The sequence below is a fragment of the Colias eurytheme genome, chromosome 24 (genome assembly GCF_061535395.1).
Source record: "Colias eurytheme isolate Ceu_HAF_F1 chromosome 24, ilColEury1 Martin Lab GWU primary, whole genome shotgun sequence".
Taxonomy (NCBI): domain Eukaryota; kingdom Metazoa; phylum Arthropoda; class Insecta; order Lepidoptera; family Pieridae; genus Colias; species Colias eurytheme.
In genome coordinates, this window is record NC_143003.1 from 4,610,860 (window position 1) to 4,854,170 (window position 243,311).

General features: G+C 33.0%; 3 protein-coding genes and 1 long non-coding RNA gene across 6 annotated transcripts; 1 reads left to right on the forward strand and 3 right to left on the reverse strand.

Moving 5' to 3' along the window:
• Window positions 1–3,837: 3,837 nt before the first annotated feature.
• On the reverse strand, window positions 3,838–5,381 carry LOC149897952 (uncharacterized). Its single transcript, XR_016458130.1, has 2 exons — window positions 4,773–5,381; window positions 3,838–3,992 (listed from the first exon to the last, which is right to left on the reverse strand). It is a non-coding gene; the product is annotated as an uncharacterized LOC149897952 (long non-coding RNA).
• A 3,524-nt stretch (window positions 5,382–8,905) lies between these two features.
• Window positions 8,906–10,483, forward strand: LOC149897953 (uncharacterized). The gene has a single exon (XM_090115862.1). It carries the CDS (start codon window positions 9,291–9,293, stop codon window positions 10,029–10,031), a length of 741 nt encoding a protein of 246 aa, XP_089971988.1. The 5' UTR covers window positions 8,906–9,290; the 3' UTR covers window positions 10,032–10,483.
• A 20,463-nt stretch (window positions 10,484–30,946) lies between these two features.
• Window positions 30,947–34,868, reverse strand: LOC149897954 (uncharacterized). 2 transcript variants are annotated; one of them, XM_090115941.1, is made up of 6 exons: window positions 34,741–34,868; window positions 34,181–34,308; window positions 33,845–33,890; window positions 32,674–32,797; window positions 32,176–32,317; window positions 30,947–31,623 (listed from the first exon to the last, which is right to left on the reverse strand). In XM_090115941.1, the coding sequence occupies exons 1-6, from the start codon at window positions 34,866–34,868 to the stop codon at window positions 30,947–30,949; spliced, it is 1,245 nt and encodes a 414-aa protein (XP_089972067.1). The 2 variants fall into 2 exon arrangements, with proteins under 2 accessions (XP_089972067.1, XP_089972068.1); XM_090115942.1 differs by having other exon boundaries at window positions 33,845–33,880; window positions 34,177–34,308.
• A 9,723-nt stretch (window positions 34,869–44,591) lies between these two features.
• On the reverse strand, window positions 44,592–227,458 carry siz (Brefeldin-resistant Arf-GEF family protein schizo). Of its 2 annotated transcripts, XM_090115939.1 has the most exons (23): window positions 227,229–227,458; window positions 192,947–192,971; window positions 141,520–141,862; window positions 74,792–74,970; window positions 73,552–73,696; window positions 72,972–73,061; window positions 71,216–71,430; window positions 70,474–70,594; window positions 69,198–69,306; window positions 66,275–66,371; window positions 65,564–65,714; window positions 63,777–63,921; window positions 63,289–63,459; window positions 62,261–62,478; window positions 61,784–61,964; window positions 61,122–61,331; window positions 59,850–59,987; window positions 59,153–59,279; window positions 58,591–58,794; window positions 58,208–58,286; window positions 46,901–47,022; window positions 45,854–45,994; window positions 44,592–45,082 (listed from the first exon to the last, which is right to left on the reverse strand). In XM_090115939.1, the coding sequence occupies exons 3-23, from the start codon at window positions 141,666–141,668 to the stop codon at window positions 44,982–44,984; spliced, it is 3,093 nt and encodes a 1,030-aa protein (XP_089972065.1). In that variant the 5' UTR covers window positions 141,669–141,862; window positions 192,947–192,971; window positions 227,229–227,458; the 3' UTR covers window positions 44,592–44,981. The 2 variants fall into 2 exon arrangements, with proteins under 2 accessions (XP_089972065.1, XP_089972066.1); XM_090115940.1 differs by lacking the exons at window positions 72,972–73,061; window positions 141,520–141,862; window positions 192,947–192,971; window positions 227,229–227,458 and adding an exon at window positions 82,677–82,848.
• Between the last annotated feature and the right edge of the window lie 15,853 nt (window positions 227,459–243,311).

Sequence of the window (243,311 nt, forward strand, 5' to 3'; positions counted from 1 at the left end):
ATTAGCCCGTTCAAGTAAACAAACTCTTCAACTTAATAATGTTAGTATAGATTTGAAGGTTACTTTAAGTAAATTGATAGGACGTCTTATAGAAATATGCGTCACGTTTGGTAATAAATCATTATGAGTTATGGTTCCTTTTCAATTCAATATTTAATGTGTAAATGCATCGGCGTATTCCATCTATGTATTTTAATCAATTATTTAGTTTCAAATCGATTTGACGATAAATGTGGAATAGAGAATGAAAAACCGATTATGATTCTTATAAAATACATTCGTACTTTTGTATTTGAGACACAATAAAATACTCAGGGGATAGGAATAAAATCACGATTAACAGGAATAATTTTCTACCTTCATTATTATGAAAAATTTGGCGCTTACGTCGCATAATTGATCAGTCTCTCTAAAACCCTCGAGCTGCACATACGCGTCCTATTCGTGCGAGTATATAAAACCGTATTTATTATTATTTTGTATATTATACCAATGCCGCATACTACTAATATAATTTAAACAGCTAAAGAGTTTAGAAACACATTCACGTAACTCATAATTATAAAATATATTTACAATCACTTTACAATAGTATTAGGCACAAAGTTTAATTACTTTTATATTATATTTAAATCGATGTATCTCATTATTACTTTTCGTTCCATAGAGATAATTTAGTTCATCTCTCAATTGCTTTAAAACCAACCTTGACCTAGTATTTCAAGGTAGTAATTAAAATTAACTTTTGATTCATAAATTAGTACAGTCTAGTTCTATACACTTTAATTCCAAATTAATAATTAGTGTACGGTAATTCAACGGTTTTATATTAAACTAGCATTCCGCCCGGCTTCGCCCGTAGTACATGTATACATTTTCTCTCCATAAGAACCATCCTCATACTTCAAGGAATATTATAAAAAAGTTTTCGATTTTTGCGCTAAGCAACACATTTGGCTATTCATTTTTATTATGGACTAGCGGTCCGCCCCGGCTTCGCCCGTGGTACATATTTACGTTTTCTCTACATAAGAACCATCCTCGTACTTCAAGGAATATAATAAAAAAAGAATTATCGAAATCGGTTCAGCCGTTCTCGAGTTATGCGCTTACCAACACATTTTGCGATTCGTTTTTATATATAAGATAGAAGATTTACTCTTATATGGGAATTTAATTATTCACAACGTCTAATTGATTTTTCCATAATATATGAGATACACGGAATATCAACTTTAGTTTACCAGCCTTTTCTGAGAATCCTTTCTCGGTTTATTCCGTTGCCAACGAATTTTATTAACAAGAATATATTAATATTTGGCACGAAGCCTGTATAAGAATATTATCGTCGCTTCGGTTTCTAGAATGATAATTTATTATAATAATATATATTATTCCATCAGTCCTCGGAATCACAGACACAATAGAAAATCTATTGTGTCGCGCCCCGATCGGGCCTTACGGTGGTCAATGGGTTATGATAATAAATATAATATTTTCAAGTCACAAAAACGTTTTATTTAAAGGCAAAGTTCAGCGTTGCTTTTGTTAAATGCAAGCAGGTGACTAAAAAGAATTTAACGGCTAATAATTGTCCGCTTAGCTAAAACACTATTGAGAATATTAATTAGTCTTTGTTTGAAGCACAAACTCAGTTTAGTTTCTTAATAAACGACTACTTACTCGATAATATATAACGTTTGTATTATGTCACGCTTATATACTTATATGTAACCTAAGCCTCACCTATAATATGTAAGCGATTTCTTTAGATTCGATATTGACCCATTTTAAACGGACAGATTTAATTCAAACTTTGTACACTTATCAAGCAATCGTGACAATACAATAATTTAAACTAATTGAAGTGTTTTTTAAGTTTTTCAAGCTATATTTTTAATAGCATTCGAAGTACAGCGAGCACTCATTGATGTGTAAACTATGCGGTAAGCAAGGTATACCGTGGCTCGTTTATTGATGGGTGACCGCGTGGATATATCAGTTGAGCGCCTCCGTACTATGGAGTATGGAGGGCACGTAAAAAGTCAAGTCCGATCGTTTAATATTACTCACGGTTAAAATAAGCATGTTTAAATAGAACTGGTACGTTTGTTAAAAAAGAAAAAAACAATCAAACAATATTCATCATCGCCAGCTTAAATCTGGTGCTACTGCAGAGACACAAGCTACTTGGGCACATATTTTTTAAGATGGCAAAGTGCAGGTTAGCAGATGTTGAGATGTCACAATATATTGTTAACATTTGGATCTCGGACTATTCACTGGTTACAACAGTATTGGCTTAGTAAACCGTATTAAAATTAAATAAAAACATTTTTTTATTTAATCCAACAAAATTCAAATATATTTGTCGTAGTTTATCGTAGGCAAGCAAAACTTAAATAGCACTACGAAGTATCTCCCGCATCACATTAAATTCCAAACTTATACATATAAAGACATAATATTTACCAGACGCCTTTTGTTACTTAACATCTCCGATATTACGAACCTCCTTCACAAAAAATAGCAATTACAATTTACTCTCCTAACCAAAGACCATCCGTATAAGTCTGTATACACAGCCCAGTTGGCTAACAGCCAGGCGAAGCCACTAAAATTAATTTAGTGTAACACACCCTTACGGTAAGTGTCCGTCATGAAACCATTCCACCTTTTTCATTTAATATTCAACTTTTATGAAAATTTATAATCGGGTAAAGTTTGATATGTATCAATGCCCTTTGAATTTTTTGTGATGTCTGCTTAATGTCTGGGTACATTATATTTCTTACTAGCTTTCCACCCGCAGCTTCACCCGCGCAGGCAAAGAAAAACCCGCACAGTTCCCGTTCCCGTGGGATTTCCGGGATAAAACCTATCCTATTTCCCGGGATAAAAAGTAGCCTATGTCCTTTCTCGGGTATCAAAATATCTCTATACCAAATTTCATGCAAATTGGTTCAGTAGTTAAGGCGTGATTGAGTAACAGACAGACAGACAGAGTTACTTTCGCATTTATAATATTAGTATGGATTATGTAGTTTTGTGTGTCATAAGTTATTAACATTATTTAATTATTTATGTTGATGAAGTTATTTAATTTGTACGATAGTGTTTCTAAAGTGTGACAATATATGTGCATTTACATCAAACGAACGTAGAGCTAAAGCAAGAGCATTATTTCGTGATCTTTTAGTGTAAACGAAAACTCGTATTCAGTGTTGTTCAGTATAAGAACATTGCATAGAATCTTTTCGAACGCACTAAGAACAACGAAAGATGCTCTACGCCTGTTTACACTAGAAGAATTTGACATAGAGCGGTAAGAAAGAGCATTCGCTCGTTTGATGCAAATGCACCGTAAGAAAAGAACTCTGAATAAATAATTTACGTGTAGCCATCAGTTAATAATATTTTACAACAACACAATAGAAAAATACAATTAGTGTAATAATTACTTACCACATGCTTAAAAAACCTATATTACCTATTAACACAAATGAAACGAGATGTTGCCTACAATTACAATTTTAATTGAAGATTTTTATAATAAAAATTGTATGTATTAAAAATTATAAAAAATATACGTAAATGGGTAAAACCGCGAAAAATTGTACCGTTACATTCATGACATCATAACAAACGTTACATACATGACTGAATGTTACTTACATGACCATTATAAAGCTTAGTACATATAACAGTTATCTTATCTTCCTAGCATTAAAAAATTAACGTCGACACGGTGTCTTACACTCACACGACAGGAAAAAATGGAGATATAGGTAGGTAAAAGCAATTCATATCATAAAATAATGAATTAAAACAAAAAGATGCATAAATCAAAATTGTATTGAAAAAAATTGATATTTTTTCCGCTTTTTATTCCTTTCTGCATTTTTCGTTTGTAGTTCTTTATATTTCTCGGGATTTTGAACTTGTAACTTCTCTCGATATTTTTTTTTCCTTTCGGCATTCGTCAACGCCATCTGTAATTTGATTTTCTCATTTGAAAAAATAATTAATAAAAAAAATTTAAAAAAACCCGACTGACACTGCAAATTCATAACACGCATTCGGAGGCTACACAGCTACAAAATATTACTGGCCTCTACCCATTCTATACATCTTATATAATATAGCCTCCGACTGCGTGTTATGAATTTGCAGTGTCAGTTTTTTATATTTTTGAAGTGAAACTTATTTATCGGGGTTGGACAAAAATTTAGTGTAACATTTTTGCGTTACGCCGTACGCGTGACATTTTTGCGTTACGCCGTACGCCGCGTGTCATTTTTGCGTTACGCCATACTCGTGACATTTTTAAGGTCATAAAGAAGTTTCACTTCTTACGTGTGTACTCTAGTACACGCATACATTTTTTATTAATTATTTTATTTTATTATTTTTTTGTACAATCAGGTAAAACATATTAAGCTAATGGAAAACTATAGATAAAGACCAATCCAATGATATCTTGCACATCAAAATCCGTTCAGCCGTTTAGATTTGAAAATATTATCGTCCTTTTTTCGCGCAATTTTTTAATAGACCTATGTGTTCTAAGCCTAACAATATGTCACGACTGTAACGTAACACATTTCGTTACACATCGTTACAATCATGACAAAAAATGCGGGCGACATAACCTTAAATTAAAATTACTACTCGATTGTGAATGCTAAGAACCACGAAGTAGTCTGATTCTTTAGTTTTATAGTAAACCTACGTAAAGATTTATAATAATAAGACAGAATATATATACTTACCTCGCAATCGAACACTTTAAATACCCTTTTTTCGAGCGACAAATCTCACATCAACACAAAACACCATTTCTCTCAAAGAAAAAATGGCTGCATTTGTTTTTTAAATGTTGCCAGCATGCCAAATAGTGTTGCCACTCAAGAAAATAAGAGAAGGATTCTGATAATTTTTATAGTATGGCAGTTAGAGACGTTACATACGTGACGTTACACACGTATAAAAAAAGTGGACAGTTTTTAAAATAATAATAAAAAATCGATTAAGGCCTTGTGCATTAAAAGATTTTTATGTACATGTTGAATAAGAACCGAATAACTTAATTTTTTCATAAAAATGCGAGTCAGTCATACCATTTCGTAGGGGTTATCAGTTTTTGTCACAAGGGTGTTAGGTGGACAAATATTTTTTATATGGACATAAAAGTGGAGCCAGTAAAAAAAATATAAAATAAAATATTTCTGCAAGAGATAGATTGAGTTTTATGAAATAATCTAAAAGAACACAAGCATACCTTTTATTACATATCTAACAAAACACTTATTGTCAAAAAACGTTGATACCATATGAGAAATAAAATGGGAACATTGAAAAAATAATTCATGTACAATTTTTCGCGGTTATACCCAAATATACATCCAAAAAAATTGGTTTTGCTGTGTTTAATTGCGATATTTATAGAGGCAGGAAAATACAACTGTGCCACAGCTTTCTTAACCTTTTAAAGGGGTCAAGTTGAATTACGTTATTCCGTACCATTTATGATTTAGAAAAATTAAAAGTTTGTATATATACTTTCTTACTTTAAAATATTTTGCAAAAATTTTAATAAAAGGTTTTTATGAAACCCAGTAAATAAACGAATGAAGTAAATCTATACTAATATTATAAAGCTGAAGAGTCTGTTTGTTTATTTGAACGCGCTAATCTCAGGAACTACTGTACCGATTTGAAAAATTATTTAGGGGTTAAGATAGCCCATTCATCGAGGAAGGCTATAAGGTATATAGGTATATAAGGTTATAGATATATTTAATATCATTACGCTAAGACCAACATGAGCGGAGCCACGCGGGTGAAACTGCGGAGCGCAGCTAGTATGCACATAAACGTTATTTGAAAAAGAAATATTTGAAAATATATTGTCAGTTTCTACCCTATTAACTGCTGATAAATTTAAAGTAGCTCTGCAGGTTTATTTTCAAAAGAAAACTCGTCTCTATTTTAATATGATTAATGAGACTGGCCTATATTTTTATCGCATGCTCAAACCTAATAAGTTCTTCTACTTTTGCATAGCTAAAGTCGTCTACTACATAAATAACTCCCCTTTTCAATATGTCACAAGTTAAAAAAATGCACCCTGTAACATTATTTTATTTTTAAAATCCACCCTTTGCCTCTTTTGTGAAAATGTAGGTCATTTTTTATTCAGCCTTTGCGCCTAGAAATAACCTCGTCAAAGAATTCTATTTTACTACAAAATATAATTTGTTGTTACAATATTGTTATGAGTCGCTACTACAGCTACGCTGTCATTATTTCGCTAAGCTGTTATTATCAGGGTCCTCAAAAATACATGAGTACTAGTTACTCGTCCGGGCTTTACTCGGTTGGACTTGAATTAAAACAAATATAACATAGCTTATAGTAATGAAGCGTTATAATAATGTAAGAATTTTAATTTTTAATTGGTAAAAACACACAAAAAGTATTTCATCTTTGTAATAATGTAGTATACGTATAGGTGAAAAAATAAACAATAAATTTAATAATAATTAGATTAATGGTAATAATGTTCTAATGTATATGTAATATCTTAGATGACTTTGTGTGCTAAAAAAGAAAATTATAATGAAAAAATAGTTATTTACTTTCAATTTTCATATATTTTACCTACAATCATCATCTACCAAAAACAAATCAGAGGCATCCATACTTATTGCGGCCAAGAGGCAATTCATTACGAGAAACTGTTCCAAATTCAGCCAGAATTTACCAATATATGAGTAAAATGGAAATGTTTGTGAATTCCAAATGAAATTAGATTGCTCTCGTTTGCAATAACATTAGTTTGAATTTCAATTCAATTCAAATTTAACTATGTGAATTAAGTGTGGAATAAATATAGCTAGGACGTAGTCATAGATTTTTAATAGTTTACATAGTGAGTCTTCTTTCATCATTGAAATATCCAAACAATTCACTGCCTACCACCATTTTTCCCAAGCAATACAATCTGGGGCCGTATTATGACCCCTTATTTCCAGACAGTTCACGCTGTGAATTGAACTGACTGGCAAATTCATACTATACCAAATTAACCATTGCTGGTTATTGCGATCATAATTCGGTCGGACCCTGGACCTCTTCAAAGCTAGGGTGAATACTGAATAGGCTCCCCCTAAGCAGACATGTGTGGATTTCCATCAGGTAGGGTTGTGATCAAACGTCTGCCTATCGATTATATTTAAAAAAAAGTTAAATATCACAAATCAGAATAAAACTTAGGTCAATCATCATTCACTTAGAAAATATTTTATGATTCGATTTAAGTACCTATCTAATATAATAAAATATTTAAAGTGTTTTTGATGTTGTTTAAATTCTTGCACCTTATATAAATTTAACCCATATTTAAACTAACATTTGACATGCATTAATAAACTTATGAAAATATACAAATACATGCAAAACTAGGGTGGGTTACAATTTAAACATTTTATAAATAAAACAAGATCGTCTAGACTCAGTAAGTCATGCAAATATTGCTGAAAGCTCATGAAACCCGTATAAATAATATGCTTAGTAGTTACATACCTTCATATTTTATTTGTATTGTACAGCGCAATCTATACATATAAAACTCAAAGGTGACTGATATAGTGATCTATCAACGCACAGCCCAAACCACTGGACGTATCGGGCTGAAATTTGGCATGCAGGTAGATGTTAGGACGTAGGCATCCGCTAAGAAAGGATTTCCCGAAATTCTTGTGGGAACGGGGAAAAACGGGGATGCACGTACAAAGTCGTGGGCGGAAGCTAGTGATATAATAAGTTAAAAGTGTAGATAGGTTACCAACATTCGATCTCCAAAAACGGCAAACATAGCACACGTTAAAACGTGGCTTCTTCGTGGAACTTCCGTAGCGCTTATAACCAATCTATTTATTATCATTGATACAGCGTATGAAAAACTATAAAGTCCATTTAGCATATAATGAAGCAGTGGTAGCTCAGTGGTGAGACCTCGGACTTTGAATCGATAATTCTGGGGTTCGAGACCAGGCGGGTTCGCAGGAAATAAATTTATTTTTCATGTTGTAACATCACCACTGCTCGACCGGTGAAGGCAAACATCGTGAGGAAACCGACATGTCGAAGAACCAAAAGTTCGTGTTGGCCCACTGTTGGCCCGTGTCCCAGCAGTGGGAACACGTATATGGGCTGATGATTATGATGATGATGAAGATTTAGGGTATATGAGATGATAATAATATTTTTATTGCTAATAATTATTTTATTAATCTATAGAGAAATTAAATTGAGAGTGTACATTTTTTTGCGTGCTAGTATTTTTTTTCTACCGCACAGTTTGCTATTTCCATGGAAGAATAAATAAGTAAAAAAAAACTATAGTATCATATAAATAAGGGCCACTGTTATAACCCTATTTTACTTATACAAGGCTTTAAAATCCATGTCAAGCGTACGACGTTCATTTACTGAGAAACAAGAGTTTATAACATGGCTGCTGGTTCTCACTTGCCTTGTGACAAACTTGTACTCAAATTGGCTAAACAATGTAACTGGAAGATGCCGAAACGCCTGTGGTTATTCATGTAACATTTTACAGAATTTGCATATATATTATGGTTATATATAGCTTGTACCCGTGGCATTACTTGCTTTGTACCCACTCAGGTAAAAAGTATCCATGTGCTAATTCAGACAATAGTCTGCCTCTCCACCAAATTTCCTACAGATCTGATGAGCTGTTTTATGTGAAAGAATAAGAAACATCCATAAATTCTTAACTAAAAACATTTGCTTTTATTATATAAGTAGTATGGGAAAAATGTACTTCACAATTATTAATTTCAGTCTTTGTAACTGAACACATTTTTTTTTCGGTTCCGGTACTTCGTATTGTAAACATCAAAGTGTCAGTGCTCCGTATAAAATATTCCACATAATAGTTTAAAGTCACAGTCTCAACTTTATTACTATATTCAAAGAAAATTCTTAGTGTGATTGAGAGATCCTAATAATATTCAACGCGCTATTTACTGGATTTACAAGGAAGATTGATCAACAAATATTGGCAAAACATTGAGGTTAGAACAGCATTTGGTATCAATCTTGCAATTAACTCATAAGTCATAACTGTCATAATAAAAGACAGCTGACACATAGATGTCAAAATTACATTCTTTACCTGATTGCAGTGTTGCCACTGACAAAAAATAAAACAAAAAAAGGGAGAATATTTTATATTATTATACAATTACACATAAATTATGGACGAACAATTTCAACTATTATTCGACAAGATGAAGATTGAAATGCAAAATCAAACGTCAGAACTTACCAACACATTGCTCGTAAAAATGGAAGAAAAATTAAAACCCGTTGTAGAAGAAAATCATATACTTAAACTTAAAGTAGAAAAGCTGGAAAAGAAGGTGGAGTCTCTAGAGCGAGAAAAGAAGAGTAATAATATAATTATTCATGGTTTAGCGGAAAAGGAGCAGTCGACACTGGATGCAATGAAATACATTAAAAAGTGTTTCATAGAGGAATTAGGCATAACGATAGAAAATTATGAAATAAATAAAATTTTTCGGATCGGATCAAAAAATAAAAATGGTAAACCAAGGCCTATGCTTCTCTCATTGACAAGTGGATGGAAAAAAAACGAAATTATGAGAAATAAAAAGAAATTAAAAGAATTATATATAACAGAAGACTACTCTAAAGAAACATTAGAAATTAGGAAGTCACTGCAACCCCAACTAATGCAAGAAAGACAAAAAGGAAACTTGGCGTACATAAAGTACGATAAACTCATAGTAAAAGAAAATTCAAAAGTCATAGATAAAAGGAAGAGAGAAAAATCAACATCACCACAAGTCGAAGCACAGCCAAAGAAGCAACAAATACCAAGCACGTCAAAAAATAGTAGAATAAACGCTTTTGATATGATGAGAGGCCGATCAAACTCACTTTCAACACTCTCAACAATAACACCAAAACAATAGCAATCAGTTACCGGCGATCGAAAACAAAAACAATATAAAATGGATAAAGAAATTAGAATAAAAAATCAACCTCCCCCAAGCCGGCTGGTCCCCGTGGGGGAAAAAGACCACAACCCTCCAACTAATACCAAAGTAATACCTAGAAAGGAAAAATTGCCACAAACGACTCTAAGGATTGGAACGTTCAACGTAAGATCACTATCAACTTACCAAAAATTTATAGAACTAACATACATGCTACAAAAAATAAAAATTGACATACTTGGACTGGCGGAAGTGAGAAGAATGGGTTATGTAATCGAAGAACATGATAATTATATTTTCTGTTACAAAGGCGAAACACTTGGCCTATATGGAGTCGGCTTTTTAATTAAAAAAGAATATAAAGACAACATTGTAAGCTTCACAGCGCTCTCAGACCGTGTTGCACTATTAAATATTAAATACAACAATCAAATGGTTACAATAATACAAGTATACGCACCTACTGAAAAGGCCACAGATGAAGAAATCAACTTATTCTATGAAACTTTGCAAGTAGCCCAAAGCCAGGCAGCTGACCAAGTACTCGTTATCGGTGATTTTAATGCCAAAATCGGCAAACCCACCACGGAAGACAGCGATAACATTGTTCTTGGTAAATTCGGATATGGAATCAGAAATGAAAGAGGAGAGAAACTGATACAATACGCACTTGAGCATAAACTTACAATTATGAACTCCTTCTTTAAAAGTCGAAATAACCGCAAATGGACTTGGCTATCACCATGTGGTAACATTAAAAATGAAATTGATTTTATATTGTCGAATCAACCCACAAAGATTAGGAACGTAGAAGTTTTACATGGCCTTGGATTCCGGTCTGATCATCGCTTAGTTAGAGCTACGTATATTCTAGACCTAAGAAAAAAAAGCAGAACAGATTTCAAAGCGCAACCTAAGCCACTCAAAACTAATGAAGACATATCATTATACTTGGAAAACTTAGAGACTAACATACTTAAAATAGAAACACAAAAAGAAGAACATATTCCAACCTTTTACGATAAATTAGTTGACGCCATCACTGCCAGCCTTGCATGCAGATCTGAAAATAAAAAATTAAAAACTACCAACGAAATACTTAGCGAATCTACAAAAGCGCTTCTTACAAGACGAACCGAACTTTTAAAAATAAAGCATAAGTCTAAAGAAATGAAGAAAGAACTAAGCACATTATTTAAAACTACAAGTAAAGCGATTAACAAAGATTACAAAGACCATAGGTACCGAATAATTGAGAATAACCTAAACACACACAGAAGCACAAAAAAAGCCTACAAGAAACTAACAACCCACAAAACCTGGATCCCAAACATAAAATCGACATCTGAAGTAACTAAAACTAGAAAAGACATCTTGAGCTGTGCTACAGATTTTTACAAAAAATTATATACAAAATCCAACCCTACTACCAATACAATTGATGTAGCAACAGCGACTTCCCAAAGTATCAACGACGTGCCATTAGTGAATGAAGAGGAAGTCATCAAGCACATTAAAAAACTCAAACCAGACAAAAGTCCAGGTCCAGACGGTTTACAAAATGAGGCACTTAAAGCTGGCGCTATCCTACTAGCTCGCCCACTTACCTACTTGTTTAACATGGTTCTGAAAACTGGTCAGGTGCCAGTGCAGTGGAAAAGATCTGATATAATACTTCTATATAAGAAAGGTGACCCTCAAGATATTTCTAACTATCGTCCGATTAGTCTGCTCTCAAGTATATACAAATTGTTCGCGTCAATTCTGCAAAGCCGTCTAGCTCCGAAAATCGATATCTACCAGCCTGTAGAACAAGCAGGTTTTCGTTCAGGTTTTTCTACTACAGACCATATGCACGTATTACAACAAGTGATGGAGAAATATCAGGAGTTCAACCGCCCACTATACATTGCATTCATCGATTATGCCAAAGCGTTTGACACGATCTCACATGATTCTATTTGGGAATCACTAAGCAAGTGCAACATAAGCGAAAACTACGTAAAGGTCCTGAAAAATATTTATCAGGGTTGTGTGAGTCAGGTGAAACTAGAGTCTCGAGGTCCGGATATATCGATTTGCAGAGGAGTAAGGCAAGGCGACCCGCTCTCACCGAAGTTATTCATAATGGTACTACAACACATTTTTAACAATCTTAACTGGCAGTTCGATGGCATAAGAGTAAACAGAGCTCAACTTACACACCTCAGATTCGCAGACGATATTGTTCTTTTCGCTGAAACAAGTAAAGGACTAGATAAAATGATAAACAACCTTAATGAAGAAAGTGAAAGAGTAGGTCTTAAAATGAACGAGGACAAAACAAAAATACTGACGAACAGCCACAGACATGCTATATTCCTAAATGGAAAGCCACTTGAATATGTCAGCAATTACATCTACCTAGGCAAACAACTATCCTTCGAAGACAAAAGCGAAGAACTAGAGGTAGTGCGGCGAGCTAATATAAGTTGGAAAAAGTTCTGGTCCTTAAAGGAAATTTTAAAAGGCGAATTCCCCCTTCATCTAAAAAAAATTGTATTGGACACATGTGTCTTACCTACCCTTACATATGGTTGCCAAACGTGGACATACAGCTCCAAAATAAAAAGTAAAATAGTAGCATGCCAGAAAGCAATGGAAAGAAGTATACTTAAAATAAGAAAAATACAAAAAGTAAAAAGTGAAAAAATAAGACGAAAGACAAAAATCATCGACGCTTTACAATTTGCACTAAAACAGAAATGGCAATGGGCGGGACATATAGCAAGATGTACGGACAAAAGATGGACACTGGAGACAACTATATGGAAAGGGCCGAAGGGAAAAAGAAATGTAGGACGCCCTAAAAAAAGGTGGATAGAAGATATACAAAATATAGCAGGAAACGAATGGAGAAAAAAGGCAAAGGACAGAGATACCTGGAAAAAGTTGGAGGAGGCCTATACCCGAGAAGGGGTTCCAATCAATGGTACTGATACTGGATAACGTCAAAAATAAAAAATAAATAAAAAAAAATTAAATTAGTATTAGTGATTAAAATTTAAGTTAAAAAAAAATTGTATGATTTTTAATATGTAAAATAGCTTTTAGTATGTAAACTACCTGTAACAAAATTTCTTGTGGATTGGAAATAAACGGGCTTTTTATTATTTATTATTTATTATTATTAACTGAACACATGACCACTCTACAACTGCTCTAAATGGTCAAAAATGCTCAAAAATACGATTTTCAAACTTAAAACATAATAAATTCAGACTTTAACATCTAACAACCTGAATGTACGCGAAGTCAAAGCTTCATGTACACTGTAAACGAACAGACAACTTTACAAACCATCGATCTACATTCCGCCTGAAGCATACATGTTTAAATACCCTCCTTTATACATATTATGTAGATATGCATCAACAAACAAATTTCGGAATCCATTTATATTCATATTCGAGTATACGCTGATAGTTTGTGGGGCGTGGTTTAAGTGATGGCGATATTATGCTGTAAGAATATATTTTTCTTTTTGCTAATACCCTGATACTAACAACCTACCCTTTTGTGACTGAAGTTCTAAAGAGGATTACAAGAGATCGGTCTACGATATGCCCAATTTAATTTATATAAGGTATCTAATAATTTTATTATTACACGTTATATCATCGCGATTATAAATTTATGTATTTATGGTTGGTAATTGTATAACTCGAATCGCTATAATATCATCCACTAATTATGTTTCGTCACTACATAACAAATGAAAAACAAGCAACTTTACCACTACGCGATCCTAGTCTAAAGTCTCTCTACTCTAAAGTCTTTCTACTCTACAGTCTTTCTACTCTAATACCCTAGTTCTAATTTAAATGATATCGAAATTCCCAGAATTTTAACCGCGAAGTTGCAAGGTTATAAAGTCCACAATAATGAATGTACGCTTTTAATACTTCTAGCAATTGAGCCAAACGTAATTCATAAAGTGATTTGTTCGCGGAATAGCCATTCGATGGAGTATTTCCTATATATAGTGACCAAATTGCATTTTGCATAGCAATCGTCTGACCGATTCAACGATAAGCGAAGTTCATTAAAAACAGATTAATTTCCCGCGCAAATAATCCATTTCGAATTATACTTATTGTTATTGTTTTATGATTTAATGGCCGTTTGTAGTGTGGGGGCTTTTTTATTTGTACGCTCACGTTTTTAGTTTAAATTAATATACTTGGTATTACGGATTTAAAGTTAATTAACAAGGGCTTTAACACAATTACAGATTTTTTTTAATCTATATAATGTTATAAAGCTGAAGAATTTGTTTGTTTGTTATTTCGAACACGCTTTGAATCTCAGGAACTACTGGTCCGATTTGGCATATTATTTCGGTGTTAGACAGCCCATTTATCAAGGAAAGCTAATCTTTATATAATCATGCTAAAACCAACTGGAGTGGAGCCACGCGGATGAAACCGCGAGGTTCAGCTACTATCTGTATCATAATATCTACACAAAATAGTACCTATATAACAATAACTACACACAATATGTTAATGTCTAATTTAATTTCTAGGTTGTTGAAAATTTGCGGTGGAGATGAACAACTAGGAATACACAAGTTACCTTTTCCCTTAATTCAAGAAATACAAAGTGATGTTATTATTATGAACCTGGTCCGCTCGTAAGAACACTTCCGATTTTTTCATGGAAAAAGTAGGTAAGTACCTACTTCAATGACAAAGAAAAAGGACGGCAAAGTTGCAAGGATGTCTTATATCATATTTAATAAATACGAATATAACCTATTATAATATTATAATAAGGAAGGATTTTATTTATGTATGTGTCGATATCGATATCGATTCTAACGAACAACAAATTTTTGCCGAGTACCTACTTCTATTTACATTTATTTTGAGTTTAGAAGATCAAAAATCGTACATTTAACACAAACTTGAACTTTTTCGAATATATTTTGAGGAAAAAAAAACATGAACGTCGAAAATCGCAAAGCAAATTTGTTATCATTTAACGAATTTGTTTCAAATTAAAATCCTCAGTTTTCAGTCGTCAAGGCTATACTTAAATGAGACCTTAATAGAATCCTATTATCCTTATTGATTTCATATTGAACCTCACGCTAATAGGCAATAAATATATTTCCAAGTACATTATTATCACTTTCAAACATCGTGAAGCACCGCTTTGACATCGTTATGAATATAAAACAACGTAAACAACCTTGTTTGTATTACCGTTAACGTTCTGTAATATCGGTTTTATAACGTTTTAAACGTTATTATTATTAAATTAAAAGATTGAACAGTAACATTCTTAGACTTTAAAATTAAATTTTTAATCGTTAAAGGACATTATTTGTTATATTACCAGGACCTCTGAAACATATGTCTGGAAAGCTACATTATCTAATTATTATAATTATTATAGGTGAGGTACGTAGGTATATGCGGAATTTAGATTAAAACTGCGAAGCCGCGCGCTGCTGTTGGTAGAGTCCAGTTTATTCTATAAAATTGTCTGTAAAATTAAATTAAACATATAAAAATTCCCCATCTACAGTTGTTTTCAAACATGTATGTAATGGTGATAATGTTCTCATGTAAAGAATGATAGAGGAAGGTTTATGAAAAAAATATTTGCTCGTTTATTGCTCTATTAGTTTCTATTATCAAAAACCTAAATCCTCTAACTTTTCGTTTCTTTACCACCAGTAACAATCAAATCGATTCATAAGGCATTCAATAAAAACACAAGAAACGGAACGTGCCTGAGTGTCATTTACCAGAGAAAAATAAAACAATATCTAAAGTCTATTTGAAAAGTATTTTAAAAGGTCATCATTATTCTAAATATAGTATAGTAATACTACCTATGTTCCTTCATATTAAATAGTATATTAAATTTAAAAAGATGTATTTCACGATACAGTGCAAAATGCAATATCTAAAGGATAAAGAATATTTTTAAGCCTTCCTACTGCTTTATTTTTGGCTTCCGCCCACGGTTCCTCTTATTTCACGATGTAGCGCGGAAGACGGGTTTTCTACCAAATTTTCATCATAAATTCAAGTTGCTATATTCATACAAATGTCTTGCTAAATAACTATTTAAACAAAGAAAAACTGCCGCTAAGTGTTAAAGATTGAGGTCAAAAAATAATAAAGTTGTATAAATGGACATATTATACGTTTAAATACTCGTATTTTCTTATATACATATTTGTTTAATATGAATGTGATTGTTTTGTAAACTTACAATAAAATCAAGAATTTTCCGAGTCCCCAAATAAATTATAAAAAGATACAAACAGTCTAAAAATCTGTCTCTAACATAATTAGAAAAACACGAAATAAATAAATAAATAAATAAATAAAATATCTCTAGTTTATGTATCTAGGTGACTAATTGGAGATTGGTAAGGTCAAGATTTTATCCGCATAATGAGTGTTTTAACAAAGAGAAATATATTTTGGCGAGTGGATTCTGTTGGAAGATAAATTAATAAAATCACACTGCGATCTGCAAGTGAAACATTTTTTGATATGACTTAAACTTTTCAACGAGATTCAATTAAAATTTTTGCTTGATTCGCGATGTTAAAATTTTGTTAGAATTGCATAATTATGTTCTATAGTATAAAGTTTGTCGTGTGCAGTTTTATGATTTAAAAAATAATTTGCCTTATGAAATTAAAACCATGATTTCATCTGTATAATATTCTATATTTATAAAGTGCTAAATATTACAAAATCGAATTTATCTGATCATACATAAACCATGATGATATCCATAAACCATGAATCGTATTTCAGAATGATTCTTAAATTCTAAAAAGTTACAATCAATTACTCAAAAGTTGTTCACATTTTTCTTTTCCAATATCGTTTAAATAAAATTATAAAGCATTTGAATGCTATAAAAGCTTAATACTAAATCTTTTAACTTTTAACACAATCTATAAGATATTTTAATAATACACTTTAACACTCTGCATGTAGTGGAAAAGGTCCATTACGTAATAAGCCAGGTCTACATTAACTAATGTATCCAGGTGTTAGGTCCTAAAATAGCTCTAACCCGATGTAAGGAGTTAATGAAAATCCTATCTAGACTTCTTATTGAGAAAATTCTAGATCTATTCAATTTTGGCTTTAAAATGGATTGAAAATGTTATTTTACATAATAAAATGTGATGCGATGGATGTTTTGGAGATTGAACGATGAAAATGTTTTGTAGATTTTAGTGTAATATTTTAACTATAAAATTTATCTTTAAAATCCTGTATTATTCATCAAACTCATGACTTAGAGACAGCGTTTTACAGAACAAGTATAAGTAATTTGGTTAAAAACAACCTTCCGGTTTGGAATAAACCAGTTTCAACATTTGTATAGGTAATCAATTATTATAAATTTCTCTTTATCTCTATTCTCTTTAAATATATATATATATATATATATATATATATATATATATATATATATATATATATATATTACCCCTCCTTCCTCTCACGATTCGCATATAAAAATCTATACAAAAACAACCAGCTTGCAATATTTCCCGCAAATGTTAATTAGTTATAGCACTGAAAGCGAAACAATACTGTCTCAGAATAATGGTTCTGACTTGACCCGCTTTTTCACAATAAACCCTTCGCGATTCATCATTGCTGCCGCCATTACGTGACGGTATTAATTACGCCATGACAGTTTTGTTAGTCGTGTTGACAATACTGATGTGTTAGGTTTAAAAAATAAGCAACAAGTTGCAATGGAAGTTAGTATTGATTGTTATTTAGTTATTTAGGTTTCCACGCAGTATGTGGTAATGTCAAAAACATTATGGCATTTATTCAATAGGTACTATAAATAGGAAAGCAAGTCACCGTTTTCCTTGGCAAAGCCACGTACACACTGACCGAGCTGCTTCACGCAGCAATTGCTTAGCAAGGCAGCTCGCTCTGTGTGGACCGGCCTTTTATAGACTGTTTGAAATCGTAGGTTTTTAAGATGTCGTATTCAATTCGAAAAAAAAATTACATATTTCTTTTAACTTGCTTGTACAACTCGGTTACAATATCTGTGGACCTCGCTGGAATGCGGAGCCCCTTCCCGTTCCCCTTTACCTCCCCGCGCTCGCCCGCGGCGCGTCATTACGGTTAGCAATTTCGTTGCGTTCGCGACGTGACGTCATCGAAGCCAGGTCCACAGATATTTTAACCGGGTTGTAAATCAGTCTAATGTTATTGTTTTAAAAGGAAAATTTGTTGATTTGACAATAAACTCTTTATTAATATTTATTTAATAATAACAAAACCAAAATGAATAAATTTAATTTCGTTTTAACTACAATAATCAGTAGAATGGCATATCAATTAAATATTCAAACTAGATAAAGTTTGAGATAGATCTACGGTACTTTTCTTAAAGATCCATCGTCTTGAATAACCTAATGGCAAAGTATATATTTATTCTTTGAGGAAAGTTTCTATCAAGAATAATTTGTTAATTATAATATTATAATAAATTTTCAAGTATTTGAAAAGACGATAAAATCTTATAAGCGCGCGCTAGAGCGGTTTTCTTTCAATATGGGTTCAATATTTCATTTTTTGACCCAAAAGCAGGTTAATATCCTATCCTATCCAGTGAGTCATTAAAGTTGTCATATTGTTATTTATCGTTCGTACGATGTTCAGAGCCGCCATTAAGTTTGAATCGTACTGTACCTTATTTTATCTAATTATAATCTTACCTGCAATCTTCCCAACAGGATGAGTAACCGGCGGCGCTGCAGTCGTCGCCGTGGCCGGCGGGTACACGGGGTCGCAGCATTCTCTCTCGGGGAACTCGCTCGCACCAACACTACTAACCCCCAGCACGAGCACGCACAACCACACACACATCGTCACCCCTAACCCCCCATTATCCTCTTTAACCCCAACAGTTGCAAGGCCATAGCGCTCGCTCGTCATCTGTTATTACATCACAACGCAACCGCTGTATATTTATCTTAATTACATTATATATTTGCCGAAAAGATGTGTAAATACTCTCTGTTTAATTTGTGTATGAATCTGAAAATAACTGTGAGATAATTAATTGCACGCCACTTTATATTTGCTCATTGTATTAATAAAGTTCACACGCATCATAGATTATTTTATGCAATTGGAAGATAGTGCTCTTTTGTGACTTGGACGATTATTTAGTAGTAGAATCTAAGTTAACATTATGGCCTCATACATCTTATTAATTACTAATAGGTACTACGTAGATTTTGAATAATAATCAACAGTGTAGATTTTGTAGAGCTAATTTTAAATGTTTAGGATGGTAATGGTTATGTTTATATATTTAAATCGAGTTTAAATAAGGGTATGTACTTCCTCTGGTAAACTCATGAAACTTAGACGTGGTCATATATCTGTATAATATTAATATTTTAAACTACGTATCTTGTATCATTTTACGAAAATAGTGCTTACGGAGGATTTTAATATTTGCATTCTGCACTCTTTATGTTCCTTTATTACATAACTATACATTTGAAATTATATTGTTTCTATTTTAGTCGAATTTCAACCACTTTGCGACCAATAATATATACATATTTAAAAAGATTTCATTATACACCTCAAAAACGTAATAAAAGAGACAAAACAATCAGACTAGTTGTATTAGAGCTAGTAAACGATCCGTGGGTTAAGCTACATTAGGCGCGGTCGGTTATTGGATGACCACTTTATGATGTTTCTGACCGCCATCAACTGAGGGCAAGGTAAGGTCAATAACAGCTACTTTAAAAATATGTTTACCCGCAAAGGTTAAATAAAATAATCACTACATAGTATAAAAAAGTTGCTTTCTCCGTCCTTATGTCCCTATGTATATGCTTAAGTCTTTAAAACTACGCAACGGATTTTGATGCGGTTTATTTAATAGATAGAGTGATTGAAGAGGAAGAAATATGTGTATAATTAATTAGATTTTAAGTCTCCTTTGTAAAATACTATAATATAATTATAATAATATGTATACTATGGGTCCCTGCGCCACTCTAGTAAGTAAGTGTTATAATAGTTTTGTGGTACTTGGTATTTGGAAAAAACAACCATAAAGAGTCAAGTTTCCTTCGCATTATAAGAACAGCCCCCCTAGTCAAGTGGCTTTCTGTTAGCGTAGCGTTCAATAGAATAGACTACGAATGTATGAGATTGACGTATCCTGTAGATACGTTTATCTACAGCCTACGTCAATCTCATACATTCGTAGTCTATTCTATTGAACGCTACGCTAACAGAAAGCCACTTGACTAGGGGGGCTGGTACTTTATCGAAAATCCTCGGAATTGTCGAATCGTTTGTATGTTTTAATCTTAACTCCGGAGGCATTATGAATTCTTAATACGATATTAAACTTTTCGAGAAATCTCAGCGCATATTACTTTTCTTTTCAACTTTTATTGAGAAATTTGATTAAGAGGCACACAATTATGGAGTTTTCTCATCAATTTTGGAATATGTTACCTTTTAAATACCTTTTCAATGATTTTGACCTTTTGTACATTAATTTTTTAACAACTAAATCACTAATGAGTTTCAATGTTGGTTAAGTACCTCTACGGTTTTACTTGAATAGTTATATTTATTAAACTAGTTAGTAATTAGTAGCTTAGTTATTTTTACACCATTATTTTAGACATATTTTAAAATTATGTTTTTACATGAATAATATCACAATAATATTGAGAATTTACTGACAATATCTTACATGAGCGTTTTGAAAATGATTTTGTTTAACCATAACTACTAGTATATATAATAGAATTATTTAATCACATCTTTAGTCAAATTTTAACCGATATTTAAACGATAATAATAAAATCTTATTTAAATCTACCTAATTCTTATTAAAGAAAGCAAAGATTTTTATTCGAAACACGAGACAAGATTACTCTCTGTATGAAGTAAAAGAGTCGATCGATTATCGAAATGACTTCCACGGCCGAACTGCCAAGGGCAAAGGTTCTATATTATACATGTACAACGTACAGACAAAACTGTATATAATGTATGTGATTCGAATTGTACTTTATTGCTAAGCAGGGGCTCGGTAATCTACGAGACATCATATATAAGGTGTACCTATTTACTATCAATATACTTATATTAATTTAAATTTATGTATTGTATTCAGTTATTCATAATTTAATACAATCTTAATTGCGATATTATTTTTCGAAAAATGATTAATATTTATAAGTAAAATTGTAGTGGTTTTTGCCTTTTTCATAAGTCGATTTTTTATCTTTAATATTACAAGAAATATAAAGCGTAGAAACAGAAACAAATAACAATATTGGCTGAATAAAAATACAGAATATTTTTAGCTTTATGTACGACAGCGATGTGAATAAATAAACATTCATAGAAGAGAATGTCAGTGCATAGAACCAGTTGGAAGACACGATCATTCGCAATGTTTTACTTTTTGTGTAAAGTAGAAAATCGTACATAAATTATATTATTATTTTAATATACATATTTATAAAGCAACATATGATATGTAATCGTTTGAATAAGAAAATATATTAAATAATATTTACGTTTAGAAATAATTTAACTTACTTAATAATTGCGATTGCATTTTCCATTGTTATATTAATTATATCAACTATGTACTTATTTATTTAAGAAAATTATCAAATAATACTCGTGCAAGTAAAGTAAACACCGTTAATAAAATAATTACTCATAAAAACAGTAGTTAAAACCTATCGGAATTAGTTACGAAATACTTCACAGCCTCGAGTTCTACGCTGTAGTACTACAACGTAGCACACGCGCTACGCCGTAGGCGTATCTACGTAACATCGTAACGCTAAACTTTGTAGTCTTATAACATTTATTAATTCTATAGATTACTAGTTTTCCGCCCGCGGCTTCGCCCGCTTTGTCTAAAACCTAATAAATTATCTACCTTCCTCGAGAACCCTTCTATCTATTAAAAAAATCATCAACTTCCGTTGCGTAGTTTTAAAGATTTAAGCATACAAAGGGACATAGCGACAGACAAAGCGATTTTGTTTTATACTATGTAGTGATAAGTTCTTTTCGCCTCTAATTAAATATGAAAATAAAACCGTGTCAGAAAGCCGAAACAGTATCAGCAAAAGCCAAGGTATTTGTTTTTTCGTTCAACACTGTTCTGAAGTGTGTTCTTTGACCGATCGAGGAGTAGTTGTGGAGGACAGGGCATGAAAAGTTCAGCCTAGGTTGTCTTATTAAGGGCAAGTCAAGCTATTGATTATTTACGTAAAGAATTTCGTATATGCTTGATGCAAGGATATTTCCTTGAAATATACAAAATATGTTACTTTTGTTAAAGATGGCCAAATGGTTTGAGTATTTATTTGAAAATGCTTTGGTATAAAGTCAATTACTTTTTTACTATTCCTTTTTTTAATTAACCAATAACACATAAGTTACGAATTTAAAATACTTAAACAAATCCAATGTCAATGGAATTTTAAATATTAACATTAAAAAATCAATTTTCATACATTTCACACGCGACAAAATAAATTAGAATGCAATACAAACATACATACATACACTACATATTGTTACGTATGAAACCTATAAAAAAGATGAAAAACGCGCTTCCCGCCATTTGCAAATTGTATGATTCGCGCGCTTTTCACACTAAAACTAGACGGACTCTACTTTTAAATACAAGTATTCTCATCTCAATTTAATGCGAATTTATACCTTACTATATTTTATATTATATTATGAAATAATCTCTACTTTATTAATATAAATACAAAAGAAATAATTAATTAACGACGTAGTATGTGCTAAATTGCTAGCATACACGTTATGAACAACTACACATAATTATCATGACACATTCAATATTCAATAATGATACTGTATTAACTAATCCAATTGGATTTAAATGCCAACAAAATTTTAATTTAGAACCTTCTAAAGCAGTGTTAGCTTCGTCATGTTACATAATATTGAGCCAGCGCTTATCGACAAGCACACGTCGCAATTTATTATCTAACATTTTTTGTGTTATTTAACTCAATTTACGTGAATCAGAAGTTTTAAATTAAACGTGTTCAATCTTTGTAACTAGGTCATACGTATACTCCAGATGAATCTTGCGTTCAATGAAACCAAGACGTCCAAGTCACAACGTTACGAGCACAGCACAATCCAACCACTAAGTAAGCATTATTTGCAAAGAAATTACGTTTTAAAAAAAATCGAAAAGGTATGCGTGTTCCATAACGCGCTGTGCGTGCTCACACCACGACAGCCGCGATTCTACTAACGTAGTAGACCTGAAAAAGCTATCTGCTCACGCCACCCCTCACCCCCGCCAACCCCTTTAAGCCCTCAACCGTGGCTACTATACGACCTCTAGAAAGCAGCAAGTCCAAACACTCTACGATAGAATTGCGAACTCTATCTCTGTTACTGTTGAGTTCAAATTTACCTGTTAATCAGACTGATTTTCTAACACTAATGTGTGCCGGAAAAGCGAATGCACCCCACAGTCTCACAAGTCACAGCTACGTGAGAGCTATCGTACATTTTTCAACTCTATTGCTTCAATTTAAAGTTTTAATTAAATCAAGCTCATCTGGATAGGTGAGTAAAAATTGTGAATGTGAGCGTAGGACACGAATGTCCGAATTCGATTTAGTAATAATTGTAACAATGGGCTTTATCCCGACATTTATAAAGTTTATATTCGTGTAGCAAGGAGAACTTTTTAGAATATACTGTTTGCTTTCCACAGTTCATATTAGCTTGTCCAAAACTTTAAATTAGGGGACGATGTTTTGAACTGTATTGTCATGGTGATAGAGTTTATTTTAAGAATTAAATTTTAAATAAGAAAAATCGAAATTTAACACCGAAGGACATTTATGAATGCGAGCGTAGATTTTGTCAAATGAGTACAATAAGATGTGCATTTCTTTGACAAAGTGGATGCATTTTGTCTCAGTAACTTAAAGAAAAATGACTTTATAATTTATAAGCTTTTGCCTCATTTGTGGTCGCTGTTAGAAGTTTTACAACTGTAAAGGAGTGCTTAAATTCCAGTTCTACTACGATAAGTTTTAAAAATAAACTTTCGGGAATGAATTTCGAATAACCTTTATTTAATGTACTTTAAAATACATTTTATATTTGAAATATTGTGGTATTTTGTTGAAAGTATTAAATATTAAATATTGACACAGGGCACGTAAGATTAATATAATAATCATAAATAGCTAAGCTTAGTAATTGTTTTCCGATATAAGTAATATGTTTTAACTTTTGAGTATATTTATATATTTCACATAATATTATAACAAAACGATTTTATTATATGTCTAGATAATATGTTTTTATTGAAGTAAAACTTCTTTAGGCGCGACTAGGGAGTAACTCAGATTTTTTTTCTGACGGAAGTAACGCTGTGTAGTTTCCGCCATTTAAAAATAATAATTCTGATTGGTTGTAAGTATATGTCATATACTACACGCTTCTTGACAGCCAGCTAGTGGCAAATATCATAATCAATTAGGATTATTTATTTTCAAATTTTCAAACGGATCAATTGTGAATAGCAAAGTGAATGAAAAATTCAACAGTTTTAAAAACATTAAGTATTTTAAATTGCAAAATTTTTTGAAAATCTCTAAATATACGGTACTTGTTTATTTATTACTTTTAAAATAAGTAAATTAAAAATAAAAATAAACATGTTGCGGATTATAATCAATCTATTTTAAATATTGCTGAAGACAAAGTAGTATCCATAGCAACAGATATGTATATAGGTTGTCATTCAGTTGAACAAGAAGCATATGTACGCCAACAATTTCATAAAATGTCAGTTATTGATACAGGAGGATCGCCTTATGAAATCATATTAGTTCTTAACAAATTTTACATTATTACAACCAATATTGATGTATCTGATGGCTTAGCCAACGGTTGTGTTGGAAAGTTAGTGTATATTGAACGTGATGACAGTGATAACATCATACGCTTATGGCTTGAGTTTCCTGGTAAGATAGGAGAGAAAATTAGGAAAAAAGCTGCCCATCATATTCAAACTCTAAACATTAGTAGAACAGCAGTCCCAATTTTACGAAGATCGTCATCTGTACCAATGAATAGAAATAAGACAATATTTGCAAAGAGAAATCACTTTCCATTAGTATCTGCTTGTGCGCTTACGTCAAATCGTTTATGAATACAATAAAAGTCACAGTCAGCAGCTGTTATATGTAGCATTATCACGAGTAACTGATATAAATGGATTGTTCATTGTCTCAAACACCGATGACAACAAATTTTATCATGGAAGAAAGCGTCCAGGGGGAATAGTTGATTTACAGTGTGAATTTGAAAGACTTTCGAATTCTCGCCTAATAACACAACAGGAAGAATTATATAACCTTGTAAATGAGAGTAACATTACACTATTTTCCTTCAACTACCAAAGTTTACGTGCTCATGTTTCTGATCTGAATGATAAAGTATTAAAAAGGTCCACATTGCTGTTATTTTCCGAAACTTGGATGAAAAATGACGAACAAATTCTTATTGAAAATTTTTATTGCGTTATCCAATACAAACGACCCAACTCAACTGCTGGTGGAGTAGCTGTATATCATTCATCTACAGATACACTGAACAATGTAACACCAATTAAAAATATTTCACCAACTATATTATTATCACAAATTTCCGATGAGGTTTCACAAATTGGTGACATCGCCTTGGTTCGATGTGTTAATACGAATGACCAACCTGTGATTATCGTTGTTATTTATATTTCTACAAATACTAGCCTGACAAATATCATAAAATTTATTCATCAGCAATTACTTCACTTCACAATTGAAGGTTCTCGACTTTTAAATAGTAATTATCATGAATTACCGATGATTCTAACTGGAGATTTTAATGTTAATTTTCGCTCTCAGGAATCTCAGCCGTTAATTGATTTTTTAGAAGAAAAATTTGATTTATCTATGAATACTTCTCGACTTCATTCAACAACGCGTTTCGGTACAACGATAGATGCTGTATTTTCAAGAAAAGTAGCAAATTTAGAGAGTAAAATTTATGTTTCACATTATAGTTACCACAAACCTATAATTTCGTACGTAAGAAGTTATGATGACATTCAATTACCTGTTTCGAATGAATAATATTAATATAACATTTAAATAATCTTTGTAAAGCACATGAATAATAAATATAATTAAATTATAATATAATATTTATTTATTTAAGTTAATATTTAATCATTTCAGTGATATATGTCGTCAACGCCAAAGAAGTTTTACTTCAATCGCGCGTAAAGGTTACACGCACACACTTTTTTCAACCATTATCATTTCCCGTACCTTATTGTCCCTACCCATGAATTGAATCTAATAATTTCTATTGCTCTGATACAAATTGTCAAAAAGCTAAGGTGTTTTATGAAATTTCATATTCACCCCTACAAATAGAAGCTTATATTATTTCAAACAATAACCGGGTCACGTTATCAAATCCGTTAAAGACCAATTGAACGGTGGTTTGCGTGCGTTACTTTTACGAATAGGGTAGCTGTATACTACAAGGGATACATTTTATTTTAGAGGCCATAATATAAAGAATTTGAATGTAATTTTTTACTTAATATGATACATTTTTTTACTCTAAGTCTTAGACTTAATAACTCAAAGTAAAAATTGATTTCATTTTCATTTTCGACAGGTTCGATATCCGTATCCATAAAGAATATAGTAGCCCGAATTGAACAGTCTCTCTTGAAATATAAAGATTTTTTTTAATTGTACTCAATTTAATCCACCGTTTAAAACTAAATCGGGATTTGACTCACAGTCAAATTATTTTTGTATCAATTCTGTTTATTTTATTTAATAAATTTCGTATTTTGAAGAAATAATTGTTTTAAAAGTTAAAAAGTATGATATCTAAATTTTTTTTACGATCTGAGTTGAGAAATGTCGTAACATGGTGAGATACAGCCATAAATCATGTCAAACATCTTGGTATATATTATTTAGAATGTGTATTTTCCATGGATGCTAAGTAGTGTTTAATATTGTATTATATGTACAATTTTAATATTTATATTTATACTACAAATAATATACTACCTTAAAGTTCATAATTTATTATAATAAAAATTGACATCAAAAATAATCATCTACGCCTATTAAAAATAATAGTAAAGTGTAACATATATTTTGCTAAATCTAAATATACCTCATTCATTCGTAATAACCACAAAAGTTCTAGAGTCCATAAATTCACAAATATTAAATAAATGAATTGTCCCAAAACATTCAAATTTATGGCCATCTTATTCGACCCAGACGGCTAGCTGACCTGTTTTATTAGCACCGAGTCTGAGAGCGATATATTGAGCCAGGTAGGAACTATGACAAAATAGTAACAATAGTTATCTTGGCCAACAATTGGCCATGATAGCCAATGTTGGTGGAAACTAGGAAAATGTAGAATTTGTGCAATGCTGAACCATTCTAATACTCTCCAAATAATAACCTATGGCAATATATTTGAAAGTTAAGCTACGAAGTAATTTTCTAGTAATTATTGAACACACCTATTTTGCTCTCAAAAATATAACGTACGATCCAAGGAAATTATAAAGTAGGTATCATGAAAATTATTAACGTAGTATTTGAAGAAACTTTTAAAATTCTTAGAATGTCATTTTATTCACTAATGGGTGTTAGAGTATCTTAACAGTATTTCGATTACTAAGTGTTTGCTTCAAGATAGCAAAATTCCAGTTTAAACAATTCTTAATACTTCTTCTAAATATAACGCCGAGAAAGAACGACCGAAGATCTACTTAATTTTATAATTTTCTCTTCTAAATGTTTTAATATTTTTCTAAACATTTTAACCCGGAATCTTAACCCCTTCTTAAGTTACTTGTCAAAATACTACCCATTTCTTACGTCCTTGATATTTTACTAATTTTAATAAACACACAACTCAAAGAAAGCATTTTCCATTTACATTAAACCTAGTTAAGCATAGTTGTTATCAAAACAGCTTCTTTCCGACAAAACGACCCTTGACTTCGGAGCAATGAAATTGCGATATTTCCTTTGAAACTTACATAACTATAATTAAAGCAAGAATTTAAACTGAGCTATGAAAACAGCGGAGTAATCATGCTGTATGGATTTCTGCACACTCGTGAATTCGAATGCAATTTGTGAATACGCAATGAAGCGTGTTAACATTGTGTTTTATATTTTAAAAGGACAAACTTATAATCCCTGTAGACTTATATCTTGAACTATAAAACTTATCTATACTAATATTATAAAGCTGAAGAGTTTGTTTGTTTGAACGCGCTAATCTCAAGAACTACTGGTACGATTGGAAAAATTCTTTCGGTGTTGGATAGCCTATTTATCGAGGAGGCTATATATACGCTAAGACCAACAGAAGCGGAATCACGCGGGGAAACCGTGGAGCGCAGCTAGTAGATTAATAAAATAAAATTGAAAGAAGCAGAAAAGTCGAACACGTAAAGTGTAATATGGTTTCCTTTGCTAATTTTATTTTCTCAAATGTTAAATGTAGGTACTAATGGTAACTTAGTAGTAAAGACGTATACTTCGACTTATCAATGTGTCTTGTCCTTATCAACGTGTCAGCAATACCTAGACTGCCTATCTAATACATAATTTAGGTAAAACATTAATTTTGCAACATAAATTGTATATACCTAATTAAAAAATAAGCCCATCTTAACATTTCATCATGCTCCATACAATAAAAAATGATTCCATAATGTCCCTGAAACGTTTCAAAGTATTTCCCGGGTGACAAAAGAAGTACAATGTGTCAGAATGTTTATATATTATCCACTTCGCTTCGCTAGCGAACTGTCGCAGTTTACAAATCGTTAGTATATACCATTGATATATAGAACTGGAAGGAGCAAATCACTATATGGTACATAAAATCTAAACTATATAATATTATAAAGTTGAAGAGTTTTGGTTGTTTGTTTGAACGCGCTAAAATCAGGAACTGGTTTGAAAAAATCTTTCGGTGTTAGATAGCCCATTCAAACTCAAACTCAAACATTTATTTATTCAATTAGACTTCTTCTAGAAGCACTTTTGAAACGTCATTACATATTTTTTACATTAACCACCGAGAGAGAGATTTACATTCATCGAGAAAGACTATAGAAGACACGCCAACAGGAGCAGAGCAATGCGGGTAAAACCGCGGGGCACAGCTAGTCTCGTGCAAAACAAAATCGCTTTCGACCATCTGTGCGTCTGTATGCTTAGATCTTTAAAATTACGCAACACATTTTGATAGTTTTTTTAGATAGAGTTATTCCAGAGTAAGATTCTATCAGTTATTAGGTTTAAGACAAAGCGGGCAAAGCCACGGGCGGGAAGCTACTTAATAATAGATTGTTTAAATTTGCATAATGATTTTAATGTTAATTTTGTTCGTTAATGTAGCTGAAATAATAGGCGGAAAAAATTTGAACATTAATTATTATGCGTTAAGTAAATTATCTACTGTTTAAAAATGTGAAGATTTATTTTGAAAAAGAATGAAAAGAAAAGTGATTAATATGTTGGACTGGTGGTTAAATGTCTGTTATTGTTATGTTTAATGTTTTTACTGCATTAGGAGATAAAGATGAATATAATTAAATTTTTTATTTTGAATTTTAAACTTCATGGCATTATTATCTTCAGTCAGGTTGTCAGAATGTCGTTTTTTGCTTTTTTTAAACAAGTTTAAGTCAAACATGAATGACATTAAAACATATTACAGGAAGGGTAAGCGTGTTTAAATTATTTTATAATAGGTAAATAATATTATCCAAATTAATCTATTCTCCCACATGTTGTTAATGTCTCAATGGATGATACATACATAAAATCTCTCAAAAATAGAACATTCTCTAAAATAGACCAAAAATAAATTTTACAATTTCAATTTCAGGTTTGAAGAATAAATCACAAACTAATCAAGATCTATACATCTATGTTATAAAAATATAAAAATAAAGCAAGTTTACGTCAACCGTAATGAACGGTGACCTCTGAGATTTATGATAAGCCTTAAAATACATAGTTACGTTTTCAATTGCGGAAATAATTTCAATGGCGTGTTTGAACCGAGGTCAAGATTAACGAAATTTCTAGAAGGAAACTACATGAACTTTGTGTGATGGAAAATATTAAAAACGAAAAGCTTAAGTTTATAATTGAGCTATTGAAAAAAAAATAAGGATCTTTTTAATCAGACCGCAGACGCTAATTTAAAATTTTACTCAATGCTATAAAAAGTAAAAATAATATCTTAATTTAAATCATATTTAAGATATTCTACCTTAACTATCATATTGTATGTGTAATAATCCCTACTAATATTATAAATGCGAAAGTAACTCTGTCTGTCTGTCTATCTGTTACGCTTTCCCGCTTAAACCTCTCAACCGATTTTGATGAAATTTGGCACAGACAATCTTTAGACCCTGAGAAAGAACATAGGCTACCTTTTATTGCGAAATATGTAACACGGGCGAAGCCGGGGCGGACTGCTAGTAGGTTATAAATTTCTTTGTTTGTTCTTCATGGTGTAAGAATATGAATATACCTTCACCATGAAGACCAACCAAAGAAATATATTGTGATTTTATAATAAGGTTTCATATAAAATAAAACAATATAACAATGACTAGAATTATTTATTGCACGTGGGATATGTAACAGATAAAATTATACAATATAATATATATAACTGCAACGTTACTTATAAATTATTTTCAAAATTACTCATACCACTACTCTCACCGTCCAATAAATGACAATCTTCAAATTCGTTTCTTTTGCCATCGATTTTTTCATAATTGTTCTTACATAGAAAGTCGTTTTCACATACAAAATCATTTCTACCGTCTTCCATGATACCTTCATCGAATGGTTCCCTAAACCTTTTTTCGTTTTCGTATTGGTATCGTTCTATTTCAAAATCCGGTGAAATAGTTTGTCCTTCGTTTACTGTTTCTTTTCCTAATATATCTTCAGATTCTATAGAGCCTCTATTAATATTAGGTAATTCATTATAATTCGATCTACTAACAGTTTCATTTTTGACTTCGTACTTGACTTCGGCTATGTCGTTATTGTCACGGTTTTCTAGCAACGGTTTTATATGCATTAAATTAAAGTTTGGCATCATTCTCGCATCCCAGTGGTTCTGTGATGCGTTTTCGGATGTTTCTAAATCTAGATTTACATCTTCGTCTACTTTTTTGAAGCCTCCGAGGTTATATTGGAGAGGAATGGAAAATGTAGGCAGGTCGATCTGAGGATTCTGCCGCGTTGGTAAAGCAGAAATATGTATGGCGGGTGCAGGCTGCTTATTCTTCGTTACATAGTTATTTTGGTGTGATGTCTCAGCCATGTTTATTATTTGGGGTGACGACACTGCAAATAATTGTATTTATTAATATATTGCATTTTTTTATAAAAAAATCGGGTATTTACACAATTATATTACATTAATTTAACACTGATAAATTTTAAGACGGCTTCGCTTTTGTTTAAAACATAATATCAGATAATAATTAAGCAATAATAGGAGCTGATAGGCATAGCCAAAACTCTCGATTGATAGTTAACATATTTTAGGATAATGTCTCACATTGAATTCATCATTCTCTGATAATGATAAATGTAAGATAATGTTATCTTTAGCCTCAAATATGTATTTATTTATATATATTTATTATTTACGTAATAATTATTTATGGATTGGACAATTTTAAAGCAAAATGTACCCAAATGTAATGCACCATCACCATAAAATATATGTAATCCTTATGGTTTTGCGGGTTGTCTGGCAGAAATCGCTTACAGCGATAAGACCGCCCTCTGTACATATTTTAACTTGTATCGCTCTTCTTTTGTAATCCTGTATGTGTGTGCAATAAAAAATTTTTCATTCATTCATTCAAATATATTAGACTTTTATAATACCTGGTATAGTAATAAAATCTCTCATCTCCAGAGCCAGTGAGGACGGTGACCGTTGCTCCGGGGAGCGAGTTGCGCGTGGGTACGGCTCGCAGCCAGCTTTCTGCTGCTTGCGCCATTTCGCTCGACGGTTTTGGAACCAGACCTGCAATATAACAAAATAATATATATAATAATAATGCACCAGTGCATTATTAGTGTTATCTACTCATCTAAACCTATGAATAGTACGGTAACATTTGATCATTTGGTCATCACGACCGTTTTAAAAGTTATAAATTTTGAATTACAATGATATTATTAAATATCATTGTAATTCAAAATATATCAGATGTACAAAGTAGGTACGTATAGTAATTTAAAACGCGTAGGAGTAGTTGAGACGTGGTTTTATAACAGCGTAAATTTGATTACAATTAAAACTATTAGGTAGCAATAATAATTATTACAATTTTTTATATTAGTATTTACGTTCGAATAACAAAGAAAAATTAATCTCACCTGAACTCTAGCCTCTGTTAGGTCTATCCTCATTGCTAATTCTTCTCTAAAAAACACATCTGGATAATGGGTCTTGTGGAATGCCGCCTCTAACTGCTCTAATTGGATATTTGAGAATGTTGTTCTGAAAATTTTAGAGATATATTTAAAATGAGTAAATAAACATTTATAAATGAATACGCTATTTGTAATTTTTCGTGTTGGTTTTGTATGGAATGTAACGGTGAATTTACATCAAACGAGCGAATGCTCATTCTAACCTCACTATGTCAAATTCTTTTGTAGAGCATTTTATCGTTGTTCTTAGTGCGTTTGAAAATGTAATGTTCTAATGGTTAGGGAGCCAGGTGCAAATTTGGTTAACTATTTCCTCTCAAGAGATAATTCGTCAGACGCATGAGAGTATAGTATTATAAAGCCTCGTGAACGTCAGCTGGCGCTCGGTTGGGGGGGTGAGCGGTTGTAGCCTCCCACGCACATAGGAAATAAAATACATTCATTCATTCATTTCCTCCCAGCTAAAAATTTGTCAAATTGTAGCTAACCCAATATCTCAACGAAAAAAAATAGTCAGCTGGTTACAACATGGTGTATTATACGTCAGCTGGTGTCTCGAACATGAAAGTTAAATTTAAAGAAAAATTTATTTTCCGTTATTTCCTCTCAAACAAAAATTTACCTGATGATAGCTTATATGTAACTATGGATAAATATATATGTCAGCTGGCTGTATCTTGGTGGAAAAACCGTCAGCTGATACGGGAGGCTACAACCGCTCTTCCCCCCAACCGAGCTCCAGCTGACGTTCACGAGGCTTCATAATACTATACTTTGATGCATTTTACTAATTACCGCTTGAGAGGAACTTGGTCATAAAATCTGCTGCTGGCTCCCGGACCATAATACTGTACACACTGAATACGAGTTATCATTTACACTTAAACATTACGACATAATGCTCTTGCTCCATGTTCGTTTGATTTAAATGCAATTCACCTTTTAATTTTCAATATAATAATTATAAAAAAGACGCGCTAAATAGGTAACTAGAAAGCGATCTCCTCAATAATTTCAATCAATAAAAAAACATTGGTTGGACTGAAATAGTCGAGCAATTTATGAAATCATAGTCTTTTTTGAAAAACAGACTTGTTCGGATTTATATAATTACCTGTATCTTCGTTGTTTACGTTTAGGAATATCACCGCTTTTGGCACCTAAAACAAAACACAATGATTTTGAAATGAAAACACATAAGTATATTGAAGTGAATAGAATAATTCAGTTAAACGTGAGAATTATTGAGAATAGAATTATTATACCCTTTTTTATGAACTTTTAGTTACAATAATCATTATTCATAATTTCAAAAAATTAAAAAATACTGTTGATAAACTGTGCTTTTACAGAGTTGAACTAATAAATAGTTGTTAAACTTTACCTACTCTAGTAAAAAGGAGAGTTGTTTTTAAACTCTACTTCTTATCAAATTAAACACCAAACTTACTAGAATTAGGGGAGTATTCTTCGTCATCCTCAAACTGGTGGTTTTCCACCTCGTCCGTGGGTTCCTGGCTCGGATAGTTTTCAGGTACGTCAGTTTCAGACCTCTCACATAGGGACGCAGGACCTAGACTGGAATGAAATATGTAATTCATTTTATTTAAGTTGGTAATATAGGTATAATATACCTCGTAGAAGTGGATTGTTAAGTAATAATGTTGCAACAATGAGGAAAAACGTAAAATAATTTCTTTCAGAGCAGACGAAGTTTCGTGGGTCAGATGGTAGACATAAAAAATAGGTTCCAATTATAGAATATAATTGTTATAGCCTACCACTTTCTTTAATATAGGAGCTTCTATAATCTATAGGTATTGACCTAAATAACATTTTGTTTTTGTTTTGAGGTACACTTTCAAAGCGAGAGCGTTTATCGGTTGGAATTTAACGCGGTTCTGAAACCCAACTCAACAATCGATTTTATTCTTTATTTATTTACTATGAGCAACTTTGATGACTTTTTTTTAAATATAAGTATGAAGATAAACATGTGTTTTCTTTTACCTGTTAAATAAATTCGGTATGTTATAACAGAAGCTGGTAGTGGGTGATACGTCATCATTCAAAATGGCCGCCGAGTCGAAGCCGGCCGCGCTGTGGCCGCTCTCACGGCCATCTAATGATTCCTCCATCTATTTATAAAATAAAATATATTAACCTAGGTATTAAATAACTAAACGTATCATTGGTATGATAGATAAAAAAAACAACTCTTATCTACCTCTAGCGAATCCCGACAAATTTTTATTTTATAAAAATATTTACGATATCAAAAGCCCTCATGATCCAAAAAGTTACATGCTTAATAGTTTTAAGTTTCTAATATCCTATCTTCTTTTAAGAAATTTCATATATTCTCATAGACTCATTATGGTTGAAACGAATATCAAACTAATATTAGTTATAAGCGCTATCATCGCTAGTGTGTGATCACACGATTTATTAAAATTGGGAGTAGAGGAAATAATGTTTGTTAATATAGTTAAAAAAGCAAAACTAAAAGTAAAAAATGGTAACTAAAAAAATTAAAGAGTCAATCGATTTTATAAGGTTGAGTAGAATGTCAATATAGAGTGAATGAATGTCCAACAAAATGAAGAACACAGGTACAAAATTCATGGCATCATCAGCCAGCAATTCTTACAATAAGTACATAGAGTTTAGTTTATAATCCAGTAAAGATTGAAGAAATGTTAAATGACCTTGTTACCCTTAAACATGAAATAGAGCATAACATAATATCTGTTACATGACCCATATTTTTAATCTCTTTAAACTTTATAATGATGCACTAATATTAAATCTCGTTTTGAACAGTCGAATCGATAGAATCTTATAATAAATTTCAGTACATGTGGTGATATTCTAAAGTATAAATGATATCTTTTTTGTGAACATATAGTTAGGTAGTTAGTTAGAATCTAATACAAACGGCTTTGTAAAATATTTTTGGTTTTTAGTATACACCGCGATAGCTCTTTGAGTAAGTACCTAAAATTAAAGAAATTCTCTCATAAAGACTCTCCTTTCATTGAAAACTAATAAAAAGAACTACACTATTCAAAACTCATTTATATCATAAATAGATAAGAAAACTGTTAAGAAATTTAAGTTCCCAATCGAGTTATTAAAGTTCACTAATATAAGTTTTACAAAAATATCATTTCAGCGAAAATCATTACGAAACGTCTTAGCAAATCTTCAAGAAATCAACGAATCTATTTTTATGATTATGATTAAATTAGCACCTTAATTAATTTAATAGGTATTCCCAAATTTTAACAATTTTATTTATTTATCATGACAAAGGTATTTTGTTTTGTAACACAATGCTATAGGAGGGTGATTGACCGCCCACAAGTAACAACAGGCGGCAACGCATGAACTTAAATTGAATTAAATGCCTATAATTTAGTTAAGTTTATTAAATTATCACTAAATGAGTATAATTTGTTTCGCATTTACGATACAGTTTTGTTGGCGCGCCCGGTTGAACGTCATGTTTTCGCGCGAAAAATTTTTGACAGATGTCATTTTCGTTCGTAAAAATAAAAGTCGCGGTTGGTGCTTTTATAAAAGATACAGCAGATATTGAAAATATGTTTGTTTACTGTTTGTCGATGGAATGTGGATTTTTTTTTTGTTATTCTGAAGTGAAATATTTTTTTAGTTAGTTTTTAATTAGTTTATAATCAATATAAAAATATGTATTGTAGATAAAAGTTAACGTAAAGATATTAGTACAAACACTGTGTTCCATTATTAATATATTAAATGATATATTATTGATATTTTAGTGATAGATCCTTACGTTTAATTATTTTAAAAACTTACACATGCATTAGAAAATTATGTATTAAATTATAAAATCCTAATTAAAATAATCTATAAAAATGTAAATATGTGTTTGTAGGCAATAACATTTAATAATTAATTTGTTGTGTTAATTAAATATTACTTTTGGTTTGCACAAAATTTTAATATTACAAACAAATTACAAGGAAAATATTACTCACTTGCTTTAAAACATACCCAATTTATGTATTGTTAAATAAATTAATATTTATTTCCTTACCTTTAGCTGAAACTGGCCATGTCACTATAATTTCTTTTTTTATTTGTAAAATTGTGGTAAAAAATCGTGTTGTATCTATTGTCACGTGGTCACCTCTACTGAAGTGAGCGCCGATAGCCCTCTAGCGATCAACGGACAGAGAAAGCTGTGGAGTAGTCAGTGGAGCAAAAATTTTACAAATGATTGACTTTCTTTGTATCTGTAATGCAGTGCAGTTTCGATTTAAGAATGACTCAGAAATATAATAAATAAAAAATAAAATAAAATAGAGTCTATTTAAGAAATTTAGAAGTAACTAAATAGACTTAGTATTGAATGTGATATTTAATTTTTTATATTTGAATCGTTGCCCCGGAATGACGAAAGACGCGGGTTCAAATCCCGCCTCGTGATCCAAGCTTTTCTATTCTTTAAAAATATACGAGATTAATTTCGCTATAAATATGATCAATAAATAGTTTTTTAACTCAACAAGGTATATTTAAAATAAAAATATGTAAAATGTAAATAAAGTTTTATATTTTTTTATAAAACACAACACAAGAACAATATTGTTATACCTATTCAAACATAGATAGCAAAACCATCACAAATTACCTATACTTTCAGAAATAAACAAACTGAATCTCGATCCACTCCACAGTTTTCCTGTCCACCGTGGCTAGAAAACCAATGACGTTTGCTATTGCGCTACACATATAAACAAATTGTTATATAGACGTCCACGTGTGTCTGTCCGTTTCGTGCTAAGCCTGGATCAAGGGGGAGGCGGGTGGCGAAGACTTCTAACTGCCGATGTATCGTTGTCAGCCGCAATGCTGGAGTTTTTAAGTATTTTTTCAATGAAATCTGTGATTTTTTGTATGTATTTTTGTAACATTGTATTACAGAGTGTGTAAACTGCAGACTTGGGAATTGGGATAATTTACGAAAAAAATCGTCTTGATAATACGTCATGGTCTTGGGCATACGTAACAGAGATGTTAAGCGATGTTAGGATTCGTTTCATAAATAAATTAATATTATGTAGTAGTACTCTATATATGAATAACTTTATCTTATAAGAATTGTCCCTAAGTAATATAACATGAATTTTGTTACTCATTTTTTGAAATCTCAAACCCAAAGTTTACCTATTTGGCTGTTATTGGTATCGGTACAAGGAAATATGAACACAATAATATATCAGTTTGTTCAGACAAACAGACATAGAATGCAGATGCATTCTATGTCTGTTTCACTAATAGGTTTATTTACTGTAGACAAATATCAGCTTCGCTTAGAATATCTGGACAGACTTTTTTGTTAATCCTTATGGCAATCGAACCCGGTCGGCTCTACACTCACTAACCGCTGTACCAAGGAGATGGTAATAATATTGTATAATATTTAAAAATATCGACACTAATAGATATTATAAAGCGTAAACGCGCTAATCTCAAGAACTAATTAATGGTCCGATTTGAAAAATTATTTCGCCCATTTATCGAGGAAGGCTTACAGGCTATAATATATTATCATCACGCTAAGAGAAACAGAAGAGGAGCCACGCGTGTGAAACCACGGAGCGCAGCTAGTGAAATATAACAACAGGTTAAGGTTAAACAGCAATCTCTACCAAGCAACATTTTATATTAAAAGTAGGTTAAGCAAATAAGAAATCTTACATGATTCAGGACTAATTAGGTCGAGAAAGGCGTATGGAAATTATAAGAGAAATATACTCTAAAAAAACACGGGAGCTACGGCTTAAATTGGGTCACGCTCATACTGGGATAGCCCAGTTTTAGCCCTGCAAGGTTTCTTATTGGTAGCGATAATTTCATAGCTACTGTTACCTACCATTCTTATTCCACGAATTAGGTATTCCTTGCTGTATTTTATATGGTTGATTAATTAATTATTAACTTGATCAGCTGTAGAAAAGGGAGGTCAATTTTACTGAGGATATTAATTCCTGTTTGTCCAAGGATCCGTCCAAGTTTGGGACGAATACGGTTGTGAACCGTGACAAATTGATTAAAGAGAGCCCTTTAGTAAATTCGTTGTCTGCTGTTATTTAGGCACTATAATGAGAAAGTATTTTTTACGTGATCAGTGTACGCAAAACTACAAGTCCCTTCGCGCTTAGTATACCGATAGAGGGACACTTTGTATATACCTAGGTAGGTAATTAATAAAACATAAACACTTGTTATTACGTTATGTTGTCGTTTATAAGAACTAAAGCCAGTGGCATAATCTGCTACAGTACCTACCTATAGCGTGAGCCTTCTAATACTACAGTATAAATGATATAAAATAGCATAAAAGTACGAACAACCTTATTTTTTTGGAAATGATATTAAAAATAAAGGTGCGTATTTATTTTCTGCTAACCTGTTACAACGTACCTATCATCCGGTTGGAACGATCATTTATTCGGAAAAGAACCCTTTGTGTTGACGAGGTAACAGTGGCCTATGTATAAATTACTTAGATAGCATCTACGCAAACCACAAAATTAGGGGTTAAACAATATTTTCTTGTCATCAATTTACAGTTGACCGCAACAGAAAAACGACATCGAATCATGAGAAATAAAATAAAAAATACAGTACGTATAAAATTTTCGGCATATGCGTCCGATCTTAGGCGACCCAACCTTAGATAGCATCTACGCAAACCACAAAATTAGGGGTTAAACAATATTTTCTTGTCATCAATTTACAGTTGACCGCAACAGAAAAACGACATCGAATCATGAGAAATAAAATAAAAAATACAGTACGTATAAAATTTTCGACATATGCGTCCGATCTTAGGCGACCCAACCTTAACAGAGTACTCAATACAGAATATAGTTGTGAATTGTAGGTCAATAAGGATTCAATAGTGTACTGATTAGGGATTTCGTTTATAAAAAATACCTACGTGATAATTTTTCTATAATTTTAAATGTGTTAATCTTCTTTTGATAAACATAGACCGTAGAATATTATATTGTGAGGAATTATACACTCTTTTTAACTTTTTAATACAATAAAGCCTATTTTAATACGAAATTGAACTAGGTGGTGAGTTAAAAAACATCTAGATATTGAATTTATTTGAATCGTTTGCATTCATTCTAATTTCTAGGGTTAATTTAGCTACTTAATACTAGCATTCAAAAATAATTTTAAAAGCAATGAATACCTAACTTAGTTCGTATTATAGAAAAGCCCAAATAAAAACATATTTACTGTCCATACAGTTATTTTATATTTGGACAGAACGAAGAGGAGTGTTGTGTTATTTTTCTCTAACCTGTGTGTGCTCTGTATTCATCAGTGACATTCATATTTTCATCAAGCTATGCCCACGAATTAATTACTTGGGTTTGCAACTAGATGGCGCTGTTTTAAATAGCATTGAATAGATCCAGTTTCATAACAATATTTTTGTATTGTTCATGATGGGCAATTATTTAATTAATACTTTTGTATGCCATCTTTGTAATCAAAAAGAGATTATCGTACGCCCTCGATTACGACTTATTTACATTATATAATAAATGAGTAAGGTGAATAAATAAAACAACAAAATTCTTCATGAATGTTAATTCATATTTAATAAATAAATACACTTTTGCTTTTTTAAATAAAACTAATGTAAGTGACTTAGTTGTAGCAACTCTCAACAACATTATATTATACAATACATAGGGATACGCACGCGCGTTTATTGCTTAGTTCTAATTTTACATAACAATAACTAAAAGATATATATTAGATGTCCTCTTCAATATACATACAAGTAAATAAGTTAGTAAGATTTATTTTACAGAAAAACTTAAATGTCAAATGAACTTACAAAATATAAACAGATAAAATATAGTTGGTATAATCTGTTTTATCTATGGTACGTATAAATTATCTATGAATGAAGCTGTCTCGTTTTAACTCTGTTTGTTAAGTCGGTAAGAAAGAGATAGCGCTATTTTGACACTACAGCCTCATTCATAAAAAATGCACACATTTTAGAAGACAGTTTGAATAATGTGAACACAAAACACATCTTTGGCTTCAAGCGAAATTTACAAAAGCATTTCAAACAACTTCACACGTGATACGTTTCAAATATGGACTCGGAAGATATTATTTACGTTAAAATTATTAAAAATATGTAAGAAGAAACTAAATCCATATTTGTAACGTATCAAAAAAAACTATTCCGAGACAAAATTACAAATACGTCGCTTGAAATACGTGATTCAACAACCCTCCTTATATTAAAGATCAATATTAAAAGTTACGTTTAAGTATATAAGGTTCAAAATTCAACGACGAAACGCTTAATCAATTCCTTTTATCGTAATGCATTACATTTTAAAAGTTAGAATTTTAACAATAGCATCGACCATGTTGTGAATTTATTCATTGGAAGCATTATATTGTGCTTAATTTTCACATTACATGAATAAAACCATAAAATATATTGAAATAATTATTTTGACATGACATATTTAAAAAAAAATGTTATACAGTTTCTAACAAAATAAGGTACTTGAAGTTGTCTGATCATTATGGTTGGGACTAAAAATCTGCTTTTTCGTTAATGAATACTTTTCTTTATTAAATAACATTAAAATATGTAAAAATATACTTAAAAGTGTTTAGTAAACAATTGTGACATTATGGTCGACACTTCAAGTGTGTATGACAACGCACGGCGCGAACGCATTTAAGAACGAACGTCATTTTGACGCCAAATTCAACTTTCTTTTAGAGCGCTAAATTACGTAATATGTGAAAAAAATGAATCAAATGAATTATTTTTAAGTGATTGCGCAGTACGCTGTTACTATGCGTTTCAACTAGCTTTGACAACCGACATTACTCGTTTTTTAATTTGATAGAAGTCATGCCATACTGTTACTTTTATATGTGTTATATTTTATTCTATTTGAAACACATAGTTATACACAATTATAATAAAAAAAAAGCTTCTTAGCCTACTTGGAGATTCGTGGAAAATGGACAGCATACAGAGACGTATACGTAAGTTGTACATTGGTAAAGTCAATCAGGTAGAAGGAACAAAACGTTCTTCGATATATTAAGTAGGAAATACGTTATTGTGTGATACTAATTATAAATTAAGTACGTTTTAGTCTTTTTAGGAGAGAAAATTTAAGATAATTCTCAATCAAAATTTCATAAAAAATTAAATAGAGATAACAAAACACGTTTACCATTAATTATGGCCAGCATATTTATCCAGGTTTAAATTTACAAATCATATAAATAATTAGTATCACCCAATAACAAGTTTTAAGTCACAAGCAATAAGGACGCAAATCCTCTGAACATTTTTCAACAATTGGTTTTCTATCTACTCACGTATCAAATAGTAGAAACAACAAGCCTAAATAACTGGTACAAAGTCAACAGTGGCTACTTTAACGCTATTTATAGTAAGGTTTTTAGTATTTAGAAATTTAAGGACTATATTAGAAGGACTAGTGAATCTAGATTTTTCTATGAAATGGCTACAACTATTGATTTGTGCATGTAAAATTTCCAGTGTCTATTTTTAATTATCGAATGACTTACATTTTATAGTATTTTTCGCTAGTTCTTCTAATATACTCCAAGGAAATATTTAAGTTTCCTGACCATTTGAAGAGACACTGGAGTTAAAAAATATATCTCTCAAGGATAGCCAATAACAACTCTATTTAATTTTACCTCCGAGAAAATTCGTCGAAACATTTTTATCTACCTAATTTTTTATTTAATGAAATAACTAGGATGTAACCAGAAATATAAATACCTAAACTCTAATATTTTAGGTGAAATGGTAATGTTGGGTAATTGTAGGTAACATTAGGGTTTTAGGGTGATATATGAATAATCGCTTTTCCATTTAGAGCGGGACGAAGTAAATATCTATAATAATAAATATCTGTATTTTTAAGTACTAATTTGGACTGAAATGAATGGTATTTGGACGCCTATTATACTTTAGAATGAACAACACTATTCCACGATAAGAATTTTAATGAATTTCAAAAATTTGTCTAATTCTAACAATAACTTTCAACAATGTTATAAATTCGTTATAAACGTGATGTATCTATTTTGAATTAGTTGTGCAAAGTAATATAAACATCTATTGTATATGTCACGGCTAAAGGTAGGTGAGAACATAAACTTAAGATTAGCCGGCTAAACTTAGGTTTATTTTCGACGAGGTGTTAATGTTAGTTTGTTCTATCTTTAGCCGGCTAAACTTAAGTGTAACCGCAGGCCCGTGGCTAAAAATGTCGGGGTGGGTAGATTTGGTTAGCGCCGGGCCGGTGGAGGGCTTGAGGGGCCCGCACAGTGCCAGAAAACACTCGCCCTGTTCCTTACATGTATTATAGTAACCAAATCTACCCACCCCGACATTTTTAGCCACGGGCCTGCGGTTACACTTAAGTTTAGCCGGCTAAAGATAGAACAAACTAACATTAACACCTCGTCGAAAATAAACCTAAGTTTAGCCGGCTAATCTTAAGTTTATGTTCTCACCTACCTTTAGCCGTAACATATATATTTTGAACGTATGTACAAATTATTCTAAATAAGGAAATTATTTAATGACGTCATATTATAATTATTATTATGTATTGTAATACTCCGTTGATGGTAACATTTGTATGTCGAGTAGCTATCCAAAAACCCTCAGTTCTTCAGATGTTGTCCAGCTTTCTTGAGTTAAATATCAAATTTTTTGGTTGGATAACCCTGTAACTACTATTCCTTATTTTAAAAGTTCCTGACAAAATTCATCTCTCTGGTCAAATTCGAATTGTTTTTAATTTTATACAACGCAATTTCTTATGTGATTATAATATTTATTTTGTATTAAGAAAAGGTAATTTTAATGTAGGATTTTATATTGATTTTTATATTATACTCGTATACTGATTCAAAGGCGATAAAATTTCGAAGTTAGATTAGTTTTATATGATTAGAATTTTATTTATTTATTACTCTTTGTGTTTTCATATACATTAAGAAATTGCGTTGTTTTCGTATGCGTTGTATTAGCCGATGTTTATTTTTTGAATATTATATCCAAATTCTATATTGTCCCTTAAATCTGTTTTTATCAAACAGGAGATAATAATTAATATACATACTTAAGTGATTATGTATAGTTTTTGAAGTGAAACTTCTTTATCGGGGTTGGAAAAAAATTTACTGTAACATTTTTTCGTTACGCGTGACATTTTTCCGTTACGCGCCATCTTTTTCTTATCCCTACCACGCGTGATTCGACGTATTTCTGTAAAGTTGCTTATAGTAAATTATTTTTTGAAAAATAAGGTCATAAAGAAGTTTCACTTCTTACACGTGTACACGTACACATTTTTTTAGTGTTGTTTGTCCTACGAAGTTTTAATTAAGTAATTTTTAGACCTTACGTTTTATTATTACACCATGCCTGTGTATAAGTTAACCATAATCCTACCAAGAAAACGGTCATCAAAATCAAACGTTTCAACATATTTTGTTATTTATTTACCGTTAATTTCCTACACAAAACGTGGACCCGATCTCGATTCATTCACTTTCTATTCAGTCAATATGTTCCTCAACTTCTATCAAATAAATATATGCAAAAAGTTAGTTCATGGAATCAACATTTTTTCTACTCCCTACACTTTAAAAAACGCGAAAAATGCTTTAAACGATCTGTTACTTGGCACATTTTAAAGTGTCAAAATCGGAAAAATCATATCCATCAATAGTATATTAAGTAATATTAAGTATAACCCAAACCTAACCATAAGACCAATGGCTTCCCAATGCCTTATAATACGCCCAGAAAAAGTAATGCACCATTACTACAGTCAAATACCCTGAAACTTCAACCAATCACATCGTTAGTGGAAGTCAAATATCATGCCATCTTACTCTATCACTCTCAATCCCACATATGTTAGACAGAGAACGCATGAACTGTATTTCACTTAAGTGAACTGTCCCTAAACCTAAAATGGAATTCAAGATGGCACAAAAGAAATCGGAATGATAATCGATTTAAGAAAAAATCAACGCATTCGAAACGCTTCACAACCTCGAACGGGAGACAATCGAGATTTCTGGAATCGATTAAATAATCGATATTTTAAAACCGAGTAGATAATGCGAATCGATTAAACTTCGGTGCTTTTTCCAACTTGGCTCTTGGTGTCCGGTATGCCCGATGCGCTCAGCTTGCGTTGACGCCCCGGGAATATGCCTCCGAACAGACGACCTGTAATAGAAAATAAGTAATTATAAAACAGACTTGTTCAAAGTAAATTGATCCTTCTGGTCTGAGAAATAAAACGCTTTTAATACTTGGTGGAGTAGTAACGTAGTAATAAGTATCTTCTTTTTACAACACCTGATTACATGTTTTAAGTGAATAAAATTACTTATAACGACATAGCGATGTACATTGCTTATAATATTTTATTTATCCGTGTGTTCGAAAGTATTCCGTAACGCTTCGATGAATTTTGGAACTAAAATACTTTAAGTAACAAAGTCACATCCAATGAATTCACTAAATGCCTTTCAAAGACAGAAAATAAAATAAAAATGAGCTAAGCAGATTCAGAAGTTGTTAAACTGGATTTACTTATTATCTGTATTTATTATAAGTATTTGTGACTGAGACTGAATAAGATCGAGTTCAAGTAAGAGTTTAAGCTTGAGTTTAAGTTTGAGCCTATTACAGTATTAAGGAATATATGGACGATAAAAACCCATGGAGGGTTGTCGCGTAAAATCCACAGGACAGTTCTTTGGCATATTAATATAATATAATATGATGTTATACTATAATATAGATGTTACATATGTAATTTGTAAAATTAAATTGTAAAATTGATATGATTTCTTCTCCGTAGATACTGCTTTCCGAATCGGTGGGAAATGTTAAAAATATGTACCTAATGACGTTTCAAAAGTGCTTCTAGAAGTCTAATTTAATAAATAAATGTTTGAGTTTGAGTTTGAGTATAACTTTGAGTTCACTCACCAGGCGAGCGCTGCTCAGGCGGGTGTCGCGGTGAAGTAGCGTGCAGTGCGTTGCGGCTGCCGTGCTGGAACGACACCGACATGCCGCTGTCCAGCGAGCCCACTGACCCGCGACGTTGGAGCCGTTCCGCGGCTAGGGCCACTGGAAATTAGGTTTATGGCTTAGTTAATTATATCATTTACCGCCTCCATGGTACAATGGCTGACGCGTGAGCGTAACACCGAGGGGTCCTGGGTTCGATTCCCGGTGGAGACAAAGAAAAAATATTTCTCGGTCTGGTAGGACACAGAAGGCTGATCACCTACTTGTCCCTAAAGAAAATCGATCAGTGAAACGGATGTATAATGCATCTGCCCCTTACCCCACTAGGGGACATGGGACTTCACAAAATATATTATGACTTCATTTTCTATAAGCTATAAGTTGTGGGCCTTAAGGGTGGGTATAAAGCAACCAATCTTCTATTAGATGATACGTGTAAACTAGATGATAACCCCCTCTTAAGTAGCCAGAAAAATGCTGATACTAAAAATATAAATAGAAACTAATACAACTATTCTTTTAGGGACACACAATTCAATGCGATGCGATACGACGCCGCATCGCAGGGACTTGTTATGCGAATTGATGCATGCAATACAATGCTGTGTAGTAAAGCATTGGGTCAGATGATCATAGCATAAAGGATAACCAGATATGCGAATTAGATGCGAATTTTTTTCAGTACATTACTGCGTGTGCATATATTTGAGATGCAATGCAAATTTACAGTTTTGTGTGAGATCCAATTAACTAATATTACAGAAAACAAAACTACCCCTCTTTATATAATACTAGCAGCACTTCGCGGTTTCATCCGCTTAGCTCCGCTCCTGTTGATCTTACCGTAATGATAATATATAGCCTATAGCCTTCCTCGATAAATGGGCTATCTAACACCGAAAGATTTTTCAAATCAGACCAGTAGTTCCTGAGATTAGCGCGTTCAAACAAACAAACTCTTCAGCCTTATAATATTAGTATAGATTATAATTGCTTATCACTCACCAGGATCATTAATATCAACCAACGAGTTGCTAAGCACGTTCCTCTTGATAACTGTAGTGGGTGGTGGATGCGGTGCTCTTGGTGCGGCTGGCGCGGGACAACTGGGTGGGGGTGGTACCGCGCTAGAACAGAACGTTCGAAATTTGAATGGTGTTCGAATTAGTGACGTTCGAAATTTGAATAACGTTCGAATTAGTGACGTTCTTAATTTAAATGTCGTTTGAAGTTTGGAAAAAGGAACGTTGAATGTTTGATTTTGGAATTGAAATATTCCATTTTTACTTTGATAGCAAGGCTCATAATGAGTATACAGTAAAGTGTTTTAGTTGTTTTTATAAGGGTAATAGTTTAATAAAAGAATTAAAAGTAACGCCTTGTTTCATTTATTACCTATTCTTGTTCTTCCAAAATTTATAATACGATTTGCTTGTCTTGGTCATTAATCATTATATTTATACTTAATAATAATAATAATAAAGGCGTAGGGATGTGACGACCCCATCGCCCCCGGTTGGCATATCTACAAGGCGTAGGGATGTGACGACCCCATCGCCCCCGGTTGGCATATCTACAATAGATATCCCAACCGTGCAGTCAGTCACCCCGCAGGGCACCTTGTGGCGAGGTGTCGGGGAGTAGCGACCCCGCGGGAACCGAGCGCTCCCGGGGGAGGCCCCTGTCCTCACCTCTGGACTGTCCCAGTGGCAGTTCGGAGTGAACAATGACGAGGTTCAGGATCCCCCACCTCTGGCTTGCCTTTGTTGGCCGTCCAGAGTGGAGCCGCCAGAGCTATATGCTCGGGGGTGGAAGTGTCTAATGGCGTAATAGCGGGGAAACCCGCTCCGGGCCCTAAGGCCCGTGATGGTGAAACCGGTGCCGCACCTCTCTACACCCCTAGCCGTTCAGCTGATGTTGCCCCCTTGTTGCCATTCTCGGTAACCTTTTTGGGAGCCCATCGACCGAACTGGCGAGTCACCGTCTGCCATTATTTTCAATTTTTAATATTGAAAAGGCAGACGTCCATAGTCCCCATAGAACCAATATACCAGTCCATCTAACACCCCCTTCCATAACCCAGTTTTGTTCATTTCCATTTTTCTGCAATAGTCCTACATCGGCCGCGGACTGCCCAGGGCTGTGTCTCTATAGTGCAGTCATGGGCAGGCTGCGGCTGGTGTCCCACAACACATTAAATTCTCTAAAGGGCCTCTGCGTGTTGGACCTGTGTCCCCACGTAAGCCTTCCAAAGGACCGGGTATCTTCCTTCTGGTGGTACCCGTGTATTATGGAGAGAGACATAATAATAATAATAATAAGGGCGTAGGGATGTGACGACCCCATCGCCCACGGTTGGAATATCTATTGTCTACGTGACAACAGATATTCCACCCGTGCAGTCAGTCAACCCGCAGGACACCTTGTGGCGGGGTGTCGGGGAGTAGCGACCCCGCGGGAACCGAGCGCTCCCGGGGGAGGCCCCTGTCTTCATCTCCGGCTTGCCTTCACCGGCCGGTCGGAGTGAAGCCTGACGAGGACAGGACCCCCACCTCTGGCTTGCCTTAACCGGCCGGCCAGAGTGGAGTCGCGAGAGCTTTTAGCTCGAAGGGTGGATGCGAAGCGTAAGTGGCGAGTGGGCACGTGATGCTGGACCCTCAGGGAGCGCGTGATCGTAGTTTAAAGTCCAGGGACGCCTCTCCACCCTTAGCTGCTCACAATATGTTGCCCCCTTGTCGCACTATTGCAGCGACTTATTTCGGGGGCCCATACAGTGAGAGGGCGAGTCACCACCTGCCAACATATTTTTACTTTCTTTTAGTAGAAAGGCAGGTGCCATAGTTTCCAATAGTCCCCAAATACCGGCCCATTTAACATCCCACTCCATAGCCCAGTTTATTTTGTTTTCCATATCTCGAAATAGTCCTACATCGGCCGCGGACTGCCTAGGACTGTATCTCTATAGTGCAGTCATGGGCAGGCTGCGGCTGGTGTCCCACAACACAGTAAAGTTCTCTAAAGGGCCTCTGCGTGTTGGATCCGTGTCCCCAAGTAAGCCTTCCAAAGGACCGGGTACCTTCCTTATGATGGTACCCGAGTATTATGGATGAGATACACATAATAATAATAATAAGGGCGTAGGGATGTGACGACCCCATCGCCCACGGTTGGAATATCTATTGTCTACGTGACAATAGATATTCCACCCGTGCAATCAGTCAACCCGCAGGACACCTTGTGGCGGGGTGTCGGGGAGTAGCGACCCCGCGGGAACCGAGTGCTCCCGGGGGAGGCCCCTGTCTTCATCTCCGGCTCGCCTTCACCGGCCGGTCGGAGTGAAGCCTGACGAGGACAGGACCCCCACCTCTGGCTTGCCTTAACCGGCCGGCCAGAGTGGAGTCGCGAGAGCTTTTAGCTCGAAGGGTGGATGCGAAGCGTAAGTGGCGAGTGGGCACGTGATGCTGGACCCTCAGGGAGCGCGTGATCGTAGTTTAAAGTCCAGGGACGCCTCTCCACCCTTAGCTGCTCACAATATGTTGCCCCCTTGTCGCACTATTGCAGCGACTTATTTCGGGGGCCCATACAGTGAGAGGGCGAGTCACCACCTGCCAACATATTTTTACTTTCTTTTAGTAGAAAGGCAGGTGCCATAGTTTCCCATAGTCCTCAGTACCAGTCCATTTAGCATCCCAATCCATAGCCCAATCATTAAATTTCCATACCCTGCAATAGTTCTACATCGGCCGCGGACTGCCCAGGGCTGTATCTCTATAGTGCAGTCATGGGCAGGCTGCGGCTGGTGTCCCACAACACATTAAAATTCTCGAAAGGGCCTCTGCATGTTGGATCCGTGTCCCCACGTAAGCCTTCCAAAGATCCGGGTACTGTCCTTCTGGTGGTACCCGAGTATTATGGAAATGAGAAACATAATAATAAATTCTTTATTGCACACCAAATAAAATTACAGAGAAGAAAACAGCGCATAGGAACAATGTACAAAAGGCGGTCTTATCACTTACAAGTGATTTCTACCAGACAACCTGTGATATTGGAAAATGCTGGAAGAATACATTTATGGAGGTGTGAGCAAAAGAGCACTTAAGGTGATTGCAACGATCTGTTCCCAGCCAATATCCCGCTAGATGGCGCTGAATTCTACATTTCTAGTTTATTTGAGTTTTTGCGTAATTGGAATAGTCATCAAACCTAGGAATAGTCATGGCGGTTACTGAATATTATATTTTATTGAAATATGTTATATCATTGCCTTAAAATCCACCCAATTCGGTAAAATTATGCGTTTTAACATCTGTCATTGCATACAGGGTCGTTTACACACACAGACGTATACAAAAATGATAAAGATTTAACTCTAGATGGCGTGAATGTAAAGCGCGTCACACACGGTGAAGATACTACCTATAATATTTTATCTAATCTAGTAATATTTTATATTACAGTATCTTAAGGTATCCGGTATCAGCGTTCTGACCATCATTTTTCTTTTTTCGCTGTAGAACCGCCATCCTGTTACAAATGACCCACAAAGGAGAATGACCACGGGTGGTATCGGTAAAATTTTAGTTGTGTCACGTATTCGTTATATTGTTAATTCCTATTTGTATTTATAATGATCATATGTATCAATATTAAGTCTTAATTAAACCGGATAAATTGAAATAATAGTAAAAGTAAAAGTTTTTCTTTTGAAACATGTATGAACTTTCGCATTAGTAGGAAGTAGGATTGTTATAAAAATAAAAGTTATATTTGTTGGCGTAAACTATTTTATTGTAATTTTGGGAAATAAATAATGTCAAAATTGATTACCTACAATAAAACGCAGTTTTATTTTATTACCTACATTACACTATTGTTTTTTTTTAATCAAAACATGTATTTGAAGTAGCAAATATGATATTATGCTGATCCAAGCATTTTCACTCAAAACTAATATCAGTAATGATTTGTAAAAGTAAATTATTTCAAAATACATTTCATAACCAACAAGTAAGAATAATTATTCATACAACAACAAATCAAAAACACTATTTACTATGGAAAAAAAACCAGGAAGGTGAAAAACATATTTACGATTTCGATGCACTCGACTTTTAGTAAAATAATAGGTAAAAATATTATTATGGTTTTGATCACAGACATATCTGTGGTTTTGATTTTAGCTACTAGTATCAGAAAGCTGCGTGTTCAATGCACGTCGGGGTCCCACAACTGTGGAGGAAGGAAGGTAGAATACCTCCATCGAATAAGTGAAGTTTCTCGACATACTCGATTTGCCGGCCGGCCTCAATGAAGATTGTCCGAAAGTTGTATATGTGCTCTGTAACGAAAAAATTTCGCTAGCGCGATTCAGAGTGAGGTGTCGTACAATATACCTAATGAAGTTTTTCATCTTTTTATTTTACTGCAAATACAAAATAAAAATTAAACAATGGTAATGTAAATTCTAAACAAACTACTACCAAAATACAATTAGAACAAAAATCATTTGACTTGTTTATTTCACCCAGAGGCCAGAGGCGGCTCGTGACAAAATTGTATACCTAGGTGTTCACTTGAAATAAAACAACGAAAATACAATAGCGTTCGGGATGATTTATTACAAAAAAATGAGCACCACATTTTATAAATGTCTATAACACTAAAAATTACAAAGTACAGGCTATTTCAAAACGAATTCAATGACTAGGTATCAATAATTAGTAAATCACCGAATTTGCATTCGCGAGCGTAGGTATCCATAGTGTTTGTCACTGACGGTCACTGACCTCTATAACTTATAGTTATAGAGGTCAGTGGTGTTTGTTGTGTAAACATGTATGTATTTGAGTAGTTAGTAGCATATTATATTCTGAATTTCTGATCCATGCCTATTCACTCAAAACTAATAACACTAATGATTTGTAACAGTAAATTATTTCAATAGGTAGGTATTTGAACATTTCCCAACAAGACGTAAGAATAATTATTCGTAGGTATACAAGATACAATAACAAATCTAATACACTATTTATTATTTTATTATTTACTAGCGGTCCGCCCCGGCTTCGCCCGTGGTACATGTTTACGTTTTCTCTCCATAAGAAGTAATAGCTAGAGAGCTAGCGCAAAGCTACCTGTATGTATTTGACCAGACCTGGATTTTTGTGTGTTGATTCCCCTATACCTACTATACATGAGATGAGGAGTCACTAAGCCCAGAGTGGTGGACGGGGCGCGCGCTTAGGTAAGACAGGTGGAAATTTTTGGCGAACTTTGAAACCATTTGACCACGTCTGCCATTTTGATATTTGAAAATAGATTATTATTACTATCGGAAAATAACAATGGCAGACCATTATCACGCGGATAACATTCTGGCAGACACTTATGAAAGTGCTGAAAAAAATACAATTTTGAAAGTATTTGACCAGATCTGCCATTATATATACATATATTTTATTTATTAGGGTCTTAAAAACTTATTTTCGAAACGGCAGACATTTTCATTGCGTACAGACTTCAGCAGACAACAAAACTTTACAGACTTCAGCAGTCAACAAGACTTAGCTTCTACATGGTCAGATGTATATATGTATTACGTTCCCTGACCTTACATCAATGATTTACTTTATTAATGTTTTTATGGTCATTTACATTTAATTTTGAAAACTATGGAATAAAATTTATAAATTTGATGATACAAAACTAAATATACATTTGTAAAGAATCTCAAATATAAAGTTGTGTTGCAAATAACAAATCATCATTTAAATATTTAGTTTATTTCTTTATTTAAGAAACAATTAACAATTACAAAACAACATAAAAAAACACGCATGCATTTATTGAAATGTTCATTCATCATCACTATCGTATGGCGTTGTGTGACTCGTCTTCATAATCCATTGAATCGGATTCTGTAAAAGTAAAACGTAAATTATATAATAAAAGAAATGAGTCATTATAAACTTACCTAGTAAGGCAATGCCTTTGATGTCGCACGATGCCGCCGCGCCGCCAGTGTAGGTACTTCTGCTGCTACATGAAGATATGCTAGGGTTGCAACAAATGGGAAATAAAACAATTGTAATTATTACTATTATGATGTAATCATTTATTCATATTATGTACATTCAAAACAATTGCTATTATTAAATCTGATGTAATTATTTTTTCATAAATATATAATTATTATTAATTATATAATATATTGCACTGTGAAATATTTACGTATCACTTATTTTTGATGTTCTTAATTGTCTTTTATAAAATTTAAGTGACGCATTCGCATTGGGATCAACAATCCGATAAGAAAAGAATGGAGACAACATATACATAGCTTTGATTTCAATTCTACAGATACAAAATATACAATCTATCTAAAATGATACAACGGATGTTTCCTGCGTTTTCTCGTCAAAATACCGAAACAACGTAATTATTGTATAGTAGTTGGGCGTGAAAGTAAAAAAACAAATGAAAAGTGTTTTCCATATGATTATTTATTAAATTTACGCGATTAAGAATAATTTCAACGATACAATTTAGTAACCGAGAATTCAGAGGATTAAAGAAAATACCTGCCTGATCATTTTATCAAACTCTAAAAGAATTATGGTTATTTCGCATCACTCGGTTTATTAGTTTGGTAATAATTATTAAAGGTAGTTACAACCCTAGCCATTGAGTCGAACGGTAGGCAACACAATATCGACTTTGTGCGGGTACATATGGTACATTTCTTCTTGCTGTGAAGCGTAATTATTATTATTAAGATTTTTTAGGCTATTTTGAATCAGCTGTTCTAATTTAATTCTAGAAATTTATTAAAACGTGATTTTTTTAAAAGTATATTATGAGTTTATAAATACCTCAACCAATAGTTATTGTGTCCTATCCTCATTTCTTTATATCTTGGTAGTTAACTAAAGTGTTAAATTTACATAACCTCAACAACAACATTTACACTGCCACTGCACTAAAACTAAACTAACTAGCTCTCTAGCTATAAGAACCATCCTCGTACTTCAAGGGATATAATAAAAAAAGAATTATCGAAATCGGTTCAGCCGTTCTCGAGTTATGCGCTTACCAACACATTTTGCGATTCATTTTTATATATAAGAAGACTAGCGGTCCGCCCCGGCTTCGCCCGTGGTACATGTTTACGTTTTCTCTACATAAGAACCATCCTCGTACTTCAAGGAATATAATAAAAAAAGAATTATCGAAATCGGTTCAGCCGTTCTCGAGTTATGCGCTTACCAACACATTTTGCGATTCATTTATATATATATATACTAGCGGTCCGCCCCGGCTTCGCCCGTGGTACATAATATTTACGTTTTCTCTACATAAAAACCATCCTCGTACTTCAAGGAATATAATAAAAAAAGAATGATCGAAATCGGTTCAGCCGTTCTCGAGTTATGCGCTTACCAACACATTTTGCGATTCATTTTTATATATAAGAAGACTAGCGGTCCGCCCCGGCTTCGCCCGTGGTACATAATATTTACGTTTTCTCTACATAAAAACCATCCTCGTACTTCAAGGAATATAATAAAAAAAGAATGATCGAAATCGGTTCAGCCGTTCTCGAGTTATGCGCTTACCAACACATTTTGCGATTCATTTTTATATATAAGATAAAAACCATCCTCGTACTTCAAGGAATATAATAAAAAAAGAATGATCGAAATCGGTTCAGCCGTTCTCGAGTTATGCGCTTACCAACACATTTTGCGATTCATTTTTATATATAAGAAGATAAGATTATGTGAAAATAACCAGGAAGGTGAAAAACATATTTACGAAAACATAGTAACATAATATGGCTGTCGCTACAATAATTATATTTCAATTTTATCTTTTTATACCTAGTAGAACTGGCCGACGAATAAAAAAAATCGTATTAGAATAAATACAATAAATTACGGAACAAAAAAAGGATTGTAACTGAATTAGGTATGTTTGTTTCTGGGCGCACCGTTTTCGACGACGCGACGCGCGACGTAAGCGTATAGGTATAGGTACCTACTTTGCTAAAACAAACTAATAAAATTGTGTGTCTGTCTGAAAATTCGGAAAAGCATATTTTGCAAGTTTGTAATTACTTTGATAGTTTACCGATTTATAATAATTGTAATTGTAATTGTATAATATATAATTTGCAATGTGGTGAAATTTCATAAAAATCACGGGCCAATTTTTTGTTTTGAATCCCACCGAAAATATAATTGCGTTATTAGAATAATTAATTACTATACCTACCCACGATCAATTATTACAATATAGTCTCAAATGCATACTAGAGAAATATTGCAATTTGATTCAATTAAAATGCATAGCATACAAAAATAAATTCACAACACAAGAAATTCCGCGCGCAAATCATAGCGCGTGTCAATGAAATCAAGAATGTTTTATATCAAGCCGACGCGGACGACGACGCGACGCCGAACAAAAGTACCTACGACGGACGACCACGCTTCGAGTTGCCAAACAACATGAGTAATAAATTGTTTACAAAAAAAACAAGTTTTCCATTTTTCTGTATGAGTAGACAGAACTTCAAAACGCCACCTGCTACGGTTTATATTATGAACGATTGTTATAAAAATAAAAGTTATATTTGTTGGTGTAAACTATTTTATTGATCAATAATTTTGGAATTTAAAATTGTCAACATTGATTACAATAAAACGCAGTTTTATTTTATTACACTATTGTTTTTTTTATCAAAACATGTATTTGAAGTACCATATAATATTATGCTGATCCAAGCATTTTCACTCAAAACTTATATCACTAATGATTTGTAAAAGTAAATTATTTCAATATACATTTCATAACCAACATGTAAGAATAATTATTATTATTCCTACCTACAACAACAAACCTAAAACACTATTTACTATGGGAAAATAACCAGGAAGGTGAAAAACATATTATTATTTACGATTTCGACGCACTCGACTTTTAGTAAAATATAGTAGGGAAACATAATATTATGGTTTTGATTTTTGCTACTAGTATAAGAAAACTGCGTGTTCAAACTACTTGTTTGTCTGTCTGAAAATTCGGAAGTACTTTGGTAGTTTACCGATTTATAATAATATTGTATACCTATATCGTTGTTTAAAAAATATTCAAACACAATAAAATATGATATATGTACTGATTTATCACTGGTTTCAGTGATGAACTGATGAGTCAATTATAGCCACTATACTTTCGTCATACGTGTGTATGATTGATGTGATTTGCAACGTGGTGATATTTCAGAAAAATCACGGGTCAAATTGTCCCACCGAAAATATAACTGCGTTATAAGAATAACTATACCTACGATAAATTATACATAATACAATATAGTCTCAAATGCATACTAGTGAAATATTTTATTTGAATCAATAAAATAAAAAAATAAATAAAAAATAATAATAATACAAAAATAAATTCACAACACAAGAAAATCCGCGCGCAAATCATAGCGCGTGACAATGAAATCAAGAACTTTCGAGCCGACGCGACGCGGACGACGAAGGAGCCTAACAAAAGTACCTACAATCATAGGCGGCTCGTGACAAAATTGTATGGCCGTGTTCACTTGAAATAAAACAACGAAAATAGGTACCTACAATAGCGTTAGCAGTACAAAAAAAATGAGCACCACATTATAAATGTCTATTTATACACTAAAAATTATAGAGTATTTCAAAACGAATTCAATTATTATTTAGCAATAATTAGAAAATCCCCGAATTTGCATTAGTGATCGTATTCATAGTGTTTGTCTACACTAATATTATAAAGAGGAAAACTTTGTTTGTTTGTTTGATTGTAAATTGTAATGAATAGGCTCATAAACTACTGGACATTTTACCAATGTTTGCAAGTTTGTGATTACTTTGATAGTTTACCGATTTATAATAATTGTATACTTATATCATTGTTTAAAAATATTCAAACACAATATGATATAGGTACTGATTTATCACTGGTTTCAGTGATGAACTGATGAGTCAATGTTAGCCACAATACTAATCACTTTCGTCATACATGTGTATGAACTATGATTGATGTGATTTGCAATGTGGTGAAATTTCATAAAAATCACGGGCCAATTTTTTGTTTTGAATCCCACCGAAAATACATATATTACTAATTGCGTTATTAGAATAATTAATTACTATACCCACGATCAATTATTACAATTTACAATATAGTCTCAAATGCATACTAGAGAAACATTGCAATTTGAATCAATTAAAATGCATAGCATACAAAAATAAATTCACAACACAAGAAATTCCGCGCGCAAATCATAGCGCGTGTCAATGAAATCAAGAATGTAATTTTATATCAAGCCGACGAGCGACGACGCCGAACTAAAGTACCTACAGTACCATTTACCTTCAGTGTACAATACAGTTTACAGACCTACGACGGACGAACAATAATGAGTAATAAATAAAAAAAAACATAGTTTCTAAGGTCATTAGTTTTATTTTATTTTATTGTTATTTTCTTTGAACGATTGGAAATGAAATTACTCAATTTTTACACAGAACTTTGATTTATTAGAATTATGCTCATTATGCATAAGATAACGAACGCGAATGCACGACATCTAGCGCGTCAATGTCTAAACATCGCCTTTCGTTTAGACATTGACGCGCTAGATCTGTAATAAGTATATAGTCTATGCGCTAGATGTCGTGCTTTATGTCGTGTTTCGCTTGGCAAAAGTCACGCACACTACTGTAGAAGTGTCAAATTTTTCCGGTATTTTACTGTTGTTTTTCTAAGTAAATATTGTAAATTATTGATTAAAAAGGTCGAACGCGCACACATTTCATTATAGAGAAGTGATAAAATGATTAGTTTTAAAGAAATAGTGTCTGTGTTAAGTGTTTAGAGGTAATCAAAAATGTATGGAGGGACGGTCGGAACATCAACCTTAATATTTAAAAATAAATAAATAAAATAAAATACATGTATATATAAATATATGTATATATATATATATATATATATATATATATATATATATAGTACACCAATATATATACCTACATATTATGTAATAATAATACATACAATGTTTAATAGTATACATAAATTTAAAATATTAAAAATTACTAATAAATATATGTATAAACTATAAATTTATAACGAAAGATAATATTTTTTTACCAAACTATCGAACGTAGATATGGTTTGCGCATGTTTGATTGAATTTGGTAATACAGTTAATACAGTTTATGCATACAAAAATACAATACATTTTATTTATCTACTAACCCATGAACATGTATATGATCCATGCACTGTTGGTGGTCAATTTCCACGTCAGCGACGCCGCTGTCTCGATTCTCCATTACTGTAAATAAAATCATAAAGTTAATACAGACAGATATTTGTATGCTTTCTTAAGATAACTCTCACACAAGAATTATTAGCTTGAAAATTTCGAAGAAACTCGATCGCTGGCCAACATCTGTTTCCTTCAGCAGGAAATAATCTTATGATATGTCACTTTTGGCAATTGACACATTGCACTAAATGTCGCTACTTGTTTTATCCACTTAACTCGCTAAATCCGCTAAATCCACAAAACCCACAAATCCACTAAACCCACAAATCCACTAAACCCACAAATCCATTAAACCCACAAATCCACTAACCATTTCGCCCAGTGTTGCCAGTATTCCGTCCCTTGCCCCTATTGAGCTCAGCCTCGATCCTCATGGCCTCCATCTCGTCCATCTCCGCGATGCTCTCCCGCAGATCCTCCGCGAACTTGCAGCGGTCGTGCTCGTTGCGCGCGTTGAACGTGGCCAGTCGCCGCCCGTCCACACGACGGGATAGACGTATTCCAAATGGATAGTCTGTAAGGTCAATAAGTTGTGAATAATGTATATTTTTGAACAGTGATATAACAATAAATATATTGACAATAAGGTACAGTTTTGCAGGTGTCTATTTCATACCGAAAGAATAACGATTAGGATAATCTAAACATTGAATTGATGAACATTGAATTCATAATTTCATTAAACATTTGTCATTGATAAACTAAAATAAATAATATTGAATCATCAAAATATTTTGGATTGATCGTTTAAAGGCAAGGCAGAACAGAATAAAATAGAATATTAATTTAATCGTAGTAAAAAAAATATACATATTTCAATCCACCAATAAAATAACATGATTCATTAATAAATTAATGTAGTATAAACTCACGTGGCACAGAGAACAGATTAACCAGCATCCCGCACAACGGGAACGACTGTCGGAACGTGTATGTCACTGAGGATTTCTTCTTGCTGAATATCTTAGTTATCACCAGCAGATCGTTGAATAGGAACACCTGGAAATGATCAAAGATTCATTAAACTGCTATAGTTTTTACTGTGTCTCAATTGTTTTATATTAGAACTTTATCTAGTTAAGGTAAGATTGTACTTTAGAGTAGACTACCCATAACTTTAACACACGCTTTAGAAGTTATCAGAAAAAATTTAAACTTTTATGGCGCTCCTGTATCTAGATGTTAGGTACCTAGGTACAGGTACAGATAATGTAAAATTATTCTCAAATCGAATTTAATATTATATTGTAAAGGAATATACTAGCTTTTGGAGTCAAAAATGATACATAATTTTGTAGTACACGCAACAAGATGTAGCAAAAATAAAAAAAAATGTGTGCGTGTACTAGTGTACACACGTAAGAAGTGAAACTTCTTTATGACTTTATTTTTCAATAAATAATTTACTATATGCAACTTTACAGAAATACGTCGAATCACGCGTGGTAGGGATAAGAAAAAGATGGCACGTAATGCAAAAATGTCACGCGTAACGAAAAAAATGTTACACTAAATTTTTTTTCCAACCCCGATAAAGAAGTTTCACTTCAATAAAATCAAACTACCCACCTCTCTCTGATGAACTCCCGGTCGTTCCTTCTTATGTATGTCTGGTATTTCATACAGCCGGCAGTAGCACACCAGCCGCCGGTGAGGCAAGGCCAGGTGCGGCTTCTTGCCAACTATAGTCGCTTGTACTTTCATCACCTGGTGATAAATGGTTTAATTTGGATGTTTAATGGTGTTGGATTTTTAAGTAAAACTATTTGTAATATAACTTATTATTTCAAAAATAAAAAAATAAAAATATTATTTATTATTTCACTGTTCAGTAGTTATTAATTGTTTGAATAAGCTAAAACGTGTGAATATGATACTGTAGTATGGACTGGACTAACATATTATGATATGTCAGTAGTTTATAATTAAAAGTGACTCATGTCCACACGTATAACACAAAGGAAAATAATCCTTATTACCTACGTAACAAGGTCGTTTCTGGGTCTAAGTTCTCTTGCATTTATTACTATTCATGCTATACTCGGATTTTTAATTAGATAAAGTAAACTGACGTTTACTGTGTTGTCAGTTTTTGATGAAATAAAAATAGCGTTGTCACAAAGTGAATGATTGAAAATCGGGAATGAATGAAATTGAATCGATCGTCTAGTGAATATTTAGTGTGTAACAATATAACATCAAATAAACACAACAATGACAACAAACACAACGTAATTAGTTACAATTAACGGAAAAATTACAAAAACAATAACGTAAACAGCGTAACAATAAAAATAAAAAAATGATTATAATTACATTCTACTAGTAACTTATATCTTATATAGCTTTATATATTATAATTAGAAATAATGTTATTTTATAGTTTCAAATGATGAACTATTCACACTCATTGTTCATTCATCTGATTGAATGTGAACTGAATTCCTCACTATTACTTTAAATGTGGCAACATTATTTTACAAATTGACATAAGCTGCTGTCAGTTTACTTTATCTAATTAAAAATCCGAGTATAACATATCATAGTTTATTTCACAGTAGATTAGCAATATATTAGCCAGGATTTATACAAAGCAAAATAGTCCCTATTACCTGTGTAACATGGTCGCTTCCCGGTCGGAACTCGCTGGCCTTCACCCAACCGTTTATTCCTGTCTATATGCGGCTGTGAAGTCGACTTATACAAAGCAAATTAGTCCCTATTACCTGTGTAACATGGTCGCTTTTCCGATCTAAGCTCGCTCGCCTTCACCCAACCGTTTATTCCTGTCCTGTATATGCGACTGTGAAGACTTATACAAAGTAAAATAGGCTCTATTACCTGTGTCACATGGTCGCTTCCCGGTCGGAACTCGCTGGCCTTCACTCTATCGTATATCCCGGCTAACATATCCCGGTCAATGTCCCCACAATCGTCAATACCGCGCAGATTTCGCACGAAGTCGTCCAGCGACATACGTGCTTCGGGTTTTAAATTTGGTGTGTGTAGATCAGTGTTCAGCATTATTATTGCGAACGCTAGGACGAATATCTGTAATAAGAATGAAGTTTGTTATAAATGGTAGCTTTTCTAAAGAAAGTACGTGGAATACTGTTATCATTCTGGTCAGAATATACTAAATATTTATACGACTACTTTTGTTACGTGCTCGTGGTAAATATATTTAATTTGTAATATATAATGTTCAAGGTCATGACATATCTTTACCTATTTATTATTTAACAAGTTTAAAATCAATGTTTTCAGGCTCCTATATTTGTTTTCTTAAACGAATATTTCGAACTTAAATCTATTAACTAGTTATTCTAGAAACAATAACGCAATATAACTCAAAAATAAGAAACATCAAATACTTCCAATGCGATTTTCAACCTTAACACAAACTCCCTAAGGTCCAAATTACAATAACAAGTCCGAACATTATTGAACTTTAACACACACACCATAAGGTCCAAATTGCAATAACAAGTCATTTAATTTACCGTATCCTGCGTCCTCAGCCGTTGCACAAAGTCGGTATTGCACACGCAGTACCGCCTCGCGAAGGCCTCGACCAGACGTTCGATCTTCTGCGCTTCTCCTGGAAGTCGGAAGTGTGCTTGGTACCGCCGTAGAGCGACATCTACCGCCATACCGGACAGGTCTAGCTCGTTCACGAAGCATCTAGAAGAAAAATCAATGCAACCTTTGAAGAAATGTCATACATCACTACATAGTATAAAACAAAGTCGCTTTCTCTGTCCCTATGTCCCTTTGTACGCTTAAATCTTTGAAACTACGCAACGGATTTTGAAGCGGTTTTTTAGGATTCGTCAAAAAAATGTCTTAAAATTTAGTTTTTATTTGAGTTTAGTTAAATTTTAATACTTTTGAAGATTTTATTTCAAATGTAACGGAGAGTGTCACTACAAAAAGTGCAAAAAAATTCAGATCAAAGACAAATCACAAACATCACTTACTCTAGTACCGCCATATTGAAGGGACTCTGCAGATTGCCCAAGTACTCGCCGATCATCTGTTTACTCAAGCCCTTCCTCGTGATGAGGAACCGAGCGACGCCTCGCGGCGAATTCTCCAGAAAGCCTCGCGATATCAGGTACGCAATGCCTCGCTCCGGTTTCTTGTTGAAAAGGTTCAAGCCCACGCGGTATTGCCGTTTGCGGACCGTTTCTGACACCTGGAATTTGATACAAAAATTGTATTGTGGTGGGGTTTTTTTTTATTTATATAACTTACACAACAATATTTTCCTGCATAAAATAGGTGTTGGATATTTTATAGCTTTGGCAGGCATAATGAGCACTTAGTGCGCGCCAGAGCTCTGCGACGCTGTTCTATTTTCCAAAATTAATTTGTTCAAAGCTATTATAGTTAGAGACTTGAGCTCTGATCATACCATTGAACTTGTGACGAGATGTGTGCGTTGTGGAGTTGACACCACGTGCGTTAATCGACTTGAGCAGTTTTTTTTATAGTTGAGCGAGCAAGCTAGCAGACAGGCAGGCAGGTGACCCACCTGATGGAAAGTAGTGCCCGTCGCCCTTTAGCATTCGCGTTGTCAGGGGCACCGCGAATGTGTTTCCGGCCTTTAAGATAAAATTAAGTTTTGTCCTTTTTTTGAAGATTTCCTTGTCGAAGAGACGCTTGGAAACACCTCAGATGGTAATTATTCATTCCACAACGATGTTGTTCTTGGCAAAAAATGCCGGGAGAATCGACCGGATCGGGAGTTGTATATCGTTTTTTGTTGTTTTCTACACGAGGACACGTTTATTTATTAATGTTTTGCTGCACTGCTGCCCCCAGCTACACACACACGCACCTTGAGCGGCGGCTGGTCGTGCGCGGGGCGGCAGCAGGCGGCGGGCGGCGCGTCGCAGTACGGCGGCGCGTCCTGCCGCTTCCACACCGCGTAGCGCTCGCCCTCGTACAGCGAGCCGGACGCGGTGCGTGCTGGCACTGCTCCCCCAGCTACACACACACGCACCTTGAGCGGCGGCTGGTCGTGCGCGGGGCGGCAGCAGGCGGCGGGCGGCGCGTCGCAGTACGGCGGCGCGTCCTGCCGCTTCCACACCGCGTAGCGCTCGCCCTCGTACAGCGAGCCGGACGCCGTGCGCGCGTGCTGGAACTGCTGCTCCGCCAGGTGTATGTGCGGCTCCTGCAAGTGACGTATACGTAATATATAGTTTTTTTTGTTATTGATTGTGGAAAATTTCGACCAATGACCGACCACTAGTCTGTATTTCTAGATATTTAAAACGTAATCTGTGAAAAAAAATCTAAAGTAGCAAAAGTTTAAAAATGATTCGTCAAAGCGTGACCTTTTTCTTGAAAATGAACATTTATTTAACAACACTACAAATTTCAATTTATCATGTCTTAAATAAAATCTAAACTGTAACATCTATACCAACTTCTGATCATAATAACAATTTTTTTTTCAATAAAAATTCTTTAAATTCCATAATATATTACCTGATGCCGTGGCTGATACGGCTGATGATAGTGGTGTCTGTGCTCCTGCGACGAACTCGACGAAGAGGACTGCACGGAGGACATCGACCCACCGCGCACCACCGCGCCGCACTCCGCCCGCCGGAGCGATACTGGACTCTCCGCACTGGAGATAGAGTTGACTTTTGTATACAATTATAAACATGCATGTATGAGATATGGATGTGGCAACTGGGCATGTTCACAATCGTGTTTTTTTTTTTCAAATATATGATTAACAGCACATTGTATTCATTTAAATAAATATGCCAGTTGAAGTGATGTATGACGTGACACTGAAGTTTCAATTTTACACACACCATTTTCGGTCGTGTGTTGCTCGAAGTTAGCTGAATAAATCCATCAAACATTCCTGTTATTAATTTATGTTGATTTTTTCTCTGTTTCGAATTAATAACCCAAATTCCTTAAAAACCTAATATATATTCAATTATACTAATTAATTATTCAGCTTTAAATTATGTCCAATAGGGTGTCCATCACAGACATGTATCAAGATAGACAAAGCGAGTGTATGTACTTCCCGTGTCCAAACTAAGTTTATGAAACTTACTTGACGCTGGCCTACACTCAGTCCGCGCTTGCAGTTCGCCAAGGAAAGACGTGAAGCTGAATAAAGTAAAATGCCGAATTGCGCCGTTATAAACTGTAGAAACTCCACAGCTGTGAGTGGCCGAGTTAGCAGAGATGTTTCCTTCCACCGGTAAGTAATTTTCTAATCAGAATATGCACTATTTATTTTAAAATCAAATAAAGAATATCTGTGGAAAACGATCGTGACAAACACGGATACCAAATCATACGAAATGATTCGGAATACATTGCGGCTTTTACTTGGCACGGTAAAGATCGCGTCGTATGATAACAAGCAATGAATAGCGTCTTCTCATTTTTCTGTTCTCATTTTTCTGTCCAATTTTGTGGTTAGTGATGTTCATTTGACGCAACAGTTCTCGATTCTAATCGATTTTATAATCGAACAGAAAAATGATAATTTGAAGGAGCAATTTTTCAGAAAAAAAGGCATAGATTTTTTTTGTCATTTAATACGACTTGACCTAGAACTTTAGGTATTTTAATACAAAGGTACTAAAAATAAATATTATGACATGGACGCCATTAGTTATAGTGTCATCTTGGGAGTTTTTTAAGAAAACTCCTTATTGCTTAGACTATGTTTGTTTTTTCAGTTTTCCAAGTAACCCGAACATAAAAGGAAAATGGATCGATGCAACGGGACATAAATATTGATTGATTGACAGTTTCATTACTTTCTTTCGATGGCCTCTCTAGTACGTAGTACATGGTAAATCAATGGGCATATGTAAGAAAAAGCTAAAACACATTAGTTTACTTGTTAGAATATTAAAAGGTTTATAACTTTATTTTATCATCCCTCTGTCTATGGTATTATCATTTTTCTGTCTTGAATCGATTTAGTAATCGATTACGATTCATTTATTTGACTACCTCTTAGACATAGATCTAGTTTGATTGATTTCTTTCGATTTACTTCGATGGGATAGGACGATACTAGAATCGCCGCGCGAGTGGCGGCCTAATCGATTTAGCGTAAAATGAAATTAACATCACTAAAAAGCGCTCGTGACGTCATAACGCTTCAAGGTCAGTACAAAAAATATGACACGCTTGGTTTTCATACAGATCGCGGTACTTGCGTTGTCTACTTAAATATACATGTCTGTGGTGTCCATTCATTCATAACTCCTAGGACTACTAATACTCACTTGAGGGTAATACTGCTGGTCCGTTTGGGCACTTCTGGGGGAAACCGCCTCGCGTTGGCCGCCTGTATCGCCGCCAGCTGCTGCTGCTGTCGGGCTGTAGGTGAGGATAGAGGCTTGCCCCCTGATGATAGGAGGTTCCCATATATTGGACCTGGGAAAGATTAAATTAAAAAAAATGTTAGGTGAAGTAGCTTATACTAATGTTTCATTTCTGGATCGAAGACATTTATGTTAATTTTGAACATTTATGTTACGATTTGTTGAAAGAATATTTAAGTATTTATTAAAATGACTAGGTTTCCACCCGCGGCTTCGCTTTAGTCAAAGAAAAACCCGCATAGTTCCCGTTCCCATAGGATTTCCGGGATTGCGTCATTTTCCCGGGATAAAAAGTAGCCTATGTCCTTTCTCGGGTATCAAAATATCTCCATACCAAATTTCATGAAAATTGGTTCAGTAGTTTAGGCGTGATTGAGTAACAGACAAACAGACAGAGTTACTTTCGCATTTATAATATTAGTATGGATGAGTTATTTTTTGGGTAGTTTAAAATTATGGATTTCTTGATCGAAGTCAAAAATATGTTTTTTGTTTGGCTCTACTTAACTTTAACTTACCTAAATACGATGAGTAAAATATTTTTTTTCTTTTTACAGATGATCATTCCATTTTCATACACAAGTTCCCTGTAAGTTTTTCGTTAATAATTACCTGAATTATTTAATAATTGGTTGTTATGTAGAGATTCATTATGTGATGATGACGTCGATATATTAGTCACCGAGCCGCTCACAGAGCAACTGCACACCTGAAACGAACAAATATCATTACAATCTTATCTTGTATTGTTGACTATATTATGAGGTTAGTGCGAGTAAATAAGTAGCGGTATGATTTTAGAAGTATCCCTGTAAGTGATTATTTTATATTTTTGGTGTTTAATTATTATTTTTTGAAGTGAAACTTCTTTAGGCGATACCGTTACGTCATCGAGTAAGGAAACGATTTTTGTAATTTTGAATATTTCCAAAGAAATTTCACTTCTGACACGTGTGCTCTGAACACACACTTTTTTATTACCAATCAAATGAAGATCAGAATAAAGTTTGTAGTTATGATCAATGATTATAAATTCAAACTTAATTCTCTTCTAAATAATTAATAACAAACGAATCAAAATTTAAAGACAACACGATTTTTTGTTTCAACATTGGAATGTTAAACATGTTAATTGCTTAAAACCTGAATGATTATCATTAGTAAAAAATGCAATACATTGCAATCTAAAATATTAAATTAATGAGTAATTAGTCTAAATTGATTATAATATAGAAATATTGTATAATGTCTCGTTTGTTTACTTATATTTCCCACGGTACGAGCAAAATCTCAAAATTATATACATTATTAACTTTATAAAATATGTATATAATATTGTAATTGAAGCAGGATGAATAACTGTTCTTTTTTAACTTATTATTTCATTTATTACAACGTTAATTCAGTGTGTCTAAAGCTTTTTGCTTGTTATTTTGTTTTATCACATTATTGTTCAAGTAACCTAATTTTAATTAAATAAGGGGAGAGGGGAGATGCCTCTCATATCTTTAAATAATGTTTCTTATCTATATAACATGTACATAAAAAATTCTCGTGTCATTGGGTTTTTAAGTAAATTCCTCCAAAACGGTAATATTAATTTTTTAATAAAAATATATATAAATGAAAAGTAAAGAAGTAACATGCATTAGGAATAGACATTTTTGTACTATTTAATGGTGTCTCTGATACCCATTATACACACGTACACCAGCAAGTGCAGCACGAGTGTTTGTTTACTTAAGAAGGTAGATAATTTTAATACTTGTTTTACATTGTTTATTGCATTTATTGAAATAAACCTTATAACTAAACTTTAGTGCCCTATGAGATTAATGATATCAGATATCCCATAATTAATTTTCTTGTTATTAAAACCCCAAAATAATTTATATAAAATTCTCATAGACTAACATTATCAACTAGGTACATAATAAAACTCAAATCACTGCTATAAATAACAAAGTAAATATGTATTGCTATTTTTACTTATTATTCAAAAAACTAAAATAATTTACATACATCATAATTACACTTATTATCACAACACCGTATTCTTATCACACGATTCATAAACCAAAAGTGCCTTTTCTTCACAAATCTCTTCACCAACATTTTACTTTTATACCGTTCCATTATTTAGCTTAAATACTGGACGTTAGAACTGTTTCGCATTAGAAGAATCACTGATAATTTTTAACATTGTATGCAGTATCATGATAGTCATTTTAATGAAACAAACACTTCATACAATTTTAATCCTTATTTGAATACTTTAAGAGCTAATTTAGTGTGCAACATTTCTGCAATGTAAAGATTAGGTTTTTGTACGATATGATAATTACGTGTACAAATATTTGAAATTTTCGTAGATAACATCCGCGTAGCTTAACGTGAGAGAGCCATTGTGTATTTTATTGTAGATAATGAGAACTCTAAATAATTATAATTGAATTTAATGTTTTATACAAAACTGTTGCTATTGCCGGTTTCTACCATTAATTTTAAACTCAGTGACTGTTAATCTTTTACTTTTTAATATAACATTATAACTGTGTAGAACATGAGATTATACGTGGAATTAAAGAAGACATTTAATTATTAAACAAACAACAGAGTAATAAATTGCAAATCAACACACATACGTCAAGAACCGTAATTATGAAAAAAACGTTATGACAAGTATGGATCGTTTTTCCCACGCAAAAATATACACTATCAAAACTAGCTAGCTATTGGCCAAATAGATAGGAACGCGGGAACGTCATTTATTGGCTAGCTTGAGACGTCACGTGTTCGAATTGGTCAATGCACGACGCTTGCTAGATTCATAGAATAAACTATGCGAGATGTGACATTTTGCAATTAGATAAAAAAAAACAATCACATAAAATTGAGTAAATTGCAATACTTAATTTTAACAGACTCGTTACTTATTAAATACATATTGGTTGACCTAAATTACAACACTTAGGTATCTGTGTTCGCGATAACCTATTTATTACTGCGCCGATTTCTACTCTGTTTTTACAATGGATAGCGTGGATCTCGAGGCAGGAATCAGGATTAGTTAAATTAATTGCCTTTTTAAATTAATTGTTTGCTTTTATGTTTATATTTCTGATGCAATAAATACATTTCGTTTCATTTTCAGGTTTCAGTATATACTTTGTTGAGTGTTGACGTTGAAAGCTAGTTACAGTTAGATTCAAACTTAATGGCGGTTCGGAAGTTAGCTGTTTTATAACCTTAAAATGATTAACATATTATGTGTTTAACTGAAATTGTTTTCTGCGCATCGGAACGTACGATGTTCTACCGCTATTTAATTTGAAAGCTAATAATGTTGAAATAATTGTATATTGAAACAACTTGTGGATGCTGATACATTGTGCGCACACGACATTACACCACGAACCACAGAGACAGGAGGAGGGCAAAGACAATTGCAGTTTACAGTGATACTATACAGACTATAACCAAAATACAGATTATAATATTTGCCTATTACAACAAGTATAATAAAGTAACTTACCCCACTATCAGCGTCCCCCCTGTGGTGGGGTATCTCACTCGCGATCATGTGTATTTGGTGCGCGGACTGTTGAACACGAGCCACCATCGCGTCTACGTCGTTTTGGTTTCTGGAATTATGTATAATTGTTATTAACTACAGTACTAAATGTTTATTAATTGACGACGCGGTTGGCGCAGTGGTAAAAGTAACTGCCTACTGAGCCGACGGTCCCGGTTTCGATCCCCGGTCAGGGCAAATATTTGTGTGATGAACTCAATTATTTGTTCTTGGGTCTGGGTGTTATCTATATATTATGTATTTATTAAATATTATATTTATCGTCGCCTAGTACCCACAATACAAGCCTTAATTGAGCTTACTGTGGGACTAGGTCGATTTGTGTAATAATGTCCTATAATATTTATTTATTTATTTATTTATTAATATTGATTGCATGAATTGAGGTTTTGGGTTATTCATCACTGACCAAATGTTTTTGGTTTTGAATAGTCTGTTTTTGCATGATGCTTTCTTTTGCATTTTTTAATGAAAATGTGGTCAAATGCTTCCCTATTATACACAATAAAAGAAAATTTATTAAATGAAAAGCTAGACAATTAAAAAAAGCCAATATTTTCAAAAATAAACTCCCAAACTGCTAAAATAAGCGATGAAATTTCCTGTGGTTTTGTCCACGTATGTATCTGAGGGGCACAAATAACAATTACTGCTGTAACGTCAGTAAGATTTAACTAGGTCATAAAGCTTCAGTTCTAATGAATTTAGTCTAACTACATTATGCACTAGATCTTAACTGTATTGTTAACTAGATCTTAACTTTATAATGCATTACCCTCCGCTTCATAATGCATTAGACTTTGTATGGAGCTGCATTTTGCTTTTGTGTGTAGTAAATTACATTTTTCGTTGATAGAAAAAGATTTTGTAAATTGGAGGAATGAACGAATGAAAATTTCATTTTGTGTACAAAAATGAATATTTTTTTTTAATACTACATCAATTCTACACAAATATTATGGCACTATTTTGAATTCTTCTTACTTAAAGAAATTTTGGCGAGCGATTTATATGATTAGAATTGTAAACATCATCTTATAAATTAATTAAAGTTTTTAATGACTCATATTATTAAATTACTATATTAATGAAAGGTTTGTTAAGTCTTCAGACAACAAAAATTGTTAGTTTGATATCTACCCTCTTTTCCCTCCCTCTTTTAAATTTTATTATCTATCATGTTATTGATAAAAATGTTAAATAATATATAGCTCACCCCATATCAACATCATGCCGCTCTCTAAGCGACATGGACCGCATCGGTCTGGTGAGAGCGAGCATCTTTTCCGATCCAGCTGGGCTCTTTTGCATCATCGTGTTGGCGTAGATGTCGTTACCTGTTTATGGATACAATTTTTATAAATAGTTTAGCGGTATATTTTATATGTCATTAAGATAATATCGTTCTAATCTATACTAATATTATAAATGCGAAAGTAACTCTGTCTGTCTGTCTGTTACTCAATCACGCCTAAACTACTGAACCAATTTGCATGAAATTTGGTATGGAGATATTTTGATACCCGAGAAAGGACATAGGCTACCTTTTATTGCGAAATATGTACCACGGGCGAAGCCGGGGCGGACCTCTAGTAAACTATAAAAGGATAGAAGTTGTTCATGTGTAGTGAAACAAGATTGCAAAGTTTGTTGTTCTATATTGGACATTTCATAATAAAAGTTTTCTCAGTTATTTTACCTTTAATTAAATGAAGCAGAATCTAATCGTATACAATGCACGTATTCTTTAATCATACACATCTTGTAATTGTGAAAATAACATTAAATTTATCTTCACTATAATTGTCCATCATAAAACAACTTATGAGCCACCGTTACATTTTCGCCACAAAAGACTAAGGTTTGTGTGGATGGATAGAATGATATTGCTGTTACATTTTGATACATGAAATAGTTCGGATGGCTTTACCACACCTCCAACTTCTATAGTAACTTACCATTAACCATCAAATGCTCGCCATCCTGCATCCGTCTTGCATTCGAATCAGCCGCCTTGGCCATAGCAGTGATGGCGCTAAACTTCTTCAACAATTGCCGACGTCGGAACGCCCTTTGTATGGTGACGGCCGCACGACGAGCACGCAAACCTCCGTACCGTCTCTCTAGGATTTCAACTTGCTTGTCCAGTAGATCTTGCGACATTTCATAACGGCTGCAATGGTTGGTATGATTTAGGAAAGAGATTTTTTGGATGTGTGATATGTAGGGGAATATTTGTTTATATGTATGAGGTAGGATCATGAGATATCAGGTAGTTGTTTTACTTAGTTTAGTAGCGGCTTTGATATATTGAATTGTGTATTATAGTATTCATAGCATTGGGTTTCTAGCTTTTCTTTTTAATTTTTATAGCGACTTTAATTTATATTATAGCAGTAAACATAATAAAAATCTTTATCTTTTAATTGGCAAAGAGATTATATAATTCTTCGTATATATAATTTTCCTTTTATGGTTATTATAATGATCAAATGTTTTTTAGCTTGTTTTTTGCAATATAGTGATGTAATTCTTTGATAGCAATCAGTAGAAACTTATTTACTCCAAGTGCCTATTTTATTGTACAATTTATGCAAGATTGTTGCATTTTATAGCCATAGTATTTTTCATAGTATGAATTTTACGTAGCCAAACTACAATACGAAAGAAGAGTTTTCATAGATAACTGTGAATTTTAATCAGATTATAATAATCGATGAATTACTGAATTAAGCCGATGTGTCTATCAGTTGTTAAGTAATGTTAGAAGTCATGCCATGGTTATAGTTTATTGTAAGTGAATGAGGAAGGATCCTATTAATTTGCACAGATTCTAATGGATATGTGACAGATTCTATTACAAACCATGCGTATAGTCCGGGATACATCGCCCATTTTTGCAAGTGATTACTATCAAGCTAATTTTTCGTAAGTAGCTTTATTTTGATGAGATGCCCAATAATTTCATGTACGAAACTCTCGATTGTGGTAGCTACCAGAGGAAACAAGGATAAAATATTTTGATTTGATGGTTCTCAAATATTAATTACTAACTGAATGTTTTTTTTTGTTCAATCTCAAGATAATTATCTAAATTATTCGAAAAAATATTTGTCCTACAAAATCTATGGTTTGATCAAAGAGTCCCCCTTTCCAATGTGTATCGATAACGAAGTCATCATAAATGATTACTAACCAGCTGATTTTTTTATTTTCACTTATTTAATACTTATTTAATTCAACAGACGTATTGTCCTACAAATTGCGTAATAAATATTTGAGAACCGTCAAATCAAAAATTTTTATCCTTGTTACCTCTGTAAGCTACCACAATCGAGAGTTTCGTACATGAAATTATTGGGCATCTCATCAAAATAAAGCTACTCACGAAAAATTAGCTTGATAGTAATCACTTGCAAAAATGGGCGATGTATCCCGGACTAGTAGGTTAAAGACACGAACACAAGAAGGAGTTAATTGATACCGTTTCTATACTTTCAACGAATCGTTTTCCTCATGTTCAGATTTTGACACAACTTAATTAAAGTAATATCAAAATCGAATACGTAAGTAAAACGAATTGTTTGTCAGTATGGTAACGGGTCATTAGGTAATGAATTTGCTGATTTATAATTGCGTATAAGATCTACGATCGGAATTATGTCTAGGATAGTTAAGGCCACAAGGCTAGGCATTCCTGAGGTGTGGACATACCCTCGTGTCAGTTTTCCCCTTTTTTGGGGTAAACTTGTATCTTTTTGCGTTATTCCCGTACTGCCAATGATCCCAACGTCTGTGCCTCGCCTATGGAAGGAATTCATTTGTAAACTTTTATCTCGACTCAAATATGTGTGTATTTCTGTAGCTTTTTCACTTCTGCATTATATTGTTCCCATTGTTTACACGTGTTTTTATCCATAATTGGATTCCGCATGGCTTAAATAATGTAAATAAACACTCGGCAAACCACTCATATTTTATAAATAATAAAAATGTACTCCTATATCCTAATGTGTGATTGTCTCTATAAAAAATGTACTTCTATTAACATTAAAACATTCAGTACTATTTGTATACTACATTCTCTAACATTCTCTAGTAAATTCTAGACCGTACCTTTCCCGATAGCCTGTTAAATAATATGCTACAAACTTAAAACATCATAATCTTTCACTATCCTTTCAACTACATCCATACATAACTACATCTCTATCTCCAACTATAACTCTTCACACAGAACCTTCTAGAACATTCTAGAACGTTCCAGAAGCTTCTAGAACGTTCTCGAACGTACCTGTTCGTGTGCACAGCGAGGCCGAACCCCTCTGGCGGTGCTGCGATGTACAGCGGCGGCGCCGGCTCCGCTGCGCCCGCGCAGAGCCCCGCACCGGTGGACGCGTTGGACGCGGAGGAGCATGACGAGTTGGAGTGGTTTAATGCTGAAATTGTAACAGAGATTATTATTATATTAGACGTAACTTTTGATTTAATATTTTTATGGATGAATAGTTGTCACTGTTTCCTGTCCGAATATGCTTAGCTGTCGAATACTATAAAGTATAAATTGCCGCTTTCCATTGACTCTTGGCGCATTCGTACGAATCGTGCCTAGGGGCTCGGACGTTGTTTATACGACGTTCAACCCAACTACCCTCACTTTGCTAATAGTCGTTGACTTGCTGCGATTTGTTATCAACTACCTACATCAATTAGGTAGCTGTGTGGAATCGCAGTACATTCTTATTACATTCAAACTAATATTTAACCCGGCCTCGCGTGTTATTTCTAATAATTATTAATCATCATTTAACATCACAGCTGGTTTTTTTTATTGAAAATTAAAACGCTTTTCATCCATATGTGGAAAGGTAAAAATTAAACTGTTTTCTTAACTTAATGAATTACTATTTTTGTATTAGTCGTGTCACGTGTGCAAATATTGGCACCGAAACAATTTACCCTTTATTAGGAATAAATTGTTTCCTGTCGCTTCACACGTTCACAAGGCCACCAGCGGCTTTTCAATTTTCTTCATACACCGACATAATTACAGTACATCATTAATTACTCTTAACTTGCCAGTCACGTGATACGTGTACGTGACATAAAATTGTGAGCAACATTATAATGTGCTTAACCAGACGCTTTATCTTGTGTGGTTAAAGTTTTTATTCAAACTCATTTAAAGTAAATATTTAGTTGCAAACAACTTCTGTTCATTTAGTAAACATAAAAATGCTCACTTATTTTTATTGTTAATTTTATAATTTTTTTATTTCATTGTGTCAAGTGTAAAAGTTCAAAGTTCTTAGTTTAACTTGTGTATGAGGTATATAAATTTGACTTAAACTAATGACACCTAATACGTTATAATAGTGAGAAAATCAAATAATATTCTATTTGAGTGTGTCGTTTATTCTGCGCCAGAAGAACAGCTGTGTTTACTGAAAAAGGTGGTCGAAATATTATAACTCTGGTGTGTGCAGCGTCTGCACATCGCGCGCCACAAGCGATGTGACCACAAACCAACTCACCGGGCATGGGGCGATGCACCGCCGTGACGTACCGGTTGCCGTCCATGTACCCGCGGTCCGGCTCCGCGTGGTGGCCATGGTGGCCGCTGTGTATGCTGTGCTGGTGCGAGTAGAACCCGTCTGGTGGGTGCAGCGTCACGCCGCTGCTGTTCTCCTCCTCATCGACTTTTTGAGAGAAGCTGCAACAATAGAAGATTACGGTTAATGATCGTACTCAGAATACGAAATCATGTAATTAAAATCTTAAAGAGAAGAATAAGTTTGAGACCAAAATCATGTTGTAATAAATACTTTTTATCGGTTAATTATGAGTATTAAGAATTGTATTTTTTTAGTACATAATAAATTATGTATGACCATTTTAGGTAATGTCTTCTGAGAAACAAATAACAATCACATCTAGTTCAAGAGACGGCAACGTAGTAAAAACATGAAAAGAGGATAATAAACGTTCTTTTCATAATCACAGAGTTCGTTCCACCCCATCTAAACATGACCGTTCTAGTGTCATTTAAAACAAAGAAATGTTCATAGTATTAAAAATTACAAGATGTGCTTTTAGAAGACTCTTAAACTTACAGAACAAGAGATTTCTATAGCTCTATGGACTATGAAGACACTACAACACTAGAAATCTTTTGTTTCCTACATAGGTACTTTTATACCGTGTTAGCTATAACCAATCGTCTGATAAACTAATCATTTGATTTAATACAAAACTAGTATACATTAGAAATCTTTCTAGGCATCTTCTTGGTTGATCGCGTTTCGGGTCTATTGCACATTGAATAAAATATCGTCTAAAAGGATCAAATTGATGGAACCTTGGTCCATTGGACCATAAATAAGAACAATTTAAATACGTCCAAAAGTTACATGATAAATGACAGACAATATAATGTCACGGCGTAATAACTTTGAAATGTCAAATGATCGGGAGGTCAAAGACAAGGATATAAAATTAAACTTAAGTTCATATTATTATTTTGAAGAAATTATATTTCATAAAAAATTGGCAAAATAATTCGTGTTCGTACATCCTATTTTAGACGGTTTAAAACTAAAGGTGACAAATGACAATGAAGGTTATATTTTTAACTTAACGCAATGAAACACATTACACGTTACATTCTTTGAATATTATTGAAGACAATAATGTTTGTAATCATAATTAAAAAAAATTATCGCAAAACTAATCCTCTAATTCAATTTCTAGTGCCGATAACCGATAAAAATTAATTGAAAAACATGAATTAAAATAACATTCCACGATTGCGTAAATTATTATCGATAAAATTATATAATAAACAGAATAATCTATATCAAAATCTTAATGCAGTAGAAAGATATACAATAGAAATAATAGAAATAACCTTGAATGGAGCCTAATATTAAAGATGTAAAATTCAACGTAATTATTTAATCCTTATAAACAATAAATATAATTAACATTACAATAATTTTGTTTGTTTTATCGTCAAAGGTCGTCGAATTAATTCAGACGGCGACGCTTCTAATTCTTAAGCTAATTTCTTAATGCTCTATTAAATAAGGCTTATTTGCTAAGTCGAAAACAAGCAAAACGTTGTTGGGAATTTTAAAACGATTAAGGGTATTTTAATAAATTATAGCCTGTGATTTACATTCCAATATATATAAAGTTTAATTAATATTGGGTTGGCATAAAGGCAAAAATATTATCTATAGTTAAGTTATAAGTAAATATATTACTATAGACACAGTCAAGACGCTCTCATTACTAGATATTTACGTAGTTTAGAAACTATACTGCGTATTAAGAAAAAACTTTCATTAATTTAAAATTATTTATTAAAAAAACACAACTCACTTAACAGCGGTGGAACAACCTACAATTTTCGAATAAAGTGCCCTGTATTTCTAATTTCTATTAAACCCTTGGTAAAAAATAACTGGCTTAAACTAACTTCATAGTTTAACCATTTTATTTCCTCAACTAAATACAGCGCTAGCTTTTGAAAAATAGCCCAATAAAATTCGGATTTATTAAACGTCGCATGAAAGCTGGAAAAATTTATTATTTTCATTTCATTTGAAATATTCACTTTAGTTATATTTGATAGTCCAAAATAAATGGCGTATAAATTCAACAATTTTATTTCATTCCTTTTGTGCGAAAGTATAAAAATAATAAAATAAATTTCCTATCGAATTGTATTCTTATTAAATCTAATCTAATCTAACATTATTTATAACTAGCGGTCCGCCCCGGCTTCGCCCGTGGTACATATTTACGTTTTCTCTACATAAAAACCATCCTCGTACTTCAAGGAATATAATAAAAAAAGAATTATCGAAATCGGTTCAGCCGTTCTCGAGTTATGCGCTTACCAACATATTTTGCGATTCATTTTTATATATAAAAGAATATTATGTCCTACCATTCTTCTTCTAAAATTCCAAATTTAATGCCACACAAAATTCCTACAACGAACATAATTAAACTCAAACTCAAACATTCATTTATTCAATTAGACTTGTTCTAGAATCTAGAAGCACTTTTGAATCGAAATAACATAGTTTTACCATTAGCCACCTGTAAGAAATTCCTACACTTGACAAAGTTAACAAATCTATTAAATATTAAATATTATAGGACATTATTATTATAGGTGTCTATAGTGTCAATAATTTCATTGCACCATATTCAAAACAACCCAGTGTCACTATCAGGAAGCCCTCGAGATATCTCATCAAATCTTATCAACATTTCGAGATATTTCCAAACGTACGTATCTACTAGGTAGGTACTATCAGAGTCAATATTTGCAGAAGGCATCTGGGACGCTCTCACGGACCCTCGGATAAGGAGGGAAAAATACACAGTATTAAAGTATTCAGTTCAATGCAATGCTGAAATCTATGCGATTTGAAAATTTAATTCTGTTTATACGTGAATTCTGAGTAAGATATATTTATGTTGAAGAGACTAGGAAGTGTATATTGAGGAATTATTTCATAATGCTCAATTATTAAAGTCCAATATGTCTTTGCTTGGGTTAGCATTTTAGCAATAGGAAAAATCCCTATCAATATTACAACTTTCCATACCAATCCATGCGTAAAAATAAAAATAAAAACACACGCTGACACACAAAACATGCGGGTTGAAATGAGAGCACCTTCATTTAATGAAATGGTCCAAAAATATGTCATACCTTTTACGGTAATAAATACGAATAATAATGGAAAGAAAAATGTTATGTTCTTTCACTTTGCACTAATATTATAATGTAAATAGGAAGGAATATAGAAAAGGAAATACGTACTTGCCACTTGCAGATTTGTTATTTCACAATAAATTTTGGTTATTCTACGAAAAGAAACGCACGCTAATCAGTTCATATAGTAGAAGAAAATATTGAAGAATATAATTGATGAACAACCCAGACACGTGCAGTTACAAAATAATGTAGGCTATATCTCAATCTATGTGCATGCATACATGCATACACTAGACCATATAACTGGACATTATAATGATCTACATCTCATACACCTGGACCAGTGGAGCGTACAAATTTTACAGTAACTTTTCCGTTGTTTACGCCAAACCATGAATAATTAATACCCAATACTATAACAAAACTCAGTACTATAAAATTGCTGGAAACAGTTAAGACTTCATTTCACACATCAATAACTAACCACTAGACACTGAAAAACTGGGTTATGATATACTTTGCAAAAGCTAAAGTCTTCGTCTACGACTATATTATATTGACTTAAATAAAGCCTATTTTAAATATGTTGATTATGGCAAAGGTCTTCTTTTGTTAATGTATTTATACCGAGAAAGACTTTTATTTATAGAAGAGTCAAAACATTGATCAGAGCTAAAATTAAACGATTCAACGAGTAAAAATAAAGCTTATCAGCATGATTCAAGCATAACATTATTCATCAACATTTGATCTTATCTGTAGATGTTTTAAGATATACCATCTTGGATAACATCTTAAGATGCACCAACAAAATACATTATTTTCGTTTCAAGATAAGTATTAAATGCTTGATGCAAACCGAGAACGATCTTCCACATTAACGAAATCTCAACAAGAACATTCCTCACATCGTTTCCCGTTTCTTTAATTATATTCTTGAAATAAAGTCTCCCAAATAAATGTCACACATTACTCTCCGATCAACATAACGACGCCATAAATCACTACCCTAAAACAAGCAAATTAAAACGAAGAATGCCATAACTTATTTTATCGTCCGTGTAATAGCTTTTCTATTCCTTTTATAGTATTAGTTCCATAAAAACCAGTTTATTCATGATGTTTTGAGACATATCTCTAGGTACTTGGCGATCGGCCAACAAACTGCAATAACTAATAGTTACCTAGGAAATACACGGATTGTAAATTCCATACGTAAATGTCACAAACAAGGTCATAACTCCTAACTTTACGATGTTCGTACAATTGTAGGTGGAGACAATTGAGAGAAAAAGACTCAAAATATATTATGGTGTCGTGTCGTAAAGAGTAACTGACTTGAGCAATATTGGTCAACTTTATCTCTTATCTTAATAATTTCTTAACTTTTATGGCGTAAATTTCATTACAAAATTTGCAGCAGGAAAATTTTAAGACGCTAATTCTTATTGATTTATTGCTAATGCTTCAAGAGATAATCTGAATAGGATCTTAAAAATGTAACGAAGACTAACTATACTAGATATTATTTGTTAAGTATTTGCATCATAAATCTCAGACTTCAATAATAGTGGTTTTATAAGAAGCGCCGAAGGAGTATTAAGCGATAGTCACGATGCAGTCGTTTAGAAAGTTCGAGAAAACAGAGATAGGTACAATAATTTGAACCTCTCCGTATCTGCATTAACATCACTTGTGTATTGACATTGTTTTGACGAGAAAGTCTATGTAAATAACGTCCATTGTGTGACAGATAAAATCCATATTTTACATGAAAAGGAAATTAATACCACTGATACCTAATCGCAAAAAAAAAACATAATATAATACTAACAGATATAAATTTAATTCGAATACCTACTTACAGCAAAAAAATGTGAATACTGAATAACCATATCTCGTGTAAGGTGGAAATAATCCTATTAGAGGATTTAAAGTTATGGAGGCGTGGTAAAAATCTCTGTACTCAAACATTTCTCAAGCGTTGACGTAAAGGTAGAAAAAGAATACCTATATATGTATAAATAGAAGAAGCTCGTTTTTACACGTATTTAGAAGAGGATCTTCCACGTTCGCGATTATACATATTTCGATATATTTATATTATAATGCAGATTTGCCAAATGTACGTTTAATTGTAATATATGTAAACAAACACAGGGGAGTGAACATGCGACCGCGTCGTTGGAATGAGATCTTTAAACTATCGAACGATCCTAGTACAAATTGATTAGACCAGACATCTCCAAGTTATACTGATTTGACCTCGACTCGTTTATATACAATCATCAATTCAAACATAACAAACATACGTGAAGTCTGATCAAAGCTACAGACACCATGTGCCACATACGATGATGTAACTACAGTATAAACAGGCTTCACAAATCCGGTGTTAAATGCAACCATTCAAAATCCATTAGACTCTATAACTTGAAATTCTAGACTGTTCCCGAAGCCAATATTAATAAAATCCGAACTAGCAAAATCCACAGTAACTTTCGAACACCTATGAATTCTGAAGTGCGGAGTTTCAAAGTTAAATCAAATGTGAAGTGTAGAGGAACGGTTCCGATAACACTCGTACGGTTTACCATTCGTGATATTTTTTAGTTTTCTACCGACATGTACGTACTTGTTTTTTGACGCCATACTGTGTACTTCGCAAACGTTATTCCAGCAGCTTTTTTTGGCAAAATTAATTTGCAAAAAATGGGAATTTTCTTTTCAGTATATAAATACGATGTTTTTTTGAGGTTTTGTTTTATAAATGCATATTCAAATAAATACACTACTACGATATTATAAGAACAAAATATATACTTACAAGTTTTCTAAACTATTTACCTCATAACATACATTTAGTTTTCAAATTGAAATTGTGCACTTTAAACATTTACTCTACATATCTGCTACGCTGCAGCTATATGCACATTATATTAATTTTCACTGCATCACTCACAATAATATACCTAGTAGATATTCATTCACTCACAAAGAAAATAAAATAAAGGGTAACACCAAATTTTAAAGCGAAACTGCCTTAAAACCATTGTAATGCAGACACAATGCAATTGTACATAATTGTACATAATAACCAACTTTCCACACTATTATTACTTTCATAATATAACAGAAACGCGGGCTATTGTGAAACATTTGGGTATAATGTGAGGCATAATGCCCATATGCAAATCGCAAACGACGCTAGAAAACGTACTGAAATAAACATAAATCGCCGTTCGAGTCAAATACCTAATTAGATTTCGCTCTAACCTTGCAATGGCATAAATCGTAATATAACCCTTATTACGTGAAACATTCGTGTCATTCTTGAGCAAATACACTGCGAGTGATACCACAATAAGTTTTTATGGCACAGATAATTTCAGAGATAAAGCTTGCCAATTAATTCCTTCCCCTTTATTGGAGCGGCGCCAGAACGCAACCTTGTAGAACACCCTTAAGTGAAACAGTACATATGTTCCCGTTTGTAAATTAAATTTCTCTCTTTATGAACTTCGTTACAGTTCAATTCTAGGTCAAATGAGAATACGTATTCCCGAGCAGGTCAGGTCACCGGGATTTCATAATTATAAATAAAAAAGATGAGCACTATCAGGTAAAATGCTAGAAGAAAAATTTTAACGAGGATGTTTATTTAAAATTGTGTTAACATTTTATGAATATTTTTGTGTTCCCCGCTGTTGGATTGTGTGAATACAGAAGCGTGAGGGCTTCACGTCTCGAGTGTATTTGTCAAATGAAAGGAGATGTCCCATTGTCACGGAGGGGCGGCCATCTATTCAGTCGCAGACTTGATTAATACAGCTGAATGCACCTCGTTGCAGGAATGACCCAGTTTCTGAAAAAATGGTTATTAAACTGCCCACGTTCGTGAGGGCGAGATTGCCTGGTTTAACGAAATAGGTTGCGGTTTTCGTTTTTAACGTTTCCAATCTGGATTTCAAATTAAAAATATTGTATTTCTTTTATATTTTAGTTGCTGCGGTGTAACAATCAGAATCTCTTGTATTTGCTCTACAGTTGAAACTAAAAAATATTCTATAATATAGCCCTTTCTACGTTGCAGTTATTATAACGCTGATAATAAAGTGAAGCAGTAAACTAAACACATTTCAACATTCATAGAGCAAAAATATGCCTCGGTTTGGTTTAGTTATTGAATTTTGGATCCAATCCAAATTATCGCAATAAACTTAGCAAGCACAATATATTCAAGTGTAGACCCAAATCAAATCAAGACCTAAATACGGTATAACTAGGTCACACTCGGTTTGGGACTACAAATCAAAACTTGGTGAATTAAGTAACTATTACATTACGGCCCGAGGGTATATCAATTTACTAATCGAATGCTGTATATGAATTTGCAAATATTAAGCATCTCTATTTATTGTTGTGCTCAATCGTTTTATACATGTTTTATTCCATTTGTTTATCCTGTTTTTTAGTTTATTGTTCTTAGCATTATTGTTAGTAGATACGACGTAAAGGTTTTCTCAATTCAAAATTCAATTAAGATAAAAACTTTCTATATAAGTTGTTTAAACACACCCGAGCTAAGGCAAAGTGTATATATTCCTGATTTTCTTCATCCCCATACTTATCGGGATTGTTATTTCTTATACATAGGTATCTACGTAACACAACGTTCTTACCCGTAATCTGGCTTCTGACAGAACCAAGACCTGGTCAGCTTCGCCGCTTCCAGCAGTACGCCGCCGAGATCACCGATCCTCATGCCACCGCAGCACCCATCGCCCTCACCCTCACCCACTAGCACTAGTTTAGACTCCGACTTCGCCACTTTGACCACTTCACTTACAACACCAACAATATCTCATTTCACTTTATCATTTATATCGTTTATATCTCTTCGATTATTTACATCAAGTTCATTACACGTAAATGATGTATTGTCAACGTTTCATTTATTACTTTCACTTAATTTAACGTCTTTCCTTGTATCATTGACCTTCAAACAGAAAATTACGTTATTGATATCGTTACCATGCTAAAAGTAAAACAAACAGTGGGACATAAAGTATTCAACCTTGAAGACATTCACTCGATATTAACGGACAATAAAACTATCCTATAAACTTAATTGTGAAACGATTATACTAACAAAGATATTAAAATGAAAGACTATACAAAAGAAAGGAAAAGCGTGAGCAATTATAATAGCTCTTAGAAGACCATAATTTCTGCAAGTCATACACAATTTGAATAACAATGTGTACGTGATAGATGTAAATATTGTAACCTGATTTTATGTCTCATGTGGATTATTAGAAACTATAGAAATCGAACAGTTCATTGAAGTTAAAATGGACAGCAATTGATTGATTAAAAGTGAAAATCTTTTGAATAAATGAACAAAACATTTCTAACAAATTTTGAATACTTGTATTTTGTTTCATTTAAAAAAACAAGACACAACATGATTACATGCAAATAGCAATATTACTCTTGAAAAAGACAATATTCACACAATGAAAAACCATGATGTCACTGCTATCTTAAAATATGGAAAACCACAGTTGAACATAATGTGAATTGTTAATGAACCACTTAAAAGAAGCTAAATTAATCATCAATATGATAGACATCGTGACAAAATTACATAAATAGACTTTGTTTATGTACATACATCGTCAATACAGAGAAAAGGAATGAATTACGGGACACTCTTTTCATAATCAATTTGCAAATGATGTACCTATGTACAACATAATTACCTACACGAGAGAAACAAACCCAAAAACGCAAACACAAACAAAATCATGGCTATCCAAACCGATAAACAAGCCCTTGACAACAGAATATCTTCATTAAAACGTTACCAGAAAAACTTGAATTAATCAATGTTTTCCTTAAAATAAGGACCCTGACTCCTGAGTACACAAAAACGCAATTTACCAAGCTTCTGGAATGTTCCTCAATTAAATCGAGTATTAAATTCGATTGTACCGTTTCGAGAGGTATCAGAGGATTGGCAGTGTAATATTTCTTAGCTATATACGGTTTCAATGTCATTCACACGACACCACTTCTTGATAGTTGTATCGAGTGTCTGGCCAGTGTCAGATTTGTGTATTATAGGATTAGAATGTGAACCTTTTGCACCTGGCCGGAGACCTATCACGTTTGGGCTTTTATGTGTAAATTAAGTAGATTAAATTGCGTTGTTGCGATTAGAATTTTACATTAATGGTACAATTTTGTACACTTAAATAATGTATATATTATCTAACACGAGTCAATTTGTATATAATAAGTAATTGCTTGGATAAGAACATTTTACAAAATGGATCTATAACTGGATTGTATAATATGTTACATGGGTACCTAAAGTGTTCATTTTCCTGTATTAATTAGTAAATAATAATTACGTGTATAATTCTGTTATCACCAACATAAAATTAAAAGTGTAAACTCAATATCCGGGTTCATCCAAACTACCTCATTATATAATAATGGCTAATTAAGTAACATATAATCATAATAAAATCGAAATTAAATGGCGTCTCGCGTAACTAACCAGTTTTAGTATGGATATTATAAAACGAATTAACCTTTACTAACTCCCATAATTACAAATTAAACATTTCTTTTTCACTACATAACATAAGAACATGAAAGTTTAAAACAATTATATCTTTTAGGGCCGATTTTTCAATGCTTGGATAAAACTTATTCGTCGAATAATGTATAAAACTACCATTTTAAAAACGTATTGTAATTGCCCGTATTTGACAGTTTACGTGACATTTTAATATTATCGTGTAATACTTTATTGGACGGATAAGTTTTATCCAAGCATTGAAAAATCGGCCCTTAACCTAATATTTTAACACTTGGAATGGTCAGACTGAGCATAAAACACAACACATTATGTGAAAGTCACTTTAATTCTAAATCTAGACAATTTCCCCATTACAGCAATAACACGCTGCCAACATCTTTTTTATTCGACCACAGGCTAAAAACTCTATTAAACATTTAAAATGAATCTAGACTAAACTCTTACTAAAGCATCGCTAATCGTCGTTTTGTTAACAGACAGATTAAACCATAGTGCATTACACAAACAGAAGCATAAATTGAGCCACAGACTATCGAAAGTCCAAGGTCACAAACTCGCGTCAGCTGATTTTTGGTCTTATTAGTTGACATTTCATTATCGTAACGCGTTTCGCTTTTTCCGTAAACAAGATTGATATTTAATTAATGTTTTTTTTTTAGAGCTTATTTTTTCCTTTCATTTTAATTAAGTAGCATAATATTTTGTACTGTGTACAAGGCTATAATTATTTAGTTTAAATATTACAAAACGGAATTTTGGCACAAGACTACTATGATATTATTTAATAAATCGATAAATATAGATACGAGTGTCAACAAATATTCTTTATTTGTTCTCCTCTTTAGAACAAAATGTAGCAGCTATAAAATGAGTAGACAGATTATATAGTAATTCCAGATGTTTCCATAATATCTAAAGTACTTTTGATAACAATACCATAAATTGAAAGGCAATAAAACAACGCCTCGATTAAAATTCGATTAAGTAAAAGTTGTATAGAACAAATATAAAACTGAATAGTTTGCTTGTTTGCTTGAACGCGCTAATCTCAGGAACCACGGCTCCGATTTAAAAAAATATTTCACTGTTAGATAGTCCATTTATCGAGGAAAGTTATATATCATCACTCTAAGATCAATAGGAGCTGAACAGAGTGGGTAAAACCGCGAGGCACAGCTGGTATTACTTATATTACGAGTTAAGGTGAAGGTAGAATACAGATCTCTTGCTGGCCTTCATTAATCACTTGTAGAATGCTTAAATTATTAACTTATGCGATTTATTTTATATCTTTTGAAATGTTAATTTCTATTGAAAAAAATATATTATAATCGAGAAATCACGTTCAGTGAAATTTTTGAAATACATTTCAACAGGATATTTCGTGAGTAGTTATTTTATGAAAGCGTTATTTATTTCGAAGATTTGGAATTTTTACGAATCATCTTATTAGCTAGTGCGAGAATCCGCGCAGAGGTCAATGAAAGTCAATAAACTTACGAATAAATCAAAGACAGCCTTGGCAGCTTCATAAAACTTCAACACATTTGATAGTGAAAGTATTATTCTTTATTATCGTAACTTTATGATTTGTTTCTGTTAGATTTTTTATATTTCGTAACTTTAATCAACAATTTAATAACATCTGGCTGCATTTATAATCAATTAATTAACACTAATACATTTAAAATATACTATTAAATTTATAGTTTATATAAAAAAACGCGAAAGTATATAATCTGTGGCACACACAAACATAATCAAGTATCCAATACTGCTGAGCGGAGATGTCGCCGCCTTACACTGAACAAATCCAATTAAAACCCACCTTAATTGCCATGGTATTAAAACACAATTTTCAATACCGTTACACGTTTTGAAACGATCACCCGAAAACAATATGTTCAGTTATGAAAAGTAAACAGCCTGTAAGGAAATACGAATTTTTAATTTTACGTAAATTTATGTTACCACTATATTTCTTGACTTATTGACTAATTCTGGGCTTTCAGCTACCTACATATCAAATTTAATTGCAATCAGTTCAGTAGTATTTGCGTGAAAGAGTAACAAACATCCATCCATCTATCTTCACTAACTTTCGCATTTATAATATTAGTATGATATTTAAATTAGATCGAATTGATCACAACAATATAAAGACAATGGCCTTTATACCATCAATATCACAATTGCAATTAAAATGTAGACAAAACTATTAATACCTAGTCATTTATTATATTAACGAGAATCGATTTGAAACTAATAATAACAAAATATAGATACTTATCTACTTTCACTATAACCAAGTCATCAAGATTACAAACAAAATTAAGATAAAGCCTTGACCACAAACCCAAGGCGAAAGCAATTAAAAATAAATAAATATAAATCGTTACAATAAAAAACGAATCTGATACAAGGCACTTTCGTGTGTTATAATGTATGCAAATTGTACGAAATAGATTTATTCCACTTTATAGCACGTAATAAATTACTTAAGCGTTGAATAACTTTGCGAATTCTGTTTTTAAGTAATATATGGTAATATACATAATTCATGTTGACTGATTTTGTGTAGTTACATATGATTTTATATTGAAGTGACCATTGTACGTGAAGAAGATTGATATAATTTGATTTTCGTGAACTGCTCAATACAAAAAATACACGTTCGAAAATCTCTTTAATATTAAAATAATCTTGTGATAAATCTCAAATTTGTATATTAATAAAGAGAGAGAATGGAAAAAGAAATCGCTAATAACAATTACTATACACATAATTAGATATATTAAACATGAATATCGCTAGGGAAAGTTGAAAACTATGCAGAACCCGCGGCACGTTATTAAACACGGCTTATCATAATAAATAGCCAATAGCATAATTTCATACTACGGCATTTGGTTAGCAATTGTTCGAAAGGGAATGTTGTATTACATTCACAGTCTTTATGTAATTGACTTGATATATTTCCTTATTAAATTACAATTATTACAATACTTTTAATGTTTATTGTAAAGGAACTAGAGCACATCAAATATTGTGACACAATTAACGATTAACGTTTTTTTATAGTCATCGAGACATTTACATTGACAAATGAAACTTAAATTCGATTGCTCTTGCGGGATCACGGGAAGCCGAGAGGTTAGGGCATCGCCTTTGAATGGGGAAAGACGCGGGTTTGAACCCCGCCTCGTGATCGAATTTTATCTATTCCTTAATAAAAAATATATATTAATAAAGCATTTGAATGCTATAAAAAATCAAATATCAAAATCAAACTTGATCAAAACTAAATACCAAAATCAAACTTAATCAATAAACTATCTGAGAACATAGTGCTACAGTAACGCTATACATGAGCCGGCTATTCGTAGTCAATCTATTGTTCTACCAAGAATAGCTGTTAAGCAAGTGAACACGGGATTATTAAGTTATATGATGATAGTGGATTGTTCAATGTATGGCCTAGATGAGATGCAAATTACACAGTACACATTTATGATTCTTAAACTTGAAGAAAAAATAGTACTGTGAATTTTGTGAGGGTAATTGGAAGAAAGAACGGACAAAAGTAAAGAAAGAGAAATTGAATTAATTATTTGTTCAATATCGAAAATAACATACGCCGGCATAGCACCCGTAACACCGCCAGTGTTATGGGTGACCATTTAACATCAGGAGGTCATTTATATAACAGAAAAAGTAATAAAGGGGCAGGTCCCTTTGATTGCTCTGTTATAAAAAAGCCTCTTGCATATTGTAATGAATGTAGTCTTTAAAAAGAACATAAACAAAAAGATATAAGAATATACCAAGAATACATTCTAACCATCTAAACACTAGCTGCGCTCCGCGGTTTCACCCGCGTGGCTCCGCTCCTGTTGATCTTAGCGTGATGATATATAGTCTATAGCCTTCCTCGATGAAAGGGCTATGTAACAGTGAAAGAAATTTTTTAATCGGAACAGTATTATATAGTTCCTGAGATTAGCGCGTTCAAACAAACAAACTCAGCTTTATAATATTAGTATAGATATACTGGCACCTACCACATATAGGCGACAAAGTACCAACCATCTCACCTTATAGGGTGAAGAAAGCAGCAATCAGAGCGAATCTGCGACGCATCATACGCACGCAACGTAGAGAAAACGTGTACAAAACGACAAGATGGCGTCAACAGTGTTACCAACAATCGTGATAAAGATATAAAACTTTATTGTTGGTGGAAAACGTGCTGCCAATAAAAGTTAAATCGTGTTAGGTACGTTTTGGTATTGTTTATTAATTATAGAAAATACATATATGATGGTGGTAGATTACATGAAGCGTTCAGTTTATAACTTAAATAACTAAATTTTAAATTAACCAAAAGAACCCATTATTTAATCGTGATTATTGTACTGGCTATTCTCGTCATTTACCGCAGTATTTTATTGCATTACAATCCATCTCTAGTATACCGCTATCTTTAGAACCTGAATGCATTTTAATAAAAAAAAAAAAGCATTCCTCAGTTCTATTCCCAGTCCATCAGAATCTTGCAATCAATTCGAAATACCTTTGCAAGTAGCTTTATCAGCATTACGATCATTAACATCACTTATAAATATTCCTCAAGTGAACATTTTATAGCGTCCATCATTTTTTTAGTATTAATAGCATCGTGCACGCGATAGTTCAAAGCGAATTGATTCTATATACGTTACCCACCTGTTGAGTTTACAAGGTTACAATGGCTATCAAGTTTACTGTAACCAGTATTTTATAAATACTAATTGCATTGTTAAGATTTTTAACATTTCAATGCCACCTACATTATTCCAACTCGACAAAGATATAAAACATTAATAGCAGAGGACCTAATATAGCGCCTTGTACGACACCAATATTCATAATTATTCCGTCCTTCGCATTTGAACATTTATAACGAGTGTAAGATGAATTTAACAATTCTATTCAAATAAATACATTAACGAACTTTTCACCGTAATCGTAACACGTTAGGCGTCATCCCTCCACCTAATTAAGAATAATGGCCCTTTCACACTCATCATACTTCATTGTTTTCGCACCACGTGTACAATGTAAATGTGAGTCGTAACAGTCGTGTGAAGGCGCCATTGAGGCTTGTGTAACAATGGCCGCGTTTTGGCAATATCCTCTATTGTCTGTGATATAACCACGGGTCAGTTGGAACATTTGCGCAATATTAGGGAAGTTGCATGCATATATTTTATTGTCGCTGGCTAATTGTAATTTTTAATTTAATTGTGCGCGTAATTAGTATCTTATTTAAACCTGATATAATTTTCATCTTCTACATTTTATTAAGATAAACATCTTTATATAAAATTTGGAACATTTTGAATCAGACATCGTTTAATTTCAAATGAACAATTAAGTAAACCGTGTTGTTAATAACAATTTAAATGTAATTCCTTACATTGCCGTTTAATATTCAATACCCGATAGCTTTGAACGAGCTTACAGAACCGCACGTCCGCTCTCTGTGGCCGCTGACATAGAAATGAGCACCTACTGACCCTAATCTGCGTACGCGCATAATACTGCACTTGCAAATTGATACAACATGTTGATTTATTTGACACCTTTCAAATAGACTGGGCGTTTGATTTGTATTGATGCTTGCGCAAAATTAACAACGCTTAGAGAGAGGTTACTGACCTTTTATGTATGAGTAATAACATTTTTATTTTTACTAATCTTTTGTTGTTTATTTAATTACATAAAAACAACGCATGAAAGGAGAAAGGTGTGCGTCGAAAATAAATATTTCTCACGACTTCTAAACGCGGGCTTTGAATGTGCTTTTCTAATAACAAAAATCAACCAATAATTTTTGTTCTCATCTTTTCGATATTTGCGATATTTTTATCACGCAATCTTATGACAAGTAACAAGTACCTAGACTAAATAAAATATATTGATAAAACTCGAGAACTTGTTCCGATACGAACATTGCATGTGTGTGACATATCTGGGACGGGTTGATTCAAGTAGGTAATATTAAATTGAAACATATAATAATGTAAATTATTAAAAATTAGGGTATTCTAAGAATCAGTACAACGAATACCGCAAACTGCACAACTTTAAGATGTATAAAATACGTTGTAACTTGTAATACATTTATTTCGCAATAGTTCTAGAGATAAATATTGGTATACAATTTGCAAATCTTAAGTAGTGTCTCAAGTGATAACCTAAACTTATCACATAATTATTTCGTTTAAAAACCAAACTACTTCGCATTCAGTTTTGATAACAGTAATATGATAATAAACTAATTTAAGACCACACAACCAGCAAAATCGCGAGCAAAATCTCGATCAAAATGAATATTCAAGCCATTTACAATTCGTTCTGTGACTGAATTGTGACGCAACACCATTGCAAGTCCATCGCTTATAATAAAACAGCTTCGTGCCACCCTTGCGAAACAGACCTTAAACCAGAAATAGTTATATTTTACAAAAAAAATATTGACTTCAAATTATCAGGACTGGGCCAAATTTAAATGGCTTTCAAAAAAAATATCATCAAAATAATAGCTTTACCTCGTCGAAAGTTCTGAGATAACAAAAAAAAGTTCGAATAGAATCTTCTCCTCTTTTTGAAGTCGGTTGAAAAGTGGTGATTTAGGAGGCTTTGCGAAGTTGTCTACATGAATAAAAAAAATTCTTTTTTTACGGTGAAGACATTTTGAATACAACTAGACATAAATAAAAATACTATATCAAATAGTTTCTCACTAAAGTGTACCATAAAATGCATACTTGGCGGGATAGTAGTGATTATACTGCATATTTTCTGGCCCTCGGTATTTCTGTCTCTAGCCACCTCTAGCTAAGAATGCGTACTATCAAGTACACTATGCTATCTACTATCAAGTAAATATCTCGCAGGAAAATTGTATTATTTGGCCGTTTACAAACGTTCAGCATTTTGAAATATGTCGAGAATTCGTAATCTGAAATTACTACACAGAAATAGGAGCCCCGCGACGCGGGGTTTTGTCGGCTCGCAACCGTCTTTTTGTGAACGTTTGGACAAAAGTAATCTTCAGCATATTACATTGCATTTACATCAAACGAACATGGAGCTTCATCTAGAGCAAGAGCATTCTTTTGTGATCTTTTAGATTAAACGATACCCCGTATTTAGTGTTGTTCAGTATTAGAACATTGCATAGAACGCACTAAGAACAACGAAAGAATGCTCTACGCCTGTTTACACTAAAATAATTTGACATAGTGGGGTTAGATTGAGCATTCGCTCGTTTGATGTAAATGCACCGTTACAAAATGCCAAGCGTTTGTAAACTGCGAAATAGTACAAATTGCCTGCGACATATATATTGTATATATGTAGTATCTATGACATTGCAAGCGCGCTAAAACTTTCTCCGACTCTACATTATCGACTCTACATCGTGTTGCGATTTACCATCGCCATATAGTTTCGAGAAACCTGTTAAGATGTTTTTTTTTGGAGAGGAAGTTTCCTTAGTGTTGAATTACTGGTTTAGAAATAGGAAAGAAATAAATCATTACTGCATAACTATATGATATTTTCAGTTATATTAAACACAGAGAGTCAAGTCAGAGAGTTTAAACGATAAACTTAATAATACCTTAAAATTAGTTATTTTAATGAGAGAAACCATATCGTATAATCTCTTTAATAACGAGCCGTTAATTTAAAAATAATCTCCTAACGCATTATTTAAAATTGTTAATTTCCAACGAGATAGAAATTCAAAACTAAATAACACTACTGCAATAAAATAATCAGATCCACGTATCCATTATCTTACAGTTAATAGCAAAGCATAATTATATAATGCTAAAACTGAAACATCTTGACAAGCCACAGTCGACCTCCAGGGGTCAATGGCGCAACCTTCGCCACCCAACCTCGTGACTTGTTCCTTGTTGCATCTCATCTGTAACCGGTTTGTGCATTTGTTTAACCAGCTAATAATATACGCTTTAAATTCAATTGAATTTGTGAAAGAATCTCGAAATGATACCCGTTTACGCTATCTCTATATTATATACGCTCTAAGTAGTTAGTAATTAGTATATGTATATAGAGTCTAACATCATTTTTATTTATTACATATTTATTCTAGAAAATGTGATGAATTAAGGATACCTTGCTACTGTTAAAGTGCATAATAATCTGATTTTAATATAATTTATCAATTCATGCAGCAATTAGAAACTTTTAAGGATAATTTATAAGTACCCCACGCAATTCATGCTACCCGTACTTAAATACAAAAAAAAATCAAGGAATAAGTAGGAGTCTATATTCAAATTTTCTACACGAGTCGCAAACACTTCTTTATCAAATTCAATTGAACCCACCAATTTAACACTTACTAAAAACTGATAAACAACAGGTTTTGTGTAACACGGTAACAAACTGTTATCGTCGAGAATAACAACAGTTATTAACCCGTTGACTAGGCTATTGAACTAAATATAAAATTCACATCGCATTACAAAAGGATATAATGAACAATTAATGAACTCTTTATAGTTTATACACACAGTTCATTAAGATTACGTACCTATATTTGTTTATTCACTTTAACATGAATAACTAAGAAATGTTGTTTATGAAAGGCTCAAATCACCTTGTGTGTTTGTTTTTGCTCCTGGTCTATGCATATTTGTAGAATTAATTGTATTCAATGATTATCATATTATTTTGCTTGAAATTATAACTCATCATAACATTAAAGTATTAATTAAGTACATACCTACTTTCATGTGACGTGTTATGAGACTGCCTACTTAGGTATAGTTACTCATACCAGTATCTACCTTTAGTTTATTCGTTTTAATCACCGAGCAAATAACCAAAAATGGCAACCCATTATATCCTAAGGCGCGGGACATATACAAGCGGCGCGGCGCGCATCGGGCGCACCGCGGGCGCGCTGCCGGCGCGCTTCTTGTGCTAAAAGAGATTAACATTAATTTGAAAGTAACGATTTTGTTTTGATAATTCCTTGTAAGTAAATAGCGACGATAACCCCACGATTGCAAAATATATATCTTTGTTGGAAATGTTGGAATTTACTTGGAAAATTTTATAGTACTTTTAAAGTAATTTTAAAGTAGTACTGGTGTAAAGATGGAAGAAAAGAAGGTTAAAATAACACAAAATTTATATTGTACTAGCGGTCCGCCCCGGCTTCGCCCGTGGTACATATTTCGCAATAAAAGGTAGCCTATGTTCTTTCTCAGGGTCTAAAGATTATTTATCTGTGCCAAATTTCATCAAAATCGGTCCAGTACCTAGTTTATGCGTGAAAACCATACATACATACATACATACATACAAACCTTTCCTCTTTATAATATTAGTATAGATAAAATATGGTTTTCAAACACAGGTTTACATTTAAACCATATAAATCTTATCATTAAAATCTCAGTTCAAAAGTATTTACAGTACTGATCATTCATTCCACAATATTATTACAATTACAAATAAAAAAAAACACAATCAAAATCAGGATTATCTTTATTTCTGACATTGTAAATACATGGGAACTTTCATTATGCTCTTCTTCATTTTCACTTTCCCTACTGCCATCACCTGTGTAAATCATTTCATCGATTAATTCAATTCACCTTTAAAAACAAAACGAAGAAGGGTATGTAATAGCAGCTCTATATAATTCCACACAGAGAGAACACATTTTTGACTGACAGGCTACCGTCTCCTACCACTCGATTTGTTTTTGATTGTGTATGACCGTGAATTGACCTCTATTTGGATGCGATGGGGGAAGCGCGCCTGCGGTACGCCTGCGGTACGCCCGCGGCGCAACCGTGGCGTGCCGCCTCGTCGCCTTTCCAAAATTCTTTCATACAAAATGTATAAGAAGGACGTGGTGCAAAACAGATTCAAGAGGTGCGCTTATGGCACGCCCGCGCCCGCGCCGCTTGTGTTTGACCCGCGCCTAAAGGAAAAGTCATCGTTTCACACGTGTGTAGATCAATTGTAAAGGTAAAATATTCGACAATGGTTCAAAAGCATAATAAACAAACATTCATGGCTCTATTTGAAAACGAAAGTATACTCCATTTATCAACGAGTATGATGCAACATAGCCACCAATACCCGTCGACTCCAACAATTAATGATTATGAATGCTCTTTGCATTTCTATGAGACGTCTCATAGAAATTTGCACGGAGCTTAGAATTGGCGAGTTGCATTTTGAATGGTGAAAGGATTTATATTTTTTACTCATATACGCACTCTTCATAATAAAAAAAAAAATAAAAATCATTTATTTGTTTCATAACACAGTGTAGTACAATAAGTTTGAATACAGTAAAAATTGCATATTAAAATAACGGGCACGTAATTGAGATACACTAGTCCCCACACTAGGATCCCCTGTGTTGTGGGAAACTAGTCTCTTCCGTTGTTACAGAAATATATTTTGATTTTTTTTTTTTTTTTTTTTTTAATTTAAGACTATTAATTATTATACATTGCAGTGTAAGAAGTACTTATAAAGAAACAGAAATAAAATACTTAACAAACTCCAGTGTATGAGTGAGTGAGTGTGTGTGTGTGTGTGTGTGTGTGTTTTATTTTTCACTGACAAGCAAAGCTTCAGTTTCACTATAATTTAAGTTAAGTAAAAATTGTTCTAATTTCTTTTTAAAAATATATATTGATGCATTTACTATATTTACATGTAATCTTTTAATAAACTTATTGTAGAGGAAAGGGCCCCTATAACTATAAAAACGTTTGACAAAATAGGTATTACATTTCGGAAGCGTGAAGTTGACTCGTCTTGGGGCTCTTGATATTGGTGCAAAGGTTTGCTTTGACGTTTTGTGAAACTTTTGTGCAGTAGCCAGAATGTAAAGTTGACGGACTGACAGAACTTTTGCGTCGGCGTATAGTGCAGAAGTAGCGTACCGAAAAGGTTTCTTGTAAGCAACTTTGAGTATTGCCCGCTGAGCGCGCTCAATTTTAAGCATCAGGGTGAGACCACCGCCTCCCCAGACTGAAATGCAATAAGAAATAATGGATTCGCAGAGTGCTTTGTAAACTAGTTTTATTGTATGGGCATCGGCAACTGAACGTAATTTTTTAAATATGTGTATAAGCTTTCTAATCCTGGAGGACAGTGTATTTATCTGAGGTTCCCAGGAAAGTTTGGAATCAATAATGACTCCTAAATATTTGATTTCGTTAACTTCTACAATTGATGGACATGCACAAGAAGAAGAGTTTGTGCACGAATGGATTCGAAGATCTAGCGTCGTAGGTGGGGCAGAGCGACTCGTTATACTGAAACTAATGAATTTAGTTTTGTCAATATTCAAGGTTAAAAGGTTGTTCTGTAACCAAGAAGCGACAGTAAGAAGACCATTTTGAGCTACAGCTTTTACTTCATTCCAAGAGTCAGAATAAAAGACGAGAGCTGTGTCATCCGCAAAATAATATAAGATTTCTCAATGGAACACCGGTAATAAGAAGATATTAGCTACAAATTTCTAAGCAATTAACTACAACAGGTCAGAGTAAAGACTAAAGACACTTCAGAACACAATATCATCATGTCATGGTCATCGACGTCTAACAATTATGTAACTTCCAACAAAAATGATCCAATACAAAACCATAAAAAGAATGTCGTTGTACATCCATACTTAATATTATAAATGCGAAAGTAACTCTGTCTGTCTGTCTGTTACTCAATCACGCCTTAACTACTGAACCAATTTGCATTAAATTTGGTATAGAGATATTTTGATACCCGAGAAAGGACATAGGATAGATTTTATCCCGGAAATCCCACGGGAACGGGAACTATGCGGGTTTTTCTTTGACTGCGCGGGCGATGCCGCGGGTAGAAAGCTAGTACATAATAAACATTTTATAACCATGACTTAACATTCAATCAGAAATTATCTATCCGATAAATAAATATATAAATAAAATAAATCTGATATTCTTCCAGTTAAATTATTTATGAGCTAGACATAATATAATACCGAGTCAATCAGTAATCGAGCATATTCAATATTCCATCACTAACCATCGATTATCCGCTTCTAACAACCAAAGCAAATGTTATGTAAGACGAGTCGTGCATGAACAATGTACAAAACGGCTGTATCGAAAGCGATGTAAATTGCTGCGGTTAACCGCCCATCTGTGTAATATGAGAAACTGTACGGAAGTGATCTTGCGGTGTTCCCTTGACTTAATGAAAAAACTAATGGCATTGTGAGCTTTGTATTATGTAACTCTATAGCAATCGTAATAGGGTATAACAGGTGATAAGAAAAAAAATTATAGAGAGATAATGTCGAAAATATTAATAACAGTCCTACTAATATTATAAATGCGAAAGTAACTCTGTCTGTCTGTCTGTTACTCAATCACGCCTTAACTATTGAACCAATTTGCATGAAATTTGGTATAGAGATATTTTGATATCCGAGAAAGGACATAGGCTACTTTTTATCCCGGGAAATAGGATAGGTTTTATCCCGGAAATCCCACGGGAACGGGAACTATGCGGTTTATTTCCTTTTAAATAATGAGTTATAGAAAATTCCTTCATAATATAATTAACTAGCTTACCGCCAGCGGCTTCTCCCGCTTTGTCTTAAACCTAATAAATTATATACTAAAACATTCCTCTGGATTCACTCTATCTATTAAAAAAACCGCATCATAGGGACAGAGAAAGCGACTTTGTTTTATACTGTAATATTATGTAGTGATTATTTCGAATTGCTCCGTCCACCTAACTCCAGATGCTAATTGAGTATCTTTACTATTAATTAATTCTCTGACTACTGTATCAATAGATATTTGATTTATATTTGGTTTTATACAATAAATTAAATTCCTTTATCTAATCTAATCCTATATATAAACACGGTATGGTACAATAAAAGCAAAATTCTCGTACATACAACAAATGTACCGTATACGCGATCAGTATGCACGCGCACGGGCGGGTCACCCGGCGCCGCTCGCTGCGATCCAGTTACTGTGGAAAGTACGTAAGTTCTAAATTGAGTATTCACGCCTTTGCTCTCTGTATGTGACTGATCAAGCGTATATAACGTTATTAAAAATGAAGCTGCACTAAATTCAAGTATCGTCCAGATGGCAGATATAGGAATTAGTGAAACAAGAACGGTTTAGAAAGGCTATAACGACAAAATACTCCTCTGACAAATTATAAAGACTACTAGAAACGTCATTTAAAGCTAACAAGGAATAGAATCTACAACATACTGTCCTAAACAATGCGGATCACAAATATCCAACATTACACATACCTGTACTACAATTTGCAGATCAACGAAGCCCGACAAATTATTGGTAAAGTAATGTTATTTAACTAAGGGCCGATTTTTCAATGCTTAGATAAAACTTATCCGTCCAACAAAGTATTACACGATAATATTAAAATGTCACGTAAACTGTCAAATACGGGCAATTAGAATACGTTTTTTAAATGGTAGTTTTATACATTATTCGACGAATAAGTCATTGAAAAATCGGCCCTTAAATCATTTAATTTTACACGTGTAATACCAACATATTACCCGTATATGTCAACATACATTCGATGCTCAATTCAAAAGGCAAACAAATACGTCCCATTGGCGGTCAGTCCATTGTGCTGGTGACTGACACACTCGCCGACCCCTGTCCAAGCACATTTACTAAACATTGGCTATATTGTCTCAAACATGATGTGATACGATCAAACAGCCCACCTGTCTTTTATTACTGAAATTTATAGCTACTAAATGATAAGCCAGAATGACAAACAAATTTTAAAACATCTCCAAATCAGCTACATAGACGCACATTCAAAAATTCTCGCATCTACCAAAATATAATAGAAAACAGGAAGTTACGCAACCAAATTCTCACTCTTTCTTATACAAAACATTAACTTATTTATAATTCTCCAAACTTTATGACTTCCAAAGCTTTATAGCTCTTCCAAATGCTTAAGAGATAATACTAGACAAAAGATACAAGCCAGGAAGCAGATGCAACAATACGTCTATTCAAATGACTTGCAATTAGCATAATTAGACGATTATCATCGCGCCAATCAATTGCTTCACTTATTGTTCGCGATAGTCACCCACTTATCTACTTCCCATCGTAAACTGGCGAATAAACGAAGGCATTTGTAATAAAAACGTGATAGAGTATAAATACTTTTAAATACGCTTATGTATTGGCTACTCCTGTATTTTTGTACATAACAGACTCCTTTAGAGTTTAGACAGAATTTTGACCAACTTTAAATCGACAGATTTAATCCAAACTTTGTACACTTATCAAGGATCGATGAAAATAAAATTTCATTTTTTAACTATATTTATTATGTTATTTCTAGCTATGATACAGCTATATAATATCTCAATTGATCGAGGTACTACTACTAAGTCTTTCGTATGAGAGACATTTTTTCTACATACCAAAATCTAGTTACTATCTATAAGGTACCTGATTTTCTTTTACGAACCAAACATTAGTTACGGTACCCACTCTAAGAATACACTGATAGAATATTAAATCAAACCACTTCAATTCACTAGTTCCTCTTAGATTTATTCCTTGATACAACTTGAAAAACATATATGTAATAGAGTTGAGAAAAATAAACACAGCACAATTAACAGTAAAATTTCTACGAAAAAACTTCGCTTCATCACGTAACAGAATGATAAATGACTCCATTCTAACAAAATAAATAGATCCATCTAAATTGTATCGTCTCAGAATAACACTGTAACTTTAATTATGAAATAACGTAATTACAAGCTCGGAGGCATCTTCTAATTTCTTAGTTTCATTTTTAATTAAAGTTTAAAAAAAATACGTGAGCCACTTGTGTTATTATTTTTAAATCTAACAATAAAGAGCAAGAAAATCGACGTCAACAGTCAAATTAAATAAAATAGCACAGACATTGTTTCAGATTTTTTAAAAAGATTAAGATTTATTTTACAAAGAGTGCTTTTGAAAAAAACACAAAATTCCAAAGAAAATATAGTAACATTAATAGTACAGACATTCTTTCATATTTTTTACAAAGATAAGTTTTATTTTACAAAGAGTGCTTTTGAAAAAAACACAAAATTCCTAAAGAAAATATAATACCATCATATTTCTTATTTAGAGCAAAAAATACTATACAAGTACATTGTACAATAAATATAATGAAATATAATTGAGCACAAACATAATAACTTGTAATTGTTTCTAGTCAATTAACTTCAACGCACGCGTTGTTTCTTCAAATGAAATACTTCATACATTGTATTAACAGGATTTTGTTATACAATTGAAAACGATACCTTTATTAAATGATAAAAACTGATTAAGACATCACAGTAGGAAAAATAGCAATTCTGCACAAAACTACCTCATCTATTCAATAATATAATAAAGCTGAAGAGTTTGTTTGTTTGTTTGATCGCGCTAATCTCAGGAACTACAGGTCCGATTTGAAAAACTCTTTCGGTGTTAGCCCATTTATCGAGGAAGGCTATATATCATCACGCTAAGAACAACAGGAGCGGAGACACGCGGGAGAAACCGCGAGGCGCAGCTAGTCACTTATACAATTTCCCAGACGATATTTTATAAAAAGGGACGTAAAAATTTAAACAACAATCTACACCTGCAGGTATCAACTACCAAATAAAATATTTTACATTAAAAATTTTATTTAAAAGAATTTCGTAAAATAAACGGCCTCAACCCACACAACGCCCACTAAAGTTTTAAGGGACCAAAAGGTCAATTCACTAACTTTTGTATAAACATTGAATCATACAATAACTTGCCAATAATTGATTTGGAAATATTGAATTTTGTTACAGTTGCCAATGAAAATATGTATTATGATTCCATCGAGTATATAGTTTACTGGGTTACCGTTTCCCAGTAGGTAATATATTATTATATTCTTGTGATTGATTTTATGCGTGTATTATAAACATTACAAACAACAGAAATTAAAAGAAAATGTGGGATCAATATAATGAATAAATCGCGTTTAAAATCCGTTAAAAAGTATTTAATTTCTAGCACGTAATACGTTTAGAATAACAAATCTTATATATAAAAAATGAATCGCAAAATGTGTTGGTAAGCGCATAACTCGAGAACGGCTGAACCGATTTCGATAATTCTTTTTTTATTATATTCCTTGAAGTACGAGGATGGTTCTTATGTAGAGAAAACGTAAACATGTACCACGGGCGAAGCCGGGGCGGACCGCTAGTTATGAATACATATGTTTTATATTGTTAGACTAGGTATATAAATTTTAAATCGTCCTTTTGCAAGCTCTATTCAAAATTTCACTTAAGAAATTCATATTATTATCTCGAATTTCCTGATATATTAAACACAATGTCATTTAATTGTTACTGAATGTAACAATATTGGCGTGAAATCTTCGCTTATTACGTTGAATGAATTTAAGGAAAATCCTTATTGGAAAACCTAAAGCTACTTTCCGTATTCTTAGAAATTTCTTTGAGTCTCTGTTCATGAATCAGTTAAGGGATCTACTTTGTAAAATATAATGTATTTTATACATATTATACTATAAAAGTAACTCTTAAGTCTTAATAGAAGCATTTTATAAGCGATAGTTATTTAATCTATATATGCGAGAACTAATGAAAACTCGAAATTGTTATACTCAAGCAATATAATTATTTATGCTTAATTGGAAATATCCAATAAGTCCTGTTTCTACATCTAGTTTTAATTTAAAATTAACATAAACCCTTCTGTAATGTTTAAAGTTATAACAAACATATTCAAGAAGTGTATTTAAAACTAGGTTTATTTATTATAATAACTCCAGGAAGACTCGGAGTCATCGACCCACTTCATTCGTTTACAAACACGTAGGAAATATCTCATCACGTCTTACTCAGTTTAGCAGACACTTAGCTGAAGTAGCTACGGATAAACATACGTGTATGTATGTCCGTAGGTTGCGCATTACTTGTCTAAATAAGAAACTGTGTACCGGTTTATCGCACATGTAGACTTGGGTTTCTTCCGGACTTCAGATGCTTTCAAATACAAGTTAATGTGTTCAATCATTTTTAGATGGTCAAATGAAAATATTACAATGAAATTTAGCACACATATAGAGGCCAGTGGGTAACTTGAATTAACATAGGATAGATTTTTATTCCGGATATCTCACGGGAACGGGAATTATTTGAAAACGCGGGCGAAGCCGCGGGCGGATAGCTAGTAGATAAATAACTATATCATGATGTACGCCTTTTGCAATAATATTATGCTTTCTAAAGTCCAAAAATATAAAATCTTGTAGGAAATAAAACAATTCAACGCTCTGAAAATACAAATACTTTGGTTACAAATTTACAAATGCTTGAAAATCCACAACATTTCAGACAATGGCATGTAACGAGTGTTCCGACTTTAGTTCTTTTGTCTCTCGTGTTCTAGTAAACCCTAACTTAATAATACTGCCGCTTTTTTGGATGTATTCAATTCGAGTAACTACGTAAAAAATATAAGCGAGTGATGTAACCTAACCAATGACCTAAATAATACTTTATTTTCGAGATATACAGAAAATTACAAACTAAGCTTATAAAGACGAGTAAGTATAATAATTGTAGAGATACTTGTTTCAAACAGGCACTTTATTTCATTTCGTATAAATTTTATCAGAACCGAGTTTTGTATTAACATTTTCCTGTTTCTAAGGAAAAACTTGAGAATACAAAATATTCTTATTTTGAGTAAAATATCTATTTTACACTTACGATTTGTAAATTATAATACACGCGGTATATACCTATAACAATACAAGTCCTACACAAAGCTCTACCTTACCTTTTCGGCTTTTCTTTACGAAGGTATAATTCACACAAATCCTATTTTATACGATTAAATCCCGTACAAGTGAATTATTTATAGATATATTTTTGGAAGCTTTATACGAGATATGAGATGTAATAAATTATAGGTGTTTCAAAAGAAGTAACAAAAAATGGTTTTGGATTGGAATTACATACCTATGATGGTTACCTATTTACTGGTGAAATACAAACAATTAATGAAACTAAAACAATTTATTCAAAAGTATCAATAATCTATATGCATAGATACCTATAGGTATAAACATACAAATTATTTCAATTGATTAATTCTAAACACCTCACAAGTCTGAAATCTTCATTACAATATCGAAATACAACCACTAATTACCACACTCAATTGAAACACAAACACACTCAATGAGTGTGGTTTACACAAACCACTCAAGTGAGAAAGGGAAAGTGGTCTCCGCATAATAGCAATGCTTTCTTGACATAAATCATGTTGTACGAATATGACTCTTATTGTATTACTATTTGTACTCGATTGTAACTCGAAGTGTATAGGGTCAGGTATAAAATAGATATTTCAAAAGTAATTTCTTTATTTCTCTCTCTGGTAATACAAATTTAAAATAATGTTTCACTACTACAAACTTAATAAAGAAAGGAAAGAATTGTCACTTAGCATAAGTGGTATGAAATAAAAATGGCGCTGTAGTAATAAAATTACATTGGTGTGGGTGTATAATTTAAATATCAAGAAAGGAAGCTTTTAAACAAATATTTGTCAACAATATCTTCCATGAAATTACAATTTTCTTTCAAACTTCGTCGCTATTTATAGGTTAAGCTGTGACCAACCCACGTTTTATTTGATATTCATAAGAACGCTTGAGCTCAATTGGGAATTGATTAAATTATCTTTATCCTTGCTAATATTATAAATGCGAAAGTGTCCTTGTTTGTTTGTCTTTCTTTCGCGTCGCAACGGAGCGATTTAATAGTATAATAGTTTTATTTGCATTATAATTATGTAAGAGCGCCCGCTCTTTCATGATATTAACAAATAAAAAAATACATTCGAGTTGCACGTGAGTTAAACAGAATTACATGAACACTTAGTAATTATATTAGTGATTATGTTTGATCGTTTATCACCAAGACGTGGACAGCATATATCACTTAGGTACTATTATAGGAGTAGGAAGCGTTTCATATTGGTTCTATTCTGGTAATATCTATACATAAAACATATGTTCCTTGAGAGTAAATTATCTCTATTGCTTGTAAATTGTTAACGAAGAGGATATTAACTTCAGGGAAGGTAATATTATGTTATACCTAAAAAGACGTTAATTAACTTTTTAATCCGTATTGATCAATGCCATGTCTCGAAGAATTAAGATATAAAAATAAATTCAGATTGATAAAAAACAAAAATTTAATGATTTAACATTTTATGTTGAGGTAAAAATGTTTCTGTTCAACATTTATTAAAAAACTAGCGGTCCGCCCCGGCTTCGCCCGTGGTACTTAATTACGTTTTCTCTACATAAGAACCATCCTCGTACTTCAAGGAATATAATAAAAAAAGAATTATCGAAATCGGTTCAGCCGTTCTCGAGTTATGCGCTTACCAACACATTTTGCGATTCATTTTTATATAGATACTAGCAATGCCCTGCGGTTTCACCCGCATAGATAGCGATATCGTTACAGTGAAAAGTCTACTAATAGGTCGGACTATAGGTTTAATTTTTAATCACATGAAAATCACCTTTACCCCGTCCCGCACTACGGCCTTTTTTTTTTGTTTTAGTGGGGAAATCTTTCATAGATACCCACGGCCTCCGGGGGAGGGGCCGTCGGATTCCTATCGACCTATGTGTTCCGTCAAGACGCATATTGGTAGAATTCTCCGTGACCCCCGCACTACGGCCTGCTTGACACTTTTAAAAATTCGTTATATCTTTTGAATGGAATATCCAATTCTTTTCATTTAAAAAGTATTTTGCTGGTATTGAAACAGTCTATAATAAAACATCATTTAATGGGATAAGGATTAATATATGTGTATGGATAACATGGTTTGATTACTATCGGCACTTCTATTTACTTTGAAAACGTAAAAAAGTTGTTGTAGTAACATAACTACTGAAGATGGACATATGGTATCGCGGACTTTCTTGTAGATATTGATCCATTCTATAATACCGTAGAACATTTTTTTGTTCTATCTTCAATAGATTCCGCAGCGCACGCGATGACAGAAGTTTTATTGAGGATTTTTTTACACCTTGGGTTACATTATTGCATTTTTGGTAAGGATCTCTAATTTTTTTGAAAATGCAATATAGCCTATGTTGCTCAGTAAAGATGCAGCTTTCTAATGGTGAAAGAATTTTTGAAATCGGTCCAGTAGTTTTTGCGTGAAAACCATACATACATACATACATACATACATACATACTTACAAACTTTTCCGCTTTATAATATTAGTATAGATTAAAAAATTATATGTAAAGTTATTTTATCAAATTTGCATGCAAACTCTGCGAGCTAAAAATAACTTGTTATTGAGTTGTGAAAGGAAATATTATATAAATGCATACACTTTACACTGCAATACAATATTAACAACGAACCTGCGACCCTAATTACCGTGTGTCTAGCACATTATGTATGCAGTTTACTGCAACATATTATACTTTGTTTAAACATTCATGTAGTGAAAATACATTTGTATATTGGATTGTAAAATATCTTTATTTTTATCTATAGTGGAAAGAATTCAAGAATAATAAGGAAATCAATGAACTACAGAGAACAGCCCCCCTATGCAAGTGGCTATCTACAGTTTACGTATAAGGGGGCTGGTATTAAAATATGATTGGCCGAAGTTTATCCATACAATTTTCACTAGATAAAGGTTCGTACACGTAATATACCTACAAAGTATAAACTATAAATTGATATATTACTCAATTCTAAAGTTGACACAGATATAGTCCTAACATCCGATGGACCGGGAAAGAGAATAAAAATCAAAACCCAGATTGATTTTTTAGGTACGTCATCTTATATATAAAATTCTCGTGTCACAATGTTAGTCTGCATACTCCTCCGAAACGGGTGGACCGATTCTCATGAAATTTTCTGTTCATATAGGGTAAGTCTGAGAATCGGCCAACATCTATTTTTCATATGTACCACGGGCGAAGCCGGGGCGGACCGCTAGTATACATATAATATAATATTAAAAACATTTATTTTCTAAAATAAAAACCTTTCCGTACCAGTTATATAACAAAACATAAAAGAGAAATCCACGAGAATTCGTATAAAATCATAACAACCACATGCAGTAAGCAAACCGCATACTTTTTACATGTCCGCGTCACACATGACGTTACGCCACGTAAAAAATACCTTAATCTCATGCTTACCAGATGACGTAAATTTCAAGCTTAAGTGAAATAAATCTCGCTAAAATTTTTGTTCAATTTTTCAACAGCGTAATTTGATATTGAAAATAAGAGCTGCGAGATCGCTATGTATTTCTTAAAGTACACTTTAAAAGTGTGCTACAATCTAAATGTAATTGGATTTTCTTGTAAAATACATACTTGTGAACTTACATACAATTATATTTATTTTATTACAAATATGTACTAAATTCTCCTACAAAATATTGTCATATGCACGTAAGATTACCTCACGTCTTAGCGTAATTATTAAACAGCAAACAAGACGAGTTTTAAACGTGCTCCTAGAAATATTCAGAAAATTGCTGATTTTATTACCACTATACGTTTCTACGTGTCTATAAATAAAATTATTGCAAATTCTAAACGTAAGATATGTTCAAATAAGTCTTTTGTTTCTATGATATTGTAAGTTGTAAATAAAAAATAACCGAATATTTATTAAGTAGGTACTCTTTCTAAATATCATAAAGAATCATTTTTTAAAGAGAATTAGTAACTTCAGTACCTAGGTAATGTGACTACTTACTGTGATAAATTATCGGAAGTATTATTAAGTATAGAAAATATGAAACAAATAATCGAAATACCCAATGTAATTAAATAAATTATTTAAAAAGCACGATTTGCAAAACGCTCATTTTTTGCATCACATTGATAAGAAAGTCTTGTGACCTAACCTGTTAAACCGTTTCGTAATCAGGGAGATAAAAAAGGTTACATTGATACGACCTGTGTTAAGTGTTTCAATAACCAAATGAGATTATTTTAAATTAAAACCCTTTCAATCTTGTTTTTATTATTAGTATATAATATGGTGGTATGAAGTCGATATATTTTTACATTGCAATAGTAAAACCATGCCTGTTGTACTTGAGCAGTGCGCTCTACGACTTATCTAGGCAAGTATTTTTATTTTGCCAGTAGGCAAGAAAGCTTCTGTCTCACATCTGATTTAAAAGTAATATGTAATGACAATTCAACAGTGCTTCTAGAAGAAGTCTATTTGAATAAATGTTTTGAGTTTGAATACCTAATGTAAAAATTGATAAACATGCACGATTACTTGTTCATCCCTCCTGCATCAACAAATTATTCAAACTATAGTTACATTTACACGAAGCGACAATCGACATGACAAGGAAAACTTGCAAAATTCGATGTCAATGTCGCAAACGATCTCAGCAAGTGTAAGTGCGAAGGTGATAATCTGTCATTGATCAAAACCGCTGACACTAAGTTGGATTCCAAACGCCAAACTTCCTACTCGACATCTTCCGCGTGGGTTGACAAACCTTCAAAACTTATCTAGAGGCCTTTTACATTTGTATCGAATGAAAAATTGATCTGATTTGTGATGTTTCAAACTTATTTTGAAAATTGATTTTAAGTTACACAATAAGATAAAGGTATGTCATATGTCAAGCTTGGTCAATATCTTGTTGATACAGTTATTTTTTATTCTATTCTAGTTATCTACAAATATTCTAGAGTTAATATATTTGGGTTTCTAGGAAACCCACTTACCTCTATATAGGTAAGTGATTTCCTAAGGCGTAAAAAAGTCCGGTATTACCCGCTGACAAACCATGAACAACGTTTGCAAACATAGGTATATCCTACTTCATTAATTATTATTAACTCGAAAGTTTGTAATGATGTAGAATAGAATAGAATTCATTTTTTCATGTACATGATGTTACTCCTAAATTCAAAAAGGGGTGTAGATATTATTTAAAGTTAGGTTATATTGCGAAAACACATGCTACTTTGTACCATATTAACACGAGTAAAGTTGTTAGTATAATACTGCATATAACTAAGCACAGATTACTAAATACTTACATGAATGTAAAGCTAAAGCTAGTTATACAATATCCGACTTTTATAACATCACTCCTTTAAACAGTACAAAAGCACTATATGCCCATTGTGTAAGCTCTTTAACCAGCAGTCAGATGTCCTTGTTTATCCTTAAAGTTAAGAGGAAAATACCCCGCAAAGATTTTTATCAAAAAACCGCATTGTTTGTCGTTATAAAAGAATGAAATCAAAACTGTAATTAACTGATAAGATCCTTTTTACGTCCAGAATTAAAAGGAAAACAGGTCTAAATAATTAATTCAACAGACGCCTTCTTAATTACTAATTATGCTTTATTTGTATTGTTTTAATAAATTCTAATTATTAAATTATAAAAATACATTTCAAAAGTACTTCTAAAGTAATCTTGCTCGCCTTTTGTATAGTAGTTTAACCAAGCGTGGTTAAACTGAGAGGTCCTGAGATTTGATCCTTAGACCACAACCTTATCTAATAACAACTTATTAGTCAACACTGGGGATTGAAGTTTTAGCACCTAAAGATACAATTTCCTTGGTATTTAAAATAATGTTTTTTTCATAACTAACACAATTTTATTTTTTACATTTGACTTGAATTAAATGACGTAATAAGTATAATAAAAGAAAAAATAACTATAGTTAAGCGAATAATGAAGCCACTGAATAAATTACGCCCATTATTTATAATTGTAGTAATTAAATAATTTAATTGTCCGTTTATTTATAAAATCGAGTTGAAAAAATACCTATATGAAATAACTCTACCGGGTATTTCTTATAAGATTTGAAAAAATGTTTTCCTCCTATAAAATTACTTCAATCAACAACAATTCCAAATACCGTCATAAATGACTATTTAAACTATAAAACATTGCAATACTCAATAAAATTGCAACAATAAAATCACAACATTTATATCGAAAACACACTCGTGTATAAAAATGATTAACTTTCTCCAATAGAGTGTGAAGTGAAAGAAAAATATATTTCCAAAGATAAGGCGTGAGAAAATTCCATTTTATCAAGATTCAATGAGATAAATTGACACGTTGCTTGCTTTGCTCAAGAGTTAGAAAATCGTGTCAGTATTTATATTATTGAAGGGTTTATACTTGCTCATTGTAGGTAATGTTATTTAAAAAAGAGCAAAAAAACAAATTATTTTGCAGTGCCCAAAATCCCAACTAGACGTAGAGTTGCTTGATGTAGAGATTTTGAGTAAGTCTTAAACTTAGGGTGGATAATTAGCAAGAACAGAATGTAGAAAATGGACTATAATTACTGTGATTACCAAGTTCAGAAGACAGTAAATCATATTATAAGAAAAAATCAAGTCATACTTAGATATAAAATCTCAAGAGAATTCAAACTAATGATACGTGTAAACAGACCACTTTCCTAACAACTCCAAGACATACGAAAGTCACCGATAGATAATTATGTGGGTACAGAAATAATTTTATTTCGAGAACACATCTTATCATAAACATCAAACGTTCAAGGAGATTCAGAATCCCACTCAACGCTGTAAAGCCTTCTAAAATTAGTCACTACCAATTCTGACTGCACCTAAGTAATAAATATGTACCATTATGTACGAACCGAGTTGCGTCAACAGCCTGAAGAAATACAAAAACGACACGAAAAGACAAATTCAAATTATTTTAGATATCAACGCTAATTAGAAATACAATTATGGTGCAAACCGATAAAAAAGGAGCCAGGTAGCGTGACGATCACCGAAGGAAAAACGTTCGAGATCACTCCTCGTGTTTTTGCTAATCCGCACTTATAACCTTGGATATTCCAGTGTTTGAGCACAATATTTGTTTCTGCACTGTTCACTTCACTTGAAACCACTGATTACGTATTTAATTGTTTTTTTTTTTTGCACGAGCGTTATGTCGACGCGTGCGGCCTCTACGCGCGGCCGTGAGCGACTGGTGTCGCGTGCGCACACAGCGAAATGTCGCTTGCTGAAAGCGACACTCCTGCGCATACAACTAATGACATTTTCTCAGCAGATGCAATTCAGCGCTAATTCGCTTAGAGATGCGAATCCAATGCTTTCTACGGACTACGACAGTCAATTTCTTACACCAAATCTGTGTCTCGCTTGATTGATGGTGAAAACTGAAACGACATTTCAGACAATCGATATCACACGATTTTTTGTGAAATTCTTATACAGCAATAATAAATAATAATAATCACGCATTATTTATACACATAATATAAATTTTATTCAGATTTCTCCTTAGATATACATTGTAATATTACGCCTAGACTATAAACTAAGTATTGCTTTATTAAAACAGTAATTAAATTAAATGTACATTACGTACAAAATATTAACATCTCTAGTAATATATTGATGTCTCTATCATGATCATTCATCATCATTAAAGAACCAATAATTACTTCACATTACATTATGAACATGAGCCCTCTAGCATTATTTGTAAGTATAACCTTTTAAATCACATTTGGCGACGAAAACTTATAGATAAAATAAAACTGTAAAGGCCAAGAGATAGGTAAATAACTTTATTGCTAACTAAACAATCTTCAGCAATTACGATATACCATCCAAAGGTCAGATAGATTATCCGTCATTACCAATTACTAGAAATTTCACAATCATATTTTTTTTTCATTCATATAAAATCAAAGATGAATTCATATTAAAAAATGTATTACAAAGGTAAGAAAAAATATTTTATTTAATCGGATCTTGTTACCTACTCATAAAAATATAAGTTTTGATATTGTACATATTATAAAACTTTGTTATGGTCTACACCAGTCTACACTCTACCATTCCCTAGCGCGCATACGATTTGCTCTTCCTTAACTATATATTAATTAGATAATAACTATCTAAAATTAGATAATAATGGTCGATAAAACTTAATTAAACAGGTAATTTCATAAATCATCGCTCTTCTGCCGTATAACACAGTCCACAGATAATATCTTATCAAATTCATCCCAATACATAATAGTGTACAGTTAATTATTATCAAAGACATTTTGTGAAAAAAAGATAATATACTTATCAATTAAATACCATTACTTTAAAGACATTCTTTCGATAACATAACATGGCACCTATATAATTTAATGTCTTCTTAATGCAGGTATCTCTTTACCATACTCAATATATAATAGATAAGAATATAATATATAATATATAAGAAACAATAATTAATATAGTTAAAAAAATAAAAAGCATGCATAAACCCATGAAATTATAGTCACAGATCCTTGATGTGATCATCGTAAGATGTCCCTTCTAAAGTGGGCCAAAATCAAGTCACAAAGAGTCGTTTACATACAAACATGTCAGTTACATACAAACAGGGTGAAGCTAATAAAAGTATGTTAAAAAGCGTGTTATATAGGTAATACGGCATACACTGGCAAAGTAACTCTTAAAAAAACAACAGATTTACCAAAACCCAACGGGAAATTCCACATCCGCGAGCGCCATATGCTTTCCCTGCAGTTATTAATCCTTAAAACCTTATAAGTTTCGGTCCATCTGTTGCGTACATGCTCTGCGTCATGCTTTACAAACATAAAAACACCTGTTGCTTCACAATAGCCCAAGGTTAGTTTGAAGGTCAATGGCACTATACTATGTTTTTCCACCTATTGTATGAAGTATTGCAAATAATAGACATTATGTATGACAAGATAAACAATCGAAAAGATATCAGAACTCAGAAGTAATTGAATGATTAAAATTTCGTAATAAAATTTCATTATCGACTTCTATGTATAAGAAATATAATAAATAAATATCCTTCAACCCTTATATTCTTTACGCTTCAATGGAAAATAAACCAATGACTATGAATTAAATTATTAAAAAATATCAATTAAGCGTATTAATTTTTCATTAAATTATAAGTATCTTTTAAGAACAATCTAATTGCCTTGTAAATAAAATATTAAAATTACTTTGCTGTATCTCATTTTTATTATGGAGTCGGCGTAAGGTGAACTACTTAATTTTTAATGTAATTCTATTAATGTGATATTTAAAAAAAATGTGGAGGCAGAATTACAAAACGAAAACAGAACCGAACGAACAACTAATGTAAAAACGTTGTGCTATACATATGTGTTTATTAATTTTACACACGAGTACCTACAAGTTTTCAAACAGTCATTTAAACTCACTACAGATATCCAACAAAATTTTACTTTAGATAACGTTGCTTCATCGAAACCAACGATTATGCTAAATGCCATTCAGTCAAGACGTTGATCGTTACGTCCTTTAGGCATTTAATTAAATGTCGTCATTTAATGAACGGGCTAGTCATTCAATCAAATCGCAGATTCAGCAGCGGCCACATGAATTCTGTCTGAAAAATTGTAATAAGTTTTATATATACCAATAATTACACCGTCATAATATGCATGATTGCCATTTGCCATCATCCTTGCGTCACTACTCACAAATCAACAGACTTCCCGGTTCCATTGAGAGACAACAATTAAATAAACGTTACGCAACATTAGCTGTCTAAACAAAAAGCGATGTTATACAATTAGAATTCGAGCAAAAAGTTAAATGTAACGGTTAGCGAAATGCAGTCAATTGATGAATTACGAAGCTATAGCTATAGGCAAGTGAACGTTGTCTGCAAGGTCGTGGCAACCGGTCCCTGGCCAAATACAGCCTCTCAGGTATTGGTCAACTATATGCGTGGAATTGAATTATGAGCGTGGACACGGAGCCTTCAACTTGCCCAACCTTACACTGGCGTCAAATGTCAAATTTGGATTGGAGAGGATGCCGTGGAGGTGTTCTCTAATTAGGACATTGAAATATTTTGTTTTAGCTATAAAAAAAATATTACAGACATGCAGGACCGTTTCACCGCTTGTTGATAGAGTATCTGATAGCTCAGTAAACACTCCATGCTTTATATTTTCATAAAGGACCTATTAGTGACTTTAACTAATAAATAATCCAAACAGAACATATTCAAAAGCTGTAGCAGTTAACACCATATCTTTCTCATATAAGTGCGAAATTTGCATAGCATAAACCGGCAGTTGTAACATTATTTTTTACCGCAGTAAGCTACAATTTCATTACCCGCAACGCATCTCAGAAAACACGAAGATACTCCCTTGAGCGTGAACATCGATAATGATTGTTATTCATCAAAATCAATTTCATAAATTACGTTCAAACAGCTGGTATTGAATTTAGACCTTAAATACATTAACATAACAATTTACAGGATAAATTTAAAATGTAACGAATCGACTTAGAAAATACTAAAAATTACTAGCTGCTTTAAATAAAAAATAGCCAATGTTACTAAGGAAAGAAGTCGCTTTTCAATGGTGAAAGAATGTTCGAAATCGGTCCAGTAGTTTATGTGTGAAAACATTACAAACATCACACAATAACACAAATGTTTGCTCTTTAATATTAGTTTAGATTGCAATTATAAAATTAAATAACGATGTAATATTCACACTCATTATATCCAAGATAATTCACATATCTATTACCTAGCTACTGTATGTACAGTATACAGTATCCATGTATGAGCGCAAGTCAAACAAATAGAAAGTAATTTGCATTTTAGTGCATACACTCAGTATTTATCCTAGATATTACAAGCTAGACGTTGGAAGCTGCATATTTACCCAGCTCACTGCGTCAAGCAAAACTGTATTTGCTCAGTAATTGGATAGACGCACTCTAATCAACCGAAATGTGATTAAAGCACTTTGGTAAAATACTACAGTTAATATTTGTACAGATCATGTTAACATGATATGTATCTAATGGTTAAAAACACAATTTTAAGTTTGAAACAATTAAACCTGTTATACGAATTAATTAGCTTAAAATAGGAAATCTAGCTGTATCGTTGACAAGTAAGGAATGGAAGTAGATAAAGTTGCTAAAAGTCCAGAAGAATACAATAAATGCTAGCTAATAAGCTGTTCTCATACCTAGTAATTTTCTAAACTAACTTACTTCATTTCGATGAACTATAAAAATATCTATTTTACCTCGTGCGATTATTTAATAACAAGCATCGTAGTGTCAATAAATAGACCTTGCCTAGGTTCCTTTTTAAAACATTATAGTTCACTATAAGTAGTTAGAATTATATCCTCAAATGGCAAAATATAAAACATATTTCTACGAAAAATAAATATAAGATCCAAGTGAATCTAAAATTAAACTTGCAATCCAATGTGGGTTAGTAGGTACATAATAAGACCTGCGCAGGCGCCAGCGCAACGGTCAACTAACGTCATTCCTTACTGTATGTAAAATAAATTAAACGAAAGCATTTATACATAAACGTTCGTATTTATATGATGTTTTGAAAGCTGTCTGGAAAATATTGTGACAAAACGTTTTTTTAATCGCTATACGCTGATAATGTCAATCAAACCAATCGTAAATATGGGTGATGAAACATTCTTCTTCTTTAACAATTCGAACATTTGATAGAAAATAATAATGGTCAGAGGAATATAAATCTGTGTTTCGCTAATAATTGCTTTTGTCCGTACTTAATTGAATTTACAATCAGAATGTATTGCATTTTAGCTATTTAAGGACATTAAATTAACGATGCACTACACCATCAAGAGAACTGAGAAGGAAGCATAACATCAATTGTTAATTTATGTATATTCAATATTGTAATAATATTATTTCATTATTGTACCTACACCTAAAAAATCTCAGAAGCATTCGCGAAACGTTCTGCAAGCGATCTCCATACAAACAGACAATATAACAGTTACATATGAAGTCTTTTAACTGCAGGTAAGTGGTAACTAACCGGGTGACCATTACGCGCTATATTTCACAACTTTCGATGTTCTCCATCTCGCTTACACGTACGCGATGAAAGAGAGAGGGCGCGATGAAAGCTCCGTGGACGTGATCGGACTGATTTATGCAGTGTTGCATAAAATTGGTGCAATACATTGTTTAAATAGACAGATATTCGCCAGTATTATTGACCGTTTCGCAAGTTTTCGTTTTATGTAGTAAATATATTGAAACATTTATGTGGTTAAAGTTTGTAGTGAAATAAGACGAGCGCTTGTAGGTCCCCTTTTACTGAAATATTAGTTAAGTGCCCTAAACAGAATTTCAATATTAGCACAAACATGTTTCAAAAGAAACACACACACATTCATTGACCAACACACAGACATTTTTCGAAGAATTTTGCTATATTATTTCCTGACTTTAAACAAACAGCAACTATAGCCTTATAATATCTGCAAACCAATGAAGTACAAAATTTGAACCAACCAGCCTTCAATACCAATGCTATTAGCCCATACAAATTAACTACTACAGTTACGCAAACTATAAAATCGCCACAAATTATACACAACTCAATCTCTGTCACTATGACTGAATGTAGTTTGCTATTTCTTAGTCTACGTAATTAAATATTGCGTTTATGAGCCACTTTTAATAGTTAAGTAATACACGTAGTTTTCTTTGCAAGTTATAATATTAGTTCTTCATTCAACAGGTACTTTTAAATAATATAACAACTAATCTCTGAACAGATTACAAATAATTAGTTCATTTTACAAAATAGAGATGTTATTTGCGATTATTGTTTGATGATTATTTCACGCTAAATTTTGCTCAAATGGAGCAGACACTGCTTTCTTAAAAGTAATACCTTACCTTAGGTACCTACTTAAAATGACATTTTATGACCCATACTTTCATTTCGAAAACTTCATTGAACTACATTTAAGTTCATAAATACCGAATCAAAAGTGGATCATAAAAATATTTGCGAAACCAATAACTTGTTTTACGCCATAGCATACTTTAAAAGGACTGATTTTTGTTAATATCGCAATTAAGAGAGCATATGTTACAATTAAGTAAATAAAAGCAAGCTTACCTTTTTGGAATTGTTTCTTCTATATCACAATAATACAATCTCCTGCTATACATTTCTCTAATATAATATCTTCACCACTATTAAATGCTTCACAAATCTCTTTATAGTGATAGTATAGTATCGTAATATATAATAGTCAATAATTTATATATATTATACTATGTAAACACAAAATTCTTAAAAACAAATATTCAAACTAGAAACTAATACAAATTTAAAATGTATCTCTAGCAAATAATATAAGGAAAACACAAAATGCTCAAACTAATATCACATATCACTCTTTCACTATAACAACTTAATAAAACCCACGAGGAGAGGAAAATAGTCAATATCTCCATCGAATAACACCATAAAAATTGTCTTTTATTCGGAGCACGTATTGAGTTCTTTGGCTTACCCTAGAACACGTAACACTTAGTTTAAAGCTAAGCTAGCTCTATTGAAGATTTTGTTCAAATCTCAAATACATTTGAAATTACACTAAACTATTTTAAAAGTAAAATTTACCGTGTTTTATCTTTGAAATGTTATAAAAACCGACGACAAGTTTGAACTTATTAAATTTAATTATTGCAAATATTTTAATAGATTTATGTAGAGAGCACAGTTAAAACTAAAATACACCATCTATTATATTTGAAAGTGAGAATAAATAGGGGCGTCAAGTTTTATCACATTATACATCAGATGGGCGTTTCCTATTATATTTCATTCATATAAATCCTATGACAGTACGTTTGTCCTGCAAAATCTTAGGAATGAGTGCATTAGTTTGTTATATAATCCTATGATAGTTTAGAACATAGGTATCTTAATCTAAGAGAAATGAAAGGTAGTGCTATTAGAAAATGCATACGTGCCTCTACACAATGTATAGTTAATAGTCAAAATAGTTGCTTATAACAATAGTATCAAAAAAAGAAAGCAGATTTAATAAAAATAATTGTGTTGCACCCTAACCACTTTTGCAATGGAGACTAGAATTAATACTTACCTATTCTCATTTTATTTTCTAAATAATGGTACATATATGTACATATATCATATTATCAGGACCAACATACACGTAAAAATACATTCCACTTTTCAATATTTTACATTTATGTAGATGGAATACACCATAAAAATTCAAAACCATGTTATGTTAATTGATAAGAGCACTCTTTCTTATTTATAATTAGCGGTCCGGCCCGGCTTCGCCCGTGGTACATATTTACGTTTTCTCTACATAAAAACCATCCTCGTACTTCAAGGAATATAATAAAAAAAGAATTATCGAAATCGGTTCAGCCGTTCTCGAGTTATGCGCTTACCAATACATTTTGCGATTCATTTTTATATATAAGAATTATGTGCATTGTTTGCTCCCAAAAACCATTAATACATAGTACAATTTATTCTATCCTTCTATTATTTAAAACCGGTTTTACAGCGAATAAATATACACACGTGTCCACGTGTCCGCTTCCACTGGGCGTGGGATCCTGGAAATATACTTTTCCATTCATATTCCACTTTCCAATTATTGTTTTTCATCGGACGTTTAAAAACTGCATATACATCTAGTTATTTTTATAATTGGTGATAAGCGGACGTATAAGAGCTACACACTTATATCCCGCCTGATAGAGCGCTACAGAAAGTATACCTAAGTTTTTCTCGTCGCAGCTTAGGTACCTAATACCTATTCTGTATATCCTATTATTGCTTTTTAATTCCCTGAGCATACACCTAGTTCTAATAAATACATTGTAAAATATAGCAGAATTATATTTTTGGTTTATATTAGCAATCTGATAAAATAGAGCTCAGAATATAATTATTTTTCTGCGGACAAAATTTTAATGAAATCTCAACTAAGAGGGCATTGAAAATCTCGAAGTAACAAAGTCCAGATTCAAACAATGATAACAAATTCGAGATATTTTTCCTTTGTCGGCTCCAGTAAAGTTTTAACTCAAAATAATTATATTCATTTACAAGTTTAAAAGGCGGAGAATATCTTAGAGTTGAAATCCAGAAAACAATTTTCCGGCCATCCTTTTAATAATAATAAAATATATGAATAATAAGGAATGTTATAGGGTATTTTCTTAGATGATTAATCAGTTAAACAGTACCATTAAAAATGTGTACCTCGGGAACCGGTAAATACCTTTCTTTAATAATGAAATAAATTCATACAATTATATAATTTGTTGTTGCATACCTATGAAAATTAGATTGCAGTCTTGTCGGGAACACACATCTTAACATTTCCAATTGTGCCACACCACCATAAGCTATTCACACAATATTGGTTAATATACTTTAATACCTATTATACTTGTATATAATAAACCTATTTCATCAAATTAGCTAGCTTATAAATTAGCTAGTGAAGATACATCTTACACAGATATCCAAACACGGAAGTTATGTGTTGAAAGAGTTGTTTTTGGTAAATAAAGCTATTTTTATGAACTGGGTTAGAGCTTAAATGTTGTTTACTTTTATAGTTGTTGATACTATAACCCTTTTGTAAAGTATATCCATGTTAGTGAACTTAGCAGATCATTTTTAGCAGATCAAAAAAAATGTGAGTTCTTATCGCGTGCAGTTGAGTTCTACAGTTCCTGATACTTTTTAGAAATACTCGCGTAAAATGAAACACTAGAAAATTTATCTTAATACTATTATAAAGGCGAAAGTTTGTTTGGATGTATGGATGTATGGATGTTTGTTACTCTTTCACGTAAAAACTACTGAACCGATTACAATGAAATTTAGCACACATATAGAGGGTAACTTGGATTAACACATAGGATAGGTTTTATCCCGGAAATCCCACGGGAACGGGAACTATGCGGGTTTTCCTTTGAAAACGCGGGCGAAGCCGCGGGCGGAAATCTAGTTTGTCATATTTCATCACGCCGTAGCACCATGCCGTAGCATCATGCCGTAGCAAAACGCCGTAGTATCATGCGGTAGCATCATGCCATAGCTTCATGCCGTAGCTTCATGCCGTTGCTTCATGCCGTTGCTTCATGCCGTAGCATCATGCCATAGCATCATGCCGTAGCATCACGCCATAGCATCATGCCGTAGCATCACGCTGTAGCATCACGCCGTAGCATCATGCCGTAGCATCACGCCGTAGCATCATGCCGTAGCATCATGCCGTAGCATCACGCCGTAGCATCATGCCGTAGCATCACACCGTAGCATCACGCCGTAGCATCACAGCGTAGCATCACGCCGTAACACATGCCGTAGCATCACGCCGTAGCATCACAGCGTAGCATCACGCCGTAGCATCACGTCGTAGCATCACGTCGTAGCATCACGTCGTAGCATTACGTCTTAGCATCACGTTAAGCTGGGTCCAGGTCGGGTTTTTTCAAATGTCGTTTGTTAAGGTAAAAACGCCAGAACTATTTCTAAAAAGTATCAGGAACTGTAGAACTCAACTGCACGCAATAAGAACTCACATTTTTTTTTGATCTGCTAAAAATGATCTGCTAAGTTCACTAACATAGTATATCCTACATACTATAGAGTTAAGAAACTAATAATAACTAATCCTAAACGTATAATTATATTATTATAATAGATTCGAACATATTTATAAACAGAATAACAAATCAAAAAACAAGTCAAACATATTAGGATCACAATTCTTAAAAAATATTCGAAATTCGGGTCCCCATTATTTCACATTTCTACCCCTAAACACGGATCATTACCCATAATATATGTAAGTATATTTAGACAAGAATAATAAAGCATCATTTATCTAACGAGTAAACCCCGAGGACGGAGGAGATGCTTATATCAAAAACGCTACCATTAGTCTTGTTACACGAACTATAGTTCAGTGTTTTCATTTATAAATAAGAAAAATCTGAGCCATATAAAACCTTCGTGAACATGCGATTGCTACATTAAAAGGATAAAATGAAAATTATTTTTGCTTAAGAGTAACATTAAATGCAGTAATGTTTCCATGTTTTTAGTTTTGTGTAAGTATTATAAGATAAGAAATATCATTCCATTTTTGCCTAGTGTTATTTATAGTTATAAGTATATACCTACTTTTAGTAAAGTAAATATGTACTTTAATTAAACAAATAGTAGATATAATATGAACGTATTAGGACGTTATAAAGACAGACTTATCACATGACGACGCAAATTCAATAAATATTAAAAGCCAAATCACTATCCAATTAATCTTAAAAATGTCATCCATCTTACCTAATTCATTAGAGCTAGCGCGCACGAGCAACTTTGTCTCCGCAACTATTTTGTCTCTCCCATCAATTTGTATGGGGAGTTGCGTCGCTACGTGCGCGCACTTTCATACTAGCCCATAGGTGGGAGAGACAAAATAGTTTGGAAAATCCAAAAGTGCACGCCTCATAATTTTTTTTAATAATTATTTATTAATTATTATTTTTGTTTATTTAATAACAATTAAACCACATCGAATCAGACCCTGAAAAATGATAGGGTTCTATTCCTGAGCATACTCAAGCGTAAGAGAAAAAAAAAGACTCGATTAGTAAAGTATTTCGGTCGCTATCGTGTTAACAAGAAAATCCTCCGCACATACAGACACACGGACGTCCAAGACAGAACTTTTTTAAACTGTTTTTTAACTAGTTTAAATAACAAAAATGACATCAAAAATATTATGAATGTTAAAAATAGTGATTTTTCTTAATATGTGTGTGTATGTATTATCTTACAAGTGCAATGTATGATACATAAAGACATTTTAAGTTTGAAAAATCAGATGTTTTGCGCGAAGTGACAGTAGTACCCACCTCAACGCTTCGCTTATGAGGCGTGCAATAGTTGCGGAGACAAAATAGTTGCGGAGACAAAGTTGCTCGTGCGCGCTGGCTCTTATTTTACGTAAAATTGTCTCGACATTTCCATCTCTATGATGGCAGATGGAACCACGTGTCCGATTTGAAAAATATTTCACTATTAGATTTTGTCCATTTATTAAGAAAAACGATAGGCTCACACTAAGACCAATAGGAGCGGAGCAATGCAGGTAAAATCATTTTAATCATAAAACCAATTTTAATGGTCTAGATTCTAGTCGGTTTTGTTTATGTTTATCAGTCATAACAACCCAAATATGACAATCATTCTATGATCTTCACATCAAAGACATGATGACCGAAATATTTATAACAGATAGGCAGATATCAAAATGCTACATTGTAGATTTTAGACACATTTAAACTGCATTGGTGGGTAGAAAAACAATGTCTGGTATAGTTAAGTAGTAAGATTTATTTATTTATTCAATTTGCTTAAACATTATTTTGCTGTACGCAATTTACCACCACAAAACATACACTGTCATGAGTATTTCAGAATTTTTCTTCTCCAAACGCGATCCTTTTAAAAACACCGGGAAGTTACGCTAAAATATAATTGAAATACCTACGTCAAAACCTTCACATAGAAAGCTTTCAACGAAAACAACTAGTTTAACGAACTTAATCATAAAAGCATTAAGTAATCTGTAAACAAACACACACACTCCGCTCATAACTAATATCTTTATAACACACACACACAACCGTATCACTCTGAATTATTAAGCGGGAATGAAACTCAAGATGGCCTCAAACTTCTTGTGTAAACTATGACGACCTCAAAAGGAAAATTCTCTGAATTGCAGAATTTGGGCCGGTTTACATAGCGTGGGCTACAATGTTGTGAAGTAATTGCGTTTATCTTAAATATTAAAAGACAATATATTGCTCGGAGGACTAATGGTATTTGACTTTCATTGTTACTGAGTAAATTAGCTGGAATGTTATTTTAAGTTGTCCTAGTAAAAATCCTGATAAAATGTTTGAAATACACTGTAAAGCTCTACATTATTTTAAAACTAGATTTTTTTGTTTGAATATTGTTGAACTTCAATATCTGTCTTCTTATTATACATAATTAACAACTTGGTATATGATTGTCCATTAGTTGCAATTTATAAATCACTACATAGTATAAAACAAAGTCGCTTTTTCTGTCCCTATGTCCCTATGTATGCTTAAATCTTTAAAACTACGCAACGGATTTTGATGCGGTTTTTTGTAATAGATAGAGTGATTCAAGAGGAAGGTTTTAGTATATAATTTATTATGTTTTAGACAAAGCGGGCGAAGCCGCGGGCGGTAAGCTAGTATACTATAAAAATTACTGCAAAATATTCAACTCCGTAAAACATTTCCAACTCTTAATCTCCTGTTGAATAGATACATCAATTTTCCACCCTAAAACATCTTTTCAACATTTCAAAAGGCAAGTACAAACTCCTATTCAATGGTCCATAATGCAATATTAACACGGCGGTTGCATTAAGGGTGCTATAACAGATTTTTAACAAAAACCGCTATTTTACGGTACAATTTTAACTCAAAGCACTTACACGTGAGAACAAAGTAATATCTTAATTTAAAGATAATATATTCAGTTCTACGATCATCTTATAAAAATTGTACGACGTCATACAAAATTGTCGCTGAAATACGATTTTCCCAGCACAATGATGGCATAAAATGCAAAAAAATGGGGTCTAAACCGGTACACTTTTAAGAAAATTAAAAGCCTAATCTATCTTCTTACCTATAAATTATTGAGGGATATATAGTCCTTTATAGATTGTGATAATTTTTTTGTATCTAAATCAAACTTTTATTTCAATTATAAGCTAAATTAAAAATACTTGTCGATTTCTTCATACATTTTGCTCTCGCGGGTCGTCAGACCGCGCTCAGAAGCGCTCTTGGAAGGACGGGTGTATCGCTCCTCGTCCCAAAAATAAAAACGAATTAGAAAAAGATTATTGTGCGTATAGTGTCGTTTTCGTGATTTGAAATATTTGATACTTTATAAGAGTAAACTGTATAAGTTTCATATTCCAGTTATTTGTAATTTAAAATTATGTTTTAAAAATTATGTTGACTGAGATCCTCTTTTTTTATGGGTTGTTGAACGGATTGGTGGGGTAAAGCAATTTGACAAAACTTAAATCCAAAATGGCGCCGACGAAAATTTGCCATCTTTTCGTCATGGGTGTCATTTTCATGGTTTTTGGGGTAGCTATTAACCAATATGAGGTCAAAAATAAAATCCAAGATGGCGCCGACGAAAATTTTACATCTTTTCGTCATGGGTGTCATTTTCATGGTTTTTGGGGTAGCTATTAACCAATATGAGGTCAAAAATAAAATCCAAGATGTCGCCGACGAAAATTTTACATCTTTTCGTCATGGGTGTCATTTTCATGGTTTTTGGGGTAGCTATTAACCAATATGAGGTCAAAAATAAAATCCAAGATGGCGCCGACGAAAATTTTACATCTTTTCGTCATGGGTGTCATTTTCATGGTTTTTGGGGTAGCTATTAACTAATATGAGGTCAAAACTAAAATCCAAGATGGCGCCGACGAAAATTTTACATCTTTTCGTCATGGGTGTCATTTTCATGGTTTTTGGGGTAGCTATTAACCAATATGAGGTCAAAAATAAAATCCAAGATGGCGCCGGTGAAAATTTTACATCTTTTCGTCATGGGTGTCATTTTCATGGTTTTTGGGGTAGCTATTAACTAATATGAGGTCAAAACTAAAATCCAAGATGGCGCCGGTGAAAATTTGACATCTTTTCGTCATGGGTGTCATTTTCATGGTTTTTGGGGTAGCTATTAACTAATATGAGGTCAAAAATAAAATCCAAGATGGCGCCGACGAAAATCTTTGTTATTTTATTTTAGTTTACTTCTTTGTTATTAAGAAAATTACACCTATGACGAAAAGATGTCAAATTTTCGTCGGCGCCATCTTGGATTTTGGTTTTAACCTCATATTCGTTAATAGCTACCCCAAAAACCATGAAAATGACACCCATCACGAAAAAAGTCAAATTTTCGTCGGCGCCATCTTGGATTTTTGTTTTAACCTCATATTCGTTAATAGCTACCCCAAAAACCATGAAAATGACACCCATCACGAAAAAAGTCAAATTTTCGTCGGCGCCATCTTGGATTTTAGTTTTGACCTCATATTTGTTAAGAGCTACTCCAAAACCTTGAAAATGACACCCATGACGAAAAGATGTAAAATTTTCGTCGGCGCCATCTTGGATTTTAGTTTTGACCTCATATTGGTTAATAGCTACCCCAAAAACTACCCACACTTGCAAATGTGTTTGCTTATTGCTACGTAGGAAAAGTTCAGATTTAAGAGTATCCTAGGTAATGTGTTATGTGACGAATACCTATAATTTATTTCATTCCGACTATTTTTCGGAATAACATACATTTACTAAGAATTGTATACAATGCCGGATTTAATACAGTGCCGGTAACATCATAATATGTATGATAATAATTCTACATTTCTTAAAAAGCTTTGATATTGTTTACAATTCATAGATTATTATTCAATGAAATAATGATGTCAAATAGTCACACTTTTTTAAGTTGTTTGAATATACTAACATACTTATTAGGATCGTACCTACTAATAAAAGTAACAAAATGAATTTTTAAAGTCCATAGTAATCTTCTGGAATCAATTTCAATAAAAATACATAATATCAAAAATTAAAAATAATATCAAGTATGAAGATGGTCTATAAAATGGAATGCGCTATGTTTACGTGAGCGTGATATTGCCGCGAATAAAGTTACGTCGTTAGATACCTAAATTTGAGTAACGCAGATTTGTGACAGCGTCCTTAAAAGCAGATTTACAAAAATCTTATCTTCTAGAGCCGCCTGCACATGTCACGGCCGTTATACTCAATTCATGTTTTTCGCAATATACCGGTTATTTCTAAATTACAGATTACATCTTAATGTTAATGATAGATGTTTTAATATCACAAAAATGCGGGCCATTTGATGTTGTGTCATGCTACGGATGCTGTAATTTTATTTCGTGTTTAAAGAAATATTTCGTCGTCGTGTTTAAATATTTGTCACTTATGTGTGATATTTATGAGATTGTAATATTTATAATCCTAGTACTCCACTTTTGGCTAATCAGACCACTAAAACTTTCACTATCTTTGTCACTGGCTTATCGCTAGTAGTGATTCCATAAATTTTCATGAAATTTTACTACGTTTAATAAATGGTTCCGAATGTAATTCCGATTATGAATTCGGATTTAATCAATAAATAAAATTCGTGTATTTCAGGTCACAAAGCCCATTTATTATTGGTATTTAAAATAGTTCCTATTGGCCCTTTATAAAAACATGCTGTATGGAAAATGGACGTATAGCTTTGTAAGAATATTGAATAGAATAGAATAAAAAGGTTAAAGTAGGTACATATTTCAAGTAAGGATTTCCATTGTATAAAATAAAAATAGCAACTGCTACTTATGCGTCCTTTTTCACTCTAAGCCTTTAACAATAAACTAGAAAGCTTACATCTTTCCTGTACAAGTAAAAGTAAAAGTTTTTAATGCATCTCTTAGAACTTTTACGATAATTGAATAAGAAATAGACATATTTTACAAGTAGACACATTGACTATGAATCTTTTCAAATATATGAGAAGTCAATTATAATTTTCGATTTACCTACATTTTTATTTATTTAGTTATAAAACAGTCATTAAATAACAATAAACCATTAAAAAATAAACAATATGGTACCAGAAAGATATAGCGCAATTGGCGGCCTTATCACTCAAGCTCAAACTCAAACTCAAACTCAAACATTCATTTATTCAATTAGACTACTATTTAGTAGCACTTTCGAAACGTCATTACATAGTATTTTTAACATTTACCACTAAGCAGTGATATCTGCCAGGCAACCACGGAGATGGGAAAAAAGCTCAGAGACTTGCGAGCTTGCTTGCCATTAGATACTATTATTACTACACAATAAGCTTAACTTCTACCAAACACATATACATATACCTACCTAACAAGTAACACCACAGTCTCATACACCAAATCACTCATCAAAATCTCCCAAAACGACTCAATCACATCGAGCATCATCTCACTTAGCCGGCTTATGTTTGTAAACACGGCTTGTGTGAAACCGAAAGTGGTTCCATGACCCCGTTACAAGGTCAAGATGACGTCACGAGCCATGTTCGGTTCGCGAGGTGGCAATGTGTACGAGTGCTTATGACATGTATATTATGTTATCAATTGCGAAAGATAGCTGGTGAAATTAAGCAAGAAAGCATGACGAAAAGGTTCACTGTGCACATATGTAGGTAGATATAAAATATATTGTATTTAAGTAAACATTAACCATAATAAAAATATAATAATTTAAGGAATAAATAAAACCTTTTAATAACTGGGACGCGCGGTTTCACCTGCAGACGAACCCGCGCGATAAATCAAGTATGTATTTCTATAGCTCATGAGTTATTCTGGTACATAAGCAATATCACTACCTACTATAACTAACTATTTTCAAAATCCTCCAGTGGTTTTCCTGTGAAAGAGTAACAAACATCCATCCTCGCAAACTTTCGCATTTACAAAATGAAGTAGTAATGTACTAAATACTGGTACATAACCTTTATACTATTTAAAGGTTGATATATGAGTCGTTAAAAGAACTAATACCTTGTTGCTAACTGAAAAATGGAGGCACGTTAATTAATTTTATTAGGTGTTCGGCAATTGGGCCTTCCCAGAATGTGCTTTTTTCATTTTGTACGAGATTATCAACCACTTATAGCTTACGACTTTTTTACCAAATCCACAAATATAGTGCCTACGATACGATAAATCGATTCTTGTAAAAAAATATCCCATCGTCTTACACATTATTTTACAAGAATGCACTTATTTAGTTAAATTTAAGATAAAACTGTAAAGTGGATGAAATTTAATAAATTTCGTAAAATTCTAGTTGAAACTAGTTCCTCCCTTGAGTAATATACAAGAAACTTATTCATAACCGACGTAATTAGACTTTAATACTTTTCAACTTTATGAAAATAACTATGAAGTAACTAAATTTTAAGAAGTAAAACTTAAAAGAGCTTTAGCAACAAAACAACTATTCTTCAGGGAAAACCTGTAGGATTACGTTATAGAACGAAGATATGCACTTTTAATAACAAAACAAGCTATTATTAATTATAGTAAATAATAAGTTAACAAAGTTTATAACGAGCATTTCTGTAGATATTTAAATTGACACTAAAGATGTAATGTGTAGTATTTGCACTTTTAAATCAATTTATCCCATGACCCCATTACAAGGTCACGTGAATCACAGCTAGTGCGTGGTTGCGTCACCACCATCCATATATTGATGCTAAATATGTGATCAATTTGTCGCTATCAATTCGCACCTACTACTAGTTTAGTTGTCAAGGTTTGCTTGCCTTATGAATGTTATAAAGTAGCTCTGTATATCTTCTTCACGCCTAAACTACTGAAACGATTTGGATGAAATTTCCTTGAAATTTTCTCCTTTCGTTTGAAATTGTCCACAGTAAGTAATAAGTTTTATTCTTGTCCTTTTGCACGCCTCATAAGCGAAGCGTTGAGGTGGGTACTACTGTCACTTCGCGCAAAACATCTGATTTTTCAAACTTAAAATGTCTTTATGTATCATACATTGCACTTGTAAGATAATACATACACACACATATTAAGAAAAAACACTATTTTTAACATTCATGATATTTTTGATGTCATTTTTGTTATTTAAACTAGTTAAAAAACAGTTTAAAAAAGTTCTGTCTTGGACGTCCGTGTGTCTGTATGTGCGGAGGATTTTCTTGTTAACACGATAGCGACCGAAATACTTTACTAATCGAGTCTTTTTTTTTCTCTTACGCTTGATTATGCTCAGGAATAGAACCCTTTCATTTTTCAGGGTCTGATTCGATGTGGTTTAATTGTTATTAAATAAACAAAAATAATATTAATAAATAATTATTTAAAAAAATTATGAGGCGTGCACTTTTGGATTTTCCAAACATTTTTTATAATATTCCTTGAAGTATGAGGATGGTTCATATAAGAGAAAACGTAAACATGTACATGTTTGGATTACACAAACATGTTTGGATTTTCCAAACTTTTTGGTTAGTCTCGTCAATCAAATAACGTACTATCACGAATTGTTTAAAAATTAATAACCAACGGCACACACCAAAGCACATTCTAAAGCATAAATAACCACAAATATAAACCCTATTACGAATTATAAGTTAATAACCAACGACACTAACCATAGCACATTATAAACCTTAAAATAGTCGCAAATATGAGCTCTATTACCAATAAATAAGGCTTAAAACTCACTATTTGGATTACATTTTATTTCACGCTAGGAGGTAAAATAGCAAAGGTTATTTTCAAGTCAATTTTCCCTTGCGCGCTCCACTACTTGTACTTTTAAGCTTAAATAAGCTCAGCTTAAAGTTCCAACCATTGGCAATATTTCCTCCCAACTAATACGCCTGAATTCCGGAAAAATTGTGTACAGTATTTCTATTTTAAAAATGATAAAACATATTCCGTAGTTTGTAAAATTTAATAGACATATTAGAGGTACCATTTTTATTCTGTTTCAGAGGGTTTTAAACTGAATTCATTTGAGGTTAAACATTTCAGTGTACTTTTACTTTTACTTTTTAGCTTTTTCTTCCTTAATAAGCTGCACTTTATTCTTACTTTTGTTAAAAAAAGTGATTGATTTGTTTTAGTTACTGCTGAATCAAAGAACATTAAAAAATAAAATATTTCTTAAAATTGCATGAGAAAGCCATTAGATATCGATGATTTCGTTTTTGTAGAAATACTTGGCGAAAACTATTTATTTCTATCAAAACCATGCCTTTCTATGCAAATGCCTTGATGCGCTCGCGACGCAAAACATAACATTATAATTTTAGAAAGTAATGTTCATTGTGTGTAATTTAAACACATGTTGTGGCCGTGTCGTGTCGGTCACGTTACGTAAACGTTTAATTGACGTTTTATTTGAGACTTTCTCGAATAAAAGTTGTCTGAGATGCTAATTTGTACGGATTTTAGGTGAAATATTAGAGCTGCTAAAACCACCTTCAAATGCTAAAATAGAGAAAAATAAACCTCTTAAAGTAGGAAGAAATAGAAAATTGTATTTAGTAAGACTAGATTTAAGAATAATTACGTAAGGCTATATTGAATTGAATGAAGAAGAATAGTAAGTACGTCTCTTTATTGATTTTCTAAAAAAAAAAAAAACATAAAAACCTGGGTTAAAATACAACCAAGGAGCAATGCATATAAATTATCGTATTTATAATGCATATAAATACAGAAACTATGTGCTTGTTCATTTGCAAAGCATTATATATTTTATAAAAAGTTTTTGTGGACGCTCGAAGTTTTGATTCTCGAGCATAAAAAACTACGTAAAACCCTATCAAATATTGGGTATGAACAATCTAAACTATTTTACCATTGTATATTTTTCCAATTTAAAAAATACACAGATTTTTTCGCGTTCAATAAAATTGGAGAGTAAATATGGATAGATATGCATCGGTTTACATCAGAATAACTTCCCAATTTACTTTGATATTTTTTGAACGCAGCTTTTTATAAAATTTTAACACTTTCTTGGAATTTTCATAGTGCTTTATATTGATTTAATTAAAATAGAAAATTTATTTAGGTATAGCTTTCCGCCCGCGGCTTCGCCCGCGTTTTCAATGTAAAACTACTGTCACATTAATTGTCTTATTATTGGTATTCCTTTTTATTGGCGTATTGTTTTGTTAAAGTTAATTATAAATATTGTAATACAAATAGCTGTAAGGAATCTATGTATGTAAAAATAAAAATAAATAATAATAAAACCTGCATAGTTCCCGTTCCCGGGGTAAAAATAAGTAAAATAAATAAATAAAGCTTTATTTGATCCATAAGATACAGTAGTTGTTACAACAGTTTAGATACTAATCAAGATAATATAATTTAATAAAGTTAATTTAAGTAGTAGGTAGGTTTCTATATGGACCCCATACGGGTAAAAGTTTTTTCCGGTTTTTTTTTTCTCGGGGTATGTCCGGGATAAAACCTATCCTATGTGTTAATCCAAGTTTCCCTCTATATATGTGCTATATTTCATTGTAATCGGTTCAGTAGAATTTGCGTGAAAGAGTAACAAACACACACACATCCTCACTAACTTTGGCATTTATAATATGTATTATTAGTAGGACTAATAATACTGAAGGAAATCTTCCTTCTCATAAATCATATTTGTAAGTAATAAGGCTCTAGCGTGCGTTAATTAAACGCCTAGTGTAGTCCCTTAAGGAATATGTTTGTGAAATGTATTCTCAACCAAGGTTAAGTACGTGATCATAAACCTAATAACGTATATATAGGTACCTTTCCTTAAAGATTGCCTTTATACATATAAACATAATTTTATATAAGAACTATATAATAAGTTTTACGCTTTTAAAACTTTATCTAAAGACTCGCTGTCCGTCTATTACTTAGGGGTATGAAAAATAGATCATGTTCGATTCTCAAACTTACCATAGGGCATATCAATACACACAAAATTTCATGAAAATCGGTCAAGCCGTTTCGGATGATTTAACTTCAAACACCGCGACATGAGAATTTTATTTTAAATAAAAGATTTTATATCAAATCTGTAACAAGTTCCTCTCTTGAAGTGTCGAGTTTATTAACAAATAAATATTCATGAATACACTCGTTAAATACTTCAAAAAGTCCATTACTTCAGCCGGTGTAATAATCGTGTAACTCTAACACACATTTTGTTATTATTAAGGCTGCAGTCTAGCAAAATTGCGTTTTCAACAAGTTATTTGACAATTTTTTCCCGGCTAATGAAATGATAAACTGAATTTTTTTTTCTTGTTTATCAATTAGTGTTATATACGCAATGCGCGTGAATTTTTTCACATTTATACAGTTACTTTATGTTACCTTAATCAGGCCTTCAAGATAAGTCTCTTTCCCCCAAAGACATTTCGAGCTAAGTTTGTGCACTCACTACGTTGCAACCGATTACAATTTACACAATCTGATCAGCGCATTATTATCCTTATATAGTCGTTATTAAAAACTGCTGAATACAATTGCCGAAAAACTTATGATTTTCTTAATTAGAACGTTATAAATTCATTAAATTTCCCATTTTTTGCCTTACAAAATCTATTGATAAATACTGCTAAAAGTAATTTTTTCCATTAATTTATTCGAGTTGGTTGAAGACCAATGAGTATTAATCCTTTAAAAAAATTTTTTTTTGAGTTTTGATAATTCTTTAAATATTAAAAAAATATTTAAAATAATTAGGAAAAATCCTAGCGAATTTCTTTAGTCGCGCTCCTTGGGCCGGAGCGTTCTGACGTGTGCTCTACGCTCGATTTTCCATCATACCGAAGTGAAAGTTGCTCTACTTCATTAAATTTAATATTTTTGTTAATTGATTATTTTTATCTTAGTTTTGTGCAAATATTCGTATTTTTAAACATTTGATTTCGATATGGAAAATAAACGAAAAAAATACGCGTGTAACTACTAGAAAAAAAATTATCTTCGAACATAAAATTAATGAAACCAAATAGATTGCAAAGGTGATTGGCAACAATTTCTTTATTTTACGGGGTGTCAGTAAAGGGATGTATATTTCTTTAAAACTAAAGTAAGCTCATAAATTTTCTTAGAATATATTTTTTTTTGAAGTTCCAAAAATGTTTATTTTTCGTTTGTGAAATACAAAATATAATATAAACTTGTATTGAGAACTTGAACTTCCCAAGTTCATCCGGGGAAATCCCCATAAGGGGAAAATGATTTGTTTACTCCAAAATTATATGCCGAGGTGTTTTAATTTTTTCTTCTAGTCATTTTCAACGTAGCGGCATGTTGTTTGATTATTAATTTTGTAACTTAAATACAGGATGTTGGTTTTATATTCTGATCTTACAGACGCGCTGACAAATTTAGTCCGCCATTTCTAGTTTCGTCTACCAACTCTAGGTACCAATATTAAAACGAATGGATTATCATCACATCATCAAAACTCAGATGTAATGGAAGATCACAATAACATAGAAAATTCAGTGGGTGTTGAGAACTAAACAAACAGAAGTAACAGAGACGCGAAGAATAAAAAAAGAGGACGAAAACGATAATTCGTTGATGCTTTCCCTTTTCGACGTATTGTTAGGGTACATCACCAATCTGCAAAAAACAAAACTGATGATTCCCAATTGCTGATTAAAAATGAAAAACAAATAATCGACAACAGTGGTGAAAATTTGCTGATCACAATGAAACATCCTTCAGTGGTAGCAGATTTACTCATTTCAAATGTATCGGTGAATAGCGTAAAGGAGAGGAGGACAGGGAAACATTATGAATGTGGATGGTGGATTGTATACAGGGTGTAATCGATAAGTATGTGCAGGCGATTATGACGTTATTATTGCAGGTATCAAAAAACTTAAAACTGATATCGAAATTACTTTACCTAATGAGCAAAATGACAATAATAACTTTTTAAAAGTATAACGAGAAATATCTAAAAAATTTACTTTATACACTCCCATATCAAAAAGGGAAAATGGTACTAGTACAAGTTAAATGTCTAATTCCGGCAAAAGACATGAATGCGGAAGATGCGGTTAAAAAAAAAATTTAATATTTGAAATACAATGCAAAAAATAACACTTTTGTCATAGATAAGAATCATGACTATTTTTTCTAAATTCAGGGACAACTAAACGTTGCAGAAGCAGAAGTCTGCTTATTTGCTGTTTGGACTGGAGTGAATAATTCGTTAAAAATAGAATATAATTATAAAAAAGTATGTAACGTTTTGGCAAAATAAAATGATGGACCATTATCAAGATTTTACATAAATTGCCTGCTGTCAGAATTGATTGATTCGAGACTTCAGCATTCGATGCCCATCAAGGACCCATCCTATATCATTCAAGCGATTGAAAAAAAAGAGATAAATCCAGTGCAACCGATAAAGCATCAGAATGCTAGCAAAAGATTTATTAGGTTTATCAATATAAATCTATATATTACACATCACTACATAGTATAAAACAAAGTCGCTTTCCCTGTCCCTATGTCCCTATGTCCCTATGTCCCTTTGTACGCTTAAATCTTTGAAACTACGCAACGGATTTTGATGCGGTTTTTTTTAATAGATAGAGTGATTCAAGAGGAAGGTTTATATGTATAATAACATCCATTAAATAGTGGAGAAGTACTGTTATTTTTGAGGTTTCTAATGTGATGTCGTAAAAAATTACATGTTTTCCGCTTACATTGCAAACGCAGGCTGAACCCTACGAGTTTTATCAAAATAATGTACTAAGTATTATACACATTGAAAAGGTCTTCAGAAAAGTCCGCGATGGTATATGTCTATCTCTTATGGATAACCCACAATAACTTTTTTTGTCATTTACTTTTTACGACAAATAATGGCTAATTTTCGATGCGATTTTAACCAATACAGCATTAATCCTTAACCAATTAAATACCTTGAATAAATTGTTCATTTAATATAGATCTATATGGCCCTTTACACCGTATGATTTAAGTGAATATTTTCGAAGATATTACAGATTAAAAAATTGCGGGACGTAGCGTTTGCAGCGGTACCGGCCGGCCGCCCGGCTATCTATTTTATACCAGTGCGAAGCCGGAGCGAGCCGCTGTTTTTATATACAACGTTCACAGTTTTTCTGTAGTGTATTTAGTATCAGCATTGCACCCGGGCGAAGCCGGGGCGGGTCGCTAGTAATATAATAAATCTGTAGAAGACGCGAAGACTGACATCCGCGCGGACGGAGTCGCGGGCGGAAGCTAGTCAGAAATAAATATCTTTTGTTTTCATTTGCGTATTTTTCTATTTTATAATTTTTTAACACAAACATTACATTTTTTTTATTATATACAAAATTTGTTTATCCGTTTTATTAGTTAAACTGAACAACTTTCACTAAGAAACTTAGGTCGAAAAAAATGTATAGAGTTATGCATTTTGTATGGAAAGCTTATTTTTTTTTATATTTCGTCCAAATTTCTTTGTAAAAGTTGATCAGTTATATAAACATGAAGTTGAAGATATCAATAGAAAGTATTCGCAAATTTTGTGTACTGATAAAAAAAAATCACCCGGTGTAATTTTCACGAAAATTGTTTCAAATTGTCATTTTTGGTACTTATTACGAATATTAAATTATACATACGAATGATTTAATTTTTAAAAATTAAGTGGAGCAACTTTCCCTTAGTTCATTTGTATTATTTACATGATGGATGACAGGATGCATTTGTTTGCACTACTAGACCAAGCCCTTAACACATCCTCATATGAAATATGAATAAAAGATAATGTATGAATAATGGTAAAAAGTTAAAAATGATATACATATTACAATTTAGCTCAAAATGCATAACAAAAAATCTTACGAATGTTTGAGATGATACATGAAGACTTTAAGAAATAAGGAGCTACACTTATAGACATAGTTTTAAAAGTTACATCGCTGCGGAACTACTTTTCTGATTTGAAAACTTCTTTCAGTGTTAGTCCCTTTATTGAGGAAGGCTGTAGGCTATATATCATCACGCCACAGACTAATAATAATATAATACGTATGTCACGCTAAGAACAATAGAAGCAGAGCTGTGCTGGTAAAACCGCGTGACACAACTAGCACTACAATAAACGCTAATGAGAAATGGACTATCCTATACATTGTATGTAGGTACCTACGTAGTATACATACGTATTGTATGATTGATATCCTACTTAATATTATAAATGCGAAAGTTTGTGAGGATGTGTGTGTGTGTTTGTTACTCTTTCACGCAAATACTACTGAACCGATTATAAAGAAATTTAGCACACATATAGAGGGTAACTTGCATTAACACATAGGATAGGTTTTATCCCGGAAATCCCACGGGAACGGGAACTATGCGGGTTTTCCTTTGAAAACGCGAGCGAAGCCGCGGGCGGAAATCTAGTCCTATATATTATATGACTAATATACTCTACTACTATTAATTACTAAAGTTCAATTTAACAGACATTAGGTACGTTTCATCTGATACGACTCATCAGTACTTGATACAGTGCAGTTAATTTTAACAGTTACCTGTATGCGCTTCGTTACATAAATTTACGTATTATGGTTAGTAGGAATGTTTTATGCAATTGCTTTTGTGGTATAAAACTGGAAAATAAAGATCTAATGATTTTTGTGAGGTTATGTTTATTGTTTATACGTCGGAAGATTGCACGGCGATTGACACAATGATAGGTAAATCATTTTATTACTTTGTTTGTAAGTATATAAAATCCAGCATGAAAGTAAAAACGAAATCTAATGCCGCTCCTACTCAAGTGCGGTGAATATGAATTTTGATATTAATACGAATAAAAATGTGATTTTTTTACTTAATTATGCAAAACTTAACACAGATTCCTATTTCCTAGTTAGGAATTTAATGCCAATTATTTTATATAAAATATAATTTTAATATTATAACCGTTAAATATAATATAAGAGACTTGCTATGTAATTCAATTATAATTATTACAAAACAGTTCAGGGTAATTAACATACATTTCATACTTTGTTATTACGGTCGCGTTTACTTCAATATTGATCGACATACTTGCCACGATTAGTACCTACTCTAATCAGTAAAATAACAATAATATTACATCACTGAATAGTTGAATACCAATTTTTTTCAAACGTATGAAACAATATAAATATGCACAATAAATATGAAACATGAAACATGAAAAGCCCATCTCTTTTTGATGCAGAATTATGAATATTAATATAAAATTTAATTTTGATTTTCCCATTTATTTTTATCAAAAACGCAATATTCATAATGCATAAATTATGTCGTCGAGTGCGAAATATCACTCTCATAATATATCCATTATTAACGACATATATTTATGTTTTTAATAAAGTCATCACAGGAAAATATTCAAAAGTAGGTATATGCTTGAATCTCACATGAAATTCAACAAAAGTCGAGGAAAGAGGGCTCTTTCTATTGATCGAAAATTGTGAGACATCCGAAGAGGGTACAGCAAACGATAAGATTGATTGAACACAATACAACACTTGTTACCAACACCATATTATGTAGGAATGTGTTTTTTTTAATATGGGACTTACTAGCTTCTATTTATTATGTTTCACCCGCGTAGTGTAGAGAAATACCCAGCGGAATGAGATGTTTTACCGCGACAAAAAGTAGCCTATATTACTCTTTAGCTTCCTAGCTATTTCTACGTACAAAAATCATATCATAAAATTGCTCCATTGCGACGTGAAAGAAAGACAAGCAAATAGACATTCTCAGTTATAATATTAGTAAGGATTGAGGTTATGAAACACGTCTGCATGTTGTGTGTGTTGTCATGTGCAGTTTTTTCTGCTTTTTTATAGCAGAGGAAACAAGCAAACATGCGGGTCATCTGAAGTTAAGTGTTTGATAGTAGCTTTACAACTCTAGTAATTTTTTAGGCCTATTTTGCTGGGCTTTAATGGGCACTTACCGTACGTTTTAATGAAAACATGAATTACTCTGACTATAATACCGTGGATGACAAATTTTCCGAAAACTTTCTAAAATGGTAAGTTTTCGCTCTATATCATTTTGTTATCTGACCCTTAACTACTATCAATTTAAAAATACTAAACATTTAATGTGCCTAAAATTTTAATCTATTCACGTGTTCTATTACCTACCTTCCAATAAATAAACACGATCTATAATTATTGATCATTATGCATATACATATAATATTAAACAGCAATTAACATGTAGATTTAATTTCACCCGTTCTTTAATCTAGATTAATATACCCATTAAAAATTGCATCATTGTACCTTTTCATATCCTAAACACATTAGTACAAGATCCCAGGGCCGCCAGTCCTCACCTATTTTCTGACGGATGAAATGTGGACGATTGCTTAGTGTTAGTAGGTATGTGCTACCACCGTACGCCTACCAGCTAGCTTGGTCAATGGGCCAATTTCCAGATATCAGGTGATCAAGGTTCATAAAAACAGTACTTACTTACTTCACGTATTGTCTCAACATTTATAATGTAACATTTATAACAAATCGATCGATACTGAAATACCAAATTAAACTATAGCTTTCAACGCTACCCTTTACAGGCGATAAAATGCCGATTAAAATAGACAGCCTTCCAAGGTTGTACGCTCGGATCCGGTGAAAACCGGATTTAGCACATAAATACATAATGTTACCCTTTTCTAAATAACGTTGGAGGTAATTCTGATTGTGGCTTTAATAATGCGTGGCGGAATTAAAGTTACGTTTTGGAGAGATTAAATTCTATTCTGTGATTTATGTAGGTACTTATTTTTACGTAATTTTGGCAAATTTTGTGAAAGTATCAAAAATGCTTTTCTCTTTTTGACGATACGGTTATCATATATCATAGATAAAACGTAATGCCTATATGATTTGAATTAGTCGATGTTATTCCCTCTATGATAATAATAAAATCAAAACAATACTAATAAATCTGCAAACACCAGTTTTATGTTGGCATAACGAACTTGTTTATTTATGGATTCCTCGTTTAATAAATTATATTGTTCCTAGTATTTACTGTAAATTCGATAGCATATTTACGGTATTATTCAAATTAACTGTATTTGCTGAATGTGGTTACGTAGACGGTATGTACATATATATATTAATGCTAATAACTAATAAGTTATAACATTTTTGTCGTAAATGAATCGTGCAAATATCTTCTATATAATAAAAATGAATAGCTAAATATGTTGGTAAGCGCAAAACTCGAGAATGGCTGAGCCGATTTCGTTAATTATTTTTTTATAATATTCCTTGAAATATGAGGATGGTTCATATGAGAGAAAACGTAAACATGTACCACGGGCGAAGCTGGGGCGGACTGCTTAAAATATTAGGAAAACCAAGTATAGGAGCAAGGGTTCTTTATTTCTATGTTTCCTAATATTTTGTAAAATATAAAATTATTGTTTATTGTTTAATTCTATTCAGCACATAAGCCATATTTATACTAATCTCTACATACCTTACTGTAGATATAATTCAAAATAACAAAAAAGTGGCAAAAAACTACACCGATAGATTTCACAAACTTTCATTTATCCATTATTCGATAATACTTTCCCTCTCCGCCTGTTAACCAAAAACTGTTGTTTATTTCAAATTTCATTTTACTCAAGTCTCAAACGAATAGGTACATCTCTTTTATTACCCGACTGTGACAGAAGGAGGGTTATGCTTAGAAAGGGTTCGAGTGTAGGTATGTATGTAGGTACTATGTATATTTTTGGCACGCCCTAGAAACTTAACGGCTTGTAGTATTTTTATATGGGTGGTGTAATGTCATTGATTTGTCTTAGTTGCGAAAGTAACACTAGGTACAACCAAATATAATAAAAAACGCGCCAAAAAGTAATAACCTAATAGTATTTTTTGGTTATTTTTTGTCGGATTTTTTTTATAGTAATACAAATAAACTTATCTTGTTTTGCCTCTGAAACGATTGGTTCTTGAAGGCAAATATTTACAAAGAAACGAGACACGGGTATCCAATATTACCTTGTTTATTTAAATTATGTACGACCCTATCAAGCGTCGAAATAAAACGCAAATATTTATCGACATAATATGTTATGCTTTGGTAATTTGTGACGATAGATATTATTGTAATGTTCATCTTTATGAAACATGAATAAATTATTAGAACACTTTTTGATATAACCTTTTACGTCTTCTCTATATTAATTTTACATGAATTAGAAAAATTAAACTAATAACTAGCTGTGCCGCGCGGTTCCATCCGCGGACATAGCAAGTAATAGGTATACAGTATTATTCTGGTCCACATCACGGCAAAGACCCATCAAAATTCCGTGATTTTCGCGTGAAAGAGTAAAAAACACATATCCATAAATTAAAAAAAAAAATTGCGTTTATAATATCAGCAGGAAATAGATATTATAAGCATTGGACTTATCTTAACGTTCCTAAATAGGTACGTACCCTTATCCCAGTGTTTTATAATTATAGAGTGACAATTTAACAATATTCATTTTATATTCATTTTAATAATTCTACAAAATGCGCAAACTGCGTGCACTGTTATATCCCTAGAAATTAATATGAAATCCTACATTTCTACATGTAGGTACCAAAATATAATAAGCGTCGTTACACCCCGCCCGTGTCAAGTGAGTCCATGGCATTCAGGACGAAAAGTGCTCATTAAACGTCGAAAAATACGGGTTTGCTACGGAAGTATAGTTTTATTTTACTTGTATATAAATGACGCGGTTATAGACTTGGTATTCGAGAAATTCTGAACTTTATCTTTTCACTGAAGCTGGAATGTGGTATTTTCAAAATATTATATGTTACTTCGTTGACTTTCAAGTTTAGAAAGGGCTTTTTAAACAGATAAATAGGATACAAGGATACGAATATTAAGTATAGAGAAGGAATTTTAACGTAATAATAAAATTCACCTCAAGAAGCAAATGACTGAATTGAATAAAAAACTAAATGAAACTGATAAAAGTTATCTATAAATTAGCATAGTGCTTGCCTGCCTGATAAAAGCACCCCAAATCCTACCCCATTTCTGTAGAAAAAATGGCTACAAGCTGTAATGCCAAATCAAATTCCGTACAAACATTGTCCTAACTCACAAATATAATATCGAATTGAATAGCATTTATTCAAAGACGTTCCGTCACAACACTCGCGTACAAACTCTGAAGAGGCTCCACAGAAAGGACCTGACGTCACCATAGACGGGACGAACAATAGCGTAATAGGCAGAATACGAAACGGTTTGTTTGATAAGCGAGAGCGGTTCAAACTTTTTATGAACCACCCCTTTAAATGATCTCTATATGTTATGTTTTCTTCTCGTACATAGGCTACAACTGCCTAGTACTAATGATCAGAATCCGCTCAGTAATTTTCTCGTGAAAGAGGAACAAACATCCATCCATTCTCAAAAATTTCACGTTTTTAATATTAGTGAGATAGTTATTGTTTCAAATATTTGTATGTGAATATGGTAAGCGTTGTCCTCAAACGCAGAATTTATTTGTGTATGTTTTAAATATCATATTGGAAGATATGGCAAAAATATTATCTTACTTGATCAGGCAACTCGCATGCAGAACTTAAAACGGAGCATGTTACTACTGAAAACAGTGAAGTTTGGAATAGGCATGACGAAAGATTTTCAAAACCTCTTCCATAATGTGTGTATACGTTTATTAAACAAGAAAAACCCTATATTTCGCTAATATACTTAAATTCAACGAAGATAAAAGCCATTTTTCAAAAAAATATTTATTAACTGTGCTAAAACAGCTCACAGGTGTCATGGCGTAGGCGTGACGTCACTCTTACGTAAATCCGTAATTATCAGACTTCTGTATGCATAGCGAAGTAGAATTAAACAAATATTTAATTATTAAGTGTTATAGAATCTAATTTCAAAGTTAATAAGTGGTGTGCAGTATTGCAATGTGAATCTACATAAAAATAATACCCAAAAAAGTGTTAGTAATTGTTTAAAGTGAGAAAATAATATGAAATGATTGTATAAATTTGACGCAGAGAAACCCGAACCACATATTCGTGAATTCGCAATTATATTTCTGTTCTGAGTCGATAAAGCATACGTGAAAAAATAGAAAATAAATAAAAATGCGCATTCTCAACATATTCATAACAACAAAATACACCGAACGTGAAAATGACGCGAAGTTGTTTACGTAGACGTGACGTCACATGTGTTTCAGTCAAAATGGCCGACTGCAGAATTTCAATGTTTTATTTTATTGATAATCTCATTAATCTTAATGTTTTTAATATTTCTAAGTCACTATTTTTAATTTATATATTATACATTTTCCCTTAAAGACACTAATTCGAACATTTATGGATACTGTCGTCATGCCTATTATGCACGATCAGGATGTACATGCGGAATACTCACTGAAAGGCATCAGATAATAATACAATGTAATATTGATGAAATAGGGACATATCACTCTAACATGAGCACATTTAAACGCCCAATAATATAAAGTATAAAGCTACGAAACCCGAAAACGCCCAGCCCAATAAATGAGAACAGTCTTGAACCACAATCAAAACATAGCGAGCGAGGATCCGACGCACGGAGGCTTTCAAAGGACGAAGACGTCCCTTTGTTTGTACGGAAGTATTTTTATATGTGCCTATACATGTGACAGTTTGAAAACAGACGGTTTTTGGGACGCGAGTGCTTTAAATACTACACTTATATGGGTGGCGTAATGAACCCCCCTTTAAGGGAGCGTGTTTATTAACTAAGTGCTGTGTAGGTTGATTAATTTTGTATCATATTAATATCATTGAATTATAATGTTCTTGTAGATCTTAGAAGTATAATATCGGTGATTTCCTGCTTTGTTTTAATACAATTTCAGCGAAATACGTAATTTTTACTCGTTTCTTTTAGAATATCATACGTACGTACTTCATACGCTTTATTATAGTTACGTTTTGAATATACAGAAACCTGATAAAAAATACAACTCACCCGTCATCTTGTAAGTGTTTCAACTCGCTCAATTCCAATTCCCTCCGCAGATTCGACACCTCGCACAGAAGCATGTCCCGCTCCGTCGAGACCTTCTCGAGTTCGGCGCGCAACCGCACCACCTCGTTAGTCAAATCCATCGTCGCCATTTTAACCACTATCGATAACCACTATCTGCACCGCACATCACTAATCACTGATACGCCGAACGCTCGAACCAATCACGCGCGCGCATTTTGCATTGCGACGCGTCGAACTTTTCAAAATAGTGCTGTCGGATTGTTCGTCGATAGAATTCACTTTTCACTGAATGTAAAACTCGCAGAGGCTACATTGTTGGCATCTGAAACAATAAATCATTCCATGAGAATAGCTCTAGATGAAATTGCTTATTCGGCACGAGTATTCGGAATATTTTGTTCATAAACTACTGAGCTATGAAGTCGCGAATATGGGAGCTATGTTAATGCGGAGAAATAAATAAAATATATTGTTCTCTTTTATTGGATGTTCTGCGAAAATATGCCGCCAGGCAACACTGTATGTTTTTGTAATGTTCAATTGTTATGCGATTTACATGAAAAACTTGGCATACGAATAGCTGAGCTTTCATTGTTTTAATTCTACAAAGGACTATTTTAATACGATATTATTATTGAATATTTTAAACATATTATGCGAAATAGATTCATTTTAGTACCTAGGTACTACGGTTCGTAATTTCAAATCGAATTTAAGGTTCAATTTCCTCATATTATGTAGTTTATAATAAAAATTGTAACTACTTAAATCTGAATCATCATTTGCAGATTACATATTTAATTGAATCTTAAGGTAAACAGCTAAATGTTATCTTTACAATTTCAATATTTCATATACCTACTCAAACTACAAATATGGGTACAGCTGTGCTTCTAAATTTATGTAAAAATAAGTGCTCTTAGCTATATGAAGATACACAAAATGGTACAACTATATCTCACAAATAATTATGTTGGTAGCAATCAAAAGCTCAGTACGAAAACACTTACTGTAAGTATTTATAAAATATGTATTTCATTTCCACTTGCAAATACGGAACAATTTGCTATAAAATGTTACATAATAATATAAAATTATTTAATCACGCTCATTACAGTGAGGTAATTATGTTAGTGGCCACTAGTGGCTAATTGGATCACTTTAATAACATTAACAATAATAATGAATACAAACAAATTATTACCATTTGCATAATTAATTTGATGTCAGACACCTATTGGGTACACGAGACACGACCTTTTCAAAAATCTATACTAGGTATATATCAATATTATACAGCTGAACGTTTGTTTGTTTGAACGCGCTAATCTCGGGAACTACTGGTCCGATTTGAAAAATTTTTTTTTACTCCGCACCTATTGGTCTTAGCGTGATGATGTAGCCTATAGCCGCCCTCGATAAATGGACTATCTAACACTGATATATTTCTTTAAAAATCGGACCCGCAGTTCCTGACAAACTGACTGTTCAATCAAACAAACTCTTCAGCTTTATAATATTAGTACAGATACATATTCGTAGTACTAAAAAAAATTTCTGTCTGGCAAAAAAATCGATCATTAAAACAGACGAACTATCTCCTACAAAATGACACGGGGCTCTAAAACAAACTAATTAGAGTTTACAAAAACTACCAATACACAAACACCAATCAGGGCACAAACAATTTGCTCTGCTGTGTTGCGATTTTTCCGTTTTTCAGACCATTACTCGTTAACAGGCGGTAAACAAACACTCGATTGATCCATAAACTAGGCGCAAAGAGAAAAACACCATCCCCCTTCCTGGTTGAGTGTTTGTGTTTCAAAATAAGTTTATATTAGTGATGCTTGCTCTGCGTAGAGACTATTACATGAGTATATGCTGCTAGCATTATTCATATAAATATTAGATTTATACCGAGTTTCAACAACGTCTGGATCTAACCTAACCTAACAATCAGCTAAAATGACAATTATGTGAAAAAAAACATATATGAAAAAAATCTCGTCAAAATTAGATAGTCATTTATTTTTTCCAATTGTCAATTTCATCAAGTTATGAATTCACCTTAAATGATTTCAAATCTTAAGTTATAAGAAAAATAACGATAAAAGTCATACTTATAAACGTATCATACATAATGTTAATTCCTAGTCGTAAATATCGATACGCTTTTCGCAACCAATTGTGGCTTACTGCCACTCCATACTGACATATGGAGCTTAATTTGTTCAACTCGTAACACTTAGCAGCGGTATTGGAAACGTCCGTTTTACCAAAAACTGTATTCTGGAATCTGGATGCTATGCACTAAATTATAGGAGTTGTTGAAACTTGAAACACTATTGCGTTTGTATTATATTGGGTACATATTTAAGTATTTATATCTATCTTCTTCTATCTGACTTGACAAATGTAGCTCTACGTAGGGATATAAAAAGTTCACGAATAGTCAGAGCTACCGAGCCTACATAAGAAATTGCATAAAATCGATCAAGCCTTTTCGGATGACTATGGTCACAAACACGAAAATTTTATACACATGTAGATATTCGAATAGGTTACACTAAATATCAGTAAAGAATTAATTAAATAATAGTATTCTAATATCCTAAATGAGCTAAAACTGAAGAGTTTGTTTGAACGCGCTTATCTCAGCAACGACTGGTCCGACTTGAAAAAAATCTTTCGGTGTTAGATAGGCCATTTATCGAGGAAGGTTATAGGCTAGGTATATATCATCACGCTAAGATCAACAGGAGCGGAGCAATGCGGGTGATACCGCGCGATACAGCTAGTATAAAATAATTTACGATTATAATACTTCTACGATAGCTCGGTTATTATGGCCGCGTTAATTTCCTTACCAACGTTAATAGAATCATAAATTGATTAAAACCGAGGCTTTATGAGCTAAATGGAGGTCTTAATCGCTTTGCGAGTTGATTTTTTTTATTTTGCCACGAAATAGTTATTCTACTTAGAAGCATTTTATATGCCAGTTATTCATTAGATCTTGCAATCTTTTATACATATTAAGGAATGTTTTGATATAATTTTCTCTTAACTTGATTATTACCAATATTAGATATACCTATACATGAGATACCTCATTAGTAATAATAAACAGAACTTTAATAAAAGATAGTGGACATCCACAAAACATATAGAAGTGCTATAGAAATATATTTACTTTGCTATATTCGATCGTATGTTATAAAAATATTTCATAAAAATTAACCCAATGGAAAATTTAAAATAACCTAGCTACTTGGAAATTTTACAGCTGTTATTCTTACTGCTTTTATTTCATTGTTCAAAAGTACTTTACTCAGTACATTTATCATCACACAAGACAGGTTCATTGCATCTCGCTAACAAAACTACTTGATACTATTCGTACTTCTCTAAGAACAATACTGCAATGCGGAAATAATTTTAAACTGGATGTTGCATAAAAACTTTAACACAGAAAATGGTTTATTTATCTAATAATTATGACTTCATATCAAGAGGTGCAGGTTCAATTCCGTCATATCGAGAAAATATAAACCTGATAGATGTTATTTTGTAAGAATACGAACTGTAATAAATACGCATTTCAGTACATATAATAAAAAAAAATATTTTGCCGCTGTCTGCCTACGGCCTACGCCCTACGAGTTTACGATAAACTCAAAAACTAACACAACAATCTGGACTTCTTTTAACTTAGATACATACTAATTTTTGACATTTTAAATACTTAGAAGCATATTAAGTGATAAATTTACCTTCAAGTTAAACAAAATAATTCAATGTTTACAAAATTTCAGTAAAACAAAAATATTTGTTAATTTATAAAAGCGCCATCTAGTAATAACAAGTGAAACTAACAAAACATACGCGTTATCTTGCGCGCGCGCTCAATGCCAGTAACAAACTTCAGATGCCGCTAGTATCTCAATTGTTTACTTTATTTAAATAATTTATATCAAATAGTTACTTGGAACTTATTAATCAAAATAATCGTTCCAAAAAATCGTTAACTTATAATTTAATTTATATTATATTAATATTAATAAAATTATATTAATATTAATAAAAGCTGTCGTAAGTAAATTATACAAAATTAAGTATTTTCTTATTTTTTACGAAATATTTATGTAAATAAAATTAAATGATTATTAGTGCAAAGTCAAAAGGTAAGTAAGTACCAACTAGGCACGCAAAACTAGGTGCAGTTTTTAACCTAAAAGCGCAGTAACTTTTGTTGGATGATCATAATGAAAATGTCGTTATCCAGGTCAGCCTTAATAACTTTACAGTTTTAGTGCATTTCGCATTTTATTTTATTTAATGCAGACTGAAAAAGGGTAAAGTCCTTTTCATCCACTTTTTGTTTGTTAATAATTTTGCTACGCGTATAATTTATTCTGTATTTTAAAAATGAGATAAAATACTACACTATAGCAATATATAAAGCAATGTTTACGCCCTTAGAAAAATTAAAATTGTCACAAATATAAACACGGCTGTTACATTTTACCACGCCTGTGTAGAATCAGTACTTCATTATGGACTTATTTTTTGGGGTAATAGCACGGATGTACAAAAGGTGTTTATTGCACAGAAGAAATGCATAAGAGCCATATGTAGCAGAGCTCCCGATGAATCCTGTAGACCAATGTTTAAAAAACTTGGTCTATTGCCGCTTCCGTCACTCTACATTTACGATGTTTGTGTGTTTGTATCAAAAAATCTGCATCTTTTCAAAAAGGCTTCTTATGTAAATGATCGTAGTCGTAGGGATCCTAATAAACTTATTTTAGATGAAAATCCTCGACTAAAGTTGTATAACAAAAATTGTATTTTTATGTGTATTAAAATTTATAATCACGTACCTAATAAATTTAAAAATAATAATGGCAAATTATGTAAAAAAGCACTAGGAGAATGGCTAACTAATCGGTCCTTCTACAGTATTAAAGAATTTTTTGATGACGAGAAATAAAATTATAATTGACAAGCTTATTTATATGATATAAGTAATAATTTTGTAATTAACATTTGATAATTTAATTGGACCCATTGTTTTATATACAATTATAAAATTTGCATGCTGTTTTTTAATGACGGCTAAACATGTTGTACCTACTATAAGTAAAAATGTAACATCTAAAAATACCATGTTTAACGTAAATAAAGAATTATGAATTATGAATTATGAATATTTTGTATAAAAATATTTACGTTTAAGGAATAGTTCAATTTCACGCTTATGATGGAAATATAAATAAACAGTCGAGTATAAATAGCAGAACTAGGTATAAATCGAAAACAAACAAGATAGCAAAGCAATAGTTCGAGAAACATCTATCTGTTTCAACTTTCAGTACACAATTACCAAGATACTCGTTTCAATATAAAACCAATTTATTACAAAATCATTCAAATACCTCTTAAAACACGGAATCTTTAAACTGTAACAAACAACGTATTTTCAGTGGGTTTTCTTTAAAGCAAATTTCAATTAATACCATCCTACATAGTGATTCCCTCCCCCTCCCCCCACCCTAGATCAATTGTGCAGTAAATTGGAACAGTATGTACTTGTAAAGTGTGCTGTGTTTTTCATTGTTTTTCCTTTAACTAAACCTTATCCATACTAATATTATAAATGCGAAAGTAACTCTGTCTGTCTGTCTGTTACTCAATCACGCCTTAACTACTGAACCAATTTGCATGAAATTTGGTATAGAGATATTTTGATACCCGAGAAAGGACATAGGATAGGTTTTATCCCGGAAATCCTCCGGAAATCTACGGGATCGGGTTTTTCTTTGAAAACGCGGGCGAAGCCGCGGGCGGAAAGCTAGTTTATTATAAATGGCGTTCTCAGTTCTAACTTCTAATTAAATCAGTCTTATTTAAATAGAAGTTAATATAATACACAAAAGTAATATATCTCTTCTAAATATAGATGGAGCCATCTTAATATATCAGATATATTATTTGAATATGAAACGTTGTAATTGAGTTGTTTTTCTATTTATAAAACACATTTTCGTGTATTTTAAACATTTTTGAATAAATCTAAGTTTACTCCTATTTAATTAAGTACCTATAGTATTTTTACTTTTTATAGTCTGTTTATTATATTAGTAGACTACCTAGGTACTAATTAAATCGTTCAATAACTTTTTCCAATTAAAAATAACAAATCATGTAAACATTTAACCACAGACGCTAGTAACTAGTTATTATTCTGTGGCACAGATTACTAAATACTAACTACGTATATACCTATTTAACTCTGTATTCCAATACTTTATGGGTGCAAATAAGTACCTATCTAAAAGCAATACCATACAAAACTTCTACAGCAAAACAAACATACGAAGAAATTTAGAACGCAACGAGCGTTCGACAATTTTTATAGTTTCCTCGAAATGTGAGGAAATAGAATACGTAATGCTATAAAGTATGTTTGAACTTTTCGGATTCAAACTATCTATTCTATACATATAATAAATCTGTAGAAGGGTCATTTCTGTACATTGAAAATATTGAAAAAATAAATAGCAGGGGGTGTTACTGGATCGATACCAAACCCAAATGTGTGATTAAAAAAATTTTTGTCTGTCTGTCTGTCTGTCTGTCTGTCTGTCTGTATGTGAAGACATCACGTGAAAACTACCGGTTCGATTTCGATGAAACTTGGTATAATTATACCTTATTATCCTGGGCGTAAAATAGGATACTTTTTATCCTGAAAAAATACGAAGAAAAAAAATTAATCTTAATTTTTCAGTTTTATCCATAGACGTTGTTCTGTAGAACCGCGAACACGTTGCGTATTATTATAGGCCTAGCCGTATTTGGGTCCAATAGATATTTATAAGATGTCATTGTCAGAGTTACTCAAAATGGAGAAATAAACCATCAACGCGAAGACCGACATCCGCGCGGACGGAGTCGCAGGCGGAAGCTAGTATTGAAATAATTCGACTGCCGTTCTTGTGACATCGAAAAGATCTTATAACTTGAATATTCGTTTTATATTTTATGTTTAATGAATAAATTATGTACTTACTTTCTTCATATTTTATTGCTTTTTTTTAAACAGGATAATATATGATATAGGCATAACGTACGTTTTAATTTAAAATATATTATACCTACGTACTACTAGATAGTTTGATTGCGAACAATAGTCAGAAAATGAAATTGTGTTTTTTTTTTCATTTTTATAACTGAATTTTCATATTTCCTTGCATTTTCAAATATGTAGGTACTTATATAATTATAAAAAAAGAGCGTGCGTGCCTAAGCCTAGCACACGTGTGAGAAGTGAAACTTCCTTGGCAAGATCCAAAGATACCAAAATCGTCGCCTTACTCCATGTCGTGACGGTATTGCCATGACGCGATCTTGAAATTTTACTCTCAACGCGCCAAAATAAGTTTCACTTTAATAAATATGGCTGCTATGCAGGGAAACACCTGACTCTATGCGTCATATCGAACCTGCTAACTTTGCAGTCAGGACACCTGTATTATTGCAAAATTTAAGTGTCAACAATAACCACAATCGTGAAATTAATATCAAACAGCATTTTAATGAAAATAACACGTTCCATGGTTTATCTGTTATCACATAAATAGGTAAGTACTGTGAATTGTGATATTAAGTACTTATTTGCAAAATATAATAGAAAGTAACCAAACACGTACCTCTTAAATATATTTTTCTATACATATAATAAATTGATTAAGTAGGTAGGTATACAGTTCTTGCAACAATTTAAAATTTTCCTTCGTATATAAAATCCCGCAGTGGAGTGGAATGCAACATACCAGTTTTATGAATAAAATATTCTTATTGGCGGCAAGTTTTAATAAAACTTCACCATGGGACAGATGCATATTACACCTGTAGATACCTGACTGTTGTATATTTACAGATGATTCGATGATCAATATTCTGCATGATCAATATTCTGCATCTTACAAATTATTATAAAATGTGTTATATATTCCTTCCTCAATAGCTTACTTTTATATCGAATCAGTAGTTCCTGATATAAACAAGTTGAAACAAACATCTCATCAACTTTATACAATTAAAAAAAGTTTAGCTATTATATCTGCAGTTAAAACAGCTAATAAATATTATCAACCATAATACCAGTGTTTACAAGCACAATAAAAATAAATAGATCTATTTAAAAGCGAAAACAACAGAGCAATAATAAAAGCACATTAGGTATAGGCTTAACATTAAATCTGTTTAAATATTTCCAACGGGATTCCCGGAAATGTAGAACACGAAGCCGCAACACGTGCATTGTAAACTTGTATTTAAACTTCATTTATACTAAAGTATAAGTGAAGTCCCGTGTCCCCGTAGTGGGGTAAGGGGCAGATGCATTATTCACACATCTGTTTCACTGATCGATTTTCTTTAGGGACAAGTAGGTGATCAGCCTTCTGTGTCCTGCCAGACCGAGACATTTTTTTTTTCTTCGTCTCCACCGGGAATCGAACCCAGGACCCCTCGGTTCTACGCTCAAGCGCCAACCACTGTACCAAGGAGGCGGTCATCATTTATACTACAAATTTAATTTATATGTACTTAGAAATTATATAACTAGGTAATTTATAGGTTCTATAAAGCTGAAGAGTTTGTTGGTTTGTTTTAATTCAGAAACTACAGGCTACAGGTTCAATTTTAAAAATTATTTCAGTTTAGATGGACTATTTGTCGAAGAAACCTAAGACCAATAAGAGCGGAGCAATGCGGGTAAAACCGCGGGGCACAGCTAGTAACGAATAGAAGTGAATCTATTAGAAATCTATATCTTCTTTATTCGTTTGGCTAGACATTACTTCCTTTGACAATTTCCATTTATATAATTCAACTTTTAATGGCTTACAGTATTAGGATAAAATAAGAAATATTGTCAATTTCCCAATTCTTATGAGAAGCTAGCGAAGAATGTTTTTATCTCAATTCCAGGGAAAGTCATAAATAATAAATAACGCTATCAAATTTTGTAATAGCTAAAAAGATAACATCGCAACCAAATTCCGCGTAAAATTCGCGAGAGAAATGTATGTTAATGTATATTGTCATGAATATTTATTTATTAGTAGCGTTCATGTTTAAATATTAAATTTTTAAAAGGTATAAAAGTATCGAATCGGATTTCATTCACTAAAAGAATAAATATTAAAATTGAAAATTTTTAACTAAGTATGTAAATCAACTTGTAATCTATTTTTGTAAACAATATATTTTCGTCATCAATAAGAGATAACTGATAATAATCCAATGGAAAAATAAATTTTATTGTACCTTCTGAAAAACTACGATACAAAATAAAGATAAGCAATATTCATAATTCATTCTTATCATCGTCTAGTTACAGTGTTCGTACATTGTAGTAAAATTCAACATACAAATGCTTAAAGGATGCAGCTTTAAGATAAACAAGAAAAACCCAATTGGAACTGCAAACTGTATTATTATAACTTTACTAGATTTCCGCCCGCGGCTTCGCCCGCGTTTGCAAAGGAAAACCCGCATAGTTCCCGTTCCCGTGGGATTTCCGGGATAAAAACTATCCTATGTGTTAATCCAAGTTACCCTCTATATGTGTGCTAAATTTCATTGTAATCGGTTCAGTAGTTTTTACGTGAAAGAGTAACAAACATCCATACATCCATATTCCATACATCCATACATCCATATATCCATACATCCTTACAAACTTTCGCCCTTATAATATATATTAGATTTAAATAAAAATGCACTTATTCGCGAACCGTGAACAAAGTTTAAAATGCAGTGAGCATTTTGTGGTAACTGTGAGCTAAAACGTTTCCAACAGTTGAAACCGAACCTTTATCTAGCTTAGTTTAACTGCGGGTTTAAACTCAGTTTACCAAGATAAGCGAAATACCTAACTTTAATCCTTGAGATTACAAAACTCAGTTCAAGTTGTAACAATTGCCATATTAATGATGGAAAAGCTACAAATTGTCGGAGTTCACCTGATGATAGTATATCTAGGTAATCTATTAGGTAGGTAAGAAATTCACAGACTTCATTCAAGTACAATAAATAGGGCACTTGTTTTTGCGAGAAAAACAAGTGCCCTACCTATACCATTATTTTCAGAGTATTACCTAAATAAGTACATATTAAACCCACAACTTACATGCTCAAGCACCTAAAGATGAGAGAATAATGTTGGAAGTAAAATAATGTGAAATGACTATAGCATCTAATTTACAGTCATAACAATGACTATTCTAAAATTAGACAGCATTTAAAAGCGAATCTCTATAAACCTAAGATTGACAATAAGTTAATAATTAATTTAGATTATCATCAGATGTTGCACGATGCCGATTTGACCATTAATGACCCTGGAGGTTTACCATGTTGTCTAAAAGCAGTATAATTCCAGTGTGAAAGAATGACAGAGCTATATAGGTCGTCTAGCGCCATCCCTTTTGCACAGCGGAAATAATACTGCTTTAAAACCTCATGTTTCCCCCTGGTAAGATAAAATTGAATGTATGTTACATAATATATGAAATGGCACTTATTTGAAAACAATAAAACGTGCAACATTTAACAAGGCGACCATTAAACTAGATTTCCGACATTCTTGTTAGAACAATTAATTTTTTATAGCCAATAAATTATCAGTTAAAACTGTAGACGAACATTCATTGAACGTTTTGTATGTTATTATTAAAATAAATAGTTATATTTCCTTTTCCCAATGGTGACTAATTAACTATGTAGGTAAAAATAAATTGGAAAATCTATTTTCGGTTATGAAAATAACGATATGTTAGTATTATTTTTACTATTGATTAGCATTAAAACTATACGGGTAGGTTAAGTGGTAAAGATTAAATTGAAAGCAAAACCAATTATTTTTCGGAATTACAGGGCAATTTTATTAGTGACCAAACACCAAATACAGAATGCTATTTACTATTTAGTATCTACTATGAAATCACACAACCCAAACAAAGACTCCTAAGCTAGATCATACGATGCGCGCACGCAGCCCACGTGCACATTCGCCCTATCTGTCCACAGCCTTACTCGGAACACTTTTACTCGCATTCCAAATGCGTATCGTAGTTTCACTTACGCTTACGACTTGCGGCATACTGTGATTTATTATCGGCGCCGGCGCGGGCGCAGGACGTATCCCCCGCGTCGTTATCTATGAAATCAATCTTTATTTCAACACGTGTAAAATGAAGTGTTGAAAGGAGTTGTGCGATTAGTTGCGCGACTTGTCTGTTACAAACTCGATGTAAGCATAATCTTTATGTAAAATAGATTAGAAGATTTGATTCTCGTGTTTTACTGTAATTAGCTGTTTTTTTTTAACAAACATAAAGGAGATATACTACATATTTCAGACTTATCTATTCTATCTTATGCCTACATAATTCATAATTCTATAAAAACGAGCTGCTAGAGATAGTTACAAGTTACAACTATAAACTATGCAAATAGGTAAAGAATACTGACCATATCTAGGTAACCTACCTATACTTTAAAGGTGCAATTAAAAGCATAACCTAGCCATTGTCTACCCATATCTCCACCTTAACCCAAATACACAGATGATAAACAAACACACGAATCACAGTACATCGCTAATCCGACCCGCCCAGCAGACTGGAAACATCCAGGGTGCCTAAACCTATCCTATAACTATTAAATATGCAAATAGGTACCTAAACCATATCTATAAAAGGTGCAATTTAAAAACCATATCTCCACCTTAACCGAAACATACAGGTGATAAACAAACACACGAATCAGGGTACATCGCTAATCCGGGCCGACGACCCGCGCAGCAGACTGGAAACGTCCAGGGTGCCTAAACCTATCCATTTACTTGAGGGCTATTAGCTGATTACACGGTCTATTTGGTCGCACGTCCGACTTTTAACCTTACAACTTACAAGGAATTGATTTAACTTTGAACTTGGTAAGTTGTGAAATCGCGGAATGAACGCGTAATGCGACGGTTATATTCTACGAATAAAATTACTTAACTTCCCTTTAATATTGAATTCGTAATAATTTACACTTTACCGTACATACTTGAGTACTTTTACTAGAAGTTCAATAGTATAAGTATGGTCGGTATGGCATATTTTTGTGGCCACTAGATTATCTAGGTACCCATACTAGATAACCAGCCGAAACAATTACATAAATGACCTTTAATAATGAATAATTAAAACGATAACACAGAAGCATCATCGTCATAACACCCCGAAAAAATAATCCCAAAACCTGCCAATATACCGTTCCTACATACAATAACAGACAATTACCTCACTCCTTTCGTATGAAGTACCCTAAGAGCTGCTTCCTTATCCCCATTCCCCACTAGCGGAACTTTAACAAAAACTGCATTAAGCCGATCTTTATTACAAGCACGTCTTAAAAAGACAGTCTCGTGAGCGAATCTGCATATCAGAGGATATTATGTTAATCCCTACTCATTAGAGGGCCGTGTTACAACCATTAATAGGGTCTTTGTTATGTAAGAATTAAGGCTCCACTCGACCGTTGGGAAAATATTTATGAAGTATCAAATACTTGATCTTAGGTAGCTATAATATTAGAAAAGCTGCAAATAGAATGAGGCTTCCTAATAGAAGAATTCATTAAGGAAAAATTTCGATCATCTTTTTCTTAGCTATCATTTGATTCATGCTTCTTGTAACAATAACTAAAGGGCTGTTCCATTTGTAATAGTATGCAATAGTGCGCGACATGTGTCACACATAAATATCTTCAACCATAACTTGCAGATGTGTCACCAAAATATAATAAAACGGTACCGGCTGGGAAAGCTGGATATTAAAGACCTGAATTGCGTATCCAGCTTCATACCTCAGTGAATTCTTTAGCGAAATATGAGCTGGTGACCATATGACAAGACGATAAGGCAAGATTGTGGTCAAGCGCTTCCCTACTGTCAATAAAATAGACCATATGACAAAAATTTTCAAGCAGTACACATATTATTTTGATACGGGTCTCATTCATACTTTTCGAAGATAAAAATTAAAACTTTCAGACGCTGCAGCTCCATCATGCAAAAATAAAGCCATCGATGGCTCTATAATCCAATGTGACGTGAAAAACAAACTTTCCCATTTATAACAAAATACAAGTTAAATAGATAAACTTCTTATCAACGTACGAAATCTTCAGAACTGCTAGTGGGAAGTACTTAAAACTTTTCAGTACATAATAGTGTCGCCGTCATAACATTTAGGTTGTGCAGAAAACTTTGTACCATCATTTAGGAACTGAAAGTGCAACACAGGAGCTTTAGACGGAATTACACTAGTTTAACGGTTAAAGCTACGAAATACATTTAGAACTACAAATAGGATTTTGTTTCTTTTTATCTGTTTCTTTTTCATCAAGCTCGCTTCGGTAAAGTAAATATCTTGTACGGCAATCCAGTAAGTCAACACTAAGACTTAAGCAGCTATTAATCTATTGAATCTACATTGATCACAGAGAAAAAATTAGTCTTATATTTTTGTTAAATAAAAAATCGCAAACCGAATGAAAAGCTTAACCGCAGCATTTTACCTTATAATAAAGAAACAATTCAAGCATAAATGTATAGTTTCGCAAACAGTTCATAAGCAAAATATATTGTGTTACAAGTTACAATTCATAAAATTCACAGATCACTACTGATACTTAAATAGTTACTACTACCTTAATCCAACAGCGTAACTTTCCTCTATAATTCCTCTACAATACAAAGGCTACAAAAAACACATATTCAACATCACTTATGCAAGATTTACCGATTCCCGAAGTTACACGTGCAGACAGACAAGTGAGCAGATGGCCGCTCGCACCTGGCGGAGCGTGTGTTTCCAAACAATTCGCTTCATCGCACTTTAACTTTATGCAAAGTTTTCAATCGTAAATTACAATTTATAGGTATTTTTTGTGATTGTAACCATTGAACGAATAGTAATATTGTGTTATAGTTATAGCTATATTCTTTATTGTCGTAGATATTACCTGCAACAGTCTTCTTCTTTTTTTAAAAAACAAACTAAAAAAATTGATTGCTTAATAGGAACACGGCCGTGGTTTGATGTCAGGCGTTGCCATTATACAGCAAAAGACGCGGGATCGAATCCTAACTCGTGATAGATTTTTTAAATTAACTCTTCTATCAATTTGAATACGAAATATGTTTTACAGATGAATTGGCATTAATATTATATGTATTTAAAATTATATCATGTTTTCTTAAATTTATCTAGAATTACTTTGGCGATAAGCAATCCTCAAGCGCTTTACATTGCAGTGACTTTACAGTTGAAACTTTAAAACTTGTTATGTTCAGAAACTAAATAAAATTCCAACTTTCTGGAAGAGGAAACGAATTGAAGAAATACATATATTTGTGAAGATAAAGAATTGTACAAGTTGGTACTTTTTTGTTTCCACGACGGACTTAAATACATACCTACATTTATAAAAAAAACTGATATTTTATTTACCAAAGATTTATTTTAAAACTAATGCAATTCCGGCTTTATGTTCATTTTGCATTTCGAGTGCGCTTAAAATAATTAAAGTGGAATTTTTCATATATCTAATAGTTCTTTTCATGAAAATTAAATACTGAACATTATTTTTAAGTCCCTAAACAACCATAAATTAAATTTAAATGTAATTCTAGTCGCAATTAGAAATAAAAGTTATGTGTAAGTATAGTAAGTATAGTTTAATGTGTTTACAGTAATTATGAGTTGTATCCAATTTTTTTAACCCATTTTTTATAGAAATTATTTCTACCTTCATCTTACATTACATGAAATCAAGATTTAATTGTTATCATGTTAACCGACTTTACCTACAATAATAAATAATTAATGAATATAAAATGCTATACATCAAAATTATGATACTTCCCTTAGTTCTACGACTAAATTTTTACCCAAAAACAATAGTAGCAGAACAAAATCACCAATTATTCAGCATTGAAATAAAAACCGTCAGTAATAGTGTTTAATTAACACGCGACGTGACTCATGCGGGAAAATTGAATATGCTTACGTCATCCTCGCATCGTCTATTCGCGATGTTTCAGCATTTAGGGTGCGTTTCCACCAATAATGTGCGAGGATGTGTAGCGAGGAATGTGTTTGTAAATAAACAATAGTATCGCTTCAAACTTCACTAAATGAAGCGATATGATTGATTCTTACCAACACATTCCTCGCAGATTATTGGTGGGAAGGCACCCTTATTTTATCAGTATTCATCTACCCTTCTGTTTTGTGGTATTTGTAAATACACGTTTTTGAAGAGGCCATTTAGCACTTTATGTTGTTTCTTGGTGGAACATAGAAACAACTTGATCAAGAAGTTCGATTGAATACACAATTTAAATAATTTACCCAATAATTGATTATATTTAACTCAGGCCACGTGTAGACTGATTATTCAGTAGATAGATACAGACATTACCTCTACTATTTGTATTACTTTCTTTATTGTACAGTACCTACAGGTAAATTAGCTTGGAGAAATTTTTGCGTTTGTAGTAGTGTATGGTCAGCAAATAAAAAAAAACAACATTTTATTTTTAGTTTTTATTCAAGTATATAATATTAGTATTATTAATATTTTATTAGTTCCAAACATTAAAAGCAGTGCCGATTTTTACTTCAGTGAAGACGTGTATGAATTAGGTGTTCTCCGGCCAAAAATGTAAACCACGGTAAAAGAGAAACTGTTCGAACGGTTCCGAACACTGCTTTGTGTAGGTATACCTACTCGGCAGCCGCGATACACGCGACATGCGCTACACAGACCAAAAAGTCTGAGACGATGTAATAAAAGTTTCACTTTAATAACAAACAATAACAAACAATAAAAACTATCAACAAATACAAAATTTAACAATTAAACTACGTAATAATTATAATTTTCGAATGAAATGTGTGCTTTATGTTCTAAGGGCCGGCGCCCACTGCCGGCACGGCGTGGCATGGCAGGGCAGAGGATTTTATTACTAATGAAGTTATTTTGAATCTTATTTCAATCAGTTTAGAATTCAAGTTACTTTATTTCGATGCCACGATGCCGCGACGTATCGCAGGATGCTGCAGCATGACGCGGCACGCCGCAGGATGCGGCGGCATGACGTGTCTTGCTTTGGGGTCGAGGAATTATGATTGCTAGCTAGTTGAAATAAGGTTGAAACTTATGCAGCATTAGTGGGGCTTTTAGCAGGATGCCACGGCATGCCGCGGGATGCCATTGCACGCCGCGGGATGCTCTGCCGTGCCATGCCGTGCCGTGCCGGCAGTGGGCGCCGGCCCTTACGGTACCAAGCGACTGACGCCGGACTGCACGAGGCACCTGCGGACAGCGTAAACTGGTTTATTCTGGCTTTGTGCGTGTTTCCACTTTCCACTATCAAGTGACGATTTATTTATTTGTTTTGTTTCGTAATTATTATGGTCAAATATTAATTACGAAACAAATTATTATGAACAAGATATTTTATTGTTTCACGGTATTCGCCTTGTCATTGGCTCAAGGACTTAAAATTGAATGATATATTATTTTTTTTATAAAGTCAAAACCATTTTCTTTAAAACATAAATCAGAGTATTGCTAGGGATAAGTATAAAATTAAATAGTAATGTTAGGATATCGAAACATTTTTGTATAGGCTAGAACGATATAATGGAAACGCGCTCTAAGATCTGAGTAATATACACACCACTACATATGCAAAAATTTCTCGAGACTAATTTCACTGTACCTACGGTGAATATTCATACACAAATGGGACGTCAAATATAGAACTTTTACTTACATAATTCTGCTTCCTTTAAAATACAAAATGCATATTAATTCTCCAAATAATTTAATTTCAAATAGATTCCATGAAATGGATTAATCCACGTAACTAATCTATTTCGACATTTGCCGAGCTTTCCGAGAATATCAAAAATAGGAAACAATAGTTTACAAACAAATTCCTCGAATACAGGGAATAAACAGATTGAACACAAAACTTCACTTCCTCAATTAATTATCTAAAAACGAAAACTACCTATTTATCTTTATTAGATAGTTGGTACCAAAATGTATTGTCAGACAATATCTTTCAAGTATTTCACACCACTGACCACACTAACTTTTATATAAAAAACTACATCAATCGTCTCATATTTATTTTTTTAATTAATAAACTGTTACATAACAGGAATGCTCGCCAAACCGTCAAACCGTGATCATAACATTACACAACCATTTTTGAATATACATATTTCCTTTATTCCTAAGAATACTTTCTATAAGAATATTACAGCATATTTCGACCAGAACACGAACTGGCCAATCTACTCATATTTACCGATCGTTTTATCCCGTCAACGTAATTAAAGATTAAGTCTAGTCTAACTTATAGCCTCAGGTTAATCAAACAAAATTTCGCGTAGGTACAATTTGTGCGAAATTTCACGGAATCCGAAACTCCCAAGTCTAAAATATCCTTTTGAATATTCGACACAGTAATTAAGCAGGCCCGACCCGACATACCATCAACCCTTTGATGTCCTGCTTTATAAATAACTTTAATGCATGCTTAGTTTGCCATTTTGTAAACTCAACATTTTGGCTACCTGTAGACAACTTGTGGTAAGTGAATCGAGTTAAAATATTTAATTTGTTCATAGTTGGAATCGAGAAGATGAGAATGGCTAGTGCTCATTTAATTGACAGCAATTTATATCTATGCGGATATCATACCAATGCAGGAAGATCCACTTGTTGAGTCAGAAATAACAGAATACACAGTAACTATATGTTCAGACTTCAGTTGCTAAATTCATATAATCTCCACAAAATACCTACATATACAATTCTTGAGCAGACGAGCGTCCTAAAATTTCCCAAGTGTCCTATTTTTCCTTACTTCCATTACACGTGGAATAATACGAGCCACCGAACCCTTTATAGGCCGTTTACTTTCAATCCAATACTTAGTATAAAAATAACGAACTATCCATAACACTCCTTGTAAGCTCCATTTCCCAAAAAACAGGCGAGTAACTTAAACAGGCCAAATCGATTAAACCCACGCTTATTCCTTTTAATCCTACTTTCTGATGATTAAAACGTAATGCACTCCAACTGGCCCGAAAAAAGAAAAATTTAAACAATGCGAGCGAGCTTTTTAATAAAATCCTTTGTTTAAAACTAGACCATATAAACGTGCCGTTATTAAAGCCGAAGAAAAATGTGTGAGCTTAAAAATTTTATGAACGCAAACAGACCTAATTTTTATGAAGTCAACAACAACTGTGAAAGTTATATTTTGGGACTGACACAATTCTTGTCTAGTAATTAAAGTTAAATATTTGTTTTTATTAGATGTTGCGAAATATTTTATTCATAATTTATAATGCAATAAACTTCAGTTCTGTTTTACAAAACCACGTCATCTTTTACACCACAATTCATTATTAAAAATTCCCATTATAGTTGTTGATATACCCAAAGACAGCTCTACAGATAAACAAAAAATTCACGATAATTGTTGTACTTGATAGTTGATAGTAGACATTAGACAGATGTCGTAACAAAATATTGATGGAGGTTCCAAATGGAGATAACAGTTACGTCTAAATAATATCCAGGGAATTCCAACACTATCTCACATCCCAACGGACGATCTTTATTTAATTTTATACTATCCTTTTTAGGTAAATATAAAGAGGATATATTTGCCGCATGTGTATTTCTAATCATTAAAAATACACTGTCAGTCTATAAAATATTGAATCTTTCCATTTATAATTCTGAATCTAATCAATGTTTATTATGTAGTCCTAGTTATTAAAAATTATTATTTATATTATATACATTTATTTTTGCCTTTGTTCTCTTTATAATTTAATGTTGTTTTTTCTCTTCTCGCTGTAGAGTACACAATTAAAATTGTCAGTTTGTGTAATTAATATCTTACAAATATATGCCCCCACAGAAAAAGCCAAGGAAGAGGACATTGACGATTTTTATAACCTACTCAACTCTTCCCTCTGTGCAATCCCGAATCGTGAAATAACGATCATCTTAGGTGACTGGAATGCCAAGGTGGGAGACACTAAAAATGACGATCATATCAGATCTGCTGTCGGATTGTATGGCTTAGGAACAAGAAACGAACGTGGTCAACGGCTCATAGGATTTTGCGTAGAAAGAAACCTATGTATCACCAATACTTGTTTTCAACATCACCCACGCCGTCTTTATACATGGACATCTCCAGGTGCTCGGTACCGAAACCAGATCGACTACATTATTGTGAACTCACGCTGGCGATCATCTGTGAGAAATGTAAAGACATTTCCTGGTGCTGACTGTGGCACTGATCACAATCTACTTGTTGCCAGATTTAATCTTCGCCTGAAGGCAGCCAGAAAATTTCAACCATCCAAACCTCGAGACCTTGATCCTAGTGAGAAACTGCAATTCAGTCGAGCTGTAGAAAATGCAACCGCAGGTCTGCCTGTTGAGTTAAGAGCTAATGAATGTTGGGAATATTTTAAAACTGTAATTTTAGACGGCCTCGATACTATTATCCAGAACAGAAATTGCGTAAATCCTCCAAAGAAGATAAAGACATGGGTGACAGATTCTACTTGGGAATTGATACTGAAGCGAAAAGAGCTTAAGGCGGAAGGCCTGCTGGATGATAACACACGCTTTGAATACTCCAGACTAGGTAAGCTGATAAAGAAAGAATGTCGGAAGGACAAAAACATCTTTATAGAAAGTATATGCACCGACATTGAATCCCATGCTTTGAAGTATCAGACATCCGACCTTTTCAAAAAAGTACACCTACTCTCTAAGAACTTTAAACCTAAGCCATGGATTATCAACGATAAAGACGGAAATCCTATTAATGATTTAGATGATGTTGCTGATCGTTGGCGTGAATACTGCTCGGCTTTATACTGCTGCACGAACAACTCAAATAAAGCATCCACCCCATGGAATGACATTGACCTGGAACCCACAATATTACGATCGGAAGTTACTGCAGCTATCGCGGCACTTAAGATTAAAAAAGCACCTGGTTCTGACCATATTACCGCCGAAGTTCTTAAATCCCTCGGGGACAAAGGTATAGACTATATTCATTCCATCTGTAATCACATATGGCAACATGGTGATTGGCCAACTGATTGGTGTAAATCGATTATTTTACCTCTCCACAAAAAAGGCTCCACCAGAAACTGCGAAAACTACCGTACCTTGTCCCTCGTTTCACATAGTAGCAAAATATTACTACATATTATAAATAATCGAATTCGATATTATCTCGATTGGCAAATTCCTCAAGAACAGGCAGGTTTCGTGAAGGGCAAAGGCACACGCGAACAAATCCTAAACGTAAGACAGTTAGTCGAAAAAGCTTATGAATTCGATATCCCACTAGTTTTGTGCTTTATCGACTATAGCAAAGCTTTCGATTGTGTTGACTGGAGCTGTCTCTGGAAGGTACTTGCTGAACTCGGTGTACCCCAGCACTTAATCTTCCTACTTCAATCACTATATTACAATAGCCAGGGAGTTGTAAGAGTTGACCATACTTTGTCCAAGCCATTTAAATTTGAAAAGGGAGTGAGGCAGGGATGCATTCTTTCACCCATTTTATTTAACATTTATGGTGAATACATCATGAGAAGAGTTTGTGAAGATCGGGATGGTGGAGTTAATATCGGCGGCACCAAAATCACCAATCTGCGTTATGCTGATGACACCACGCTTATAGCAAATGATAAAGTCGAAATGGCTTCATTCCTAGACAGATTGGAAAGCATCAGCAATGAATTGGGGCTAACGATTAACAAAGCAAAGACCAAACTAATGGTTGTCGATCGTACAAATAAGATGGATGCGACAAACACGACCAACTTGGATACCGTCGATAGTTTTGTCTACTTAGGCTCCATTATTACTAACAATGGCTCATGTGAACCCGATATCCGAAGAAGAATAGGAATCGCCAAAAACGCAATGTCTCAACTGCACAGAGTGTGGGCAGATAGAAATATTTCTCTTGTAACCAAACGGAAACTTGTCAATTCTTTAATCTTCTCCATCTTTCTATATGGCTCCGAAACCTGGACATTGCGTAAGGCAGACTACTCTCGGATAAATGCTTTTGAAATGTGGTGTTGGCGACGCTTGCTTCGCATCCCATGGACGGCACGTAGAACCAATAAATCAATTCTCAAGGAGCTTGGCATTACCAAAAGACTGTCCTCCACATGCTTGCGAAGAATTTTGGAATTCTTCGGTCATATTGCAAGAAAGAGGGGAGACAACCTGGAGAAAGTCCTTCTAACTGGCAAGGTAGAAGGAAAAAGGCCCCGAGGCCGCAGCCCAATGCGCTGGTCAGACCAAATTAAAACGACCGTAGAAACTAGCGTACCTGAAGCTATCCACATCGCAGAAGATCGAGACAAATGGCGTAAAATAGCTAGGAAATCACAACTCCAAAATGATCACGACCCTCAGCAGTGAGGATTACGACTTAAGGAGGAGGATGTTGTGAATACCTATAATTGTTTGTTACATTTAGAAGAATGTAATAAGACTATAATTAATAATTAATGAAACAATGTAAACAAACGTTGGTATTTCTAATAAATAAATAAATAAATAAAGATTTGCAAAGATGTGTACATAATTCCAGAAAGAAGTAAGTTAGACCTAAAGTCCTGAATAAAAATAATGATCAAACCTTACTCAAAGCGATAATATGTTCTTATTTTACGCGGCACCTTATCACAATAAAACATTTTGATCCATTGAAATGTTACATTTTTTAGGCCTGACCTTGAGTTTTTTAGAGGACGCAATTTTATTTTTTTGATGTGTAGGGGGGGTCAGTGTGAAGCTAAAACCAAGTTTGTGGGGTCGCCACCCTTGTCCCATGGCCGCCATCTTGAAAATAGCGGTTGAAATGGTTTTAACGATATATCTCTTAAACTATTTATCTGATAATAAAACAATTTTAACATTATTTGTTGCAAATTAAATTCTCTACAATTTTGATTCAGTAACTTTTTGTCGTAGAACTATAAATAAAAAAGTTATAAGCGAAAATGTTCAGAAATTAGAGCTATTTATATTTTTCAATAAAACTTTTTTTATCATTTTACGAAGAAATGATATAAGACTATTTTTGTAGATTGTTTTTCGAGGAACAACTTTTATATACAACATTTTTTCATTACGTCAATAGCTAAGGTTTTACAGCGCTCAGAAGTGAGTACTATTTTTCAGTAGTAACTGTACATAATAAATTGGCTATTGGCTCTTTTCCCAGACTCCACAACAATGGAAGCACACTGCAGAACATTTCAGCCCTGCTTTTCGACGTAAAAAAAAACGCACTTCCAGACTCTACCTCCTGGGTTGTGGGGAAAAGATTCAATAATTAATTATTAATAATATTGTAAAATTAATTATTAAAAATATTATTATAACAAAAATAAAATAATTACTGGTGACAAATTATTATTAGTACACACATAATATATCGTATTCTGTATAGTAAAGAGTACTTAAAATAGTACTCACTTCGGATGGCTGTAAAACCTTAGCTATTTACTTAATGAAAAAATGTTGTAAATAAAAGTTGTTCTACGAAAAACAATCTACAAAAATGGTCTGATATAATTTCTTCGTAAACTTATAAAAAAAAGTTTTATTGAAAAATATAAACATCTCTAATTTCTGAACATTTTCGCTTATAACTTTTTTGTTTATAGTTCTACGACAAAAAGTTACTGAACCTAAGTTGTAGAGAATTTAATTTGCAACGAATAATGTTAACATTGTTTTATTATCAGATAAATAGTTTAAGAGATATATCGTAAAAACCATTTCAACCGCTATTTTCAAGATGGCGGCCGTGGGACAAGGGTGGCGACCCCACAAACTTGGTGATAGCTTCACACTGACCCCCCCTACACATCAAAAAAATAAAATTGCGTCCTCTAAAAAATGCGACCCCAAATGTAACTTTTCAATGGACCATTTGTTTTTCCGCACTGAATTACATTTCAAACACACCTATGACAATCATTAATACCCTATCTGTAAACAATACCTTACCCACAATTTAGATCACGATAACAAAGCAATAAATCAGCAGCATTGCCATACCCAATCAAAGGGATAATCAATTTCACCAACCACAAGAACATCTGCATTTTTAATGGAAACTCGTCAATGTACCACATGTTTGAACTGTGATAGCAAACAACGTTGTGGCTTCCAATATTCCACTCTATAGAGACAGTGGCCAGGTAAGATTGACCTGTCAAACACAGTTTGAGTGTCTGCATTGATCGTTAGACCATCGAGTTTGTTTTACAAATTAACATTCGTTTTACTGAGACAAACATGTTTGAAAGAAAGGAAGAAACTATTGATTTCAACACACACAACAATAACATTATAAAAAGTAATGAAAACATAAATTAATGTGTTGTTATTCCGCACAGGATATATGATATGGGGCATTAAGCCGATTGATTCTGCTTCTATTATCTTTGTCCCTTGTCTTCAAACAGAAGTAATACCTAGTTTTGAACATGTAAATAACTATGCGACGAAATTTTATGAAAGGACATAATATTAATATCTTTTAGAGTTTGCTCCTTCCTCCGTTCCAAGAGAATACGATTTAGGATCTTTTAGAAAATGTTTGATATGCAATGCATATTGTCCTATTGCAAACGAAAGAGGACTTTATTTGATTTGCTTGTTACTCGAATATAGCTTTACAGTCGATAGACTACAAGCCGGTATAGGAAAAAAATATGGGTCATTTGAACCACCAGGTGACCTATCTAGAACGATATAAGAGCATAAAATAATAAGATTCAGCACTATGCCGTCACTTGTAAGCTGTCCAACTGATTTCAGATGAGAATTCGAAAGTACAGGTAGACTCGGTAAATTTTGGTCATATATTTTTGTACGGTATTCTTAACCACCGATAGATCCATTAAAAATAATAAGAAAAAGGCTCAGTGCCGTACAAAAATGGTGGTCCACAAAGTCGTTATTCGTCCACAAATTTTTATTTAATGTCCGAGAGTTACCGGGGTAAATTTGGTCATTTGACTATGTACGGCATCTGTGTCATACCATTTCGATACTGCTTTTAATCCATTATTCCGCAACGCCGTACAAAAATCATGGGGACAGGAACAGGTATTTACAACTGAAAACCTTTGTTCGGGATAGGTAGAAATCTTATATATAAAAATGAATCGCAAAATGTGTTGGTAAGCGCATAACTCGAGAACGGCTGAACCGATTTCGATAATTCTTTTATTATTATATTCCTTGAATTACGGGGATGGTTCTTATGTAGAGAAAACGTAAATATTATGTACCACGGGCGAAGCCGGGGCGGACCGCTAGTAAAATAATAATGTTGAGGGTAGCGTGTGACGACTGACGCGATGTATTCAATCGGCCGACGGGAGTGGCATCAGATTCACGCGCGGATCGCGTTGCATTTGTTTATTCGTATTCTGGCTTTCGGTATTCGGTCGTCGTTGGACTCGAGATTTTGCACTGGTAGCAATCACGCGCGGATCGCGATTTATTTAATTTGATGAGTGTTTTAATGGCGACGTAGTGTGCCTGCCTGTACAACGGTGGTGACGTACTTCGTAAATTGTATCCCTTTATATAATATTTTAGAAAATCTATTATTCCCGTAAATATAGTTTTCCTCCCCAAGGGTACCCTTTTGTCTTATTTTTTTACCTCTATACTATTTGACCGACCGACACACCACATAATATGTACCTATGTTCTACGCAACGTGGTATCAGGTATGTACATAGGGTTTGATTTCGGTGATATTTAACTATTGTTATTTTGGAAAGTGTGTATCAGCCGCCGATCCATTCTTTGTGCTACACATTTTTTGGTAGCAGAGCGTGGCTTATATACCTAAACGTTCTATGTGATACACATTTAGCGATTTAAAAATGGCCTTATCATATTAGCAACTGCACACGAACATAATGAAGTGAGGTAATGAAATGGAATGGTGTTAGTCCAAAAACTAATTAACCGATTTAAACAATTACATTCGAAAGACATTTTACCAAAGAGCACGAATATAATAATTTATTGGTATTTTTTATCCTGCTTGAATATGGCATGAACATCCTTACAAACAGTGGCCACAACATAAATGTTTCGAACCAAAGAGACGAATCCTTTGCTTCGGTATATTTATGCTCTGAGAGAGATCCTTAAGGGTGCTTTTCCACTATTGATGTGATATTTTATTTTATATTCAGCTATAATAAAATGTAATATCTATGCTATGAAATTATTAATTAATATGTGTTCGTTTCCACTTATGCAGACCACCACTTCTGACTAGAACCTATGTAGCGGTGCTAGTAAAATGTACTGAAATGCGCTGCCGAAAAATAGGTGTACGAAAAAGATGCGCAGCTCCAGCTATGTGATGTATCGATAGTAGGCGCTATGCCCATAGCTATTGCGTAGTAAGCATCCGTAGCACGTATCCAAAGTATCCGTAGCACGTATCCGTAGCACGTATCCGTAGTATGTATCTGTAGTAAGCATCCGTAGCACGCATCCGTAGCACGTATCCGTAGCTAGTATCCGTAGCACGTATCCGTAGCACGTATCCGTAGCACGTATCCGTAGCACGTATCCGTAGTAAGCATCCGTAGCACGCATCTGTAGCACGTATCCGTCGCTCGTATCCGTAGCATGTATCCGTAGTAAGCGTCCTTAGCACGTATCCGTAGCTAGTATCCGTAGCACGTATCCGTAGCACGTATCCGTAGCTCGTATCCGTAGCACGTATCCGTAGCACGTATCCGTAGCACGTATCCGTAGTAAGCATCCGTAGCACGCATCTGTAGCACGTATCCGTCGCTCGTATCCGTAGCATGTATCCGTAGTAAGCGTCCGTAGCACGTATCCGTAGTACGTATCCATAGAACGTAACCGTAGTAAAATATGTTAATGCCGTCAGATGGCCATAAAGTACCCTTATTCTCATCTGCACTCAGTTCGACAGCTTACAAGTGACGGCATAGTGCTGAAACTTATTATTTTATGCTCTTATATCGTTCTAGATAGGTCACCTGGTGGTTCAAAAGGCCCATATTTTTTTCCTATACCGGCTTGTAGTCTATTACTTGTTCTATACAATTGAATTACATTTATTAAACATGTTTCAAAAAATAATGTTCCTTATTAATAATTTCTTCAGTAACACCTCCAAGCAAGTCTGTTCAAATAAATAAGTTTAAAAACAATCAGATAACAAAGTGGCCATTTAATGGCTCAGGTGCGCGGCGCAATTTTAAACTGCGATATCAATCTTTTTTTGTTAAGATAAGGTTATAAATATCACAAGAGTATACAGAATAACGCCGTTTCCGATACTTGTCTAATTCCTTGCATCATCCATGTTAATCGTTTCTCAACTGTGTCATAAAATAAAATACACATTTTATAAAAAGTTAATTTAACTTGATTGTATTATATTAATAATCAACCGTGGTACAACAATCAATCGATTCCAAACCACGTTCTCACGTTATTACCTCCTACAGATAATTTCCGAAAGCATTTTGTACGTAATGCCTTTCCACCAACTATACTGTTTGCCAAGTTATTTAGCATCCTGTAGGAAAAAGTTTTAAGCATCACTTCTAGTAGTTGCAACCTGCAATCCTTACCGGCGTACCGTCGTAATCAACACTCGACAAACTTAAATAGCTCTTGGGAAAATAAGCCTGAACAACAAAATAGGTCGCGCAATCACAAAATGGCGCTCTGGGAATTAGACTGTATATAAGTTTAAATGCCGGCTGACCCGAGATCTCTATCTAGACTCATTTTACACTCCGTAAATATATCCGCAGAATGATCTAGAACAAAGGGGCTTAAAATCTTGGTGAAGCGTTTAAAGTACGAGTAATATCGCATAATTTCAACGGCTGGAAAGCGCTTTTCGTCCTCATTAAAACCGTCAGGTCAATAAATAATTAGGTGAACATCACACGTGATATACACGCGTGCAAATATTTTTGCTAAATTATAAATTCAGTCGATTTTAAGTAAGTTTCATATCAATATGTGCACGTAGTTATATACTTTTCAAATATGCTGGAATTGTTGAATCGTTTTATTTAAATTTGGATTTAGGTTGGGTTAAAAATAAAAACAAAACATAACGGAACAGTATCGTGAGAACCACACAGTTGCATTTCGTATCGGATGAATGCCTCTAATTTACACAAAAAGTTTATTGTTAGGCAGCAGTCGTAATATTGAATTGGAGGCTGCATTTAGGCAGTTTCAATGATTTTGACAATAACCACTAATGCAATATAGGAAGTTCATATTATACTAATAAATTCAGTTCAGCAAACATAGCCTCAAAGGCTCAAACCATCCCACAAAGCCACTATTAATTACCAAATTTTCCACTTTAGTTTATTCTAAAACTTCTAAAATTTAACAATACATTTTACCGAAACATTCAGATTTCACAAATGCGTTTATTAATGCAAGGCTTTTGCTTTCACAAAAGCTTTTAACGGTCATTTCAGCTTCAAAGAGATTTAATAGTTTAATGCTCATCCAGATATGTTAAAGTAATTAAGTGCATGGTCTAAATAATTCGAATTCGATTAGAGGATTATTCAGTTAGGATAGTCGGCTGGATGAATATATAATGAGGCGTGTTCAAGTAAGTACATATTGCTAAATTCGCTCGTCAGTTAAAATGTTTTGTTTCTAATGTTATAATGTATCAGGGATTATATACGATATATGAAATATGTATGCTTAATATATTCAGAAAATACAATTTTCATTTACCAGTATTACCTTATGCCTATGTTCAACGTTCACGTTCACGTATCAATTGAAAAATTGATTAGAATTAGTCTCTTTTCACTTCTGTCTTCGTATTATCTAACGAAAAAATGTGGAAACAGTCTTCTACAAACAGGCTTATTACCATCTCCTGCAATCTTTATACAATCAGATTCCGATTACCAAAACACTAGACTTATGTAAACAAATCGTGTTAAACATATTTCTTCAAAATATTTCTAGATCAGAATTTGAATAAGTTACCATCTTTAATCAAGTTATCTTCGAACTAAGGTACATCGCGCCGTTTGTATGTACGGAGCGCTTGGTCACACCCCCCATTCATGTACGAACGCAATCTTGACACACGCACACAACGCCGTACTGGCAGTCGGTCCCGTGCGAGCTTCGCTATTGCCACAATATACAGATACAACCAGTAGGGAAACTTCATACAACGCGTTCGAAATGGCTCACGTACACAAGCAAGCGTGCGTGTCTAAGGGTATTCTTATACATATCTGTCAAATGTCATAATATCCTTACGATTCTCGTAAGTCATGCTTGCTTGTGTGCGTGAGCCATTTCGAACGTGTAGTATGAAGTTTCCCTACTGGTTGTATCTGTATATTGTGCTATTGCTGTGAGCGGTCGGTGTTTGTTTATACAATTATTTAAAACTAGAAATAAAATATCAATATCAATGTGACAAGTGACAATCCTGCGCCTCGCGAGTTTAGGTATCGTACGCTCCTAAACGCCGGATCTTTACCTACTTCTCTCTGTATACTATGGTAGTTATCTAGAATGCGGCGAACCCACACGTGTATCATGCTCAACAGTTTGCATAATGCATTTATAATATTTACCCTGTTCCACAAATAGTTAAAGCTAAATATTTAACTCTGCACGTCATGTATATAACATAGAAAATAATAAATAAACTATCGCACGTTTTTCGTCAAAAAATACAAACTGGGTATTTTTTTTAATTATGGAAAATAATAATGAACTATCGTAGAAGTGCTATTGTTATAATGGAATTTTAAATGAAACTCAAACATTTATTCATTGAATAAGACTTCCTTCCGAAGCGCTTTCGCATCTTCAAATAGATAATTTAAAATTTACCACCGGTTAAAGCAGTTTCTACTAAAAGCTGGAAATTCTGTAGTTGATCTTTTAAAGTAAACGTGAATATCAGCTGATTGACCATCACTGACTGTAATAAAGAGTACCGTTAATATTTCCGTGAAATTTTAACTGTAATTTTTGAGAATTGACTGCCCACAAATTATGGGTACGATTTTAAAGTCCTACCGCTATTTTACAAGGCCTCAAAACATTGATGAACAGAAAATATTATGAAAGAAATTACCTAAAAACTACCACATCCATCACTATTCTGAAAAATAACTAACTACGAAAAACAAGACATAACATTATTATCCAGAGGGTTTCAACTGCAGTACCTACCTATAGACTTAGTAAAAATTACATACACTTCCATATATATCTATAGGTCTCTAACAGAAGAAAAATGTAACATTTCAAGTACAGAGTCGTGGAAACCTAGACAGGTAGGGTAGGCTTAGAGACGTAGGGGCTTATTGTTATGAAGTCGCGTTTCAATTATATTTTGGGGAGAGCCTGAGGCGGCAATTTGGGAAAACGCATGTTAGGCTATGTGCTCATTACGGACGAACATACGAACAAATGGCGGATAACTTCGTTTAGGTATTGTAGAAATAGTGTGCTGATTTTATAATCATCTTATGATACTATTGATCTATTGGTCCTATAAACATAGGTAAAAAAATATTTATCTATTTAATACTTAGGTATTATTTGTTTCGCTTATTATATAAAACAGTAAAATTCAACTAATAAAGTAGCTTACCTATTACCTTTTGGGAGCGATCAATATCAATTATATGCAACGATATCAATCTACGATGGATGTTGCAAATAATGATTTTGGTTGTTTTTATTTTTAGTTAAAAAAAAATATTTATTCATACAAATATTAATGCCAGAAGAGTTCGCTGTTTTAGCGACAAGGCCGCCTTTTTGTGCGTACCTTAATGGGTTTGTGTCCGTCGTACCTATTGGTGAAAATAAAGTCTTTGTTGTTGCAAACGGGTGTTTTCCCGTCTGTGTAAAACTGAAGATATTCTTCAGTCCATAGAAAGATACAGGTTAAGTGTTCGGTGAGAGCACCTGAAGTGTTAAGTCGACCTTGACTCCGATTTTGGACCTAACAAAACTTAAAATCATGAAAACAAAGAACGAAAATTAATATTAAAAGAAACCTACCTACATACAATTTTATGAAATGATTACAATCTATTTTTTATAATAACCTAAACATGATTATATTTTTTTATGATATACAATTTTCCCAAACAGTAAAAATAAAAATATTAATATAAAGATATTCATATCCCGCATCATTAATATCATATTCAGTTTTGAAACTATTATATACTACTACCTACCTACTCGTATTTTATGCCCAAGAATCCTCTATCAGCATAGAATACAAATGTTAATGTATTTTTAGAAACTTCATCAGACGAAATACCATAGAGCCAATAGCAAAAACACAACAGAAAATAATTTGTAAAAGCAATCACCAGTTAAAACTCTACCACGTAAAGATGCTCAAGTACATCTTAAAAGAAATAGGTACATGAAGAATATAAGAACCGTAGGCAAGAACCCTCTATAGCCTGCAAGGATTACCAGTTTTAATGAGTCATGGATAAATGAAAAGCTCTCGAAGACAAGGGAACGTGGTGGCGGATAAAAATCAGACGTAGCGCTGGGAGCTTTTGGGAGCGATCAATATCAATTATATGCAACGATATCAATCTACGATGGATGTTGCAAATAATGATTTTGGTTGTTTTTATTTTTAGTTAAAAAAAAATATTTATTCATACAAATATTAATGCCAGAAGAGTTCGCTGTTTTAGCGACAAGGCCGCCTTTTTGTGCGTACCTTAATGGGTTTGTGTCCGTCGTACCTATTGGTGAAAATAAAGTCTTTGTTGTTGCAAACGGGTGTTTTCCCGTCTGTGTAAAACTGAAGATATTCTTCAGTCCATAGAAAGATACAGGTTAAGTGTTCGGTGAGAGCACCTGAAGTGTTAAGTCGACCTTGACTCCGATTTTGGACCTAACAAAACTTAAAATCATGAAAACAAAGAACGAAAATTAATATTAAAAGAAACCTACCTACATACAATTTTATGAAATGATTACAATCTATTTTTTATAATAACCTAAACATGATTATATTTTTTTATGATATACAATTTTCCCAAACAGTAAAAATAAAAATATTAATATAAAGATATTCATATCCCGCATCATTAATATCATATTCAGTTTTGAAACTATTATATACTACTACCTACCTACTCGTATTTTATGCCCAAGAATCCTCTATCAGCATAGAATACAAATGTTAATGTATTTTTAGAAACTTCATCAGACGAAATACCATAGAGCCAATAGCAAAAACACAACAGAAAATAATTTGTAAAAGCAATCACCAGTTAAAACTCTACCACGTAAAGATGCTCAAGTACATCTTAAAAGAAATAGGTACATGAAGAATATAAGAACCGTAGGCAAGAACCCTCTATAGCCTGCAAGGATTACCAGTTTTAATGAGTCATGGATAAATGAAAAGCTCTCGAAGACAAGGGAACGTGGTGGCGGATAAAAATCAGACGTAGCGCTGTATCCCCTTAAGGCTTTGTCAGATAGGACGCGTATTTTAGCGCTGCGTAGTAGCGCTGCAGCGTCCTGTTTTAACGTCACGCGAGGCTTCGTCAAACAGAACGCTTTAGCGCGCGTTAGGACACAGCAATTGATATTATTAAAGCTGCATGTTGTTTACATAATTATTACTTACGAACAAAACAAGGTACAGCGATATTAACTCCGGAGTCGGAAGAATTTTTTACTTACCAGTTTCATTAATTTCTTCTCCGATTTGTGCCCACAATTTTGCCTTTATTGATATATCTTTATAGTTTATATGAACTATCCTTCGTATTATATAAGCATGGATATTTTCTAAGCAATTCTATCAAATTTTCGGTCAATATGCAGTATTTTATTATTATTTTACGCCTATTAACTCCGACGCTAAAATAAAATTTGTAAAAAAATACAACACCCGACGTTAAAGCGTCCTAACGCCGCGACAGAGCGTTGCGTTCTGCTAGCGCCGGCGCTCTGTTTGACGGTATTCTACGATGGTAGTAGAACACATCTTAGCGTCATATCGCGGCGTCAACTTAACGCTCTGACGCGCGCTAAGTACGCGTCCTGTCTGACAAAGCCTTTATAGTTATTATACTGCAGTATTTGCAAGGCAGATTGGAAAGAATATTTTCTACCGATATCTATAGGAATAATAATTTAGTATGTAGACGATATAATAGTAGTCTGTAAAACTACGGGGTTGTAATTGGCTAGTTCCTTATTTTAAGCTTTTTAATGGATAATATGTTTGCTATAACATCGTTAAATATAATAACCAAGGTTCTGTTATACGTTACCAAGCATAACGAGTAATTAGTAGCACGTATTTGCATATTTCAGCTTAGAATAATTAAAAGATCAAAAATTGCGGATGTAGGTATTATGCATAAGAAAATTGAATGAAATATATTTTAAATTATACTAGATCTATGTGTACTTTCATATGTTTGTTTAAACGAATAGCAGGGTTCTTACAAACTGTGTTCACATTCAAATTGTTATAATACTTCCTTCATTATTTGTCAAGTACACGTTAGCCTACTGTGAATGACATTGATATAGGTTAACAATAAGATACACAGCCAGATGGATCTATCATTGAGCCTTACAAAACGTAAACAACACGTCGAAATGATACCATATTTCCCTTTCATATAAGTACGGAGACTGAAGGTTTTTCTAATGACACAAAGGAGAAATAGGAAATCCTTTTTGATGTGGTAAAGGCAACGTACTTTGTCACTATGTGAGATATTTTTGTTTCTACGTATGTTCGAAATAGATGTTTATTTTCAACTAGATTTCCGCCCGCGGCTTCGCCCGCGTTTGCAAAGGAAAACCCGCATAGTTCCCGTTCCCGTGGGATTTCCGGGATAAAAACTATCCTATGTGTTAATCCAAGTTACCCTCTATATGTGTGCTAAATTTCATTGTAATCGGTTCAGTAGTTTTTACGTGAAAGAGTAACAAACATCTATACATCCATACATCCATACATCCTTACAAACTTTCGCCTTTATAATATATATTAGATATACTTGTTCAGACTCCAGAGTCCAGACTACCTTTGAGAGATTAGATTATAATCCAACACGCTGACCAAATGCGGGTAGTTTTAATATATATACGTGAACTGTTTAGTTCTATAACATGATCTATACCTATGGCAATATTTCCTTTGCGTCACTGCAGTAGCCACGTATTTTTGGAAGTTCCTTATCGCGCGTTGTGAAAGCGGGCTAGACCGAATTAAGACCAAAAGTTGTAACGACACTTTTGCTATAGTTGTCTATTTTTTATGAATATTTGCACTATGCCACATGATAGCCATATCATATCATCATAACAAGGATACCTATAGGAATCAATATCCGTTTTTGAACGAAAGCACGACGCTTCCGACTGCACTGGCAGTCAGATCACGTCGCATTACGGAACAGATGTTGTAAATAAGCCGTGTAGGGTGACTATATTGTGTTTTTTTATCTAAATTTATAGTTAAAAATGTATGACGTTATGGTTGTATGTATGGAAGTAAAAATAGGAGTGCCATGAACATTGAAAAAATGTTAAACAATAGTTTATCATGACATAATTTGAGATCGACGATCTAAATATTGATCATGTAACATTCGATAATTTAGAGTAAAAATTAAATTATGAGTGCAGTGAAACCACAAGAAATATAAAGCGCACCACAATAGTAATCGCTGGGATGTAAGAATGCAATTACAATATAGGCTGTGTATCTACAGTAGTTTTAAGGTTTCTTTCGATTATATTATGTAAATAGGAACGACTACAATCGCATAATATAAGACAATCAATGCAAAAAATCCGTTCCTCTATAGCCTTTCATTAAAAAGATATGGACCCTACACTCACCGGTATCACAAATATGACGTCACATCCGATCGCGCGCGCACGCAGCGGGCGTGCCCGCTTGACAGGTGACGACACCAATGTCTAAGTATAACTGATAACATAGTACATATTATATGTAGTTGTAGTATATTTTTATGGAGCAAGGTATCGGTCAGACGCATCTAACTTTGTATACTTATTTTTATACTATGTTTTTACCATACGAATTTAATTGCCTTGAAGATACCTCTCTTAAATGACGAGTCAGTCCATAACATTAAATGAATTGTTTTTTTTTTTAAGCAAATACAATATAATATACTCATGGAGCTTTAACAGCTTTTAAATTTGCATAAAGTATAGTCATTCAAAAGAAATTATATCTACTATAATTACAAAATTGAAAATATGTATTAAAACACGAATATTAGACTTAAAACGTTTTAAAAACCTATATCAAAAAGCATCAACTAGCCCCATAGTACAGAACCTATGACGTCATATTAGTGTAAACGCAGACGGGGGCGTGCCGGCGACAAGTGACGGCAGCTAAAGACTTGAGAAATAACATTTCACGTGTTTGTATACAGTTTTTACCCTATCTGCTAGAAAACAAGCAGTTCTTTATACGTTTTTAAGGATTAGATTGAATGCTGGAGATAAGAAGATGAGAAAGATAACAAGGAAACTGTTCTTTCCATAATAATGATGATGAATAAATCAATATTTTCGCTCAGATCCCTTAAAAAAATTCTTTAACGGGAAATTCAACATTCAAATAGAGCAGAATATTTTTCATTTAATTATCTTAATAAAAGAGTACTTACTTATAAGTACTCTTTTAAATTTGAATTATCGACGGTACAATTACATTACATACCGTATATACTACCCAATTATGAAAAATTCACGCTCTAAAAATTATCTCCCATAGAGAACAAGCAACATTGAATTTAGTGTGAAATTTCGTACAAGTGGATAATCAAAATTCGTCTAACAATAGCTCATTTGGCAAATTACGTTAATATGCTATAACTTCTAGCACAGACGTATGTTACATACATATCAATAATCCTATATACACATGCTAAAACATTTATATTTCAACGTACCAAGTGTAAAGAAAAGAATATTTTATTGTGTACTTGTATGCCAATCTATTATTAACAAAAACTTTTACTAGTAGGACATTATTATAAATCTATTAATTATATCATAGATAACCGATCCCATTCACGTTGGTAATATTACATCAAACATTGAACAAAATACTTTAAGAAAATGCTCTAACACGTATCATTATAACTTCTAACAAGACAAATCAATACACACAACCATTACCTACTTCATCAAATCCGCTAAACAACAATCGTAAGAACTAGAACATCAAACGTTGAAAGGTAAAACAAACAAAGCGAACGAAATGGCTCAATTCATAAATAACAAAACAATTCATTAAGATCACATAATGGAGCCGCTCAATCACATCGCTGTATTGGATCATGGCTGTGGGCCACGAACAGAGAGATTACAAATCGAATAATAATATAAAGCTTTTTTTTTTTTATTGTAAATAGGGAAGCGCTTGGCCACAATCTCGTCTGATGTTAAGTTGAGATGTGTAAGATGGTACGCGCTTTCCTAGAAGGTTCCCTGTTCACTCTACGCTTGAAGAGTTTGTTTATTGGAACGCGCTCATCTCAGGACCTTGATATATATACGTGATAGCTGTAAGCTGAGTGCTAGTGAACCTATAGGTTATGTTAATTATATGGCCCGCACGAGCGACGACAGGGCGGATTACTAGTCTGTTATAAATAAGTATAAATATTTCATTGTGTATACGTTTCGTAAAGTAGGTACGTATGTACAATGTACTCGTTTGAAAATGTTAAAATGATTTGAATATCTACGTTATAAAAGCTTAAAAACTTCTGCATGGCAGGTGGCGCTGTTCCTTTGATTGCGCTGCCATGACAAATCGAATCATTTTAATTATAAAAACAATTAGACCGGGAGATACTGACACAAAATTTCGAGTCATTTGTAACAGGATGGCGGTTCTACAGGGGTCTTAGTACGCAATGACAAAAAGAAAAACGATGGTGTGAACGCTGGTACCGGCGGCTTAGTCGCGTGGGCGTTAGTCGAACTCGTCGGAAAAATAGCGAAGTCAAACGATTTGTAACACAAAAATTTTAGAATTTACCGATGGCCCGTAAAAAAGAAGTAGGCGGTAGTGTCATGCCATACTTTTCCGGTGTGACTTACAGCCCGCCATATCGACGCGAATGTGTTGATTTAAAAAAAACAATTCAACCATTTGTACCAGGCTAACTTTTGCACAGGTAACCATCGTCGTGCAGCCATTTACGAAAATCGCCATGCCATACTTTTCGGACGATTCCAAATGGTCGCCATACCGCCGAAAATCTGCAAATTTTTTTTTCGCCGAACCATTTGTAACACCCTAATTTTTTTTTTCAACAACTCCTGAATGATTATAAATAGAAGTGTGATAATGCCATACCTGTGGGAGGTGGCGAATGTGTATAAGATTTTTTTTTATTGTATGATTTTATTCGTATTTTCAACGATTTGTAACAGTATGGCATTAATCTTTCCTATAAGTTTGAGGTTCAACAAATATAAATACAAAATTTCAAAGATCTAGGTGGTAGAAATCTTCACTTCTATAAATTAATAATAAATTTATTTATGGAGTATGGCAGCACTTTTTCCCCCTACTAGAAGTATGGCAAATATAATAATGGTCACATTATATCAAATACTCTCCAAAAATCCAAATGCAATACTGGTACAAAAAGTTTGGCGAAAAAAAAAAATTTTTGCAGATTTTCGGCGGTATGGCGACCATTTGGAATCGTCCGAAAAGTATGGTATGGTGATTTTCGTAAATGGCTACACGACGATGGTTACCTGTGCAAAAGTTAGCCTGGTACAAATGGTTGAATTGTTTTTTTTTAAATCAACACATTTGCGTCGGTATGGCGGGCTGTAAGTCACACCGGAAAAGTATGGCATGACACTACCGCCTACTTCTTTTTTATGGGCTATCGGTAAATTCTAAAATTTTTGTGTTACAAATCGTTTGACTTTCGCTATTTTTACGACGAGTTCGACTAACGCCCACGCGACTAAGCCACCGGTACCAGTGTTCATACCATCGTTTTTCTTTTTGTCATTGCGTAATAAGACCCCTGTAGAACCGCCATCCTGTTACAAATGACTCGAAGTTTTGTGTCAGTATCTCCCGGTCTAAATAGACAACCTGCTTCATAGACTGTTATCTTATAATTTTCCTTTCTCATCCATTTAAAAGTGTGAGAACCTACAAACCTGACTGCAACTTTGATGACAATCTACGTAGAATCATTATGAAATGTTTAATATCTCATAAATATTTACCTGAAAATAAAAGAAAATTTGAAATTAGAATCGAAAGAGTGAATCTAAACTTAATAAATTAGAACTTAAAATATCCAACAAAAAGTTAAAACGAAGTAATTTTATCAAGTTACAGGTGTAAGTTTTGTTATTTAAAGCTAGATTATCGTTACTTAATAAGTGATGTGCTCTCTTATGCCCTGTTTTAACCGTGAACCGCAGTAAATTTACTAGACAAATTTTCTCGATATCTTCATATACTTCATAGTAAGCGTCTCTACGTGATCAATATTTCTTTAAAAGGCAGTGAAGTTCTAAATTAAAAATCCTTAAATTTATTTAGTTAATATTAGATAGAAACGCCTGTACACGACAGCCTCGCCACCTCAATTCTTATTTACCAAAGTGTATAAGCAGTTGAATATAGAGTTATTTACCAAAGCCAAACTGCACTTATAAAACAATTGAACCAAACATAAAGCACGTTTCCTAGCCCCACTCGATGCGCACACGCACCGCAAATTGCTTGATTGCCCCGGGGCCAGTAATTGGATGTTATACCACAGTTATACGCTGAACCCGTGACCTGTCACACATTAATTGTTTGATAATGGAGCACTTAACCGTCAGAAATGCCCGAAATAACTTCGTTATGATTTAATGAATAAGAAATTTTGAACGAGAGCTGACTTTTGTTCGTGCTAATTGTGACAGCTTATTTTTCTGGTCACTCGATTGTTATGTGATCCCTAGACGGTAATGCAGCATGACATGCGTTAAGTGGTGTCATGCATGTATGATTGTTTAGATCGATGATTGAAACGAATGACATGCAAATTATGAACGGGCGGCTAATTGATGAAACTTCCTATTTTCTGTTCTGTAAGTATAACTGACACGCACGCATGATCGTTTAGATCAGTGCAATCATGAAATAAGCTTGTATAAAAATGCATGAATAGCTTTTTGGGCACTCGTGCAGCATTCACGTAAACGCATGTGATGCTTGTATTACAGTCTAGAGACTACTTTATAAATTGTTATTTTGTATAACAATGTTTATCTCCTTGATATATAACTTTTATTTGATGCCAGCCGATGAAAGTGATAAATAGCATGATTAAAATTAAACTGCAATCACAATCGCTTCGAAACATTAATTATAAATAGGTAATACAATATGTATGCTTTTAGCACTATTAATACGATGAGACAGATTTACACGTGTTGCAAATGGTGCTAAATAATTTAATTTATGTTAAACTTTTACAAATAAATGTTAAGGTTTATTTATAACAGGAACTAAATACCTACTATCAACACATAATATATTGTTCTTTGAACGTGTTCTTTTCATACTATTAGTACATTGTTATTTACTGACATAAATACATAGTCTTCCAATACCTATTATAACCACATCACTATGATCTCAACAAAACCCCATACTAATCTACTCTACACACATCCAACAACTTTTTATACTGAAAATACTACATTATAATTTACTGGCATAAATATTAAATACATACATTAATTAAGTCTTCCCATATTACAACCATATCACTAAACTATTCCACAATCATCTAACACCGATATGGTAATTAGTCAAGACAGTCTCGTCAATTACTAGTTAGTTTCCACGGCATCAATGTACCAAAGAAATATGAGTACTGCAAATGCGTCGCTAATGACGTCTCCCCGCGTCCGTCAAAGAAAGTGCTTTGAAATGTCTTTGAAATCCCGGTGTGAATTCGCAAGTAGACTGCGGTGTGAATGTTCTATCTATAGGTATACCTACAGGGTAAGGGCGTGTACCCACCGTAGGCACACATGTAGTTAGAGAGTACATAATAATACCGATAAACACGATTTGAGTTTTTATAGGTATTTACAGCGAAGTACACACAGCTATATATATATTTTTTTTTTATTCTTATTCTTATATTCAAAGAATAAGTATAAAGTAATAAAATTCAAAATTAGCTTATAAGATTAGTCAGAAACTAGCGCTGTTTGTTATAAAGTCAATTTCTTATAAGCACCCTTTCTATTTCTCACATAATATTAGTTGTTGTCGTTCGTAACACCGTATCAGTTTAAATTAATATAACATAATCCAGTAATAGTAAATTTCGGTAAAATGGTTAGCTGGTAGAATCTGTCAATCACAGAGGAATTAACGTAACCATATTAAGCGTAAGAAAATTTATACATGGAAATAGACACGTTCTATAGATTTTGTGTTAAATCTATAGTCTCTATGGAATATACAATGTTTAAACGTTAAACTTAAATGTTCATAAATAGGCGCGTCCACACAGCGAGTCGCCGCGCGAGTCAATTGCTACTGCGGTTCTATTTCTTCGGACAGCCATACTGCCATTTTTTCAGCCGAGACACGTCCACAAGAACGAACTGATTCACGCAGTATCTTTGCGAGGCTGCTCGCTCCGTGTGGACCGGCCTTATTAATAGATTATAGTGTGGATATTCCAAATTTCAGTTTCGATGGACTAATTGCTCTACGTTTCATAGTAATGATCGGACTCGACATGATATGCTAAGTGTATTGAAATTCTAGAACCAATTAGTAGGAAACATATTCGATACCTTTCCTACTGATGAATTCTATATTCAGATACAAATTTCCAATTAACCATTACTTTAAGCCGTGATAATTTGTATTTGAGAAAATTGTGTAACTTATGAAATTACAGCCTTTTGGAACGAAAAAAAATGAAATGAATTCGAAAATACAGAATAATAAAACCATATAATATATCAAAACAAATTATTAATTAATATATTCACGCGGTCACTATTCTGCAAGCAATTACACTACATTACATAGATCCAAATTTCACTATAACATCAACCAATTCTTGGTACCTTAAAGCCATATATAAATATTTCAAAAACACCACCACCTCCAGGATTATAATACGTTAATTCTAATTATAAATACATAAACATGTACACGTGTCTAGGGGAATCAATAAGCTGTCACCACTCTATACTCTATATGGGTCATCGAGCAGAGGCCGCCTCGAACAAAAATACCAAACGTTGAACAAAATTAATTATAAGATTACAGGAACATTGTCTTTGTAAATGACACCGTGGAATGCCGCCTTTGTGTTAATCCGAACATTTTCATTTATAATTGCATTTTTATGTAATCGTATTGTAAATACTGTGGAACAACGCTAAGATGTGAATTCCAGTGTTGAAAAAGTACAGGAAAGAGGCTATTGACTTGTAAAAATCGATCTTTGAAACTGATTTTAGAAGCAGGACTCGAGAATGTGTGTGTTTTTCGCAACTACCTACTTTTCAATTCAATAAAAGTTTCATTCATAAAACATGTCTGTTTATTTCTTCTTACAATAACAAATCGTTAAATTATACAATTTAAACAAATATAATATAAACAAATAATTATGCACAATTATGTTAGTCAAATTTACATCATCTATACACAAATGAAAGCGCTAGACGATTATAATTTTCATAAACATTGTTAATATTTTGCATTCTCCACTTTCAATTAATTTATACAATAAATTTGAATGAAATTATGTTAGAGATAAAAATCACTTCACGGATAATAGCGAAGAGTCGAGAAAAGTACAAAATGCACGTCACAGATTATACAAAGTGTTTTGGCGGGAGTGGTCATGGCAACTGTCATTTGTCGCGGAGATTCTTCGATATTCCAGTGTTAAAAAAATAAAAACTTTTTGCCGCTTTCGGTTCCCGTAAAAAGCCATATTAGCAGAACCGTCGAACGGTAAACACTATTTCCAGCTAAAATTCCAGATAGGTACGGGAAATAGAAATTAACCTTGATGTAATTAATTTAAAATCATTTGTTAAATTTACTACGAATTCGTTTTTAAGTGTAGTGGAGATCGAAAAAGATCATCACCATAATAAAGTAATAATTTTGATATTCATTGATGACTAGTACCTACTATTAATACATATTTAATAAATAATCAATAAATAAAAAGTTCATTATATATGCCTTCACAACTTAAAACTATTACAAACGTACTAAATATTAAATATGTAGCATTTTCGTTCTGAAGGACTAGTGTCTGAAATACTAGGTCTGTGAAAGACCTGTAGTACAGATCACTAGCCCCCCTCGCGGATAGCACTACTAATTAAAGAAAAAAATCGAGATAATTTTATGCGTTATATCAATTCGCTAATAGTCAACTCACGCTCATATAAATACAGCGTATTAATTTTATTACTCAATAAGCTACATAATACTAATAGCTAATTATACATAGACATGGGTACATGTACATAATAATAGGTGTGAAATTACACTAATTCAGATAAAATATATAAAGCGGACGTAAACAATTGTATTCATTACGTTCAATTATTTACACTGTACCATGTTGTATATAATGTGGAGTAAATATAGTTACTTTGAGGTTAAACGTGGTATCAATCTATACTTATATTATAAAGCTGAAGTTTGTTTGTTTGAACGCGCTTATTTCAGGAATACTTGTCCGATTTGAAAAAATCTTTCGGTGTTAGATAGCCCATTTATCGAGGAAAGCTATAGGCTGCGGGTAAAACCGCAGGGCACAGCTAGTATTATGATGGCTAACGATTCCTAATAAGATATCTCTAGGTGTGTATTTTCGTAAGAAGACAGGAACAATATTTTGAAAGCGACGCACTTCTTCTATCTCACGGAGACAATAATTAATAATTAATTAATCGGGAATATTTTACACAGGACTTTAGGAGAATAAACTACTATTTTATACCTCTGAATCACGATATAAACATTTTCAAAACAGGATTATTTCCCCAAACATTTGTAATATATCTTAATAGAACTGTTAAAATGATCGTAAATTCCAATCAAGTTTGACCCACCCCTACCCCAGTTTGGTAAATAAGGTTTTAGAAATGATACAGTGTTATTATTCATTAGGATTTATTAAACGAACTATTTGACTGCACCAAAATAATAAGTCGGCTTGACCATAGACCACACATAACACATAAAAAACAGAGCGTGTGTACCGTGCACACGTGTCAGAAGTAAAACTTCAAAGATAGCTAAAAGAAAATCGTCGCATTACTTCATGACTTGACGGTATTGAAATGACGCTAACACCTGACTAACCATATGTGGGCAAAATAAAGATATTTAGGATTTTAGCGTGAAACAACTAAACATACATATATGTATAACATTTACAAGGGTTCTAGCTATGTGATTTAAACAATCCGTTGAATCGGTGACGTTTATTTTTTGGGTAACCGAGCAAAGTAAACTACACGATGATAAAGTAAAGCACTTGCATGCAATATAATCAGATTTTCAATAAGGGAAATGTAAACACTGAACGCACATAAATTGTCCCACGGCACCACTAACTGGCGCCCGACGTGGGGCGCGATAGGGTTGCCACCCTTGGTGTTTTATATTTCGATGAAAACTAATATTTTGGACAATCCTTTTAAAAATAATACAATGGATAGATTGATTTTGAAAATGCTGTTTGGAAGATGGGATTTTAAATTTTTTTTGCAATACTGTTTAGGAATTTATATATTATTAAATACATTCAAAATTGTTATAAATAAGCATTATTTTTTAATATATCGAAATTACGTAAAATTAAGTTCAGCTTTCGGTCATTTATTAAACTATGAGGTAACAACCCTAATCCAGGGGCGCATTCCCGGCGCAATTTTCCATTTCAATCCATAAACTCGTTATCAAGCAACAAACGTATTAAGGGAAACTTATTTAAAGGCCAATTTTCTTTGAACGGTTAATTACGTCCACTCGGTGTTGTAAAATGTATCCAATCTTCTAAACCATAGGGTGTATAGTTCAATACAAAGTGCTTATGAGTCGCACTTTAAGGGTCGTTGTTTTAATAAAAAAGCAATGCATGCAATTCACTTCGAAATTTCTGGAAAATTCTTACAACAAATATGTCAATAGCATACTTTCTAGTTAACTACATTATTGTTTACCAAATTAATTTGAAATACAAATGTTGGTTGTTTCGTTCTTCTAATTAGTTGTCCTGTTTGTTTTTCCACAAATTATTTAACCTGATTTAGTTTATTTCTATGTATGTCAATAACCATTATTACGTATACCTAATATTAATTCTTACACAGAAAATAATAAACAAGTATTACTTCTTTATTCTACCCTCATACAAGACAAACGCTGTCAAATTTCAAAGTAAGATTTTTCCGGTATTACCAAAAGCGTATCTGCGGCTTACAATGTACCACGGAATATCCAATTTCACAATAAATTACAACGCAGTCTAGAACTTTGTTAAAAACATAAAGCTATCCGCTTTATATGAATTATTCATTATTTTGGCAGACCGCAGTACCTACACCGTACAATAAAAGTGTACGAACTTTCCTTTGATTTATTTAAAAAATTCATCATACCGAAAACATAATACAATTAACTTTTAAAAGGAAACCCATTTATTTATCGCTTGATTTTTCATGAGTTGGTTAACTCGTTAAATTCATCAGATTTTTTCCTGTAGGTATATTTTTCAGAGTTGATATCATTTTACACATGTTTTTAAGTAATAAATTAAATAATAATTATAAATTTAATTTTTCAAGCAAAACAGTAGATCGCAATATAACATATTATAAGTTTAACGAACAAATAACTCCTTGAAAAATTCACATCGATCAAACATATAGCAGAAACTAAAGTCAAACAGAACAAAATACTCCAGTTTGTTCACAGAACTATTGAAACAAATTATTATTAAACTAGATTTTCGCCCGCGGCTTCGCCCGCGTTTTCAAAGGAAAACGTGGGATTCCGTTCCCGTGGGATTTCCGGGATAAAACCTATCCTATGTGTTAATCCAAGTTACCCTCTATATGTGTGCTAAATTTCATTGTAATCGGTTCAGTAGTTATACAAACTTTCGCCTTTAAGATTATTTAAGATTTTCTGCTTAAGAACAACGAGCAGATTAAGAAGTACTTAAACATTCTTCACCTAAAACGTTCAAACAATGTTAATTTACTCTTGCTTTTACAAACACCTGCCCCCGTAATGTGTCTTAAAGCAGTATTACATCCAGTGTGGAAAAATGACAGCGCTATATAGGTTGTCTAGCGCTATCACTGTCCCACACTGGAAATATAACTGCTTTAAAAAATAAAACATTACTTAAGGAAAGGAAAAGTCATTGTTATTAACGCACATCGTAAAATCGCACGAGCCTGATGAGGAAGGTGTAAAACCTGTGACGTTTATGCGACTATAAATATTCATCCCTCTGCCGCTAGAAAAGGGAAAAAACTTTACTTGTAACCTTCGTTTATTTTATATTTTACATGAAGCCTGAAGGTGGGGTTGAGGCATCACCTCATTGTTACTATAATGGTACGAGCAATTTGCTGCGTATGCCTAAATGTAGTAAATTTAAATTTAAAGACTGTTGCAATTTTTGATGTAATTATAAAGTCTCGTTTTGATTTGTATTTATATTTATCTGACCAGTTTAACAAGAATCTAAATAGACCCATCTCTTATCTTTACTGCTTCACATTATTACCATATATAGATTTTTGAAACAAAGAAATGCACATATTTTGAAGGTACCAAAACGAACCACATTAAAATTCACCTTAACTAAATCCCCCTTAAAATATATCACATATTGAAAGCAATATTTCACCAAAGCATTATTGGTTAACTAACAAATATTGGATCGAACCCACGCCCCTGCGTTTCCCCCGTCTGGCCAGCAGGCAATTTGTCAGTTACCCTCACCCATTAAAGGGATTTGAATAAACCAAATGACACGGAAGCTATATTGACTATGTTTTAAACGCTAGTTTTATAAATCTAATATACAAAATCATACCATATAAACACATAAATTTACTTTTGTAATAATTTTGTTAAACGAATACCATACACTATATTTCTATGAAACACGCTGTTCGTTCAAATTATGTTTAAGTAACCTATACATATATACCAATAGGAATTTAATTGGTATTAATTTATCTAATAATTTTCATATTTATTTGACTTCAACTGTACACAGTAGATAGAGTAGAAATCTAACCTAACTTTAAACAGCCTATTAAATCAATAGCAGAGCATGTTTTATGAAATCATTGTCACATAAGGTAAACTCTCTATTCCCTTGCCTGTTTTTTTTCAAGAAGTAAACATAATCATGACGTTTTATCACATATGCCATGGACAATCATGCCATACCTTTTAATTGTACATTAAGACCCATTAACGGCACAATACACACGCCTCTAATCATTAAATACAAGCAGTTCCTTATCAAAAGGTGGTAGTACATACGTTACATCATTCAAGCAAAGTCCCGTGTCCGCAAGTGGGATAAGGGGCAGATGTATTACGTATACATCTGTTTCACTGATCGATTTCTTTCGTAGGTGATCAGTCTTCTATTCCTGCCAGACCGAGACATTTTTTCCCTTTGACTCCACCGGGAATCACGATCATGCTTCAACCAATGTAGCAAGGAGGCGAAAAGCAAAGCGGGCAATACATACTTCCACAATACTTTGCTAGTGCTGTAAAGTCAACCCGAAAAACTGACCCCCTCACACGTGATTACCTTAACAAGAAAACAATGATCTTACAACAATGGCTTTCCAAATCGGGCGAGACAATGGCACATATGGTGAGCCCCGGTTTCATGCTAACGGGGGTACAATTAAAACTGTTATCAATTAAGTTAGAAGGCATGGATATCTACTGGTAAAGGTAATTGAAACGGTGTTTCTTTGGTGGTTCTTGTAACACGTTTATATTGTAATGACGCCCCGTTCATATAGCAGGATGTGATGATGACGGTAAATTATCAGTTTTAAATTTTAATAAGGTTTTACTTAAGAGGTATACATTTACGAGGAAACTATAAATATGCATTTAAGGACATCGTTCATTAATCGAGCAACATAAAACTGTGACCATAATTTAAAATTGCATTTGATACGGACAAAATCTTCAGAATCGTCCTTTTAAAATTCAACAATATACCATCACCAAATCTCTACTCCTAATTCCAAGCCATTATAGCTCTATTACTGAGATATAACAAGAACATAAAATAGCAACAACACTATAAACTCATACTTTGTAATTAATATCGAACTAATAGCTCAATACAAATAGAGTACATTAATTAATCGTAAAAGCAATTAATTGACCCTTTATTCACCACTAAAGCCGATTCAGAGTTACTGAAGCGCGTAATAATTCGCTATCGATTAATTGCATATTTATAAATATTGTTATTATAATAGCTTGGAGATTTAAGCTATAAGGCTACGCGCAGACATACAGCGTTCTGCGTTCCGCGTTCTGCGTTCTGCGTTCGTCAGTTCTGCGTTCTGCGTTCTAGCGCACACAGGAGCCGTTCAAGGCATTTGCGTTCTATTTCGTGACTCTCCGCACGTGAAACATGTCTCTCGAAAGTTCATCTTCCGAAGATGAAGCCTTGCTTTTGTGGAGTCTAGAGGAGTCACAAAAAAGTAGAAAATGTTGGGTACACCCTATCAACACGAAACGAGATGATATGGGAGAATTTAGTATTCTTATCCCTGAGCTGCTTCAAGATGAAGAGAGATTTTATATTTATTTTCGAATGTCAATAAATAGCTTCAATGAGTTACATGACTATGTAAAATCTGAAATAGAAAAACAAGATACCAATTGGAGAAGACGGACCAGCCATAGCGAGAACGCGAGTTCTTTGTAATTCTGTACAGAGAACGCGAGAACGCAAGCGTTCCGAATGACCGCCGCCGGCCGCGGTCTAACTGCGTTCTGTGTGCGCCGGCGCTATGGATCCTTCACATTAAGCTTTGGTCTGGTGATCATGACGCACAACGCTGAGGTATACGGTTTGCGATGCCGGATACTCAATCATATGAAAAACGTCGACAATGTTCTCTTGTTCCGTCGCAGTATGCGTCCGCGGCGAAGGGCAAGCGCGGTGAGTGGGGAGGTGTACTCCCGCACAGCGCGGCGTCATTCTCGATTGAACGCTGCGGTGAGCGGGTATGCGTCACGGCATATATGAATGCGACAATATGAATTTTTTCGAAGACAATTTAATAGAATTAGTTCGCAGCTATCCTTCTTTATATAAAAATAAAGACAAAAAACATAGAAGTTTGATAATTACAGCAAAATTGTTCATGTTCACGTCTACCTTCGTAGCTGCGGCAAAATCAACTGACCACCTCTCCGCAGGGACGGTAAATGCTGCGTCGTGACGCTGCGTTGGGGCGCATACCTCAGCGTTGTGCGTCATGATCACCAGACCAAAGCTTTACAAAGAACGCGGAACGCAGAACGCAGAACGCGGAACGCAGAACGCTCTCTGTCTGCGCGTACCCTAAATTAGTAAGTAAACTGCATGTTGCAAATGTATGAACATTCTAAAACATGAAGTTAAAATAAAACGTAAAATTAAACATAGAGACCAAATGAGAAAACGAATACTTATAGTTATAAAATAATTTGGAAAATCCAAAAGTGCACGCCTCATAATTTTTTTTTAATAAATATTTATTAATTATTATTTTTGTTTATTTAATAACAATTAAACCACATCGAATCAGACCCTGAAAAATGAAAGGGTTCTATTCCTGAGCATACTCAAGCGTAAGAGAAAAAAAAAGACTCGATTAGTAAAGTATTTCGGTCGCTATCGTGTTAACAAGAAAAAGGATCCGCACATACAGACACACGGACGTCCAAGACAGAACTTTTTTAAACTGTTTTTTAACTAGTTTAAATAACAAAAAAAACCGGCCAAGTGCGAGTCGGGCTCGCGCACAAAGGGTTCCGTAGCAGCAAATATAATAAATTACAGTTAAATCAACCTATCTCAAAAACTATAAGAGATACTTTGATCAAACCAAAAATCGTTGAAAGAGTTAATTAGCATGCATCACCTCTATTTTTTTTAGAATTTTATACCCCGTAGTTATAAAAATAGAGGGGGGGGGACATACTTTTTACGACTTTGAGAGCTGATATCTCAAAAACCGTTCACTTTAAGAAAAATGTTTTTTAGAAAACTTTATATCATTTTAAAAGACCTTTCCATTGATACCCCACACGGGTATGTACATCGAAAAAAAAAATTTCATCCCTCAGTTACATGTATGGGGGGCCCCACCCCCAATTCTTTTTTTTACTATTTAGTGTCATATTTTTGTAGCGGTTCATACAACACATATTCCCATCAAATTTCATCACTGTAGTACTTATAGTTTCCGAGTAAATCGGCTGTGACAGACGGACAGACGGACAGACGGACAGACGGACATGACGAAACTATAAGGGTTCCGTTTTTGCCATTTTGGCTACGGAACCCTAAAAATGACATCAAAAATATCATGAACGTTAAAAATAGTGTTTTTTCTTAATATGTGTGTGTATGTATTATCTTACAAGTGCAATGTATGATACATAAAGACATTTTAAGTTTGAAAAATCAGATGTTTTGCGCGAAGTGACAGTAGTACCCACCTTAACGCTTCGCTTATGAGGCGTGCAATAATAGTACAGTAGATCTAAGTGGTGTTAGATGGAATCAAGATCAACTAGCACATCACTATTCGCGAACACGTCCCCTCCCTAGTGCGGGCAGTTGTCAGTTGATCGCGCAGCGAAGAGAGAATTGACGCTATTCTTTTGTCTGCATTAAAAATACATTTGAAATTTGAATTGATATATAAAAGCTTATAATTTCCTATTAGTAGGTAGTAAGTTCCCTGTTAAAAAGAAGCCTATATAATAATCCAGTCTATAATCATCTTCACCTTATGCCATAGAAACAAATCCGATCAACTGGAGTAACAACATTACAAACTTTCACGTAGGTAGGTAAGATACAATACTAGTAGGATAGGATAGTTGTGAATAATTAAGCCGATCAACTCTTGACAAGGAAATACCACTAAACCCTCATGTCAAAGCGAGAATTCAAATTCCACCGCTAGTTCCGAGAATATCAGCTTTTGATACTTATTCATGCATAACCTAATATACGAATATTGATCATCATTTCTAAATGAAGCGGATATTTCAACACCCTGGCACTAAACATCCTATCCTATCCTATCCTTCTTACTAATATTATAAATGCGAAAGTTTGTGAGGTTGTGGATGTATGTGTTTGTTACTCTTACACGAAAATACGACTGAACCGATTACAATGAAATTTAGCACACATAGAGATTGATTGAACTTGGATTAATACATTGGATAGGTTTTATCCCGGAAATCCCACGGGAACGGAAACTATGAGGGTTTTTCTTTGAAAACGCGGGCGAAGCCACACGCGGAAAGCCAGTATAATATATATTTACTGTATTTTAATAATGATTATTAATAATTATGAAATTCTCAAATGGAAATTGAAACTACGTTAAAACTCAATATTACCAAAATAACTACAAAACTAACGAACAATTTTAAAATCAACACCTACAATTACGGCCATCACATCTACCATAATTAGACCCTATAAGAGTCAAAATAAACTAAAAATCTAGAAAGATTTCGTAACACACAGGTGGTTGACTCGCACTCACTCGAACAATACCTTTACACGCTTTACAAATTAACAAAGGGCCAGGAAACATTGTAATGAATGTATGGAAAACGACACTACACTATAGAGGAAAAACTCCTCTTATTCGACTATCGAAAGCCCTTCTTACAACCTAATTATGTGAGTAATAGTGATACTATTTTAGATATTTTTGATATCGCTTATTTAACAGTAAATTAGATATGAAAGATTAATCTTATTGCAAATTATGATAACACATGCATAACTGCAATGACGTTAATAGATAAATCTTTTTGATAAACTTACAAGAAACAAATAATAAGAAGATTCATAAAACATTATTTGATTAATTCTTCCTCATTTAATGTTCACGTTCATTGTTTATCTGATAGATGTGATTGTTAATGCTTGGGGGCCTGGTGACCCGTAACACAAGTATTTTATACTTATCGCGGGCACCAGTCTCTCACAAATGTTAATAGTGTTAAGATATATAGATTAACAATGTATGTGTTGATTGTACATTTGTGATGAGAAAATAAATAAATTTAATTTAATTTAATTATTAGCTCTAAACAAAATTGAACTAACTTGCAGAGAATCTAGTTTCACACACGAATATTACTTGACCTTACTAACTAACCTACTAAGTACCTACATTTAAAGCTTTATTATATTTATAGTATGTGTGTAAATTTTTGAATTTAAAAAGTATATCATCATCAAAGAATCATTTTTTCAGATAAATCATCATTACTCATTGCCATTAGAAAAATAGCAGCATATTATTAGCATTAGCATTTGAATGCTTTAAAACGAAATATAAAAAACAACATATTATTTGAGAATATACGCAACTACATGCACAAAATAAGAAGAGATTGCAAATCCCACATTTAACCAAATAGAAAGGCAAGCTTACATTTGAAGTCTGCACCAATTACGCATCGGATTAAACTTATTTACAAGCCAATATATCTTCCGAATACACTGAAAATAGAAACGTATTTGAAAGTGAATGCAAGAAGTTGCTATATTGCACATTTAAGTATTGAATTCGTATTGAATATAGTTAATCGTATAACGTACCCATTTCGAAAAGGATAAGACTACAATAATAAAGGAATGTTTATCCTGGACATTTAATATTGGCACAATTGCAATGGTATCAGCGATGTATAAACTTTCATTCTCACCTATCAAATCAATGATTGTAGGTACCTGGAACAAAGAATAATAAATTAATAAAATTAACTACTCCATTGAAAAGTTACATTTGGGGTTGCATTTTTTAGAGGACGCAATTTTGTTTTTTTGATATGTAGGGGGGGGGTCAGTATGAAGCTAAAACCAAGTTTGTGGGGTCGCCACCCTTGTCCCACGGCCGCCATCTTGAAAATAGCGGTTGGAATGGTTTTTACGATATAAAACTCGAGGTTAGGCCTAAAAAATGTAACATTTCAATGAACTAAACATAAATTAAAAATACTTAGTATAAATAAGATAGAATACCTATCTAGAGAACAAATTAAAAAATACACAAGAGGCATTAAATTTATAAATTTCATATCAACCATACTATTTTAAAATAAAGTTTTACGTCACAGAATACTTTATTCAAAAAAGCTTTTAACAAGCCAAGTTCGCAAACAAACTTGCCCTACAACACACTTGACAGGGATCCCCAAAAAAACTAGTTAAAACCACCCATAGAAACACTGATCACGCAAAACGCATAACTGCCCCTTGCACAATACCCCATTATTATCTAATCAACGATTGTAAACCTTACAGGCCTTGGAATAAATACTAATTTCATTTCAACAATTAACCCCCATTTATACAACTCGAGTGCAAGTCGGGTGCACCGATCGATATGTTATTATACTGTCCTGGCAAACGTTGTTCAGCTTTACTCTTATCACTTAGGGGTATGAAAAATAGATGACCGATTCTCAGACCTACCAAAGTACACCAAGTTCATGTGAATCGGTCAAGCCGTTTCGAAGGAGTATGGTAACTAACATTGTGACACGAGAATTTTATATATTAGAAGATTCTGCATGTATTCTCAATTCTGTAATAAATTCGAGTTTGTTATGGAAATTCCGCTCGCATTTCCCTGCGAGAAAACTAATTCAATTGCTGACTGGAAGCAGCGGAACCGAACATTCGAATATTTTGCTCGATTATGCTACAAATGTTTACATTGTATAATATTATGTTATTTACTAATAATTTATTCACATGAACTCATAATATGTAGCCGGTTTTCAAGTAATAAATTGACCAACTTAATTCTTAAAAACACATTTCATAAAATTAAAATAGAATTTTTTTTCGCTGCAGTTCAGCTATTAATTTTAATGAAAACATCTTGTGCTTGATTTTACTCGGGTATAATTCATAGTGCGATTAATTAAGTTAAAGTATTAATTTCAACAGACATTTAAATTCATTAACTTCTAAAATACACTAGGTTTTTTATCATTAAATCAAGTAGATTAATTCAAATACTATGCAATATACCTATCCTATAAATACCTAGTAAATACTGCAGCTATGAAAACACATACCATAACAAAAGCCGATAGCAAAAATAGCATTAAAACGAGCTATATTCCCAACAAAATAACAGAAAATATATTCAAGCTATACAATAATGGGCTGGTATTGTTCACTCGCAATGAACCTTTCCCGTGAACTTGCTTATTGATTTCCCGATAAGTGAGCCGCGGTCAACCCTCAAGCCAACTGAAATACAACCTTACTATTAGGCAATAAGGTTCAATTTCCAACAACTGCGTACTCTAACTAATCCTATGTAATATTATAATTGATAATCCTATCGTGCTAATGCCTTAATTGATGCTTAATTCGTGTTGAATGAATCTAACAATAACGAATGAAACGCTTTTGATTTTTAGAGGAAATTACTCGTAGATTGGTTAATAACATTGCTTTCAGGGATTAACACTTAAAGTGAGAATTCAGATCTTAATTAATGACGTAAAAACACATAGTAAATAGTAATTACTTAGGTATAGTTTGTAGAATACATTTGAAAGATAAACAATAAACATGTTTTCAAAAAACAAGTGGTCTACGTATGAATATGGACATGTATATTGTACATACACATTTCATTCCCTCGGACTTTATGAAAACTTAATTTAAGTGTATTTATCTGGAAACTCGCTTTCAGTTATCGACAAACATGAATTTGCATTTTCAGCAAATATGGCTTGAAATTAAAAAGTAACAAATGTGTTATACATATAATATGCCCAAGAAAGGGTTCGTACAAACAACAATAACACGTTCAAGCATATATTTTATACCAATTTATCTATTCCTACCTACTCGTAAATATGCAAAAGTCTGCTATTACCTTCAAATAACTAGCTGTTCTTACTTCTTCTACTGGCTTGACTTGAACTGGCTATCTTTTCTACCAACTAAAACTCTTGAAACAGCAACTGAATTTAATTCCAAAACTGATCCCTATGCTGATCCCTAATTCTCCCCAGCTCAAAACAGACAAATAGCGAAAGTGAACGATCGTACTGATCAACATGTGTCCAAGTAATAAACAGACTATAATAAATGTGCCGTCGAGACGGTATAAATGAACTCGTAAAAACGCGCGGTTTCTGTGACAGTTATTTTTTATGTCACGATACTGTCTTGGGATGCGTGACTGAAATGTTCGAGCGAACTCTTGGATGTTCGAACATGTGTAAAGATATAAGTTGTATCAAAATGTACAAGATTGCCTGTTACGGTGCTATAATACGCAAATACTATATTTGATACACATTGTAATATTTTAAAAGTATTAATATACATATTTTTATCAAATCAACACCAAGTACAATGAAAATAAAGTAGCAAAGAAGTCTGAAATCATTACCTTCATATCTCAGAACTATCATGTTAAAATAGTCAAATAGATTATAGACTCAAGAATAGATTCGTACATGGATATCTATTTAAATCACACTTAAGTCTAAATTCCCAAAAACAAGAAGAAAACTACACCATGAAAGCAATTACAAAACGAAAACGAAGACAACGGAACCCCCCATGCACAATCAATGCAAGGATTATCTAAGATTCCAAAAGACGAGAGTGAAAACAAAAGTTTCACGGGCAATTTGCGCTGAAAAACGGCCAAGACCTCTCCACTGTAGCTTGTAAGTAATAAGATTCTCTATTTGCGGTAATCCAACCGCAGAGCATTGTTTCTTGCGGATTATTCTTCAGTTACGATCTGGGTTAAACGCAAACCACTCCAATTATCAACGTTAAGGTCAAACGTTTTCTATTATTACAAATCGCCTGTTAAATAATTCTAATTAATCTGAAGTAGATTACAAACGAGCTGTTTTAATTATTCTCTATTGTGATAACGTTTTAATTAATACAACTAAGATAGGAAAATTAGCAGCTGGCAATCAATTGAAAGGAATATCTTGTGAGATATTTACACACACATACACTTTTACCAGGGAAAGTTAGAATAATAATGATTGCTCAGAATTCCCTGTTATAATTGGTCTGTCCATTTAGTGCGAAAGCCTAGCGTGATTTCTTTTCCATAGAACTCAAACTGAATTTTTATTAATTGCACTAATTCCCAGGAGCTTAAGTCACTTCCCACTAATTAACTAAAGGAATGTTGCTGAATTCAAAAAGAATAGCACTAGCATTGATGACTGATTAGATTATTTTTCCTTTCTCCAAAATTCAACTCCTTTCCCAAGCACTTTTACTTTTAAATTACAATTCGTACGATTTTATCTAAAGTGGCTATTTCTTACTTATACGTATGTCTAGTTATAATTAATTTAAAACTTGTCAGGACTGGTTTAAAATCAGTAAAACCTACACCATTATGTCATACATAGACACATGGGAGTGCCCGATATTATTTTTGTACTAACAGATGTGAAACCGAACACAGTGGGATTATTATCATAGATAATATTTCAAAGTAGTGACGCAATAAATAAGGGGTTTGAGAAATAGAATAAATACCGCTAATTAGTTGCATTATAGACGTCTTCTTCGAAGGGGTTTCACTTTCACTATCTGATTCGTGTTACTTAATATTGCATAGATATACATACATATTTTGATCACTAGATTGAATAAAACAAAGTCGCTTCCCGCCGTCTCTGTATCTACTTAGATCCTTAAAACTACGCAACAGATTTCGATGCGTTCTGATAGGGGTTTTTTCAATGAAAAGAATGGTTCTCGAGAAAGGATTTATTATATAATTTGTTAGGTTTTATACAACGCGGGTGAAGTCGCGAGCGGAAAGCTGGTGTAACATATTTTATAACAACAAAATATTCATAGAAGTATCATTATTATTTTATGATCTTTGACCAAGAAATATGCTTCGTCTAAATTCCACAACATTCTTTCTTTGCAACTGCTGATTCAAAAAGTTTGTATCGAAATCTTTTACCCTATAAATTCTCCCCGACTCGAAGTGCTACAATGAAGAACCGACTAAATTTAATTAAAGCAACAGCAGAGGAATTGTATTAATCTGTTAATCTAAGCGAAACTGTTCTGTCCATCTATACGAATTACAAATACGAACAGGCTAGCCCGCGGCAACCGATTGCCCGAAATTTATTGACTTACCACGTAGGGAATTCGTTATGTTTATGGAATCCCTTAATTCATGATTGTATTTCTGATTACATGTTACCGAATAATCAAATTTCTTATAATGAACATACCAGGGTAACATGTTGCAAATGTTATGTTACGTTTACCTATGTGTTATAAATATAAATCAAAAGAATTTTAGAGGAATAATAAAAACATATTGTATGTACGCATACGAATTCCATGACAAGAAAATCACACGATTTCTTCTGAAACAATCTAACTTCTCAACCCACCATAATAAAATCAAATGGCCCTTAAAATGTCCTCTTCAAATCTTGCATCATATCGATAGCTTCCGTGTCAAATCAAGTATATCTATCTACGTAACTCCATAAGCCCTCTTTATGATAGAGCCATAATGGCGGTCACGGAGCCGCTCCATCGAGGTGCAGCAATGCAGCATCAGAAACGTGCCAAATGTCCGCTTCTAGGTCAATAAATGCAGTACTTCACTGACATATTAAGGCCTTGTAAAAATCTAATAAATTTGGTACATTTTTGCCCCACTGACCTTAATTGAAAGAATATTTTCTGAAATAACTAGACACGGAATATTTTTCACTATTTTTAACTGGAACAAGCTGGAAAACACATTCCATTAATATTTATGACTATGAATATTCTGTCGTTATGTTGATACAGATGATGAGGAAATCTTACCGGTATTGGTCTTGTACTATTTACTTATGATACATTTAAATATAACGCACGTACTATGTCGGTATAATATGATGTATATCAACAAATTAATCTGGATATAAACGACACTACATGTGGCATCTTGGAAACTTGTGACAGTGATAGAATAAAATGGAAATTCAAGATTAGATTGCTAGAAAGGTATATGTTACCACATGACATGCCACGAAGTATAATAATTACACCCGTGCCTGAATCGTACATGTTAAAGAATATTGAATACATAACTAAAGTGTTAGAAAACTTATGGAACATACTAAAATGACAAGAGTAAACATATATTTTTAAGCTTCTCTTACAAGCCTGCACTAAGAAATTCGTCTTCGACATCTGACGTTTTTGTTTGTAATTAACCCGACAATAGCTTGTCAGTTAACTTAACTTTTTCTTATTTCTCCAAGATCATTCTACAGTATCTAAAGCCTTAATCTCTAATGGATCGAAATTTATTTATTTATTTATTTATTTATATTTTAGGAGAATCTACAGCTGTATCCTTAAAGATAGTCACATAATATAATACTTACAATAAGCCATTTACAGATTCTCAAATAGCGCGATACGTAACAGCCAAATCACAAACTTCCCTCTTAAACATGGCTATAAGTTCCAATGTAACTATAAATCCATTTAGTTTATCTGGCTACATCAAAGAGCCTTTTATTCTCCATAAGGTCAACACCCCTGACCCTCGTATGCTATGTCGCGTGACAATATATTCATAGTCATTATTTTAATAAAGAAACTAGTTTTACGGACAGTCAACAGGATTAATAGGAACGATAGGCTAACTATTAACTTGGTAAATATAATGCATGAATTTTCATAGGAAGTTTTTCTTCGTCTTTTATAATTTTCTCTCAAAAAGTAAAGAAGCTGGGGTAACTGTGCATGTAAATGTCCAAAGTTGTCCCAATGCACTGATTCTCTTCATTTAAAAAAGAAATCTACCTTTTTACACATTGTATACTACTTTGATGAATAATTAAACTATAGATACTGCAACGTGTATCGATTACAAGTTTATAAATGGCCCAGCATATCATTTCTAAGTCATGTATGTTCAGTTCTGTATAACTTTCATAAACCTCGTTTATCAAAATCTTTAGTTTTGCTGTCATATAGAGGAAACATAATTTTGCACCCACATACAAACATACTGAATTACAATCTATAAATTGACTCATAAACTATAAGAGGTAACTGGTGTATATAATTTCATAATGGATGAGTTCATACATAATGCGCATTATGATATATTTAATGACATTAAAACAAGAGAACCAAAGCTGAGAAAATACATCAAATTATAGGTATTTATTGAGTGGAAAACACCCTATTTTCTCGATAAATCCATTTCCTAAGCCACGCTATGCAAAGTAAGATAAAATTGATAGCCAAAAACTTATCAAGAAGAGAAATGATTTTGTTGTATGACAAGTATGACAATTATTTTATCTGATAATATTTAGTTTAACATGTGTATCTCGCTTATTAATTATTTGATTTTTGGCACCAATACAATTTAATTTACTCCTGTATATCAAGATTATTTATTCGTACTTTTATTTACTTCATTTAAATATTTAAATAAGCCTACAAAGTACTATTTATACGCCATCTGATAAGCGATGTATATCTTTAAGTACACATCAAAGGAGCTCTTTGAGATTGCCGTATCCGTTATCTTAATCCTAACTTTTGTGTTTTTAAGATAACTATCGTCAACAATAGAAATAATTAGATTAAAGGAGCATATATTTACTTTTAATATTTACTTTCATTTGTTAAAAGCTTTGGTTCAAAAATTATTTGTAAATAATTCAATTTAAAGTTCTGATATTTAGTTGCAAACGAGTAGCACTCTCAGTTAGATGCTATTTATAAAAAAAAATATGTTTTATATCAAAATGCTAGACCGCCTTCAAAGTGTCCGAACTAGACGAAACTAAAACTGTACCAAACGGAAGGCTCTTGCTTTTAAATAAAAAAAAGAATCATCAAATTCGATTTACCTAGTCAAAAGTTCTGCTACGCAAACCCAAGAAAAATTTGATCAAATTGAGAACCTCCCAAGTGACTTGAAAAGAACTTTATAACCGTAACTACAAAACTGTTTGTACTTGAAGTGACATATAGAACGAATTCCACATGTTCCGACTTCACCTTCTATTGTAGGTATAATTAACATATTCATACCTCTATAACTTTTAACAAAAGGACTAACAGCTTTTTATTTCGTCGCTGTCTTTGATATAGCAGCGCGTTCAACTGTCACTAATTCACTCCATCATGCCTATATCAATGGAGACTATTTTCAAACCCACCCACGATCACGACCCTGACACAGATTGTGCACATTATATCGATTATGACCTATTATTTGTTATTAATATCACTTAAATGTGTTTAGTAAAACTATAAGGGAGCTGTGTCGGAAAAATTGGAACATTGGACGACAATTTCATTCGTTTTCATCCGAGATACCTATTATATTATTTTGAGCATATAGTCAGGCCCCCATCACTCGCTCAAGGTCGCGCTATAAGTGCCTACCGCACAGTAGGTCGGTACCGAGTACCGACCCAAGCGGCAGTTGGTTGGCACACGCGAGACTGCGCACCCGCGTCACGTTTCCCGCGCTCGCTACCAAGATGCCCGGTTATTGCGATGTGGACGGGTGTCGATGTATTAAAGCACATATAATTTTTATCTGTATTGGTCTTGTGGCCGCAGATTCACCAGAATGAACCCTCTACCCGTGAACCCGTAAATCTCAGCCATATAGTCAGCAGCCCCCGAGCCACGCAGTAACAAAGAAACTCACAAACCTACCAGGCTACTTTTTATCCAGGAGACACATATAGCGGGTCCACGCGGGTGAAACCGAAGGAAACAACTACTATCAATAAGATTTCATTTTTTTTATTGTATAATGTAACAAATATAATTAACAATCAAAAATTAAGTGTTTCAGCAACTCTGTGTTTAATTTACGCGCTCGGTACAACCCTAAAGTTTTCGTTTGATGACGCAATCACGCGGCGTGCGCGGGAAACTCGCTTCTCGGTGCGTGTTGTAGAGTACATTTCTTACTGCAGCCGAGTTGCGGCGCATTTTGTAGGTAAATATAGCGTAGGTATTTTAGCTTTTGTATGGGAGTGATGTATCTGTTACGAAGTAACTATTCTCTAATCTGTGATATAGTTTTGAATTAAAGACTTTCCGAATACTGAGATTTTACTATTAATATCACATATATGGTTTAAGTAAAACTATAAAGAAGCTAGAATTGCCAATGTTGGAAAAACTGCGAATATTTGTCGAACACTTGAAACTAAAGCGTGTCGTATGGTTTCGAATTGAACATTTTAGCGAATACTTTTAAACTTTAGCCAAATATATTGTTTAATTCTTCGTTTGATTTCAAAAAAATACAAGTAGGTTATCAGAAAATTACAAACTGCAACGATAAGGTCTGTGCGGATACAATGCACAAAGCCAATTACATAACATACTCAATCTATTGCGTTTTACGTCCATTGCAGTATTATTTCATATCTCAAACATGAAACAATGAACTTAAAACTTTAACCGTTAATTTGAGATATACGTTACTTCAATGTAGGCGTTCCATTTATCTCTGTATATTTACAAACACACACACGTGTATAGCCACACCCACACACAAACAAATCTAATCACTTGCATTTGAATAATTATTGTGAATAGTTTCGTCTTGTTTGATTGTTATGTGTTATTACTACATAAGTTTGTAGGCGGTAGAAGAGTAGGGTGCGTTAAGCGTTTATAACATTCTTCGATTAGTACATTTAAAGCTATAACCAATAACCATTTTAATAAGTACCTATTAGTAAATATCTAATATAGAAATCTTATGTTTTATATTGACATCGCATTTATTACGAAGTATGAGTTCTCCGTTTATTAATCTCTATCTTAATACTAATTTAAAGGCGAAAGTTTGTAAGGATGTATGGATGTTTGTTACTCTTTCACGTAAAAACTACTGAACCGATAACAATGACATTTAGCACACATATAGAGGGTAACTTGGATTAACACATAGGATAGTTTTTATCCCGGAAATCCCACGGGAACCGGAACTATGCGGGTTTTCCTTTGCAAACGCGGGCGAAGCCGCGGGCGGAAATCTAGTATTCAAATAAAGCAAACAACACCAAAAAATCACACTCATTAAAACCATATTTTAATGAATGTATATAGGACACATCCATAACTAGTAGGTACCTCTACCTACACAACAACTATCACTAACATTCTCGTACACTTAAATCAATTTAAACCGAAACCAACATCAAAGAAAGTTAGCAGTTTTCCCATAACCCACTAGTGATACCACACTGGAGTCTACAATCCAGCCAAGTTTAACTAAAACTATTAAACTCGAACGACGAACTATTGAGACTGTTTAGCATATCTATTATCTGTATAGATTTATTTTCGAAGGGAAACAGAATAATCACGCACAAATCTGATCATGTACATTATAATAATAATTCCTTTGAGAGTTCATTACCTAATTCGTATTAAACTTGTTAGTTTACGAATCAGGAACTTCAATAATTGTACAAAGTTAATTTCAAAGCAAAAGTTTGTCAAAATGGTTTTAAGTCTTCCACTCAATTCTTCTTTACTGATCGCCGTTAAATATTGCACCAGAAAGTTATAAGTAACATAAAAGAGAAAAAGCGATACATTCTTCGCAGTCGCTTTATACACAGATGAAACCATACGCATAAAATACGTACAGAAAAACATCTGGGAGTCTTAATGAATCACACATGCGTGTGGTCCGATATCAGAAAATCTAGTCCTGTTTAGACATTCAAACAATGCATCTTTTATAACGCTCTCGCAATAAATCTCAGATGGACTAGTTTCCACAATGTGTAATTAGGAAAAGATTTAAAAGATTCCGTAGGATATCTTTGGCAAAACGGAACCCTAGTAGTAAGACGATATCTGTATTATATCCCAGTTATATACTGTGTTATATCTTATAATATACTAGCGGTCCGCCCCGGCTTCGCCCGTGGTACATATTTACGTTTTCTCTACGTAAAAACCATCCTCGTACTTTAAGGAATATAATAAAAAAAGAATTATCGAAATCGGTTCAGCCGTTCTCGAGTTATGCGCTTACCAACACATTTTGCGATTCATTTTTATATATAAGATAAAAATGAATCGCAAAATGTGTTGGTAAGCGCATAACTCGAGAACGGCTGAACCGATTTCGATAATTATTTTTTTATTATATTCCTTGAAGTACTAGGATGGTTCTTATGTAGAGAAAACGTAAATATTATGTACCACGGGCGAAGCCGGGGCGGAACGCTAGTATAATATATATATACACTTGACAATAAACCGCAGCAGATAATTTATTATTCATATATTAATACACAGTAGGCAAGTAATCTTAATATTATAGTGTTCAGATGATAAACGTACATAATACGTATTATCTCTATTTCCGTATTTACTACCTATACATATTTGTCGAATCAGAATAGGTAAATGCAGAAGAAATTTAGGTAAGAGCCCTAAGAGTGAGGTCAAAATCGACCACCGGGAAATCCTATATTAGTACGACACGACGTTTCCAACAAAAGTGATACACAAAACAGTTATATTGATAACAATAAAAACATAATACCCAATTGAACCTAAAATATATAATCGCATTACATCCACACGTTAACCGTATTGAAGGTGCGGCCGATAAAGCGATTAACACCTTGATATCAATAAATCGCACGAAAAACCTTAACTTACTTTCCGTGTGTAAATACAAACAAAGAAATACCTAAATAACTGTTTAAAACTGTTGAAAAGTTATCGAAGCATAGCTCCGTAGCCTTAGCACATATTTTTATACGGAATGTTTATTTTGCATACTTAAAATGGTTATTTGTGTGTCCTTTTCAAGGTCCTTCCTTCTGACATATAGCCTTGCTACATTTCACTTATCGGCATTGAAACTTGCATGAATAAAACTGTCTGCATTATATCATAAACTTGTTTCAGTATGACGTAATTTTAATATGCAAGAACATTTTTTTCAAATAGATAAAAAAAAATCATGACGCCTTCCACTATGAACTTTGTATCTTCTTTCGCAATTTCAATTAAATGTATATTCACAGTAAAATTGTTTTCCGAACACGTAAGACAAAACAATGATCTTGTTTCCAACACATCAAACGCCCAACATAAAACTATAACGATCGCACACAAAAGGTCCTTCGAGCCGGATCTTGCAAGCGACGTAAAAGCGTGATTTTCCGCAAGAGATTTTACGAGACTTTTATTGGAGAACCGAAGGCGTTGGTAAACTTTGTAGCGAACTTCATTGAGATTTGTGGACACTGGACAGTGTGATAAACTTATAGCTAATGTATAAAGCGATGGAGCGAAATTTCTTTCCTAAACAACAAGGGAGCGTATACAAAGACGAGGTTAGTGCTGAAAGTTGTAAACTACTTATAATATAGAAATTACCACCATCCATCTCTACTTAATAATATAAAACTGAAAAGTTTGTTTGTTTGGTTTAACGCGCTAATCGCTGGGACTACGGATCCCATTCGTTTCAGTGTGATTTATTTCAGTGTTAGATAGCCCATTGATTAAGGAAAGCTATAGGCTATATACCATCAAGCTAATACCAATAGGAGCAATGTGGGTAAAACCGTAGGCCTCAGATAGTGTTAATAAAATGAGAATAGAATATACTCACTATAGTTATATCACATGACATAAATTGCCAAAGACAAATCCAAAATATACATCTCCCAACGCAATCGAGTGCAATGTCCTTGCGGCCATGATTCATCTGTCAAGTGCATGATGCGCGTGCGCCTCTCTACCAAATTAGACTGTTTTGTTACTTGCAACGTTTCGTTTACTTGAGTATAGATAATCTAGAATCAAGATGAAAGGCAATTGAAGTATTCCTGAACAAAGTATTATAACAACATAATATTATAGTAGTTTCCATTTGCAAGCAGTCACATTAAAATGTATATTTGCGTAAAAACGTAAGACTGTGACGACATTTTAGAAGTAGCGAAAGTTTTTATCGAGGTTTGACTTGAAGTAGTTGTATATCTTAGTAGATAGTGAATTCATTATTGTTATGTAACACAACCAATAGATAAAGAATTGAAGCCTCAGAAGAAACAGAAATAGTTAACATTATTACATACAACAAAAGTAAACAACTATTACTTAGTAATAAACCCTATATTCAATGTATCCCTATTAAAATTCTCTTTCAACTTTGAAATGTTTTTGTACTCTTGCCATACATTTTCGCGTCAAGTAGCTTTAGTTACCCTTTCTAAAAACAATTGAAACCTCAACCAAAAACCCTCTTTAAATCTCAATAACCGTAAGTGCTTTGAAAACATACTCTATGTATGTACATGATACATCCCAAATCCGTAGGTTTTATGCATGACTTGTTGCCGTTAGTTAAACAAAGGAACCGTTTCAATTTTTAATTAAAAGATCTGAATTCTGCTTCCAGAGGTTTATTTGTACATTAAACTTATAACTCCACTTTATTTTGTTTGAATATGAAATGGCTGACTGTAATTGTGACTCTATCGAATGAATTGTAAGATATTTTTCTTTTGTTTTTTAAGCTATTGCATAGATTCTATCGCGGGCCTTGAGCGCGGGGACCGAATCCAGAAATTTAGTAACGAAAAACCTCACGCTCCCCACTCCGACGGGCGCGGAGGTGTGGCTTGAAGGCATAGCATGCAATAGCTTTACCGCGGCAGTCCCCGAGTGCCACACGTCTTTTTTTATACCTATAACAAATTGAATTTAATATCTTTAATACTTAACGAGGTCACACTTAATTCCCATAGAACAAAACACAAAACTAAGAAAAACTTATAATACAATACCTAATTCAAAACCTCAAACAATAGTCAACTCGTAAAAAATTACGTTCAATTACCCACCGCCCTTTTAAAATAATTCACAACATCAATAACACCTCCCACAAAATTAATACAAAAACGAAAATATTGAAATACGATTTTAGATCATTTCGATATTCTGGCTCGGACGGTGGGAGCCGCTGTCTAAATATGGATGGAGTTTACCAGTTTACCAACGGGGAGAGACGGATTCGTTTCGCGAAATGGTGACGTATCACTATAAATATATTGATGACTGTTTAGTAATTTTATGTGTCTCGAAATGTGATTGTTACACCTTTGAGGAGATCATAATTTATTTTCATAAATTCATTACATTTTCCTAATAGAATTGAATGTAATTAACTAAATATAAGTTCTTCTACTAATTACTACATAAGTAATAAGCGTTTTTCTGTATCAGAATAATGTTGGAAACTCTGGCTAGTAAAGCATAATATATCACACCTATTCCTATAATAACCGGATACTATCAATATCAAGCTACTAGCGGTCCGCCCCGGCTTCGCCCGTGGTACATATTTACGTTTTCTCTACATAAGAACCATCCTCGCACTTCAAGGAATATAATAAAAAAATAATTATCGAAATTGGTTCAGCCGTTCTCGAGTTATGCGCTTACCAACACATTTTGCGATTCATTTAGAAGACTAGCGGTCCGCCCCGGCTTCGCCCGTGGTACATATTTACGTTTTCTCTACATAAGAACCATCCTCGTACTTCAAGGAATATAATAAAAAAGAATTATCGAAATCGGTCCATCCGTACACGCGTGATGCCGTGACCAAGGAAAAGGGGTTTCATTTTTATATATATATATATAGATAGATTAGGTGCTAGTTATTAGTTTTAATCAAAAATCCTGTTGCAAATGGAATATAGGCATGATTCCTTACATCTCTGTTTGCTAATCCATTTAAAACATATTATAAAATATTATACCAGCTATATAAAACACAGATTATTTAGCACACGCAACGTGTTCGATGGAGGTCACTGCCAACCCTTCATCAGACAATATGGCTTTGTTCCTTTCCATTTCGTATAACTGATTCTTGACACGGTTAATTGTATTGTTTTATTAATTGTTCGTGATTATTTCGTTGCGTTACCTATATTCAAGTTGTATTAATTCATTATTCATAATCTGGCATTCAATTAGATACATTTATTGCACTGTTTTCTTTCTTAAATATAAGTCCTATAATTTCATTATTTTTATTATTCACCGTACTAGTACGGTGACACATTCACAAAAGCTATAGGGTTTTTTTAAAACATGTTAATAACAGCTTGGATCTGATATTATAACATCTATCTCAAAACTACCAAAACATAAAACTATACAGTGTAATGTTAAAGAAACATTATTTCATAAGCAAAAATGTTTCTTCACGAGATCGCCCAATTCATTAAATATCCTTAAAATTCAAGTAAATTATTTTTATTAATAATTAAATAAACAATTAATAATAAATTTCCCTAAAGACGTGTGTTTTAAAATACAAATCAGTGTAAATTATTCTACTTCATTAAATTGCTTTCAATCCCAATTGACTTGCTTACCCTCGGCTCAATTACGCTAATGCACCACTAGGAGTGGTCATTATTGATTGGATGGGGTTCGATTCCAGGTTTTTCATTTTGTAAAACAAATAAAAATACAGTAGGTACTATATTGGAACGTTACGAGGATATATTAGTTAAGGAAAAGTAATAATTTTAATAAAATTTCATTATTACATTATTCTATTTATAAGCATCATTCCGGTTTTTACAAACAGTATAACAAAATTCTTGATCTCCGATATCACTTTGAACATTTCCTTTAAGAGCAACATACAACAATTAAAAAAAAAAACAATAGTGCTTCACAAAAGGGTTCCAAACGTAAATACACAACTGAAAAATATGGGTATCTCAAATAAACCCTTTTAAGTGTGACATTTCATACCATAAAAGGTTTTGCTCTTACAATCACAGGAGCATTTTAGGAAAAGTATTAACACAATTTAGCTGGACTGTTTTGGGAATAGTATTCATCCTTGTGGGTTTTATTTTCCGTCCTATTTAGTGAACTAGGTCGAATTATATTATATATAAGAATATAATATGGCTAATTGCGGTCAGAACACACAGTAAAAAGAAGTCCCCTGAGATGACAAAATGTTTATTCTATGTGCATGCTATTCCGTTCTATATGCTAGCCACTAAATAATTTAAACACCAGTAGGTATTCTCAAACTCAAACATTTATTTATTCAATTAGACTTCTTCTAAAGTCCGGTCGCGGAGCAGGAAGAATTTCGTACATTAACCTGTTATTACCTGTCACTGTCACTCCCTTGTAAAAATAATGTGTCTTGCTCGCACAGGTGCAATGACCGCCGTCCTTAGGGATTGTAAACCTTTAACCTGAGAGCGTAAGGTTTGTGTTTGATTGATTGGTGTCAGGTGTTCAATTATGATTTTGTGAATTCAAAATTTATAAGAATAAACCTCAAACTCTTTATGTCCAATCAAAATCCGCCAAAGTCGAAATCGCGTGTAAGACTAACGTATTTCTGTATCTAATATTGTACATAGTAAATTATTTTTTGAAAAATAAGGTCATAAAGAAGTTTCACTTCTTATGTGTGTACACGCACACTTTTTTTATATAATATATCGTTGTTATTAAAAAGTTAAAATGTAACTAACTAATAAGTATTGTAAATGAATAAAGGACATTTATTTAATAAATTAGTAAAAAACATTTTCTCCTCCAAATATTTCATGTAAACTGCACTTCATTCAAAAATGTTTGTGACCACTGTCAGTAGGTAAAGAGGTCATTGTACGAAATTCTTTCTGCTCCGCGACCGGACTTTAGAAGCACTTTTGAATGGTCATAACATATTTTTAACATTCGGAAAGTATCTATGGAGAAGAACCTCCATAATATTGTGGTATTACTTCTTATCTACTATTCCTTAAAGGAATCTTAAGCCGATATACTACACGATGATTTTTTTACTTTCTTTGTTATCCATTGAAGCCTGACAACCGGCCAGTCTGTTCGAAAGATTTTCCCTGAAGAAATATCACCTTTCACCCCTACAACAAGAATATTACAAGTATAGTGCACTAGGTTTTAAATAAATCTACTAGGACCAATTTTATGAAAACCTTCTCTTCTGGTCACCTTTAAAACTCTGCCATATTTAACAACCTTTGTTTCGGTTGTTATCAGCACTTGGCAACAAAAAGGCGCAAAACAATAAACTTTCTCGTACATTAGGATCTTTTTGTAAGTCTTCGATTGACACGCGATACGCATAATGCCACTGGATTTATGCCTTATTATGGAACGCTCGTAACCAGACGTAACAACTAAATTATCTGTTAACAATACGCTTGCTACGTTTTTACGTAGGCATTTCTCAACACATTTTATATGAATAATACTTTTACTTTAATTATTAATAGCATCACCTACGTTTAGTAGTTTTGTAGTAATATTACTAATATAAACGCTTGGATTTCATATTTATTTTTCTACTTGATTTTCTAAAGTACATTGCCAATTTAACTGAGGTTTAAATTTTTACATGATGTCAAAATGTCACACCTGCCCTTTATTAATCCATCAGTCCCCGGAATCACAGACACAATAGATAATCTATTGTGTCGCGCCCCGATCGGGGCGCTCGGTGGTCAATGGGAATTTACATGAACAAAACATGTATTTACGACACTCCATATCACGATGCACATTTGCGAATTTTATTCATAATAAAATATACATGTAAAAACCTTACATTTTACAATTCAATTAACACGATTTCCATTCACTTTATCAAGTCGTGAGTTTCAGTAGGAGTAAAAGGACAAAATAAAAGTCTGAACAGACATGCTTTTAGCTTCAGCCTGATACTATAAGCTCGAACACTACCTTACCTTAACGATATTTTATAGACATTTTACACTGACATATGTGAGAATTTCATTTACTTTTGGTATTTTAAAGACAAGACATATTCATTATTAAATCATGTGAAAAATTGATCATCAGGGACCGGAAAGAAAATTTTTCCTACAATGTCATAAATTAAATAATAAATACATGGTATCTTAAGCATTTATACAAGGTAGAAATCCATGAACTACATATGCACCTATTTATAAACATCAAAAGAATATAAACTAGATTTGCCAATTTAACCAATCCTTTCACGAGTAGAACATGAATTGCTGTCGATAGCTAAAGAGAAAAGTCGCACATCACTAAATGTATTCAAATGAATGCCTATTCTTATTATACACTTCACAGTCGATATTCAACCGATAATTAACGAGACTGCATATGGTTATTCAATGATTCAATTTTTTAAGTCGCAGTCAAATAAAACCGTCATATTTACCGTTCTCCTGGGATTTCCGAGATAAAATATGTCCTTTCCTATCATATGTACTTTCTTAGTGTTCAAACTAACTTTGTACACAATTTCATCCTAATCGGTTGAGTTTTAGCACGAGTAAGAGACAGAAAGAGATAGATTGATATATATATATATATATAGACAGACAGACAGACTATTGAAGGCTTCATCGGAATACGATAATATCTCCCGAAAACTTCGCATTTGTAAATGTATTTTCTTTCTTTCTTCTTTCTTTCTATAACATTAGTAGGGATATACCAATAACGTATTTCCATGAACACACACACGAGACTTGTGTGCAATCAAGCGACTACATTACAATGTTAATAGCGCTCCCGATGCTGAGGAATTCAGAGATTTCATTAAAAATTAAAATGCCGTAGATTGACGTTGATTAGCTGCGAACCGACTTTCTTTGCATTGCTCGAATTCATCATGTGAATTCGTATGAAATTTTTACGGTCTACTCAAATTGTAAGCATAATCAGGCATAAGCACATAAGTAGGCCTACCTTTTGAATTGTTTTTTTTTTATCATCTACATATTTTTTATTATTGTCTACATATTAAATAACGACTATATTAGGAAAATCGTCCAATTATTGCTTTAATAAACAATATTCTTCATCAGGAACGAAACAACTATAAAAAATTGTTATGAGATTGTACACAAACCTATTACAATTAGAGTTTAAGAAGGTTGACATAAAGTACCACCAATACCTTACAACAATTCAATAAACTCCCAAAAGGAGAATAAAAAAAATGCTGAACATCTTATTCACAAAACAATCATTGAGCGAACCGACGATCACAATACAACAAAATTTTCGCAAAAACATCTACAGAGAGAAATTGTCGTTCACAAAATGAGTAATAATTGTTAAACAGAGTATAAAACGAGTTAAGTTTGTGGTCACGCCGCGTAATGGGCCCGTTTTAGTGCTCGTTCCGCGAAATTGTATGTGCCATGCTTTTAGTTCTATAATGTGAATACTGCTTCATTTTCAAAATAACGCAGCTTTCAAATATACACGAACTAATAAGCGCTAGTCATTTGAATTCTACTAATTTAATGGTATCCTAGTTATTTGTTTTATTCGCATTTTATCTTTTTAACAATTTTCAATTAGTAATGTTTCAGCTATACAGTATAGGAACATTTTATTAGTCTACATTGATATTTCGTTAGGAAGTTCCGCTGCTATTTGTCTTACTCAACAAACTCTGCATACATTCCTCTTATCTTAATTAGAATTATCTACTTTCAATATATTAATTGGACATTTCAAATATCCCATGAAGCAGAACAACAAACAAACCATCCCAAAAAAACTCATCAGAAAAAATAAAGAAAAAGGCAACCCAGTCCAAGACTTCTCGGTAGCAATTCACAGTTTTCCTTATGTATCTAACCGTCAGACCATCTCAAACTTGTACACTTTCTGATAACTTCCCAGCTCCAATTTAACGCGTCGCTACGTCAACAATTACCGACTTGTGAAATTGGCGAAATGACTTTTTGCGACGCTGCAAAATTAATGTAAACACTCCGTCCATTAAGAATTTAAGACTTCGCGGTGAAGGTACTCCAACTTGATCTTCTAATGTTTTCTTTTAGAAATAATAATGAGCAGCTGCTCTGAAACGAAGTACTTTATAAAATGTTAACAATTTCGTTTTAGGCATCCGTGAGGGACTATATTACAGTACATAGTAAACTCGGAAACTATTTAAAACATTACCAAGTATCCCCGAGAGGACAGAAATCGCCCGAGAAAATTCACATACACTCGTTAGTGGAAGTAAAACATTTCGCTAGAGATGCATCAGACTGGACACCTATCTATCTGAAAATCAATAAATAAAACTGTAGTGTGCATCTGTACCAAACTCGAATACACTAAAATGAAATTGAAACACAGTAGGTACATGTAGAGCATTCGTCAAACTTCTCCGTGTATAAAAGCTGACGACCCAAAATATGTATAACGATGAATTTCGGTCTCGCTTATTGCGTATGACATAACTTGTTTTGCAAACTATGTTTTTATCTAGTTCGTCTATGTTCAGACTTTATATAACGAAAGCTACGTTGCTGACATATAATAGATACTAAACAATCATTTTCAAACAAAGCAGCTAAAAAATAGATTAAGACGATCATAAAATTTCGTTAAAAATTTCACTTCATTTTTAAACTAAATTTTGTCTCTGAAACATTACACATCAATATCTACATCAGATTAAAAAAAACTTCATTTGCCCTTAGCTGCAAGATATGCTATACTTATTAAGTAACTTATTCGTAATTTACTTTAAACTTTTACAAACTTTTAGTGCACGGCTCCATGGCCTGAAAGTTTTCCAATTACTTACGTCTGTCCTCTGACGGACTTCTTGGCTCATGGATGTACTTTTATTACCTTATATGATTATCCTTATATAAACTACTGTTACTTTGAATGGAGTAATCAATTTTCTTCTGGATATTGATTTTCATTACGTAACAGGCTTTGTACTGGGTTAAAATCATTTTCATTGTTTATTTCGCTAGAATATTCGTCGTCTTTTTTGCATTGACATCGGTAAGAGGTTCTTAAAACTTATATATACCAAGGCAATTACATCATCTTATACATCGCGGGAAATGTATTTACTTTAAAGACATTTAAATATACGTAATTATTCTTTTGTAGAGAATTATTCATCTATCACTTACCAATAGGACATTTCAGTGTTCTTCTTTTTAGCAAAAACATTTCAGTGTTTATCGTCCAAATAATATAGAAGCTTTAAATAAAAGTGTTTTTCTTGTACGATTTCCTCCAATCAAAGTTAAATCAGCTAACAAAACACATGCATGCTTACAACCAAAGTATTGACCTGCGTCTCAAACATCAACAACATGCAACCATCGAACAATTGAATAAACGATGACGCAACAATCATTACCGCATTTACTGTTTGTATGACATTACCGACCAGTTAACTTGACCCCTGCTCTGTCTCAGAAGCCGAAGAGTGCCTACGCTACGTGCGGCTCTAATTCAATTGGTCATGCGTTGCACCTGAACCATTTTAACTTGATCCCTCTAACCCCACACGTTCTCAAAGCGGGTCTATGTAGGTAAGCGTTTGCCAGAGATCATGTGTGGATGGAAATTGTTTCACCGTTCGACCACGTTCGCAGATGTGAATATTACAAGGGGTTATGTTATCTTGATTGTGCCGATTCTATTGTCATATTGAACTTGTGTATGAGGTTAATTATCGTGTTTATTTAATTTTGTGTAAAGCAAACATGTTTTATATTTAAGTGTGTACCAACAACTGCTTTTTCTTTCATAAAGATACTTAATAAAATTATGTTTATGAAATATCTCGTTTTATTCCCTATCTATTTTTGGCACGTAGATATTATTGGTCATACGTGTGTATATTCTTATTGCCTATACCAAATAATACAAATATTTATAATATAGTTAAATATTATATATGTATAGGTAATTTTCAATAAATCTCAATAACTTGAACTTCCTCACCTCTCATAAGATACCATCAGTTATTAAAAATAAAAACTTAGTTTAACTGCAATTTCCTTACCATAAATGCAGGTATTAATAAAAATAAAAATTACAATATCCTTGCCACTGTCAGTTCCCGTGTTCATTAAGATAAAGATAGTTTTAATTAAAACGTGGCCATTATAAACAAAATGTAGTAAAATCTGTTTATACAAGGTAACCATTAGCGCTGTTAGATAGCTGTTATACCCGTATAGGTAAACATTAAAGACCACATATTGTGTATGGTAATGTATACAAAAACTTGATATTTTGGGAAAACCGCTGTTTTGAATTATGTGTAGCTCTAGTATGAGTAAACTCAGATAGTCATATAGTTACATGCCTTATATGAAAGAGGAAAGAAGCTCGAGAATTTTTCGAAACACCAGTCCAATAATAATCAAACATATTGTTTCCTTCCCGTGACAACGGCACGTAAAACGAGCGAATTTAATTAACTTATTTCTTAAAATATTACAACTCACTGTTTGTATAGAGATCTCACTGAGACTTATTTTCTTTTTTCTTTCTTATAAAATTACATTTCAAATTCGTGAGTGTTTTTATTTTTGTAAAGGTATTAAGGCGCCCTTGTTCAAAATGTATGTTTCTAAATCATGGTTTTTGGATAGAAATCATCATATTTAAAATCCTAAAAAAATATATAGCACAGATAAACGTTTGATCTAGTGACTTTTTTGGATAAAAACACAATATTAAACATTTAACTCGATCAAAAAAAAATCAGAAGTAACATCGATTTTGAAAGCATAATCAGTTTTATGAGAATTAGGGGAACGCTATGTTTATGAAAATTTTACATTTCATTTACTAATCAGGTTTTACAGGGAAATTTTTGGATAGATTTATAATTTAGCCCTTATTTTTTTCTATATAAAATATAATACGTAAAATGCGACTCGCGCGCACCACGTCAGTGCCGCCAGAGTCCAGCCGGACGTCATCGAAGGAGGACCTGTGCTAGTTTTGCTCCCGACCACGTTGTAGTCGCCGCTCGCGTATTAGAACCGAGCGGCGAGTAAAACGGCGAGCACGTCACGGTATAAATAAATCAGTAGTTTGATTTTATTACCTATCTTAGGATTGTTGGTGTAAATAAATTAACTTCTTATTCTATACTATTAAACGAGCAATATTTGCATATTTATATATTTTGTTTGTAAATACTAAATACAGTGTGGAAATTTTCGATGGGCCCTGGGTGAAAGTACTAGAAATACTGGAGATAGCAAATTTTGCTGAAAGGAAACATTCCTTTATTTTTAAAAGAAATAGAACTGCATTCAAAGATTTTCAAAAATTCATATTCTTCGACCGGGAATCAAAAGAACTAAAAATGTAAAAAAATAAAATTTTCCATTTTATTCTTCAAATCAACACAAGTTTCATATTACAATTACCAGAAAGAAAGAAAGAAAGAAAAAATGTTTATTTGTAATTTAAAATTATTATGTTTTAAAAATTACCTTGCCTGAGATCCTCTATATTATGGGATGTTGAATAGGAATAGCGGCAAAGTTTTGAAGTACTAGTAGGAAGACTATTATGATATTGGTTCATCTGTATGAGTATGACAATTATTATTTTTATGAAACAACAATCCAAGATGGCGCCGACGACAATTTTACATCTTTTCGTCATGGGTGTCATTTTCATGGTTTTTGGGGTAGCTATTAACCAATATGAGGTCAAAACTAAAATCCAAGATGGCGCCGACGAAAATTTTACATCTTTTCGTCATGGGTGTCATTTTCATGGTTTTTGGGGTAGCTATTAACCAATATGAGGTCAAAACTAAAATCCAAGATGGCGCCGACGAAAAATTTGACATCTTTTCGTCATGGGTGTCATTTTCATGGTTTTTGGGGTAGCTATTAACCAATATGAGGTCAAAACTAAAATCCAAGATGGCGCCGACAAAAAATTTGACATCTTCTCGTCATGGATGTCATTTTCACGGTTTTTGGGGTAGCTATTAACGAATATTAGGTCGAAACTATAATCCAAGATGGCACTGACGAAAATTTGACTTATTTTCGTGATGGGTGTCATTTTCATGGTTTTTGGGCAAGCTATTAACGAATATGAGGTCAAAACTATAATCCAAGATGGCGCCGACGAAAATTTTACATCTTTTCGTCATGGGTGTCATTTTCATGGTTTTTGGGGTAGCTATTAACCAATATGATGTCAAAACTAAAATCCAAGATGGCGCCGACGAAAAATTTGACATCTTTTCGTCATGGGTGTCATTTTCATGGTTTTTGGGGTAGCTATTAACCAATATGAGGTCAAAACTAAAATCCAAGATGGCGCCGACGAAAAATTTGACATCTTTTCGTCATGGGTGTCATTTTCATGGTTTTTGGGGTAGCTATTAACGAATATGAGGTCAAAACTATAATCCAAGATGGCACTGACGAAAATTTGACTTATTTTCGTGATGGGTGTCATTTTCATGGTTTTTGGGCAAGCTATTAACGAATATGAGGTCAAAACTATAATCCAAGATGGCGCCGACAAAAATTTTACATCTATTCGTCATGGGTGTCATTTTCATGGTTTTTGCGGTAGCTATTAGTGAATATGAGGTCAAAACTATAATCCAAGATGGCGCCGACGAAAATTTTACATCTATTCGTCATGGGTGTCATTTTCATGGTTTTTGCGGTAGCTATTAGTGAATATGAGATCAAAACTATAATCCAATCTCAACAACCTTGAAAATGACACCCGTGACGAAAAGATGTCAAATTTTTCGTCGGCGCCATCTTGGATTTTAGTTTTGACCTCATATTGGTAAATAGCTACCCCAAAAACCATGAAATAGACACCCATGACGAAAATATGTAAAATTTTCGTCAGCGCCATCTTGGATTTTAGTTTTGACCTCGTATTGGTTAATAGCTACCCCAAAAACCATGAAAATGACACCCATAACGAAAAGATTTCAAATTTTTCGTCGGCGCCATCTTGGATTTTAGTTTTGACCTCATATTGGTAAATAGATACCCCAAAAACCATGAAAAAGACACCCATCACGAAAAGATATCAAATTTTCGTCAGCGCCATCTTGGATTTTAGTTTTGACCTCATATTGGTTAATAGCTACCCCCAAAACCATGAAAATGACACCCGTGACGACATGATGTCAAATTTTCGTCGGCGCCATTTTGGATTTTAGATTTGACCTCATATTGATTAATAGCTACTCCAACTCTTTGAAAATGACACCCATGACGAAAACATTTCAAATTTTCGTCGGCGCCATCTTGGATTTTAGTTTTGACCTCATATTGGATAATCGCTACCCCAAAAACCACCGACATTTGCAAATGTGCTTGCTACTGAAGGAAAGTTCAGATTTAAAGATGTGACGAATATAATTTATATCATTCCGACCGTTTCTCGGAATAACATACATTTACTAAGAAGGGTTTAATATATTGCCGGTAACATAATATTATGTATGATCAAGTGTATGATAATAATAATTAATAATTCATAAAAAAGTATTTTATACATTTCTTAAAAAGGTTCGATATTGTATACAATAATATTCATTAATTGATTATTTTGCCTTCTTTATTTGTTTTACTTTTAATTATTATTACCAATATTTTCAGAAGAAAATAAATTAATGTACCTATCCAGAACGAGAGTTTCATTTTAAATTTTAAATGTATTTATGAAATAGACCAAAAAACCAGTAGCGTTCTTTATGTTTACATATGATGTTGATGCCACAATAAAAATGTTCGATTCCATGATATTTTTATTTCTAAGAGCAAATATTTTTACGAGAAATAAACAATAAATTATCTTTTATATTGTTTCTATCGATTTGGAAAATAAAATTAGATTTTTCGTTTCCCAGTCGAAGCAAGTGAATTTTAGATACTCTTTGAATTTAGTTCTATTTTTTTTAAATAAAGGAATGTTTCCTTTCAGAAAAATTTGATATCCTTAGTATTTCAAGTACTTTCCTTTCAGGGCACATCGAAAATTTCCACACTGTATGAATACAAACAAATATATGTATATAAATATGCAAATATTGCTCGCTTAATGGTATATGTAGTGAATTTATTTATCAACAACATTCCCACGATAGCAAATAAAATCGAACTACTGATTTATTTATACTGTGTCGTAATCGCCCGCCTTCTTAGGTCACCGGAGTTCATGTCGCGCCGGCTCCTGCGCAACGCGGGCGCGAGCCGTCTCAGTGCCTAAAATGCCTAAATTGTCAGTACAAGGGGGCCTTAAAACTACTCAGTATCTATGTCGAATGTAAATTGATATCAAAATCTTATTTCCTATCAACAAGAAGTCTACGAAGTAAATATCAATTTAATATTTTCTTATACTGTAATGATCAGAACAACGAGCCCATCTTTATTCCATTGCAATAACTCAAATTATTAACTCTGTTTATAATCAACAATCGCGTTAAAAGCTGTTTAATTTTTTACTTAAGCTTATCATCGATTAAAGAGGTTCATAAATTATATTACCATATTTAATTACACGCTTCTTCGCGAGACCGGCGAAGCGTGGCGGGACAGTTATAATGTGTCCATTTCTCTCAGGCCACATTTGTATTGTTTTGATTCGACTACTTATACGTACTTTCTTTACGACTTTGTTTAACTTCAGGTCATAAAGACATTACCATAATTAGGCGCATAATTTGTATAATTTTATGAACAGAAGATATTAATTTCCCTAACTAGGTGGAAGCCGCGGCATAACTATTTACTTGTTTAGTACCTAATCTGTGGTCGAGAGTTTACCTACTTGTAGAAATGAATAGACATTATATTATAGAACCATTACTTACCTGAATCTAAATTTGTTCAGCCAGGTCACGGTCAATAGTAGATGCAATTTGCTCAATGCCACGCGTGTCAAGATCAAGTATTGAACCATGAAGAAAAGGGGTAAAAATACTCATCTCGATGATAAACGATGCATAAAAATGTTCATAATTTTATTCATTTCTTGTCTTTTAATATTACCCTTCTTGAAGGCCCCAATTGCCATTTTAAGCCAATGCAGTGCATAAATAAAGAACCATATCTCTTACAACACTTTCCCCCCTCAAGAGAACTGTAGATAAGACCAATTTAAATAATTTATTTACGGCAACAACAGCTTAAATATAAATGAGATTTCTTCGAAGAGCGCAACGAGAACGAGAACTTCTTTCGCGCTTTACTTTCTTCCATTTTAATTGTATGAATTAACCACTTAAATATTCTAACGTTCATTTATATTTCATTCATGTTCTGTTTTCACAAATAAATACCGTTATGTAACATGGAGATACTACGTTGAATAGTTTATGTATGAACTCGACTTCTGGTGAAAGACGTGTATAAAAGATAGATATATAATGTAGTATTTTAATATATTAAAAAAAAAGTGAAGTCCCATGTCCCCAAGTGGGGTAAGGGGCAGATGCGTTATGCAGGTAACATCTGTTTCACTGATCGATTTTTCTTTTGGGGACAAGTAGATGATCAGCCTCCTGTGTCCTGCCAGACCGAGACCTTTTTTTTATTCGTCTCCACCGGGAATCGAACCCAGAAGAACCCCCCGGTTCTACGCTCACGCGTCAACCACTGTACCAAGGAGGCGGTCTTTAAGCCGTTACCCGGCAATTTCGACTATGTTCAACCTCTATAATGTCTGGTACAACATAAAGCACAATACCGAAAAAAATATATAAAATAGGATGGTCTTTGATCTTTAATTGCTCGCGAGGACTTTTTTCCAAAGTTAATAGATTTCTAGAAAAAAAATGTGCCGTGGTCATCGATTTTTCCGCAAATACTCTATAAACTTCGTAACCTGCTGACTTAGAGCTCTGAAAATTTTATGTTTAATAAATTATCAGTTACACAACAGTCCCTGACGAGGATTTTTTGTTTCACTGATTGGTATCTTTTTAAATACAAAATGCGAGGAAAAAAGGAGGTGCAGCGGGAGAGGTTTGAGATCCGTCAAGTATGGTCAAAAGGTTATTAGCGCATGTATAAGCCTTAATATATTATGGAGTGTATAATATGTGAGTATTATGCGGAGTGAACAGCACGTGTGCACAATATTATATTGTAACTTTTATTAAACGCTCGTGCTGGCTTCGTTTTTGCATGACATGCGTGCGATGTTTCACTTAATATATTGTATCTACTTGTATGTGTACATATTTCATTTTATACATTTAGCATGTACAAAGTAATCGTTGATGCTCGAAATATACGTGTTATTAAATACTATTGATATGTGTAATTAAGTTAATTTCGTTGCAAATATGTAGGAATGATTTAATACTAGTAGACTCGGTAGGTAATGAGTAAGTTTTTCAACTATAACTACTATAACATCTATAGCAGGTAATAATAATGCAATTATTAGCTGCTAGATGAAATTAGATTAAAAGTTAAAGCAAAGCACACGTTTATTTTATGAAAAATACTTAATCTATGAAAATATTCAGGTCATTAACCTCACAAAATACAAGGAAACAACGAGAAATGCCCATTGGAAATGCCACCATTCTATAAAGTTTGGATTTCATAGAAAATTTACAAAATCTGTAAATGATTTTACACAATATTTCCTTTAGCCACCCTTTTACAAAATATAACTTGGCTCTACGCCTGAAACCAATTTAATATTTATTAAATGGCCTTCCTATACACAATAAATAACCAGATATGTCTAGACACAATAAATATGGTGAGGTTAGTAAAAAGACGTTAAAATTCCGTAGAATGTATGTAATAATAATAAACTATGAAATAAATTCTATTGCGCAGTAGCAAGTAAGCTATATTGTATTTCTATCATAATATGACTGATTACTGCATTTAGGATGTGTTCATAATATTTCATCACATGCTGTAGGTATAGTTTATACACGAGAACATTATGTCTTAGCAATCCGATTTTTTAATATTCAGTACCTAAATGGTTAGGTAATTTTTATAATATGAGGTAAATCTAAACTCTAGTTGATGAAAATAATTTTAATGCTTACAAGTTACATAGGTTTAAATACATTATTACGCAAAATATATAACTGCAAGCGAATTAATGGAATAAAGGGTACTATACCTACTGTAAAAGGTGCAACTAGATTCATATTTTTTTTCGTAACATTACCATCTGGGTAGGTCCTTATATCTCCATAATTATTCACTATAATCTGCCCAGCAATTTTCACCCTAAACTTGTTTAACAGAATAACATATCAAAACTATCAAAAAGGTACACTTCTGTTAACCTTTAAGTAATTTACTTAAGTTTTCTACCTACGCTATAATCTGCTAATTATATACCCATTAGAGCTGTAGAGAAGATGACCTTCCATGTTTTGGGCATAAAATATCAAAACACACATTAGTTAATATGTGTTAATATTTTAATAACTCCGCACCCACGCACACACCTACACTTTATTTACAGAACGGTGCATTTACATCAAACGAGCGATTCTTCATCCTATGAAAAATGAAAAAATGTCTATGTCTATGTCAAATTATTTTAGTGTAAACAGGCGTAGAGCATTCTTTCGTTGTTCTTAGTGCGTTCGGAAAGATTCAATGCAATGTTCTAATACTGAACAACAATGAATGTTTACGTTTACTAAAAGATCACGAAAGTATGCTCTTGTTCTAGCTCTATGTTCGTTTGATGTAAATGCACCTTAACAAAAATGAGTCTGAACGCGACACCTTTAATTCGGCCATATTAATTAATATCATAAAGCATCCTATTATCTTTTGTTTTATTCAAGGCGATATAATTAAATGCTTCACAACGAAATTAAAACGCAATTTATAGTTACGTTGTTATTTAACATGTCTGTTAGAACCATAGAAATCTAAATAACAAGACACATAGAAGGGCTATAATGTCATAATTCGTATGAAAACCGCTGTCGCCAAAATCAACACATTCAAACCGAAAGCTAAACAGTACACACAAGTAAACTATGCCTTTTATTGGACAGCTTGATTTTAGTGAAAACTAACTTAACTATTAAATTAATCTTTTGAATATGTATCCTAACGCACGAATTTACGGTTTATTTTAGAATAACATCCCTAAGTATATGAGACTTTTTGCTCCAATACGAACAAACGTGATAATAAGAATGGTCGACTGTGTCATTCATTGTTATTTCGATTACTATGGTGACAGTCGTAATACTTGTAAATATTCTATAATTTTAAGGAAAAACGGCATTATTTCTAAAAAAAAATATTTTCCGATGAAATATTATTCCTTTATAAGTATAATTACAACTTGTGGAAGAATTTCCGCAATGGGAATTGCTGAAACACACCATGTATACACTCATACGTCTCCAGAGCAACTGAACAGTGACGAATGCACTGGTGTTGTGCAAATCACCTGAGTGGCGACAAGGTCACGCACGCTTACGACTTCTAGTGTCTTGTTATTTAGATTTCTATGGTTAGAACTTAGAACTAACTTCATGTTCTTGTATGATTTAAATGACGCGTTAATTGATGCGTTATTTTTGTTCAGTTAATGTTTGTTAACTACACACATAGAAATAAAACAGAATCTTCACTACATAGTATTTATAGAATAATTTGTTCTAATGACAATATCTACTTACTAAAATTCTGTGATTTACAATAGTCACGCAACGTAGTATACAATAATGGAACTATTTTATATCACGCATTTATATACCACATATAAATGAAATTATTTAGTACAACAGAATTGTGAAAGGCCTCTTATAATATATTATCGGATTACATATAAATTGTGTTATCATAGATAAAATATAGAAAGCGTACAAAAATACATAAAAAGTAACTTTTTATTATGATAAGATTACACACGTGATAATTCATTCAATATTTATTATTTACGTAACATCATTATATTGTAATCTGTTGTCCATTATAAATTATAATACACTTATATTGTTTTTTAGCTATTCATAAAACAATAAATAATAGTTAATAAAAGTAGGTAATCCTAGAACAAAACATAATCCGTAATATCTTTATTATAGTCTATGAGGGTTTTTTAGGGTTTTTTATTGAAGTCAGATGGCTTTACCATTTTAACCGCTGATATACCTACGCTATATTATATATTATCTTATCAATAAAAAATTGATATAAAGATTGACAGCATTACTGTTATCTACATTCCCCAATAAACTAAACAAATGAAAATAAAAAGGCTTCCAATATTCAATTATTCCACTACGTACCCACCGTGTTTTTTAAGTGGGGAAATCTTGCATAGATATCCACGGCTCCTGGGAAGGAGCCGGCGAGATAGTATTAAGATTATCAACACAAAAAACTTTCCTCCTAATAATATTAATATAGAAGCATATAGAAGTTTAGATTCAAGTAAATAAAGTTAGTTAAAGCGCCGATGTTCTAGTGATTGTTATGCCTATTGTTCTCACACATTATCCCAGTGATATTACAATCACCACTAATTGAATTGTTCCTAAACTACATATAACCGAGTATAAGTTAGCGATGTATTTCCAATTCCATTACAGAAAATTCACTATGATCACTTAACAAGTTTACCACACACCGCAATAAATAGGTTTATCTGTTTTTTTAAGACGAAACATGCACTACTGCTACTATCTATGATTAAAATCTGTATTTTATTCAATAATTTTGAAAACATTCATATCGTTGCTGCAACTTACGTTCCCACTGCATTCATTATCAATTAAATATAAAAACATTTCTGGAAACACAAAGCGGCCGTGCTAGCCTTCCCATGGAGAACACCCTATATAAAACGATAAAACCGATGACGTCACAGATTTAATTCCAGATGGGAGAATCATTGTTTCTCCACGGTTCGCATGTGGAGCGCGCCTCAAACCTCGCTAGGGCATTGCACCGGTCAGTGCTCGTACAAGGCTGGCTTTAGAGAGCAGTTTTCTACACTATAAATGTCATAATTAGGTGAAAATCGTTTTCGATAAGGTGGAGAAATGATTCAATAATCGTGTGAAGAGATACGTCGTACCTACATGGTGTTCCGGCGAGGGTTTTTGTATTGAATATGTTATATAATATGTTTGTAACTGTATGATATCCTGCTTTCTATAAAATATTACTGATTGATATTTCACTATTTGATTGTATTTTAAAAATTTACTAATAACTTTCTGTAATATCATGGAATAATAATGTTATTTTTCTCGAATAAGTAAGAACGTATAAATAAAACAAAACGGTGGTCCTTTTTTAGATAATAATGTAGGTATAACGACAATTTTTATGCTCTTTGATGGATTTTTCTAATAGAAAGAGGAAAATGGAAAAGTTATATTACAAAAGGAAGATCCTCGATCGAGAACCGAAACTTTCTGTGGTTTTAATCCTTAAAAGGGATTCATAACTTATTTAGCTTAACTTAGCTTTCCGCCATTGCTATAGAAAAACATAATTTATTATTTAAATTATGTTTTTCTATAGCAATGGCGGAAAGCTCGAAAATAATTATAACTTTACACACAGCGCGTTACCTAAAACTTTGCAAACGAAATGGAAAACTATCAAATAAAACCGAATATGGAGATTAAATTTTAATAAATTATACACATAAGAAGTGATGTAGCAAGCTGTGGGCGTAAATACCACATTTTATCGCCAAAACAGAGAGGAATGCGGTACGACGTTATTCTTAGCTTCAATTTATCTACATTTTTGTCATAATGCATCTGGTTAGCTGCAAATTGCAATGCAGGTATCGTAATTGTTCACAATTGTAATGAATGTTGGTACATTTGTTTGCGGGTATTCGTAACTTTACGTATTCAGAAACGTATTTACCTACTGTACCGTATACGGTATGATGATGAATATTTTGAAGTGTGGTACTGGCGCATTGTCTTAGTCTGTTATAAAAGTAAAAAAAAATGAATTAATAAGGACTTTTCGCTTGATATTATAAGAAGCGCGCTCCATCTTAGGCCACATCTCGCTTATCATCAGGCGAGATCGTATTCAAGCGCTTCCCTATCATACAATAAAAAAAGAAGGTAGGTATTAAATTATTATTTCAATTTCACATATATTATAAGTAATTTTCACACATTCTAACGTTTACAATGTTTTAATTTTACATACTACTTATACAAAAATAAGAAAATATACACAATGGCTATTTATAAGCACCAATTGGAAAACCACGAACATAAATTACAGTGCATATCGGAATGCAATATGTGTACTTATCTCTTCTTATTGTCGTTTGATTATTGAAACTTTAAAGTTAAAATGTATTTTTAGTAGTGCTATCCGCGAGGGGGGCTAGTGATCTGTACTACAGGTCTTTCACAGACCTATTTCAGACACTAGTCCTCCACAACGAAAATGCTACATGTTTACATATTTAGTTCCTTTGTAATAGTTTAAGTTGTGAAAGCAAATAAATGAACTTTTTATTTTTATTATTTATCTATTACTTATAACCTCTTACATAAAATTATATTTCAATATAATTTCAATATTGAAAAAACTAAACATTTTACTTTATTTAAAAAGACTTAAATAAATTACGTCACTTCAGGAATACGGTCAACAGAACATAAATGCAATAAACTTTAAAGCGACTCACTTTGCACAATTTCATACTTTCTGAAGCAACTCTCATATTTTGAATCTAAAACGTAAAACGGAATAAAATTTGTTCTCATTTTTAACAACCATTTATATTTTAATTTACTTTTGGCTCTTGCAGTTAATTAATAAAAAGCTACAACAAAATTGACTGTGGCGTAATCATGCAAATTTAAAAGGTCAACTATGATCTCATAGTTTATTTTACTGTTTGTGTGCGTTTCATATAAAGTTTAAGTGTGACTTTCCGTTTGTTTGTGGGAAATTGTATATATGGAATTTAGGTATTTTGGCACTTAAAGTAATAAGTATACAACTAGAGGATTATAAAAAGTATAAGACACATGTTAAGCAGTTCCATCACAGTATTACAATATTTAGGAAATAATATTGTAATAGTTGTTCCATCATGAAACAATATTTCAAAGTATAACTTATATTTTGTTAAATTGAATTTCTAATGAAAAATAATAAAAATTTTACTATCTTTATAATATTTTATGTTACTTTCAAGTATATTGTACAATACAGATCTGTAAATATTTTATATAGGAGCTTTTTAGAAACAGAAAAAAGAAATATTATATACCTTCTTATAGCACAAATATTTTGAATTATTTTGTAGGTAGGTAATAGCAATTTAGGTTTTATACTCTCTTAGTACTGTAATTATTGAATTATGTTTTAGTTTGTTCTACTAAATATAATAAGTAGGAGTCCTCTTTTTAACTGTTTAATTATAATTTATGTTTGTGAAAAAAGTTCTATGCAGTTTTAGATATTTTTTAAAAGGACAAGACACAATTTATAACTTGATTAATTTTTGTAATCAAAATAATCAGGTAAGTATATTATTATAGTATACAATTAATAATCACAATATGACTTATTGTAGAAATTTATACAACTTAAATTAACTAATAATTATTTTTTTATAATACAAAAATATAAATATTTAATCAGGAGGTAAATTTAAATTTAGATAACGAAATTTGAAATTAGAACAAATTTAAATCCACTTTGCTGTTAAACCTAGTTAGAATATTTGAAAAGGGAACACGCAGTCGATGATATCAACATTACGTACAAAAACGGCCGTTTATTATCAATATTTGAATGAAATACAACATAATCACATGCAAAAACCACGATAAAATTTATTATTATTGAGCGTCAATCAAGTTTGTAGTAATAATAACAATGCAATAAGAACACGGTAAGTACTTAGCTAGAAATGAAGGATACTAACCGTGCAATAAACAATATACATTTTGATTTTCCTTTGTGTTTACGTTTGACCCGTAACTACAGACGAGTTTATATATGAATTAACGTACATTTATCTGCATATTAAATAAGAAATTATCTAAACAATCAACAAAAAAGGGGGGTAAATATCGATTGTACTCACCACAACAAGCCGGCGAAGTTGAAATAATATAACACAATTTTGTCCACTTACGCACGTTATTTCTAATCAACTCAACCTTTTTATTCACTAATAATCACACCACTAATTTTAGATAGAGGAAAGGCGATAATTTCGACAATTATCATTCACAACTTCATAAAAACACTTCATAAAGCGAAATAAATCCATTCATATACCGTAACACCAATTGAAGCACTGAACGCGACAGAAGCCCCAGAGCAAACTGTCAAATGAATCCATGGACTAGACGTTTCTTTTCTTTTTTCATAGACAAAATAAGTGTGCGCACAACATTGATTTAAAAGTTTGTGAAAAAATATTAATATGAAATCCATATTTTTGTTAACTTAATATAATAACCATGTAAATATAAATAATGAAATCAACATAAAAAGTAATTAATGGAACAGAAGCAGAAAATAAAAATTTCATTTTAGCGCCATCTGTAAAAAGTCAATGATACTAAAAGTTGCTAGCTATTGTCAAATGTCAGATGGTACAGTTGGCACAGGCTATTCGATCTTAGATAAAATATTAGTCCAATCAAGTCAATAGCAAAAAAAAGAATTTGTCCATTGAAATGTTACATTTTTTAGGAATTAGGCCTGACCTTGCGTTTTTTAGAGGACGCAATTTTATTTTTTTGATGTGTAGGGGGGGGGGTCAATGTGAAGCTAAAACCAAGTTTGTGGGGTCGCCACCCTTGTCCCATGGCCGCCATCTTGAAAATAGCGGTCGAAATGGTTTTAACGATATATCCCTTAAACTATTTATCTGATAATATAGCAATGGTAACATTATTTGCTGCAAATTAAATTCTCTACAACTTTGATTCAGTAACTTTTTGTCGTAGAACTATAAATAAAAAAGTTATAAGCGAAAATGTTCAGAAATTAGAGCTATTTATATTTTTCAATAAAACTTTTTTTTATCATTTTACGAAGAAATGATATTAGACTGTTTTTGTAGATTGTTTTTCGAGGAACAACTTTTACATACAACATTTTTTCATTACGTCAATAGCTAAAGTTTTACAGCGCTCAGAAGTGAGACATATTTTGGCAAACATTTTTGATTTGTTTAGTGTTATTATTTTCATAAACTCGACACACGTGACATTCGACACACGTGACATTCGACACACGTGAAATTCGACACACGTGACATTTGACACGTGACATTCGACAGTTGAGCATGAATTTAAAGGATGTAAATAAAATTCAATTCATTCATATAAAACCCATTTATTTATTTTATCTCTCCGCGATATCACTGCACACTACCATACAAAATATTTTTATTTATTTTACAAAAGTATTCACACTTACTATAATACCGTCATATCCTCCAACATTGCCCGCTTTTCACAGTGTTTTGATCATATACAAGAAAAAACAAAATATGGACAGAATTGATGCTGTTATTTGAGTAGGGAATTGAATTTAGAATGAATAGATATACTTGAAATAATCATATTCTTAATAGTTTCTCTAAAAATAAGGAAGAAAGAGGTGGGCGAAGTAAGGTGGAAAAGTATACAACTTTGCCCACCTTTAATATTTCAGCCATTTTAAGACTTACGTAGCTGTTTTTAAGAGACAAAGTACAAGACAAGGCAAAGATGCCGAATCTCTTACAAAAAATGATCCAAAATAAGTAGATCTTCATTAAATTGTATGGGCAAAGTTAGGTGTAATTTTCTCACAATCTTCATACAAAAATCTTTAGGGTATAGGGTTGTCACAAAAAAATCAACTAGGTAAAGGATGAAAAAATTAAGTTTAATAAAATATGTAGGTGGGTAACAAGTAATAGGTAGGTACACATGCAATAATATTGCGTTCGTACTGTTTCTAGGTATATCTTTAAAATGACACTGAAATTATGAATATTTATGTACCTATACGTAACTTCTACTAAACATTTAAAAAGTACCTAGGTAGGCATACATACTCGTACAATCCTACCTAGGTACCTAAAAGAAAAAACATGCTGTGTACTTAATTTATACCTAAAAAAAATTACCTTGCTACCTATTTGAGAAGTCTGTTAAAAATGTGTCAGCCCTAGCACCTCAAAACGGTTGGGCAATGTTGGGATAGGTCACACTACGTTTATTAACCTAACATTGCCCGGCCACAAAACTCCTATAATACTACGTATTTTTGCTTGGAAATAACAAATAACCTCCTTTTTTATATTCTAGTTTAATAAATAATAAGATATATCCACGTATTCTAATTGATTCCCAGTGATCAGAGACAAGTTTTTTTAGAAAAATTTGGCACCACCAAAACACCTCCTTCTTTGTCGACATGTAGCAGCAGACTGATTGACGTTATACATGTGATATCTAATCAGTGTTACGAGAAAAGACTTTAATTTTCTACCACAAAACAAAACAAGTCTTAAATGTCATGCTACTCCACATAAACACTCGGGAAAGTTAAAATTTCTATTTGGGCAAAGATAGGCTGGAAAGGCAATGTTGGAGGATATGACGGTATGTGAGCTGGTGTTTATAAACGTAATAAATGTCACAGTTTTGACAATATTGTATAAAAAATCTCTAAAATAAATCAATAAAAAAAGATAAATAGCCACATTCATTAATTCTCGTAAAATTTTTCATTCCTTACTTTATGACAATAATAATATACCTATAGAAATTATTAATCTTAACAATAACATTATTTGGATTGCTGATCATAATGATTCACTAAAAATCACCGCACTGGTATTTTTCGAAAACATTTGGATAATTTACAAGACAGTTTTGGTTAGTTAAGAAAATTCTATACTGTATAATTTTAATTATATACAAATTGAAAAGTTTCAACAATAAATAAACAAAACCAAATTTTCTCTGTGCAAAGATAAATCTATAATTCCATACACATATTTATTATCAATTAAAATTATTATCCTAAATCACAAAATCACTATCACATTTCTTCAAACCTCAGTGTCAGGTAGGGTTGCCAACCGTACTATAATATGTATATAGTATTGTACTATATTTCGGGTCTGCGTACTATATACTGTTGAAAACATATATAGTACGCAAAAATACTATATTTTCAACACCGACAAATGTAACAAACAAATCCTTCAAATAAGAACGCTAAGGCTAATTCATAATATAACCTATTGCGCATATATACCTCTCAGTGGCGAGAAGAAAGAAACAGTACTTCTGTATCATTGATAAAAAATGAGCTTTTGATTTATCTTATACTAGCGGTCCGCCCCGGCTTCGCCCGTGGTACATGTTTACGTTTTCTCTACATAAGAACCATCCTCGTACTTCAAGGAATATAATAAAAAAAGAATTATCGAAATCGGTTCAGCCGTTCTCGAGTTATGCGCTTACCAACACATTTTGCGATTCATTTTTATATATTCTTATACATATGTATATAAAATTCTCGTGTCACAATGTTAGTCTGCATACTCCTCCGAAACGGGTGGACCGATTCTCATGAAATTTTCTGTGCATATCGGGTAAGTCTGAGAATCGGCCAACATCTATTTTTCGTATGTACCACGGGCGAAGCCGGGGCGGACCGCTAGTAGGTGATTGCAACGATCTGTTCCCAGCCAATATCCCGCTAGATGGCGCTGAATTCTACATTTCTAGTTTATTTGAGTTTTTGCGTAATTGGAATAGTCATCAAACCTAGGAATAGTCATGGCGGTTACTGAATATTATATTTTATTGAAATATGTTATATCATTGCCTTAAAATCCACCCAATTCGGTAAAATTATGCGTTTTAACATCTGTCATTGCATACAGGGTCGTTTACACACACAGACGTATACAAAAATGATAAAGATTTAACTCTAGATGGCGTGAATGTAAAGCGCGTCACACACGGTGAAGATACTACCTATAATATTTTATCTAATCTAGTAATATTTTATATTACAGTATCTTAAGGTATCCGGTATCAGCGTTCTGACCATCATTTTTCTTTTTTCGCTGTAGAACCGCCATCCTGTTACAAATGACCCACAAAGGAGAATGACCACGGGTGGTATCGGTAAAATTTTAGTTGTGCCACGTATTCGTTATATTGTTAATTCCTATTTGTATTTATAATGATCATATGTATCAATATTAAGTCTTAATTAAACCGGATAAATTGAAATAATAGTAAAAGTAAAAGTTTTTCTTTTGAAACATGTATGACTACGTATGGAATCGGTAAAATACTAGTTGTGTCACGTGTTCGTGATATTGTTAATTCCTATTTGTATTTATAATGATCATATTTATCACTATTAAGTTGTAATTATACCGAATAAATAGAAATAAAAGTAAAAGTTTTGTTTTGACACATACCTATATCTATCTCTCTTGCAAACGTCATATGTCATAGTTTCTATTTGAAATGTCAAATGAATGTGTTCGACGCATTGTTCGATGTTATTTTGAAATAATGTTTAAATTACGATTTACTTTTCACATTTGTCTTGTAAATTAAAATATTACCTATGTAATAAATGTAAAACTTAACGTTCATCGTTAGTTTAAACTCGATTAAGTAGTTTTTTGAAGTGTTGAATAAAACTATTGTTTTATTTTTATTGTCGCGAACTGCGGCTTATTTACATAAAAACTTTAATCATATCTAAAAGTACTAACATCAAGCTTTAAATTGAGCTATATTTCATCTTGACACAATAAGTTTGATTGCGATACCAAGTGCCATAGTCACTTGGGCAATCTCCTGTGGTTTTCATTTTTCTGTATGGGTAGACAAAACTTCAAAACGCCACCTGCTACGGTTTATATTATTATGAACGATTAGCTTTCCGCCCGCATTTTCAAAAAAAAACCCGTATAGTTCCCGTTCCCGTGGGGTTTCCGGGATAAAACCTATTCAATGTGTCCAAGTTACGTTCTATATGTGTGCTAAATTTCATTGTAATCGGTTCAGTAGTATTTGCGTGAAACACACACATACACATCCTCACAAACTTTCGCATTAGTAGGAAGTAGGATTGTTATAAAAATAAAAGTTATATTTGTTGGCGTAAACTATTTTATTGTAATTTTGGGAAATAAATAATGTCAAAATTGATTACCTACAATAAAACGCAGTTTTATTTTATTACCTACATTACACTATTGTTTTTTTTATCAAAACATGTATTTGAAGTAGCAAATATGATATTATGCTGATCCAAGCATTTTCACTCAAAACTAATATCACTAATGATTTGTAAAAGTAAATTATTTCAAAATACATTTCATAACCAACAAGTAAGAATAATTATTCATACAACAACAAATCAAAAACACTATTTACTATGGAAAAAAACCAGGAAGGTGAAAAACATATTTACGATTTCGATGCACTCGACTTTTAGTAAAATAATAGGTAAAAATATTATTATGGTTTTGATCACAGACATATCTGTGGTTTTGATTTTAGCTACTAGTATCAGAAAGCTGCGTGTTCAATGCACGTCGGGGTCCCACAACTGTGGAGGAAGGAAGGTAGAATACCTCCATCGAATAAGTGAAGTTTCTCGACATACTCGATTTGCCGGCCGGCCTCAATGAAGATTGTCCGAAAGTTGTATATGTGCTCTGTAACGAAAAAATTTCGCTAGCGCGATTCAGAGTGAGGTGTCGTACAATATACCTAATGAAGTTTTTCATCTTTTTATTTTACTGCAAATACAAAATAAAAATTAAACAATGGTAATGTAAATTCTAAACAAACTACTACCAAAATACAATTAGAACAAAAATCATTTGACTTGTTTATTTCACCCAGAGGCCAGAGGCGGCTCGTGACAAAATTGTATAGGTGTTCACTTGAAATAAAACAACGAAAATACAATAGCGTTCGGGATGATTTATTACAAAAAAATGAGCACCACATTTTATAAATGTCTATAACACTAAAAATTACAAAGTACAGGCTATTTCAAAACGAATTCAATGACTAGGTATCAATAATTAGTAAATCACCGAATTTGCATTCGCGAGCGTAGGTATCCACAGTGTTTGTCACTGACGGTCACTGACCTCTATAACTTATAGTTATAGAGGTCAGTGGTGTTTGTTGTGTAAACATGTATGTATTTGAGTAGTTAGTAGCATATTATATTCTGAATTTCTGATCCATGCCTATTCACTCAAAACTAATAACACTAATGATTTGTAACAGTAAATTATTTCAATAGGTAGGTATTTGAACATTTCCCAACAAGACGTAAGAATAATTATTCGTAGGTATACAAGATACAATAACAAATCTAATACACTATTTATTATTTTATTATTTACTAGCGGTCCGCCCCGGCTTCGCCCGTGGTACATGTTTACGTTTTCTCTCCATAAGAAGTAATAGCTAGAGAGCTAGCGCAAAGCTACCTGTATGTATTTGACCAGACCTGGATTTTTGTGTGTTGATTCCCCTATACCTACTATACATGAGATGAGGAGTCACTAAGCCCAGAGTGGTGGACGGGGCGCGCGCTTAGGTAAGACAGGTGGAAATTTTTGGCGAACTTTGAAACCATTTGACCACGTCTGCCATTTTGATATTTGAAAATAGATTATTATTACTATCGGAAAATAACAATGGCAGACCATTATCACGCGGATAACATTCTGGCAGACACTTATGAAAGTGCTGAAAAAAATACAATTTTGAAAGTATTTGACCAGATCTGCCATTCATATATTTTATTTATTAGGGTCTTAAAAACTTATTTTCGAAACGGCAGACATTTTCATTGCGTACAGACTTCAGCAGACAACAAAACTTTACAGACTTCAGCAGTCAACAAGACTTAGCTTCTACATGGTCAGATGTATATATGTATTACGTTCCCTGACCTTACATCAATGATTTACTTTATTAATGTTTTTATGGTCATTTACATTTAATTTTGAAAACTATGGAATAAAATTTATAAATTTGATGATACAAAACTAAATATACATTTGTAAAGAATCTCAAATATAAAGTTGTGTTGCAAATAACAAATCATCATTTAAATATTTAGTTTATTTCTTTATTTAAGAAACAATTAACAATTACAAAACAACATAAAAAAACACGCATGCATTTATTGAAATGTTCATTCATCATCACTATCGTATGGCGTTGTGTGACTCGTCTTCATAATCCATTGAATCGGATTCTGTAAAAGTAAAACGTAAATTATATAATAAAAGAAATGAGTCATTATAAACTTACCTAGTAAGGCAATGCCTTTGATGTCGCACGATGCCGCCGCGCCGCCAGTGTAGGTACTTCTGCTGCTACATGAAAATATGCTAGGGTTGCAACAAATGGGAAATAAAACAATTGTGATTATTACTATTATGATGTAATCATTTATTCATATTATGTACATTCAAAACAATTGCTATTATTAAATCTGATGTAATTATTTTTTCATAAATATATAATTATTATTAATTACATAATATATTGCACTGTGAAATATTTACGTATCACTTTATTTTTGATGTTCTTAATTGTCTTTTATAAAATTTAAGTGACGCATTCGCATTGGGATCAACAATCCGATAAGAAAAGAATGGAGACAACATATACATAGCTTTGATTTCAATTCTACAGATACAAAATATACAATCTATCTAAAATGATACAACGGATGTTTCCTGCGTTTTCTCGTCAAAATACCGAAACAACGTAATTATTGTATAGTAGTTGGGCGTGAAAGTAAAAAAACAAATGAAAAGTGTTTTCCATATGATTATTAAAAGTATATTATGAGTTTATAAATACCTCAACCAATAGTTATTGTGTCCTATCCTCATTTCTTTATATCTTGGTAGTTAACTAAAGTGTTAAATTTACATAACCTCAACAACAACATTTACACTGCCACTGCACTAAAACTAAACTAACTAGCTCTCTAGCTATAAGAACCATCCTCGTACTTCAAGGGATATAATAAAAAAAGAATTATCGAAATCGGTTCAGCCGTTCTCGAGTTATGCGCTTACCAACACATTTTGCGATTCATTTTTATATATAAGACTAGCGGTCCGCCCCGGCTTCGCCCGTGGTACATGTTTACGTTTTCTCTACATAAGAACCATCCTCGTACTTCAAGGAATATAATAAAAAAAGAATTATCGAAATCGGTTCAGCCGTTCTCGAGTTATGCGCTTACCAACACATTTTGCGATTCATTTATATATATATACTAGCGGTCCGCCCCGGCTTCGCCCGTGGTACATAATATTTACGTTTTCTCTACATAAAAACCATCCTCGTACTTCAAGGAATATAATAAAAAAAGAATGATCGAAATCGGTTCAGCCGTTCTCGAGTTATGCGCTTACCAACACATTTTGCGATTCATTTTTATATATAAAGAATAAGATTATGTGAAAATAACCAGGAAGGTGAAAAACATATTTACGAAAACATAGTAACATAATATGGCTGTCGCTACAATAATTATATTTCAATTTTATCTTTTTATACCTAGTAGAACTGGCCGACGAATAAAAAAAATCGTATTAGAATAAATACAATAAATTACGGAACAAAAAAAGGATTGTAACTGAATTAGGTATGTTTGTTTCTGGGCGCACCGTTTTCGAGGACGCGACGCGCGACGTAAGCGTATAGGTATAGGTACCTACTTTGCTAAAACAAACTAATAAAATTGTGTGTCTGTCTGAAAATTCGGAAAAGCATATTTTGCAAGTTTGTAATTACTTTGATAGTTTACCGATTTATAATAATTGTAATTGTAATTGTATAATATCGACGATGAAGTGTCAATATATGCTAACTACAAAAACGACATTTTTCAGTAGATAAAAAAAACGTTTTATTTCTTTTTCGTTACTGTTTTTAATTATTATTTTAGCTTACGTTCATTATCAAAGGATATTAGATATCATGGAATCATTTATTAAATGTAACTTCAAAGCTTTTTAAAAAAAACATGCAGATATTAGATATTGCTTGTAATTGTATTTAAACAGAAAGCCGTATTTATTAGATACAATTTATTGCCAATATACTTAGAAGAAATTGTTCTAAAGATTACAACATTATTTTTATTTTAATATTAGGTTTTTGTATCAATACTATAGTAAAATTACTATAGTAAGATTTAAAATCCTGTCACTACACGTGATTATGCTCGAAGATAGTGATTTGAATATAAAACATTATTTCAATTTGTTCAACTTCATATGGACGAGATTTTCTTGCTGCTTTGGTTATAGTGGCATAATCACTCGGAACGTAAATTTCTTTGTTCTTAAGTTGGCGTTCAAGTCAAGAAATATAAGATACAGCTACGTGAACACATCATAGCACAACACCGTAGAAGATTTACTCATCTTCACGGACGGGTCCAAGACTGAAAATGGCACGGGTGGTGGGGTCTTCTCTGAGGACCTAAACATTAACATCTCGCACCCCTTGGGACCCCGTAATACAGTCTTTCAGGCTGAATGCCTAGGACTTCTACTTGCAGCTTCAGCCATAATCAAAAGGAATGTAACAACTTTTCGATTCGGATCCTATCGGATAGCAAAGCAGCACTCATGGCAATCAAAAGCCATGAAATCACTTCAGGGTTAATTCTAAAGTGTCACCTAGCCCTAACTAGGGTATGTGATCTGGGAAAGTCCCTAGTACTACAATGAATAAAAGGACATAGTAACTCACGAGGAAACGATGCTGCTGACATATTAGCCAGAAGGGCATCTCAAACACCGGTCATGGGACCTTTTCCCATTATACCGCTACCTGCAAGCTGGATCCGGCTGATGATTACCCAGCTCACTAGCACTGCACAAAAAGCAGAATGTTCAAGCAGATCTAACTGCAAGCAAGCCAGAGAAGCCCTACCAAACATTGACTCTAGACTTGCACGTCGGATTCTCAACCTACGCAGAGTGCAACTACGTGTAATAACAGGGACCCTCACAGGGCACGGCCCCTTCAACAAACATCTCTTTAATTTAGGGATCACAGACAGTCCGCTATGCAGAGCATGCATGGCGTCCGAGGAAACGGAAGCCCACGTCATCATGGAATGTAAGGGGGTTGGGGAGTACAGGGCAAGACACCTGGGGTCTCCCGGGTCCCTCCCTGAAGCCTTCGGCAGCCCTCACAAGCTGCTTGGCTTCATGTGCTCGGGTGGTTTCAGTTTTAGCTGGTTTCCCCCACCTCCATCTCTCACGCAAAATAGGCGATTTTGGTAAGAGCATCCGTCAGAAAATATAATAATAGGCAGCTGTTGGCTAACACAATGCTTTTCCAGGTAATTAATTACAAACAAAACAAAAGTGCTAGACGTCAGGTCAGCAGCTGTTTCGTCATACCAGTAACATGTACAATGCTTAGTAATTTAATTGACTCTACGAACAATTTGTTGGTATCTTTACGCTCATAATGCGATGGTAGTTTTGGAAAAGCATCTAAAAAATCGTCAAGAATGGCAATTTTTGGATGGTTTGTTGAGTTTGATGGAGAAGCACGTATTAGGATACTTTCTTCTTGGTTTGAAAGCATGCCAAACTCACCACTTTTAACCCAGGAATAAACTATAAATGAGCCCAAGGAAAGCGTGCTTAAAAACAGAGCGGACGCGTCAGGGTGTAGTTAGAATATATTGCCAGCAAAAATGACGCAACTTTTGTTATAAGGTATTGCTACACTTTAATATTTGCTCAAATTGACTGTTTACAGAGAAATGACCTTTATGGGCCTATGTATTACTCTATTTTAAGTACGAAAATGCTATAAAACGAAAATCGCTAAAATGTTAGTTAGGAGGTATTGATACTTCATCGTCGATATATAATTTGCAATGTGGTGAAATTTCATAAAAATCACGGGCCAATTTTTTGTTTTGAATCCCACCGAAAATATAATTGCGTTATTAGAATAATTAATTACTATACCTACCCACGATCAATTATTACAATATAGTCTCAAATGCATACTAGAGAAATATTGCAATTTGATTCAATTAAAATGCATAGCATACAAAAATAAATTCACAACACAAGAAATTCCGCGCGCAAATCATAGCGCGTGTCAATGAAATCAAGAATGTTTTATATCAAGCCGACGCGGACGACGACGCGACGCCGAACAAAAGTACCTACGACGGACGACCACGCTTCGAGTTGCCAAACAACATGAGTAATAAATTGTTTACAAAAAAAACAAGTTTTCCATTTTTCTGTATGAGTAGACAGAACTTCAAAACGCCACCTGCTACGGTTTATATTATGAACGATTGTTATAAAAATAAAAGTTATATTTGTTGGTGTAAACTATTTTATTGATCAATAATTTTGGAATTTAAAATTGTCAACATTGATTACAATAAAACGCAGTTTTATTTTATTACACTATTGTTTTTTTTATCAAAACATGTATTTGAAGTACCATATAATATTATGCTGATCCAAGCATTTTCACTCAAAACTTATATCACTAATGATTTGTAAAAGTAAATTATTTCAATATACATTTCATAACCAACATGTAAGAATAATTATTATTATTCCTACCTACAACAACAAACCTAAAACACTATTTACTATGGGAAAATAACCAGGAAGGTGAAAAACATATTATTATTTACGATTTCGACGCACTCGACTTTTAGTAAAATATAGTAGGGAAACATAATATTATGGTTTTGATTTTTGCTACTACATAGTATAAGAAAACTGCGTGTTCAAACTACTTGTTTGTCTGTCTGAAAATTCGGAAGTACTTTGGTAGTTTACCGATTTATAATAATATTGTATATATCGTTGTTTAAAAAATATTCAAACACAATAAAATATGATATATACGTACTGATTTATCACTGGTTTCAGTGATGAACTGATGAGTCAATTATAGCCACTATACTTTCGTCATACGTGTGTATGATTGATGTGATTTGCAACGTGGTGATATTTCAGAAAAATCACGGGTCAAATTGTCCCACCGAAAATATAACTGCGTTATAAGAATAACTATACCTACGATAAATTATACATAATACAATATAGTCTCAAATGCATACTAGTGAAATATTTTATTTGAATCAATAAAATAAAAAAATAAATAAAAAATAATAATAATACAAAAATAAATTCACAACACAAGAAAATCCGCGCGCAAATCATAGCGCGTGACAATGAAATCAAGAACTTTCGAGCCGACGCGGACGACGAAGGAGCCTAACAAAAGTACCTACAATCATAGGCGGCTCGTGACAAAATTGTATGGCCGTGTTCACTTGAAATAAAACAACGAAAATAGGTACCTACAATAGCGTTAGCAGTACAAAAAAAATGAGCACCACATTATAAATGTCTATTTATACACTAAAAATTATAGAGTATTTCAAAACGAATTCAATTATTATTTAGCAATAATTAGAAAATCCCCGAATTTGCATTCGTGATCGTATTCATAGTGTTTGTCTACACTAATATTATAAAGAGGAAAACTTTGTTTGTTTGTTTGATTGTAATGAATAGGCTCATAAACTACTGGACATTTTACCAATGTTTGCAAGTTTGTGATTACTTTGATAGTTTACCGATTTATAATAATTGTATACTTATATCATTGTTTAAAAATATTCAAACACAATATGATATAGGTACTGATTTATCACTGGTTTCAGTGATGAACTGATGAGTCAATGTTAGCCACAATACTAATCACTTTCGTCATACATGTGTATGAACTATGATTGATGTGATTTGCAATGTGGTGAAATTTCATAAAAATCACGGGCCAATTTTTTGTTTTGAATCCCACCGAAAATACATATACTGTATTACTAATTGCGTTATTAGAATAATTAATTACTATACCCACGATCAATTATTACAATTTACAATATAGTCTCAAATGCATACTAGAGAAACATTGCAATTTGAATCAATTAAAATGCATAGCATACAAAAATAAATTCACAACACAAGAAATTCCGCGCGCAAATCATAGCGCGTGTCAATGAAATCAAGAATGTAATTTTATATCAAGCCGACGAGCGACGACGCCGAACTAAAGTACCTACAGTACCATTTACCTTCAGTGTACAATACAGTTTACAGACCTACGACGGACGAACAATAATGAGTAATAAATAAAAAAAAACATAGTTTCTAAGGTCATTAGTTTTATTTTATTTTATTGTTATTTTCTTTGAACGATTGGAAATGAAATTACTCAATTTTTACACAGAAGACAGAACTTTGATTTATTAGAATTATGCTCATTATGCATAAGATAACGAACGCGAATGCACGACATCTAGCGCGTCAATGTCTAAACATCGCCTTTCGTTTAGACATTGACGCGCTAGATCTGTAATAAGTATATAGTCTATGCGCTAGATGTCGTGCTTTATGTCGTGTTTCGCTTGGCAAAAGTCACGCACACTACTGTAGAAGTGTCAAATTTTTCCGGTATTTTACTGTTGTTTTTCTAAGTAAATATTGTAAATTATTGATTAAAAAGGTCGAACGCGCACACATTTCATTATAGAGAAGTGATAAAATGATTAGTTTTAAAGAAATAGTGTCTGTGTTAAGTGTTTAGAGGTAATCAAAAATGTATGGAGGGACGGTCGGAACATCAACCTTAATCTAAAAATTGAATGTGACAAAGTTGCTTTCACTGTCCCTATGTCCCTATGTATTATGTATGCCTAAATCTTTAAAACTACGCAACGGATTTTGATGCGGTTTTTTTTAAATAGATAGAGTGATTCAAGAGGAGGGTTTTAGTATATACTTATTATGTTTTAGGCAAAGTGGGCGAAGCCGCTGGCGGAAAGCTAGTTTATTTTAAACAAAAAGCTGTTACACAGTGCAAGAAGTGCAAAAAATATACTTAGTACATATTTATAAAAATAATAATAGTTAAAAAAAACTAAAAAACACGCTTTTAGGTCGGTTTTCTATAAAAAGCGTATTTTTTATTTTTTTTTAACTATTATTTATTTTATCAAATTAGTGTATTGTCATCGGTCCTCAATAAATCTACAAAGTTTGAACGAAATCTGGCCGTTTAAAGTGGGTCAAAATCGCGCCCAAAGAAGTCGGTTACAAACATACAGGTGAAGCTAATATAAAGCGTGTAATAAAATATATTTGTCTATTTTTTTTGTATTTCCCATTAAATACTATATTTTTTTTAAATGTACTATATTTTTTACACCTTATTTTGGAAAATACTATATTTTGATGATGAAATGTTGGCAACCCTAGTGTCAGGTAACAGTTAGTTTTTCTTACGCTTAATAACGTGTACATAATAAGCATAACGTGCTTATTATTTCATAATAGAGCTTTTAGCCATTCATGCGCATATTGTCTAGTTCATCATTTTACACATTTATAAATTTTTCACACAGTACATAATCTCGTCGCACAATCTCACAATAAAATTTACACCAGCTGCAGCAGTCCACCACTATTATAATTAGGGTATAATTATTATAAATTCACTATAATTATTGTGTATAATTTTCCACAACTGTAACAAATGGCGCCAAATCAAAAAGTTGATAGTATCATCCTGTCATCCATAGATGGCGCTGTTATAAATTTTATTTAGTTTTAACTTTTCGACAATAGATAGCGCTATTACAAATAACGGTTTCAAGTTCCCATTATTGTAAATAGATGGCGCTGTTATAAATTTTATGTTAGTTTTAACTTTTCGACGATAGATGGCGCTGTTATAGACTTGAAATAGTTTTAACTTCTAGACAATAGATGGCGCTATTACAAATAACGGTTTCAAGTTCCCATTATTGTGAATAGATGGCGCTGTTATAAATTTTATGTAGTTTTAACTTTTCGACGATAGATGGCGCTGTTATAGACTTGAAATAGTTTTAACTTCTCGACAATAGATGGCGCTATTACAAATAACTGTTTCAAGTTCCCATTATTGTGAATAGATGGCGCTGTTATAAATTTTATGTAGTTTTAACTTTTCGACGACAGATGGCGCTGTTATAGATTTGAAATAGTTTTAACTTCTCGACAATAGATGGCGCTATTACAAATAACTGTCTATTTACGTTATTTAATATTTCACCCGCTGTTCTCGATGATAAACTTCTCAGTTGGCGATTGCTGAAATATTGTATGTACGTATGTAAATTATATAGCGATGAAAAATGATCATGACATTGAGCTGATTTGATGATGGAATCGGAAGGTGGCCATATGAACTTAGTAATTGACTCAACTTTATCGAGTTTGGGCTCGTTTGATTCGTGTTAACAAACTTCAGTGCGGGTGGTAAGTGGTAACTATCATGTAGATCAAGGAGCAGAAAGTGGCCATAGTAACTATTTTACAATAAAAAAAATACACTAAAAAATATTAAATAAAATAACCATAGAGATTTTCTGTGATCTGTGAAAATAACCAAGTCAAAAAAACCGCTCCGAAAACGGAAAAATATAAAAGATTTGATATTAGGTATTAAATACCTACATATTACTTGTATACGTAGTATATTATTATTAGTCTGTGATATTACTTAGGTGTGCTATTTACTAAATAGGTTTGAAGTCGATAGTAAAGGCATCATATAAACAAATATACTGCCGCATATGTTTATCTATTCGCGGTAATCTCAAAATATAATTCATTGATTTCCATGAGGTTTATTTTGGGTGATTTATGATAAAATTTTAGTTTTAATCGATTAACATTATACATTAGCGTACTTTAAATAAAACAGAAAATGATAGACCTCAGATTGGGAGCTGTGTGACTTTATAAGGATATTATGATAACGAATTTCAGAAATCTTCATTATATCCCTGCATGGGTGGTTTTTAGGAAAATTAGTATTGATGCCTTTTTTAAGGATAATTTTATGACGTACAATTTTGCTCTGACGGAATTTTATAACTATAGTTGCGGTCAATTCATTTCATAATAGTTTAACCGAAATAATTTTAGATTAGTCAGCTTAAAATAAAATCTTTAAACTGTTGTTTGTCTTAAAATCTAGAATAAATATAAAAACTGTAACTTCTCTAAAGA

What these genes read in the sequence shown, in the direction of transcription:
- LOC149897953 (XM_090115862.1), top strand. Translation starts at nt 9,291, where the DNA reads ATGGACGAACAATTTCAACTATTATTCGACAAGATGAAGATTGAAATG.
- siz (XM_090115939.1), bottom strand. Translation starts at nt 141,668, where the DNA reads ATGGCGACGATGGATTTGACTAACGAGGTGGTGCGGTTGCGCGCCGAA. An exon ending in CGGCATGATGTTGATATGGG is followed by an intron (nt 69,307 to 70,473) that starts GTGAGCTATATA and finishes ACATAATTCCAG; the next exon opens with AAACCAAAACGACGTAGACG. An exon ending in GATCATATACATGTTCATGG is followed by an intron (nt 47,023 to 58,207) that starts GTTAGTAGATAA and finishes GTTCTGTTCTAG; the next exon opens with CGCGGTACCACCCCCACCCA.
- LOC149897954 (XM_090115941.1), bottom strand. Translation starts at nt 34,868, where the DNA reads ATGGAGGAATCATTAGATGGCCGTGAGAGCGGCCACAGCGCGGCCGGC. An exon ending in ATACCGAATTTATTTAACAG is followed by an intron (nt 34,309 to 34,740) that starts GTAAAAGAAAAC and finishes ATTTCATTCCAG; the next exon opens with TCTAGGTCCTGCGTCCCTAT. An exon ending in AGAATACTCCCCTAATTCTA is followed by an intron (nt 33,891 to 34,180) that starts GTAAGTTTGGTG and finishes GTTTTGTTTTAG; the next exon opens with GTGCCAAAAGCGGTGATATT.